Here is a 275,808-nt window from a genome sequence, read left to right on the forward strand (position 1 = left end):
ACTATGCCAAAATTCCCAAAGCTAAGTCCTCTCCCACACTCAACTAACATTCCAAATCACAGGTTTCTGACCCCCATCTCTCCACACCCGCAACCTCATTTGCCACCATGCCATTACAACCCCCCCACACACACACACAAACACACAACAGACATATTCAACCTTTACAAACTGGACAACCCCTCCCTTTCCTCTTACCAATGCCAAGCTCTCTCCATCTTAATAGTTCTCTTCCTTTTTACCTCCCTCTCTCTTTGCTATCCCCCACCCTGCTAGCTCCTGTTGTATCAGCTACAAGGAGCTTTAATTCTAGTATATTATATAATCAGATTTGAGTATGCACTTTATTTCTAATAACATCAGATTGTCCCCATATTTAGGATGAAACATCTCAAACTGATTTTGTCAAATAACCATAGAGACCATAGAGGTTAAATGGCAGATTAGTTTGGCCAATCATTAGAGTATTCAAGTACTGGTCTAATGATACATAAGGCATTTTCTTTATTTCTCCTGCATATATTTTGTTGATTTTAAAATTTAGAAGCTATGTAACATTGTCTTTGCTAATCTTCATAATTTTAAAAAGAGATTTTAATATAGATAATGATTTCTTCATACTTTGGTAGCATTTCCTTTTATCTTTGTATCTATTTGTCAACAACCATGAATCAGGTTTGAATTTGAAGGTCAAGAAGATGCAGGGCTGGCCTGGATTGCCCTTTGTGGTCAGTTCCAACTCTGTGAGTCTCATACTTTTCATAGAGTTTCTAGTTACAGAAGACCAACTCCCACTTCTAAGAAGTACTAGACATCATTGGGAGCTCTATGCTCAGAATTTACAGTACTTAGGCAATGCCTTCTTTATCTTTCCTCCAGGAAATTTTCCCCCAGCCCTGGTACTCCTGCCCTTTTCCTTTCACTGTCCAAAAGCCCTTGAGTCAGACCTAAATTGTAACAGAGAAGGTCATCTTTACTGTTTCACTTGTTAAAGTCTAGTTTTCCTGATTTCTTTTCTCATTGTTCATTACAAGTCTGATTACCACTGAGGAAGCCAAGATTACATATCTGCTAAGGTCCAGTAAACGTATTGTCTTCTGCAAAGTCGCAGAAAACAAGTTAATCTGAGGAGTCCAATAACCTTCCCTGTAATTAGCAAATTCATTCTCATTACTTCCACTTGTTCTTGCTCAATCCCATAGGATCTCTAGTGATTACTGGGAAGGGTGAAAAGCACTCAAAGATGGCATTGGTGTGCCCTCAGTCTAAGACAAGCGCACGGCTGTTTATTCAGTGATGCTCTACACTGTACCATCCTGGCTTTGGAACACTCTAGTGAGTTTGCTTCAATCTCAAGATGTGCTGCTCAGGAATGCTGGAATGTTCACAATGTGACCAGATGAATTGGTGTCTACAAGAAAGATTTCCATGCAAGATGGTGCTATTTGTCACTTCCCTATTAGTGCTGCTGGGGCAGGAGGCATGCGAATCTGTGTCCGTCCAGTGCTTGACTAGACACCCACTTCCTATTGTTCACAAGTATTACCAATCAGGAGACCTCCTCATTGCTGGCGTCATTTCTCTCATTTTTCAGATTTCAGATACCATCGGATTTGAAGGATATCCCTCTCCCAGTTCCTCAGATTCAAACTTGTAAGAAAGATTTTTCCCCATAGATTTATTATTTTTAAAGAATGTAATGAAATACTCCATATATGCTCCCATATGCGTGGTCTCCCTTCTAGTGAATCACTGCCTTGCAATACATTAATTCCTTAAGCAAATCAATGCTTTAATTTAAGGAATCCCAAATTAGGCTATTAAGTTAATGATGGAATCTTATCTCTGACTGAAGGAGCATTCCAGGAGTAGAACACAGTTACACAGGTCAAGAGTACATGGTTAGTCGAACAGAAGCTTTAGCCCAATCAATATGTTTATACCCTGAAAGGAAGGGATGTGGCTCAGTACTACAAGATCTATTTTGAATGTAAAAAGTGTGGATTTGATCCTTGGCATATTCAGTTAAAGGATTTTAGAGTACATTAAGGAAGAACCTGTGACTGGGATAATGGGATGAATGAATGAATGAATGAATGAATCGATAATCGTTACTTTGAGGGACCAAAGATCAGAGTCCCTATAAGTCAGGTTCAAATATACCTGTGTCTCAAATATAAGCTTCCTAAAATGTATGGAGGTAGCCTGTCAAATTTAGCACCCCATGGGTACGTTTCTCTAGCATAGACAACACATCAGAGATTACGTACACTCTGTATTAGACTTCCATAAACACTGGAAAGGTCATTTTCATTTTATTGCCAGTATATATGTCTTTAAAGGAAGAAATATCAGAACCGTTGGAACTGTTATTTGGAGAAGCCAGATTTTCCAGATGTGGTAGCCCTCATAATTGTCAGGCAGAAGGGTAATTTATTTTGTTTTCATTCTGTTTATTTGATAAAGCAAGCTGTTGCTGAAATGCATACAATATCATCTTCTTAAGTCAACTTGCTGGAATGCAGCATCTCTCTCTCTCTCTCTCTCTCTCTCCTTGCAGAGTATATATTCAGCTTTACCAGAACATCCTGGCTTTGGTGTTTGCTGTAAAGGAGATCAATGAACATCCTCAACTCTTACCCAACAGCACTTTGGGTATCCACATGTACAATAACTATTTTAGCCCAAGATTGACTTATCATGCAGCCCTGGAACTTCTCTCCACAAAGGGAAGGTTCATTCCGAACTACAAGTGTGACAACCAGAACAAATTTGCTGCAGTGTTGGGGGGACCAAACTCGGATTTATGTTTCTACGTGGCAGACATTCTGGGCCTTTTCAAGGTTCCTCAGGTAAAATGGTCATTAACATTTCCATTAACATTTCATTTGCTTGAAGAAGTGGTGTCAGGGTCTGAAGGCCAAAACTAGCCTGTATGAAATATCAAAGGTACATCCCTTATTACAGTACACCCCTTTTGTAGAAAACAGTTTCATAATTAGTAATTGAGTATAAGGGGATAAAGGCTATATTATTATTTAAACCTCAAAAAAGTATCTTCAGGAGATTCTGTGCATCCTTAAGTTCTCCCCACCCTTTCCCTATCTATCAAATGCCCAAGTGCTGTGTTGTTTCAGGGAAGGTTGATGTGGGGTCTTGTGCCTCTGCTCCCTGATACAATCTGGCTCCTGCCTGAAATCTCTGTCTCTGAGGCCTTGTGGTTCATGGAATGACAACCAGCCATTAACTTCTTTGCTATTAGAAGATGTTTCATGGTCTGAAGGCAGAAATTGACCTTGTGAAATACCGGACACACATCGTGCATGCTGACCAAGGAACATCATAGCAATAAGAGAGACAAAATAATTAATGGGTATTGGTCTAGCTATGCTGACAGTAATCCATATGATAATGGAAGATATTTCTACCATCGCTTAGGGCATGTGATTGGGAAAATTGACTAAAATATACTCTTCAGCAAAATCACCCCACGAGTTTTCTGATTTTTGGAGGGCAGAATTGTGCTTCCATGTTTTAATCTTACACCACAAAGGATCATCTAGTCTTCTGCTTGACATGTGATAGGTTCTTTGGCCTGTGAAATTTTTACATGGCATAGCATTCTAAATTGCTACCATGTCCATGCTGCCACCAAACCTATGTTTATTTTAATTTCCTAATATCTTATTTTAATAGTTGTGTCCTCTTCAGTTAGAAGTTTCATGGACCAGCATGGAAAAAATATGCAATATGAGGCTGGTGGTGATGATAGTAGTAGTAGTAATAGTAGCAGCAGCAGCAACAGGAGCATTATTAGTAGTAATAGTAGTAGTAGTAAAAAGTAGGGAATTGGGTGAGAATGTTTGAAAAGTCCATTTGTTTCTACACATTATTTTTACATGAAAGCTTTCCCATATTCTGATGTTTACTGAAAAGAAGTCAAAGGGTTTTTTTTTTACTTTGTAAGTTCTTGTGAGACCTTCAAAGTGTAACTCTTTTACAGCAGATAATGTTACTCATTGATTGAAATTGTGGAGTGCTTCTAGCCCTGACCTTAATGGCCTAGAATGATCAAATCTTGGAAGTTAATTTGGTTTGGCCAGCTTAGTAATAATTCAGTTGTCATATTTTATGTTCCTTTTTGATATGGTGAAAATATATTTCATTAAAAAAAGAAAAATGTACTAGTTCCAACAACAAACTGGCTGGTTTTAATTCTCAAACAATGAAAGCTGTTTTGAACACCTTGAGCCGGCTGCTGGGATCAAACTCCCAGTCTCATGGTCAGAGCTTCAGACAGCATGTTGGCTGCCTTACCACTACAAGAGGCTCTTCTTTAGGATAGAGGAAGTGCCAAATTCAAGAGAACTTGGGGAAAAATAGGCCTCATCTAAGAGCGCTACTAGACATTTATTGTCAGAGAACTGAAGCCATAAATATGATACCATCATGGATATTCATTAAATTCCTAGGCCAACTTTTTTGGCTTCCCAATTTTAAAATGGAATTGACATGAATCTCCTTACATTACCATTGCAATAGCTACAGTTATTTATTTTTGATGTGGAAACACATCTACTGGTACAACCCCTGAAATGGAATTGACTACGTATGTGACGTCTGTTTGTTCCACCCCAAGGAACACGTCAGTAGATGATGATGAAGAAGAAGAATTGGTTCTTATATGCCACTTTTCTCTCCCTGAAGGAGGCTCAAAGTGGATTACAATCGCCTTCCCTTTCCTCTCCCCACAACAGACACCCTGTGAGGTGCATGAGGCTGAGAGGGCCCTGATATCACTGCTTGGTTTTATCTGTGCCATGGCGAGCCCAAGGTCACCCAGCTGGTTGCATGTGGGGGAGTGCAGAATTAAACCTGACATGCCAGATTAGAAGTCTGTACTCCTAACCACTACACCAAACTGGCTCTCTAGATGTGTGGACTCCTGTGGACTTGAAAGATGGCAGAGGTGCAGCAAGTAGGGCTCAGTACTGGTCTTTGCAGGTGCCACTATGCAAATTCCTCCTGCAACTGCATAAGATGTGCAGTGGTAGCAGTGCCTGATGACGCCCAACTTTGAGGCCTGCTTCCTGTGCTACCACATTCCCTGCTGCCCATTTTGCAAGGCTTGCCCCAACATCAGGAGTGTGGACTCAGCCTCTGAAGATGCATGACAGCAGTGGTAACAATGAATGGGCTAAAAGGCCTCAAGCTAGACCCATTCCTCTGGTGGCCACAGAAGATGGCAGCTGGCCAGATGAGGCACTGAGCCCTACTTGTTGTGCCATCTCCATCCATTTTTCACAGCCATCCCCACAATTAGGAATGCAGGGTTAAGTGTAGAACATAGGTGGCTGAGGCGATAGCAGTGCATCAAGTCAGGCTAAACACCATCCCTGCCCAGCCATCACTGCCTCCACTGCCCATCTTCCATGCCTAGCCCTGCAATCCTTCAACCATCAGTTCATTGCAGATCATGTGTTTCCACATAATCTGATTCTTAAAAATGTTATTAAATTATGTTTTGATTTCTAGGCCACTCCTACTCACAAGCAGGCTTAGGGTGACTCACAACATATGAAAGTTTCAGATTGCGACATTTAAAACAATTTAAAGTCAATATTTATGCTGATTCGCAGCTCCCTGTGCCTTCTTAATTGGCTCATTAATTGGTATCACATAATTCCATAGTCTTGTCGGGGGGTGATATGGTAGGTGGGAGAAGAAAGAGGGGACCTCAAGAAGAAGAGGAATCAGGGATGAAGGCCATAGTAGTTCTTTTTTTGTCCTGGCTCCAACAATAGACCTGGTGGAAGAGTACCAATTTCCACAGCCTAAATGACTTTGTTAGTTCCACCATAGCCAGGGTCTTTGTGAACAGATGCTATATATTTTCCATTAAATTACAAACAATTTCCAGTGCCATCAACAAAGAGATTTCAATGTGAGAAGTAGCTATAGTTTAATGGTGGTACTTGGTAGTCTCCCATCCAAATCCGGATTCTGCTTACCTTGGGAGATATGATGATAATGGTCTATACCGTGCTGTATTCCCTTCCTTTACATGCTAAGTATCATTAATGAACACTACTCTGTGAAGCCAAAAGTTATATTTCAGATGTTGGTATCAAGTGGTAAAATGTAGCATTGACATAATTTGTCCCTGGCATATTGATCAACGCAGGGATGATTGGATTAGGAAATAATTCTGGCTCTCTCCTTCCTTTCCTTCAGCTCCTCTATGGTTCTGCTCCAGTGATGACCAACAAATTTGAAGGGGCTTTCCTTTACTCGTTATTCCCCAGTTGGACCAGTCAGTACATGGGGATTATGAAATTACTGCTTTATTTCCAATGGATATGGATTGGGGTGCTCCATGGGAATGATGACTATGGGCAGCAATTTGTACAAGAGGTGTTACCCATATTTTCAGAGCGTGGTATCTGCTGTGATTTCATAGCAAATTTTCCACAAATGACTTTTTCTAGTTCTGTATCTGAAATGGAAGAAGGAAACTATAAAATATCCACAGTTGTCATGGGAAGCACAGCCAAAGTTGTGGTGGTACATGGCGAAATTGAAATCATGGTTGTTTTTCGAATATTGCTCAAGGCTGATGAATTTTATGAAATACAAAGAAGGACAAAAGCCAAAGTCTGGATTTTGACTGCTCAGGTGGATTTCACTTCACTTCAATTTCAAAGAAATTGGAAGTTCGACTTCATCCACGGTGCTTTATCCTTTGTAGTTCCCTCCAGGGACGTATCAGGATTTGATCAGTTTCTCCGGGAAAGGGACCCCATGTCTGAAAATGAGGATGGCTTAATTGCAGACTTCTGGAAACAAGCCTTTGGCTGTTCACTGCCCAGGACCCCAGAACTCATGACTGATGAGGAAATCTGCACTGGTGAGGAGAAGCTGGAGAGTCTTCCTGGTTCAGTCTTTGAAATGAGCATGACTGTCCACAGCTACAGCATCTATATTGCTGTATATGTGGTGGCACATGCATTACATGACATGTATTCATCCATGCTGAGACACAGAGCACTGGCTGATGGAGGGAGAAGAAAATTTCTGGCTCGAAAGCCATGGCAGGTAAGGGGTAGAAGGAACTTCAAATCGGGGGGGGGGGGGAGGGGGATAGGTCACCAGAATTGGAGATCAGACAGTCATAACTGAGGGAAAGGGGACCCAGACTGCAAAATATACACTTGGCTCAAAAGCAGACATTCTACTAATTAAGCATCTACCATAACTATTCAGTTCTTACATTTAATGGGTGGGTGGCTAAGATACATGCCCTTTTTTTAGCACACAAATGATCTCAGGTTCAGTCCCCAGAACCACCAGTTAAAGAATCTCACTGTATTTGTAGATTAAGAACTCAGCTTGAGACACAAGAATGCTGCTGCCAATCTGAGTAAACAGTACTGACAGCAGTTTTAATTCTGTTTAAGGTAGCTGCCTGTCCATTAATAGAACCACAACTGGATTCTTTGCACTATGCTGAACTGCTATAATGAAGTACTAATATTCTTATATATGTATCTAGTTCCATGAATTTTTGAAAAGAGTGTCATTCAACAACAGTGCTGGGAACCTGGTTTCCATTGGTCAGAAAGGGGAGATTGAGGCTGGACTTGATATTATCAACTGGGTGACATTTCCCAACGAGTCTTTTCTCCGAGCCAAAGTTGGAAGAATTTGCTCAAAAGCTCCAGAAGACAACATGTTCACTCTTTATGATGATGCAATCATTTGGCCTCGAATATTTAACCAGGTGGGCTCTATATGCTTTTCAGAGCATATTATTTTCCTTTCTTGGAGTTTCATTAATGGTACCTAGTTCCAGTTCTGGAACAGTTCTTCCTCTGTTGTCTGCTAATCAGACAAGTCACATTCTGATCATTTTTTTTTCAATTTTCAATGGAAGGATTGCAAAACCTTGTTCATAGTTTACGACAAATCCTTTTCTTTTTGTATCTTTGTTGATTTGTCTGGGAATAATTCTTACAACAAAAAAATGGTCCATAATTGGAATAGTCATGTAGTGCCTTGATCTATATGGCCCATCCTAGCCCTATAACATCAGATACGAGGTTCCCCCTAGTTAATACTTGGATGCAAGATCACCAAGAAATTCAGGGATGCTGCACCGGCAGCCAATGGAAAACCACCCTTGATCATCTGTTGCCTTGGAAAGATCCTGTAAGTATGTTGTGACATGATGGCACTTCCCATCTTCTGGTAGCAGTCATATTTTCATTTCCTTGAGATCTGTATAGTATGTATTTGTAGTGATAGATTTATTTGTATAAAGCCATAGGCTTTTACAAAATATAAAAATATAAATTTATAAACAGTAAAATTGAATACAAAGAACTGTATAAAAATATAAAATTTAAGACCAAAGAACTGAAACAGCATACATGAGTACAAAGTGCAAGAGTATTAAGAGCCTGACTTACCAATATTGGCCCTAATTTTCCTTGCAGCCAAAGCAAAAAGAATGGTTTTGTATGTTACTTTATATCTGTATAGTATATGAAAATCTATTATTCAAGTATCCCATTGCTTATCAAATGTGTCCCAGAAGATATGTTTTTAGACCATGACAGTAGAAGCCGTTTAAAGGTAAAGGTATCCCCTGTGCAAGCACCAAGTCATGTGCCCGGGGTGACGCCCTCCAGCGTTTTCTTGGCAGACTCAATACGGGGTGGTTTGCCAGTGCCTTCCCCAGTCATTACCATTTACCCCCCAGAAAGCTGGGTACTCATTTTACCGACCTCGGAAGGATGGAAGGCTGAGTCAACCTTGAGCCAGCTGCTGGGATCAAACTCCCAGCCTCATGGGCAGAGCTTCAGACTACATGTCTGCTGCCTTACCACTCTGCGCCACAAGAGGCTCTTGGAAGCCGTTTAGTTACATTTAAAAATGAGTAGTGAAACCCTAACCCTTGAAATATATTTCCAGAATGGAAAAATAAGCCAGTTCCTGTCTTTCATCCATGAACAGGTACAGCCCCGTTCTCTGTGCAATGACAGATGTCATTCAGGCTACAGTAAGAAAAAGAAAGAAGGGAAACCATTTTGCTGCTATGATTGCCTTCCATGTCCAGAGGGGAAGATTTCAGTCTTGCAGGGTAAGGGTTATATATACCAGTTTTGTAAAATATTCTTATTTCTTTCCCTAACATCACATCCCAAACTATTTCATGACTTAGTTTTTGTGATAATTAAACCTATGACTATATCTGCGGTTTTTCATTTTAGGATTATTTTTACCCTACAAGGAGTGATGCTGGGAAAACTGGAGGTGTAAGGGAAACACGGGCCAGTGCCTTTTTAGTCCTGGCCCCAACCTGGTGGAATGAGCTCCCAGGAGAGCTAAGGGCCCTGCCAGATTTGTCAGCCTTCCACAGGGCCTGCAAGATGGAGCTCTTCTGCCAGGCGTATGGTTGAGGCCAGGGCAGAACCTGGCATTCCAACTAGAACCCCTTCCCACAGTTAGGTAGATCTGCATCCACTCCCTTGTGGAAGAAATTTAAGCTCCAGCTGAACAAGGTGGGAGGGGCCTGGTTGATTAGAAGTTGTTGTCGCTTGTCATTTATTGTAAAGTGGGGTTTTACTGGTTTTTAACATTTTATTATGTGAACCGCAATGGGTTCTTAGGAAAAATGGCGGTACATAAATCAAAATAATAAATAAATATAAGTAAATAAATAAATAAAATTAGCTAAGAAACCTTATTTCCATTTCCATTTTGTTTCCGATGGTGAGTGGCTACAGAATAGGCCAGGGTTTCGTGAAACCCTAGGGTTACTTGACAGCCTGGATGGGTTTCCTGAATAAGTGGAATTTAATTAATCTTTTATATCTTTTATATCTTTTTAAAATTTGTTTAGCATCTTTTTGTGATATGACCATATATGGTCATGTGCACTACCTCTCCATGGCCAATGATGGGCCTGGAGGGTGTAGGAAGGAGAGGTTCCCCAGGTGGTCATGTTTCCCAACCATATTCCAAATGACTGCATGACTTGTATGGGTTCTCCAAGCCTGAATAATGTTTCAGGGAGTTCTCAACGGTAAAAATGTTGAGAAAGGCTAGAATAGGCTGTTATAAACCCTGGTGTGTGTAATTTTGTGTGACTGAACAGATGAGTAGATGGGAATTAATACAATTATAAGATGCTCTGATAGGAGCAAAGATGTGTTCAGTTATGAGGTTTACTTGAACAAGGAAAGAAGTCTTATGTGAACTGAACTGGTCCTTTATCATTCATTAGCAAAACATCTACAGGGCCCCTGCTCCCTCCCTCCCAGAAATCCACTCTGTGTTGTGCCCCTGGAACTGTTTGCATTGTTATAGTTACCTTTGTTACAGTTACTAATGTTAATATTATTATTCTTGTGGTTATCTAAATGTTCCTTGTATTGATGAACATTCTGTGTAAATCGCCCTGAGTCTAAAGAAAGGGCAGTGTAAAAATATAATAAATAGATTAAATAAATAAATAAATAAATAAACAAACAAACAAACAAACAAACAAACAAACACATAAATAAATAGCATGGGACTCATGTAATATAAAGATTTCCATGTATTATCAAAATATAAATATAGCAGCACTATGGACTCCATAATTATATAGCTTAAAGTGGGACAATACACAAAGGTCTGATTTGTATCTCTACGCACATTTCATTTTCAGATACCAGTGACTGTTTTCACTGTCCAGAAGACCAATATCCGAATACGAATCAGAACTCCTGCCTGGAAAAATATATAAGTTTCTTGTCTTATGAAGAACCTTTGGGGATCAGTTTGGCTATTTTTGCACTCATATTCTCCTTTATGACAGCTTTGGTGCTCAGCATCTTCATTAAGAACCAGAACACTCCCATAGTCAAAGCCAACAACCAAAATCTGTCCTACATTCTCCTCACCTCACTCCTGCTCTCCTTCCTTTGTGCTTTGCTTTTCATTGGCCGACCTGAGAAATTTTCATGTCTCCTTCGACAAACTACTTTTGGCATCATTTACTCAGTAGCTGTTTCTTGTGTGTTGGCCAAGACCATCATTGTGGTTCTAGCCTTCATCGCCACCAAACCAGGCTCTAGGATGAGAAATTGGGTGGGGAAACAGTTGTCCATCTCCATAATTCTTTCTTGCTCCTTTATTCAAACCACTATTTGTACAGTGTGGGTAATAACTGCCCCTCCATTCCCAGACTTTGATGTGCACTCAATGACTGAAGAAATGATTCTGAGGTGTAATGAAGGATCAGTCTCCATGTTCTACTGTGTCTTGGGCTACATGGGCTTCCTAGCTAGTGTGAGCTTTGCTGTGGCTTTCTTAGGCAGAAAGTTACCTGATAGTTTCAATGAAGCCAGGTTCATCACCTTCAGCATGCTGGTCTTCTGCAGTGTTTGGCTGACCTTTGTTCCAACTTATCTGAGCACCAATGGGAAATACATGGTGGCTGTGGAGATCTTCTCTATCTTAGCCTCCAGTGCTGGCTTGCTGGTCTGCATATTTTTCCCTAAATGCTATATTATTGTTATGAGGCCCGAACTGAACATGAAGGGTCATATTACAAGAAAACAAAATGAAAGTCTTTAAAAAGTCCAAAACACCAATACATTGAAACTTAGACTCACTGAAGGAAAGTGAACAAAATATTACTTTATTCCCTTAAACCTTTGCTTTCTTTTGTTTGTACTGAGATGGCAGTCTATCAGTACTGAGATGAGTGTTTTCTGCTGTGATCTTCATTTAAGAGTCAGCAGTGAAGGACAATGGAGAAAGGACAGTGAAAAGGCATTGTCCTCCCATCCTGAACCTTGCTTAAGCTGAAGTCCTTTCCAGCTAACATCAGTTACTAGTAAACACAAAGCTAGGCTATCTTCTTTCTTGGTTCAATTAAGACTGACCAAAATGATATTTGTCCTGATATCCTCCTGACAGTTTGCTTGAATTGCTAAGAATCCCACACCCTCATAAAACAGAGATGTCTTATTTCTCTTGAATAAAATTTGCTTACATTTCAACTTCTGTTCATTACGGGTAAATAATGATTAATTTTGCCTTATGCATTTTTTCCCTAGATAGTTTTTCTGAGGTTACTGGGGTATTGCCAAATACTTCTACTTAAAATCTATGGAGAGTGTAGGTAAAGAGGCAAGGGTGCTATGATGGCCTCTTCCACTTCTTTCCATCAGAAAATAATTTTCCCTCCAAAAAAAAACCTGTTCTTTTTCAGGCTTAACCATTCAATTGATTAGCAGGGTGGCATTTTTGCCAAGGAAGACACGACTTGCGTTTTGGTGTAAATATGGCTGCAGCTGTTTATTATATCACCCTCCAAAGGTTTGGCCTGACACAGTAAGTAGCCTGACCCCTGGGCTGTAAGGTTGCTTAACCCAAAGCTCCTTGGACACCTTGGGACCCACTCCATCCCAGCCAGGAGAACAGGTCCTCCACGTCTGGAATCCCTCACCAGGAAGTGACCCTATTGAGACCCACCAGGCGTCCACCTCACTTTGGTGCCTTGTGGGTCACTCAGCTACAAGCCCCTGGACATTCAGCCAGGTAGGCCATGTTCGATCACAGCCGGTCTCCTTAAATAGACCCACAACCCCAGGGAGCCCCAGTACGAAGACTGGGCTTCCTGCCAAGAGTCTCTTATTATACCTCATCTGACTGCGAGGAAGAACCACTATAACAAAAACCAAAAATGAACATAGGAAGGGAGGGAAGCTGCTTGTCTGTCTGGAGTGAAAGAGGGAGGGCAACACGTGTGGTGCCTATTAAGCCCCGTGCATGCGCCCTCCTCCTGGGCACACCGCCAGCGGCGTGCTGATGCCTCACTTGCCATGCTTCCTGCCATTCCCCGGGACATTAATGGCAGTCGCAGTGAGATCCCGGCCGCAGATTAACATGGTTTCCTTTATTGAGATACATTTCACCTGGTTCCCTAACCTGTCACTGAAAACAATTGGCATTCAATTCAATCATGGAACATCAAGGAAAGGTGAAGGAGCCCTTTTAACCAAAACCACCGCAACATGGCCCTTGAGAATTGCTCAATTCAAACAATACAAAAGATGTTAGTTAACTCACAGGGAAAGGTCAGGTGGAATGAGGAGCTGAACGCTTTGAAGTTAAACTTTCTCATGGTACATATCTTACTTAAGTATTATTGCCAGTTCTGCATGAGTCTGATACTTAACACAGAGTTTCTAGTTATAACAACAGATATAACAACAGCTACATAATTCCATGTCATTGGGAACTCCATTAACTTTTTGCTGCCCCTCATACATCTCCCATTTGCCTTGAACTGCCTGGAAGCCCTAAAAACAAACCTACCATCTCTAGGCATTCACTTTTAAAGCCTAGTTTTCATGATTGCTTTTCTCAATGCTCATTACAATACTGTTCACCATTGAGGAAGAGTAGAGTGTACTTCTGCTAAGGTGTAGTCTACATATTTTAATCATTACTTCCATTTCTATTTCTCTCCATCCCTTGGGAACATTGGTGATTACTAGGAAGGGGCAAACAGCATTCAAAGATGGCATTACTGTTCCCTCTGCCATCCTTAGCTGGAACAAAACAAAGAGCAAAGCTATCATCTTGTGCTGGTCTATGACTGCAATAAAACTAACTAAGAGCAAAGCTGTCTGCTCACTGATATTTTGCAGAGTACTATCAAGGCATTGAATGAATCCAGTGAGCGTGCCGTTCCATTCCAAGATGTTCTACTAGAGAATGATTGAAGCACAACAAGATAACAAATGCTGGAAGATGGTGGTATTTGTCACTTCAATGTTCATACTGCTTGGGCATGTGGCGTACAAATCTGTGTCAGTTCAATGCTCGACTAGACACCCACTACCTATTGTTCACAAGTACTATCGGGCAGGTGACCTGCTCATTGCTGGAATTGTTTCTAATGTGTTTAAATTCTCTGATACTTCCACATTTGAAGTGCGTCCCTCTCCCAGTTCTTCTGATTCAGTCCTGTAAGAAGGATTTCTTTTCTCAATATTGCATTATTATATTATTTGCATTGTCATGACTGGTTGAGCATATGGTTTCCCTCCTAGTGAATCTTCACCTATAATTGCAATGGTTTCCTAAGAAAATCTATGTGATCTCCTCAGTTTGGATGCTTACATGACAAACAACCTACACAAACTTTTGTAGACTTGTTGATTTAATGCCAGAATCTTGTCTCTGATTCAAGGAGCTATTAGAACACACATTCACAGGACAAGTTTGCATTGTTGGTTGAACAGAAGCTTTCGTCCAATTCAGAATGTTTGTCGTTTGAGAGGAGGGACATCGTTATAGCATGGTTATAGCATATAGCATCTGCTTGGTATGTAGAATATCCTGGGTTGATTATTGGCTCATTCATTTAATGGATATGAGAGCACGTTATACAAAAGAACTCTGCCTGGAATCTGGGAAACCCCTGCTGCCATTATGAGTAGACAATCCTTGCTTTGATAGACCAAACGTCTAATTTCATATGTCAGCTTCAAATGCATCTGTATCTCAAATGTAAGAGTTCTTAATTCTTAGAAGCAGTCTCTCAATGTTGAACCTGCTTGTGGATCTGTCTGTGGCATCCAGAACACATTGCAGATTACAGATCCTCAGAATGATGCTGCAATAGCCATTTGAAGGCCTTTGTGAATGTACTGCTGGTCCATAAGGCTGTAAAGGAAGAGGTCTCAAAACCATTTCACTGCTAAATCTGCCATTTAGAGAAATCAAATGTCCCAGATGTAGGTGCCCTCTTAGGTATCAAGGCCTCGAGACTATGGAATTTGTCTTCCTTCCATTTAGTTTGTAAAACAATAACTATTTTAGCCCAAGAGAGAGCGATGACACTGCAATGAAACTTCTTTCCACTAAGGGGAGGTTCATTCCGAACTACAAGTGTGACCACAAGAACAACTTAGTCACAATTTGGGGGGGGGGGAACCAAACTTGAATTTGTGTTTCTTCATGGCAGACATTCTGAGCATTTTCAGGATTCCAGAGATAAACTGGCCTCATAGTTCATGGAATGACAACAAGCCATAAACATTTCTTTTTCTTTTAGAGGAGATTTCATGGTCTGAAGGCAGAAATTGGCCTTTGTGAAATACCAGAGTCCAAGGGACATCACAGAATGAGGATATAGAATGGAGAGCCAAAATAATTAATAGATGTTTGTTTAGCTTTGCAGACTATAATCAATATGATAATGGAAAACATGTCCATGATCTCTTAGGGCATGTGATTGTGAAAATGTCCATGATCTCTTAGGGCATGTGATTGTGAAAATGTGACCTGTGATATGTTCTTTGTACCATGCAGGGGCAGCTCTCACACAGCAGGGATCTGCAGCCTCCAAGCGTCAGAGGGAAGTGGAAGGAGGAGGGGTTGGTCAGGGGTAGGGAGTGGAAGGCAATTGGATGGCTGATGGACAGACAGGCATGCTGGTTGGAGGAGGAGGCACTCAGGGGCAGAACAGTCTCCCTTAGTTTGTGGTAAGTGCGGAGGACATGCTCCTCCTCCAAGGCGTTACCACTGCACTCGGCTCTCAAAGGGCATTAAAGCTGATGTACGAATGTGGCCAGAATTTCTATGGAATTATAATGGGGTGACCATCTGGTTCAGTCTATTGTGGCTGGGGGATTCGGTTTTGGGGGATTTTAAATTAATAGTTGGTTTGCCCAACAGTGGCCGGCATGCTGGACTGCAGATTTTTGGCAAGACCTAACTTTTTGGCAAGACCTAACTATCCTGCTGTTTGTGGTTCTATGGAGGGACCTGTTTGCCAACAGGAGAGTGACCTTCTGGTGTGACAATCAGGTGGTGGTTGGGATTCTGAACACACATACAGCCAGGATGTGCTTGGTCTGATGCTTGGGTTTGACCTATCTCAAGGCCAATATTTCTTTGAGGGCTCAGAACATTGCTGGGATCCAAATGAAATAGAAGATGCTCTCTGAAGCTTGCAGCAGTCTTGGTCGATGGAAGAGCAACTGATACTCCATTTGCTGGTGCATATAAAGGGGTGAAGAGTCTAACACTTGACCCTAAGGGTTATTCTAGCGGGCTTGTCCTTTTTTATTAAAGCAATGTAGAACTTGGATCCTGGGGCTTTGTTTCTTGCCCAGAGGATGGTGAAAGGCTGGGCCAGGAAGGCCCTGACAATGTTTGATGCCAAGAAGCCAATTACATGGGATATTTTGGAAGGGCTAGTACAGCAGTTGATAGCAGTTTGTTCCACACTGCATGAGGTGGCTTTATTTAAAGCCATGTTCACATTGGAATTTCACGGGTCATTCCACTGTGGTGAGCTTGTGGCACTGTTACGTTTTGCTGGGGTGTACACAGCTCTGAGAATTGAAGATGTGGAATTCACCCATCATAGACTCTTCATATGGGTGTGGAGGTTCAATACGGACCAGTTGGACAGAGGAGCAGTGGTGTAGCTACACAGGGAGAGCTATCATGCTTTATGCTTTGGAGCATTCCCGTGTTTTTAGCTTTGCAGTCTCCAGGTACGGGCACATACCTGATCCACAGGGATGGACAGTGTCTCTCCATATTTCAGTTCACAGTCATGTTAAGGCAATGCCTGGGTCATTTGGGTTTGAGGTCGGAATGTTATGGCACACAATCCTTCTGTATAGGGGCTGCCACATAGACGTTTGAGGATGGGGACTATCTGCAGGAGATCATGTGGCTTGGATGTTGGAAGCTGCATGGCTTTAGGGCTTCCATTTGTCCTGGCATGTCTCACTATTTCCCCAGCCCTGGACTAAACATAAAATTATCTCTTGTCCAATGGCGGTTCTTATCATAGAGTTTCTTGTTATACCAAACGCTACCATTGTCTCTTCTAAGTAGATCTAGAAATCACTGGAAACTCTATGCTCAGAATTTGCACGAAAGATCCAATGTGTTATTTTTCCCGTTTTCCTGCAGGAACTTTGCCCCACCCCACACCCCGTTCTCCTGGCCTTTGCCTTTCACTGCCTAATGCCCTTAGTAACAGATCTAATTTGTGTCAGAGACGAGTGTATGTAATCTCTACCATTTCACTTGTTTAAGCCTTGTTTTCCTGGTTGCTATTCTCATTACTCATAAAAGTATGATTACCACTTTCATATCTGCCAGATTTAGTCAACATGTCGTCTTCTGCAAAGTTGCAGAAATCATGTTCATCTGAGGAGGAAAATTACCTTCACTGTAATCAGCAAATTCATTCTCATTACTTCCAATTTTTCTTTCTCCATCCCTTGGGGTATCCAGTGATTACTAGGATCGGGAGGGGAAGCACTCAAAGATCTTTCTCGGCCACCCAGAGCTGGAAAAGGGCTGTTTATTCCATGATTCTTTACACTGTACCATCCTGGCTAGAGAGTTTGCTTCCATCTCAAGATCTACTATGAAGGAATGCTGGAACGTTCACTATGTGACCAGATGAATTGCTGTCTACAAGAAAGATGTCCATGCAAGATGGTGCTATTTGTCACTTCCATATTAGTGCTGCTGGGGCAGGCGGCATGCAAATCTGTGTCTGTTCAATGCTCGACTAGACAACCCCTTCCTATTGTTCACAAGTATTACCAATCAGGAGACCTCCTCATTGCTGGCATCATTTCTCTTATTTCTCAGTTCTTAGATACCCTCACATTTGAAGCATGTCCTTCTGCCAGTTCATCAGATACAGTCCTGTAAGAAGGATTTTTCCCCTGTAGTATAGATCAATTAAAAAAATTAATGAAATGATTCAGATATGATACTATATGCATGGTTTCCCTCATACTGAATTGTTGAAAATACATGAATTCCTTAAGCAAATCAATGTGATCTTCTTAGTTTTAATGCTTTAATTTGATGAATTCCAAATTAGGCTACTAATTTAATGGTGGAATATCATCTATGATTCAAGGAGTGTTCCAACAGTAGAACACAGTTACACAGGAAAAAGTTGATATTTAGTTGAACAGAAGCTTTAGCCCAATCAATATTTTTGTACCTTGAGAGGAAGGGACCTGGCTCATTAGTACTAGATCTTCTTGGCATGTAGAAATTGTGGATTTGATGCATGGCATATTCAGTTAAAGGATCTGAGAGCAGACTGTATTAAGGAGGAACCTCTGACTTATATCCTAGAGACTTGGTGGCAATAAGGGTAGACAATCGTTTCTTTGATGGACCAGAAATCTGAGTCCATATAAGCCAGCTTCAAATGTAGTTGTGTCTCAAATATAAGTTTCCTAAATTGGAAAGAGACAGCCTCTCAAATTTAGCACCCCTTGTGTGTATTTCTCTAGCATGGAAATTACAGACACTTTGAAAGAAACTACCATAAACATTGGAAAGATCTTATTCGTTTTATTGCTCACATGTATGCAAAGCAAGACTTTTCAAAACAATTCCACTGTTCAAACTGCTATCTGGAATAGCCAGATGTTCCAGATTGTGGTAGCCCCCATAGTTGTCCAGACTCAGAGCAATTCAAGTTACTTACCTTCATTTTATTTGGTAAAACAATATATTGCTGAAATGCATGGAATGCCATCTTAAGTCAACTTGCTGTGATGCAGCATCTCTCTCTCTCTCTCTCTCATTGCAGAGTATACATTCAGCTTTACCAGAACATCCTGGCTTTGGTATTTGCTGTAAAGGAGATCAATGAACATCCTCAACTTTTACCCAACGTCACTCTGGGTATCCACATCTACAATAGCTATTTTAGCCCAAGATTGAGCTATCAAGCAGCACTGGAACTTCTCTCCACTAAGGGGAGGTTCATTCCGAACTACAAGTGTGACAACCAGGACAACTTAGTCTCAGTGTTGGAGGGACCAAATTCTAATTTATGTTTCTATGTGGCAGATATTCTGGGCCTTTTCAAGGTTCCACAGGTAAATGAGCCTCATGCCATTAATATTTCCTTTGCATATAGTAGAGGCTTCAGGGTCTGTTTTGTGGAATACAGAATTATGTTTCCATTTTTCAGTTGTGTACCAGAATACAAAGATTAACCCATTGCTTGACATGTGCTCTTCCTTGTCTAGTGAGGTTTCCTGTGACCTAGCATTTTAAAGGCTCCAATACCTATTCTACCATCATCCCTTTCCCTATTTAATCTGAATGCACCCAATGCAGTGCAAACACTTGCTGAACCAGTAACCTTCCCTTGATGTACTAACTCCTTTTCCTTTTTGAGGTTGTAACTTTTTAATATATATTTATTTAGAAAATACAGGAAAATGCTACTTACATATGGAAGTTACTATTTAAAAACAGTTTCATAGAACATAAATGTAAGTGTACATTTAGAAGTACACTTCTAAATGTACACTTATTGTACAGAAATGTACAAATGTACACTTTGTGTACACAAATGTACCCTTTGTGTACACAAATGTACACAAAATGTACAGATATTATATGAAATTCATAATTAAGAAACAATTCCGAGGACCCTGCCCTCAACCCGGCTTTTTATCTTTGATTCTCTTGTTATCTACAATCAAGTATTGGCCTCCAGTTTTTCCTAAATTCTACTGTTGATAGGTTATCAAAAAGGTAAGCTTTGCCATTGTGTTGTAATCTTACAATGTATTTAACCAGTCTATAATATTGGATGACTAATCCTTTTTCCTGCGTTTTCTAGCTGGCTAGCAGTATGTGTTGGACATGTGTTATGAATTTTAATTCTCTTTGGTAACATTCATATGAAAATCTCTCCCTATTGCTTGCTAATTAGCTTCAATTTAAAGGTGATGGATTATTGGGTTTGAAGACTCTTCTTTTGATCCTCAGTCGTAGTAGATTATGAAAAAGATTTTTAGAAACAAGAGCACATTTTGTGGGGGGTTAAAGCTTTTCACCTGTAAAAAGTGGGCTGTTAAGTGTAATAAAAATATAGAAAAAGTTGCTGAAGTAGATTCCAGATGACCAATAAGAGGGAATATCATTAGATCATTCTTAAATGTGTCATCAACACTTCTCAGATCTGAGAGTACTGGGATATACCATGCCATTTCTCCTTATAACTGACATTTTCAGGATTTATTTTTTTAACTAGTTTATGAAGGCAAAAGTTGTGATGTGGAATTTGGAAGTAAGGACTTTGGCATGAATATCATTTGTTAATGGTACATTCATCAACCCTACCCAAATCACTTTCTGCTATTTCTTTCCTTTCCTTCAGCTCCTCTATGGTTTTGCTCCTGTGATGACCAACAAAAATGAAGGAGCTTTCCTATATACGATGTTCCCCAGTTGGGATAGTCAGTGCATGGGGATTATGAAATTACTGCTTCATTTTAGATGGATATGGGTCGGCGTGATCTATGTAGATGATGAATATGGGCAGCAATTTATACAGGAGGTGTACCCTATCTTTTCTGAGCATGGTATCTGCTTTGATTTCATAGCAAAGTTCCCAGCAATGACTTTTTCTAGTTCTCTTTCAATAATAGAGGAAAGAAACAACAACTTATCCGTTGTTGTCATGCTAAGCACAACCAAAGCAGTGGTGGTACATGGTGAAATTGAAACCATGGTTATTTTTCGATTATTGCTGAGGAATGCGGAATTTACTGAAATATCCATGAGAACAAAAGCCAAAGTCTGGATTTTTACAGCCCAAGTGGTTTTCACATCATTTGCAATGCAGAAAAATTGGGATGTAGACTTCATCCACGGTGCTTTGTCCTTTGCAGTTCCCTTCCAGGAGGTGTCAGGATTTGATCAGTTCCTTCGGGCAAGAGACCCCACCTCTGAAAAAGAGGATGGCTTCATTGGGGACTTCTGGAAACATGCCTTTGGCTGTTCACTCCCCAGTACCACTGAAGCCATCACTGATGATGAAATCTGCACTGAAGTGGAGAAGCTGGAGAGTCTTCCTGGGTCTGTCTTTGAAATGAGGATGACTGCCCACAGCTACAGCATCTACATGGCTGTCTATGTGGTGGCAGATGCATTACATGCTATGCATTTATCCATGCTGAAGCACCGAGGATGGGCAGATGGAGAGAGAAAAAAGCTTCTGAATCAACAGCCATGGCAGGTAATGTCTATAAGGCACTTAAAGGTAGAGTAGTTGAACAAGTAACCATAGACTGCAAATGATCCTTTTGGTGCAAAATCAGACATTTTAGTATTTAAACATCTTTTTCATAACCATTCAGTACTTACATTTAAGGGGTGGAGCTTTTTCTTACAGGCTTGTCATACAGGAAGTCCTCAAATGCAATCCCATTCATCTCCAGGGGAAAAGTAGGCAATGAGGAACTCTTCTTCCTGAGACCCTGGAGAGCTGCTGCCAAACTAGGCAGACAGTACTGCCTGTGTTAACATAGCTTACTATAGTTTAAAGGATATCCATTAAGGGATAAAAATTTGATTCTTATGACTGGACTTAACTGCTGTAACCAAGTATTAATATTGTTATATATGTATCTAGTTCCATGAATTTCTGAAAAGGGCATCAATCAACTACAGTGCTAAGTACCTGGTTTCCCTTGATTCAAGTGTGGAGCTTGAGACCGGACTTGATATCATCAACTGGGTCACATTTCCGAACAAGTCCTTTCTTAGAGCTAAAGTTGGAAGAACTGACTTCAAAGCTTCAGATGATAAAGTGTTTACCATTCATAAAGATTCAATCATTTGGCCTCAGATGTTTAATCAGGTGAGCTTTATACCATTTCTGGAACATATCATTTTAGATTCCTGAAGTTCCAAGGCTGTGTCCTATTTTAGCCCACCCTGGGCTAACTGGCACTGTGAGATCCAAGCCTCCCCAGCCGGGTTGGCCCTGCTCACAGACTTGCCACCTCGTAGGGAGGTCCCCAACCTAGGGAGTCCAATGTGCAGACCGAACTCCCACCAAACAGGCTCCATCCCATGCCAAATCCACAATCTGTGACAAAATTCAATATGAAGACATCATCCAGTGGCAATACAGATATAAGTTTAACAGCCAACAAAACAGGATGGGTAGGAGGGAGCCTGGTGCAAGAAGCAGGGCTTCTCCATGTGGTGCCATTTTAGGTGCCCTGATCCCATGCCTAGGCACCAATGGGGCAAGCACAGCACCCACCTTCCTGCCACCCTAGAACCTTGCCCCCCCCAACATGTCTTCTTGCCACATGCTCCTCGGCTACATCAATGGAGGCAGCTGCTAAGTCTTTGCAGCTTTTTCTCAATTTGAATTCATAGCATTACCACATTTTGAACCTACATGGCATTGCTTTCTACTTCTCCTCTTTGGTGACCTACCCAAGAGTGAGTGATACTGCATAAATGGAAATCAATACCGTTATAAGATGATTCGAAAAGATGGAAGTTTTATTAACTTCCAGTTTCTGAACCTGAAAGGTGATAATTTCAACCGTGGTGTCTTGATTTGGATAGTCCAAACACATCAGATCTCGTTAGCTAATATCTAGCCTATATCCTGATATCTAGCCTATATTGTTGTACTTGTAGTTTATACCCATTACTGCATGTCCTTTCCTCTGCAGCCAATGGGAACAGCATCCTGCCCTTCTCCAATGACAACCTTTCAAATACTTAAAGAGGGCTATCATGTCCCCAGGTTATTCCTGGTTAATCCCTGGTTGGGGGACTGATAAAGATGTTCAGGTTTACTACACAGCGGCAGCCTATAACTCAACATCTTTTTTTTTTTTTAAAGCCTACAGGGTCTCCATAAGTTCGTTTTGACTTTGATGGCACTTCCCACATTTTGGTGCCAGTCATGTTTTCTTGAGATATGTATAATAATAGGGACCAAGCCTGTTGTACTTGTAAATAAAATGGGGAGTTAGGTGTGCTTTTGGGGCTGGGGGGAAGGCTTTCCTCCCCCGGGCCCAGAAGTGCACTCGTGGCCTCCTCGAAGGCTGGACTCTGAGGCATTGTATGATTTTGAAGTCCTACCTCCAAAACTCCAGGAATATTTCCAACCCAGGGGTAGTCAACCTCCAGTTGGTGCCTGGAGAGCTACTGGAATGATAGCTCATCTTCATAGTATAATGATCTGCCCCCCCCCCCCCCCAGGCAGAAAGGGCTACTTTGGACAGGGTTGTGGTAGAGATGAAAAATTTAAGGCCTCCCACACAGGTTGTTGTTGAATTGAAAGAATTGAGGCCTACTGCACAGGGTTGTTGTGCAGATGAAACAGGAGTCAAAAGAACCTCCACAACAGCATCCAATTTCATCTGCAGAATAACGCTGTGCAGTGGCCTCAAATCTGCAGAGAGTTGCAAAGAAGAAATACACATGGATTCGCTGTATCTAACCCCTGGCCAGAACAGTATTTTAAATGAGAAGGCGCTTTTCTGTGGTCTCCCTGTCAGCCATTTGGCAGAAGGAAAAATCCCCCTCCTCAAAAGGAAAGCCCACCCCCATGCCCTGAGGCTCCCCTGTGTTGCTCTCGGAAATGCCTTAGTCAGGGGCTGTTAAAGGCTCTGTTTCAGCAGGCCTGAAGGGAGGGGGAGGGAGCGAACTCACCAGCCTCCCACCAGCTCTGTCAGTGTTCTGAGGCAATTTACAGTTGGACCCTACTGACCTCCTCTCCCTGCGGTGGTCAGGAGCAGACTGGCAGCGATGTCTCCTGACTGCCCCTGGCTGGGCTGGGTGAGCAGGTTGGGAGGTGCTTTGTGCTACCCTACTGGATGGAATTCTGGTCTGTCTTGGACCCATTATGCAAGGGGGTTTTAGCGCACATTCGGGGTGGAATGGCGGCGACTAAAATCACGGATAACGCACGGAGCCGGCTGCAACCGGCTGCAGCTTCGGTGCATGCCGCCGAAAAAGCCGCGTCAGTGAAACGCGGAAGAAAGCGCAGCTTCCGGGTGAGCGGGGCGCAACCAGACGCGGCGCCCGGATCGGCGCGTGCATAATCGGTTACTCTGGGTTTTGCCGCCGTCGCGCCCCGCCCCGTGTATAACCGGTATGCGTCGCGTCTTCCCCCTCCGCGTTTTCCATGTGACCTGAAATCGCCGTTTCGGCGGCCGTGCATAATGGGCCTTGGTGAGACCCCAATCGGAAGGTGCTTTACACCTTCTAATTGGCTCCTCACCCGACTGGCTGGAATTCTTGTCAGTCCATGGGCAAGGGGCCAATTGTTGGCCTGTTTCCTATCCTGGACTCAGGCCACCCCCCTTAGCCTTACTGTTTTATTTATACCACTTCCCGAGCACTTTACAGATATGTAATTCTGATGGAAAGCATTCAGGTATCCTGTTGCATATCTAGTGATCTCCAAAAGATATCCTGTTAGGCCCAGTCAGGGGCAACCCTCTTGTTACACAGGAGACTGACCAGTGATAACACCATCTCTAGAAATATATTTTGTGAATGTGAAAAACCTACTCCTGTCTTCTGTCTATGGACAGGTGCAGCCCCTTTCTCTCTGCAATGACAGGTGCCAGTCTGGCTATAGTAAGAAAAAGAAAGAAGGGAAACCTTTTTGTTGCTATGACTGCCTTCCATGTCCAGAAGGGAAGATTTCAATCCTGGAGGGTAAGGGTTTGAACACACCAAGTTTGCAAAATATTTCTGCATCTTCTCCTAATATCACATTAAAAATAAATCATCCGAAGGCTGGTATTTAGTAATAATTACAGCTATAATATATTTGAGGCTTTTAATTTTAGGTTTTTAAAAAAAGATTTGGAAGAGTGCTTCGGAAGAGTGAAGATGCAGGCTAAATGTTGTTGATATTACAGAAATTGGCATGTTAACAATGAAACCTGTTTTCCATTTTGTTTCCAGTGGTGGTGAGTGTTGCAGATATGATACAACAGGCTGTTACAACCTCTGGGATATGTGTGATTTAGTGTGTTATATGTGCAATCAATCAAATGTTTAGGTGGACATGCTTGCATAAGGTGGACGTGCTACTGACTTCCAGGTTCTGAAATTAAAAGACACATTCAGTGATGAAGTTTAACTGACCAAGGACAAAAATCATATATGAACGGTGCTGTTCCTGTATCATTCATTAACAGGAATCAAAAATAATAATTGCATGACTTGTGGAAAGTTTCCATGTAACAGCCCTATGGACTCCGTAGAAATATAGATAAATGCAGTTCACTATAAAGAGGGCTGACATATCTCTATTCACATTTAATTTTCAGATACCAATGACTGTTTTCAGTGTCCAGAAGATCAATATCCAAATGCTAATCAGAACTTCTGCCTGCAAAAACAAATAAGTTTCTTGTCTTATGAAGAACCTTTGGGTACCACTTTGGCCAGTTTTGCAATTTCTTTCTCTTTTATGGCAATTTTAGTGCTCAGGATCTTCAATAAGAACCAGGACACTCCCATAGTCAAAGCCAACAACCGGAATATCTCCTACATTCTCCTCATCTCCCTCCTATTCTCCTTCCTTTGCACTCTACTTTTCATTGGTCAACCTGGTAGGCTGTCATGTCTCCTTCGACAAATGACTTTTGGCATCATCTTCTCGGTGGCCATTTCTTGTGTGTTGGCCAAAACCGTCATTGTGGTTCTAGCCTTCATCGCCACCAAGCCAGGCTCCAGGATGAGAAACTGGGTGGGGAAACGGCTGGCTATCTCCATAGTTCTTTCTTGCTCCTTTATTCAAACCTCTATTTGTACAGTGTGGGTAATAACTGCTCCTCCATTCCCAGATTTTGATGTGCACTCAATAACTGAAGAAATAATTCTGAGATGTAATGAAGGGTCAGTTGTCATGTTCTACTGTGTCTTGGGCTACATGGTTTTCCTGGCCATTGTGAGCTTCACTGTGGCTTTTTTAAGCAGGAAGTTACCTGATAGTTTCAATGAAGCCAGGTTCATCACCTTCAGCATGCTGATCTTCTGCAGTGTTTGGCTGACCTTTGTTCCAACTTATCTGAGCACCAATGGGAAATACATGGTGGCTGTGGAGATCTTCTCTATCTTAGCTTCCAGTGCTGGGTTGCTGTTCTGCATATTTTTCCCTAAATGCTATATTATTCTTATGAGGCCAGAACTGAACATGAAGGGTCATATTACAAGAAAACAAAATGAAAGTCTTTAAAATGTCCAGAACACCAATACATTGAAACTTAGACTCACTGAAGGAAAGTGAATAAAATATTACTTGATTCCCTTAAACCTTTGCTTTCATTTGTTTGTACTGAGATGGCAGTCTATCAGTACTGAGATGAGTGTGTTCTGCTGTGATATTTACATCTTCATTTAAGAGTCAGCAGTGAAGGACAATGGAGAAAGGACAGTGAAAAGGCATTGTCCTCCCATCCTGAACCCTGCTTAAGCTGAAGTCCTTTACAGCTAACATCAGTTACTAGTAAACACAGAGCTAGGATATCTTCTTTCTTGGTTCAGTTAAGACTGACCAAAATGATATTTGTCCTGATATGCTCCTCAAAGTTTGCTAGAATTGCTGAGAATCCCACACCCTCATAAGACAGAGATGTCTTATTTCTCGTGAATAAAATTTGCTTACATTTCAACTTCTGCTCATTACGGGTAAATAATGATTAATTTTGCCTTATGCGTTTTTCTCCCTAGTTAATTTTTCTGAGGTTACTTCTACTTCCACTTAAAATCTATGGAGAGTATAGATAAAGAGACAAGTCCATAACTGCTTGGTTTGTTAAAACAGGGTGATTAATCCCTTGATCCGTTAATTTCTGTGACTGTGTGTATAATTTTGTAAATTGACATCAAATAAGTAGTGGCATATAGTGTACAGATTTTTTCAACTTGTTTCATTTAGAATTTCCAGGAGCCCATGTGTCTCAAATTCAGCATTTTTGCAAGGGTGCTATGATGGCCTCTTCCACTTCTTTCCATCAGAAAATAATTTTCCCTCCAAAAAAAACCCTGTTCTTTTTCAGGCTCAACCATTCAATTGATTAGCAGGGTGGCATTTTTGCCAAGGAAGACACGGCTTGTGTTTTGATGTAAATATGGCTGCAGCTCTTTATTATATCAACCTCCAAAGAGTTGGCCTGACCTGACACAGTAAGTAGCCTGACCCCTGAACTGTAAGGTTGTTTAACCCAAGAGTCCTTGGACACCATGGGACCCACTCCATCCCAGCCAGGAGAACAGGTCCTCCACGTCTGGAATCCATCAGCAAGAAGTGACCCTATTGAGACCCACCAGGCGTCCACCTCACTTTGGTGCCTTGTGGGTCACTCAGCTATGAGCCCCTCGCCATTCAGCCAGGTAGGCCACGCTCGATCACAGCCGGTCTCCTTAATTAGACCCACAACCCCAGGGAGCCCCAGTACGAAGATTGGGCTATAACAACAGCTACATAATTCTATGTCACTGGGAACTCCATTAAATTTTTGCTGCCCCTCGTACATCTCCCATTTGCCTTGAACTGCCTGGAAGCCCTAAAAACAGACCTGCCATCTCTAGGCATTCATTTTTAAAGCCTAGTTTTCATGATTGCTTTTCTCAATGCTCATACTGTTCACCATTGAGGAAGACTAGAGTGCACTTTTGCTAAGGTGTAGTCAACATATTTTAATCAATACTTCCATTTCTATTTCTCTCCATCCCTTGGGAACATTGCTGGAACAAAACAAAGAGCAAAGCTATCATCTTGTGCTAGTCTATGACTGCAATAAAACTAACTAAGAGCAAAGCTGTCTGCTCACTGATATTCTGCAGAGTACTACCGAGGCATTGAATGAATCCAGTGAGCGTGCCGTTCCATTCCAAGATGTTCTACTAGGGAATGACTGAAGCACAACAAGATAACAAATGCTGGAAGATGGTGGTATTTGTCACTTCAATGTTCATACTGCTTGGGCATGTGGCGTACAAATCTGTGTCAGTTCAATGCTCGACTAGACACCCACTACCTATTGTTCACAAGTACTATCGGGCAGGTGACCTGCTCATTGCTGGAATTGTTTCTAATGTGTTTAAATTCTCTGATACTTCCACATTTGAAGTGCATCCCTCTCCCAGTTCCTCTGATTCAGTTCTGTAAGAAGGATTTCTTTTCTCAATATTGCATTATTATATTATTTGCATTGTCATGAATGGTTGAGCACATGGTTTACCTCCTAGTGAATCTTCACCTACAATTGCAATGGTTTCCTAAGAATATATCTGTGATCTCCTCAGTTTGGATGCTTACATGACAAACAACCAACACAAACATTTGTAGACTTGGAGGTAGACTTCCAGATTTTGTTGTTGATTTAATGCCAGAATCTTGTCTCTAATTCAAGGAGCTTTTAGAACACACATTCACAGGACAAGTTTCCATTGTTGGTTGAACAGAAGCGTTAGTACAAATCAGAATGTTTGTCGTTTGAGAGGATGGACATGGTTATAGCATGGTTATAGCATATACCATCTGCTTGGTATGTAGAATATCCTGGGTTGATTATTGGCTCATTCATTTAATGGATATGAGAGCACGTTATACAAAAGAACTCTGCCTGAAATCCGGGAAACCCCTGCTGCCATTATGAGTAGACAATCCTTGCTTTGATGGACCAAACGTCTAATTTCATATGTCAGCTTCAAATGCATCTGTATCTCAAATGTAAGAGTTCTTAATTCTTAGGAGCAGTCTCTCAATGTTGAACCTACTTTTAGATCTGTCTGTGGCATCCAGAACACATTGCAGATTACAGATCCTCAGAATGATGCTGCAATAGCCATTTGAAGCCCTTTGTGAATGTATTGCTTGTCCATAAGGCTGTAAAGGAAGAGGTCTCAAAACCATTTCACTGCTAAATCTGCCATTTAGAGAAATCAAATGTTCCCGATGTAGGTGCCCTCTTAGGAATTTGGAATTTGTCTTCCTTCCATTTATTTGGTAAAACAGTAACTATTTTAGCCCAAGACAGAGTGATGACACTGCAATGAAACTTCCCTCCACTAAGGGGAGGTTCATTCCGAACTACAAGTGTGACCACAAGAACAACTTAGTCACAGGATTCCAGAGATACACTGGCCTCATAGTTCATGGAATGACAACAAGCCATTAACGTTTCTTTTTCTTTTAGAAGAGATTTCATGGTCTGAAGGCAGAAATTGGCCTTTGTGAAATATCAGAGTCCAAGGGACATCACAGAATGAGGATATAGAATGGAGAGCCAAAATAATTAATAGATGTTTGTTTAGCTTTGCAGACTATAATCAATATGATAATGGAAAACATGTCCATGATCTCTTAGGGCTTGTGATTGTGAAAAAGTGACCTGTGATATGTTCTTTGTACCATGAAGTTTTCATGTGGCAAAGCATTTTAAATGCCACCATGTCCATCATACCACCAAAATCATTTTTTCTTTTAATACTTATATTGTTTTACTAGTCTTTACTATTGTTTTATAGTCTTATATTGTTTTACTAGGGGCCAATCCCATTGCATTCAGGAAAAAAATGGTTGTTAGATTGGGGAGCGGGTCGAATAACTCTACGGATGGCCTCTCCTTCCCCAGGACCTGGAAAGGCTTTAGGCTGGAGGCTCCGGGGAAGGGAACTCATTGGCAGGGGCAGCTCTCACACAGCAGGGATCTGCAGCTTCCAAGCATCAGAGGGAAGCGGAAGGAGGAGGGTAGGGAGTGGAAGGCAATTAGATGGCTGATGGACAGACAGGCAAGCTGGTTGGAGGAGGAGGCACTCAGGGGCATAACATTCTCCCTTAGTTTGTGGTAAGCGCTGAGGACATGCTCCTCCTCCAAGGCGTTACAACCGCACTCGGGTCTCAAAGGGCATTAAAGCCTATATATGAATGTGGCCAGAATTTCTATGGAATTATAATGGGGTGACCATCTGGTTCTGTCTGATGAGGCTGGGGGATTCGGTTTCGGGGTATTTTAAACTAATAAGTGGTTTGCCCAACAGTGGCCGGCATGCTGGACTGCAGGGTTACTCTACCGGGCTTGTCCTTTTTTATTAAAGCAATGTAGAACTTGGATCCTGGGGCTTTGTTTCTTGCTCAGAGGATGGTGAAAGACTGGGCCAGGAAGGCCCTGACAGTGTTTGAAGCCAGGAAATAAATTACATGGAATATTTTGGAAGGGCTAGTACAGCAGTTGATAGCAGTTTCTTCCACAGTGCATGAGGTGGATTTATTTAAGCCATGTTCACTTTGGAATTTCACGGGTCATACCACTGTGGTGAGTTTGTGGCACTGTTATGTTTTGCTGGAGTGTACACAGCTCTGAGAATTGAAGATGTGGAATTCGCCCATCATAGGCTCTTCATATGGGTGTGGAGGTTCAATACGGACCAGTTGGACAGAGGAGCAGTGGTGTGGCTACACAGGGAGAGCTATCATGCTTTATGCTCAGTTTGGAGCATTCCTGTGTTTTTAGCTTTGCAGTCTCCAGGTACGGGCACATACCTGATCAACAGGGCTGGACAGTGTCTCTCCATATTTCAGTTCACAGTCATGTTAAGGCAATGCCTGTGTAATTTGGGTTTGAGGTCGGAATGTTATGGCACACAATCCTTCTGTATAGGGGCTGCCCATAGACATTTGAGGATGGGGACTATCTGCAGGAGATCATGTGGCTTGGATGTTGGAAGCTGCATGCCTTTAGGGCTTCCATCTGTCCTGGCATGTCTCACTATTTCCCCAGCCCTGGACTAAACCTAAAATTAACAAAGATATGCATAAATTTGGGTAGGGATTGGGGGTGCAGTTGTGGAGTACCTAGTTGGTACCCCTGGTTCAGGGCTGATGGAATGCACCTCTCAGATTGGGGGTATGACATTTGGGATCAGGGCGGCTCTTGCATCATGGCTGCAAGGCATGGGAGGGTTACCAGGAATGGGGGCAATTGGCTCTCGTCCAATGGCTGTTCTTATCATAGAGTTTCTTGTTATACCAAAAGCTACCATTGTCTCTTCTAAGTAGATCTAGAAATCACTGGAAACTCTATGCTCAGAATTTGCACAAAGGATCCAATGTCTTATTTTTCTCTTTTTCCTGCAGGAACTTTGCCCCACCCACACCCCGTTCTCCTGGCCTTTGCCTTTCATTGCCTAAATGCCCTTAGTAACAGATCTCATTTGTGTCAGAGAAGGGTGTATGTAATCTCTACCATTTCACTTGTTAAAGCCTTGTTTTCTTGGTTGCTATTCTCATTGCTCATTAAAGTATGATTACCACTTTCATATCTAGTCAACATGTCGTCTTCTGTAAAGTTGCAGAAAGCATGTTCATCTGAGGAGGCAAATTACCTTCACTGTAATCAGCAAATTCATTCTTATTACTTCCATTTTTCTTTCTCCATCCCTTGGGGTATCCAGTGATTACTAGGATCAGCACTCAAAAATCTTTCTCAGCCATCCAGAGCTGGAACAGGGCTGTTTATTCAGTGATTCTTTACACTGTACCATCCTGGCTAGAGAGTTTGCTTCCATCTCAAGATCTACTACTAAGGAATGCTGGAATGTTCAATATGTGACCAGATGAATTGCTGTCTACAAGAAAGATGTCCATGCAAGATGGTGCTATTTGTCACTACCATATTAGTGCTGCTGGGGCAGGTGGCATGCAAATCTGTGTCTGTTCAATGCTCGACTAGACAACCCCTTCCTATTGTTCACAAGTATTACCAATCAGGAGACCTCCTCATTGCTGGCATCATTTCTCTTATTTCTCAGTTCTTAGATACCCTCACATTTGAAGCATGTCCTTCTGCCAGTTCATCAGATACAGTCCTGTAAGAAGGATTTTTCCCCTGTAGTATAGATCAATTAAAAAATAATTAATGAAATGCTTCAGATATGATACTATGTGCATGGTTTCTTTCATACTGAATTGTTGGTTTTAAATAGATGAAATCCTTAAGCAAATCAATGTGATCTTCTTAGTTTTAATGCTTTAATTTGATGAATTCCAAATTAGGCTGTTAATTTAATGGTAGAATATCATCTCTGTTTCAAAGAGTGTTCCAGCTGTAGAACATAGTTAAACAGGTAAAAGTCCATATTGAGTTCAACAGAAACTTTAGCCCAATCAATATGTTTGTACCTTGAGAGGAGGGGACAAGGCTCAGTAGTATTAGATCTGCTTGGCATGTAGAAAATGTGGTTTTGATGCATGGCATATTCAATTAAAGGATCTTAGAGCAGATTGTGTTAAGGAAGAACCTCTGACTTATATCCTAGAGACTTGGTGGCAATATGGGTAGACAATCGTTTTTTTGATTGACCAGAAATCCGAGTCCATAGAAGCCAGCTTCAAATGTAGCTGTGTCTCAAATATAAGTTTCCTAAATTGGAAAGAGGCAGCCTCTCAAATTTAGCACCCCTTGTGTACATTTCTCTAGCATTCAAAATTACAGACACTTTGAATGTAACTACCATAAACGTTGGAAAAGTATTTTTGATTTTACTGCCTGTCTGTATGTCTGCAAAGGGAAAAAATTCAAAACCTGTTGAAACTGCTATCTGGAATAGCCAGATCTTCCAGATTGTGGTAGCCCTCATACTTGTCCAGCCTCAGAGCAATTTAATTTGCTTCTCTTCATTTTATTTGGTAAAACAATATATTGCTGAAATGCATGGAATGCCATCTTAAGTCAACTTGCTGTGATGCAGCATCTCTCTCACTCTCATTGCAGAGTATACATTCAGCTTTACCAGAACATCCTGGCTTTGGTGTTTGCTGTAAAGGAGATCAATGAACATCCTCAACTTTTACCCAACATCACTCTGGGTATCCACATCTACAATAGCTATTTTAGCCCAAGATTGAGCTATCAAGCAGCACTGGAACTTCTCTCCACTAAGGGGAGGTTCATTCCGAACTACAAGTGTGACAACCAGGACAACTTAGTCGCAGTGTTGGGGGGACCAAACTCTGATTTATGTTTCTACGTTGCAGACATTCTGGGCCTTTTCAAGGTTCCACAGGTATATGGGCCTCATGCCATTAATATTTCCTTTGCTTATAGTAGAGGCCTCAGGGTCTGAAGATAGAAACTAAAAGGTAAAGTTAAAGATATTCCCAGTGCAGGCACCAAGTTATGTCTGACCCTTGGGGGGATGCCCTCCAGCGTTTTCATGGCAGACTCAATACAGGATGGCCTTGCCAGTGTCTTCCCCAGTCATTACCATTCCCCCCCCAGCAAGCTGGGTACTCATTTTACCGACCTCGGAAGGACGGAAGGCTGAGTCAACCTTGAGCCGGCTGCTGGGATCGAACTCCCCACCTCATGGACAGCTTCAGACAGCATTTCTACTGCTTACCACTCTGCGCCACAAGAGGCAGAAACTAGCCTCTAATAAATACCAAAGGGACATCCTACCTGCTGGCCAAGGAACCGAATAAGGGAGGAAAACATAATTCATGGAAAGATGTTTAGCCATGCTGATTGTTAATTGAAGCATTTTCTGTTTTGTGGAATACAGAACTGTGTTTCCATTGTTTAGTTGTGTACCAGAATAGAAGATTAACCCACTGCTTGACAGGTGTTGTTCCTTGTCTAGTGAAGTTTCATGTGACCTAGGCTCCAATACCTATTCGTCCATCATCCCTTTCCCTATTTAATCTGAATGCGCCCAATGCAGTGCAAATCTCAACAGTTGCTGAACCAATAGCCTACTCTTGCTTTACTAACTCCTTTTCCTTTGATGAGGTTGCAAGTTTTTAACGTATATTTATTTAGAAAATACAGGAAAATGCTACTTACAGTTACCTATGGAAGTTACTATTTAAAAAACAGTTTCATAGAACATAAATGTAAGTGTATATTGAGAAGTTATAGACTAGATATTATATGAAATTCATAATTAATAAACAATCCTGAGCCCCCTGACCCCCACCCAGCTTTTTGATTCTGTTGTTAGATACAATCAAGTATTGGTCTCCAGTTTTTCCTAAATTCCAATGTTGATTTTTTGTTTATCAAAAAAGGTAAGCTTTGCCATTGTGTTGTAATCTTACAATGTATTTAACCAGTCTATAATATTGGGTGATTAATTCTTTTTCCTGCTTTTCTAGCTGGCTAGGAGCAATATACTGGGGAAGGCACTGGCAAACCACCCCATATTGAGTCTGCCATGAAAACGCTGGAGGGCGTCACCCCAAGGGTCAGACATGACTCGGTGCTTGCACAGGGGATACCTTTACCTTTACCTTTACCTTTAGGAGCAGTATGTGTTGGACATATGTTATGAATTTTAGTTCTCTTTCATAACATTTATATGAAAATCTCTCCCTATGGCTTGCTAATTACCTTCAAATCAAGAATGATCGATTTTTGGGTTTGAAGACTCTTCTTTTGATCCTCAGTAGTAGTAGTAGATTATATAGAGCCTCTTGTGGCGCAGAGTGGTAAGACAGCAGACATGCAGTTTGAAAGCTCTGCCTGGGAGATCAATCCCAGCAGCCGGCTCAAGGTTGACTCAGCCTTCCATCCTTCCGAGGTCAGTAAAATGAGTACCCAGCTTGCTGGGGGGTAAACGGTAATGACTGGGGAAGGCACTGGCAAACAACCCCATATTGAGTCTTCCATGAAAACACTAGAGGGCGTCACCCCAAGGGTCAGACATGACTCGGTGCTTGCACAGGGGATACCTTTACCTTTTAGTAGTAGATTATGAAAAAGATTTTTAGAAACATGAGCACATTTTGTGGGGGTTAAAGCTTTTCACCTGCAAAAAGTGGGCTATTAAGTGTAATAAAAATATAGAAAAAGTTGCTGAAGTAGATTCCAGATGACCAATAAGAGGGAATATCATTAGATCATTCTTAAATGTGTCATCAACACTTCTCAGATTTGAGAGTACTGGGATATACCATGCCACTTTTCCTTCCAATTGATATGTTCAGGATTTTTTTTAAAAAATAGTGGTTTATGAAGGCAAAAGTTGTGATTTGGAATTTGGAAGGAAGTGCTAAACTTTGGCATGAATATCATTTGTTAATGGCACATTCATCAACCCTACCCAAATCACTTCCTGATATTTATTTCCTTTCCTTCAGCTCCTCTATGGTTTTGCTCCTGTGATGACCAACAAAAATAATGGGGCTTTCCTCTACACAATGTTCCCCAGTTGGGCTAATCAATACATGGGGATTATGAAATTGCTGCTTTATTTCAGATGGATATGGGTCGGAGTGATCTATGTAGATGATGACTATGGCCAAGAATTTATACAGGAGGTGTTACCTACCTTTTCTGAGCATGGTGTCTGCTTTGATTTTATAGCAAAGTTCCCAACAATGACTTTTTCTAGTTCTTTTTCAGTAATGGAGGAAAGAAACGACAACTTAAGCATAGTTGTTATGCTAAGCACAACAAAAGCAGTGGTGGTACATGGTGAAATTGAAACCATAGTTATTTTTCGAATAATGTTGAGGACTGCAGAATTTGCTGAAATATCAATGAGGATGAAAGCCAAAGTCTGGATTTTTACAGCCCAAGTGGTTTTCACATCAATTGCAATGCAGACAAATTGGGATATAGACTTTATCCATGGTGCTTTATCCTTTGCAGTTCCCTTCCAGGAGGTGTCAGGATTTGATCAGTTCCTTCGGGCAAGAGACCCCACCTCTGAAAAAGAGGATGGCTTCATTGGGGACTTCTGGAAACATGCCTTTGGCTGTTCACTCCCCAGTACCACTGAAGCCATCACTGATGATGAAATCTGCACTGAAGTGGAGAAGCTGGAGAGTCTTCCTGGTTCTGTCTTTGAAATGAGCATGACTGCGCACAGCTACAGCATCTACATGGCTGTCTATGTGGTGGCACATGCGTTACATGCTATGCAAGTATCCATGCTGAAGCACCGAGGATGGGCAGATGGAGAGAGAAAAAAGTTTCTGAATCAACAGCCATGGCAGGTAATGTCTATAAGGCACTTAAAGGTAGAGTAGTTGAACAAGAAACCATAGACTGCAAATGCCCCTTTTTGCATTTTAGTATTTAAACATCTTTTTCATAACCATTCAGTACTTACATTTAAGGGGTGGAGCTTTACCTTACAGGCTTGTCTTACAGGAAGTCCTCAAATACAATCCCATTCATCTCCAGGGGAAAAGTTCCCAGTAGGTGATGAGGAACTCTTCTTCCTGAGACCCTGGAGAGCTGCTGCCGAACTGAGTAGACTTACTATAGTTCAAAGGGCATCCATTAAGGGATAAAAATTGGATTCTTATGACTGGACTTAACTGCTGTAACCAAGTATTAATATTCTTATATATGTATCTAGTTCCATGAATTTCTGAAAAGGGCATCAATCAACTACACTGCTAAGTACCTGGTTTCCCTTGATTCAAGTGTGGAGCTTGAGACCGGACTTGATATCATCAACTGGGTCACATTTCCAAACAAGTCCTTTCTTAGAGCTAAAGTTGGAAGAACTGACTTCAAAGCTTCAGATGATAAAGTGTTTACCATTCATAAAGATGCAATCATTTGGCCTCACATGTTTAATCAGGTGAGCTTTATACAATTTCTGGAACATATTATTTTAGATTCCTGAAGTTCCAAGGCTGTGTCCTATTTTAAAGACTGGAAAAATTCTTCCTATGTGGTCTGTCAATTAAATAAGTCCCAATTCAATCATATTGACTTGCAGCAGGGCATTCTGGGCTCAAGGAAGACATGCATACAATTGTGTTGACTTAAACCAAACACAGGTCTCCTTGCTGCTGGGATCCTATCCACAGGAAGAGCCAGTGGTGCCCTGGGGCCCACCCGGTTCCCCCACCAGGAATGTGGGTCCCCTTGCCGCTAGATTTCTAACATGGGGAAGTGCCTACCTGGGGTGCCAAGAGGAAGAGCCCACTTCCCTTGGCATCACCCCAGGTTACCCGGCACTGTGAACCCTGGGGTGCCAAGTAGAGGCATCCAGGTGGGCTAACTGGCACCCTGGGCTAACTGGCATTGCTAGCTCCAAGTCTCCACAGCTGGGTTGGCCCTGCTCGCAGACTTGCCAGCTCGTAGGGCGGTCCCCAACCTAGGGAGTCCAATGTGCAGACCAATCTCCCCCCAAACAGGCTCTATCCCATGCCAAATCCACAGTATGTGACAAAATGCAATATAAAGACATCATCCAGAGGCCATACAGATATAAGAGATGAAAGATTTAAGGCCTCCCACACAGGTTGTTGTTGAATTGAAAGAACTGAGGCCTACTGCACAGGGCTGTTGTGCAGATGAAACAGGAGACAAAAGAACCTCCACAACATTATCCAGGTTCATCTGCAGAATAACGCTGTGCAGTGGCCTCAAATCTGCAGACAGTTGCAAAGAAGAAATACACATGGATTGGCTGTGTCTAACCCCCGGCCAGAGCGGTATTTTAAATGGGAAGGGGATTTTCTGTGGCCTCCCTGTCAGCCATTTGGCAGAAGGAGAAATCCCCCCCTCAAAAGGAAAGCCCACCCCCATTCCGTGAGGCTCCCCAGCATTGCTCTTGGAAATGCCTCAGTCAGGGGATGCTAAAGGCTCAGTTTCAGCAGGCCTGGAGGGGGAGGGAGCGCTCTCACCAGCCTCCTACCAGCTCTGTCAGTGTTTGGAGGCAATTTACAGTTGGACATGACAGTTAAGACAGCCTTGGGGTGAAAAGGTCTGGTGCATCCTGTCCAAGCCTCTGTTCTCATCCCCCCTGGAAGCCCTACTGACCTCCTCTCCCTGCGGTGGTCAGGAGCAGACTGGCAACAATGTCCCCAGATTGCCCCTGGCTGGGCTGGGTGGGCAGGTCGGGAGGCGCTTTGTGCTACCCCACTGGATGGAACTCTTGTCTGTCTTGGTGAGAGCCCAATCGGAAAGCTCTTTATACCTTCAAATTGGCTCCTCACCCGACTGGCTGGAATTCTTGTCAGTCCACAGCCAAGGGGCCAATCATTGGCCCCTGTTTCCTATCCTGGACTCAGGCCACCCCCCTTAGCCTTACTGTTTTATTTATAACGCTTCCTGAGTGGTTTACAGATATGTAATTCTGATGAAAACATTCAGGTATCCTGTTGCATATCTAGTGAACTCCAAAAGATATCCTGTTAGGCCCAGTCAGGGGCAACCCTCTTGTTACACAGGAGACTGACCAGTGATAACACCATCTCTAGAAATATATTTTGTGAATGTGAAAAACCTACTCCTGTCTTCTGTCTATGGACAGGTGCAGCCCCTTTCTCTCTGCAATGACAGGTGCCAGTCTGGCTATAGTAAGAAAAAGAAAGAAGGGAAACCTTTTTGTTGCTATGACTGCCTTCCATGTCCAGAAGGGAAGATTTCAATCCTGGAGGGTAAGGGTTTAAACACACCAAGTTTGCAAAATATTTCTGCATCTTCTCCTAATATCACATTAAAAATAAATCATCCGAAGGCTGGTATTTAGTAATAATTACAGCTATAATATATTTGAGGCTTTTAATTTTAGGTTTTTAAAAAAAGATTTGGAAGAGTGCTTCAGAAGAGTGAAGATGCAGGCTAAATGTTGTTGATATTACAGAAATTGGCATGTTAACAATGAAATCTGTTTTCCATTTTGTTTCCAGTGGTGGTGAGTGTTGCAGATATGATACAACAGGCTGTTACAACATCTGGGATATGTGTGATTTAGTGTGTTATATGTGCAATCAATCAAATGTTTAGGTGGACATGCTTGCATAAGGTGGACGTGCTATTGACTTCCAGGTTCTGAAATTAAAAAACACATTCAGTAATGAAGTTTAACTGACCAAGGACAAAAATCATATATGAACGGTGCTGTTCCTGTATCATTCATTAACAGGAATAAAAAATAATAATTGCATGACTTGTGCAAAGTTGAGATTTCCATGTAGCAGCCCTATGGACTCTGTAGAAATATAGATAAATGCAGTTCACTATAAAGGGGGCTGACATATCTCTATTCACATTTAATTTTCAGATACCAATGACTGTTTTCAGTGTCCAGAAGATCAATATCCAAATACTAATCAGAACTGCTGCCTGCAGAAACAAATAAGTTTCTTGTCTTATGAAGAACCTTTGGGTACCACTTTGGCCAGTTTTGCAATTTCTTTCTCTTTTATGACAATTTTAGTGCTCAGGATCTTCAATAAGAACCAGGACACTCCCATAGTCAAAGCCAACAACCGGAATATCTCCTACATTCTCCTCATCTCCCTCCTATTCTCCTTCCTTTGCACTCTACTTTTCATTGGTCAACCTGGTAGGCTGTCATGTCTCCTTCGACAAATGACTTTTGGCATCATCTTCTCGGTGGCCATTTCTTGTGTGTTGGCCAAAACCGTCATTGTGGTTCTAGCCTTCATCACCACCAAGCCAGGCTCTAGGATGAGAAACTGGGTGGGAAAACGACTGGCCGTTTCCATAGTTCTTTCTTGCTCCTTTATTCAAACCTCTATTTGTACAGTGTGGGTAATAACTGCTCCTCCATTCCCAGATTTTGATGTGAACTCAATAACTGAAGAAATGATTCTGAGATGTAATGAAGGGTCAGTTGTCATGTTCTACTGTGTCTTGGGCTACATGGTTTTCCTGGCCATTGTGAGCTTCACTGTGGCTTTTTTAAGTAGGAAGCTACCTTATAGTTTCAATGAAGCCAAGTTCATCACCTTCAGCATGCTGATCTTCTGCAGTGTTTGGCTGACCTTTGTTCCAACTTATCTGAGCACCAGTGGGAAATACATGGTGGCTGTGGAGATCTTCTCTATCTTAGCTTCCAGTGCTGGGTTGCTGTTCTGCATATTTTTCCCTAAATGCTATATTATTCTTATGAGGCCAGAACTGAACATGAAGGGTCATATTACAAGAAAACAAAATGAAAGTCTTTAAAAAGTCCAGAACACCAATACATTGAAACTTAGACTCACTGAAGGAAAGTGAATAAAATATTACTTGATTCCCTTAAACCTTTGCTTTCATTTGTTTGTACTGAGATGGCAGTCTATCAGTACTGAGATGAGTGTGTTCTGCTGTGATATTTACATCTTCATTTAAGAGTCAGCAGTGAAGGACAATGGAGAAAGGACAGTGAAAAGGCATTGTCCTCCCATCCTGAACCCTGCTTAAGCTGAAGTCCTTTACAGCTAACATCAGTTACTAGTAAACACAGAGCTAGGCTATCTTCTTTCTTGGTTCAGTTAAGACTGACCAAAATGATATTTGTCCTGATATGCTCCTGAAAGTTTGCTAGAATTGCTGAGAATCCCACACCCTCATAAGACAGAGATGTCTTATTTCTCGTGAATAAAATTTGCTTACATTTCAACTTCTGCTCATTACGGGTAAATAATGATTAATTTTGCCTTATGCGTTTTTCTCCCTAGTTAGTTTTTCTGAGGTTACTTCTACTTCCACTTAAAATCTATGGAGAGTATAGATAAAGAGACAAGTCCATAACTGCTTGGTTTGTTAAAACAGGGTGATTAATCCCTTGATCCGTTAATTTCTGTGACTGTGTGTATAATTTTGTAAATTGACATCAAATAAGTAGTGGCATATAGTGTACAGATTTAGTGCTGGATTGCTGAGTTGCATATTTTCCCCTAAATGCTATATTATTTTTGTGAGGCCAGAACTGTGAAGGGTCAAATTACAAGATGACTGAATGAAAGATTTTATAAATCCACAACAGCTATACATTTCAATCTAGGCTGATTCTGCACTTACTTTGTTTTTTCCCTTGTGGATTCTTCTGAATTCAGATCAATTTGAACTTGGGTCTTCCTCTATCCTTTCTCCCTCCCCCCCCACCGCATTGAAACAGAAAGTGTTCTGCACTTGATTGGGGAAACTCAGAGTGGGGAGCAAAGTGCAGAAGGAATCTGTTTCTTTTCTTGAACGAGAGGGGGAAAGTGGATTGGAGACAGCAGAGGAGTGGGGAATAAATCCTAAAGACCAATATCTGCTGAGATAAATTAGAACTTCTGGAGCAGAGTCGCTTTAATACAAGCCTTGCAACTGGGAACCAGGAAGTCTTAGAACTGATGACCAGGCCAATCAGGGAAGTCTGCTTTGCTATGAGGCATGGAGAAGGGAATTAATTTACAAAAAGCAGAAATCTGCACACTTTCTGATGGTGTTTTTGCAAATATTGAGGGTTATATCCATTTTTGGATATCATGGGGGAAGGGTAGAGTTACTCCAGATCAATCATTCATGTTGCAGAGGGAAAATGTAAAGTGCCCAAATAAAAATGGAAATTATTTAAGTTGGAAGTGGGTAAAAAGCTCTGTACAGACTACACCCTAGACTAATTGAAGGAAACTGAAGGAAATATTACATGAATCATTTAAACCTTTGCTTTCATTAGGATGTAATGAAGTTGAAGTTTAGCTGCCCTGGGATGAGTGTTTTCTGCTGTGACATTTACATCCTCAATCAAATTTCAGTTGTGAAGGACAATGGAGAAAGGTTCTTGGTGAATGTTGGTATAGACTTAGAAGTCCATAATACCTTGGTTTGCAAAAAATATGGTGATTAATTCCTTGTTCCATTAATTTGTGAAACTATGTCTATAATATTTGTTAATTGTCATTAAATGTGTATAAGCATATATTGTAGTTTTTTTCTGCCTTGTTTCATTTCAAGTTTCCAGGAGCAGATGTTTCTTAAAATCAGTATTTTTGCAAGGATACTATGATGGCCTCTTCCACTTCCCCCCATCAGAGCCTAATTATCCCTAAAAAGAAAACCTCTGTCATGCCTTAGACTGAACCATTCAATTAACACCATTTCTTTATTCAGCATGGTTTAGTGGTTAAGAGTGTAGGGCAGCCAGGTCTGATTCCCTGCTCCTCCACATGCAGCCAGCTAGGTGACCTTGGGCTAGACATAGTCTGATCGTGTAGTTCTGACTGAGCAGTCCAGCCAGAGCTCTCTTAGCCTCACCTACCTCACAGGCTGCCTATTGTGGTGTGAGGGAGGCAAGGCGATTGTAAGTTGCATTGAGACTCCTTCTGGTAGAGAAAAGTGTAAAGAAAAACAATTTTTCTTCTATATCTAGGTTTCCCAACTGGTCACTGAAAAATAATTGGCATTCAATTCAGCCCTGGAACATTTAGGGAATGTGAAGGATTCCCTTTACCAAAACTCTTTCAGAATGTCCCTTGCAGCACTACTAAATTCAAACAAAACAAAAGGTTATATTTAATACACGGGGAAAGGTCAGATGGAATGAGGAGCTGAAAGCTTTGTGGTTAAACTGTGTAGTTTAAGTGTGGTTGCCAGCTCTGGGTTGAAAAATTCCTGGAGATTTGGGGATGGAGACCTGAGAGGTAAAGGGAGGAACATCAACAGGATGCAGTATCACAGATTCCACATTTCAAAGGTGTCATTTTCTCCAGGGTAACTTATTTCCTCAATCAGTAAAATAATTGGATTTCCAGGAGATCACCATGCCCCACATAGGGGGTGAGAACTCAAGGGTTAAGAGAGGCAGGATGAGAACTTCTCAATAAACACAGCCACCAGGTCCATGGATTCACAAGACCAGAACCTCAGGTCAGTTTGTCCCAACATGGAAATTGCATCTATGTTTTCTGGCCACCCAGTGTCCAGACATGAATTAATTTTTTTAGTCTACAGAATATTAGGAAGCATTTCCTGTCATTGAGGGCTGCCTTGGAGGATGGTGGAGTCTCCTTCATTGAACATTTTCAGGAAGATATTGAATGAAGAGGGCTTTAAACTAGATACAAAAGGGAAGCGAGATGTAAATTCAGAACTTGGTGGGATGGCAAGATCTGAACATGAGAAGATCTCAAATCGACGGGGAATCTTACATAAGCAGGGAACTACTAGCTTACAAGTTCAAAAGCCAAAACCATGAGGCACACAAAGGATGCATTACAATGTCTCTGAACTAATGCACAGAGTATGGGAAACAAGCAGGAGGAACTAGTAGTTGTAATAGAGGAAGGGGGCTATGACCTAATAGGAATCACAGAAACTTGGTGGGATAATACAATTGGAATACTAAAATTGAGGGGTACAATCTATACAGAAGGGATAGACAAGAAAAGAAGGGGGGATGTGTAGCGATATATGTTAGGAATCTTTATACTTGTGAACAAATACAGGTACCCGAGCTTGAAAGTTCAGTCGAGTGTATTTGGGTAAATATAAAAGGAGTAGTTCCTGACAGAGCGGTTTCTCAGTGGAACAGGTTTCCTCGGGAGGTGGTGGGTTCTCCATCTTTGGAAATTTTTAAACAGAGACTGTATAGCCATCTGATGGAGAGGCTGATTCTGTGAAGGCTCAAGGGGGTGGATGAGCGATAGGGTTGTGAGTGTCCTGCATAGTGCAGGGGGCTGGACTAGATGATCCATGAGGTATCTTCCAACTCTATGATTCTATGATTCTATAATTCTGTGATTCTATACTCTGCAACCTGGTGTATATGAAAGGGTGAGGAATCTCACATAAGACCCTGAGGGTTACTCTAGCGGGTTTGTCCTTTTTTTAGTACAGCAATGGGGAGCTGGGATCCTGGGGTTTTGTTTCTTGCCCAGAGGGTGGTGAAAGGCTAGGGGAGGAATTGTTGATGCCAGGAAGCCTGTAATCAGAAGATTCTGGAAGGGTGAGTAGGGGAGCTGCTGGCAGATTGTTCTACAGCACATGAGGTGACTTTATTTAGAGCCGTGTTCACGTTGACATTTCATAGGGCATTCATAGGACATTTCATAGGGCATTCTTATCATAAATTGTTATAACAAAAACTGTCATTGTATCTTCTAGGTAGTTCTAGAAATCATTGGGAACTCTATGATTAGAACTTGCACTGAGTATCCAAGGACTTGTTTTTTTCTCTTTTTTCCCTCCAGGAACTTTGGCCCACACCCCCACCCCATACTCCTGACCTTTGCCAATCACTGCATGGAAGCCCCTAGAAACGGATCTAGTTTGTGTCAGAGAAGGGTTTATGTAATCTCTACAATGTCACTTGTTAAGGTTGCTTTTCTCATTGCTCGTCACAAGTCTGATTAGCACTGAGAAAGCCAAGATCTCAATCTGAAAAGATCTAGTCAACATATCATCATCTGCAAAGTTGCAGAATACATGTTCATCTGAGGAGACAAATTACCTTCCCTGTAATCAGCAAATTCATTCTCATTTCGTCCAATTTTTCTCTCTCCTTCCCTTGGGATCTCCAGTGATTACTAGGAAGGGGGGAAAGCACTCAAAGATGGCATTGGTGCTCCCTTGGCCATCCAGAGCTGGACTGGGTCAAAGAGCAGGGCTGTTTATTCAGTGATTCTCTACACTGTACCATCCTGGCTTTGTTACAATCTACTGAGTTTGCTTCTATTTCAAGATTTGCTACTAAGGAATGAGGGAATGTTTAGATGAGATCTGGTGACTTTGTGTCTACAAGAAATATTTCCATGCAAGATGGTGCTATTTGTCACTTTCCTATTAATGCTGCTGGGGCAGGAGGCATGCGAATCTGTGTCTGTCCAAGGCTCAACTAGACACCCCCTTCCTATTGCTCACAAGTATTACCAATCAGGAGACCTCGTCATTGCTGGTGTCGTTTCTATTGTGTTTCAGTTTTCAGATACCATCAGTTTTGAAGCATATCCCTCTCCCAGTTCCTCAGATACAGTCGTGTAAGAAGGATATTTTTTCCATAGTATAGATGTATTTGATTATTTTAAATGTAATTAAATGCTACTATATATCGTCCTATATGCATGGTTTCTCTCCTAGGTAATCACTGGCTTAAAATGTATCAATTCCTTAAACAAATCAATGTGATCTTCTTAGATTCAATCTTTTAATTTGATGAAACCTATACTGGGCTGTTAATTTAATGGTAGAACCTCATCTGTAATTCAAGGAGCACTCCAGCTGTAGAATAAGATTCCAGGGTTAGTTGAACACAAGCTTTAGTCCAAATCAGTATGCTTGTACCTCACTAGAGAACTGTTTGGCATATAGAAAGTGTGGATTTGATGCATGGCATATTCAGTTAAAGGATCTTAGAACAGATTGTATTAAGGAAGAACCTCTGATTTATACCCTAGAGACCTGCTGGCAATCTGAGTAGACAATCCTTTCTTTGACGGACCAGCAATCTGAGTCCATATAAGCCAGCTCAAATGTAGCTGTGTCTCAAATATAAGTTCCCTAAATTGTATGGAGGCAGCCTGTCAAATTTAGCATCCCATGTGTACATTTCTCCAGCATAGAAAGCACATCAGAGATTACAGACACTCTGAATTAAACTACCCTAAACATTGGAACGGTCATTATGATTTCATTTCCTGTCCACATGTATGCAAAGGAAGATTTTCAAAACAGTTCCACTGTTGAAACTGCTGTTTGGAATAACCAGATGTTTCAGATGTGGTAGCCCTCATAGTTGTCCAGCCTCAGAGCAATTTATTTTGTTTTCATTCTGTTTCTTTGGTAAAGCAATACATTGCTGAAATGCATGAAATGCCATCTTCTTAAGTCACCTTGCTGTGAACAGCATCATTCTCTCTTTCATTGCAGAGTAATTACTCAGCTTTACCAGAACATCCTGGCTTTGGTGTTTGCTGTAAAGGAGATCAATGAACATCCTCAACTCTTACCCAACATCACTCTGGGTATCCACATCAATAATAACTATTTCAGCCCAAGTTTGAGCTGTCAAGCAGGACTAGAACTTCTCTCCACTAAGGGGAGGTTCATTCCGAACTACAAGTGTGACAACCAGAACAACTTAGTCGCAGTTTTGGGGGGACCAAACTCTAATTTATTTTTCTACGTGGCAGACATTCTGGGCCTTTTCAAGGTTCCACAGGTAAAATGGCCTCATGTCATTAACATTTTCTTTGTTTGTCATAGAGGCTTTAGGTTCTGAAGGGAGAAACTCACCTCCATGAAATACAGAAGTAACTTGCTGCATGCTGTGCAGGGTACATAATGACTGATGATAGGTGGAAGCAACCACACTTGGCTGCTGCCAGTCTCTAGTGGTAGGACACCATGCCCCACTGCTTCCCGTGTACACATGGGGGAATAATTTCCCGGTGCACACAGTCTGCCCTGAAGTTTTTCATATGCATGCGCAACTCCAGATTTCCACAGCGACAGAGGGAGGGTGGGTGGGAGACATGGGTTTTTCACAGCACAGTGATGGGATAGTGGCACGATCCTATCCCACCATTAAGGGTGTGAAACGATGCCCCGTTCTGCTCTCTGGTGCTACATAGCGTCATGGACTTGAACAGGGCATTATGTGTCCCTGCTGGCACACAGTAGGTAGTGGGGAGGTCTGTATGCAAGGGCCTGCAAAATCAGCATTCCCTTGCTGTGGACTATTGAAGGCCCTAACACGGACCAAGGCTGGGATGGGGCCAGGCTGGTGGCAAAATCATGCATAAGTGGGGATTGCCCAGCTGCTATACTGCTTCCAGCCTTGCACCTTTCTGCCCCATGCATATTCAGTCAATGAGAAAAAAAATCAATAATGGGAAGTTATTTAGCCATGCAGATTTTAAACTGAAGTGTTTTCTGTTTTGTGGAGGACAAAATTATATTTCCATCTTTTAGCAGAAAGGAAAGCGTAGCCCACTGCTTGACATGTACTATGTTCCTTGTCTAGTGAAGTTTTTATGTGACCTAACATTTTGAATACCGCCCTACCCATTCTACCATCATCCCTCTCACTATTGAAGTTGGATGTGGCCCAGTGCAATGAAAACCTGGACAGTTGCTGAACCAATAATCTACCTTCACGTTAGAAACTCCTTTTGCTTTTAATGTGCTTTTATTTTTTATGTCTGTTTTAATTAGAAAACACAGCAAAAATACTTCTTATCCTTATCCATGCTTCCTATTAATATTTGTGAAACTGGCCCTGGGGTGGAGCGAGTCTGAGGTGTCCAAGATGGAATAGGGCCAATCAGGGTGTGGCCCTCCTCTCCATCTCTCAACATCCATCCTTGCTCGCTTGCAGGGGGGCAAGATTGCCCTCCCTGTGACTCACAAAGCAGTGAGACCACTTGCTGAACCCCAAAGGAACTGGCTGCCCCAATAGTATGGAGGGGAGAGGGAAATGCCTGTCTTGACGGTGGGGGGGGGGGAGAAGAAGAAGAAGAGTTGGTTCTTGTATGCCACTTTTCCCAACCCGAAGGAGGCTCAAAGCGGCTTACAGTCGCCTTCCCATTCTTCTCCCCACAACAGACACCCTGTGGGGTGGGTGAGGCTGAGAGAGCACTGATATCACTGCCCGATCTGAACAGTTTTATCAGTGCCGTGGCGAGCCCAAGGTCACCCAGCTGGTTGCATGTGGGGGAGCGCAGAATCGAACCTGGCATGCCACGTTAGAAGTCTGCACTCCTAACCACTACACCAAACTGGCCGCGGGGGTACTTGCTGGGCCCTGGGGAAGCACCCGCCGCAACAGTGGGGAGGGGGGGGAGGTAGCCCAATGTGTATCTTCTTACATTAGGTAGCTCAGTGTGGATCTTCTTACATTAAGATTGGAAGGCTTGCTTATTTATTTATTTTATGTTATATTTCTAATCCTTGGTCATCCTTTCCTCCTTTCTTTTACATGCTAAGTATCATTAATAAACACAACACAGTAAAGGCAAAAGCAAGAGTGTAGATTTTAGTATGAAGAGATAAAATGTGGCATATACATCATTTGTTCCTGGCACATTCTTCAACCACAGGGATCCTTTGATTATGAAAGTATACACTGCCCTCTCCCTTCTTTTCCTTCAGCTCCTCTATGGTTCTGCTCCAGTGATGACCAACAAATTTGAAGGGGCTTTTCTTTACTCGTTGTACCCCAGTTGGACCAATCAGTACATGGGGATTATGAAATTACTGCTTTATTTCCAATGGATATGGATTGGTATAATCTGTGCAGATGATAACTATGGGCAGCAATTTGTACAGGATGTGTCCCCTATTTTTTCTGAGCATGGTATCTGCTTTGATTTCATAGCAAAGTTACCAGGAATGACTTTTTCGAGTGCACTTTCCGAAATGGAAGAAGCCAACTGTAAAATATCTACAGTTGTCATGGGAAGCACCTCCAAAGCTATGGTGGTCCATGGCGAAATTGAATCCATGGTTGTTTTTCGAACATTGATTAAGGCTGCAGAATTTTATGAAATACCAATGAGGACAAAAGCCAAAGTCTGGATTTTGACTTCCCAAATGGATTTCACATCTATTAAATTTGAAAGAAATTGGAACATAGACTTCCTAAATGGTGCTTTATCCTTTGCAGCTCCCACCAGGGAGGTGTCAGGATTTGATCGGGTTCTCCGAGCAAGAGACCCTGTCTTTGAAAAAGAGGATGGCTTCATAGGGGAATTCTGGGAACAGGCCTTTGGCTGTTCACTGCCCAGTACCCCAGAACTCATGACTGGTGAGGAAATCTGCACTGGGGAGGAGAAGCTGGAGAGTCTTCCTGATTCAGTCTTTGAAATGAGGATGACTGCCCACAGCTACAGCATCTATATGGCTGTCTATGTGGTGGCACATGCATTACATGACATGTATTCATCCATGCTGAGACACAGAGCAAGGGCAGATGGAGGGAGAAGAAAACTTCTAAAACAACAGCCATGGCAGGTAATGTCTAGAAGGAATTTCAAACAAGGGAGGGGTTCACAAAAATTGGAGAGTAGACAGACACAGTTGATGAACAAGACACCCATGACTGCAAAATACACCCTTGGCTCAAAAGCAGGCATTTTAGTAATTAAACATTTAGCATAGGGGTAGTCAAACTGCAGCCCTTCAGATGTCCGTGGACTACAATTCCCATGAGCCCCTGCCAACATTTGCTGGTAGGGGCTCATGGGAATTGTAGTCCATGGACATCTGGAGGGCCGTAGTTTGACTACCTCTGATTTAGTTGGTTCTTATATTTGGTTCTTACCATTTGGTTCTTCCATTTAATGGGTGGGTCTGTAGCTAAGGAGCATGGTATTTTCTGGGCATGCAAAAGATCCCAGGTTCAATCCCCAGGACCACCAGTTAAATAATCTTACTGTACTTGTGGAGAAAGTGGAGGAAACTGTCTGAGACCCTGGAAAGCTTTTGTCAATCTGAGCAGTCCATGCTGACAGCGACCTGGGTCTCATTCTGTTTAAGGCAGATTCATGTCTATTAAGGGGATAGCACTATGATCCTTTACTATAGCCAAGTACTAACATTCTTACATATGTATCCAGTTCCATGAATTTCTGAAAAGGGTGTCATTCAACAACAGTGCTGGGGACCTGATTTCCATTGGCCAGAAAGGGGAGATTGAGGCTGGACTTGACATTATCAACTGGGCCATATTTCCCAATATGTCCTTTCTCCGAACCAAAGTTGGAAGGATTAACTCAAAAGCTCCAGAAGACAAAATGTTCACACTTCATGATGATGCCGTCATTTGGCCCCAAATGTTTAACCAGGTGGGATTTTTCAAAGTGTGTAATTTTAGTTTCTTGGAGTTCCAGAAGTGGTTCCTATTACCAATTCTGGAATTGTTCTTGCTCTGTGGCCTGCCAATCAGATCAGCTCCATTCTGATCATATTTTTCAATTTGAAATCATAACATTGTAAGAAAGGTATACATATATTGCATTAAACCATTTGCTGTCTATTGTGCATCTTTGGTGAGTTTCCTGGGAGGTATTCCTACTGCAAACAGTGAATTTTAATTACGACTAAAGCAAATAGGATTTCTAAATCATGTGGTGCCCTGATCTTCATGGCCTGTGCTAGCCCAATGGCATCACATCTGGGTAGCTAATCTGGGTTAACCCTGGTTAATCCTTGGATGGGGGACCACCAAGGAATTCCATGGATACTAGACCAATGTAGCCAATGGAAAACCATCCTTGATCATCTATTGCCCTGAAAAGACCTACAGGATTACTGTAAATTGTTGTGGCTTGATAACACTTCCCACCTCCTGGTAGCAGTCAAGTTTTCATTTTCTTGAGACCTGTACAGTATATGAAAAACTGTTTTTTGTTGGAAAACATACAAGTATCCCATTGCATAACAATTGGCTTCCAAAACAGATGTTCTTATACCAGTCAGAACGATATAGTTACATAGACAGTTTATTCACTGGGAACTTCACTGTCCCAGCTCCCATGCAGGAACACAAATTGGGGGTGCATGAGGTGCACCAGGCCAAATGTTCCCCCGTGTGGAAGAAGTGGGGCAACCTGCCACGACTAAAACTCCAGCCTGCAGCCCAGCATGAAAACTCCAGTGCATAAACAGTCATAGAAAACTGACTAGTGAACCAGTGAAACTCTTAAAATATATTTCCTGAATGTTAAAAAATAATCCCTATTCCTGTCTTTCATCTATGGACAGGTGCAGCCCCTTTCTCTTTGCAATGACAGATGTCATTCAGGCTACAGTAAGAAAAAGAAAGAAGGGAAACCATTTTGCTGCTATGATTGCCTTCCATGTCCCGTAGGGAAGATTTCAGTCTTGGAGGGTAAGGAATGTATGAGCCATGTTTGTAAAATATCCCTGTTTCTTCTCCTAACATGACATCCAAGACTAATTATTTGAGGCCTCGGTTTTCATGATAATTAAATCTATGAATATGTTTGTGGTTTTCACTTTTAGGTTTTTTCAACGTTACAAGGTGGGATGTTTTGGAAGAGTGGAAGTGTAACAGAAACTTTGTTGATATTAAAGAAATAAATATATTTACCATGCAATCACATTCCTATTTTGTTTCCAGTGATGGGAAGTTGCAGGTAGGATAGTACAGGCTGTTATGTCATCTGGTGTGCATATGTGCAATTTTGTGTGTTTCATGTATGATTGAATGGGTGACTAGATAGAAATGAATGCAATTATGAGATGCTTGGAGAAGAGGGAAGAGCTACTAACTGACAGTTTCTGAAATTGTAAGATGCCTTACATGAACTGGGCTGTTTCCGGGTCAGAGACTCTTGCAATGTTGGAGGCTCATGCAATGTCAAGATCTCCATGTAATACAGATTAATATGTGACAATATACAAAGTTCTTAATCGTCTATATCCCCTTATTTCATTTCCAGATACCAATGACTGCTTTCAGTGCCCGGAAGATCAGTATCCAAATATTAATCAAAACTCTTGCCTAAAAAAACATATAAGCTTTTTGTCTTATGAGGAACCGTTGGGGATCGCTTTGGCCACATATGCAATTTTCTTCTCTCTTTTGGCAGCTGTGGTGCTCAGCATCTTCATGAAGAACCAGGACACTCCCATAGTCAAAGCCAACAACCGAAATCTCTCCTACATTCTCCTCATCTCCCTCCTGCTCTCCTTCCTTTGTGCTTTGCTTTTCATTGTCCAGCCTAAGAAGCTGACATGTCTCCTCCGACAAACTAGTTTTGGCATTATCTTCTCAGTGGCCATTTCTTGTGTGTTGGCCAAGACCATCATAGTGGTTCTAGCCTTTATTGCCACCAAACCAGGCTCCGGGTTAAGAAACTGGGTGAGGAAACGGCTGGACATCTCCATAGTTCTTTCTTGCTCTTTCATTCAAGCCACTATTTGTACAGTGTGGCTAATAACTGCTCCTCCATTCCCAGACTTTGACATGCACTCAATGACTGAAGAAATGATTCTGAGATGTAATGAAGGGTCGGTCGCCATGTTCTATTGTGTTTTGGGATACATGGGCTTCCTGGCCACTGTGAGCTTCACTGTGGCTTTCGTAGGCAGGAAGTTACCTGATAGTTTCAACGAAGCTAAGTTCATCACCTTCAGCATGCTGGTCTTCTGCAGTGTTTGGCTGACCTTTGTTCCAACCTATATGAGTACCAAAGGAAAATACACGGTGGCTGTGGAAGTCTTCTCTATCTTATCCTCCAGTGCTGGGTTGCTGGTCTGCATATTTTCCCCCAAATTGTATATTATTATTGTGAGGCCAGAACTTAACATGAAGGGTCAAATTATAAGAAGCCTAAATGAAAGACTTTAATTGTCCTCTACATTTAGCCTAAATTAGCCTTGACTTGGCCACTTTAAGCCTTTGCTTTCATTAGTAAGTAATAATATGGAAGTGTAGAAGAATGGAGACAGGCATTTTCTGCTGTGATATTTACTTAAAGGTTAAAGTAAAGGTATCCCCTGTGCAAGCAACGAGTCATGTCTAACCCTTGGGGTGATACCCTCTAGCGTTTTCATGGCAGACTCAATACGGGGTGGTTTGCCAGTGCCTTCCCCAGTCATTACTATTTTACCCCCCAGCAAGCTGGGTGTTCATTTTACCGACCTTGGAAGGATGGAAGGCTGAGTCAACCTTGAGCCGGCTGCTGGGTTTGAACTCCCAACCTCATGGACCTCGCTTCAGACAGCATTTCTGCTGCTTACCACTCTACACCACAAGAGGCTCTTATATTTACTTATTTACTTATAATTGAGCTTATATACCATCATTCCTGGCCAGCTTGTTACGCCAATTGCATGTCTATAAGGACACGCGTCTAAATTTAGTTGTGGGGAATTAGCTGGTAGAGCCAACAAGAGGCAGCGTGATTTAATATGAGAACTTTTATGGTTCAGTTTACCAGGTAAATTATGTCACTGTGATAGAACTGAGGCAGACAATGATCTAAACATGGAAGGATTTTAGTGACACAAACTAATTAGACAAAGACAGCACATGTGTACACTAACATAGAAATATGTCTTCTTAGCTACTAGCACAGAAGGGAAAATAGGCTGTACTTTTGATTGAGGTGGGTATTTACCTATTCTCTGGGTGGAGCAAAGTTCCAGAGGTCGGGGAAGTCATTCAGGGTGACAAATGAGGGACCAAGACGAACATTGGAAAGTGTTCCTGTAAACTGGAAACTGACTGCACTTTGTAGGCTGCAGGAGCCTGATGTTTTAATGAAATTTGTGACTTGAGGTTATAGCGGGAAGATCTTACCTTGTCCCAGGGTTGGACAAAGAGTTTGATGGCCAGTAACTATCATGATTCCAACAAAGAAACAGGTTGCTGAGACAAAGAAACTAGCAGCTGGGAATATGAATAAGTATTTCCCATCTTGAAGGGCTGATGGACAAGTTCTGGCAAATCCTGGATGACTGCTTGTGCTCGGGGATAGTGATAAGGGAAAGGACAAAGACCAAATCTTGGGTTAGATTTGGTGTTGAAAGAGGGTGGCCAGTTCCCTTTACAAGACTATGTCCTTGGCTGAGTGGAGGGGTGTTTTGAGTGGGGATCCTTTTCTCTCTATTCCTGCCAGGTGTGCTGACAAACTCCTCTTTAGTTTCCAAGCAGGTGTGCTGGAAGAATCCTAGCTTCAAGTCCTGCTTGAGAACAAGAGGTGGATCTTAGTAGCTTTCCCATTGGGCTTGGCCTGGCTTTCTCTGTCTGGTACAATGATCTGCGCATGAGTTTCAGGGAGGGTTGGTGTGGCTGTACCAGTCTGTGGTGGAGGGGTGGCAGCCCACATAACAAGCTGGCCTGAGGTGGTTTAATTAAGTATACATGTATACTGATTTAAGAACTACTGCTTTCTCCACTTCACTCCTTACCCTTCACCCGGTTTCATAATTTCTTCCCTCAAAATGGTGTCAATTATAAAATACCCAGCCAATTTGTAGCCTCTTTTGTGAGGTAGGTGTAAAGAAACAAATAAATACACATGAAAACAATTGACTGACTATTGTAGTGAATCTATGCTAAGGTGCTTCCCCCCCCCTGAAATTACATCACACTTCTCACTGAAAAACAAAATATACATGGGTAATTGAAAAGTTTCCTTTTCCTAGGTCAATGACCACAATGGTTTATTTCCACCAGCTTTGGGGAGACATTCATTACCAACATTATAAATAAAAAAATATTTTTTTGCAAAGAGAGATGCCTTTTTTTTTCTTTTATTTAGTTTTCATTCCAATTGTTTGATTTTCATTTTATACATTTTCCTCTGATGATGTTCCCACAGTTTGTTTGTTTCTTTCATGAGAATTACATACATGATAGAACCATACTAACACGGCATAAATCTGAAAGAGAAAAATTGGTTGGAGAGTTACCAAGATAATATTTTGCAGGTCTAAGTCATGCAAGGGTAGCATAGATTGATTTCACTGAACAAAACCCAAACATATGATTTATGGATGTGTCCTGTACAAGAGCCTCTTGTGGCGCAGAGTGGTAAGGCAGCTGTCTGACAGCTTTGCCCATAAGGCTGGGAGTTCAATCCCAGCAGCCGGCTCAAGGTCGACTCAGCCTTCCCTCCTTCCGAGGTCGGTAAAATGAGTACCCAGCTTGCTGGGGGGTAAACGGTAATGACTGGGGAAGGCACTGGCAAACCACCCCGTATTGAGTCTGCCATGAAAACGCTAGAGGGCGTCACCCCAAGGGTCAGACATGACTCGGTGCTTGCACAGGGGATACCTTTACCTTTACCTTTACCTGTACATTACTACACCAACAAAGAGGGGTTTTACTTAGTCCCTTCCCATCAGGTCACTGTAGTGGCCAGAATATCCGGAAGTGTTTTTTCTTTCTCATGTCAAGAGCCACAGAGAGAGTATGTACAGACTTTAAGACCATATCCCATTGTTTTGGAAAAATAGGGTAATTAATTCCTTATTCCTTTAATTTCTGAGACTTTAGGACTCTAAATTATAACAACTGGCCATAAACTCCAATCTACCGGTTAGAGTTTAAACTATAATAAAACTTAATCAAAAGTCACCCGGACAGGGCTTGAGCTCAAAATATCACAGCATCACTTTGCAGCACCTATGCCTCTTAAAGGTGCTACCTCACAGAAAGCAAGAAAGTTCCAAGTTTGTATTTAAACCCTTAGGGCTCAAAGTATCAAGTGAATAAATGTAAAAAACTTTCACGTTGTCTCAAGATCTTGTTAATGTCCATTTTATGGTGGTCCAACATTTGAGATTTGTTCGGGTCCAAAGAATAGCAAATCTTCTGGCTTGTGTCCTTTTTCAATGAAGTGAATCACCATCAGAGCGTCCATTACCCAGTGTCTGAGTCTGGGCTGGTGTTCCTGGATCCGGACCCTAATGTGAAGTGACCAGATTGTCCCACTTTTGAAGGGACATCTGGGAGTACCTGGCCAGTTGTACTTATGTGGAAATTAAAAATATATATATATTACAATACTATTTTTGCATTCTATGCATTCTATGAAACCTTTTGTTGCTCCATAAGGACCAAATTTTTAATCAAGAACCCCCCCCCCCCGGTCAATGGTGTCCCGTTTTACCAATGTCAAAACCCTTACCCTAATGGGACGATTGCTGATATCAATGTATAGTTTTCACATGGACATTTGATGCAGTAGATGGAAAAGACTGCTATGGTCACCACATAAATGGTCTTCCAATAGGTTGGTTGGCATCAGTGACTTGGCTCAGATAAGCTGAACAGTACCTGAAACCAATGCTCATTTAGGTACTTTCCCTACTCATCTGAGCCTAAATGCCCATTCCCTGCATTTGAAAGGTCTGAATTGTGCTTGGTGATTTGGCCATGATTTGGTTGTTTGAATACTCCCCCCCCCTCTTTTTCTTAGGCAGCACCTGAGAAGGCAGGAGAGAGTTTGTACCTAACAATTGATAATGAAAAAAGCCCCACCCACCCCCAGAAAGCCCCACCCACCCCAGCTGGGTGACCTCTCATCAGCAACTGTTCAGCATTCTGGCTGCTTCCTTTAAATGCTCATACCACCTTTCTAACTGGGGAGGAATTTAAAGGAAGCAGCCAGCAAGCCAAACAGCTGATGATAGCATGGCCCCTGCGTATCACCTTTAAATCCCTCCCTAGCATCTCCAGTTAAAAACATTCTATCTGGGAAGTAATTTTGTCCTACAATATTGGTAAATGGCTAAAGTCTGCTGATTTTAATCTTGGTTTTCTTGCTATCTTTCATCCTAACTCTCAGGATAAAGGTGAGAGGGGTATGTTTAGTCTGACCTAGCTCAGGTAGGAAAGAATAAAACTGTCTGCATATATATCCCTGCTGTGCATTTCTGTGGAAAGTTAGCTAGAATGAGTGAATCTCTCAATTTGCCCTTCTTATCAGCTGCTCCCTTTTGTTCAGTTGAGGTCTCAACACAATAATGTAGCATTTTGGGAAAAAGATGCAGCCCAGTAATCCACCTGTGGAGGCAATAATAGAGAATATCTCCACAGCCACCATGGATTTCCCCTTAGTGCTCAAGTAGGTTGGAATAAAACATAACCAGACACTGCAAAATAATAGCATACTGAAGGTGATGAACTTAGCTTCATTAAAACTGTCTGGTAATTTCCTGGCCAGGAAAGCTACAGAGAAGCTGACAATGGCTAGGAAGCCCATGTAGCCCAAGACACAGTAGAACATGCTGACTGATCCTTCATTACATTTGAGAATAATTTCTTCAGTCATTGAGTGCATGTCAAAATCTGGGAAGGGAGGAGAGGTTATCAACCACACAATGCAACTAGTGATTTGAACAGAGGAAGCAGAAAAAACAATGGAGCTGGCCAATGGTTTCTGCACCCAGTTTCTCATCCTAGATCCTGGTTTGGTGGCCATGAAAGCTAAAACTACTATTATTGTTTTGGCTAAGACACAGGAAACAGCCACTGAAAAGATGATGCCAAAGATGGTTTGTTGAAGAAGACATGTCACTTTGCCTGGTTGGCCAATGAATAAAAAAACACCAAGAAAAGACAGTAAGAGAGAAATGAGAAGAGTGTAGGTGAGATTTCGGTTATTGGCTTTAACTATAGGAGTATCCCGATGCTTAAGGAACATTCCAAGTATCCAAGCTGTGATGAAAGAGAAGGAAACAGCAACAATGGCCAAACTGATCCCCAAGGGTTCCTCGTAAGACAAGAAGCTTGTGTATTTGGGAATGCATAAATCTTTGTCCTTGTTTGGATAATGATCTTCTGGACATTGTGAACAGTCATCCACGTCTGAAAAAGAAAGTGTGGTTTTCAGTACTGGGCAACTGCATGAAAAATAATACTTTAATATTCTCAATCTCTGAATGAGGGCTTTCTTGCTTAAAATCTGAAATAAAAGCTTTTTGAGGGGTAGGGAATTATATGAGAAAGCCTTTTTGGGGAGGGAAGGAGGGAATTACTTTTGCAAGAAACTGCCATCGCCTGTATTCCAAGAGCTGTGGGATTTCTACATCATGACTTAAAGTGAGCCCTTTTCTGGTTATAAAAGACCTGGTAATTTTCTTTCTTTCTTTCTTTCTTTCTTTCTTTCTTTCTTTCTTTCTTTCTTTCTTTCTTTCTTTCTTTCTTTCTTTCTTTCTTTCTCTCTCTCTCTCTCTCTCTCTCTCTCTCTCTCTCTCTCTCTCTCTCTATATATATATATATATATATATATATATATATATATATATATATATATATATGTCAGAAGTATGGGGAAGGGAATAGGTTGTTGGATAGCAAATTAGCCAGTATTTGTTGTCAATTAAATGTTATACATGTATTTATGTATTTATGTATTTATTTATTTATTTATTTATTTTTATTTATTTTTTATTTTTTATTTTTTATTTATTATTACATTCGTTTTTTTTCTTCCTCCTGCTAAACTTATACCAGATTCATTTAAAATGCCTAAGATACCCTCTGTTTGGTACACCTCTTACCTCGCTGGTTTGAAATCTTCCCTTCTGGACATGGAAGGCAGTCATAGCAGCAAAATGGTTTCCCTTCCTTCTTTCTCCTGCTGTAACCTGAAGGACAACGTTCATTACACAGAGAAGGGGGCCGTGCCTGTCAACAAAGGGAAGAGGAGCATCTTTTCATATTCACTTTATAAACTGTACTCAACAGTTTGCCAGTTATTCTCTGCTGTGTACTTTGACAGTTATTGCCGAACTACAGTACTGCTAAGCTAAAGTTTAATTGAAAGCCTGTGTAGGACTTCTACCTTGTAATGGACAGCTGGCCGGACTCCAGCCCCCCTGGAAACATTTGCCAGTTGTTTGGAAGCAGTGGCTTCATGGCTCAGGCAGAGTTGCCTGAAACTCAACCCCTCCAAGAAGGAGGTCCTGTGGCTGGGTAGAAGAGGGCAGGATAAGGAAGTACATCTCCCTTGCCTGGACGGGGTGCAATTAGCACCTGCACCGGATGCCAGGAATTTGGGAGTGACCTCCCTTTCCATGGAGGCTCAGGTCACAAAAGTAGCCCAAACAGAATTTATCCATCTCTTCCAAGTGCGTCTACTAGCGCCCTACCTGTCCTCTGATCACTTGACTACAGTGATCTATGCAACGGTCACTTCCAGATTAGACTTCTGTAACTTGCTCTATGTGGGCCTGCCCTTGGCTCATTTTGCCAGCTCTGACCTGGAAGCTGCAGCTGGCACAAAATGCGGCTGCAAGAGTCCTCACTAGAACACCTTGGAGGGCCCATATTCAGCCACTGCTGCGACATCTGCATTGGGTACCAGTCTGCTTCCTGGTCAAGTTCAAGGTATTGGTATTGACCTTTAAGGCTATATGCAGCCTGAGTTCCACTTATCAGCAGGACTGCTTAGTTGTTTATGCCCCCTCAGGGCTTTTCACTCTGCGGGTATGAATCTACTGGTTGTCCTGGACCCGCGGGACATCTGCCTCGCCTCGACCCGGGCCAGGGCTTTTTTGGTCTTGGCCCCACCCTGGTGAAATGAGCTCCTGGAAGAGCTAAGGGCCCTTCCAGAGTTGTCACCTTTGTACAGGGCCTGCAAGATGGAGCTCTTCTGCCGGGCATATAGTTGAGGCCAGGACAGAGTCTCAGTGTTACCATTGGAGGATCCTCCCCAATGTATGATTATATCTGGTCCCTCACTCCAGCAGAAGAGAACTTGACCCAATGGATGAACGGGGGTGGGGGGGGATGGGAAATTAGAACTCTTTATAGGGATAGATCGCCATCAGATTAACCATAATGTAAGCGGATATTTAAGGTTTTTTTGTGGTATTTTATTGTATTTCATCATTGTTGTGAAGTGCTGCAAGACGTCTTGGAGAAAATTACAGGCATCCCCTAACTGACAAAAATATAAAAACAGGCCAGAGAAATCCATTCAATGTCCAAGCAATTAACCAATTTTAACACCTAACTTGGTGTACTTGATACCCCTAAGGACCCTACCTTGTTGAACCTTCCTGGCCACACGATGGCATCCTCATAAATGGTGAGCATTCTGTCTGGAGTAGCTTTTGGATCCACCTTTCCGACTTTGTTTCTCAGGAACGACTGGTTCTCAAAGGTGACCCAGTTGATGATATCAAATCCAGCAAGTATTTGACTTTCAGAGTTGAACCTAATCTCTTCCCCACAATTGTTGTTAAAGGAGACCCGTCTCATAAAGTGGTGCAACTAAACTAGAAAAAGAGGACAATTTATAAGATTTTTTTTTAAAGATGCAAATATATGTGGTTTAGGACAATCTTTTACACTTTTAATATTATTTTCCATACGTGCCTTGTGGCCAAAGGTGACTTCATTATTACTATTACTATTACTATTACTATTACTATTACTATTACTATTACTATTACTATTACTATTACTATTACTATTACTATTACTATTACTATTACTATTACTATTACTATTACTATTACTATTACTATTACTATTACTATTACTATTACTTAGGGGAGTGGTGGGCTATAAATCCAAATAATACTATTACTATTACTATTACTATTATTTATATTTGAATTTATTACCTGCTGCTATCACACAGCATCTTGCGGTGGGTTACAATAAAATGATAAAAACCCCAATACATACCAAACCAAAGCCCACTCCAACAATGAGACAACCCATAAAAACCCAAGTCCTAACCTGCGCACTCCCCTCCTTCCCACAGCACCTCAAGGGGCCATAACATTCAGTGGTGCTGACTACCCCAATGCAGGTGGTGTTCAGTTTCTAAGGTCTCCCTGATCTTCTGTATCCTGGCCTCAACCAAAAACTGGGCATAAGAGCTCCATCGTACAGGTCCTGTGGAACTGTGAAAGCTCCTGCAGGGCCGTCACTTTTCAGGGAGCTCATTCCACCAGGTTGGGGCCAAGGCTGAAAAGGCCCTGGCCCTGGCTGAGCCCAGGTAAATCTCCCATGGGCCAGGAACCACCAACAGGTTTGTACCCATTGAGCATACATAGGGATCTATTAATAGTTAGGAACAAAAGCAACAGCTCCACTTCAGTCCCCATCTTGGAAAACAGCCTGACTGAGGAGGTCAGGAAGGCTTTCACAGGTCAGGAAGGCTTACATCATTATGCAGTACGTGCAATAAATAAAATAAATATGCTCTATTGTGCAATTTTGTGAAGGAAATGGGGCTGTGGAATAATGATGTGGTTCAGGAGGATATTTTAGTCTATCCCATTGTGTAGTATTTGTGAATGTTCTGTCATTTAATCAAGAACAGGGGTGGCCAAACTGAGACTCTCTCCATGTCCATGGACTACAGTTACCATGACCACCTATCAGCGTGGCAGGGGCTCATGGTTATTGTAGTTCATGGACATGGGGAGAGCCACAGTTTGGCCACCCCAGTAGAGAATGGAATACATTGGGGAGCCTGTGATTTTTAAGTGAAAGTTGCAGAGCAAAGTTTTGTCGGTTTGTTTTCTGGACTGTTGTGGTGTGCACTCATTGACTTACCTGATACAGCTTTTGATCTGCAAGTTTTAGTCTCCCTCTCTCCGTCCTTGCTCTGTGCTTGAATTCTGAGAAAGGCATGGCTTGCAAAGTATGTGCCACAGCATGGGCAGCGTTGTAGATGCTATAGCTGTGGCCAGTCATGCTCATTTCAAAAACAGACATAGGTAGGGTCTCCAGCTTTTCTTCCCCAGTGCAGTCTTCCTCAATACTTCCATCTCCCAATGAGTCAGATAGTAAACAGTTGAATGCCTGTTGCCAGAAGTCTCTGACAAAGCCATCTTGATCGGAGTTAGGGTTTGTCTTCTGAAGAAATCTGTGGAATCCCACAGGCTCCTTGGAGTGCAGTGCAAAGGAGATTGCACTCTGCATAAAATCCACACCCCAATCTCTTTGAAAAGAAGCCGATATGAAATCCATCGCGGCTGTCATAATCCAAATTTTAGTCTTTATGGACGCATCTGCAAATTCCGAGTAGTGGAGCAACATTCTCAAGAGTATCATTGTCTCAAATTCACCATGTATCACCACCACATTGGTAGTGCTTCTCATGATAATGGAATATTTTTCAGCTCCTTCTGCTATCCCTTCAGCAAGGTTACTTGAAAAAGTTACTTGGGGTAAGATTTCTATAAATTCCACACAGATACCACTCTGGGAAAATACAGGCACCATGACCTGTGCAACCCATTCAGCTTGCTCATCGTCTGGAGAAATTACCCCAATCCATGTCCAGTTGAAATGGAGCAGTAACTGGAGCATCATCTTATACTGAACGGCTCCATTTGGGAACATTGACAGGATGTGGTTATTAGGCGTTAAAGGATAACCATATATCAGCTAGAGGAAATACAAGGAAAAAGAGGAGATAGGAAGAGAGATCTCTGAAACAAAGCCACAGTTTATATACTTATCTAATGCTATGCTTGCCTAAGTATAATTCAAAGTGCAATTAAAGTGGCTGGAGAGAATGTTGACAGTTCAGCCTCCGAACAGAATTTGAACATGATTGTGAAAAAAAACAACTGTGAATCATTTTGATTCATAAATCTTAAGATCCACAAATGTTTGGGGTCAGGATTACACTTTTAAGGTATAACTCTTTATTGTAGCCATGCCACCTCGAAAGGGCAAGAGATGAATGAAACACTCTTTATACTTTTTAAAAAAGAAACATTAATATTCAGAAAAATTACAAAGTCTAGAAAAGAGAAAGACACTATATATTACATTTATATTTAATGAGTGGCCATTTCACAAGATATCCAGCAGGTCAGGAATGGTGGCCTGTCAGTCTAATGATAAAAACAAAATAAATAAATGCATCTTATATTTTCCCCTTTTACCTCATCAATACTACCACACTGCTTACATATACCACATATAAATTAATCATTTCTTTCCATCTCACTTTCTCAATCAATATAATCTAAAATGGGACTCTGTTTTCTATTGAAATCTGGTTTGCTGTGCATCAAATATGTAAATTTTGCCATTGACCCAAATCCCATCCATTCATTTAATCAATCTGCAAGATCAGGTATGGATTCTTTTTTTCCTTGATACATATAAGATCATGGCAACTGTTGCCATATATATTCAACAAGATCACTGTGCATTTTAATACTATTTGGCACTATATTTAACATTTGGGATCCACTGCAAATCTGATTTCAATATCTTTTGCATTTCACCATGAATCACAATCCAGTATTTCCTTACTCTCTGACAAGTACACCACGTGTGATAAAATTTATTTCATAACATTTCTACTACTTCCCATTATAACAAGGACTCTTACTATATCTTTTGGGACAGTATCTATAAAATATTTTGTATCAATTTTAAGATTTGACATTTGGTAAATTTCAGCTCATCGACCCTCATTATACTTCTTTGCTCCATGTACATATCTCACCAGAGGGATCTTGTAGCTATGTAGAATGCTTGTCATAGTAAGACCGACATCCGAACCTGGTCCCCCAATGACTGCTACTGGAATGGTTTGGGCATCACACTTGTAATTAGGGATGAATTTGCCCCGTGTCGAGAGAAGCTCCAATGAAGCAAGGTAGGTCCATCTTGCACTAAAGCGGCTGTTATAGATGTTAAATCCCAGGGTGACATTCAAAGTCATCAAAGGGTTTTCATTGATCTCTTCTATAGCAAATACCAAGGCCAGAATGTGCTGGTAATTTTGAGTTAGTACACTGCAATGAAAGTTTCATGTTGCATTACTGTACATTAGCATCAGGATGTGACATCCACTATAGGACTTCCAGTTAACAGCCTGATCCTTATTCGAGATGCTGAGGATTGAACTTGTTTTGAGTCAGCACCTCCTCCTCCTCAACCATTTTCTAAAATGTATGTTATATTTCTGTTGCAATTAATGTAATGCTATTATAATTGTTATATAATTATTGGAGAGAGTACATGGCACGGCATTATCAGAGCTTGGCAGATCTTAGACGCTAAGCAGGGTTAGTACTTAGATGGGCAACCACCAAGGAAGCCAGAGGAAGGCATAGACAAACCACCCCTGCTTTTTAGTTGCCTTGAAAGCCTCTTGCTGTGATTGTCTTAAGCTGGAAGCTAAGCAGGGTCCGTACTTGGCAAGGAAACCACCAAGGAAGCCTCTGCAGAGAAAGGCAATGGCAAACCATCTCCGCTTCCCACTTGCCTTGAAAGACCCTTGTTTTGGGTATATATTGATAATATTCAATGGGGGAGATCTTCCCTTGGTAGACCCACTACTGTGGGATTAGTGGGTTTTTGAAAAGGGGCAGATGCCCCTACCATACTGAAGGTTAAAGACATTTCTTAAAACTAAGTGATTTGATGATATCCTCTGGAGAGGTAGTTAAAAAAAAAGAAGCTTACAAACCCATCTCCTTACATGACGTCATCAATGGGTTCCTGATGAAGATGTCTTTCAAAGGTCATCTCATCAGAAGAGATGAAGATATGAGAAATAATGCCACCAATTACAATGTCTCCTGACTGGTAGTACTTGTGAAAGAAAGACAGAGGCTTAGCAATAGGGCAGTTAACAAAAGGAATCTCGCTAACTAACTCAGCTGGCATCATTAAAAGCAACATGAACCATGCCATTGTATGGAGTCAATTTTGATTTAAAGATGAAAACTTCAATGCCCCACAATGGCCGGTATAGCTTAAACTGACTAACCCCTCATTGAGCTCCATTAAACCCAGGATTACATTCTTTATAATATCAGTGACCAAACTGATAGAGCTCTGTCTGTCTACACCTATTGTGAATGGCAGGTGGCATATTAATAGTCCTGTTCTTATTTTTGCTAGTGGGCTGCAAAATACTCAAGGGACTTGGGGAGAAAAATAGAGATAACTGTGATCAATTCCATAATTACATGAGTAGCAAAATCACATAATTGCATTGACTCTCTGAGACACTGAAGGAGAAAATTTGTTAATCATTTCTTGGTAAGAGATCTCTCTGGTCCACCTTGGTGAGGCAGCAATGAATATAATGATGTAAGAAAACACGTTAGGAAAAAATCCACAAAAGAAGAATTTGTCTAAAATTAATTTATTTCTACAATCATTTCTTTTGGCTACAGTACAAAATCAGACCTCCCTCCCCCCGACCTGAATATTTTAACACCTAAAGGTTAGAATTATCATGAACTATGCCATGTTTCTTGACATCCTAGAGAGTTTTCTTACTGCAAATGACCTGGGAGTGGAAGGAGGTCATAGGACAGACATGTGGATGATGCGGTTGTCCATCTCTCAGGTTTGAATGTGTGGCCTAGCTGCAACACCAAGTGAGAAAACTCTGTGGGACAACTAGATTAGTTTTGTTGGACATGAAAATTGGTCAGTGGTGGCAGGCTGGAGTTCATACTTGTAATCATTAAGAGTTTATCTTTACAGGAGCAAAAGTCCTAATCTGTTATGCTTAGTATGCTAAGCAAAGCTAACACCAGAATTCCAACTTCACAAAGGTCAAGTGAACTATAACCATGACGCACAGACTAACTGCACCAAACGAAGAAAAGTAGATGAATCTCCCATGTGGTCTAATTTATAAAATGTTGGACTAAATCATGCTAAGGTGGCTGCATTTTCCTAAATACGTTGTCCAATGGGGGGGAAAAATGCCACAGATGCTCATGGAGTACCTTTCCTTCTCTGCCAGTACTGCATATAAGCTATACATGCCATTCCAGCTGAAACTATTTTGAACCGTTAACAGATGGGATCCGTGTGTGTGCACGTATATGTGTCCTGTCAAATCACTTCACTCCTAATTTATGGCAACCCTATAAATTCATGTCCTTCAAAACATCCTTTCCTTAACAGCCTTGCTCAGGTCTTGCCAACTGAGGGTCATGGTTTTCGTTCAAGTCAATTCCTTTCATGTTGCGTTTTCCTCTTTTCCTGCTATCTTCAACTTTTCCCTCCAGTGCCTCTTGTTTTGTTATAATGAGACCAAGTTACACTAGCCTCAGTTTAGTCATTTAGTCAGATTTATTTATTATAAGATGTATAGACCACCCCTATTGGCCCTGCTGTCTCAGGTCAATATACAACGGTTAATCAATACAATGGCGATTAAAATAATAAAAACAGTTAAACAATTAGCCAAGGAACTGGTGAAATCTCCATCGCTGTTCTTTTTAGGAAGCAGACAGGAAAAGCTATCAAGATTGCAGCAGGGGATGCCCCTATTATTAAAGGGTGGCCGCCATTAAGTCCAGCCCAGCAGCAGGACTAATGCAATACTGCCATCAGGATTAGTGTCACTGTGGCAGTGCCCAACTTGAAAGGCCTAAGTTTACTTCTGACAAACTCTGAAGAAGAAACCGAGAGGGAGGAAGCATTTCTATAGGAAAGCAGAACCAGTGTAATCAATGTACTAGGGCCCAGCAGCAGAACACAATGTTTTTATTTTATAAATAAAATAAAGTTAAGAAAATTGTTTTGGGCAGGCAGGAGGCCAGTATTGGCGGAAGGAAGACATGACCCCACTTGTTTTGGCTTAGAAGTTGGCCACAGTTTTTATTACACAAACACACCTCCCTTAGGAGAGTTGGTGCAGCATGGGAAAGAGCCAATACTAAGCAGACCACTGGCTGCCACCCTTAATTCACGCTAAAAAGGTACACGTCAAGATCCCTGCTGGGAATACGTGTTGCCTTTTAATTTTGGTAAGCTAAGAAGGGAGACAACCCATATAGGGGACCAAAGGGCGCAAACCTCCTTGGCAATCCCTAGAGTTGTCTGGTCATAATGAGCAGAGCTGGTCTACCCCGCTGAGTAGTTGACTGCTGGCTACCACCACCACTTTAAAGGGGCCCCACCCCTTGTAGGGAGTCCTATCGCACACCAGCTCCCCCCAAAACAGGCTCAATACCATGCACGGACACCTCTGTGACAACAAGCAAATAACATGCAAAGTAACACATAATAACAAGGGGGACGGGAGGATAGGTCTCTTGCCTGGTGGCCTGCCAAAAAGGTGGGAAAGCCCCAAGCAGCATCTTAAACAGGCACCCCCTGGTCATGCCTCCTACTGCTGGCTGCCCTGCCGCCAGGGCAGAAAGCTGCATCTATTCCCGCTTGCCTTCCGCCCGCCAAACTGCAGCCCGGGTAAGTCCTCGCCACCCGTACTCCACGACAGTTGAAATTCTAAATGGAATTTCAAAGCATTCCATCGTTGAAAGATTGGGACACTTGAACCATTGTTTCTTGCCACCTCCTCAAATGTTGAACTCTCTGCATGTCTGTTTTAGTTGTACTTTTCCCTCAGTTTGCCAGTGACTATTTCAATAAATAGTGACTATTTCAATAAATCTCTTGGATCCTTCAGTCCAGTCCAAAATAAAATGTCTGTTGAGATGCGGTCAACATGTTTTCCTCTCCCAGAGAGCTTACAACAGGAGTAGTCAAACTGCGGCCCTCTAGATTCCATGGACTACAATTCCCATGAGCCCCTGCCAGCAAACACTGGCAGGGGCTCATGGGAATTGGAGTCCATGGACATCTGGAGGGCTGCAGTTTGACTTCCTCTGGCTTACAACTTGGAACAGGTAATTATCCCCCCTGCAATCATCTAATTAACAAGGCCATTATTCACCTCTTTAATCAATCTCCAAGTTTTCCCTGTGGCCACTAGAAAAATGATGAATGGAGACCAAGAGATGTTGCTAGAATCTCCGGCATCATTCCGGCATTTGAAAAAGACAAAGCCCTGTTGATCTGATCGTCTCTGATTCACCATTCCATTCAACGTTTCCTTCACATCAATGTAGAGAGTAATTGTTTACACTGAGCAGTACTACGCAGAATCTTGAAGGCCAGTCTACAAGCTTATTGGCATCTTAAGGGGAGCTTTTTGTGTGCCACCATGGTGTATGTGGTGCTAATGCTGGCAGTGCTGTTACCACCTTGGGCAATATGCAATGTCCCCACTATTAAATGGAACACTAACCACCATCACCCCATTCTTTACAAGTATTATCAGGCAGGTGACCTCATCATTGGTGGCATTATTTCTCAGATCTATATGTTCTCACGTAAGATAACCTTTGAAACCTCTCCTTCTTGTGAACTCTTTGGCGATCCCATGTAAGTTTTTGGATATTTTGAACAATATTTGGTTCTAGACAGTTGCCTGTGTTTCAAAAGAGCTGACAACCGCCCACACTGTTCCTCTCTCTCTTTGGAAAGGATACTTGCAAATATCTTCATGATATATGCAAAATCTTCTGTGGCTGATAATAATAGGAGTGCTGTCTGATTTTGCAGAGATGTCATTTCCTCAGCGTTGGAGTTGATTTAGAATTGGTAAAGCCTATTTTCTTCCCACTGAGACTCAAGGCAGAGGACAAATTCGTATTTAAACTTTTTTTTTTTACCAGGTAGCAAAAACCTCCATGTGCCACCAAGTTGCTACTGACTTGTGGAGACCACATGAATTGATGACCTCCCAAAACTCCTCTGATGAAAAATTTTGCTCAGGTCTTGCGGAAGGCTGTGGCTTCTTGTAGCGAATCAATCCATCTCATGTCGAGCCTCTCTTGTTCCCTTCTGCCTTCAACTTTTTCCAAAAGAAAGGAGAGTGTACAGACAGGAGAAAAAACGTCAAAGGCACCCTTAGGGACCTCTGTGCACTAAAGCAATCAATATATATGAATGAATATACAAATGTACATTGTTCAGTTGAAATATATTAAACCATAACATATTTCATGTGAATAATGCATTCATTTATATTGATTGCTTTAACGATCAGAGGTCCCTTTGGGTGCCTTCAATGTTTTCTTAGCATTTTGTGTCTTCTCATGATGTGACCCAGGCTTTCTCAATCAGGGTTTATTGACAGTCCCGGAAAGGATTTCCTGAATGGGTGGGAGTTAATTCATTTTTTTGTATTATTTAAATTAATTAAACATGTATCAGGTGATAGGAACACATATGGTCATGCTGACTGCCCCCCCCTCCCAAAATGGTCAGTGATGGGCCTGGGAAAGCGAAGTGGAGAGGCACCAGATGGGCATATATACAGCTATGCTTCCCAACCATGTTCTGCATGATCACACCACTTCTGGGGTTTCTTGAATCCAGAAGTATGTTTCAGGGGTTTCTCAATGGTAAAAAAGTTGAGAAAGGTGGGTCTAACGAATGGGCCACAAATGTTGTTCGCTTGTAGCGTGCTAACTCTTGCTCCTTTCAACTTTGCAGATCTCTTACTCAGATCTATCAGCACATTCTGGCTATGGAATTTGCCATCAATGAGATCAATGAAAATCTTTGGATTTTACCCAATGTCACTCTCGGTTTCCATATTTATAACAGCCAATACAGTGCAAGTGGCACCTGTCTTGCTTCAATGGAACTTCTCTCAACCTGGGGCAAATTCCTCCCTAACTACAAGTGTGACTCCAAAAACAATCTAGTAGCTGTCACTGGTGGACCTAATTTTGACATCTGCCTCTACATGGCAGCCATTCTCCATACCTACAAGATTCCACAGGTAAGATATATATATATATATATATATATATATATATATATATATATATATATATATATATATATATATGAAGCATAGATCATTTCAAGGCATAGAGATTAGTAAAGCCAACTCAAGGCTGTGAAATACCTGAGATGTTTGTGGGAAAGCCTAAAGTGGGCAGGGTTTGGGAAGGAGAGGGACTTAAATGGGGTATAATACCAAAGAATCCACTTTCCAAATGAGCCATTTTTTCCAGGTGAACAGATATCTGTCACCTGAAGATCAGGTGTAATCTCAGGAGATCTCCAAGGACAATATAGAGGTTGGCAACTGCAATATAGATAAAAACCTACACAGCTGAAATGTGCCACACACTGCATGTTTCTTCAAGGTCAAATCTAGAACAAGGAAAAGAGAACGTGGAGCTGTCTGAACTTTTTAGTTCCTTCCCATTGGCAGTGGAATCTGAACTTCCTCATTTCAAGTTTCAAGTGTCTATGAGGATAAAAGGAAGGAACAATTGTGTGGGTGTGGGTGTAAATTTTTGTCAATAAGAGTCAAAAGTAACAATATGCCCAGAACATAGCCCCAGCTTTTTCAACCTTTCGACCAAGGATTTCCCACTGAAATATTTTTCAGGCTTCAAGGTACTGGGAAGTGATGTCAGCTAGCTACACCTCCCTGCCACATCCTCCTGAAAGTGAGAGGAGCCTTGGGTAGCAAAAGTTTAAATGGCCAGGAATCTTACCCATCCCACCACTCCCAAGTCCATTATTGGAGACTTCGGAAGGGGGCAGATCAACATGCTCAAATGAGGGTAGAATTATTTTTAATTGAAAAAAACCTTTTCCTTTTCTCTTTACCTGGAGTCAGAAATGGCGGGCACAGGGCGGGAAGAGCTCTCCCCAGTCACCATTTTGACAAACACCTTGTAGCATACCACTGAGGGGAATTCATGGTACCATGTGATATCATGGTACCATGGTTGGGGAACTATAAGAATCCTTCCCACCATCTGAGGCAATCCTAGCTCTGGGTGACACAGGCTGATCTGGGGAGCCCTGTTCACCAGGGGCAACTGACTCAAACTCATCCTGTGCTTCTCTTTCTTCACTGTAGCATCTGGTCTATCTCTAGTTGACTTCTATGCAGGACTGGGTACCTCAGTAAAATCCAGAGTATTCCTCTTAACCCTTCTCTATCTTTGTAGCTCAATGAATCCTTTTACTTCTAATACACTGAGAGTGACAGTGGTGAGTTGGGTTTTTCCCCACAAGGTTGAGCCGCAGTAGAATATATAAAATATTAAAATACAATTATTTCTTTCAGTTCATATGCACATCCAAAACGTTAAAACATTAATATTAGTCATGCACCATTGCACAAATCCAGTGCATATTGACACATTGATGAATGATGAAACATCAAACCAAAACAAAAAAACAAACAAACACATTACTTCTTCAGTTGTCTTCTTCAGGTGTCCAACATTTAAATACACTCATGTGATATAATAATGGGGACTATAAGATGGTAAAAATATAAATGAAGAGGCTCCCACATTTATATGTCCAAATATATCTCTTGGAGTCCTCCAATTAAAATATTTATTCTTCAAAGCACCACCTTTATTGAAGACTCTCTCAGCATTCTCATATGTCCCAATTAAATACTGGACCACTGAAGAAGACCTCAAGAGGAGTTGAAACATGTTTGAGTTTTTCTTTGGGGGAGTGTTATTCATTCATGTATCAATATGCTTTGGATTTGCACAATAGTGCATGACTAATGTTGATGTTTTAACGTTTTCTATGTGCACAAAAATTGATATAAATATTTGTATTTTAATATTCAATATATTCTACTACTGCTCAACCTTTTAGGTTCCTGGCTTGTGTATACAGGTTGGGTTACTCTGCTTCCTCTTTTGTTGCTTCTCCCACAAACCAGAATTCCACTGCTATTTGTGACCTAGGATTTATCAAGTTCTGGATTTTCAGGATGGCCTCTGTACCATACTGAGTTCCCTATCTGTCCCAGGCTCCGTCTTCAAATCTTCAGGCATTTTCTGAACTGGATCTGGTCACCTTATTCCACCCATCCTCTGCCAGTGACCAAGGGATACCTGCTGTCAACTTGATTTAGAGTGAAGCATTACAATTATAAAGACAACTACAAAATTTATTTATTTATTTATTTATTTATTTGATTTGTATGACCGCCGCTCTCGGAAACCGGCTCGCGGCGGTTCACAATATTTTAATACAAATACAATATATTAACCATTAAAAATTCCCCATTAAAACCCCATTAAAACCCCATTAAAACAATGACTAAGTCACAATGATGGCGATTAAAAAAAAAAAACTATTCCCATACAGGCCCGCTGGATGAGCAGAAAGGAACGGGGGATAATTGGGCATAGGATGGAACACTCTGGGGAACCAGGTCAGTCTAGTACTGGCCTAGATAAAATAAAACAAAGAAAGTTGTTTTACTCTGGAAACCTCTCTTTCCTTTCCATTTTTTTTGTCTTAGTTTCCATATGGTTCTGCTCCAGTACTGAACAGCAAAACCCATGGAGATTTTTTCTATTCGATGTTCCCAGACTGGAACCTTCAGTATAAAGGTATTCTCCAACTATTGTTGCTTTTTAATTGGACATGGATCGGAGTACTTTATCTCAATGATAACAATGGAGAGAGGTTTGTACAGGATGTGCTTCCTACATTTCTGCACTGGGGAATCTGCTTTGATTTCATACGGAGTGTCCCACCAGAAACTTTCCCTGATGATATTGCTGAGGTGACTGAAGAGACACTTAAAATGTTTACAGTTATCCTGGGTAGCACTGGCACTGCAGTGGTTGTTCACGGTGAAATTCATACTATGATCATTTTGAGACTGTTACTGCAGGTACCAGAATCTGAGGACATACCAATGAAATCAAAATCTAAGGTATGGATTATGACAGCACAGATAGATTTATTGTCATTTGCATTCCAAAGAAATTGGGACATACAGCACCTCCACGGTGCTATATCCTTTGCAGTTCAATCCAAAGAGCCCTTAGGGTTCTGGAGATTTCTTCACACGAGAAACCCTACCTCAGTGAAAGAAGACAATTTTCTCAGGGTCTTCTGGGAACAAGCATTTTTGTGTTCATTCCTCAGTTCCACAGGAAATTCAGGATCTCCCCAAATCTGCACTGGTCAGGAGAAGCTGGAGGCCTTGCCCATGTCCGTTTTTGAGCTGAGCATGACGAGTCATAGCTACAGCATCTACAATGTGATTTATGCTGTGGCGCAAAGCTTGCATGCCATGAATTCATTCAAATCCAGACATCAAGGAATGATGGCAACAGAGAGTTGGAAGTTTCTGAATATTCAACCATGGCAGGTAACATTCCTAGCACAGTAATAGCTTAATAGTCCGCAGGTCAAGTAAAGTAGGGATAGTGGCATAGTATAGACCAGTCTCATCAGCTATCAAAAGCTAAACAGGGTTGATACTGGATGGATTCTGCAAGGAGGATTCTGCAGAGGACGATGAAGGCAAACTACCTCTGCTTCTTATGCCTTGCAAGCTCCTTGCTGAAGTTGCCATATATCAGTGGTGATTTATGGATGTAAACAATGCTTTCTTTCTCTCTGAGAAAACTGGAGTTGACATGCCATGATCTTTCAGAGTTCCCATTTAGAACCAGTTTACTTTTAATTATTTTTGTCATGTTTGATTACCAAATCTTATATTACACATCTTAAAGTATGACAGTAAATATATGAGAGGGATGAAAACTCCTGAAACTGTATATCATCTCTAAGTTTTGTATTATTACGATGTGGGTAATATTAATAATAGGAATAGTTTAAAAAGACAATTAAATTATCAAAATCAATAAATTCTAATAAAAGATTAAATACATTAATGTGCATTAAAATTGGTAGAAGCATTACACTGCAGCGTTAGTTGATACTGATAGAAAGTAGGAGTAACCAGTCCTAGTATTTCTCCCTCCCTCCCTCCCTCCCTCCCTCCCTCCCTCCCTCCCTTCCCTTCCCTTCCCTTCCCTTCCCTTCCCTTCCCTTCCCTTCCTTTCCCTTCCCTTCCCTTCCTGTCTGTGTTCTGTCAACTTTTATCTTCTATGTATCTATCTTTTTTCCCCTTCTAACTATCTTTAGTTTAATTGGTTTTATGATTTATTTATTACAATGCATTGTTATAATTGTTAGCTGCCTTGATGACCCTCATTAGGCAGAAAGGTGAAATAAACATTTTGTAAATGAAATAACATTTTGTCTTATTGTATTATGTAAAGTGTAATACATATTGTTGGTAGTATATTAATCCTAACAATACAGTGCCTAGCATTTGAGTATTTATTTACTGGTGAGACATACACTAACATTCCTACTGCTGCTAGCCTGAATAAATTAAATTAAATTAAAAAGAAAACAGGATCAATCAGTAGCTCTGGAACAAGGTTATATATCTTCATACTTATCTTTGTTAGCTTATTTCCCTCGCAATGTAGCTCCATCACATTCTAAGACGCATTTCATTTAACAATGGTGTGGAGGAAAATATTTCCTTTGGCCAAAATGGGAAGTCAGTGGCCGGATTCGATATTATCAACTGGGTAACATTCCCAAACCAGTCCTTTCTTAGAGTCCAAGTTGGAAAGATGGACCCAAATGCTCCACCAGACCAAATGTTCACCACCCATGAAGATGCCATTGCTTGGCCCAGCTGGTTTAACCAGGTAGAGTCTAAACTTACAATTTGGATTGTATAAATTGGTTTCCTCAGTATTTTTGAAGTGATCCATTGGTTAGACCGGATTAGACCAGAAAAGAATCTGTAAAATGTAGCCAAAGGACAGGACATTATTGGATTTCATCAAAGCTCACCAAATTATGGGAATATAAATTTAAATGTGTTCCAGTGGATAAGCCAAAAAATCTTATTAGATGGCAAACCAACAAATCCCTAAATCAAGAATACTAGAACTTCCAACAGATGATCTCTAGAAGTATCACCGATAGATTATGCAGCCTGTTTGTTAATTGTCAGGATACCTGTAAGGGACAGACTTCTAAAACACAAGTCAGAATGTTAAAACATTCTACTACTTTATTTATGGCCAGACGCAGCCCCTTTCTCTGTGCAATAAAAAATGCCTTTTGGGTTATCACAAAGTGAAGAAGGAAGGGAGGCCTTTTTGCTGTTATGATTGTCGACGATGTCCTCAAGGGAAGATTTCGAACCAGGAAAGTAAGAGATGTTCGATTTTTTTTCCTATGTATTGGCAGTGATTCCTTCCTGTCATTTAGGGAGTCATTCTCAAGAATCAGCTTGGTGTAGTGGTTAAGAGCGGTGACTTTTAATCTGGCAAGCTGGATGTTATTCCTTGTTCTTCCACATGCAGCCAGCTGGGTTAATCACATGGCCTAATGATAGTTCTGACAGAGCTGTTTTAAATGAGCAGTCATGACAGAGCTTTCTGTTGTGGGGAGACCAAGGGAAAGAAATCATAAGCCTCTTTGAGACTGCTTGTGGGAGTGTAAAGCGAGGTATAAAAAACAAATCTTCTTCAGCTAGTTGTGGATAGAGGACTACCAATATGGTTACTGTATATCTGTGGTCCCTAAATTTTTAAATATGGAGATCCATGAGTTCAAGTTTCTATGGTAAGTGGGCCCACTTGAAAAATCAGAGCATAATCAACATTATAAGAGGTTGTGTAACCCACATTTATTTCAGGGCCCATGGGATGGGCTCTCTACCTTGTGCTATATTCTACTCAAAAAAGTGAACAATTGAAAATGAAGATATCACACAAAAGGTTATGGTAGATTCAGATTTGTAATGGCATCAGTGAAAGTGAACTCTTCCTTCAAGGAAGCGAGGTCCCTACCACCTCTAAGATTCTATATCTCAGTGGTGGAGCATCTGCTTGGCATACGGAAGATCCTCGCTTCAATCCCCAGCATCTCCAGTTCAAAGGATCAGCCAATTGGTGATATGAAAGATCTTCACCTGAGACCCTAGGAAGTTGCTGACAGTTTGAGTAAACAGTACTGATCTTAGTCTAATTCAGAATAAGGTGATTACATAAGTACCCATGACATGTTTGGTGATTACTTTCTTAAGACTGCATCAGAAGGAGAGGTGGTCTTTTGTACCTTTGCTACCTGAAAGAGTCTCAAAGCAACTTATATTTGGCATTCTTCTTCTCCCCACAACAGACACCCTGTAAGGTAGATGGCAATGAGTGAGAGGACTGTGCATGTGGAGCAGGAGAGGAGAATCAAACCTGGTTCTCCAGATTAGAGGCCACCATTTTTAACCACTACACTATGTTGGCTCTCAAGCAAAACAACTGCTGCTTGGAAGTCCTTCCAGTCACAGAAAAGAAACTTTTGAATTTTCAGCTTGAGATGTCATTTGTTACTGATATAACTACAGACATACTGTATGTCTTTCTTCAGTGACAAAACAGCCAGACTCAGTGACTGATGCATGTGTACTTTTTCAATATAAGATGACACTTGACTAAAAAATACAGCATTATTAGAAAATAAAATATCCTAGGACAGAAGATTCTTCAATGATAAAGCTAGTTTCTAGGCTACTAAAATCTGAGCAAATTCTTAATCTTCCTCAAATACCATTCCTTGGGGTGGAATTTCAAGACAAGACTGTCCATCAGAGAATAATTTAGCTTTCTCCATGACTTTATATTAGTAGGATATTATTATTGCAATGAATACATATGTGTGTGATGTATAGGAATAGATCCATTTTCTCTTCTCTCTCTTTTGTTCTAGACATGGATGGCTGTTTTCAGTGTCCAGAAGGTCAATATCCAAACAACAAGCAGGACTTCTGTATTCCCAAAAAGATCAGTTTTTTATCTTATGAAGAACCTTTGGGAATTAGTTTGGCTAGTTCTGCTCTTCTCTTTTCTTTCGTAATAGTTTTGATGCTTGGGACCTTCATTAAGCACCAAGACACTCCCATAGTCAAAGCTAACAACCTGACTCTTACCTACGGACTTCTTATCTCCCTCCTGTTATCATTCCTTTGTATTTTTCTATTTATTGGGCAGCCTGGAAAGATGACATGTCTCCTTCGACAAACTGTTTTTGGAATTGTCTTTTCAGTAGCTGTTTCTTGTGTGTTGGCCAAGACTGTTATTGTGGTTCTAGCTTTCATAGCCACCAAACCAGGCTCCAGAATGAGAAACTGGCTAGGGAAACAACTAGCCTTTTCCATTGTTTTTTCTTGCTCCTTTACTCAAACCATAATTTGTACAGTGTGGTTGGTCATCTTTCCTCCCTTCCCAGATTTTGACACACACTCAATGGCTGAAGAAATTATATTGGAATGTAATGAAGGATCAGTCATCATGTTTTACAGTGTCTTGGGCTACATGGGACTTCTGACCATTATTAGCTTTATCATGGCTTTCCTAGCCAGGAAGTTACCTGACAGTTTCAATGAAGCCAAGTTCATCACCTTTAGCATGTTGGTCTTTTGCAGTGTTTGGCTGACTTTCATCCCAGCATACTTAAGTGCAAAAGGAAAATATGTGGTGGCTGTGGAGATCTTCTCAATATTAACCTCCAGTTGTGGATTATTGGGCTTCATCTTTTCCCCCAAATGCTACATCATTTTAGCTAGACCACAACTGAACACCAAAGAGCAACTAATGAGGAAAAAAGATTAATGAATATGAACCAATATTTCCATAAAATAGTCAAATCCCTCATAGTTTTTGGTGAAGCGTTGCTCATAGTCACGTCCCATTATAGTGACAAGAATTTACTTCTATATAATGATGTGTTTCATATATTGTACCCTATTCTTAAAATTGCCAATGAATTTAATCTTTAGCATCTCAATTCTGTTGTTGGGTTGCCAGGTCTTTTAACATTAAGGGGATTCCACAATAAAGCTCAATACCTCTGAGCAGCAAGAAGCAGGGTTTTTAAGAGACTTGGAGCCCCTTTAAATTTCTGCTTTCTCCTCTGTCCACAAACTGCTTTAAAAGTTCATGGAAGTTTGTGATGGTAGATGTGAGGTGCTCTTGGGTCCCACTCCTGGCTTCCCCTTTCTCTGCCATGATGTGAACCTTCCTCTGTCACTTTTGGCAAAGATACGCAGCTCACACAGCTCCCCACAGCAACAGTTTATTCAGCATCAGTTCCTCCACACAAGTGTTACGTCCGACATTCACCAGCCAACTCCCCTTTCTTTTTCCCCTCTTTATATTCCCCTTTGCTGACTCCACCCCCTTATTTAGTCACCCTCACTCCATTCTAGCCTCACCTCACCTGGCTCTAATCCCCTTTGTGTATTCCCCTTAGCTGTGTTCACCCTTTCTTTCCCCTCTAGCAGTCTTCTCTCTTCTTCTGAGCATTCAGGTAAGTTAATTTTACTCTATTCTAGGTTCCATTGCATTCTGGAACTTGGTCTAGCCCTTTGTGGGAATGGCAGAGCTTAGGGGTCTACTGTAGTTTTCTCCAACTCTTCACCCTGCTTGCGGGCTGGCTGAGAAACCTCTCCCCAAGCCTTTCTACAGCTCTCTGGAATGACCCTTTAACCCTGGTATGTATCCTCTGCCATTCCTTTATCTCTCTCCCCTTCTCTCTCCCTCTTAGTCTTCCTAACTTCCCCTCTATCTATCTCTTCAAGTCCGGGTTATTACGGTCATTGACCAGCATCATTATTTTCAGGTAAATTTTGCCTGCTAGAGACAACCATATTCCATTTGAATTAGCATTGGGAGGTTCCTGTGGATGAAACTGGCCAGTATGTCTCAATTCTCTTCAGGCATTGCACCCCCAAAAATCCTCCTGAAGCAAGGAACCCATTTTGAGGTTCGTTGCTTTGTTTTTGTATGAGTTGCTCCTGCCCGAGACATCCATAGCTTCTAATAAAAAAGCTGGGGGTGGGGCTTTCTGGGGATTGCATGGGCCAGAATGATCCTATTCCTTCTATTTTTGGCAGCACAGCTCTCGCTATCATCCTGAATGTGTTGGCCAATTTTGAGGTGCCTAGCTTTATTTCCTGTGGAATTATTCTTGTCACAGAAGAAAGACAGCCAAGCAGATGGACAGATCCTTTTATTATTATAGATAATACCCTAATTTCTTATTAATGTTTTCACATAGCTCAATGTCCTGTGCAATACTGTGTTGTTAACAATTGAATACATATTAGAAACACAGAGTTGATGAAGACCCCACCTCTTCTATCACCCATCAGTTACTAGAGAGCTTTGCCCAAGGTATTTCTTACAAAGGCCCTTATTAAGGACTCCTTGACTTCATTGTTTCGGAAACTGTATATAATGGGGTTCAGCATAGGATTGATGACAGCATAAAATACAGAAATATATTTGTCAGTTTCTGGTGAGTAACTTGATTTGGGCCTCATGTACATAAACATGCCAGTCCCATAATAAATGGTCACCACTGTCAGGTGGGAAGAACAAGTCGAAAAGGCCTTGCGCCTTCCCCCTGCCGTGCGGATCCTGATGACAGCACCAATGATGTGGCCATAAGACACAAGGATCAAGATGAAGGGCAGCATCAATGTGCTGATACCCGACAGCAACATTAACAGTTCATTCAAGGAAGTATCAGAGCAGATCATGTGCAGCACAACTGGAACTTCACAGAAAATGTGGTTTATGACATATGGTCCACAAAGGGGAGGTAAGCTTAGTTTGAGTGGAACCACAGAAACTAGAAAACTCAATGTCCAAGATGCTGCTGCAATCCTCACACAGACTTGGTGATTCATTATAATTGTGTAGCGCAGAGGGTGACACACAGCTACGTAGCGATCCAAAGCCATTACAGCCAGAATGATGCATTCTGCAGCTCCCATAAAGGCAGAGATGTACGTTTGTGCCATGCACAATAGGTAGGATATGGTTTTCTTTACCGATAGCAGGTTAGACAACATTTTGGGGACCACAGCAGTGGTGTAGCAAAGGTTCAAAAATGCCAGATGCCTAAGGAAAAAATACATGGGTGTTTGTAAGTGGGGATCTGCTGTGGCCAGGGCAATGATGCCAAAGTTACCAAAGAGGGTTGTCATATATACGAGAGTGAATATCACAAAGAGTAATTTTTCCAGTCTGGGGTGAACAGAAAAACCCATCAGTATGAATTCCAAAATGTTGGTTCCGTTGTCTTGGATCATTATGTCCTGTAGAATCTATCTATCTAAGAAGAAAGACATATGAAAATGCTAAATGCAGTTCCACTTTAGCATCTAAGACACAAATAAAGCAATTGAGGTGATAGCAACAATGTCAAGGGTTCTCCTAAAGTCCTAAACAGGAGTGAACTTGGGATTCAAAATGGCCCTGGGACAAGCCAATCTGAATAGTCTTTGTGGGGACCATTCAGCCTAGCAGAAATGGGCATAAACTCATCCATTGCTTTCTCTTTCAAACTGATAACAGTAAAGGAGACAATGGATGAGTTGACACCAATTTCTACTGATGATGATCTGAGCCAAGTGCCTCATGAGGAGCTCACAGGGATAAGAGCTTTGTAAAAAGAAGGTTTTATAATATATTATAAGACATTAATTATTTCTATGAATAGATCATGTCATCTTTGGATCATTTGCCTCTTTTGTAACTTTCTGAAGACTTTTTAATAAATTTATTTCAAACAAAAACAAAGCCCAAATGTATAAAATATAAGACCTTGTAAAAAAAATCATAAAAAGAACATTTGTGTGTTGTATGGAGTGCCTTATTAAAGAAAAAATGTAGAGGGCAAGAAAAGTAGAGAGATAAACATGTGTGGAGAAATCTTCTAAAGGGGAAAATATGGGCATAGGCATAGAAAATAATGGGGATTAAGGAGTTATATGGTTCAGTATAAAATTGTACTTTTTTTTTTTTTTTTGAAGATCTAAGGCTTAGATCTAAGGCTACAGATGGAGCCTATTTTCTCTGTGACATGAAGTGGTCCAATTTTAGTTGATGGCCTAAGTACAATCTTTCCCTGAGAAATACGATTTGTTCGTGCTTACCTGTAATCTATCCACATCCAGATGACTGGACTATTGGGGGGTGCATGGAGATTCAAATAAGTATACATCTTGCAGTGCTAAAGGAACAGTGCTTTAACTGCATCCATGTGCTACTATTTATGCTAGTCATTATCTCGAAAACCCTAAATGGTTTGGGACTAGAATACATCTGCCACCTGTCAATCAAAATCTTTATCAGAAGCTCTGCTCTTTGTTCTCACATCTTGAGATATGAAGCGGGTGTCTATCAGAGACAGATTTCTCAGTTTTGTCAACTTACTCCCTCCCTACACTGGCTTACCTGGCACCCAGGGTGATTAACTTTAGATGACTATGTTCTGGCTTCTGCCAGTACGTGGTTTTGAAATTAACAGGCTTTATGGGCTAGATCAGGGCCTCTTGTGGCGCAGAGTGGTAAGGCAGTAGACATGCTGTCTGAAGCTGTCTGCCCATGAGGCTGGGAGTTCAATCCCAGCAGCCGGCTCAAGGTTGACTCAGCCTTCCATCCTTCCGAGGTCGGTAAAATGAGTACCCAGCTTGCTGGGGGGTAAACAGTAATGACTGGGGAAGGCACTGGCAAACCATCCCATATTGAGTCTGCCATGAAAATGCTAGAGGGCGTCACCCCAAGGGTCAGACATGACCCGGTGCTTGCACAGGGGATACCTTTACCTTTACCTTTATGGGCTAGATCACTGTGATATTTTGTATGGGGCAATGTGTGTGTGGGGCAAACAGCTGAGAATCTGTAGAGTCATTTTAAAATACCTAAACAAATAAAACCACGAAGCATCTTTGGCCATTCCCCAAATCAAAACCCAACCCTATCTTATTCTATCAGCCCAATCCATTTACTTATTAGTGGGAAATCAGGATTGGCTACATTGCTGTTGTTTATCTTTTCTCCTATGTACTAGTACTCATTTTAACCCACATTTCCCAAAATCCATACTCATATGATTTTTTTAAAAGTATATAAAGCAACAATTTTATATATTTAACCCTGGTTTATTGTCTCTTGGTTCACAGAGCAACATTGATTTTTGTTTTAAGTGCAGATATTTATTGTGTAATAAGTCCCTCTTTCTTCATCTACATCATGGCCTGTTGTACGGTCACAAAAGAAGGCATCCTAGGTTGGAATAGACATCTTTCACTAGTGGAAGCTTCCTTGATTGGAAGAAGGCTGATTGCACCAAAGGAAGGTTCTTTAACAAAATAAAACTTTGCGATCCAGCCTACTGCTCATTACATCCCGGTCCTTTTGAAATATTATCCAATTGATTGATAATAATCATTGATTGGATAAAATGGTACACTTTAATTCCACACACACACAAAGGCCTTTATTAGTGTGATAAAAGAGGCAATAGCATTAGTAAAACCATTACAGGCATGTAGAAGTCAAAGGATGACAATAAAATTAATAGAAGCATTATACTAACATGTAAATTATGGAAGCATACAATTCTCAACTCTGAAGTTTAACTACAGGCATCCTAGTGGCAGCTGACAAAAACATTGCCACCTCCTCAATCAATATAGGGTTTTGGCTATTCATTAAAAACAGTACTTTAGCCTGGTCAGAAGGCCTGGTGCACCTAGTTAAAAAGGAGGATGAAAATTTGACTTGAATCCCTCCATAAAATGGACAATATAATAGAACATGCAAGACAGATTCAATGCAATTCAGTTCACATGGACAAATTCTATTTTCATAGGGAACATTATTGAATCTCCCAGTTAGCAAGGCAGTTTAAAACATTTAACCTCACTAACATAAAAGCCCTTCTCCATTGTGGATTAATTAATTGATAAAAATACAGGGCTGTAATCTCCAATCTAGGTCGAATTCCTATACTAAGTGGGGAGCATGTTTTATCAGCTACACTAGTTATTTCTTGTAATTTCACTCACAATGGAAGAGAATCTTTGGATCCTGGTGATTCTTTTTTTCCCTTTGCTTTTTTAATATTACAAAAAAAGATACTGAGACTGACATACCCATATCATTAGTTTATGCAAACCCTTGTTTTAAACAGATAAGTGGGACCAACCTGAATTTTTCTTCTTTCCTGTATAATGTCCATGTCTGTGACACCTGAAGTCAGATGAAGTTAAAAGAGTGTCCTTCAAAACAATAGTTCTATTAATGTGCTAGTTGGCAAATCTCATGTGCCCAATTAAATAAACATCTCAGACTTGTACTTTACTTTCTTAATCTGCATTACGGTCAGGGGCCACAATGGAATACAGGAACTGGCAAGGAAAAAGGCCTGAAATATTTTCCTGGAGCTAGCCTGTACTATGATAGTTAAATAAGAGTATCAGGTAGAACGGAGACCCTAGCCATCCCATGAGTGTATCGGAATGAGACAACATCAGATCATTACATTTTACTTCTGCGTTTTATTACTTGTTAAAAAGTATTTTGTTACTTATTAAATGTAATAGTAATGAACCAAATAATCTAGCTGCAAAACAGACTAGTTATACAAATATACCCCATCAAAAATAAATGTCGTTGTATGTTATAGACAAAGTTCCAAGAATTTTTAAATGACACAATGGGAACACTGGGGAGAAATATTTTCAATCTTGTATGCTTGTTTATATTAAATCATCTATGATATCGATTTATATGAAGGTTTGGTAACCCATTTTTCCTTCTGTATTTCCTTTATGCTGTTTCTTTTTTTATACCTACATATATTCCAGAGAGTTGCACTTTATAGACCTGCTTTAGGTCAAGATACAGCCTTACTAAAAGCCAATACCCAGTGGAAGGATTTTACAGCTCAAAAACTAATATTCTACAGCCAACCAAAATAAACCCAAACACAAAAGATCAGTATAGAGATGATTTCCAAATGTTGACAGGCAAGTTTCTATGGTTCAGGAATGTTTCCCACCTCAGAAAATATTGCTGACTGGTAGAATGGCATTTGGGCCCACATAATACACAACCCATGACTGGCATTAACAAGGCCACAGCTTTATTGAAATCAAACACACCCTCAAGCTGGAGGCTTGGCCCATAGGCATGAGAAGACCCAATCCCACCTCAGCTATCTGGCTGCTCAGAACTTTGCTTCAGAGGTGCCCTGGAACTTGTCATCTCCAGAGTCCCCACAGGGGACCATCTCATTGTCAGGATCAGTGCCTGGTCCTGCCATGGGTTGACCTGGGTTTCTCCATATTTGATTGCTTGCATTTTCATCTTTCCTGCTGGGGCCTCTTTATAACCCAAGCCCCATATATTATGCTTGCATGCCTGAAATCGAAACTGTTTTGCTGTAGCCTGTTATCTCAGGGAGCTGTGAATTATTTGTCTTTTGAACCGGCCAGCCGGGTCTGTCTTTTGTAACCAAAACATCTATCTCGTCCGGAGATGCCCAAGGACGTGTAAGAAGTAACACTTTCGTTTATGGCACCTGGTGCCCCTCTCCCCCCTCCTTTGGGAACCTTCAAGGTTTGGGCGGGAGATTACTATTGAAAAGGGGTGGCAAATGTGATTTCAGGCAGAATTGACTTTTCTAGCTTAGGTGTATGAAGTAACTTCTCAATAAACGCTTTCTTTTAAAAGAAGCTTGTTGTGAGTTCTTGCAACGCTTGACACTCATGGGCCACACAGCCTGCCTAACTCCAGGTGCCTGGCCTACCCAGTCGGGTAGGCCACACCTGTTGTTGAGTGGCAGAATGGCAGGGCCCGGGCACGTGGCACCTTATAAAGGCATCCAGGCTCTGCCCCTGCATCATGCATAACTGATGCACTACACCGCTGCACCTACCAGGAGTGGGCCAATGCCAGCCACATCCCCTCCATGGCCCGCTATCTACGGTGTCAGCCCCTTGTCACCAATAAGTCACAGCTGCTCTTTATAAACATATTCTTGAAGTGCTCAAATGCTGTAGGCTTTCAGAAATGTCAACAAGGTTTATCCAATGGCGATAAAAGTTAAGTGAAGGGTAAACATCTGGTGGCTCATACACAAGGAATCAGTCAGGAAGGCCCAGAAATGAGACTGTGTAATTCTGTACAGAGTTGCAATTAAAACCAAAGGGAGAAACTCTGCATACATGTGGAAAGTGCCGTCAAGCTGCAGTCAACTTACGATTAACCCAATGGATGAAAGAATATTTTTAAAATATATATATGAATGAGGATTTAGGCTATATGATCACAAAGGTTTTTTATTCTATTTTAATTTTGTCCATACTCACAAATATACCAAATAAACACACACAATTTTTTATTTATTATTTATTTATCGCATTTATATACCGTACTGCCCAAAGGCTCAGGGTGGTTTACATTAAACAAGAACATAATACAGGTAACAACAAGGTGATAACAACAATAACATTAACATAATAACAACAATAACACTAAAGAATGTTGGAAACTGTCAGGAGCCTCAGCTCAACTCTTACTGAGACCCAGTGGGTTGGGCAGATTTGTAGCAGTCGTAGGAGGAGGAAGGGAGGCTCGGGGGCCAATTGGAAGCAATGGTTTAGGTCAGCCCCAACCAAATGCCTTTTTGCGGGCCCTGCGGAACTGCTCAGGTTCTGTCAGGGCCCTGATCTGCTCTGCACAATGCACATCTGGCTTTGAATTAGAATGCATTGAGTACTTCTCTTGTTACAGTCAATGCATGCACGGCTGGATATGTGATGCCAACTCAACATTTATCCCAGTAATGGCCCCCAGTTTCCATTAGGAAGTAAACATTCAACATTTCCACTAGCTTCAGGGCAAAGGTAAGAGTTGCAGTGGCCAAAATGAAGGGAATCAGAACATCTCTATCCAGTTTATCTCCAGACCCAACTCTACCACTCTTTGCAATGGAAGCTAAGAAATCTGTGATTTAATCCCTTGCATTTAGCTAGGTAGGGGTCCCTCAATTTTATTTGTAAGTTAAATGCATGTTGGCTATTTCTTTCAAATGTACATATATGGTAGGTTTGCATATGTTCACTGTAATATGCACATGGAACTTCTGCTTTTTACTAGGGGTGCAGTCAGGTTGCTAGCAGCTGTCCAAAATCTTAGGCTAAGGTCTTTCACATCACCTCCTACCTGGTCTGTAACTGAAGATGCCAGAAATTGAACCTGGGATCTTCTGCTTGCCAAGAAACTCCTATATCACTGATATCTTCTGCTTGCTAAGAAACACCTATATCAAAATCCCTCCTCAAATGGAAAGGACACACAGATCTGCCTTATAATGCATCAGACCATCAGTCCACCAAAGTCAGTATTGTCCATGGAATGAGAAGAATTCAACAGTGGTGGAGGAAGATTTCATTGAATTCAACCCAAATATTAACCACTTCATTTTTATCATAGTCATATTTTTTCATATTGGTATCACGCTGTTCTTCCATACAGGTTTTGACCATTCAAGACAACTTGTGCAGGTTATAAAAAGTTTTACCAATATCACAGTTGAGTTGGAGGGTGGGAATTACTGCTTGGTATGATTTTGTATTCTCGGAAAATCTGAAATCCTTGTCTTGAATAAGAGCGATCAACTGGATTCTCAGAACTCTTACTTCTCCAAAAACATGACAAATGTAGACTGGTGCAGAGTCAAAACCTATATTTAGCCTAACGTGTGCTTGCTATCTTAATGCTGCTGGATGGGGCAACATTCTATAGATGGGGCAGGATCCTGATCTGAGAACTGAATAAGAACCTAGTAATGCCACCCTTTGACCATCTTCAGTGTTAATTGTTAACATAGCCCTCTGCTGCATAATAGGATGACAACAACAACAACAACAACAATTCTGGAATCTAGATTTGATAAAAGAAAGATAAAATTATGGTGATCCAGCAAGGATACAAGACTAGGATCCAAACATGTAATACAGATTTGGTCACTGAAGAAAACTTATGGTGCTCACCATGCATAAGAACAAATATTGCACACTGTGTTTGAAGTTGTTCATTGGGAATAGGAAGCAGCTCACTTAAATAACTCTTAATCTCACACTATGAAGTTCCTAGATCAAGCCTTTAAATCCCAGGAGGGTTGTTTAGGTATATATTCTAAAGCACAGTGTTGTCACTGTGAGGGTCGCAATAAGTAATGTAGACTGGGAGAATATTTAGGGGAACAACAATGTTTAAATTTTTAAGCTATTCTATTTAGAACATCTCTCAATGCCTCTTTTATCTGTTCATTCCTCAGAATGAAGACAAAAGTGTTTAATAAAGGTATCAGAAATCCAGAGAAAACGGTTAACGGTATCAAAAGCAGTATGTTGTCATTCTGAGGTTCACAGTAAGCATACCTATATCAGATATCTTTTATTTTGGAAGCTATTCTGTTTAGGAGATCTTTAAATGCCTCTTTCATTTGTTCATTTCTCAGGCTGAAGATGAAAGGGTTTAATAAGGGTGTCAGGATGCCAGAGAAAACGGCTAAAGCTTTGTTCATGCTCATGGTGTCTGTCTGGGATGGCCTGACATACACAAAAACAGTGATTCCGTAGCCCATGGAGACAACAGTGAAGTGAGAGGCACAGGTGGCAAAGGCCTTCTTCCGCCCCTGAGCAGAAGGAATCTTGAGAATGGTTGAAATGATGTAGACATATGAAGTAGCAGTAAATGAAAGGGAACCCAGCAGCAAAAATAAAGAACCAATAAAGTCAATCAGTTCAATAAGTCTTATGTCTGTACAGGCAAGATGTAGCAAAGGGGCACTGTCACAGAAGTAGTGGTTGATGACGTTAGGTCCACAGTAAGGCAACCTTACCTTCAGCACTGTTGACAAGAACACAGACATGAAACCACCAATCCAAGATCCAATCACCATCTTGACGCAAACTGTCCCAGTGATGAGGGTAGGGTACCTCAGTGGGTAACAGATGGCCATGTAACGGTCAAAGGACATAGCAGCAAACAGGATGAACTCAGTGGAACCCATGAAGAAATAGAAGTATGACTGAGCAAAACAACCACCAAATGAAATGGTTTTCCTCTTACTCAGGAAATTGGCCAACATTTTTGGCACGACACAGGTTGTCATGAATATCTCAATGAAGGACAAATTGCTGAGGAAGAAATACATGGGGGAGTGGAGGTGGGAATCGATGCCAATGAGTACAATGATGAGAGCATTCCCAAGCACAGTCACTAGATACACAAGAAGGAAAACCAGGAAAAGGATAATCTCCAAAGCAGGATCAACTACAAACCCAAGCAAAAGGATTTCAGTAATAGAGGTTGTGTTGCCGGTTTCCATGTTGTGGAATCTGGAATAAATGGAGGAAATTAAAAGTTATTAAAAGGGAACTGGGAAAGCTATTGAAACCTGCAGTCTCTTAATACTGGGGAGAAATAGTGTAAGGATTCATCAAGACCAGGCAGATATGTAAGGAAATGGATTTGTTCCAGCACATTATGGAGTAATGAATGGTCGAACTGCAACCCACAATCTCAAAAGTACAATACAGCCCCAGTAAAATGATTTACCTTGGGTTTTTGGTTGGATCCAACCTGCTTTTCTTCTCATGAAAAAGGAAGGAAGGGTTCTCTTATAGGCCATGTACAGGCTATGCTGGTTAGCAACAGATAAAGTATATGGGATTAGGGCTGTAGTTATTGGGAAAAGTGGTGTGAAAAAGCTGGCTGGATTCTGTTGTGAAGTGTAGGAATTTCATATTTCATATTTCATATTTTTTGCATATGGGAGAAGAAAAGAAAAGAATTATAACTGCATGTTCAGCATAACGAAGTGTAATAGCCTCTGCTTCAAACTGATTGGCTCACTGAAGGAATGGTTTATGAAAAGAGAAAAGAGAAAATTTCTTCCTCTCAACAAATTTTTGTGGGGGAAATTCTATGCCAGCTTATGCCAACATAAATAATTTTAACAAATAATGAGAAGAACACAAGAAGAGCTCTGTTGGTTCAGAGCAGTGCTCCATCTAGTCTAACACAGTCTAACACAGTGCCCAACCAGTCCCTCTTGAAAGCTAACAAGAGGGTATAGAGGCTTAGACCTTCCTATAATATTGCCTCCTGATACTGGAATCTGAGGCAGTCAACAGGTATTCAGAATAAAGAATGTAATTGTATTGAACACAGAAGACAAATAATGGACTGTATGCAATTACACACAAACATGCATAGAGAAATAAGAATGGAAATGGATAAGTTTCAGGGGAAAGGGGGCAGCAAACGTGTATATTTACCAATCTGGATGTGGGGAGCGCAGGAAGGAGAAGATCCATGTGAACGAGCCAGCACTTGAGTGGGGCTTCTGGCAGGAGAAAAAGTCACCAGACAGGCAATTTGGGGTGCCCATGTGCTGGGGATTTTCCTAGCCAGGTATGTGGTGAAAAGTCATGTAGAGGAGGTGAACGTTAGACAAAAAGTGTGATTACCATCTAATTGGTATGACAAAAATTGCTTTAGGATAGCAGCTTGCTTTAGGATGGCAAAAAGCAATGTGAACAAAAGGGATATTTGGGAAAGAACGGAAAGCTTCTGGAAGGTTTCGAATCTGGGTTGAAATTTTAATATCTAGTTGATGAGAGTCAAACTCTTGGCAGGCTGGTGTGATGGTGGGGACAGGAAGGGGTTTCTGCAGTGAATAGAGTATTTCTAAGAAGTCTGCTGGTTACCATTGTAGCAATGCAATAGTTGAGATGGGGAGGAATGTCAGAAGGAATGATGTTCTTTGTCTTGATTGAAGATGTCCATGTGCTTCCTAGCCGGAGCAAGGAACTCATGAGCAAGGTCAGTTGGTCAAAACATGGCTACTTTGGGTCTCTTTAGAATGTCTTCTGTGGTAGCCTGACTTGCCTTTGCCTAGGTTAGAATGAGTGCCAAGAGTGACATGATTGTAGAGACACAAGGGTACCAATTGAATCCAGTGATGTCTGTTGCCATTGATAATATGGGGAGAGAAAAGGAAAGATGTTTGTAAGCCACTTTGGAATCCTTTAAGCTACTGAAAAGCAGGGTATTAAAAAAACAGCTCTACTGAAGTTAGAACACTTTCCCTCTTATAGTTTCATATAAGTGCCAGAGAATTTCACTGCTTCATTGTATAGTTCTCTAAGAGGAAATTCCTCTGGGAAAAAGAGATAGAGGGAAATAATTAATACCATAATACTATTCACAGTGAATGAGGCAACCTGTGCATACAGGAACTACATGAACCTATCCAGGAAAAAAATCTGCACATTCAAATCTGCATATTGAAAAAGACATAAAGGAAAAAGATTAATTCTATACATTTATTCACTGTCAATGATGCAATCTATGCATGCAGAAACTACACGAACCTATCCAGGAACAAACCTGAATATTAAAATATGTGCTGGAGGGGAGGCAGGCTGGGGGAGAGCATTTAAATGGACCTGAGGATCAGCTGATTGGTGGGGTCTGATGTGGAGACATTTAAAGTCCCCAGGTGGGTCTTGCTCAAATTGTGAGCTGAATCGAGCCCAGATAGATTTGGGCTTCTCTGATTCAGCTCATTTAAACTATTGCGGTGGGTTGTGCAATTCAGCATGGGTAATCCCAAACACGGCCAAATAATCATCAAGGTCAGGTTTATCGAAAACAAATTATTTATTTATTCATCTATTTATTTATTTATTTATTAGATTTTTTTACTCTGCCACTCTCAGACAAGATGACCCCTAGGTGGCTCACAACATAGTAAAAACATAAAGAACATAAAATGCAATCTGATAGGCAAGAAAAGCAATCAACAGCAGATAATAATTAAAACACTCGGCAAGACGATGGTCACACAATCCCTCATTAGATCCCTCATTTTTCCCCTCATTGAAGCTGTTCCTGGCTATGTGAGTCAGATGTAGATCAGGTATAAACTGGGGAGATGGTAATCCCCCTCCTGGGGCGGGGTCCGTATTATACCAAAACAGGGAAGGACCTGCTATTATCATCCAGTATTCAGCCCAACGTCAATCCTAGTTGAGAGCTTTCTTCACGGATGAGTGCTGAATTTTTATTGAATGTTTGTGTCTTGTCTTGTTTTTGTTCTGTTGCAATGTATCAGAGTGTTCCTTATTGATTTAAAAGAACAGACTATATATGGCTTTAACAAGTGAATAAAAGTGAACAAAATCCCCTTGCTAATCTAACAGACATCACCAAGTGCTGCTACAGAGACTTTCCAAGAGTCATGCTGAGAAAGGGTTGTTTCCCATGATTCCTGCCCACACAAAAACATTCCAATCCAGATTCTCCAGGGCAACATTTTTGCAATGGCTCATGAGAGCTGAGTTGCAGCTTTTGTTTTCAGCATTGGGGCAAGTCCCGAGAACATATAAGTGAACCTGAGATTCAACTAAGGGGCTTTCGCCACAGTGGGGATAGGAGCGCCAGAAGGGATACCACTGGATTGAGCTTGGATTTTGAGTCCCAGCACCCCTAGTGGCAGGCACTGTTTTAGCGGGCCCAGCCTCTTGGCGCAGAGATGAATCCCAACCTCCCTCCCCTCCTTAAGTTTTTTGTGGAGTTGTGTTGTGGTTACATGGGGGTTTTGAGAAATGCTAACGTTTGGTCACAGCTGGCAGATGGTACCTGGAAGCAGAATTTTCTAGGGTCACCAAGCTTGCACTCTGGCATCCCTAGTAGGTTATAGGGGGGGCTACAATTACAAACATGCAGAGAGAAATAAGTGGAAATGGATCTTAATGCTACCTCCTACATGCAGCAGGCTGGATTATCTGGGAAAGAGCAGGCATTCGAGCCAGCATGACCCATCGAGGGAGGCCTGCTTAAATGGGGCTGTCTTGTGGTCCGATACCGCAATAAGGCATATCTGCTTCCATGCTAAGTCAATATAACCCTCTCCAAGGCAAAGCAAAAAAATAGATGAAAATAATCTATGACCCAACATTACTGCTGAAGAAGCAAATGAATGTAGAAAACTGTTTCTTTTATCTGCATTTTGCCTGCAAAGTGGCTCCTTACTTCTATCTGACTGATCTGGCCATGTGGTTCCATGCCACAGTATCTTTGAACTTAGACTGCTTTAACAAATTTTATACCAGTCTTCCCCTGAAGGCAACCCAGAAACTTCAGGACACAACAGCCTAACTGCTCAGGAGATATAAATATAGTATACTTGTGAATTACATTGATTATGGATTAAATCTCAGGTCCAGGCTGTTACTTGGTGTAGTAAACTCATTCCATATCTGATTGGCCCACCCTGGGAGTGTGCCACCATCAGAGACAGAGCACTCTGCCAATGAGGCCAGTGGTGTTGAGGCACTTGTATGTTCATAGAATTTGATTGTATCTGAGCCTTTGTATAAAGCCTTTGGACTTTGTAAGAATACAATTCAGACTGTATTAGTATCGATATTCGATATATCGATTATATCAATTGAATTATTAATAAATACCGGTAGTTGTAAAACAGAAACATATTTTTGAAGCCCTTTGGTGTACCTGCATTAGGCCTACAGATATTTCCCTTTTTGTTAACTGTTCTTGGTTTCTGAACTCTTTTTTGGGTTAAGATTTTTCTCCTTTTTCATAGACATTTTTTAGGGTGCTCCTGGACTCCTCAGTCCTTACCGTTCAGCCTTTGTACATTAAGTCATAATAGTGCAGGACAGTGTAAATCACACTAAAGAGTTCATTTCTCCTGAGAATTCTGTCTTCTCTTAATACTTGATTTTATGCTAGAAACAAGCACAAATACTTTAAGAAGAATTTAATCGTCAAGGGACTAATTAATACAACGCATATTTTAAATTAGATGTGAGGGGTTTATTTCCATTTGGGATCTATGGATTCCTTGAAGATGTTGCCCGTTTGTCCTCACCTCTGCACTTCCTTCTCTTATGGCTTTTTAAAGTATATCTTAAGCCACTTTTAGTACAGAAGCTTTATTTGACCTTATTACAATGAAATTACATAAAAAGTATGGGCAATAAAGGGAAACTTGGTTAGCACAGACACTTCTGTGGGAAACAATTATGTAGACCAGGGGTAGTCAACCTGTGGTCCTCCAGATGTCCATGGACTACAATTCCCATGAGCCCCTGCCAGCAAATGCTTCCAAAAGCCCATGGAATCCTACCTGACAGAATCCCTGCTGGGCAGAAAGCCAAATGACTCACCCCCCCTCCATGAAAAGGCTTGAATTATTCATTTTTGTTTTGCATATGAAATGTGTGTAATATAGCCAAGAGATTGTCTCGCTGCCAAGCAAGAGACATTTGAGTTGGTTTGCCATTGCCTGCCCCCACATCATGACCAAATAAAAATAAGTAATTGAGGTCATGCCAAATATTCACCACATGTGTCACTACAACTTTACAAAGTCATGCTGCTCCTAAATATTAAGCTGATAAATGTAATAGGTTTTTTAAAAGGGAAATATAGCTGAGAAGTATTTGGAATCCATGGAAATTCTAAAATCCTTGTATTGAATATGAGCAATCAATTCGGTCTTTAGCTTCGTCAACTCTCATGAATTTCTCTCACAATTTTCAAAATTCCCCAAAACACGATGTATCTAGGCTGCTGCAGAGTCAGTGTCCAAACCTAAAATGAGCCTACCATGTCTGTTTGTCTCTGGGGTAAGTTGCTCTGTGTAGACATAGGAGCAGGATCTTCGTATGAAAACACAATACGAAGCTGGGAAAGCTGGAATTAGAACTGAAACAAGACAGGGCTTGGATCAAGCCACAAAGATGTAAAAGAGGGCTTCAAACAATTCAGATTTGATCACTGCAATAGAAACATATTGCTTGCAATTGCATGGTGTTCTTTCTGTGCCTGAGCTTGGGTATTCACAGTAGGCAGCACGAAGTAGCTTACTTATCTAACTCTAAGGCTCATACTATGACATTTCCAGATCAAGCCCATAAATTCTAGGAAGGTTTTCAAGGTAAGAACTCTTCGCTCTATAGCCTCCAATCAGCTAAGGATCCCTGGCCCTAAAGAAGTCCGCCTGGTCTCGACCAGGGCCAGAGCATTCTCTGTTCTGGCCCCTACCTGGTGGAACAAGCTCCCAGAGGAGATCAGGGCCCTGACGGAGCTTAAACAGTTCCGCAGGGCCTGCAAAAAGGGGCTCCTCCACCAGACATTTGGCCGAGACCAGGCGTAATCTACAGCAACCAAGGGCCCCTGCTCCCCCCCACCCCCCTCAGAATTCAATCAATAAGCCACCCCCCTCAGAATCCCATCAACAAGCCCTGGACCTGTTGTATCACGACTATTTACTGTTATACTGTGTTGTGTTTGGTTGCAATTGTTGGTTATCGATGTACATGTTCTACAGACTGTTCTATGTATGGTTCTCTGTTGTAATGTAAACCGCCCTGAGCCTCCGGGGAGGGTGGTATAGACGTATGATAAATAAATAAATAAATAAATAAGTAGAAGAAGAAGAAGAGTTGGTTTTTATATGCCGCTTTTCTCTACCCGAAGGAGGCTCAAAGCGGCTTACAATTGCCTTCCCATTCCTCTCCCCACAACAGACACCCTGTGGGGTGGGTGAGGCTGAGAGAGCCCTGATATCACTGCCCGGTCAGAACAGTTTTATCAGTGCCGTGGCGAGCCCAAGGTCACCCAGCTGGTTGCATGTGGGGGAGCGCAGAATCGAACCTGGCATGCCAGATTAGAAGTCTGCACTCCTAACCACTACACCAAACTGGCTCTCAGTTCCAAGTAGTATGCTGTCATTCTGAGGTTTACAGTAAGCATACCTACATCAGATATCCTTTATTTTGGAAGTGATTCTGTTTAGGAGATCTTTAAGTGCCTCTTTCATTTGTTCGTTTCTCAGGCTAAAGATGAAAGGGTTTAATAAGGGTGTCAGGATGCCAGAGAAAACGGCTAAAGCTTTGTTCATGCTCATGGTGTCAGTCTGAGATGGCCTGACATACACAAAAATGGAGATTCCATAGCCCATGGAGACAACAGTGAAGTGAGAGGCACAGGTGGCAAAGGCCTTCTTCCTCCCCTGAGCAGAAGGAATCTTGAGAATAGTTGAAATGATGTAGACATATGAAGTAGCAGTAAATGAAAGGGAACCCAGCAGCAGAAGCAAAGAACTAATGAAGTCAATCAGTTCAATAAGTCTTATGTCTGTACAGGCAAGATGAAGAAAAGGGGCACTGTCACAAAAGTAGTGGTTGATGACATTAGGTCCACAGTAAGGCAACCTTGCTTTCAGCACTATTGACAAGAACACAGACATGAAACCACCAATCCAAGATCCAATCACCATCTTGACGCAGACTGTCCCAGTCATGAGGGTAGGGTACCTCAGTGGGTAACAGATGGCCATGTAACGGTCAAAGGACATAGCAGCAAACAGGATGAACTCGGTGGAACCCATGAAGAAATAGAAGTATAACTGAGCAAAACAACCACCAATTGAAATGGTTTTCCTTTTAGTCAGGAAATTGGCCAGCATTTTAGGCATGACACAGGTTGCCATGAATATCTCAATGAAAGACAAATTGCTGAGGAAGAAATACATGGGGGAATGGAGGTGGGAATCAATGCCAATGAGTACAATGATGAGAGCATTCCCGAGCACTGTCACTAGATACACAAGAAGGAAAACCAGGAAAAGGATAATCTCCAAAGGAGGATCAACTTCAAACCCAAGCAAAAGGATTTCAGTAATAGAGGTTGTGTTGCCGGTTTCCATGTTGTGGCATCTGGAATAAATGGAGGAAATTAAAAGTTATTAAAGGGGAAGTAGGAAAGCTATTGTAACCAGCAGTCTTAAATGTAGTCTCTTCATACTGGGGGAAAATAGCTATTTCAGCTAGTTGTAAATTATAAGGATTCCTCAAGACCAGGCAAATATGTAAGGAAATGGATTTGTCCCAGCACATTATTGAGTATTGAATGGTCGTACTGCAAACCACAGTCTCAAAAATACAATACAGCCCCAGTAAAATGATTTACCTTGTTTTTTTTTGTTGGAACCAACCTGCATTCTTCTCATGAAAAAGGAAGGAGGGGTTCCCTTGTTGGTCACATACAGGTTATACTGGTGAGCAACAATACTGGGATTCAGAGATTCAGTTCTCTGAACATGGAGGTCACCGTGACTAGTAGCTACTGATAGAAATGTCCTCCATGAATTCAATCCCCCTTTAACACTTTTTTATCCTTCTGTCCATCACTTCATCCTTTGGTAGGAAAGTCTAAATTTTAATCACTCTCTGCATAATATCCCTTTTGTTCATCCTGATTCTGCTACTCATCAGCTTCATTGGCTGCCCTTAAATTCTAGTATTTTAGGAAATTGAGAAAATTTCTGTTTGTCAAGTTTCTTCACCCCATGCATAATTATATAAACCTCTGGAATGCCTCCCTCTCATCATCTCTTTCTAAATTGAAAAGTCCCAGACTCCACCTTTTCTTCAGAGGGAAGATGCTCCAGTTGCTTAACCATCTGGTTTGCCTTCTTCTGTACTTATTTGAGCTCTGTGATGTCCTTTTGGTGATATGCTAAACAGAGTTGTACACAGTATGCCCAATTAAGCCACACCATTGATCAATACAACTGCATTATCATAGTGGATGTTTTATGTTCAACTATGTTCAATTCCTTTCCTATATTCCTTTACATAGAATTTGCCTTTTTCATTGCTGCAACACTGGGTTGACATTTTCATCGGGCTACTCTGTATGACCCCAATATCTGTCCCCCTCTCAGTCTCAGTAAGTTCATGCTTTATTAGCCTATACCTGAAGATGGGGTGTTTTCTATAACCTGGAAATCCTTACCTACCCCTATTCATTACAGGAGAACCAGGACTAGATAGAAGGAAGGGCTAGTTAGAATCACAATGCATAAGTAAATGGGAAATTATAGCTGATGTCAGATAAAGGAGGTAGGTAAAATTTGTGAATAGCAGTACATTAGAATGCAAATACAAGACTTAACAAACAGATGGGAGAACTAAATTTTACTCCAGTGGCATCTCCAGTGGCATGAAATTAATTCAAAAGATATTCCATCTAAACATCAAGAAGAAGTTCCTAACAGAGCGGTTTCTCAGTGGAACAGGCTTCCTCGGGAGGTGGTGGGTTCTCCATCTTTAAACAGAGGCTAGATAGCCATCTGATGGAGAGGCTGATTCTGTGAAGGCTCAAGGGGGTGGCAGATTAGTGTGGATGAGCAATAGGGCTGTGAGTGTCCTGCATTGTGCAGGGGGTTGGACTAGATCATGGGTAGTCAACCTGTGGTCCTCCAGATGTCCATGGACTACAATTCCCAGCAAACGCTGGCAGGGGCTCATGGGAACTGTAGTCCATGAACATTTGGAGGACCATAGGTTGACTACCCCTGGACTAGATGACCCATAAGTTACCTTCCAACTCTACGATTCTACGATTCTATGATTCTATTATCTCCATGTCCAACAAAATTCAATCCTGGATATAAGTGAGACTTGAGAGATTTAGCATGTGTAGATGCACACTTTTTGAAACAGATTTCCACAAATGTTATTTACAGGTGTAGGTTTGGGGTGTTAGTTTCCAGGAAGGGCTAATTCAACAAGCTTAAGTAATTGAACAACCACTACAGCTATGAGTAGAATGACACATTTGTTAAGATCTGCGAATGGCAGCATATTATTATCATGCAGATAATAAAATAATTAACAACAGATATGAGTCCTAAGTTTGAGTCCAGTGGCAATAAAGTTTAATTCTGCGTATGTGAGACCCGCGTGAATTAACATGTGCAGTAACCTAAGAATCTGATGTTTTTGTGAAGCCAGGGGGGTTCCATTGCCCTGATCTCTTGTTCCAGTTGGTTCCTGAAATTCCTTTATACAATGATAGCTACTTTGAGATCCCCCGTTGAGTGCCCCTAGGAGACTGACATTCTCTCTTACAAGTTTCTCAGTTTTAGAATAATAGAATCCTACAGTTGGAAAGGGCCATCCATGCCATCCAGTCCATTGGGATATAAATGAAGTATAAATAAATAAATACTGAAGATTCTCTTATTATCCTGAAAATAGTGAACTCTAGACCATTAAAATTAAAATTTCGAAATAGATTTCCAGCTGTCAACAGACTTTGAGGCAGTGTTGCTCAATAGTATGACTAGAAAGAACAGAGAATAAAATGTGATACAAGTGAATTGGTCAATCAGAAAATGCTGTTTGTCATGGTCTCACCTCAATGTTCTAGAAACTCTTAGATTCTTTTGAAATGGTTAAAACACTTCAATTTCTAAATCAATAATTTTGTATCAGCATATCACCTTATTTGTGTTATCTGAAATGCTCTTAAAGATGAAGAATTGGCTGTGTGAAAGGGGATAATTAGCAAAGCCTTTTGCTTATGTTTATGAGCTTATTGTCCTTGTTTTAGGAATCTGAGGCAGTTAACAGATATTCAAAATAAAGAATGTAGTTTTATTAAAGAAAACACAGAAGACAAATAATGGACTGTACGCAATTAAACACAAATAAATGGAAAGAGAAATAAGAATGGAAATGGATACTTTTCAGGGGAAACGTGTATATTTACCAATCTGGATGTGAGGAGCGTAGGAAGAAGGAGCAGAGCCATGTAAACAAGCCAGCATTCGAGTTGGGTATCTGGCAGGATCCAAAGTCGCCAGAGAGGTAATTTGGGTTGCCCAGGTGAGGGGTTGTATACCCTTTTCCTAGTTAGGTACGTGGTGAAAAGTCATGTAGGCTGAGGAGAACGTTAGACAAAAGGTGTGATTATCATCTGATAGATACGACAAAAATTGCTTTAGGGTAGCAGATTGCTTTAGGATGGCAAAAAAGCAATCTGAACAAAAGGGATATTTGGGAAAGAATGGAAAGCTTCTAGAAGGTTCCAAACCTGGCTTGAAATTCTAACATCTAGTTGATGAGAGTCAAACTCTTGGCAGGCTGCTGTGATGGTGGGGACAGGAAGGGGGTTTCTGTGGTGAATAAAGCATTTCTAAGAAGTCTGCTGGTTACTATTTTAGCAATGCAATAGTTGAGATGGGGAGGAATGTCACAAGGGAGGTTGTTCTTTGTCTTGATTGAAGATGTCCATCCTAGCCAGTGCAAGGAGTTCATGGGCAAGGTCAGTTGGTCAAAACATGGCCACTTTTGTTCTCTCTATAGTGTCTTCTGCTGGTGGCCGGACTTGCCTTTGCCTAGGCTAGAATGAGTGCCAAGAGTGACATGATTATAGAGACACAAGGGTGCCAATCGGGTCCAGTGATGTCCGTTGCCATTGGTAATATGGGGAGAGAAAAGGAAAGATGTTTGTAAACCACTTTGGAATCCTTTAAGCTAGTGAAAAGCAGGGTATTAAAATAACTACAACTCTTCTTCACCTTATTTTGATTATGCATTGAGAAATCCAACTCCACTGAAGTTAGAACACTTGTCCTCTTATAGTTTCATATAATTACCAGAGAACTGCACTGCTTCATTGTATAGTTCTCTAAAAGGAAATTCCCCTGGGAAAAAGACATAAAGGGAAATAATTAATGCCATAATTTTATTCACAGTGAATGATGCAACCTATGCATGCAGAAACCACACAGACCTATCCAGGAACAAACCTGCATGTTCAAAAAGACATAAAGGAAAATGATTCTCAGAGTTCTCTCAGCCTTAGGAATGATAAGTAATTATAGGCTGCTTTGAGACTCCTTCAGGTAGTAAAATGTGGGGTACAAAAATCCCAGCTGTCTATCTCTTCTTATAAATGCTTCTATGGCTTAGGGACCACTATAAAGACCCAATCATTTGGGTCATTACTAGAGAGGGGCATCAGCCAAAACTGAAAGAAAAATTACTCATGAATCATAAACCCAAATGTCTTTCCACAGGCCTTAAAATCAGTTTGTGGTAGTTCGTGGAAGGTCATGGATAGAGCAGAAAGGATAGGTTTAAAAGGCCTCTGAGTCCTTTTTCTATTTGTAAGGGCAGAATCAAGTAAGTAAAACTTTATTGCACTAGACTATAGGCCATCACAGATTTAAAAACACATAATTTACAAATTCAAAGCAAACGCCATGCCAGGGTTTAAAACTATCCCCAAAACAGTAACATTTAATAATTTATGAAAAAGGTTATGAAAATTTATGGAAAAAGTTAGGAGGAGGCACGTTATTTGTCAAGAACTCAGCTTGAATCTTTTTTGTGGTGAATGCAAAAGTGGCGACCCTTCGTGACAAGAAAGGGTCCCTGTTAGAGAGCAAAGTCAGCGTTTATTGTCATATAGAACCATCATAGCATAAGGATAAGACACAAAATAAGACACAAAGGAGAATGAAAAATAGCTATTTTGGTTTAAAACACAAAAATTTCACTTAGCAAAACTCAGTAGCCACAATTGCCTTAGTACCTCAATCATTCTGAATATTCTCTCATTTTTTGTTAAGAAACAAGTCATCCAGTTACTTGATCAATCGAGTTTGGGCCCTTTCTCTTTGCACAATGGCTAAAAATTCTGCTATGTGTTCTGTGACTTCAGAAGATATCACTACCACTAATCATTATAAAGTTGAACTTGCTTGCAGTGAACTCACTCCAGTTCTGATTGGCCTGCCCTGGGGGTGTGCCACCAATAGAGACAGAGCACTCTGCCAATGAGGGCCAATCAGCTCAAATAGAACTCTGCTAACGAGGTCAATGGTGTTAAGGCAATAGTGTGTTTGATTTTATAGGATTTGATTTTATCTGAGCCTTTGTGTAAAGCATTTGGGTGTTTTATAAATTTAACACTCACTTTAACACTCTGTTCCCAAGAGGTCTGAATTCTAATTGGGTTCTATCCTGTTACCTGTAAAGGAATTATTAGCAATTTAGCTTTGTGAGGTCAATAATTTCCACCTGCAAAGGAATTAATAGTAACCTTGAAAGAGACAACACACTGTACATGCTGGGTGTCCATCTGCCCAGGCATACAGCCCAAATCACACCCATGCCAACACAATCACCACAAAATGACCCTGCTAACATCTACAACCACACAAAGAGCATCACTACACTACCCTTTCTTGCACCAACATCCTAGTGCCCGTTGCATTCTTGGATGCAACGGGCTTTGCCCCTAGTAAATAAATAAATAGTGAGGATCCACATAGTGCATCTGAAACAGTGAACTCTAGTCCATGGAAACATATGTCGAAATAAATGTTGTTAGTCTTCATTTCACTTTGATATGCTGTCACTAAATGATATCACTAGAAAAAATGTGAATAGAATGCTATACGAGTGAATCCTTCCTCAGTTTTACAAGTGACAAGACTGTCTGATTACCAGCTAGGGTCTGCATTAAGGTCTGAAGTCACTGGTAAGTTATGATTTCGATTAAATATAAGATTGAAATATTATTCAGAATTTATTTCCACCATTACATGATTTTCTTGTCTTATGTGTATTTTTGCCTCTTGTGGCGCAGGGTGGTAAGGCAGCCGACATGCTGTCTGAAGCTTTGCCCATGAGGCTGGGAGTTCAATCCCAGCAGCCGGCTCAAGGTCGACTCAGCCTTCCATCCTTCTGAGGTCGGTAAAATGAGTACCCAGCTTGCTGGGGGGTAAAACGGTAATGACTGGGGAAGGGAATGGCAAACTACCCCGTATTGAGTCTGCCATGAAAACGCTAGAGGGCATCACCCCAAGGGTCAGACATGACTCGGTGCTTGCACAGAAGATACCTTTACCTTTAATGTGTTTTTACCATTGTGCACTCTCTTTTTTAACCTAAAATTTGTATGACATGACATTTCAGTTAACTACCAAAACTCTTTCCACATGGCAGTCCCAGGTTTCTAAGAGCATCGATTCTCCATAATTGAGGGTTCAGAAAATAATGAAGGCACCCTGAACCCCAAGCTCATTATTGGATTTGTGCCTTTCACCTAAGCATGTCTTGTTCATGAGTGTATCATCATTCCATCTGATGATTTTTGCAATCTAGACTGGCCGTTTAATGAATTGCTAATGATTTACTTTATTTACCGACCACTTTTTTCACTGAGACTCAAGGTGAACTACATGTTACAAAACCATGTTTTTGCTTTCAGTAGCTTGCCAGTAGCACTCCGGCAGTGAGAATCACCCTGAAAACAATTTCCATATATTTCCCCTGATTATTTCTTCCTTTGTACCAATTAAGAACCAAACTCCAAGGATTTAGTGGAGGACAGCAATGTTTGGTGAGAGATTCTCCTCAAAGCAGTAGCCGAAAAAGCCAGCCACAGCTGTAGCCATGGAGCATGGATCACCACAATGAAGTGAGTAATTCTAATTTTTTTTGTCCCAACCCCTACAGTAGCCATTTCTCCCAAACTCAGTTTACCCTCAGTGAATTAAGTGTATGATACTAAGGATATCAGGGTTTCTATTGAAAGGGATCAAATCAGAGAAGTGTAATATAAGTAGCCTAGGAACTGCACTGAAAAATGAACTGCTTGGCTATTAGCCATAAGATTTTGTCCTGCGGGTTCCATTCAATTTAATAATTTTTTTTAAAACCTCTTCAGATGCAGATGTAACATGATGACATACGGAAAAGGAAATTCAACACCTGTGACTGAATTCATCTTGGTTGGATTCCCCAATCCCTGGAAGATAGAGATCTTGCTTTTTCTGTTGTTCTTCTTCATTCTGGTAGCAACAATGATTGGAAATACCATCATCATAACCCTGATAGTTATTGATTACCGCTTACATTCTCCAATGTATTTCTTTCTGTGCAATTTGTCTTTCATTGAAATCCTTATTACTCTCACCATAGTACCAAAAATGATGGAGAACTTCATTCTAGAAAAGAAGAGCATCTCCTTCTATGGGTGTATTGCTCAGTCATACTTCTATTTTTTATTTGGCACCTCTGAATATGTTCTACTGGCGATGATGTCCTGTGACCGAAACACAGCCATATGTTACCCACTTAGATACAACAGCATCATGAACAGGAAGATCTGTCTTTGTTTGGTTATAAGCTCTTGGATGAGTGGGTTCTTCTCCATTCTTGTTCCCACTGTGATGAAGTTGGGTTTATCTTACTGTGGTCCTAATGTGATAAATCACTTTTTCTGTGACAGTGCCCCTTTGCTCCACTTAGCCTGTTCTGACATCTGCCTAGTCGAGTTAATTGACTTCATAGTTTCCCTACCCATTGTTCTGGGCTCTCTTTTCTTGACACTTATCTCTTATTTTTACATTATAAGCACCATTCTTCGTATCCCTTCTGCGACAGGGAGGCAGAAGGCCTTTTCCACTTGTGCTTCCCACTTCACAGTGGTTACCATTGGCTATGGAACCTCCATCTTCATCTATGTGAGACCTTCCCAAGCCAGCTCCATGAATCTTAACAAAATGGCTTCCTTAGTTACCACGGCAGTGACGCCTATGCTTAACCCAATCATATTCACTTTTAGAAATCGGAAAGTCCAAGAGGTATTCTGGGATTCAATTAACAAGTGCACAGGGAATAGACAAGGAGGTTGAATTGAGTATACTTTTAAACTTTTTCCTACCCTTTCATCCTCATTTTATCTTCTCAATAACCATGCAGTGTAAGTCAGGCTGAGAGACAATAACAAGTCCAAGGTCATCCCCTCAGTTTACATCTCACGAATGATCTGAGCCTTCCACAATACAATTAATTTTGCTACACTAAAGACAAAGGGAAATTCAACATTTCTTTCCTCCTCTTTTTAAAATGTCAAAAAACATAATTTTGGGGGGAATTAAACAGGAGTATTATGACATCTTGAATAACAACATTTTATATGTTTCATAACCAAGAGCCCAGTGAGTGAATCCTCACTATTGAAAGGTTCACCTAGGATGATGAGGGGTTGGGGGGAAACTGTGGGGTCAAGGGGGCATGAGGTGCAAGAAGCAAAGAATAACATCTAATGATGCAAAATTCAAATTTCCCCCCAAAAAGCACAGAGATCAGTAACTGTTATGCTAAACCTATAATGGGTGGGGTGTCATAGGTCTTGTAGTGAGGTACAAATTTATTCGAGACATTAACAATTCTCCATCCTTAAATGTGAAGGTGAAAATATTATCTACAGTGAAGTAGATATAAAGGAACTGGACTGTAGTATGTACAGTCATGTACTATCCCGTTTTTACTGGATTTTAGCTTTCTACTCCGCTCTCAATATTGATTATTGTATACCATGCCTTGGACAGTCTTCTGTTTGCATTGTTTTCTAATTTTGGTATGGTTTACTTTGCATGGTTACTGGATATCCTGTGCTCCCTGGTGGAATTTCCCTATTTATTTATATTCTGTGAAAAAGTTAGGCAAAAAAGAAAACGTATAAAATAAAGATGTGAATAAAGATGGAGAGACGTATACAACTGGGAGTTCTAAAACTAGAATTATTGATAAGATAGACAAAGCTTTAAAAAGGAGAGGAACTGTTATAGTAATAGAATATTTAAAAAATGATTGTAAAGCAAAAATGATAGACAGAAAAATAATAAATACCTATACAATCAAGGAAGAGTGGTTTTACTTTCCAATAAAGTAATTATGGAGTTAATTCCTTTCAAATAAACTGTGACTTAATTGTAATTAAACAAACAGAAAAATCAAGTTATGCCCAACTTAATTTTGGGAATCTGGAGAAACTTTCTTTTAACGGAGTCTCAGATAATTTTTTTTGTTCATCAGAAAAACATGTTTTCAGCGTTATGTGGCTCAAAGACAGAAATAGACCAGGGGGAATTGTGTCTTTCCTGAAATTATCTTAAGGACTATCTAGAAAGAGTGACTAGTGGTTACCTGCAAATCTCAATAACAAAGTGCATCACCAGGCCCATCAGAGAGACTTTTTCAAGAGCTCTGTGGGTGGATCTATAAATATATTCTCTGTGTATGTCTTTTTTTAACAGAAGTCTTTGCTTGAGGCAGACAGACTTGTGTCTGCTCTTATCATTGGTTAATCATTGCCAGGAGATTCAGACATCTGCTTCACACAGAATCTTCCAAGACCTGAGAGTGAAGAACATCTGATTCAAATTGAGCACAGGGATTTCTCTGATGTCAGGGGGAAAGTTCCCAGGACTCAGGATGGCCTTTTTGCTACTGCTGCTACAGCTTCTCCTCAAGCCTTCCTGTGTCTGTGAACGATCTGATAACAAACAATGCATGCTTGCCAAACCTTTTCTTTATCAGCACAAACACTATATTCCAGGAGAGTACATGATCGGTGGTATCCTCTCCTATACAACATATGAGTTTGGCAGTCAGAATTTCACTCTGTTTCCGGAACCGATTTTTGAGGTTTTTGCTTCGTAAGTAGAGGTTTCATTTAATTAATGCACATTAACTTAATCACTCACATTATTTTTCATATAGGACTCTTTGGGGTAAGCCATGATGTCATTTCCTTGAATGTTGGAGAAGCTGCTTAAATTTAGAGAGGCAAATTATACAGAAAGCCATGCTTATCCACGTTCCAATCTACGTATGTAGGACTTCTTAGAGACAACAGTGGGTTTTAGCTAAGGTGACCAGATTGTCCCACTTTTGGAGGGACATCTGGGGGCACCTGGCAAATTGTACTTATGTTGAAATTAAAAATATATATATTACAATACTATTTTTGCATTCTATGCGTTCTATGAAACTTTGTTGCTCCATATAGACCAAATTTTTAATCAAGAATCCCCCCGGTCAATGGTGTCCCACTTTACCAATGTTTAAATCTGGTCACCTTAGTTTTAGCCTAAGACTCAGCTGCGTGTTGAGTCTTCTTTGAAAGCAAGGAGTATTTCCACAGATCCACCAATCTGCAGTGAGATATATGAAGAATGTGTTGCTTTTGTTTGAAGTTCCTTTTATGAGCTCCTCCCTGCCCCCTAAGAATTTCCATATGTTGCAAGTCACTTCAAACTTCTTTAAGAACATTTTAGAAGCCAGTACTTTGAAAGGAGAAACAGAAGTATAGATATTATCTAACCTTCCATACAGATTGGAATCGGAATACTATGGCCAGCAGGTTGTGATTAGCCTTTCATGAAAGTTAAATTAATACTGACTTCCAAAGATGAAAAGGATCATGTGAAGTCATTCATTTAACTGTTGATCTGGCTTCCTAAGGTACCAGAACACCATTACTAATAGTAATGGAGCTGGGACCTGAGATATGGCTCCATATAAGTGAAAGAATTTTTCAGATAGTGAAATAGGCAGGAGAGTGGTCCTTTTGACCACTCACAGTTACGATGCTGAGGATCATGAGAGCTGCATGGACTAAACCACTGTAGGATAATAGATTGAGGCAAGGAATTAGGAGATATTGAGAAAAAATGTGATAGATTTCATCTTTCTTTAATAATTACAGCTTCATGCGTAAGAACCACCAGCATCTCCTGGCTTTCCTGTTTTCAGTGAATGAGATCAATAGAAATCTTCATCTCTTGCCCAATATGACCTTGGGCTTCCACATATTTGAAAATTACTGTAACCCTCAGATTACTTATCAGCAGACCATGAACCTACTTTCCTCTGAGCATGCCAGAATCCCTAACTACAAATGTGATACCGAGAACCATCCATGGGCCATCGTTGGGGGACTGACCTCTGAAACCTCAAGTATATTGGCAACTCTTTTGAACCTCTACAAGTTCCCACAGGTACATGGTCATGATGGATGTTTTTGAAGAGAAATACCTCTCTCCTTTCTATGGAATTCTACAACAGCTGTCCTAGAAATGTACTTTTAAACATGTAATTCCTGTGAAGTGTGAAGTTGTGAAGAGAGCCAGCTTGGTTTGGTGGTTAGGAGTCCGGACTTCTAATTTGGCAAGCCAGGTTTGATTCTACACTCCCCCACATGCAACCAGCTTGGTGACCTTGGGCTTGCCACAGCACTCATAGAGCAGTAATACTAGGGCTCTCTCAGCCTCACCTACCTCACAGTGTGTCTGATGTGGGGAGAGGAAAGGGAAGGCGATTGTAAGCTGCTTTGAGACTCCTTCGGGTAGGGAAAAGCTGCATATAAGAACCAATTCTTCTCCTCCTTCTCCTTCTCCTTCTCCTTCTCCTTCTCCTTCTCCTTCTCCTTCTCCTTCTCCTTCTCCTTCTCCTTCTCCTTCTCCTTCTCCTTCTCCTCCTTCTCCTTCTCCTCCTCCTCCTCCTCCTCCTCCTTCTTGTCATGGAATTGCCAGGTTTGGGATACAGCTATGACTTCTTTGATAAAGAACAGATGGATTCCATGCCTACCATGGTGTAGTTTGGTGTAGAGCCAGTTTGGTGTAGTGGTTAGGAGTGCGGACTTCTAATCTGGCATGCCGGGTTCGATTCTGCGCTCCCCCACATGCAACCAGCTGGGTGACCTTGGGCTCGCCACAGCACTGATAAAACTGTTCTGACTGAGCAGTAATATCAGGGCTCTCTCAGCCTCACCCACCCCACAGGGTGTCTATTGTGGGGAGAGGAATGGGAAGGCGACTGTAAGCCGCTTTGAGCCTCCTTCGGGTAGGGAAAAGCGGCATATAAGAACCAACTCTTCTTCTTCTTCTTCTACCATAACCAGCCAACTGCAGCTGAGCTATCAGATGAGGACTTACAGATAAAGGCATATGTAAAAGTTCAGAGTCAGCTAAGTGACCTATCTCCTGCAGGATTCCTGGTTCCACAACAATAATGTTGGCACAGGTTTAGAGGGAATTCACAAGCTGAATGTAGGCCATCACATCTCAGATTTCAGTACTTGCAATCAGTTGCATAGGGACAAGCCTCAATAGAGGAGATATGAAGCAGCTGTCATGGGCATGATGGGTAGGACTCAAAGCATAAAAGGATGAGGGCAGAGTCCTCCAGCATGACTTCAACTTGGGCCCTGAGAGATTAACTTGCTGCTGCCCTGCCAACAAAAGTGCGTTTAGTCAAGGCTATGGTATTCCCAGTTGCAATGTATGGCTGTGAAAGTTGGACCATAAGGAAGGCTGAGCGTCAAAGAATTGTGGCTTTTGAACTCTGGTGCTGGAGAAGACTCTTGTGAGTCTCTTGGACTGCAAGGCAAACAAACCGGTCAGTCCTAGAGGAGATCAGCCCTGACTGCTCCTTAGAAGGCTAGATCCTGAAGATGAAACTCAAATACTTTGGCCACCTCATGAGAAGGAAGGACTTCCTGGAGAAGAGCCTAATTCTGGGAGCGATCAAGGGCAAAAGAAGAAGGGGACGACAGAGAATGAGGTGGCTGGATGGAGTCACTGAAGCAGTAGGTGCAAACTTAAATGGACTCCGGGGAATGGTAGAGGACAGGAAGGCCTGGAGGATCATTGTCCATGGGGTCACGATGGGTCGGACATGACTTCGCACCTAACAACAACAACAAAATTATTCAAAGAAACTGAAAAGACACCACAAAGACACTAGTAGCTTATTCTTCTTAATAGTAATCAAACCAAATGTTTTAAAATAAATATATAGTCTTAATGAATATATGTGATGTTATTAGCATGCTCTCTACATCTCCTTTTTTTCCAGCTCACTTACGGCTTTTTGTCAGCTGAACTGAGTGATACGACTCAATATCCTTTTATTTACCAGATGATCCCCAAACAAAATCTTCAATGTTCAGCACTCGTTCAGTTGCTCTTGCATTTTCAATGGAACTGGATTGGGCTCCTAGTTTTTGAAGGTGACGATGGAGATACCTTTTTGAAGACTATTTCACCCATGTTCACACAGTTTGGCATTTGTATTTCTACCACCTTAAGACTACGTGATAGGGACTATGATATTTTGCAATACAAATATTTCTCATCGCTGGACCAGGAAGTTATGGAGAGGCTTAGCAAAAGTAATACCAATGTTAGTATCATCTATGGACAGTCACATCATATCTTACCTGGGGGCTTTATGCCTAGTGGGAAAGTTTGGATTACACCAACTCAGTGGGATTTCACTTCCGGATATATTTCAGTCAAATTTCATGGTGCTTTGTCCTTGGCCATCCAGTATAGGGAGGTTCCAGGATTCAAGAAATTTCTCCTGAATCTGGATATTCAGTCTCTTGAGGGAGACTGCATTATCCAGAATTTTTGGCAAATAATATTTGATTGTTGGACAACCATATGCAGTTTACGCGATTTCTTTCCCTCTATGTGTACTGGCCTGGAGAATTTAGAAGACCTGCCTAGAAATGTGTTTGAAATGGACATGTCTATCTACAGCTACAGTATCTATAATGCCGTCTATGCAGTGGCACATGCTGTGCATACCATGTATTCATCAAGCTCCAGAAGACATAAAGCTGTGAGGAATGGAGACAGACTAAACATTCTGAATATGCAACCTTGGGAGGTAATAATCTTCTCTCGAATGTATAGACCCATAGTCTCTGTTTAAGCACTGAGATGAATTATAGAACATTCTTGGAATATATTACTTTGCAAAGAGATTGCTTCTGGACATTACAGATCTATATATTTAGGAGATAATGTTCTCCTTCAGATAATGAAGACCGATAGTCTATATATGCTATATATATGCACTACTAACAGTAATGGCAAATATTTCTGCATGTATTGTATATGTAGTTATGCCATGTAAGTTCTTAAAGAACTGATCAATGTTCTGCTCATTTAATGTTTGCGGAGGTATTTCATAACACATTCAATTTGTGTACATCCTTTGGAGTTTATAGAATCCAGTGCTATATATGGAGAGAATCTTCTCTGATTTAAAAAATATATAAAGCCTGAGCCCCCCCCCCCCATGGAACCCAGTACATAAATTCATTAGCTATTGCATTCTTGATAGAGTTGGGTTCTATAGCTCACTTTTCACTACCAAAAGGCTAGTGTCTTTTCTTCCTCCCCTCACAACAGGTACCCGTGAGGTCAGCGAGGCTTATAGGCCAACAAAACTGCTCAAGTGAGAACAGAACTCAGCTGTGACTAGCCCAAGGTTACCCAATGGAGTGGGGAATCAGATCCAGTTCTCCAGATTAGAGCCTCCCCTCTCTTAACCACTCCACCACACATGCTCTTTTGATTATGGACTGTGTTCCTATGCTGACAATATTTTTATTCTGGCAAAAAAAAATTATTAGCTTGCATCTTCATATCATACGCATGATCTATTTTTAATCTCTGGGATCTTCTCCTTATGTCTAGCTGCATCCTTATTTGAAAAATCTCTATTTCAACAATAGCGCAGGAGATGAAGTGTCCTTTAATGAACAGAGAGGTTTGGAAACAAGATATGATATTATCAACTGGATCATATTAACAGACAATAAGCCCAGTAGAGTCAGAATTGGAACAGTGAACCGACTGGATTCTTCTAGTGTGGAGCTTAACATTCCCAAAGGCAACATTCAATGGCCGACCAGATTTAATCAGGTGATGACAAACTGTCTGTTTCAACAGAATTGTGGGCTCATCCATGAAAATATCCTCAAGAGTGTAGCCGTCTAGGTCTGAAGCATCAAGACACATTGAGATCCAAAGGCAATTTTAAGATCAACCAAGATTTATGGAATAAAGTTTTGTTGGTCTTAAAGATGCCACTGGAATCTCAGTGTGTTATCAAAATACTCTTACCATTTCCGATGCTAGGTATAACAAGCTGAACTTCTCCTCTCCTTGGATTGTCAATCACAGCAAGCCACCAATCACAGCACAACAGTTCTTTTGTGGACTGAAAATTTCTCCCTCCCCCCTCCTGCGCAAAATTAATTATTGTTTTTTAAAAAGTCAATTCCACATTGCTATGCTGTAATGCCACAATACAGAAGCATTTTAATATAAATAAACACTGGCCCATTGCTATGCAGGAATGCCAGAATGATTCCCCACCCAAACACTTCTGTAATTATTGTCCTTTTTAAGTTTATTTCTGTCTGGGTGAATTTCTGAGATGCTGAACAAGGTAACTGAACCCCAAAAGGACATATTGTGCTAATGGTTGGTTTTAAAACAAGGTGCTCAGACTCCTGGGAGAAGGCTGCTGGATCATTCGCCCCCCCCCCCCATCATTCCCAGCTCATTTCCCACCTCCCAAAAATAATAAAAAAAAACGGGCTGTATTTTGTCTGACTGATCTCAATGAAGGTTTACTGTTGTTCTGTATCATGGACCACACCATAAAAAAAAATACAAAAAACATTACTCAGAGCAGGAAATGGAGTGGGGAAGGTAGGTGCAAGGGTGGGACAAACATGGTCTTATTCCCGGTTGCTCACTGGTTGCTCATGAGTGGTTTGCACTATTTAGGGTGATAAATCCAGATATTATGATTCCTGAAATCACGAGTGCCAAATCGTGACTTGGCTACTGGACTGCCTTGGGATGTTGGCAACATTATGTGAAGGGGGCTCTATGTGCCGCCAACATGCAAAGGCTGTCCAGAAACATTTTCCTTATGTGGAAATGGTCTCTGTTTTTGATAATATACTGTAATCGAAAGCAAGGAAGAGCCATGCTGGTGCCACAAATTGGACAGCACTTCCAGGAATGTCTCCCACTCCCACACGCATACCCTCCTTTTCTCCTGATCCCTCCAGGTTTGGAACACACAAAAGTCTTAATTGACTGGCAGTTATATGGATTCCTGGCAGGGTTTCCAAAGCACCATGCTCTGGTTATTGGATTTCCAGAGCACCAGGCTTGCTACAATGACAAACTTTTCAATCAGAGCACCATCTTGAATGCATGCTTTATGACTTTGAATTGTTCCCCTCCTTTTTCTATGTGTGTACAGACAACACCATGTTCCATTTGCACTAGCCACTGCTATCCTGGAAACTATAAGGTGGTTCCAGAAGGGAAACCGGTTTGTTGCTATGAGTGTTCTCCATGTCCCGAAGGAACCATCTCTAACAAAACAGGTCAGAACCTCTTTAGAACACTGGATTTTATTTAATTTTTTTTTTGTAATTGTCACACAGTAAGTGCTTTTATAACTCTGGCCCAATTATGGTTTCTGTGAGGCAGGCTAAAAAATAAGCTTGCAGACCTTTAAGAAAACAGGTAATATTTGTTTGCTTTCCTTTTCCTTCACAGAAAAAAAAATATAAGAATATAGTAACAATGGTTCTCAAAGACTAAATGATAGACTTTCTTTTCAACAGCACAAATCCACACAATCCATATCATTCCTTTAAAGAAAGAATTATCCAGACATTTTCTGGGCCAGAGCAAGGACCAAAAATAGGCCTGACTCTAGTTGAGGGCAGTTCTACTTATTTGGTGCTAGCAACCTTAATGCTATTTGGGGGTGTAGTAGGAAAATTGTCATGCAGATGCAATGGTCTCAGCTTAGCTGGATTTAAATTCAGCAGATCCTACTTGAGCTAGTCCACTATGGCCGGGGGTGTGGACAGAATTACCAACAGAATTATCTAGGTTTCATCAGTGTATTGATGATAGTCCAGGCCAAAACTGCAGACCAGCTGGGTGAGGGGGGTGTATGTATATGTAAATAACAGTGGGAAGAGAATAGCTCCCTGTGAGACTCTGAATACCAGGACCTGCCACTGAGAGGTGAAGAAAAGACTGCAGCCATTTAAGGGCTGTTCCTTGAATCCCTTTTGTTGGCTAGGTATTGTGCTAGTAGCAGTGTTGAATGCTGCTGTCAAGACCAGCAAGTCTCTCCTAGACCCAGCTGCCTCTAGAGATAGTTTGTAAGAGCTGTCATGTTCCATAGCAAATATTCCAAGGGAAGGCACGCAAAGTTCTGCCTAGAAACCTAGTAGTTTATTCAGGACAGTACAAATGTCTTCACAAGAATCCTGTTGCTGAAGACAAAGGGAAATCAAAATGTAGATCAATTACAGAAGCAAAATCTCTCCCGACACCATATATGCAATTCAGTTTCACATAGAATGGTTCTTATCATTAAAGTTTACAGTTGACATCCATTTGGTAAGAAACAGCCACAACAACTGAGCACATGATAGGGAGCCAGATGACTCCAATGCTGGAGAACAGAAGGGGGAATGAACAAGACAAAATCAGGACAAGTCTTTGTAGGGAATTTTGGGACTCTGGTCAAGAAAATCATATCAAGAGATGGTGACTACCTGAAAGGGTGACCAGAGCTGTCTCTACCCTGTGGCTGGATTAGCAGCTAGACTGGAATGAATCAAGGACTGATGTTTGATCCAGGAAACTCTGTAACTCCTCAACTGCAACATACTCAACTACCTTACCCAGGAGATAATTGGCTGTGTTGTATAGGTCCAGCTCCAATTTTATCAAAAGTGGCATAACTCCAGCCACATTTAATCTCTCCAGGAAGGTCACTGAAATCATAGACAGGTTAATAATCTCCCAGAGGGGGGTATAAGTCACCACCAGCCATGAAGGACATGCATCAAGGGGGTATATGGTTGGATGGAAAACTGCCAGAGTTCTTTCCACACCAGCCAAGGAGAGTGGGCTGAAGTAGTCAAGAATAGGACCCTGAGATGGTCAGCTGTGAGTTAGAGGAGGTAATAGACATAAAAAATATTCCTTTTTTGTGACCTTCACTGCCATCCCATAAACATTCATAAGAAATCTTCTAAGATGTTCTTGAGGTCTCATCACAAGTTTTCCACCAAACTCACTAAAGGTCAGTACCATGAAAGAGCAAAAACATTTTATTCAATTATTTGTTTGTTTATTTCAAAGATAATGAATATTTATTTCAACTTAGTATCATGGATTTTGTAGCTTACACCCAAAATGGAAAATTGTGTGAAATATTCCAGTAAATTGTGGTTGGCATTGAACTAATGGCAGAGTTTTCTTTTGGTAGCCTTCATTTGGTACAAGAAATTTCTTTCAGAAGTAAAAAAGCACCAAGTAATACATGAAGGATCCAGTGAAATAAAAAGTTTTGATACTAAACAAATATTCTGGGTTTCAGATGCAAAGAAGTGCAACAAATGCTCAGATGACAAGTATCCAAACAGAAACAGGGATGAATGTATTCCAAAGATTATTGTTTTTCTTTCATATGAAGAGCCTTTGGGAGGAGTTTTGGCTTCCTTTGCTGTCCTGTTTTTCTTCACCAATCTCTGGGTTCTAGCGGTCTTCGTTAAGCACCAGAATACACCAATAGTCAAAGCCAACAACAAGGACCTGACCTACATACTCCTCATCTCCCTCATGCTTTGTTTTCTGTGTCCCTTGTTATTCATTGGAAGACCTGGAAAGGTGAACTGTCTTCTCCGACAAATGGCTTTTGCCATTGTTTTTGCTTTTGCTGTTTCTTGTGTGCTGGCTAAAACCATCACTGTGGTTTGGGCTTTCATGGATACCAAACCAGGCAGCAACCTTAGAGGATGGTTAGGAAAGAGACTGTCATATGTCATTGTGCTCTCTTGCTCTCTCGTTCAAGTTGGTATCTCCAGTATTTGGTTGGGGACCTCTCCCCCTTTTCCAGAGCTGAACATGCACTCACAGCCTGGAGAGATCATTGTGCAATGTAATGAAGGGTCAGTCATCATGTTTTATACTGTCCTGGCTTACATGGGTATGTTAGCCTTCATCAGTTTCACTGTAGCTTTTTTTGCTAGAAAACTACCTGATGCTTTTAATGAAGCTAAATACATCACCTTCAGCATGCTTATCTTTTGTAGTGTCTGGGCATCTTTTGTGCCAACCTACCTGAGCACCAAAGGGAAATATATGGTAGCTGTGGAGATCTTCTCTATTTTGGTTTCCAGCACAGGCTTACTAGGGTTTATCTTTTTACCAAAATGCTACATCATAATTCTGAAACCACGTCTGAATGTCAAGGAACAGTTAATCAGAAAAGCTAAGATTGGAACATAATTTCCAATTAAGATGCTAAATAATTTTGCTCAATTTCTAATGTTAACATCGTTTAAGTGTTCAAGTTTTTGTATTTCTATTTCTTGTGATGCCTGATTTCTTACAATATGTTATGATTCTGGAACCAATCCTCTATACTTTAAGATACAAAGACTTATTTTCTTACTGAGGTCAAAGCACATATAGGAATGAATGAAGAAATGAAGAAACAAATAATACCTGTATAATTAAAAATCTCATAACACAGTACAACTCTGGATAAAATATAATCACTTATTATTGTATTTATATACCACCCTCCCCAATGGCTCATGGTGGTTCACACAGAACAGTAACTATACAGGTAACACAGTTCATAATTGTAATATAACGATAATACTAATCAACAATTGAACCAGGGATGCCTGTCGACACTGTGTCAGGCCGGCCAGAAGAGGCATGGCAGAGGGTGAGTGGGAGAAGCGTATGTGGTAGCATGAGCACACCCAATATGCTGGTGGGTGTGCGGGCACCTATTTAAGGCACCATGAGGCCCAAGCTCTCCCTCTTTGCCCGCCACAACCACTGGAGCTGCACCCCTCCCACCCTGTCCCTACTGTTATAGCATTGTTACCGTTTGGAGTTTGAGTTTCAATCATCACAGTGGTTTAAGAGGGCTCAAGACCAAGACCAGTAGTCAGGGGCTCCAGTTTGCATACTGGCACTACCTGGAACTTGGGGATCTCCATAAGAGACTGGCATATAATGAGTTTGTTCTACCCATCTGGGAGGCCAGGGGCTCGTGGCTAGGCAAACTGAGTTATGACAGAAAAAGGTGAGTGCCTCCTTGGCCCCATTGGTCACCTCCCACAGAGGGGAATCCAAAGGCAAGGGGCCTGCTCTCCCAGCTCGGAAAAGAGTGGGTCCCATGGCTCCTATGGACCCCCAAATTGAGCAGCCAGATGGCTGTGGGGTTCATACATAATGTTTCTCATGCTGGACCCACTCTCTGATGGAGTTGGGAGTTGTTAATAAAAGCTGTGATTCTGTTAATACCAAAGCATGGTGTCACATCTTATTTTGGCCAAAACATGCCCAACTGACAATCAAACAACATTATAAAATGGTAGAACACTGAGGAGAACATTGAATCAACTTGTACTGAAGGCCCAGTGAGTTGGGAGGGTCTGCTGTGATTGTCGTAGGTGGAGGAAGGCTTGGGAACCAATGGGAAGCAGTGGTTCAGGTCAACCTCAACCAAATGCCTGGCAGAGGAGCTCCCTTTTGCAGAACCCACGGAACTGTTCAAGTTACATCAGGGCCATGATCTCCCCTGGGAGCTCATTCCAACAGGTGGGGTCCAGGATAGAGAAAGCTCTGCCCCTGGTTGAGGTCAATTGGGCTTCCTTGGGGCCAGGGACCATCAGGAGGTTTGGAGGCAGAGGAGAGCAAGCCTTCCTGAGAGGTGTAGGCAGAAAGGTGATCCCTCAGGTGTACTGGGCCCAGACAACATATGGCCTTAAAGGTAATAACCAAAACCTTAAGCTTGATCAGGAATTTAACCAGAAGCCACGCAGCTGCTGGAGGATAGGCTGGATGTGGAGCCTCCAAGGTGTTTCTGTTAGGACCCTGGCAGCTATGTTCTGGACCAGTTGTAGTTTCCAGATCAAGGATAAGGACAGGCCAGTGTAGAACAAGTTTCAGAAGCATGGATCACTATGGCTAGATGTTCTGGGGCCAAGTAGGGTGCCAGTAGGTTGGCTTGGGGAAGGTGGCAAAATACCAGCCGTGCTACCGACATGATCTGAGCCTCCATGGAAAGGGAGGCATCAAGGATCACCCCAAGGTTCTCAGCAGAGTACACCATTGATAGCTGTATTCCATTCAGATTGGGTAAGTGCACTTCCTGTCTTAGACCTTTCCTGCCCAACCACAGGACCTCCATCTTTGAAGGCCTGATAGTGCTGTCCTAACCAAGCAGTATTATCAAGGCTCTCTCAGCCTCACCCTCATCACAGGGTGTCTGTTGTGGGGAGAGGAAGGGAAGGTGATTATAAGCCACTTAGAGACTCCTGGTTGGAAAAAGGGACATGTAAAAACCAACTCTTCAGTTTTTCTGTTGGGGATAATGAGAGGAACAGGACATCTTTGACCACTGAAGATCATAATGGAAGGGAATTTGGAAGGACTGAGTGAAATAGATGATGAAATCTGAACTTCTAGCACAGTCCTCTTATACAAAACAAAACTTATCGTATTGTACTTTGTGTTATCATTCTCTACTTAATTTAGTCCCTGAAGTGATGATCACAGTCTCTTGAGAATGGTTCTATGAAACATTTTCACATTTTATAAAATCCACCACAAGGATACATTCCATTTAAACAACATTGGGTATCTCTCTGTTCTTAAAACAACCTAATATTATTAACGCAGGAAGCTACATTTTAAAATGATATATGTGAGGAAATGACATAGTAGGATGGGATACCAGCAGAGAAAGGGTTTCTGAGAAAGCTCCTTATGAAGGTACAGAAAAACCAAATTGTGTTCTTTTAATACACCTCTCAAGTCTTTCAGAAGACTAGGAGAAATTAAGCCCATCTCCAAATCAATGCAGGTTTAGAATAGTTAAGAATATCACAAAGCTTTGTTGCAGTTGAAGATATTTTGTAGGAAGATGAGGGCTAGAATAGGAGGAAATACTTTAGCCAAAGATTCATTGTTGGCTAAAGCTCGGGGGTTTCCTAACTTGAATATTCTTACAAAATAGTTCCTCCCCTCTCTTTACCCCTCATATTCCAACAGCTCAGACAGCAGAACTGAAATCAGTCCACTTCAATCAATAAAAGATGTCAACTGAAACATCTGTAAGTTTTCTCTTTTTCAATGCTGCTTAAGTGTAGTTCACCCTCTCGGCATGTGGACTATGCATGCCATCTCTCTTTTCATCTATGTTCTATCATCTCAAAAAGTGATGTCTTTTCTTACACCAACTACTGAATTGTATCAGAAGCAGGTCCCATTCTATTTGCATACCTCATGGTCAAAGATACAGGTACCTAAGATTCTGGAACAAAATTCTCCCTATTCTGCCTCTGTGAACTGTTGGATATAAAATATCATTATGCTTGCTCTGCATTGGTTTCTCTTGCTGTTCTCCATATGTATACTCCAATCTTCTGTTTGCCTGTTCTATTCCTTCTCTTCTCTTCCTCCTTCACTTTTTTCCAAGAAGGTAGCAAGATCCAATAAGAGAAATGTAAGGTATTCCCTTAAAAAATGATTCTTTAACAACGTTCAAATGGACTATTCTCTGTTAATACATTTCTTCTCTATTTCTTGATATGCTATGAATTATTTTCACCATATCAGTGCAGAAACTCCTGGAGCAACGATGGAAAACCAGTCTTTTATTACAGAATTCATCCTACTTGATTTCCCTCAATTTCACCAGCAGGAGTGCCTCCTGGGCATTTTCCTTCTTGCTTCCTACCTCCTTACCTTAGCAGGGAACACAATGATCATCACTGTTGTTATTTACAACCATCACCTGCACACCCCTATGTACTTCTTTCTGTGGAACCTTTCTTGCTTGGAGATCCTCATTACAACTTCAATAGTGCCTAAAGTACTGGTGAGCCTCTTACTAGGTTACAAAACCATATCCTACCCAGCATGCATTGCCCAGTGCTATTTCTTCTTCTTTTTGGGAAGCAGTGACTTTGCCCTGTTGGCTGTCATGGCATTTGATCGGTACATGGCTATCTGCAACCCACTGCACTATGCCACAGTCATGAGTTCTCAGCTTTGTCTCTGGCTAGTAGTGGGTTCTTGTGCTGCTGGCTTTTTAGCCACAATCCTCCCCACCATCCTGGTTGCACAACTACCATTCTGCCATGCCAACAGTATTGACCACTTTTTCTGTGACAGTGTGGCCTTGGTGAAACTCGCATGCACTGACACCAGCCTGGTGGAGCTGGCAAGCTTCTTCTCCTCCACAGCCGTTCTGCTGGGATCTTTCATTCTCACCATGATGTCCTACACCTACATAATCAGAACCATTCTCAAGATCCCATCTGCTTCAGGACGTCACAAGGCTTTTTCCACCTGCTCCTCACATTTCATCGTTGTAAGTCTTGGATACGGCAGCTGCATCTTCATGTACGTACGGCCTTCTGGAAGCGACCCTTCTGTTAATAAGATGGTTTCCTTGGTCAACACGGTCTTGACCCCTTTGCTAAGCCCATTCATCTTCACGCTGAGGAACCAGCAAGTGAAAGATGCTGTAAAGGCAATTGTCATCAGGCATGCAAATTATTCAAAGAATAATTTAAAACTGGGCTATGGCTAGGAAAGGGGCAAGGTGAAACAAGTGATTGCAATGAATGGAATGAAATAAGCTTATACCCAGAACAAAATGTTATTGGTCTTAAAGGGGCCACTGGACTCAAACCTTGCTTTCAAGGTTCATTCATGTTTTGTATGATAGACAGCTGTTTAAGTAGGCATGTGTTATTTTCAGTTACTTGAAGAATGTAGCAGAGGGAGAAGTAAAGCAGAGGATCTAGAATACTGATCCCTAACAGGGCACTGAGGTACCAGAATGTTTATTATATGGCTCATGGCAACAAGTTGCTTCTTCCCCAGATTAGTACAATTGGAATAGGGATCAGTGCAGAAGTTCCCATGACAGCTTTAGGTTTGAGGAAATGTTCATTCAGAAATAGGTGCCTCTTGAAATGAGAGGATGGGTGGCTTTCAAATATGTTGGGAAGGTGCCCATGGCAACTGTCTTGTGATTGGTCCAGTCTCCCTGGAAATCATTGTGTGCTGGTGTCCATTACCCTATCTCAAAATCCCAAGAGTGCCCACAAGCTCATCATGGTGGTGGTCTCCTCAGCATTAGAATGTCATATATACATGTAAGGACAAAAAGGTACCTCTTAATTATTTGGAATTCAGAAACAAAGGGAGGATGCAAATGAAAATATTGCAGTGTACATTCAACTTTTAACAGGCATCTTTAGGCTCACAGAAGGGGGTGGGAGGAGGTTTAAGAAAGGAAGAAAAATCCTCATTTATCTTTCCTACTCTCTGAAAATATTCTTAGACTGTTCTATATAATGCCAAAGAGTTCAGCTTGAATAAATATTGGCTTAGGTCTGCTCAGCAATACTTCCTGAACATCCTTCCCATAAGAACATCCTTCTCTGTCCAAAAGCCACCAATGAAAGTTGACAGAATGTTGAAATTTGGGTTTTAAAGAGAACAGCTATTGAAAATTACAGATAGGATGCAATGGAGCAAAAAATGAGGATTTATGACTGGATGGAACTGTGCGGAACAGCTGCTTAGAGCAAGCTGTGAATAGTAAATTTGCAACTAAAGGATTCCGTTTCTAAAAATAGGACCATTGGAAAGTTCAATGGAATTGAATGTTGCTACTTATACTTTCCTCAGTGTTTTGTTCAAATCATAAATAAAATTTTTTACCTCTGTTGATTAACTCCATGGGCTATGTTTCTGAGGAAACTAAACAAATGCACACACAATTTTTCTATTTTAGGCTATATGCATGTATTGTAGGATATTAATAAATGATGGAAATTAGTGATTGGAACATCATTTGAGCCCCAGCTGAAATAGCTATGTGAGTGAGGGCTGATTATTAATAATTTCAAACCTAAGGTCCTCTTTCACATTCCTGGAGACATCCACATAATCAGAGAGAGAAGTTTAAGAAGGTGGTAGGCTCTCTGTGACCAATTCCACCTGGGGAGAAAAGGCCAGGTGTCATGAACCCCTCGTTCCTGCCCAGGATCCCCTATTCTTCTCCCCAATACTTCCCAGGGCTCCCGCCCGATTCTGGCATCTCCATGGGTCTCAGAGATGCTGTCCTCTTGCTGTCAGCTTGCATTTCAAAGGCCTCCCCGGGTTTCCACAGCACCTTGCTATCTCCCTTCTTCAAGGCTGCCTTCTCCAGAGTCCAAAACAACAGATGGGGAAATTGCTTTAACACCACTCCATATCAAAGGACGCTGTGATCCAACTTTCCTTTGTGAATGCCCAAACTTTCCAACTTTCCTGTGTGAATTCCCACCAAAGTTGGTTTCTTGCCTTACCCCTTTCCCACAGCCCAGGTATATAGGTCCTGCCACCCCCTACTACAGTGTCGCTGTCAAAACTTGCTGTCTGTGAGCATATGCAATGTGTGGACTTTACTTTGCTGACTTTTCCAAATAAAGACTTCTCACTTAAAGCTTCCCACTGAAGCCCAATGGTGATGACTTTGGCATGAGTTTGTGAGGTCCCCAACTGCTTGGTTCCTGACACCAGGCTGGTGCTCATATGGCAGTGGGGCTAACACATGATATCAACGCTGGCTCACCCCCCTCTCGCCCTGGCCCGCTTTAGGCCCTTCTGGGGCCCATGGCAAGGGAATGTGGATATATTTGTGTTTCCTTATTTGCCACGGGTTCCATCAATGGCGAGGCTAGAACAGGCCTGTGTAGAAGTGCCCAACTCCTCTCCACCTATGATATCCCAGCAATTCTGGTTCCTGTCTGTCTGTCTATGGTGTCCCAGCAGGGACAAAACATACTCCATTATAAAAATGTTGAACAACGCAAGGCCCAAAATATATCCCAGAGGCACTCTACCCGACACTCCTCTCCAAGAGGATGACAAACCATTAACAAACACCCGTTGGGTTCAATCTGTCAATCAGTTGACTGGTATGTTAGTATAGGGCCAAATGACCATGCGACTCGATGACTTGGCATAAACAAGGCCACAGCTTTTAATAACCAAACTGAACCAAGGGTTGACCAGGCACGAGATATAGAATAATCCCCGTGCAGCCATCTGGCTGCTAACACAGGCTCAAGGGGTGCCCTGGGTCAGCCATCCTCCCAGCCTGGAGGAAGGATCTCTTGCCCCTTGAAGCCCTCACCCGGGAAGAGGCCAGTGATAGCTGTCGGGCGTCCACCTCGTTCAACCATCCCTGCCTCCTGGCTCCGAGCCCCTGGCCTTCCCAGCCAGGCTAGGCCGCGCTCGGTTTTTGCTGATCTCTTATAGAGACCCCCTCCTCAAGGACCAGTATGCAAACTGGTCCCTGCACCAAAATATTTAATCTCGTGCCCCTATTCCACAGCTGTGACGAATAAAGAACAAAGAACTATCCAACGTGGGAGGGCGGGTGTCTGTCCTCCGGCTCTCTTCCAGTGGCAATAATGGCATCCCCGAGCACAAAGCACTTCTTAAAAGCACCTGGTTCCGCCTTTCTTGCTGCTGCTGGCACGCACGCTAGCATGCATGCTGGCGTCCCTCGGCCGAAGCAGTAGCGTCCCTTTGGCCCGCCTCCCAACCGCGTCAACTGCAGCCTTTGTTCAGCCACTCTTTATTGATCCACCTAATAATAATAAGATCCATACTGTATTTTACCAACTTGTTGACAAGAATATCATCAGGGACCTTGTCAAAAGCTTTATTGAAATAAAAATAAAATATATCCACAGTATTTCACTGACCCAGCAGAGTAGTAATTTTCTCACAAAAAATATTAGTTAGAAACGACTTTTTCTTCAGAATGCTGTGCTGACTCATAGCCATCTGCTCTAGTTACTCAAGGACTAAATGTTTGATGATTTGCTCTAAAATATTGCCAAGTATAGATGTCAAGCTAACAGGTTTGTAGTTTCCTGGATCTTCCATTTCTCCCCTCTTTTCCCCATCCTTGATCTCATCCTTTGACTTGGCAAGGGCCACCAGGTTAGCATTCAGCATTCCTTGGGGTAGGTCTGCATACAAACAAGCAAACACGTACACCATCTGTACTGGCTATGGAAACAAATCAGGCATCCCAAAATATATGGAAGTTATACCAAAGGAAAACAAAAGAAGCTAAAGAAACCCAATCAAGTCCCCAGTTTCCCAGACAATAGAAACAATAATAATGTTTATCTTTTCTCAAACCTCTTGCATTGTGATATTTATCATGTATAAAAAACTTCACATATACATTAATATTCTCACTGCAAATTGTCTTTTCCTATAATTGTTTAAACAACAAACACTATTTAAAAATGATCATACGGATTACATATAATTTAAATGAGAATCTGATAAATTAGATCTCCTGAGTTGGTGTGAAATCTCTAAGGAAATCTAAGAAAATGCTACTGAAGGAGCACCAGATTCTATATTTAAAAGGAGAAGCATCATTAGCACTGCTTCTAATATTAGAAGTATAGTCCACAAAATTGCTTTCAAATGTGAATGTCCATGATCGGTGAATGTCTAATTTGAAAAAAATGACCACTTGCCTTGAGAATGGACATTGTGATCCTTTTCATTTTCATTTCAGGCAAGAAGGTTTATTTCTGTAGAACAGAAGTTAGATACAAGAGTAGCTGACCTGGAAAATGGCTAGAAATCATTTTACATTTCTCACATTTTTTTTCTTTCAAAAATAGCCCTTCTTGATCGAAATGAAATGTGCTTTCAGATGCCTGACTTGGAAGTATGTGTAAGTTCAGTCTTCAGGAAGCCACTGAGCAAGAAATGATGATCCTCCTGTAAATAACTCTAAAATGCAAGTAGGTATGATTATTGTTGGTTTTGTCCAAGCCTGTGGAAAATGGTGTTTGACTAACCTGTAAAAATGGAGTTCAGACAAAAGAGAACAGAAGCATTCACTGAAGTTAATAAAAATTGAGTGCCACCCTACCCTCCAATGCCAAAGATAAAATGCACATGTTTGTGGTATTTGAGATAAGCTGGATTCTTTATTTTTTTTTCCCTTCCATCTCAAAGTGGACCGTTTATGCACTGGAGGTTTCATTCCGGGCTGCAGGCTGGAGTTTTAGTCATGGCACGTTGCTCCAAATCTTCCTGCACCCACACGGGGAAGCACTTGACCTGGTGCACCTTATCCACCCCCTATCTGGGCTCCTGATAGGGGGTGGGCCAGTGAAGTTCCCAGTGCATAAACGGTCATGTAAGCAATCATCTACAAGAAGTGAAATATTCACACTAATATGGGCCCATTGCCAGCCTTTCTTTCTCTCTCTTTTTTGGTGGTGGGAGAAAGTGTAAAGCTCACAGTTTCATAGTCATGGCCTCATGGTTGTTGAAGCAAGGTTAAGGGGGGCTGAGGGCTAGTCATTTGAACTCCTTTGTGAAATGCTTTAGTAATTCTGTTCAAGTGACAAGCAGAGGAGACCAGTTTTTAATTTGTAAAATAAAAATCAGAATACATAAACATACATAAACATTCTAAAGGTTTTCTACCTCAGGCATCAAAATGGCATTTAAAAAATCTGCCTTCAGATCATGGCCATATTATAGCAACCCGTGGTTTTTCCAAGACAAGAGATGTTCAGAGGTGATTTTCCATTGCTTGCCTCTGCACAGCAACCATGGTATTCCTTAGCAGTCTTCCACACAAATACTGAACACAGCTGATTCTGCTTAGATTCTGAGATCTGACAAGGTCAGGCTACCATTTGCTATTCAGTGAATGCTACAATACTTAAAATGTGGAATAATACTGATAGTATGCAAATCAGTGGATTGAAACCTACCAGCTTTTTTACTCAGTCTTACTTAATTATCCTCTTTTCTCTTCCAAATGACTTTTGTTCATCACCAGCTGCCCAGTTTCTTTGGTGGTCAAAGAGGACCCTCCTCTATTTTAAGGCATTTTTAACCACCCCAAGCTATGGGGTGGGTAAACTTGCTCAAGTTGTATCCTAGAAAAGTGAATGTTGATGTTATGTGTCACCCATTAGGAATCGTTATATGAAATAAGGCTATGCCTTTTCTTTTACCATTTATAGGCTGTTGCCATTTTGTGACAGCTGCAGTTTATGATGCTTATTAGTAAAATGACATTATGCCTATGAAAAGAAGAAATAATTGATGAGTAATTTATCAAACTTATATTTTCTCTCTCTTTTAATCTCCTAAAATACAGGAATGTTGTCAGAAAACCAAACTTCTATACGCGAATTCGTTCTCGTTGGTTTCTCCAACCCTTCAGAAGTTCAGATTTTTCTCCTCATACTCTTCCTGCTGGCCTACGTACTGACCATATGTGGAAACATCATAATCATCACTATTGTCCAGCTCCATCAACAGCTCCACACCCCCATGTACTTATTCCTCAGCCACTTGTCCTTGATTGAGATTGGGCATATGACTAACACCACCCCCAAGATGCTGGTGGACTTCTTAAAAGAGGAAAAATTTATTAGCTTTGTGGGTTGCTTTACACAACTTTATTTCAACCTCTTCCTGGGACTGACAGAAAACTTCCTACTAGTACTCATGGCTTATGACCGCTACTTAGCCATTTGTATCCCTCTGAATTACACCACTCGAATGAATTCAAGAACATGCAGAAATTTGTCTGTTGCATGCTGGGTTGGAGGACTGCTGGTACCAATATCACCAACTATTATGCTCTGTAGGCTGCCATTTTGTGGACCCAATAGAATCAACCATTTCTTCTGTGACCTAGCTCCAGTGCTGACTCTTCCATGTGGGAATAAGTCGTTCACTGAATTTTTCTTCTTTTTGTTCATTAGTTCGATGGTGATTGGTTGCTTCTCCTTGATAGTGGTGTCTTATGTTAACATCATTGTTGCCATATTGAGGATGTCATCTGCTGGAGGAAGGCAAAAAGCTTTTTCAACTTGTAGTGCCCATCTGATTGTCGTGTCCATATATTATGGTTCAGTCATGTATATGTATGTCAGGCCTTCAGAAAGGGGCATCCGCGATTCAGACAAAGTTGTATCTGTCTTTTATTGTGTGGTGACGCCATTTCTGAACCCTTTCATCTACAGCCTGAGGAACAGCAAGGTCCATGAAACATTCAAATTAATGATTGCTAAGACAAAAGTTTTAATCTAATTACTCTCTTTTTCATTTCTTTATTTCTCCCCCTCTTGTGCCTCTTGTGGCGCAGAGTGGTAAGGCAGCCGCCTGAAAGCTTTGCCCATGAGGTTGGGAGTTCGATCCCAGCAGCCGGCTCAAGGTTGACTCAGCCTTCCATCCTTCCGAGGTCGGTAAAATGAGTAAACGGTCATGACTGGGGAAGGCACTGGCAAACCACCCCGTATTGAGTCTGCCATGAAAACGCTAGAGGGCATCACCCCAAGGGTCAGACATGACTCGGTGCTTGCACAGGAGATACCTTTACCTTTACCTTATTTCTCCCCCCCCCCCCTGCTCTTCTTCTAGGTGACTCATTTTCTCATCCCCAGCAGCTTTGTGGAGTTCACCAGGTGTGGAAATAGCAACTGTATAAATATTTCTTAGTGAACTTCCAGGCAGAGTGGAGATTGAAACTTGGGCCTTTGGGATCATTGGATTCGATAGTGACTATGAATAAAGGCAGAAAAGAAAAAGAATTTAGTCTCAGCTTTAAAAGGAACTTTTCCAAATTCTTATGAACAGATTTTTCTCTAGCATTTCAGCTTTCCAGCGACTGGCAGAAATTAGCATTGGGAATTAGTCTGCCCTACAATTCCAAATGTGACAGTCTATTTCTTGGCTATCATTGGTGGCCTGAGCTCTTCATTGCAATGGTAAATCTCTTGGGGTTTTACGAGACTTTACAAGGACACGTCTGTATTGGATCTAGCAGTTTAACAATGTTATTCAAACTGCAGCTTGCTGTGGCCCTTGGCAGTCCTGAACATTACTGTTTTCATAAACATTCTACAAAGGAACATTGTTTTCAATATTTTTTGTAACAAAAAATTAGCCATTGTAATAAAATAAAGTTCATAAAATGTTCTAGAATGCAATCGTCATAGTTTTTACTAAGGCCTTAGCATTTCTTGCTTAGTTTCAGATCAGTTATGGCTCTTTAGCCCATGAACTGACTGGTAAGATTTAGAATCCATTTTTTTTAACCTGATGATCCCAAACCAGAATTTTCAGTTAACAGAGAGAAGTCTGTCTGTCTGTCTGTCTGTCTGTCTGTCTGTCTGTCTGTCTGTCTGTCTGTCCGTCTATCCATCCATCCATCCATCCATCTATCCATCCATCCATCCATCCATCCATCCATCCATCCATCCATCCATCCATCCATCCATCCATCCATCCATCCATCCATCCCATCCATCCCATCCATCAGATTTTTATACCGCCCTTCCATTATGGCTCAGGATGGTTTACATATAACATCTTCTCAGCCTCACCCACCTCACATTATACATACTAAGTTGGTAGAAAGCTTTTTTTTAAATAAAAAATTGCAACTGTATTAACTGACTTCTCCAGAAGTAACTCCAAGTTTCTTAATTGCATTGGCAAAAATCTCTATTAAATCATCATAAATACACTTTTTTTTTCAGTAGAATTACTGCTTTCTACAGACTGACAAGAACTGGCCTTGGGGAGTTAGATCTGCCTTGCAATTACCACAATGATGATTACAGAACAAGACTTGACCTCCCTTGCAACAGTAATAACAAAATGCACTAAATGACTATATGAAGAAAACAAGTTGTTAGGCACAAGTCTTTAAAAACATGGTTCTGAAGAGTGGCTTTCTTTTGACGAATCTTGATGAGAAAGTGGCTTAGTCAATAAATGGCTTTATTTCTACTCTTGTTGCAGTTTCTTCTCCTGCCGTCCTCTGTATGCAAAATAGATGGAGATAAGAATTACATGATAGCCAAACTCTTTGATAACGAGCACGAATACTACTCTTCAGGGGACCTTATCATAGGAGGGGTCTTCTCCCACATAATATACATATTTGAGCAGGATGATTTCAAGCAATCCCCTAAGCCAAATTATAAGCATTTAATGTCGTAAGTATGTGGTTTTGTTTCACGGATTACATGGGGCCAATTTCCCCCCCCCCCATATATTTTCAGAATCACAGAATCATAGAGTTGGATACATGTTGAACAGTATTTAATACATGTGGAATAGTTCATTGTGAAACAGCTTGCTTCTTAAATATAGGGAATTCAAGGAAGTTTAGCGGTATTGATTTTCTGCTTGAAACTTCATACAGGGCTCTTAGAAGGTGCATAGCAATTCCAAAACTTTAATAAAAAGCATCTGAGACTTACTATGGCCACTCGTTTATGCCTGTGGAGGGCTGGCTGGGGGTGGACGTGACCACCCCAGCAGCCTGTGGGCCGGGCAAGCTGCCGGCATGCAGAACACATGGTGTCAGCATGAGCCAGGACCCGTGGCACCCATAAAAAACGCCATGTGTGTGGGTCCTGGGACTCTTGTCCCTGGATGCCATGGAGACCAGCATTCCTCCAACCCACCCTATGTCAATGTGAATACAGTGTTCTGTGTCTTGAGGGGTTGTTTTATTGTCAATAATTCATCGCAGTTGTAGGTTTGCATGGGATGGAGCCTGGTAGCAGGGAGTCCTGTGGGTGATCAGACTCCATTAGGTTTGGGCCTCCCTATGAGACTGCATGTAAATGAGCATGGCTGACCCTGCTGGGTGGCCAGAGGCTCATTTGACAGTCAGCCAGGGGATAGCCAAATGAGGTGGGCATCTGTTGGCTCCCCCACATAGGTTGCTTCCCTTAGTGGCTGACTTCAGTAGGCTATGGGATCTGCTCTCCTGGCTGGGAATGGTGCAGATCCTCAGGGTGCCTCTGGACCCTGTGGTTTTTTGGTGCAGTCAGCTGACTGCTAGTTCAGGCATTCTTTCCCATGCTGTGCCAACTCTCCCGTGGGGAGGTAATAAAACTGTGGCCATGTTTATACCCAGCATTGTTTATACTCAGCATTGTTGCATCCTGTCTTATTGCAGCCTAAATGCCCTCCTGAAAGTTAACCAAATCTACATTGCATTTAAGAGATTATATAGTTGTTGTGTGGTCAGATATTTCAGAGAGATTGCATGGATATGCATATTTCTCCCCCAAGCTCCCAAAAGAGAGGAGAAGGATATCTCATATTTACAGGAGTCTAAAATTCAATTCTTCATTTCATGTAATCTATCAGATGGTGTTATATGGCCTTAAGGATGTTAAGGTGTTATATGGCCTTAAGGATATTGCAGAGGGACTAGGTGAATATATATTTCCTTCAAAAATTATTTAAAAGGCTGAAAAGTGGTGCTAGTTGTACCAATATTCCAGGTGTCCATCCAAAGAATGAAAATGTGGAAGGGTTTGAAATTCTTGTTAGAGAGGGGAGGCATGAAGCTTTGTCTGACTTTCTTTATCTGGAAATAGCAGCCCTGAGTATGTTCAGGAACAACCCATTCTCTGTAGGACCATGGACTTATTTTTATGCTTAACTGAACTGGAAATCAGAAATAAGTGTCAACAAGTGCCAAGTTCTTGGTATCTTGATAAGCCCTCCCCATTCTGAAGTGCATGTCTTTGCATAGGAAAGAGGCAATGAGGAGTGTAGGAGCCCTAAAGGTAACAGCAGCTCTTAACCACTAGTATAAGCCTGAGTGAAAAGGGTCTTGATAAAGTTCATAATAGGGTGAGTCTTCCCCAAATCCTTCCATGCTGAAATAACATCATCTGGTATTGGAGCAGCAGGCCACATGGCTCAGTGGTAGAGCACCTGCCTTGCATGCAGAGAGCTGCAATCCCTGGACTCAATTAGTAGGGGACATGAAAACTTCGACCCAAGTCTCCAGAGATCCACTACAAGTATGAGTATCATAGAATCATAGAATCATAGAGTTGGAAGGGGCCATACAGGCCATAGAATCATAGAATCATAGAATCATAAAGTTGGAAGGGGCCATAATGGCCATCTAGTCTAACCCCCTGCTCAATGCAGGATCAGCCCAAAGCATCCTAAAGCAATATCCTTATTTTTTTATATACTTTTTATAACATGACATTGTTCTATATGCCTCTTTATTACAGATTCATGCGTAAGAATTACCAGCACGATCTGGCTTTATTGTTTGCAGTAAAGGAAATCAATGAGAATTCTGAACTCCTGCCCAATATCACCTTAGGATTCCACATAATGGAAAATTATTTCAATACTAAGATCACTTATCTGAATGTCATGAATTTACTTTCCACCCAGCATGCCAGAATCCCTAATTATAAATGTGGCAGACAGGACCATCTCTTGGCTGTGATTGGGGGACTGAGCTCTGCAACCTCTAGTGCAATGGCAACTGTCTTGGGTCTCTACAAGATTCCACAGGTAACTGTTGTCCTAGATCAATATATAATTTTTTTTAATTGTTTGAAAACCGTATGGTATCTTTACTCATTTTACAACCTGCATTGAAGAATAAACTCTTGACATATCTAGCCTTTTGTCATAAACCATGGTAAATCTCCCCAAAATAGGCAAACCCAGAGCTTTGGCAAAAAAAAAAAATCTCAGTAGTTTATTACAGAAGAGAACTAACACCATCACAGGACTCCTGCAATACTAAAGATAAAAGTAATAGGGATCAAAAGGCAATTATAGAGGCAAATGCTTCTTACACCTACACACAATTCAGGATCACACAGGAGGGTTCTTATCTTCAAATAAAAGCATTGTTTACACCAACACCTCTAGGTGAGAAAGAAATAGCCAAAATATGGGAACAGGAAGGCAGGGGGGTTGAGTGGAGCAATTCTCCATGGAGACCTCTAGCACTGTTGTCAAGCAATTCATGGCAGGAGCCAGTGGCTACCTGATACCTTTTCAGAAACCTTGTTCAAAGAAAATTTATTTTCCATATTCTTTAATGAAAGCTTGAAAACTGTAATAGAATCATAGAGTTGGAAGGGGCCATACAGGCCATCTAGTCCAACCCCCTGCTCAACACAGGATCAGCCCAAAACATCCTAAAGCATCCAAGAAAACTGTGTATCCAACCTTTGCTTGAAGACTGCCAGTGAGGGGGAGCTCACCACCTCCTTAAGCAGCCTATTACATTGCTGAACTACTCTGACTGTGAATTTTTTTCCTGATATCTAGCCTATATCATTGTACTTGTAGTTTAAACCCACTACTGCACGTCCTTTCCTCTGCAGCCAACGGAAACAGGATCCTGCCCTCCATTTGTTAATGGAGCAAATCTCATCCAATGTTACAGAATGCAGTAATCTTAGCTGCATTGCTTGTTTATTTTCAGATCAGCCATGGCTCTTTGGCCCGTGAACTGAGTGATAAGGTTCAATATCCCATTTTTTACCGGATGATCCCAAACCAGGATCTTCAGTTATCAGGGATTGTACAATTACTTCTACATTTTCAGTGGACTTGGATTGGGCTCATAGTTTTCGATGACAGAAATGGGGACACTTTTTTGCAGACTATTACTCCAGTGTTCACAAGGAATGTGATCTGCACTGCCTTCACACTTAGAATTCCTTACATGAAATTTGGTTCCCATGATAATGGATTGAAGGAAACCATTGACTCTTTAACCCAGGGCATTGTCAATGTCATTCTCATCTATGGAGATTCTCAAAGTTCTTTATATATCCCATCCATCCCAAGTGGGAAGATCTGGATCTCAACAGCCCAGTGGGACTTTACAGCTGAATACGTTTCAGATAAGTTCCATGGTGCTTTGTCCTTTACTATCCATTCAAAAAAGCTGCCCAAATTTCAGGAATTTCTCCAGAACCTCCAATTACATGAAAGAGATAGCGTTATCCAAAGACTTTGGGAACTGATATTTCGGTGTTGGAAAACAGTATATTCAAAAACACATCAAATGATTGGTAGCTCTAAATGCACTGGCCTGGAGAGTCTAGAGGAACTACCTGGAAATGTGTTTGAATTGGAAATATCTTTTTATAGCTACACTGTTTATAATGCTGTATATGCAGTGGCACATGTTTTGCATGCCATGTATTCATCAAGCTCCGGACATAAAGCTGTGCAGAATGGAAGCAGGCTGAGTGCTTGGAACATACAGCCCTGGGAGGTAATGATGTTCTCCTTCACAAAATATTGCATTTTCCTAATATTGCTGTGAATAATAAAATGGACTAACGAACACATCTGTAAACAGCCCGTGGCGCCACGGGCGCCACGGACTGAATAAAAGAGTAAGGGGTAGTGGGGAGGAGTTAGGGCGGGACCGGTCCGGGATAAAAACTCAGAGGGGCCAATCAGGAGCCGCGAAGCGGCTCCTGATTGGCCCCTCCGAGTGTCAATCCCGCCCCAAGCAGCCCAGGGAATATGGCGGAGCGGCCTCGCAGCGTCGGCCGGCAGAAGGCTCCAGAGAGCCTTGGCTGGGGGGTGGTCCGGGAAGCCTTCTCTCGGCCGGCGGAGCGGCCTTGCAGCCCCTTCCCCGGGTCTCGGGGAGCATTTTAAAACTGTGCTGCCGCCTTAAAAACCTCTCCGAGACCCGGGGAAGCCGAGCCGCGCCTTCCCCGGGTCTCGGAGAGCATTTTAAAACTCTGCTGCCGCCTTAAAAACCTCTCCGAGACCCGGGGAAGCCGAGCCGCGCCTTCCCCGGGTCTCGGAGAGCATTTTAGAACTGTGCTGCCGCCTTAAAAACCTCTCCGAGACCCGGGGAAGCCGAGCCGCGCCTTCCCCGGGTCTCGGAGAGCATTTTAGAACTGTGCTGCCGCCTTAAAAACCTCTCCGAGACCCGGGGAAGCCGAGCCGCGCCTTCCCCGGGTCTCGGACAGCATTTTAAAACTCTGCTGCCGCCTTAAAAACCTCTCCGAGACCCGGGGAAGCCGAGCCGCGCCTTCCCCGGGTCTCGGAGAGCATTTTAAAACTCTGCTGCCGCCTTAAAAACCTCTCCGAGACCCGGGGAAGGCGTGGATCGCCTTTCCCAGGGCTCGGAGACCTTCTTAAAACTGCGCTGCCACTTTAAAAAGCTCTTCGAGCCCTGGGGAGGGCGTGGATCGGCTTCCCCGGGCCTCGGAGACGTTCTTAAAACGGCTCTCTGCAAGGCAGCGTGACTCCAGCAACTTCTGATGAGGCATTTGACCAGATTGCCCACCAAGTAGCAGGGAGCTGTTGTCGTTGTTCCTTATTTGTTCTGCAATCACCTCTTTAGCATTGCCTGCTTTCCCAGCTGCACACAAACACAGTGGATGCCAGAAAGAACAAGGTAAGAAGAGAATTGGGACAGGGATTTTTCCTTTGGCAAAAATAAAAATACAAAATACCCCCTAACTCAGTGAGGCATTTCCATGGGGTGAATGAGACACAGCAGCTGCTCTTTATGCCCTGTTAAGCTCAGTTAACACCAATATAGAGTTCGTGTTGAAGTACTGAATGACGAGTAGGATAACTTTCAATTTGATTAACAACACGTATCACTCATTGTTTGGATAAAAGGCAATTACCACGATATCTAATACAACAGAAGTTGCTTTTTTTGTGGATTACTAAAGCTGTATAATGGAGCTACCCACATATGGCTTTGTGGATAGATCAAAGGGTGGGGGGAGCCTTGAAAATGGCTTGATAAGTACTGAAAATGTTTGTGGAATGTTGAGAACAATTCAGTGTCCATTAAAACAAAAAAGAAAGTGGAAAAATTTCCATATGAAGCCTCAGAAAGAATTCAACTTCCCTACCACCTTCATGATTCTTCATCACTATATATCTGATAATTACGTGGCTGGTCCTTATGATAAGAAAGCCACCCACAAACCAGATGAAGATTTCTACTTATTAGGAGATTTCAATGTTTCAAAAACAGGCACAGTTTCATTATGTCATATTTCCCCCCCCTTTAGTTAATTTTACAAAGCATATTCTCAGAAATTTTCAAGTCATACTCTTACATATAAAGTGAAATTCAGCCTTCATACATAACAACCAGACTCAAACGTCAGGCCACCGCCGCCAAAAGCCCAGGACTCCAGCAAGGACTGCAGGTAGTCCCCCCCCCCCAATACCCACTCTCACTCCTGGGGGCTGCTAGCGCCCATTGCATTTCAGACTGCAATGGGCTATATTTCTAGTGAATAATATAATATCGTATCTATTAAGAGAGGGCTCAGGAGGCAAGTTTCCTCCAGGACAGACTAGACAGGCATTCTGATTTTATTTGGTGGGTGGGCAGTCATCGGCACATGAAATTGGGGTCACTGTGAGTGGGTAGATAGTTGTGAGTTTCCTGCATTGTGCAGGGACTTGAACTAGATGACCTTTCAACTCCATGATTCTAGAAGGAGAACTATAATGAATCTTGGTTGGTTTCACATATGCTTTGCTATTTTCCTGTTTAGTCTAAAGTTCTCTTTGTGGAGAACAAATAGGCTTACAAACAGCCCTGTAATATCAGGGTCTGGAACGCTATTTGATGGATGGATGGGATCAGATTGTAGCTATAGTAATGATAATGTTTTAAGCTTCCAGTTGAGTTGATGATTGAATTGCAGTAGAGACCCAAAGGGGCCGACATCATTCTCCATTTTATTGCCTCAACAACCCTGCCAGGTAGGTTAGTCTGAGAGTGTGTGGCTGGCCATAGGTCACCCAGCATGTTTCCCTAGAAGAACAGGGATTCAGGTTTCCCAGATCCTTGTTTAGCAGTGGAAACTCTACCCAACACTGTCCCTTCCACTGGATTAACTAAAACTGGGAGGGATTCAGAGGTGGATCTATGGAAAACAAAACCTATAGCAAGCCCTGAAATTTCACCCCTGGCCAAACATCTGACACATACCTGAGGTGAAAGAAGAGAAGGTGGCACTGCTGTTGGGTTCCCTTGCAAACCCAGAGAGGTTCTCTCTATGGCCTATTATGCACGGCTGCTGAAACGGCGGCATGGAGAACGAGGAGGAGGAAGAAGTGAAGCAAACCGATTACGCACGGGATGGAACACAACGGCGGCAAAACCCAGAGTATCCGATTATGCACGCGGATACTCCGGAGCCACTTCTGGTTGCGCCCTTGTCCCAGGAAGCTCCACTTTCTTCCACATCTCGCTAACGTGGCTTTTTCGGCGGCATACATTGACTCTGCGCCCGGTTGCTGCCCGCGGTGTGCATAATTGGTGATTTTAGCCGCCGCCATTCCACCCCAAATGTGGACTTTCCACTCCATGCATAATGGGCCTATGGCAGTTCAAGAACAGTGTGCCTTGGGACCCATGGACTGGCTGCAGGGACCTATGTCTCACCCAGTCAAAAGGTGGTGAACCATCTCAGACATGGCATGCTTGTGTTGTCTATGAGGGAATGGTTTCCTCAAATCAGTATTTAGGGGATGCATCTACAAGAGTCAGGGATCTGCACCCCGGGGGAAGGGAACATTCAGTAAAGAAGGAAGTGGGATGGAGGGAGGCTGTTTATTCCTCTTAGGTTGGAAGGACAGGGGTGCCCATAAGTGGATCTCCTGGATCTTAGTCTATCACTCTTACACAATATACCTCTTTTCTCCACTCATAATATTTGGATAACAGAGACATATGGGGAGAGGAAGGGGTACAGCATTCAGAAAACCCCACTATTTTTTTTTTGGAGTCACATTCAATCACCTTCAGATCTGAGCATGACTCAAGATAGGGTTCTAGGGTTGTTGTGTTGCTTTGGGTAGGGAAGGAAGGCAGAAGGACTTAGCCATTGCCATTAAAATGCCCAAAACGTTCAAGAGGAAATAGAACTTTGTGCACTTTTTATAAGAACTATAGGTTTGCAAATTTCATATAAATTACTTTTGAACTATGGTGTTATGACTTTTAGTCTTAAACTCATTCAACGGTTTTCATTGTACTGGTCTAAATAACTGCAAATAAAGTGTTGAATAGGTGTGTGTGTGGGGGGGCGGTCTTTTTTCTCTGGGCAAGTGGCCAGTTCCTTCTCTCCTCTTTCTTTCCCCTTTCCCCAGCTCTTCTGAAGTAAAAAACTACCCCCCCACACACACACACAAGCACACACACTTGACTGCCAAACCTGGAAAGAAAGACCACCAAGGAATTCCAAGAGTCTTGATGTGGAGGCAAGCAATGGCAAACCACTTCTGAACATAGTTTGAGTCAAGTGGCACCTTTAAGAGCAACAATATTTTATTCTAGGTATAAGCTCCAGAAGAGCCCGGGGAAGGGCAAAGAAGTAACTGGCACTTGGGAAATGGAAGAGGAGTTCCCTGCCTCATTTGACTGCAGTAGATCCTCCTTTCCAACTCAACAAGGTGGCTGGGTGTGATTATTGCATTTCTACCTCCATTTGTGAAACTCCTAAGAAGAGAGTGGCATCCCCAGCCTTCACAAACCCATTTTCTGGGCTAGCTTCTTCCTGAGGCCATAGCTGCAAAGGACCTTGTGGTATCCCCCCCCCAATGGCGCACCAATGGTTCGCACCCCATTTGCCCCCTCCCTAAATACATGACTGGACATATTCAACCAGTATTTCAGAGTCATAAAAGGAGAAAGGAATTCACTTTCATCACTAAAAAAGCTATAGTAGGGCCTAGTCTGCACACATGAGATAATGCACTTTCAATGCACTTTAGAAGTAGATTTTCCTGTTCTGCACATTGAAAGTGCATTATCTATTGTATGCAGACTAGGCCTAGGTCACCAGACTGATACATATAAATGGTGTCATAAGGAGAGGAGCAAAACAGTGGGCTCAATCCTACCCATCAGTATTTCTTTGCACCTGACCATCTTGTCACCAACATGACCATCATGATCTAATTTGTAATCTTTATGATGTTCTCATTTCATCTAGCTTCATCCTTATTTGAAAAATGTCCGATTTAACAATAATGCTGGGCAGGAAGTGTTTTTTAATGAGAATGGAGACCTGGAAGCAAGTTTTGATATTATAAACTGGGTCATGTTACGAAATAGCACTTTTGAGAAAGTGAAAGTTGGGAAAATGGATCCTGAGGCTCCTTCTGGCCAAGAGTTTAGCATAAATGAGACAGTCATTCAATGGCCAAAGAGATTTAACCAGGTAAGTCTCGAGTATGGAGTGGCCCATTCTATAACATTTGGAAAAGGCCAATCATTGTACTGAAATTCCATATTTGTATGCAGCCTTAAACACCAAATATCATAACAACATGACCTCAAAATCCCAATATTTGCAATGTTCTTTCCATTATCTGCATGTCACTATTTTTTGAGTTTCCGTTTTTGAAAAAAATACATGGTCAACATCCTCCCACTCAGTTTCCCAATCCTGTTGGATCATATCCCACTGATGGTTTTTGTTAAAACATGTAAGGGGTACATTAAGAGAACATCTTGTGGAATGGTTAAAAGATGGAATGAAATCCATCTCTCCATCATTAAAAAAAAACTACTTAGAAGAAAGCTTTGTGTGAAAAGTAATAGAAGAATGTCATACAGTCACATTTATTGGAAGGGAATCATAGGATCCAATCCTATATAAAACAAAATATTTATTCATTCTACAATCTTGGGTTTAGTTCAAAATAATTCTGTTTGATTAATGATGAAGGCTCTCTATGGAAATAACATGTTCCAAGATTCTTGTGTTGCAAGAAGGCTTCTTCGTTGGTGGAACAGAATCATAAGATCCAGTCTTTTGACTTTAACACTGCTTTTACTTGGAAGGGGATCCAACCCTACTTCAGACAAGTTTAGGAATACATTGCAATTGCCAGAATGTTCCTGTATCTTATCCCTTGCTGTCAGATTTGATCTGACACAATACATTATGATGCAGGATCTTACAATTTCAGCTGTAATGCTGCAGGAAATGAGAATCCAGTATGAATTTACTCCTTCTGTATCACTTATGGATTGGTTGAGGCTATCACTGGAGAGATTCTACATCCATGCCAGCAATAAACATCAAATAGAAAGGGGGAACTTTTAATAAGTAACTTCAATGGCCAATTTTGAGGATGGTCAGCAAATTCCACTCAAAGATGTTTCTCCAGAAGTGCTTCTTTGGAATGAAAAATTGCCATTGTTTGAGGCTAACCATCACTGAGGCAAAACAACAGACAACTAAACCAGTATGTAGATGCCTTTATATGTGAATGTTCTTCTCATGTTTATGCTTAGACAATACCACATTCCACTTGCACTGAAAACTGCTATCCAGGTTACAATAAGATAATTGAGGAGGGAGATGCCATTTGTTGCTATAGTTGTTCCCAATGTCCAGAAGGAGCAGTTGCGAACAAACCAGGTCAGTTCCCTTTACAGATATATAAAAAATGTATAAGGAAACAGTAGTATACAATACAATAACATTTATTGTGTATAGCCAAAGGCCATTACAAAACATAATTAAAAACAATATGGTACAAATACAAATAAAACTATATTTCTCCAATATTGCATACATAAAATTGTAGTCAAGGGCTACTGAGTTACAATTTAAAAAAAACCATGGTGTATCAAGGTGGGGATACCTGTAAAAAAGCTTTGGCTCGGATCTTCCTTGCGGCCAGAGCGAAAAGTGCCACCCTATATGAAATATAGGGGTCGACATCTGATAACAGATAGGTGACTTTATCAAAATCAGAACTGGGCTGTGAGTTTGGTAGTAACTTGGCAAGGAATTTGCTGGAAACAGGAGTATATTTAAATGTGGATTGTTGTTCATATATGATAAACAGAGATAACATTCAAGAACACTTGATTTTTGTACCTCACTTTTAACTTCCCAGCAGGCATGCAGTCTGAAGCTTTGCTCATGAGGCTGGGAGTTCGATCCCAGCAGCCGGATCAAGGTTGACTCAGCCTTCCATCCTTCTGAGGTCGGTAAAATGAGTACCCAGCTTGCTGGGGGGTAAACGGTAACGACTGGGGAAGGCACTGGCAAACCACCCCATATTGAGTCTGCCATGAAAACGCTAGAGGGCGTCACCCCAAGGGTCGGACATGACTCGGTGCTTGCACAGGGGATACCTTTACCTTTTTTTACCTTTTAACTTTCCATAAGATTCTCAAAGTGACGTCCAATCACCTTCCCTTCCTCTCCCTACAACAGACACCCTGTGAAGGAGGTGAGGCTGAGAGAGCTCTGACAAGCAGGATCATAATCACTAATCATGCTTCAAATTCTTGAATATGTTTGCATGTGTCCAACTCACAAACAGACAACTCATCAGTATCAAAGAGCAAGCAAAATATTTCACTGTATTGTACTATAGATGAATAGCAGCTTTTCAACATAACATGGTTATTTATGCAACTATTTCCATGAAAAAGGAGAGTTCAGGGGGGAGATGTCATTGTGAAATATCATGTCTATGGCTTTCAGATTCAAAGGCATGCAACCAGTGCCCGGATGACCAGTATCCTAACAAGCAAAGAGATGACTGCATTCCTAAAATAATAACATTCCTCTCCTATACTGATCCATTAGGAAGAGTTTTGGCTACGTTCGCTATCCTTTTTTTCTGCAGCACTCTTTGGGTTCTAGGGGTTTTTACAAAGCACCGGCAAACGCCAATAGTCAAAGCCAACAATAAAGGCCTGACATACATGCTCCTCATTTCCCTCCTCCTTTGTTTTCTCTGCTCCTTACTATTCATTGGATGGCCTGGAAAGGTGATCTGTCTTCTTCAACAAATAGCTTTTGGCATCGTCTTTGCTGTTGCTGGATCCTGTGTACTGGCCAAAACCATCACTGTTGTTTTGGCTTTCATGGCAAGAAAACCAAACAGCAAGATGAAAGGATGGTTGGGAAAGAGACTGTCATGTGTCATTGTCCTCTCCTGCTCTCTTGTCCAAGTGGGCATCTCTGGGGTTTGGCTGGGGACTTCTCCTCCTTTTCCGGAGCTGGACATGCACTCACAGCCTGGACAAATTGTAGTGCAATGTAATGAAGGTTCAGTCACCATGTTTTATGCAGTCCTGGTTTATATGGGTCTTTTATCCCTTGCCAGTTTTGTTGTTGCTTTTCTTGCTAGAAAACTGCCTGACACTTTTAATGAAGCCAAATTTATTACTTTCAGTATGATGGTGTTTTGCAGTGTTTGGGTGTCTTTTGTACCAACCTACCTATGCACCAAAGGAAAATACATGGTGGCTGTGGAGATTTTCTCTATCTTGGTCTCCAGTGGTAGCTTACTGGGTTTCATTTTTCTTCCTAAGTGCTACATTATTGTTTTAAGACCTGATTTGAACAGCAAGAAACAGTTTATAAGAAAAGGAATGTACAGAAAATGATTTCTCATTGATTGATTGAAGGGTTTCTCTTGTAGAATGTCCATGGTTTTGCGTATAGTTATGTGAATGAGGTATTTTTGTGACAATTTCTTTTCCTCAAACTTTGGGACAAGACCATTTCAATCTTTACTCTTTCTGTATGCATCAGTGGCATTCACAATTAGAATAAAATAGTTAAACATTTGCAGTGGATGAAATATTCTGGGACAGAATGATCATTAGTCATGCCATCGTTGTTGGTTTAGTCAAAACTTTGGCAATGTTCCTTACCAAAGATATAATATGCATATTTTTTTTTCCTGTTTGATATTTCTCACAGCACCACTGGTCGATCACAGTACCAAACAGATAAATATTGATAGTCACTTCTTCAGGTACAAACTATATTAACCTTTAGCAATAAACACTCTGAATGTGGAGGTATTTCAGATGGAAAAGCCATGCTTTTCATGGCAATTCCCACTTAGTATAATAATTAGTGTTTTTTTTCCTATAAATTGACATGTCCAGAGAGTTTTCGAAGCAGTCACATACGGTATGCATTGTTGTAATCTTTCTGGATAATATCATTGACCAGGTCTGTTTTCTCCAACAATGATTATAACTGTTCATTTATTTATTTATTACTAAATTTATATCCTGCCTCTCCTGACAAGTCAGCTCAGGGTGGCTTACAGAATAAAATGGGCCCAATTGCCCTATCACAATAAAACAGTAAAATCAAGAAACAAAACCCTCCCCATTTTACCAATAAAAACAGTATCCAACAACAAGATGGCAGGCAAAATCCAACTACCTCCCAATAACTCCTCCTGCTGCCTATATATCCGGCCAAGAGAGTGGCCAACGATGTTATATTCGGGCTTTCAGGTGTACTTGCCATACATCTAAACATGGCAGTTGACAAAGGGTGGGACCCACAGATCGAAAACCAGACATCGCTGTTGAACCAAGCTAAGTTAGTTAAATGCATTCATAGCCACCTCTGAAGCTTTCCAGTAGGGGACAGTGTTTGTTTCAGTTATTCCCCCCCCCCCTTGTTGTACAGCTACATTAGGCATGGCTAGACATGCTTTTTTCACTTCATATTGCGTTTACTGCTTTTTGTGAGTTTTTTTCTTCTTCATTTCACTCACTTCCCTTGTTTGTGTACTGGAAATATCTAGCAGCACAAATTCATATACACAAATACACTTTAAAGAATAGTATTAGAAGGTGTTAATTTAAGGTGGAAAACCAATGCTAGGAAATGGAGAACACACATGCAAGGGGAAAGCAAGACCAAAATAGTCTCCCCCCCATCCAAATCAAAATGGTGAGTGAGAAATTCAGCTGCAGAACCATATTGAATATGCATTACACTGCCTGATATTGAATGAGAACATTGATCCAGCAAGTTCTGTATTATATCAGTACCCACAAATGAGGACATGATTAAACACATTAAATAGTTTATTAATGGCTGATCTACATCATTTAAAAACACGGTTGCCACCCCCAGGCTGGGAAGTTCCTAGAGGGATCTCATCATGGTATAAAGCTCTAAAGCAGCCATTTTCTTCTGGAACACTAATCAGGCCGAGTTAAAGAATATCACCACTCCTATTATTGCCAACTCCAGACTAGAATTTTTTTGGAGATTTGCAGGTGGACCGTGGGAAGATAGAGTCTGGGGAGGAGAGACAGTAGGCAGACATCCCTAACCACTTCCTAGGACTCCCCAGATGTGTCTGAGTTGATAGCATTCAGACAATTCCATTCTGGCTCCAAACAGTGATACTTCTGCAGCTTGTTTCTTGTTATCCACATGCTGGGAGAGCCTATCCATCTGCATTATTTCCCTTTAGTGATGACTGTAAGGATCCAAGTGACACTGACCTTCATGAAATAAGTTCCTTCACCAGAGTTCCTGGATACAGAAGGTGCATGGTCTGGGTATTGTTAGATGTTTCAGAATGCTTATCTATCTTAGCTATCTTTTGATCGTAAGAAGAGCTCTGCTGGATCAGTTCTGTGCTCCATTTAGAAAGCTCACCTCCATAGGGCAGAAACCAAAACTGTTGCAGGAATGTATTCTAATCAAGAGTCAAAGCAAATCTAGAGGAGATAACATCTATGAAATGTCAAAGCTGTCAAAAATATGTCAAGGTGATCTTATATTGCAAAACCCAAGGGAATATATGCATCCATGAATAAATCTAGAGAGAATTAACCATGAACAATATTCACATTATGAATCTATTTGTTTGGTTGACATGGTAAACTGCATTATAAGATGGGTCTTATTGTTAAGAAATTGAAGTTTTAATTATAATGGAAAATTCCATGTGATTTATGTAATATCAACTAGACAATATGATTAGAATTCCTGTTCCCCTATAGGATACATTTCCTTTTGAGCAGCTTCTGCAAGCTTTCCTTAAAGTCCTTATTCCTCAGGCTATAAATGACAGGATTTAGAAGTGGTGTTACTACAGTATAAAATATGGAGACAACCTTATTCAGCTCTGAAGAGAGGCTAGCACTGGGCTGAAGGTACATAGAGATCATGGTACCATAATATATTAATACCACAGCTAGATGAGAACCACATGTGGAGAAAGTCTTCTTCCTCCCAGAAGCTGAGGGGATTTTCAGGATTGTCAGGATAATGAAACCGTAAGATATCAAGGTAAGCAAGAAGCAAGTGAAAAGGACCAGTACTGAAAGCACAAATATAGTTATCTCCGTGATGGAAGTGTCAGAACAGGAGAGCTTCAGCAAAGGTGGGATGTCACAGAAGAAGTGATTGATCTTGTTGGATCGGCAGAAACTTAGTCTGGAGATCATCAGGGATGGCAGCAGACCTGTGAAGAGACCAACCACCCAAGACCCTACTGCTAAACGGCAGCAGAACTGTGTGTTCATAGCTACTGTATAATGCAGTGGGTCACATATTGCCAGGTACCGATCATATGCCATCACAGCCAAGAGGAAGCATTCTGTAGCTCCAAAGAAGACAAAGCAGTATAGTTGTGTCATGCAGCCAGTGAAGGAGATGGTCTTATTCTCTATGACCAAATTGCTGAGCATCTTGGGCACTATGGTGGTGGTATACCAGATCTCTAGAAAAGAAAGGTTTTGGAGGAAAGCATACATTGGAGAATGAAGACTTGGTTCCAGTTTGACCACCGAGATGATGACCACGTTTCCTGTGATGGTTAAGATGTAAATAATGAAGAACATAATGAAGAGTAGAGTCTGCCATCCTGGAAGGCTTTGGAACCCCAGAAGTTGGAATTCCGTTACAGTGCTGTAATTCATCATTTCCTTCACTAGCGTTGAGTACTCCTGAAGACTTAGGTCAGTCATAAATTCTGCTTTGAATGGTAATTCAGAATATTTGGTCTCCTTTCTAGAAAGAAAGATAGCATAAAAGGAGTGGTATTAATAATTGAAGCTGTTTACTGATCTGCACTCTGGGTTATGAAAAAAACAATAAAAAATAAAAGTGAGCTGTAGCATTATAAGGACTTTGCTGGATCAAATCTAACAAGTGGAACTGAGGCTACTAGGAAACTACCAGGCAGAGGGTTATAAAGGCAGCCACTACATTGTCCTACCTGCATTTGATAAACAAAGTTGTAATCCTTCTGGACCTGGGTGCTCCATTTTCCATGCTAAATGTCCACTATCTTGGGTGACTGCAAGAAATTTGACTTTATGAGATGGAATTATCATTGTCTGTCACCATGCCTTTCATTCAAACACTTCATAAATTACTTTTGTGTTATATAACAGGGTTGTGTGAATTGTTGTCTGTCATGATAGAAGGAACAAATGGTCTTCAAATGTGCCATCAGATGGAATCACACCATCAGATAGACTTCTGGACCATGAAGATAGTGGCCTCATTTTAAAAAAAGAAATGTTGAGTTACACATTTATTTTCTATGGGGACTCTATGTGAATACGAATTTATATCATGCAAGTAACAAATACCAGATTTCAGAAAGTGTTCAAAAATCAGTTTTTTTTTTTGCATGAGATAATCCTTTTATCATAGAGTGGCTATAAAAACACTCTCTAACTATAATATGCTTTCCAATTGCAAATATCTGGATTAAATACATGACATACTATGTTGAAGCAGAATAGGTAAAGGTAAAGGTATCCCCTGTGCAAGCACCGAGTCATGTCTGACCCTTGGGGTGACGCCCTCTAGCGTTTTCATGGCAGACTCAATACGGGGTGGTTTGCCAGTGCCTTCCCCAGTCATTACTGTTTACCCCCCAGCAAGCTGGGTACTCATTTTACTGACCTCGGAAGGATGGAAGGCTGAGTCAACCTTGAGCCGGCTGCTGGGATTGAACCCCCAGCCACATGGGCAGACAGCTTCAGACAGCATGATGGCTGCCTTACCACTCTGCACCACAAGAGGCTCTTCTGAAGCAGAACACTAAATTTCTCACATTTTAAATATGCAGCATTCCACATTAATCACATAATGTTCTCTTTCTCTTAGCCTTTGCATCCATTTAATACATAATAATGGAAGCACTCATATTAGAGGTGCTATATGAGGAGGGGACCCATCAAACATTCACATTTAGCACTGACATCCATAATTGTAAAACTGAAAAGTCCCTCCAATTCATCATTTGATTTCTAATAAGATGTGCATATATACTAATTAGGCATTCCACCAATAGAAGATTCAATGAAGTCCTAGCAGACCTAACTTTTTGTGCAACATTTCACAGTTCTTCTTACTAGAGTTCCAGTCTCATATAGCTAATGGCCATGCAGATCACATAGTTCTTGCCCTGTATTTTTTCACCCGCCAAACTGCACCCCTTCCACTTCTCATCAGTGAACAAACTGGTAATATACCATCCAGATTATCTGAAATAATGAAGAAATCTCCCTCTGATTTAATTCTATTGCTTACACTGAGCAAAATCAAAGACCTTCATTCACTGGTATGATGTGGGGCGAGGAGGAATTATTCAATATATTAAAAACCCTGGGCTATATTCCCATTATCCATGAGATTCATAAGTTGATACCTTAGTGAAAATATTCTGGTAGATGATTCTAAGTCTTACACTTTATTCCCTGAGGAATTGGCACACCAAGACCAATTGTGCAGGGAAGAAGGGAAGCACAGCACAATTTACATCTGATCTCCAGATGGCATAGATGATTTCCCCTGGAGAATATAGCTGCTTCGGAGGGCAGGCTGTATGGCATTATATCCCACTGAGGTCCCTGCTGTCAATGAGCTCCCCTCCAAATCTCCAGGAATTTCAGAACTGAGAGTTGTCTATCCTAGTGCAAAACATATTAATACACTGATATTTTGTAGGCAACATAATTCAAGATTTCTTTATTGCACATAAAAAATGAGATCTCACTAGAGCAAAAGTAAGCCTTTGAATTTCACAGAGGAAATAACTATTCATGAAGGGGATCCTAGTACTGCAATCACCTTCATCATCCCAGGGTACATTAAGTGGCATCCATCCGTAGAAATACTACTAGCAAGGTTACACATTCCGTCAACTCACCAATGAAATTAGTATCCAAACTGCTTTCCAAAGAAGGAGGAAAAACAACAGCTTGCTTATCAACATGATGTGTGATCACCTATCAATAACCAACTTTAGTGGAATAACCAGAGCTACAGAAGATAGCAAGTGGAGCTCAGTGTTGTCTTCTACTGTTGCTTAGTGCTTTTGATAGGAGATGCAGAAGCACTGTGGCTTTCAAGCCTTGGCCAACCCCTGTGGGATACTATCTCTGTAGGAGCTCAAGAATTCTCCAGATGCACAAAGAGAAAATAAGACCCCAGATATTTGGTATTAATGAAGAAACTGTGACTAAAACACATAACAAAGGTAAAATGAAAAACAGAACTGAAATTCTAGAAGATTCTAGATTGCAGCATCACACCAAGTCATATTAACCAAGAAGAGATGTGTGGTTCAAGGCAAACTTGCTACAAGTGAACAAAATTTGAGATCAGTAGCACCTTTAAGACCAACAAAGTTTTATTCAAGGTATAAGCTTTCATGTGCATCAGATAGCTTCATCAGATAAAACTTTGTTGGTCTTGAAGATGCCACTGGACTCAATGTTTTTTCTTCTGCTTCAGACCGTCATGACTACCCACCTGGACTGTTAGAAACTGATACACCCACAGTATCTTCCAGAGTTTTGGAGCTTCTGCTGATGGAATAGCTGTAGGACTATGGATCTGGCATTCATGAGAACAGGGGAGTTGGAGTCCACAAGACTGGGGTACATGTTGCCCATAAAATGACATTATTACAACTTCCCATTTGCTGCCAGCGGCCCTAGAACAAGTAGACTGGGGAGCTCTGCTGTCCCTGTACCACTATTGCATAATGCCTAGTGCTGTTATGCTATAGATGACCAGGGTGTATGATGCAGCATAGAAAACTTGGAAAAAGTCTGCAAAAAATGACATCTTATTTTTAAATTTTTAACGTGGTACCATTTTCAAGGTGTAAAACCCATCATTCTATTTTTGTTTTCACATTGAAAATGCTGGCCTCTGAAACTAGTTTTATGGAGACTTTTCTTGTGTTATGGCACTGTGCAGAATCAGAGCAAATGTATAAATGTGAATGATGCTTAGAAGTTTTTAAAAAGAACAATTATAAAGGTCAGTGAAGTGACTATGGAGGAAAGCAGTGCATGCATAATAGGCCCAGGACAAGCAAGTAGTTTACTTTGTGATCACATTCAGGGGTTTCTCAATGATAAAAAGGTTAAGAAAGGTTGACTTAGTGGTTTAAGAACCGTAATCAGCCTTCAGTATGTATAAATTCAGCATAAGATGTAAAAAAAGAGAAAAAAAGATGTAAAAAGTTGTTTGTACTGAAGATGCTGTATGTAATTTTTGTGGTGTTCTTGTGTCTAGGCAGAGGCCTTACAGTCATCTCTGTATATTGTTTATACCTAAACCAAATAAAGATGGTAGGAAGAAAGTTTATTAATTAGAAATGTGATTTTGGAGGAGAGTTTTATTGATATTACGTTCTACCAAAATAACAAATAAGTGGGTTGCAAATGAAATGAAGCGTTAACTCTCCCTAAAAGCTAAAATGACTAAATTTTGAGAAGACCAGATTCACTAGAAAAGATGGAAATTCTAGGAAAAGTTAGGGAAAAAGAAAAAAGAAAAAAGAAAGAGCCAATGAGATGGGTTGACTCAATAAGGGAAGATTGCCAGCTGACTTTGAGACAGTAACACACTGTCACTGTCATGCAGACCAACCTCTGAGGGTTGCGGTGAGGAGAAAATGGAGGTGAGGAGAACATGTCAACTGCTTTGATTCTCAATTGGAGAGAAAGATGGGGCATTATGTTGGCTTTGGCTGAAGTTCACAAGAAAAAAAATATTATTCATACTGTTAATTCATCTGGTATTGCTGCCATTGGTTAGTACTGCTACTTCAGTATCAAAAGCTATTTGTTTGTTAAATGGAGCAGGTCAACACCACAGGGATGAGAATGCCCAAATATATTTGTAATACTGAATACCCAGGTGTTTAGAATCCCTGAGTTATTTGTTTATGAAAAGAAGTTCTCCCTCTTGGGGAGAACTTCCCAAAGCAATAATAGGCATAACGAAATAAATACTGTAATGAGTACCTAGCATATAATAATAAAACAATGATGAAGAGCCATATTCAAGTCAGAGGTAAAGAGAGATATATGGGCTGTGTTAAATATGATTCAACAGGTGGCAATATTACATTATGCAAGAAATGATAATCAACTGTATGATTATTATTAATATACAATAAGATAATTGGTTGTAATGGAAATGTATAGTACAATTGGAAGCAGAATTACAACCGTCTAAGTTCCTTGCATGCAATCGATTTAGAAGAGTGTAAATCTGATTTTAGTTTTATTGGTATAGATTTGCAGAAACTAATTTGGACAGACATTTTCTGGAAAAGTAGAATATAGTTCTCTTTAACAACTATACATTCTAAAATAACTTTGTATTAGTTGGGTAATTTGATAATACTACCATTATTACTGAAATGTAAGATGAAAATGAATGTTACTTTTCTCCATTCCTCTTAGAATATCTATTTTCATCTATATTAATCATCAAATTATTATTTTAATTTCTTTCCTGTAACATGTCCTGATTTCTGTTACCTCAGAATATTTGCTCCTCTTGTTTTAGAAACCAAGGAGAATTCTGGGGGGGGTGGTGGTGGTGAAAATTCCCGAATAACACTTCGGGGTTGAGAAACCCTGAATAATGGTATCATAGATATCCATCCATAAGCAATAATTACTAAATGGTAAACCAATGAATCTTCTTGGAATGAAGAAAAGCTACATTTGGCAAAAGCAAATTGTGATGGTGGTTTGGTGAATGGGTTCAATAGGCCATAAAAAAACATAATAGCTTAATGAGATTGATAATTTCGATCAGACCGTTTCCACACTGGAGGTTTCATGCTGGGCTGCAGGCTCGGATCTGTGTTGGGGCAGGTTGCCCTACCTCTTCCTGCTCCTGCACGGGGGAGCATTTGGTATGGTGCATCTCATCCACCCCAGATTTGTGCTTCTGCATGGGAGCTGGGATAGAGAAGTTCCCAATGCGGAAACAGTCTCAGAGATGTTGTGCTCCTTTACTCAATTATTCTGAATCAAGACCAATAGTATCTCAGATTAGTTGAACCTCTCATGCTGGTCGAATTACATGGAGCTTTTAATATGTGTACAGCATAGCTGATTTAAGAGACTTGCCACTGATACAGAAACAGGAATTCAGGAGGAAATACAGATTTCTGCAGCGGGGGGGGGGACAACAACAAGTAGGGAGTTCCAGAGTTTGGCCATGAGCAAGAAAGCCCTTTCTCAGGTTGCTAGCCATGTAGCCTCTAATGGCAGGATCACCCAAAACAAGGCCTCTAAAGATGACCAGAGGGGAAGGACAGGTTCATAAAAACTGGGAGAAGATTGCCTGCAGTCTTCATGTAGAAATGTGAAGAGCACATTTGAGAAATATTTCTTACCAACTTCTGTGTAAGAGCATTCAAATTTCACTTTAGATGGAATTTAATGGTACATCTAGAATTGGGGACCAGATGAATAGATGGCTTAGCAGTCATCCATGTATGTCAGCTTTTTATTAGTATCAGTGAATTTTCTAAAATCAGAGGAACATTTCACAAGCCAGTTTGGTGTAGTGGTTCAGAATGACTACATCTAATCTGGTGAGTTTTTAAAATTCTCCTATCCTCCACATGCAGCCAGCTGGGTGACCTTGGGCTAGTCACAGCCCTGGTGGAGCTGTCCTCACAGAGCAGTTCTATCAGAGCTCTCTCAGCCCCACCTACGACACAGGGTGTCTGTTGTGGGAAGCGGAAGGTAAGGCAATTGTAAGCCATCTTGAGAGTACTTTGGGTAGTGAAAAGTGAGGACTGAAAACCAAGTCTCCTTATTCGACAATCAGAAGATGCAGAAGTCACTCTGAAAACATTTTTTGGACCAATGTATCAAACTTAAGAAAGATTTTGTGATTTAAATTACGACGTTTGAAGTATGATGGATTTTCCTACTATAGTTTATGACCAATATGCCTGGCTATCAGTACTAGGTAGGGATTGTCATACTCCAAGTGGAGCATAGAGATCTGGAATTAAAATTGAAATCACCATTGTTCCATCCTTTGGTATAAAAAGTGACAGCCCCAGACTTATGGGAATAAGGAACCACACTTTAAATTCAGTTCTATCATTCTTTCTGCTTAGGTTGTAAAGTGAAGTGGACTAGAAGTACAGAAGATGGGAGAGGTTTTCTTAACTTTTCCCACAGCGATCACCTTTTCTGCTTAAAATTCCACCTCTCTATGATGCTTTCACCTCACTTGGATAAAAAAGTCTATGACTCAAAGGAATGGAAAGCTGAGGCATGCTGTGCATCATCCAATTATTGAGGTAATTTTGCAAACTCTCTTATTTATGCCAGGATTCGGGGGAAAAGGCTTGCAGGGAAAGAGAATTAAAAAATGAAATAAAAGAAGTCCATTCACCCCAGTTTTATTTCACAATAGCAGAACCCTCCATATTAATTATGAATTTATCAAAGCTGACACAGAATGTCGTTCTGTTTCCATGGAAGAAAATGGCAGAGGAGCACAGATAGACATGTATTTTTGGCTTTTTTAAAAATTACATTGATTTTGCATGCATGTAATATCAACTGTATAGCTTTGTTGGTCTGAGACAGCAGAATTAATTTTGAATCCAGTGACCAACAAAGGTTTATTCAAGGTATGAGCTTTTGTACACTTCCTTAGTTACCAGGTCATGGAATGCAAGTGAACTGTTCATACTTATAGAAAAAAAAGTTTAAGAGTAAATTAACATACAGCATAATGAAAATGGTTTGCAGATTCCAGAAATAAATATGAATGTAATGTTCATTATGCTCTATGTTTATTTACTCTTATGTTTTTCCTATAAGTGTGAACTGATTCTATCCAGTTCCAGGAAATTGGATTGCCTGCATTAGATGGAATGAGAAACATTCCCTCTAAAATCACATTACATCAGAACTAGTCATTTGTTGCCTTATGCCTTTTATCGTGTAAACAGTAGTATTATAACATTTGAATTTATTTCCATTTATTACCCTATTCCCTATAGAAATTCTCATCTTCTTTTGGTCAAGATATGAATGCCCAGAATGAAACTGACCTGAATGAATTCATCATACTGGGGTTTAAAAATCTCAAGAAATTGAGTCTCTTGCTCTTCACCGGATTCCTCATCACTTATCTATTCACAATGCTGTGGAATGCCTTCATCATTACCATGGTGATTGTTGACCAGAAGCTCAGAACCCCTATGTATTTCTTCCTGGGGAATCTCTCCTTTCTGGACATCTGCTACACCTCAACCACAATCCCCCAGATGTTGGCTCACCTGCTCTCTGAAAGGAACACTATCCCTTACATAGGCTGTGTACTTCAAGTATATTTTTTCTTCTCCTTTGTGGGTACAGAATGCCTTCTTCTGGCCATCATGGCCTTTGACCGCTATGTTGCCATATGCAACCCTTTGCGCTACACATTGATTATTGGAAAAGATCTTTGTCTCCAGTTGGCCACAGCCTGCTGGGTTGGTGGTTTCCTCAACTCTGTGGTGCATACCACATTTGCCTTCCAGCTACCTTTTTGTGGAGACAACCACATTGATGCTTTCTATTGTGACATTCCTCCACTGCTGAAGCTGTCATGTGGGGATACGTCCCTCAACCAAATTCTTTTATTGTCCATAGGCCTATTCATAGCTTGGACTCCATTAGTTTGTATCCTTTTATCATACACTTACATTATTTCAACCGTCTTGAAGATACAGTCAACAGAAGGGAGACAAAAAGCATTCTCTACCTGCTCCTCTCACATCACTGTGGTTCTTTTGTATTATGGCAGCTCCATCTTCACCTACTTGACTTCTAATAGTAGTCAAACCTCTGCTCATACCAAGTTCATTACAGTGATATATAGTGTCTTGACTCCACTGTTAAATCCTATTATATATACCTTGCGCAACAAAGATGTGAAGAATGCCTGGAAAAGCATGATTAGTAAGAACTGATTGTTCTTAGGCATGTACATTTATATCTTGTTTTGATGGTGCTTTAATATTGCTTTTGGAAAAAGTAGATTGGTTTCTTTAGCATAATACATCATTAAACCATTACCAAGGAAATGTGTTCTTTTCTAAACAAAAATACTGCACCCACCCCACCCACTTAACTTGGCATTGTAATGTACATTTGCAAACCATAGATCAGATTTCATTTGATTAGCAGTATAGCAGTTCTTGCCAATTAAGACATGACTCATTCTTGGCATTTATATGGCCATTTATTATCGCGCCACCCAGAATGGGGTTGGCCCACCATGATAGGAAGCCTTCCCCTCAGCTATTTAGGCTGCTTACCCCAAGGGTCCTAAGATGCTGTGAGGTCCCCTGCATTAGGAATCCCTCACCAGAGGAACAACCATCACCCCTAGGTCACTTGACCATGAGCCATTGTCCTCCCAGCCGGGTAGGCCATGCTTGTGTGTCTGCCCAGCCCCCCAGGGAGACCCCCAGCCCTCAGGGAGTCCAGTACGCAACCTGGCCTCCCTGCCAATAAGCTCCTACCGTGTCTAAACCACAGCTGCAACAAGTGTAACACAACTTGCATAACAGCTAAAACACAAACCAAAAATACAGGGTGGGAAGGTGGGAAGCTGGCCAACTGCAGCACTGGGAAGAGGTCCATGTGGTGCATGTGGCGCCTACACATGCTGAGGATGGCATGCATGTTACGTGGCTCTCTCACCATGACTTTGGGCTGCCACTCACTTCATCAAAGCGGCGGTCATGGTAAATCTTGGCCGCTGCATCTCAGAAGTTGTCTGACAGAAGCCTCAAGCATCTCGAGTGTGAATGTTTATCTGTCATATTTGCCTACTAGGGAACATATTGTGATCATAGCAATTACAAAAGTAATTTTCAACAAAAGTTTTATCACAGTTATACAGTTACACAGAGGATCATAGTCACCAAGATGTGACTATTCCATTCCTCCAGATGGTGGTGAGGTAGGAGGGCCAATTGCTCTTCAAACCAGATGTTTTCTCCACGGGAAATGATGCCTGGAGATCACTTGTAATTCCTGAAGATCTTCAGGCCCTCTCCTGGAGGGTGGCAAGTCAATTGGTAGTACATGGAGGTGGAGTGGGGGATCAAACCTAGCTCTTGAGATTAAAGCCTTCCTACTTTAAACACTGCATCATGCTGGATGTCCAGATCAAGCAGTGAGTGGGGGCTGGGAGGGCCAGCACCCAGAAAGGCTATAGTTCAGGCATGCACACTAGTACCCATTGCCTTCTTGGGTGCAATGGGCTTTGCCACTCATAGAACCTTAAATGTATGGAACAAAATTTGCGATTCCTTTTGAGGGAAATTATTTCAGAATGTGTCTTACTGTCTGGCTTCATGGTGGTTATTTGAGAGACTGTTTCAAAAATGCAGGCAATTGGAATATCATGGGCCAGGTTATCCCCAGATCTCCACCCCAGTATAAGGAATGAATAGTATGTTTGCCTTTGGCAGACATAACTTGTTTGAAAATAAAGCTAGAATTCTCCCAGTTTGTGAGAGGCTTCAGAATGATACTGGTATCATGTCTGGGTGATGGGTTGACATGAACATAGATGCAATGGATGTGTTCAAATCCCCTGGGCCAAATAGTGCACATTTGAAAGTGCTCAAAGATCTTTCTGTAGAGCTTATAGAACCTTTGTCCATCATGTTTAGAATCTCTTGGAGGACTGGAGTTGTGCCAGGAAATTGGAGGAGAGTGAATGTTATCCCAACCTTCAAAAAGGGAAGAGAGATAAACTTGAAAACTACAGGCCAGTGAGTCTTGACCTTAGTTGCAGGGAAGATAATGGAACAGACTTTAAAGAGGACAATCTGCAAATATCTGAAGGACAACTTGTTGATCTGGAGATGTCAGCACAGATTTGTCTCCAGCAGGTCTGACCAATCTGGTTTCCTTCTTTGACTGACTGAGGGGCTTACTAGATCATGGAAACTCAGTTGACATTGTTTACCTGGATTTCAGTAAAGCTTCTGACAAGCTTCCCCATGATGTTCTGATGGGTAAACTGGAGGACCGCAGACTGGATTTTTGGATGGTTGGTGGATACGGAAGAGGGAAAACAAACAAACAAAAGAGGGATAGTCACAGTTTCATGCGATTGGAGGGAGGTGAACAGTGGGGTCCCACAGGGCTCAATACTGGGTCATGTACTTTTCAGAATTTTAGTCATTTATATGCAGAAGGGGATGGAGGGTCATTAAATTTCCAAATGACACCAAACTGGGTACGCTAGTTGCACTCCTCTCACTAAGTGTCCAAATAATATGTTAATTCCTTCAATTAAATTTAGGAGACTTTCAGTTTTAGTAACATAAGAATAGTGTCATTTTGTTGAAAAATAGCCACTGCAGTCCCCTGAAAAAGTTCCCCATAGGCAATAATAGCAAATAGCTTTCTTTTGTTCCCCCTGCTTGTGGCCAGTAGAATTTTTCCCAGTATGAATCAGTTGAGGGAAATATGCTTGTTAGTCACATATGTGGACCAACAGGCCAGCTAAAATAAATGGAGGCCTCTACATTCTCAAAAACAGGCCCTGGTCAAGGAAAGAAATGCACTTGTGGCAAGATGCATCTACTTTGGGCTCAGTATAATCAAATACTTTCGTTCTAAACAAGTCTAAACTGGCTTTGATGCCGACAAAACCCAAGTTGTTCCAGAGTTAATTGCCCAATGGGGAAATAGGAGCTGCCCAATTTATTTTGCCCTTGAAATCAATTAACTTTTGTGTCAGATTTACGTTTCATGGGAATTCAGATTTCTTAAGCTTCCTGCAAGGAATCCTTCCTTCCTTTGGCAAGAGGACTTCAAACTAGAAGAGGTAGGTTGGGAGGCAGAGGTGGGAGTCAAATGAGAATGTTTTAGTGTTGTGATTAGTACACTGTTTCACTTCTAGTTTTGATTTGTCGAGACTATTTAAAAAGAGGGCTTTTTTCATGACGCTCTATCATGCTTTCAGAGTAAATTCCAGCATCAGATTTCACAGTCAAGTACTTTGCTTTTGTCCTGCCTCCTGCAGGATCACTCCAGAGAGACTAAACTTCTATGACTTGGAGAACTGAATAACTTTACTGCTGGTATTTCTTTGGCCCATTATGCACGGCCGCCGAAACGGCAATTTCGGGTCACATGGAAAACGCGGAGGGGAAGACGCGACGCATACCGGTTATACACGGGGCGGGGCGCGACGGCGGCAAAACCCAGAGTAACCGATTATGCACGCGCCGATCCGGGCGCCGCTTCTGGTTGCGCCCTGCTCACCCGGAAGCTGCGCTTTCTTCCGCGTTTCACTGACGCGGCTTTTTCGGCGGCATGCACCGAAGCTGCAGCCGGTTGCAGCCGGCTCCGTGCGTTATCCGTGATTTTAGTCGCCATTTCACCCCAAATGTGCGCTAAAACCCCCGTGCATAATGGGTCTTTCTGAGATTAATCTGCTGCTTCTGACTATTGTGGCAAATTTTCTAATGGAGCAGTCACAGGCTCCAAATTTCAGAAACATACATCCATGTCTGAGATTACAGCTGGTGCACACTAAAGTGCTACCACACAGCATTGATCGGGTTTTAAATGTTCATTCCCTGGCTTGGAACGGTAATACATTTTGCAGATGGGTGCAATGCTTAATGCTGCTACTTAATGCTTAATGCTGCTACTTTCTCTCAGGCATTAAGTAAATGTTAGGTGGAAAGTACAGATATTGTTATTTGGCGTCAGGCAGAAATGCGTGTTTCCATAGTTTCAAGTTTTCAAGTAAGAATGTGTTAGGCCCAGTGCATAAATTGTGTTCTCCTTTGTTTGACCGTTCTTGTTTGAACAAATTGGATGTACACACACCATTTTAACATGACACAGCATGTTCCCACATTATGTACGATCCTGGCTACACAGCTTCATTTATACGCCTTCTCACTGGAGACTAGTTGAAGTATCAGGATTGTAGCCCCCACAGGAGTCAGTGGTTAGTGACATGTATACACCTTAATGTACACAGATTGATTGGCCATCTCATACATTTATGGACACACATAATTCTTTAAGAGCTTCTTGTGGTGCAGAGTGGTAAGCGGCAGAAATGCTGTCTGAAGCTGTCTGTCCATGAGGTTGGGAGTTCAATCCCAGCAGCCAGCTCAAGGTTGACTCAGCCTTCCATCCTTCCGAGGTCGGTAAAATGAGTACCCAGCTTGCTGGGGGGTAATGACTGGGGAAGGTACCGTATTGGGTCTGCCATGAAATCGCTGGAGGGTGTCACCCCAATGGTGCTTGCACAGGGGATACCTTTATCTTTACTTTAATTCTTTAAAAACAAGTGGCTCTGGTGCCAGGGTCATGCTTGTGTTTTTGGTGACTAGATGGCAAATGCCCTCAAGAGTTGACTGAATCCAACTGAAAATCCCCGATTTTTCTTAAGCCTTAGCCAGAGCAGGACATGCCCCACATCAGTTCCGTTTTTTGTTCTTCCAGGTTTCGGATTATTTACATGATGGGACAGTACAATCAAACAAGTGCCAAAGAATTTGTGTTCCTAGGATTCTCTAAGGAGCGAAGCACCAACCTATGCCTCTTTGCAGTGTTCTTCTCCATGTACCTTGTCACCCTGGCAGGCAACTCACTCATCATCATGGTAATCCGTATCGACGGACGGCTCAGCACACCCATGTATTTCTTCCTGAGCAATCTCTCTTTCCTGGACATCTGTTATACAACTAGTGTGGTGCCTCAATTGCTGGCTCACTGCCTTACTAGTCACAAAACTATCTCCTTCAATCACTGTATGGCTCAGCTTTACATCTCGTTGTCCCTGGGTGGTATTGAGTTCATCCTCTTAGCGGCCATGGCCTACGACAGATACGTGGCTGTTTGCCACCCTTTGCATTATATGACTATAATGAGCAAGAGGGTGTGCATCCAGATAGCCATAATGTGCTGGATGGGGGGGTTTCTCAATGCTTTGGTACAGACTGTGTTCACCATGCACCTTCATTTCTGCAGTTTCAGCACCATCAACCATTTTGCCTGTGAACTTCTTGCTGTTATTAAGGTAGCCTGTTCAGACACTTTTGTCAATGAGATTGTAATTGTGGTGGCAGGAGTCTTTGTACTACTTATCCCGTGTGTTGTGGTGATGCTTTCCTATGTGTATATCATCAATACCATTCTTCACATCCATTCCTCAGAAGGTCGCCACCGAGCTTTCTCCACATGCACCTCTCACATGACTGTGGTCACCCTCTGCTATGGCACAGCCATCTTTGCTTACATGAGCCCTAAATCCAACACGTCACCCAATCAGGACAAGATGGTTTCTATTTTTTATGCGGTAGTAACTCCCATGCTCAACCCTATCATATACAGCTTACGGAACAAGGAAGTAAAAGGAGCTCTGGCCAAAGTGTTGGGGAAAGGTGTCCTCTGAGAAAGGTCAAGAGTCATCTTATAGGAAGATGTCACAATTAGGAATGGGCATGAACTGGCTGATGAACTAAAGTTTGTCACGAATTTTGGCCATTTCATGGTTCAGGGAACAATGTTGGTAAACTGAAGAACCACCATGAACTTCCATGAATTTTGATGCCATTTGTGGTGGTTGGGACGGTTGGTAAAGAGCAGAAAGCTCAGAGTCACTTAAACCCTTGCTTTCTACTTCTCATACAAAGTTACCAGGAGCAGAAAGAAGAGGGTTAACCTTTAAATGGTTCATGAACTGAAATAAGCTGGTTTAGTTTGTGAACTGGCATATCAGTTCTGGGTTTGGTTTTAGTCACGAACAACAAACAAAATCACAAAATGCAGTTCATACCCATCCCTAGTCATTTAAAGTTTGAAGTTTGGTTTTGGGAGACATTAAGTTTGCTCTGAGGCCATGGCAGACGCATATGTACAAGTAATTGATTTTATAATTAAGAAGTGATTGATTTGTATGTTTGTACTGGTTGGCAGATTGGAAGTCTGAATTAAAAGGACTAGGTTTGTGCTCCAAGAAAAAAAAAATTCATATTGAGAAGTTTGTGGGAAAAGGGGTTACTGTGATTGCTGTGTATGTCATTGCCAGTTCAGTATTAAAATTAATGCGGTTCTGAAGAGTTCTCAAGTTTTAGGAGAATTATTTTTAATGGAGGGCGGGAATTTGAGTGTCTCGGGCAAGTGTGTCTGTTTGCTTTGTGTTAAGATATTGGGACCAGATTTGCACATAACATAGTTGTCTGTCTAGGCTAAATACTCTGTAATTTTCAAACAGAAAAAGTATTTAATTTTACTGATCCCCAGTTGGCTCAGATGCACTTCTCTCCACTGATTTCTGTTGGGGGAAATTTTACTGGTCACAAGCAGGGAAAACTAAACAAAACTATTTTCATTCATTTCATTTCCTACTGCTACTGTAACTGACTGACAATGATAATTTTTAAAAGACCCTATCCACTGAAAACTGTGTTTTTCATCTTTCCTTATTGTGGTAGGTTATTTGTTTCCGATTGGAAATTGAAATGTTAAAATCAAGGTTAGATTGCAATGCGGAAACGGTCACCAGAGAATATTTTCCACAGTTCCCCAAATGTGCTGCCTGCACTTGCCTGTCCTCTTGGAAGCAATGTTTTTCTTCTGTTGCAGGCGGGTGTTGTTAGGTGAATCTTTGTAAGGATGTCCTGATGCCCTTCATTTTTGGGCACAGCAGTTCCCACAGCCATCCTGAAAGAGGTAGCCAATTTTGATATCCTAACATTATTTTCAGATGAGTTGTGCCTGCCACAAACATAATACATTCAATTATATTTAGCATAGCAAGGAGGGGGGAGTTAGTTATAACAGTCATTGAGCAGGATGTTCAGATTCTCTTCATTGGTGGCACTGTAGCTCTCATCATCGTCCTGAACCTGGTAATGCTTAGCTCTATTTTTTAATGAATTATGTCTGCATGAGGCAACCTTACCTTCCAAAGGGACTGTGCAGGCCAAGGTGTTCTGACCTCTTTCATGTTACACACTGCAACTCCCAGAACCTTCCTTCCACCTCTAACAAATTATGAGGCTCCTAGCTTCATTTTCAAAGAAGTTACCTTGTGGGGAAGGGCTTCATTATTGCATCACAGTTCCCACAACCATCCTGAAGTTGGTGGCAAGCATAGTTAAGAAGAAAATAAAACTAGAAGCTTCACAATTTGTTACAAGCTTAACAATTCATTACAAGTTTAAGTAGTAGTTTAAGTTAGGCTTAGGATGTTAGAATGCTTTGAGCTAGAGGTTAGGTGAGGGACTGCCATGGGGGGTGTGAATTATAGTACTTACCATTTATTCTCCTTTCATTTTTGTGCTGCCCCATCTTATTTCATTTGTTTCCAGGAGAATGTTATGTCTCTGATCTACAGTGTGAACATTTCTTGCTCAAACTGGTACTAAGTGGGTCTTGTGGGCATGGGAGGGTTAAAAATGAACCTAAATGATATTGCTGTGGCAAAGGAAAGGACACAAACATGGTCCTTCACTACCTGAGTTGAGCAAGGTCTCCTCGAAACATGTGTATGTGACTATATTTCTCAACTTAAAACACACTATATACACCTATTAAGATAGAAGTACACATGGAGACAGAGCAATACTTATTTAATCTTGATAAGTATGTTAATGATTAACTTTATGTTTATTATAACATGTTATTTAGTACCATAAGTACAAGAATGTAGAGACATCTATTTAAATTAAATGAAACATCTGGAATATGCCCAGAATCAGCACATTCATACAGTACCATCTTGTACTTGTTTTAAAGAGGGTTTTTTTTTAAGTAGTTCAAACAGTTCCAAAAGCCTGCAGACCAAAGAGTGGCATATATATATATATTAAACTGATAAATTTTGGATTTGTTGTTGTTGTTGTTAGGTGCGAAGTCGTGTCCGACTCATCGCGACCCCATGGACAATGATCCTCCAGGCCTTCCTGTCCTCTTCCATTCCCCGGGGTCCATTTAAGTTTGCAAAATTTTGAATACATTGTATCAATTATTTCTCAGCACTATTTATCCTACTCCTAAATAGCTCAGTGTGGCATTAATGATTCTCCTCCTATTGACCCCCATTTTATGCTCCCAACCACTGTGTTCAAGTGGGTAACCACTCTACATTATCTCTAGAGAGAGTGATTAACCGAAATGTCAGCCCATGGCTTTGGGTGTGTGTGTGTGGGGGGGGGATTTTGGTCTCTCTTTGTATGATATTCAAAACACTGCAGTAGAAGAAGAAGAAGAAGAAGAGTTGGTTCTTATATGCCGCTTTTCCCTACCCGAAGGAGGCTCAAAGCGGCTTACAGTCGCCTTCCCATTCCTCTCCCCACAACAGACACCCTGTGAGGTGGCTGAGGCTGAGAGAGCCCTGATATCACTGCTCGGTCAGAACAGTTTTATCAGTGCCGTGGCGAGCCCAAGGTCACCCAGCTGGCTGCATGTGGGGGAGCGCAGAATCGAACCCGGCATGCCAGATTAGAAGTCCTCACTCCTAACCACTACACCAAACTGGCTCTCACTGGCTGACCCAATCAAATTGTCTACAGAACCCATGGGATAGCTCCTCCTTAAGTTTCTGTAGTGCAAGAAAGAGGAATGTGCAAGAAAGAGGTCATTTTTCACCACAGATAATGCTGTGGTACAGATTGTGGGACACGACTGGTGGGTGAGGAGAACAGTGAGATATGAAAGAAAATGACAGCAGGATCCAGCACTATCCATCTGAAGGTTCAGATTAACCCAAGTAAATGTTGCCAGGCTTTCTTTACATCCTTGTTGCGCAATGTATATATAATAGGATTTAGCAATGGGGTCAGAATGCTGTACATGAGAGGGATGAGTTTGGCATTAAGTGATGACTCGGTGGGAATAGGTCTCAAATAGGTGAAAATGCAACTGCCATAATACAGAAGAACTACAGTGAGATGAGAGGAGCAGGTAGAGAAAGCTTTTTGCCGGCTTTCTGTGGAAGTCATCTTTAATACAGTTGAAATGATGTAAACGTAAGAAACAACAATGCAGAAGAAGGGCGTCCATGCTATGAACAATCCAATGAATACCAACAGCATTTGATTGAGAGAAATGTCCCCACATGACAGCTTCAGCAAAGGAGGAATGTCACAGTAAAAAGCATCAAGTTCGTTGTCCCCACAGAAGGGAAGCCGGAAGGCACAGACAGTGTGCAATGTAGAATTGAGGAAACCACCAACCCAGCAGGTTATGACTAGTTGGAGGCAAATATTTCTGCTGACAATCAAAGAGTAGCGCAAAGGGTTGCATATGGCCACATAGCGGTCAAAGGCCATCACGGCCAGAAGAAGACATTCCGTACCCACAAAGGCAAAGAAAAAATAGAGCTGGAGCACACAGCCCATATAGGTGATGCTACTTTTCTCTGAGAGGAGGTGAGCCAACATCTGGGGGATTGTGCTGGTGGTATAGCAGATGTCAAGAAAAGAGAGGTTGCTGAGGAAGAAATACATGGGGGTTCTAAGCCTCAGGTCCACCATGGCTAAGATAATGATGCAAGAATTCCACATCATGGTGAATACATAGGTGATTAAGAACCCAGTGAAGAGTAAGAAGTGTCCCTCTTGGAGATTTTTAAAACCAAGGATGATGAATTCTGTCAGCTCACTTTGGTTTATTGCCTCCATGTTTGGCCTGAAAACAAAATGTAAGTTTTGTAAGCCAAACAGATGTTAATCAACAGGGTGTTTACTTAAACAATAGTATACTTGTAAAAAGCATCTTGTCAACACTGCAATCAAAGGGAGAAATCCTAAGGACTGCATTCTGGAGATGATTCACATAAAGAAGCTTCCCTGTTTGTTCCATTTCTAATGTGGCTTATTGTTCCATCTTGTGGGATACCTGCAGTAGGTCTGAAAGAGAAGTGGGCTATCAAAAGATGCTTGAATCAACTTAGAGTGAAGAAGGTTAAAAAACATGATATATTTCCTTTTCTAAGTGTCATTATTTTTGGAAAAAAACACTTTAGGATTACTCCATGCTTGATATCAGAATCGTCATAGCTGTGGTATCTATATAGTTCTCACTAAACTCAGACTATGGGGACGACTATGTTTATTTCAGCAAGTATAATTATGAGGTTACCAAGTATAGCTCTTTTGATTAATTTCTAGATAGAAATTTAATTATTTATAACTCTTTCTAGATAGAAGAAGAGTTGGTTCTTATATTCCACTTTTCTCTAACAGGAGTTTCAAAGCAGCTTACAATCCACTTCCCTTCCTCTCCCCACAACAGACACCTTGTGAGGTAGGTGAGGCTGAGAGAGCCCTAATATTACTGCTCAATCAGAACAGATTTATCAGTGCTGTGGCGAGCCCAAGGTCACACAGCTGGCTGCATGTGAAGGAGCGGGGAATCAAACCCGGTTCACCATATTAGAAGTTTATGCTCCTAACCAGGGCCTCAACAATAGGATTAGAAAATAGGGTATCTAAAATGTAACCTTTGTGTAAACAAAAATAATTTGGATTCAGTTTGTGGTGGTTTACCCATTTCCAGTTCTTCTCTCACACACGCAAAACACTGTTTGGTTTAAATTACTCCCTTTACATAGTCAGCATTGTCGTATAGAGTATAGAAAAATAGAATAAAGTCAGCATTGTGTTATAGAGTATAGAAAAATAGAATAATTCATCATAATAGATACATTCTTACTTGGAACCTTAGAACCATGGCTACAACAACAAAAAAAAATCTGCCCACCACCTAATTAAAATATTTGTTCTTTTCATCTAACATTTTGTTGGGACTTACGGACTTGGCTTGGTCCTGAGTCCCTCCTGAGAAACAGAGCTGCAGGGTAACCGAGTGTTTTGAAAGTATGCAGTTATTAGTTAGCTTTGTGGATGAGGCACAGATCCAGACTCACAGTGCTCTGAGGTTTAAAGGAGAGTAATCTTTATTGGAAAGACTATATACAAATATATGCCATATTAATCTGCTTAAGTCTCATTACTGCAAAGTACAAAAGCTTAAGGAGCAGTTGCAAAACCATCACATGGGAACCCCCAATGGCTAGGCTGCAGGCAGGACTATGACCCAAACATCAGCAGATGGAGACAGCTGAGCCTAGTGGGGTAGGTCCCTTGCTTCTGCAAGCACACAGAGCTCCTTTTTCTGAAGAAGCAGAAAGAGGATAATAGTCCACCTTAAACAAAATAATCCCCAAGACATGTACTCAGGGTATTTCCCATTGCAACTTCACCTGTGACCACTTGGTATTACTAGTGAGAACACAGGTACAGCTCAGCTGCTCAAACAGCTTCACAACAGCCCTTCAGACTGACTTTACCAAATTATTTACAGATTGTAATTCCAACACATTAACTAGAAGAAGAGTTGGTTCTTATATGCTGCTGTTCTCTACAAGAAGTAGTCTCAAAGTGACTTACCGTCCCCTTCCCTTGCCTCTCCTCACAAGAGACACAGGCTGAGAGAGCCCTGATGTTACTGCAAAGCTAGGCACTATGAGATTGGGCCAGCCCCTGGAACACCCACTTCCAGGAGCCGGCTGTGATTGGCACAACCAGCCTCATGGCCAGATGCTGCCTGGCCACCAAGGGCGGCGCTCCTCCAGTGCCCTACCTTGCCCACTGGCCCTCCACAATTCCCAGCAGCCACGGTGAGCTGGCCACCTCCACGGACATTGCCTCAGCCTCCACCAGGGCTACAGGCTTGGCCGCCACATACCATGACAGCCAGCAGCAGGAAGCACAGATCCAGTGCTGTGCGCCAGCCCATCTGCCTCCGGATGCCTCACTGCAGCCACTAGCCAAGATGCCAGGAAGGTCAGCAGCAGGCCCCTCTGTGGGGGCCCTCTGCTAGTGCCTCTTGCATTCCTGGATGCAATGGGCTTTCAGGCTAGTCAAGACATAAAAATAAAAACACAAAACACAATAAGACAGAAGGTCCAATGACATTGACTGATGGTATGTCAAGGAAAATAAAAAGGCTTCACCTGTTGGCAGAAGAAAGCCAGAGAGCTAGCCAAATTGGGTGCCGCAACTGAGAATGTCCTTCCTTTGATTGTCATCCATCTGCAATGTTCATTATAGTCCCCAGCCATGGAATGAAAAACAGATTCTCAGCAATGTTATGCGGTAGTACTTTAGTATACACTAACTGCAGTCTTGGACATGGATGTATATTTATGAAAGCTTTTGCTCTGTGGATGCCATAATAGGCAGAAGCCGCAGATGAATCTCATAGGAAGAAGCATCATCAGCAAGGTTATTTAGTTCTCTGCTGAGTTGTCTTGTAAGAGCCAGAACAAAAGCAAAGTACTTCCCTATTAAGCCTACTGCTGGATTTGACGATGGTTGTTGGAAAGGGTTAGAGATCAGCATGAGAAAACCTCGTTATAAGTTGTCTTGACAAATCAAAACTAGGTGAAACACTCTACTAATTACAGCACTGAAGCCTTCTTAGTTACATCTAACCTGTATCTCCCAGCTTACCTCAACTGGTTGGAAGCCCTCTTGTAAAAGGAAGAAAGGGTTCCTTGTAGAAGACGTTTAAGTAATCTGTGTTCCCATGAAATGCACATCTGATGGAGAAGTCAATTGATTTCAAGGGTAAAGTAAATTGGGCTGCTCCTATTTCCCCATAGGGCAATTTACTCTGGAGCAATTTGGACTGTGATAGGAACTCCAGCACAAAGGCAGTTTAGTGTTGATGTTCCAGGTATAAAATTAAGGCAAACAAGTGAAAATGTTCCTTTGTTTGTAAGACTCAAACCAGATTTTTTGCTGTGCAAAGACAAGCACAGTTCTGAACAATGGCGTGGTCTCCAGTAAGAGACAACCAGCACTGGACTCTATATGGTTCCTGCTGCTTGACAAGATTGGGGGAATGGTCTTTGTGTGAGGACAATACGACATTGCACCAACACTGCAGTGACTCACTTCTGGCTCAGGCTGAAAGTGATACCATGACACTGACAGAATGCTCTAGGATTCACCCAATACTCTTTTGTTAAACATAGAAGTTTGGGTGAAGGATAGAGAGTCACAATGACACAATCCCCTACTTTGCCCCAGATGCAATGACGCAATCCCCTAATTTGCCCCAGAAATGTGGTACTTTTTGGTATTCTTGTTTGTTTAATGTCTGCTCTGGCCAGTTCTGGGCCCTTCCAGCATTTATTCGGTCCCCTGAAATTCTGGAGAAATTCCTCCTGGAGACTGTCAACCCAACTAGACAGCACCAATGCAGAAATTGCATGTTTGTTCATAAGGGCTAGCTTAATTTCATAGAATCATAGAGTTGGAAGGGGCCATACAGGCCTCATTCATGAAACTTGTGCCCTTGAACAATAATTCTGCTACATGGTTGCAGTTGATGACTATTACAGGAGGCAAGAGAGAGACAAAATCATTTCTGTATTTTATGGACTAGTAAAACCTATGCTGACTCCATTAATCTATACACTGCGAAACCAGCATGTGATAGGGGCACTTAAAAGACTTGGAGGGAAGAACGTTTGATCCTCTGTTGAGTTAATTGTATACATTGGGAGCAATCTTTAAACTTTTTTGTGTTTTATCTTTATTTAACTAATTTCTCTGTTATAGAATTTTTCTCCCTCAAGAAATTGCTTTCTAAATATTTTGGTGGAATTGTCAGTTTGGTGTAGTGGTTAGGAGTGCAGACTTCTAATCTGGCATGCCAGGTTCAATTCTGCGCTCCCCCACATGCAGCCAGCTGGGTGACCTTGGGCTCGCCACGGCACTGATAAAACTGTTCTGACCGAGCAGTGATATCAGGGCTCTCTCAGCCTCACCCACCCCACAGGGTGTCTGTTGTGGGGAGAGGAATGGGAAGGCGACTGTAAGCCGCTTTGAGCCTCCTTCGGATAGGGAAAAGCGGCATATAAGAACCAACTCTTCTTCTTCTTCTTCTTCTTCTTCTTCATTGAATGAATTTAAGTCATTTTTTAATATCAGAATTGTAGGGATCATTCTGATAGCTTCTGGAAACACAGATCCAGGTATAACTTACATCTACTACCTCTACTACTTAGAATCATAGAATCATAGTTGGAAGGGGCCATACAGGCCATCTACTCAAACCCCCTGCTCTACGCAGGATCAGCCCAAAGCATCCTAAAGCATCTAAGAAAATTGTGTATCCAACCTTTGCTTGAAGACTGCCAGTGAGGGGGAGCTCACCACCTCCTTAGGCAGCCTATTCCACTGCTGAACTACTCTGACTGTGAAATTTTTTTTCCTGATATCTAGCCTATATCGTTGTAGTTTAAACCCATTACTGCATGTCCTCTCCTCTGCAGCCAACGGAAACAGCATCCTGCCCTCCTCCAAGTGACAACCTTTCAAATACTTAAAGAGGGCTATCATGTCCCCTCTCAACCTCCTTTTCTCCAAGCTGAACATTCCCAAGTCCCTCAACCTATCTTCATAGGGCTTGGTCCCTTGGCCCCAGATCATCCTCGTCGCTCTCCTCTGTACCTTTTCAATTTTATCTACGTCCTTCTTGAAGTGAGGCCTCCAGAAATGCACACAGTACTCCAGGTGTGGTCTGACCAGTGCCGTATACAATGGGACTATGACATCTTGTGATTTTGATGTGATGCCCCTGTTGATACAGCCCAAAATGGCATTCGCCTTTTTACCGCTGCATCACACTGTGTCGGGGACCCGCTTGCTAACTGAAAAAACAGGGTGCCCCTTTGAAGAAAACGTCACGCCAGGCCTGGTGAACGATACAACAGGAACAAGCTTTATTTCAGCAACGTGGAGTCCGCTGGTATGGAGTAAGAGCTTCCACCGAACTCCAGGTGGAAGCTCCCTTTTATACAAAACCCACCTCCTTAGGCTGTATTGCCCCACCCAGTACTTGCGGAGGGAACATGCTGATACAATCATGACTCATGCACATATGCGAGGTTTTCCGGGGTTCCTGATGGCCCATTTTCCTGGAACAAAGGGCCATCTCCGGGCCCTTGTCAAAAGGTGGAGGGGGACATTGAGGTTCTTTAGCGGCCATTGCCACCTCAACGATCGGGTGGGGCGCCCAGCTGCCGGCTTGCCTATGATCACCATGCCCTACCTCCGTGATCGCGGGCGCCTCTGATGGCGGGGTTCGGTCCGGTTCCCAAGCCACCAAGGACCGAACCACGACATTCTGCCCCCCCAAAGGTCCATTCTCCAACCCCCCGGGACGGCCAGGATACCGCTTGTGGAAACGTTCAGTGAGTCGGGGCGCAAGGACGTCCGCTGCCCAGACCCATTCCCGGTCCCCCAAAGCGAAGTCCTTCCATTCCACGAGGTACTGCAACTTCCCCCTGTGGAGTCTAGAGTCCAGGATATCCGCCACCTCGTGGTGCTCCCCCCCCGGCAGGACCTCGGGCGCTGGCGGGGAAAACACGGGGTGCCAAACGTCACCGTCCGGAGTTTTTTTTAGAAGGCTCACGTGAAAGACGGGATGGATGTGCCGGAGGTTCTTGGGGAGCTTGAGCTTGACCGAAACTTCGTTGATCGGGGCCAAGACCTCGAAAGGCCCCAAAAACCGAGGGCCTAGCTTCTTGCTGGGCAAATTCAACCGTAGGTTCCGGGTGGAAAGGTAAACTCGATCCCCCGGTCGGATCTCTTCAGCTGGTCGTCTCTTCCGGTCGGCGTCCTCTTTCTGCGCTGCCTTGACTTTGTGGAGCTGCTCCTGCAGCGACTTCCAGCAGCTCCCGGCACGCTTCCCCCACTCGCGAAGGTCGGCCGATTCCCGGGCGGGGACCTCTCCAAGCTCCGGGAAGTGTCTCAGGTCTGTCCCGTAGACGACGGCAAAAGGCGACATCTCCGTGCTGCTGTGGTCTGCGTTGTTGTACGCGAACTCGGCCAGGGGGAGCAGGGGCACCCAGGTGTCTTGATGATAGGAACCGAAACACCGCAAGTACTGCTCCAGTACTTGATTAACCCGCTCGGTCTGCCCGTCCGTCTGGGGGTGGTAAGCGGAGCTCAGCCCTTGCTCGATGTCTAACAGGCGCAGGAAAGCTTGCCAAAACCGGGACACGAATTGTGAGCCCCGATCGGAAATCACCTTGTCCGGCAGCCCGTGCAGTCGGAACACGTGATCCAGGAACATCCGAGCCAACTGTGAAGCACTGGGGACACTGGCGCAAGGAATGAAATGGGCCTGTTTGGAAAATAGATCTACCACCACCCAGATCACCGTTTTCCCCTTGCTGGGAGGCAAGTCTGTTATAAAGTCCATGGAGATCACTGACCACGGCCGGGTCGGGACCTCGAGCGGGTGCAGCAGACCTTTCGGCTTGCCAACCCCCGGCTTGCAGGTCAGGCAGACAGGACAACCACTGACGTAAGCTTTTGTGTCCCGCCGCAGACTGGGCCACCAAAACCGCCGCCGGGCCAACTTCCAGGATTTTACGAAACCGAAGTGCCCGGCGGTCTTAGCATCGTGGCAGAGGCTGAGGGCTTCCCGTCGTAGCCCTTCCGGGACGTAGACAGCCTCCCCCCTCCGCCAGAGACCGGAGTCCAAAATCAAAGAGTCCCGGAGCTCAGCCAGCTCCTCGTCTGTCCCGTAGGCTGCCACTAGGCGGTCTCGGAGCGGGGCGGTCGCCGGGTCGGGCTCCCATTCCTCCCTGGCCCGACGCCTAGTGACGACCCCCCGTCCCAACTGCTCCTCACCAAACACGGACCTGGTGCAGGGAGCGTACCCCTCCCCATAATGCGGCAGACGGGAGAGGGCGTCCGCGAGGAAATTCTCTTTGCCGGGGATGTGACCAAGCTTGAAATTGTACCGCGAAAAGAACTCCGCCCACCTCATCTGCTTGGCGTTCAGGGATCGCGGTTGCCGGAGCGCCTCCAGATTCTTGTGATCTGTCCAGACCTCGAACGGCTCCTCTGTTTCCTCCAGCCAATGCCGCCATTCGGTGAGGGCGAACTTAATCGCAAACGCCTCCTTCTCCCAGGTAGACCAGTTCCGCTCCGTTTCGGCGAATTTTCGTGAGAGGTAGGCCGCCGGCCTCAGCTGTCCCGCCTTGTCTCGCTGCAGGAGAACCGCCCCGGCTGCTGCGTCGCTGGCGTCGACTTGTACCACCATCGGCTGGGTTGGGTCGACGTGCAGTAGCGTGGGCTCAGACGCGAAAGCTTGCTTGAGGGCCAGGAACGCTGCCTCCGATTTCTCATTCCAGCCGAGCGCTGCGCTGGGCCGCGTGGCGCGAGGACCTCTCCCCTTGGTACCTAGCAAGTCCGTGAGGGGAGCCACTACGGAGGAGTATCTGGGGATGAAGCCTCTAAAAAAGTTAGCAAACCCCAGGAAGCTTTGTAGCTGTTTCCGGGTGCGGGGCCTTTCCCAGGCCAGCACCGCCTGCACCTTCTCGGGGTCCATAGCTATGCCCTGGGCTGAGATGCGGTAGCCCAAATAGTCCAGGGAGGGACGGTGGAATTCGCACTTAGCCAGCTTCACGTATAGGTGGTTTGCCAGCAGGCGCTTTAACACCTCCCTCACCAGGGTCACGTGCTCTTGGGGATCTTGGCTGTAGATCAGGACGTCATCCAAATAAACAACCACCCCCTGAAACAGAAGGTCCTGCAACACCTCATTAATTAGACTCATGAAAACCCCAGGTGCCCCGCTTAAACCGAACGGCATCACTTTAAATTCGAATTGTCCCAATTGACAGTTAAACGCTGTTTTCCACTCATCCCCCTCCCGGATGCGTACCCGGTAGTACGCCTCCCTTAGGTCCAGCTTAGTGAACAGAGTCCCTTTGCCCAGCCGGGCCAGCAAATCCGGGATCAGCGGGAGGGGGTAAGCGTTCCCCGCTGCGATGGCGTTGAGGCCCCGGTAGTCCTGGCACAGCCGTCGGGACCCATCCTTTTTCCGGACGAACAAGACTGGAGCTCCCATGGGACTGGAAGCGGGCCGGATGAAACCTCGGGCCAGATTTTTACCCAAAAACTCCCGGAGGTCCTTGAGCTCACCCTCACTCATCTTGTAGATGCGCCCTTTGGGTAGTACCGCCCCCTCTGGGATGTTGATAGCGCAGTCCGTGCGGCGGTGTGGGGGTAGCTCGTCCGCTTCCCGCTCGCTGAAAACGGCTGCGAGGTCTCGGTACTCTGGCGGGACCTCGGGCTCTGGTATCTCCTGCTGCGCCGCCGCCGCTCCCCTGGGACGCGCCGCCGTCCTCTTGTGGCTGGAATTCTCGTGGGGGACCCGATGCCGTGCACCCACCGTCAAGTCGAACTTCAGGGTCCCCGCCCGCCAGTCCACCACGGGGTTGTGTTCCTTCAGCCAATCCAGGCCCAACACCGCCCGATATCCCGCTACGGGGACCTGGATCAGCCACCGCAGCTCTTGGTGGTCCCCTATGTGGATGGCGATAGGACCCACCTCCTCCCCGAAAGGTCCCCCCTGAATCGGGCTGCCGTCCATCTGGACGAAAACCAGGGGAACCTTCCGAATGCGCTTCGGTAGCCCCAAAGCCCGGGCTATCTGGGGGTGGACCATGCTGTGGTCGCATCCAGAGTCCAAAAGAGCCTCCCCCACCCAACTTAGTCCGTTCTCCGGGTTCCGGAGCTCTAAAATTACCACGTTCGGAGGTCGCGCCTCATGCTGTAGGGGTTTTCCCTCGCACCGCGGGACCTGCTGCCCGGCGCCGTCTACAGCAGGTCCTGGCCGTTTCCCGTCGCCTGGGCGCTTCCCGGTTCGTTGCGGAGGTCCTCCGCCCGGCGTGCCTGCTGGGGGCGTGTCGCACCTCCCCCCTGGGAGAGCCCGCGGTCCTCCCCCCCTTGCCGTTGGCACGCTGCTGCGAAATGTCCTGACCCCCCGCATTTCAGGCACAGACCTTCCCGGCGTCTCCTTTCCCGCTCGGGGTTCGGGGGTCGTTTGGGGCGAGAGTTGTCGGGGCCCGGTCTCGGCGCCTCGGCTGACCCGCCTTTGGCCTCCCGGGGGGGTGCGGCGGCCCAACCCAGGCTGGCTTCCAGCTTGGCGACCACAAAACACCACCCCTCCAGTGTAGACAGATCTTCTTCCGTCCCCTTGATCACGGCCCATTCCCTGAGCTTCGGGTTAAGGCCCTCCCGGAAGTACTCGATTTGGGTCTCCTCGTTCCAGGAGAACACCTTGCCTGCTTCCCTCCGGAAAATGTCTATATAGTCCATAACCCCCCTAGTACCCTGTCGAAGTCCCTTGATCCGACTCTTTGCCTTGTCCTCAGCCTGGGGGTCCTGGAATCGTCGGCGGAGCGCGACCACGAAGTCCTGCAGGTCCCGAGTTGCCGGGTCGCCGCGCTCGGCCAACCCTAGGTACCACTGACCCGCCTTGCCCTGGAGACACGAGGCCACCCCCCAGACCAAGTCCTCGGAGTCCTCATACCGGTCTCCATACCTCCGGGCATGCGTCAGCGCGTGGAGGAGGAACTGCGGGAGGTCGTCCGGCGTCCTGTCGAAACGCACCTTAAGCTCTGGGGGGGAACGTTTTGGAGAGTAGTCCGACCCCCTCCGGATCCGGGATTCTCGGCGTCCGCCGTCTCGTCCTGCTCCGCTCCACCGGCTACCAACTTGCCCAACGACGCCGTGCCGCTCCCTGCCTTGCACGTCGCTCCTGCGTTGGTCCGGCTCTCGCCGCCCCGTCGGCTCACCCGCTCCCCCGAGATCCTCTGTTGTCTCGCCTCTCTGCTGGCCGTCTCGCCTACTCGGGACTGAAAACTGCTCCGGGTCGGGGTCCGGGGCCCGCTCACCAGTGCCGGGCTCGTCCTCGTCGCTGGAGACGTCCTCACTCGACGCGATCCCCTCCGCCGTTGTATTACCAGTCCCTCCGGGCCCGGCCCGAGCTTGCTCACGGGCTTCAGCTGCCTGCAAGCGCCTGGCCAAGTCCGCCATGGCCCGCCGCAGGTCCTCTAGGGATTCCTCAGGTCCTACCGGGCGAAGCGCCTGCCTCAGCTGGGTGTCCCAGGTTGGGGCCAACCCCCCAGACCTCGGCGCGCTCCCCGCCGTGCTTGGGAACCCCATGGCCCGGCGCCTTCCCTTGGCCGCCGCTGCCGAGGGTCTCGGGGTCCCGGACAGCTGCTCCTGGCCCCCCGATTTTCGGAGGAAATCTCCCGGGGACATTAAACTCATGTTCCCGGGGTTCGTGGGGGTCGAGACCGCCCCGTTGCTTGAAAACGCCATCTCTGGATCCGTCCCGATAAGCGCTCGGATGCGATGCCGACCCTGGAGTTCGGTGGGAAGCTCTTACGATGTCGGGGACCCGCTTGCTAACTGAAAAAACAGGGTGCCCCTTTGAAGAAAACGTCACGCCAGGCCTGGTGAACGATACAACAGGAACAAGCTTTATTTCAGCAACGTGGAGTCCGCTGGTATGGAGTAAGAGCTTCCACCGAACTCCAGGTGGAAGCTCCCTTTTATACAAAACCCACCTCCTTAGGCTGTATTGCCCCACCCAGTACTTGCGGAGGGAACATGCTGATACAATCATGACTCATGCACATATGCGAGGTTTTCCGGGGTTCCTGATGGCCCATTTTCCTGGAACAAAGGGCCATCTCCGGGCCCTTGTCAAAAGGTGGAGGGGGACATTGAGGTTCTTTAGCGGCCATTGCCACCTCAACGATCGGGTGGGGCGCCCAGCTGCCGGCTTGCCTATGATCACCATGCCCTACCTCCGTGATCGCGGGCGCCTCTGATGGCGGGGTTCGGTCCGGTTCCCAAGCCACCAAGGACCGAACCACGACACACTGCCTGCTCATGTTTAGTTTACAATCCACAAGTACCCCAAGGTCTCGTTCACACACAGTGTCACCTAGAAGCATATCCCCCATCCAGTAGGCATGCTTTTCATTTTTCTGACCCACATGCAGAACTTTACACTTATCTTTATTAAACTGCATCTTGTTCTCATTTGCCCATTTTTCAATTGTGTTCAGATCTCGTTGAACTCTTTCTGTATCTTCTGGAGTATTTGCCAGTCCTCCCAATTTGGTGTCATCTGCAAACTTGATGAGTAGTCCTTCCACCCCCTCATCTAGATCATTAATAAATATGTTTAAAAGTACCAGACCGAGCACCAAGCCCTGAGGTACCCTGCTACTCACCTCCCTCCAGTCTGATGAAACACTATTGACAACAACTCTTTGAGTGTGGTTCTCTAATCAATTCCCTATCCACCTAACTATCTGAAAATCCAGCTTGCAGTCCTTCAATTTATCCATCAGAACATCATGGGGAACCTTATCAAAAGCTTTACTAAAATCCAAGTAAACGACATCAACCGAATTTCCCCGATCCAGCAAACCTGATACTTGGTCAAAAAAGGAAACCAGGTTGGTCTGACAGGACCTGTTGGAGACAAATCCATGCTGACTTCCTTGGAACACCAAATTGTCCTCCAGATGTTTGCAGATCGCTCCCTTTAATATCTGCTCCATTATCTTCCCCACAACAGAGGTCAGACTCACTGGTCTGTAGTTTCCTGGGTCATCCTTCCTCCCTTTTTTGAAGATCGGAATAACATTTGCTCTCTTCCAGTCCTCCGGGACATTTCCACAAGAGCCACAAGAGGCTCTTCCTATTCCCCAAGAAACTGCATTGATTGACTCTCATGAGATGCTCGGAGCTAGGGAAATGTTTTATTAGAGTTCAGAAAAGCACCAGCTCTGACAGAAAGAACGGGAAGAGGACGTAAACCTCATTCTAAGTCAGGTTGGCTTCAAGTATTTTATTTGTCAATGATTTAAAAAAAATCTTTAAATGTCTATTTAAAATTATACAGCAGGAAGAACTTGTCCCACTTCAGATGCAGTTACATTCTCACCAAGTCACTGGGAACAATTCTGTCACACTTTGGGGCTAATGTCAACACTACTGAGCTGAACCAGAGTAAGAATAAATTGAATGGGTAGTTACTGGAGATCCTAAAATAGCGTATATGGTAGAAATGGTTTTGTGTAGGAATTTGTGGGGGAAATTTCACTAGTCTATTGAAATTCGTTTTGTACTCTTGAAGCAATGTTTTCTGAATTAGTGATTTTGTGGAGAGGCATATGCATAGAATCATATTGGGGGTGGGGAAAGAAAAACAACAGTCTTATTGGAATTATTTATGTTATTCCCAGATTTTATTGGCTGTTGTGTTGCATCTAAACAGAAAGGTCAGATTTCCCACACACATTTCCCATACGATAATAGAATGCTAACTAAAGATTTGATATAATTTATATTACTTTCCGCAGGAGTCACAATCATCGGCAGTGCCAACGAACTTCTGAAATGTTGCTTGTTTCCACTTGATATCAAGATGAAGGACAATATGGGTTTGGGCAAATTAAATTACACAGGAATATCAGAATTCATCATTGTCGGATTTCCAGGCAATATGAACGTACAGGTTTTCTATTTCATTGCATTCCTCTTCATCTATTTACTTACTCTTTTAGGGAACATCACCTTGCTATGCACACTAAAGGCAGAGTCCAGTCTTCATACACCTATGTACTTCTTCCTCAGCAACCTTGCTGTCCTGGAGATTGGATACACCTCTGTCACTCTTCCTAAACTCCTGGCAATCTCCTTAGCAGGAGCTAGGGCTATTTCTCTTACAGCTTGTCTAGTGCAGACCTACTTCTTTTTCTTCCTGGGTTCCACAGAGTGCTTCCTACTTGCTGTCATGGCTTATGACCGTTATCTGGCCATCTGCAACCCTCTGCGATACACTGTACTCATGTCCAGCAGAGTATGTCTATTCTTAGCTTTGGGTTCCTGGTTAACCGGTTTCCTAAATCCTTGGCCAGCTATCGTATTGTTTTGTAGGCTGCATTTCTGTGGCAACATCATCAACCACTTCTTCTGTGATGTTCCACCACTGCTCAACCTCTCATGTAGCAATACTGATTTTCTAAGAACTACCATCTTTGTCAGCTCCGTTCTCATAGTGTTAGGCACTGTCCTGCTAACCATCCTTTCTTACGCTTGCATCCTGGCCACCCTTCTAAATATGACCTCAGCTACGGGTCGACAAAAAGCATTCTCTACCTGCTCTGCCCACCTGACTGTTGTCTCACTCTATTACGGAACAGTGATCTTCACCTATGTCAATCCTACAGCCAAGCAGTCAACAGAAATCAACAAGATGGTGTCTTTCATCTACAGTGTGCTGACTCCCATGCTCAACCCCATCATCTACAGTTTGAGAAATGAAAATGTAAAAAAGGCGGTGAAAAGAATGATGATACGGATATACTGTCCTGGAAGGTATACTTCCTAAGTGTCCAAATAGACAAGACACTGAAAGAGCTACAAGTACCAACCTTGGATACTGGATGCTTTGTGAAAATCACAGAAGGATTAACAATTCTGCTGTTGGAAAGTTGAACGTATTTGCCAATCCTCGACAGTATCTATCCTTTTGTGAAAAAATTCAGAGGTCTGATGTCAGGCTACAGTCTGCATGAATGATTCTTCAGCTTGGTATAGAGAGCCAGCTTGTTGTAGTGGTTAGGACTGCGGACTTCTAATCTGACGAGACAGGTTTGAGTCTGCGCTCCCCCACATGCACCAGCTGGGTGACCTTGGGCTCGCCACAGCACTGATAAAGCTGTTCTGACTGAGCAGGAATATCAGGGCTCTCTCAACCTCACCAACCTCACAGGGTGTCTGTTGTGGGGAGAGGAAAGGGAAGGCGACTGTAAGCCGCTTTGAGCCTCCGTCGGGTAGAGGAAAGCGGCATATAAGAACCAACTCTTCTTCTTTTTCTGATCACCAAGCAAATCATACTGGAGCTCTGATTCAAGATGCATTTGATATGATCCTTAGAACCAGGAGCAGGAGTCTGGTGAGATTTCAGAATGTCCAAAGATGGGTTTAAAATGTCTCCAATTTCATTTTGGGATCTCTTGTAGTAAAAGTTCTCCAAGCAAACCTCACAACCAGCCTTACATACTGAGCTTTTTGCTGATCAATCAAATCATAGACTGGGTTATACTTTACCAAGTCAAATCATGAGTTCTTGGTACAGTGTGGCACTTCCTTTGCCAGTGGACATACAATTAGATTCAATGTGCTTTTGCTCTCCATTATCTGCTACTGCTTCACAGCCAGGTAACAAAAATACTCAGTTTTTCTACGAATTCCATTTCCAAGAGGACATAGATTGCAGGGGTGGTGGTGGATGGAAAGTGGAGGAGAGACAGAAGGAGAGAGTGAAGAAAAATGTTTCATTGTCTTTCTGTCTCGCTTGCCACATTTTTTCCCAGTGGAACCTCTGCACTAGCAGATTTGGAAAAAAGAACAGGAAATGGAGGGTAGATTCAGAACACCATTTAAGACAAAAAATGTTTGGAGGCTGAAATAGCTAATTTTTCAGGCATATACATTGCAAAGTAAAGAAGTCACTCACCAATCAAGAGCATGTATATCTTCTTATACCTAACACAGGGTGTATAAATATCAATTTATTCATATTAAAAAGACACTCAAACATGTTTGTCAGTTTGTTGAATTCCATATTTGCGTCTCATGTGGGCTAGATTCAGAGCAGTGAGTCACAAGAGCAGTGAGTCACAATACAAATGTATTGTATGGAACAATACATTTTGCCCAGGGAATGTCAACAATGATATTGTTCTCAATATATGTCACAGAAATTAGACCTTATTTCACTGTTTGTAGGTCTTTCCTCTGTCTTAGGAGGAATGAGAGTAAATATTGATGGGTTCTCTGTCTTCACACATATAGTTTCATGTTTTGATATAAATACTAATGTAAGGTCAGTGGTTTTAAAAAGTATCTAATCATGCATGACCTGTCTGAGGATGAAGCAAGTGTCTTTTTCTTTTTTTTTTTTTTTGGATTTTAGAGTGATTTGTCAGTGATGTGAGGCTGATACAGGTTGGTTGGTTTGTTTATAATTCAATTTATAGTGTGCCACTCCCAAACAATGGCTCACAGTGGGTAACAAAAATCCCCCACAGTAAACCCCATAAGGTTTGAAAGTTGTAGGCACATATGCAGTGCAGTCTCTATAAAGCTGGTGAAATGGGGAGGCAGCTGCAAAATGTTCAGTGCTTAAAGTATTATGTCACTCTATCCAGTTAAATATGGTGTCTTCCTCCAACATAAAGAGACTGTTTGCATAGAAACAGGCTCTTTCAGTAGATAGAAATTCTGTTCTGGGGAATGGTTCCTTAGAAGAAATTCAAGCTCCATACTTAGTTGAGCAGAGTGGCTATTCATCTTCCCTTAACCTCCAGGACCGATTCTACATGGAAAAGGCCAGGCTGGTGCCCCCACTGCCACATGACATCAGCACCAGCCCAGCCCTGTCCAGGGCCTGGTGTGCTTAAGGTCTTCCACTGTGGAAAGGCAACACAGAAAGATCTGCATTTCCAAGTCTGCTGTGGGGGCCAACAGCAATAACTCTATCCAGGCCTAACTCTTCCCCCTCCTAGAGCATCCCAGAGGGCACAGAAAATGAACCACTCATGGGGCTATTTAAGGCATTTCTTTATCTGCATTTATCCCACACAATTCCAAATTTGTGCAATTCTTTTTTTAATTGACACCCCCGGGTGGCAGAACTGTTCGGCCCCAGTTGTCTCCATGTGGAAGCAATAATCTGGGGTTGACCTGGTGTGTCGCCCAAAAAGATCCCCCATGGGGATGCATAAAGTAGTGGTGTACACTGCCCAAACGCAAACTCCCAGCGGCATCCCGGCATGGCTGATGCTGTATGGAATAAGTACGGTGATTTGAGATATCTTTCTACACTTAGAAAGATTGAGCTCAATAACAACTTTAGGTCCAACAGAGTTTTATTTAAGGTACCAGTAGAAAAGCCCATTGTGTGCTGTAATGCAATGGGCACTAGCTCATGGATTGGCGTGGGGTTTGTGTCTCCCTTTGAAACAGTTAAACCTAAGAGGAGGTAAGTCTCTTTGTGCCCAACAGTCCCAAGTCAAGTTCAAGCACAACTAGGAGGTGTATAATTCCAGAACATGAACCTACAACAGTCTTGCAACCTTACCTCCTCTCTGCAATGTAAGATGTAAGCTGCCATGCATGGTGCTGGTGGAAATAAACCAGGTGAGACACCTTTGTGATTTGGGCCTCCATCAAGAAGGAGGTATCCAGAATCATGCCCAGGCTCCTGAAAGAAGGCACCAGTGCTAATTGGGCTCCATCAAGTGCTGAGAGATGTATCACCAGCCTCTCTGCATGCCAACCCAGGTATATGGCTTCCTGTTTTTGAACTAGCCTAACAGATGTTGCTAAAAGAAAGACTATCGGGTTTGAAAGATGACTTCAGACTCTTGCAAAAAATGAAGTGAATAAAATTGACCACTTGGTTTTATGGAAGTGCAAAATTTAATAGAGAAATTTTGTGAATCTTATCAAGGCTCTTTAGATTGCTCATAATCCCTCATCGTCTCTTCTGAGAACAACTTTCAAACATGTCTCAGGCTTCCACTTTACATAGAATTTTATGGGAATTCCCTGTGTATCTCCTAGTGCAGTGGTCCCCAACCTTTTTATCATAGGGGACCGGTCAACGCTTGACAATTTTACCGAGGCCCAGGGGGGTAGTCTTTTGCTGAGGGACATCGCTGCCGCCACCTGAGCCCCTGCTACACTTGCTTTCCCGCTGGCACCCCTGACTTCCCACCACCCGCTGGGGGGCGCTGCCAGCAGCAGCTGTGCAGTTCCATGCCGAGGGGGAGCCCCAGCCCCAGCCATGGCGGCCGCTGTAGAGCATCAAAGGTGAGCCAGCAGCAGGGCAACCCCCCAGGCAGCAGCTGGGGAGGAGGACGAAGAGCAGCCACAGCCCGGTATCGACTAATCTACGGACCGGCACCGGTCCCTGGACCGGGGGTTGGGGACCACTGTCCTTGTGAATAAGAATAACTTCCTCTCTATTGGTAATAGCAATCCAAAAGGAAGTTATCATGGTAAATCTCCCCTCCCCAAGCCTGGATCCAAAACTGTAACATTGCATATTCCTAGGTACATAATATTGGAGAAATATTGTTTTATTTATTTATATTTGTGCCATATTGTTTTAATTGTGTTTTGTAATGGCCTTTGGCTACATACAATAAATGCTATCATATCATATCCCTAGAAAATGCTACACTGCATTGACTCTCTACAGAATGTGTTCAATTTAATTCCAAAGGTTAAGTTCAAAGTATGGATTGTGTTCTGAATGACTTCTCCACCCCATACTTTATGAAGTGAGTACTCTTTATTTATTTTTTCCATTTAGCTTACTTATAACCTACCTTTTTCACAGAGACTTGTGAGGGCAGGCTAGCTCACCTCTAGGTCCCCAACACAAACACACCACAACACCACAACTCAACACCACAACTCAAATGGCATGTCAAGCCTTCCCCAGAGAGATCTGTGATGACATCTAAAGGTATCCTGTGCAGGTAAAGTCAAAACAACACAGGGGCAAATGATCAGGGCAACACATCTTTTCTGTTGCTTTTCTTGAACACCTTAAAAGGGGCCTCACTGGATAAAAATGGCAACAACTCCTCAGAGTGTTGGCTTCATTCCTGCAGATCCTAATGTTCCATCTAGAGGGATCCTGCTAGAGAACTACAATTAACCTAAACGTCACCCGTCTCCCAGCTGCAGGTGGGGACAGGATCTGACAAGGTCTTTCTTTTGCTTTCTATCACACAGCATCCCTGTTTTGATTCTCTGATTTTATGTAACTCTGGAATGATTTTGAAGTAAATCCTTTTCCTTTTTTCAACCATCTGGTCTCAGCAATCAGTAGAACCCACGGAGGTTAAAGAGGGCCCCCCCCACCACCTAAATCTTCCTTACAAGACTGGAGGTGGATTGCAAAATAACTGGTGTCTTACAGGGTTTTGTAGTATTTGGTTTATTTACAGATATACAAGAAAGATGGTGACAGAGACACTGATAGAGTTCTGCTACTTCATATTAGATCTCTCAGAAAGATTCTTACCCGAGAGGTGCTTCTTTTTTCTCTTCAGGAATGAGTGAAAGCATCAGAGTTATTAAGATAAATTGAGATGGAGTATCCACAGCTAGAGAGCCTCTTGTGGTGCAGAGTGGTAAGGCAGCAGACATGCAGTCTGAAAGCTCTGCCCATGAGGCTGGGAGTTCAATCCCAGCAGCCGGCTCAAGGTTGACTCAGCCTTCCATCCTTCCGAGATTGGTAAAATGAGTTCCCAGCTTGCTGGGGGGTAAAACGGTAATGACTGGGGAAGGGACTGGCAAACCACCCCGTATTGAGTCTGCCATGAAAACGCTAGAGGGCGTCACCCCAAGGGTCAGACATGACCCAGTGCTTGCACAGGGGATACCTTTACCTTTATCCACAGCTATCAAGAAGCAAGTGTTAGCATCTCCTTTGCCATGATATTTAGAAGGAGGACAATAAAAGAACACAATCATTCACCACGCCTAAGGAAATACTCTGCATGGTGATTTCTTTTAAATGTTCTTTTCCACCAAAATGTTGAGTGGTTTCTGAGAATAACCTTCTATTATGCTCCTAATCAGGACATTGTTTATCTAGTCCTTCAACAGGAGATTGCTTGGGAGTTCCATGTGAGTTTTAAAAACAGTTAAAATATAAAAATTGTTATGACTACAGTCAAACCACTGAAACATACACTGAATTCCTCTGTCCACATCTAGTTCATAAGCAAACCACTTAGCTATGGCCAGCAATACTTAACCATCATCATTAAAATACGTAATAAAAGTCTTGCTTCGCTTTCAAAAACCGTAAACTCAAAGCTCCCATGGGTCTTCCCAGAATGGAGTCTCTTAGCATGCAGTGTTATCTTATCATGAATTCTCGGGATAAAATTTTTGTTGGCTTAGTGCACAAAGATAAATTTTTGGAGTTGCATGTAACCATCCAGCTCACGAATATAAATTCTGAAACTCTACATGGGTGCAGTTCATATTTCTAAGGAGTCTGTCTTCCTCCAAAGAATCTCATCAACATCATTCTTTTCAAAGCCCTTTTGACATCTTCATTTCTCCAGCTGTAAATGATGGGATTGAGCATGGGGGTGACCACACTGTAGACAAAAGACACCACCTTGTTCATTTCCACTGAATTCTTGGCTGCAGGATTGACATACATGAAGATCACTGTTCCATAGTAGAGTGAGACCACAGTCAAGTGAGCAGAGCAGGTGGAGAATGCCTTCTGTCGGCTCGTAGCTGAAGACATCCTTAGGAGGGTTGCCAGAATGCAAGCATAAGAAAGCATAGTCAACATGAAAGTACCTAACACTATGACAGCTGAGCTGATGAAGATGATAGTTCTACTGATGTAGGTGTTGCTGCAGGAGAGGCTGAGCAGTGGTGGGACATCACAGAAAAAGTGGTTGATAATGTTGCCGCAGAAATGCAACCTGCTAACCAGGATGGTGGATGGGCAAGGATTTAGAAAGCCAGTAAACCATGACCCAATGGCTAAAAAGACACACACTCTATTGCACATGAGTATTGGGTATCTCAGTGGATTGCAGATGGCTAGATAACGGTCATAAGCCATGACTGCAAGGAAGAAACACTCTGTGGAACCCAAGAAGAAGAAGAAATAGGACTGAGTTAGACATGCTGTAAGAGAGATATTTCTTGCTCTGCCAATGGAGATTGCCAGGAGTTTAGGGAGAGTTACTGAGGTGTATCCAATCTCCAAGACAGCAAGATTGCCTAGGAAGAAGTACATAGGTGTATGAAGGTTTGTCTCTGCCTTTAATGTGAATAACAAGGTGATGTTTCCCAAAAGAGTCAGTAGATAAATGAGAAGAAAGATGATGAAATACAAAATCTGAATCTTCCTGTTACCTGGGAACCCAACAATGATGAATTTTGTTATTTCTGTGTAATTTATTCTCATGTTATCCTCCATCTGGAACCAAAACTTAAATAAGTGGAAATCTGAATGTTTATGGACAGCATAGACCACAGTGATTCCTGGGAAGAAGTAAACAGAATTGTATCAAATATATTCTAAAACTTGTAAGAAATGAATGGAAACTTTTCCCATGCCACTTAAATTGAGATATGGTTTGGTTTACAAAATTCAGTAAAAAGGGGAAACTTTTCAGGACATCACATCTAGATTTGGGACCCATAGACAAATCTGTTTGATTAAACTATATCATATATCTAGGACTAGAAAGCTAAGAGTTTCACATAAAGTGCCATAGGCTATTACTTACAGATATCATCAAAAATACGGAACTTTTTTGAGGAAACCCAAAACTGAAGGGTTGAATAAACTACTCTTAACTTGCCCAGATCTTATTGCAAGCTTTCCTCATGAGTTTGATTTAAAATTCCATTTGGTTGCATAGAACTTTCCATTATGCAATTCAAATTGCTTTCACATAAACAAAATGGGGCAGCTTTTATCAATTTTTCTCCTGGTAAAAAAGGAAGGAAAATTTCATACAAACGATATACATACCCACTGAAGCACTGCTGAAACCAACATACACCCATAAGAAGTCCTAAGTCAAAACCACGTATTCCATCTTTTGTCATTTGCTGTTTACTCTCTGATTTTCACTCTGTGTAATTTATTGTCTTAGATGTGCTAATAAGTGTAGCTTGCACCAGGAATTCTGGCTGTAAAGCTCTGATGTGTGGGAGTGTCTTATTTCTCCCCAACCTTGGGCCAGGAGGCACCAGTTCTGTCTCTCTGGCCTGGCTATAGGGCTGGCATCTGGATAGTTTCATGCTCACATGAATAGGTGGGGGTGGAGTGCTGGGTTTAAGAAGGAGCAATGGTTCCTAGATGTTTGATCTTAGCAATGGATTTAGAGACATCATCATGATTGTATGTTCAATAAAGAGATTTTCTTCAACAAAGTCTGCTTATTAGGAGCAATTAACAGGACTCTCAAGCCTAATTGAGTTTTGCCTATACAGACCAAGGTGGAAAAGACACATCTAAATACATAAATATATCATATTTTGAACTGTCTAGAGGACAGTTTCTAAATAATTTGACCATAAATTCTGCATTCTGAAGGGCGTTGAACTAGATGACCCTGGAGGTCCGTTCCAACTCTATGATTATTAATAGCATTCATACCTGTTTTGGTCCACTTTGCTTAAAAAGCCCTTGAATAAAAATGAAACAGTCTTTTTGTGTGTTTGATATCTCTTGACCTTCTCAACGGATTTCTGTGGTGCATAGGTACAGATGAAATTTATAAGGAAAAGCAGTGATTCTAAAAATGCATTCAATTTTAGAGTAATTGGATGAAAACAAATCAGACTAGCATTCTCGATATTATCTACTCATTTGGTTTGCTGCATTTAAAAAGATTTTACCATGTTATTTCAGCAGTTCTTTTTGTCCCATGAGAGCTAATCAACAGAACTTTTGAGGGACTATGAAAAGAAATGGTTGATCAGGTAATTAAGATTGTGCAGCCTAGAGGCTAACAATGTGAACTGTGAGTATTGAAGTCCCAGTTGCCTCTACCATGAACACAGTTGATGGACCTATGCAAGCCATAATCTTTATTTTAGCCTCACATCTGCCTATGGGAAGTCTGAAACACACTAAAATCTCGTGTTATTGGTTAGCCAGAGTACCTTTATTGGCATAAAAATGTGTGATCTTGGCCATATCTACACGGAAATAAGTCCTGCTGGGTTATGGGAGACAATTTCTTACCTATATGAAATCTACTGAGCCAATAGTCATAAGAAAAGAAGTTGTACTGCTTTTTTAATGCCCATAAAGACATAAAGGGGACAGTAGAGGTAGGGGATGGGGGATGAGTTTTTCTGGATCCTAAATTGTTGTGTTTGCATCATACCAGCAACACCCACATCCCAATTGCTTATCTACTGTAACTTGCCAACCCTTTGCCTTCAGAGAATCAACCTCTCCGTCAGATGGCTATGTAGCCTCTGTTTTAAAATTTCCAAAGATGGAGAACCCACCACCTCCTGGCTGGGCAACAAGTGTGGCTGACCTAGCTGGGAGGCCAGGGACTCATAGCCAAGCAACCTAGGAGCCAAATGTGGTGGGTACCCTTTGGTCCCCATGTAGGTTACTTTCTCCAGTGGAGATTCGAGGCGGCAAAGGGCTGGTCTTCCCATCAACGTAAATGCTGGTGCCAGGGCGCCACTGAACTTCTGATCATGTTGCAGCCATGGGTGTAGGCTTCTTTCCTCATGCCAGGGGAGGCTAGCCCTCTTTGCCCTGTTAGAATAAATAAAACTGTAGCCATGTTAAAGCCATACCCCGGTGTAGCGTCTTATTTGGCCAAAGTGCCAGCCTGCAAGTCAATGTTAAACCACACAAAATGGCATGTTTAGATAGTTTAAACAAGTGATTTTTAAAACCATTAGTGGAAATCTAACTAACCATGCTAACCACATAAAAGTTTTTAACAAGAAGATATTTATTGGAATTCAGCACAAAATAAATCAACAATATATAAGCCGGAGATATGTGCAATATTAAACATTAAACGCTCATCCTCGTTTTATGAATTTTGCAACTCGTTCCATTAAAACAGGATTCTGGCTATTTAGCCACAGACGCATCTTGTATTCATCAGAAGCCTTCCACTTTCTAATTGGGAGCGGATACAAGTATTCAGATAGTGGACAATATAATAGAACACAAATAACTGATTTTTTACAGCCTTGGTAGCTTAGGTACAATCTGTTTCAGTAAGGGACTTTAAGATATCTTCCTGTCACCACTGCAAAAGTCCAAGTGTTGAAGGTCACAAGCATAGAGGTTTGACATTGCTGTGGATTTGTTAGATGGGATAAATATGATGATCCATGGTCAGAATATAGAGAAATGTCCAAGCTCAAAGATGAACAAGTTTTCTTAGCAGCACTAATAAGAACTTGATATTCTAGCCAGTTTGGTGTAGTGGTTAGGAGTGCGGACTTCTAATCTGGCATGCCAGGTTCGATTCTGTGCTCCCCCACATGCAGCCAGCTGGGTGGCCTTGGGCTTGCCACGGCAATGATAAAACTGTTCTGACTGAGCAGTGATATCAGGGCTCTCAGCCTCACCCACCCCACAGGGTGTCTGTTGTGGGGAGAGGAATGGGAAGGCGACTGTAAGCCGTTTTGAGCCTCCTTCGGGTAGGGAAAAGCGGCATATAAGAACCAACTCTTCTTCTTCTTCTTCTATAACCAGGATTCTGTGCTTTATAATAGCATATGCAGAAGTTTCTGATTCCTAGGTCACCTTTTCTAATGCTATGCCTATGGATTTAAATTTTTTGCTTGATAAGATTTACTGCCTAAAATTGGCTTTCAGTATGTATTTTTTTCCAAAATGTAGAAACCCTCTTAATGGAACATTGGGGGTAATTACATAGAACAGATGAGGTATTTTAAATATTTAGGGATATACTTACATTACAATGCAAGCTGGGCAACATGTCATAAATTCATTATAAATGCAGTAACAAATAGTGTCTTAGCAATAACTCATTTCTTCTATACCAAAGGGAATCAATTTGTGCCTGCAGCACTTAGGGTTTTCAATGCTAAGTCTTGTTCTCAGTTACTGTACAGCTCCTCAATTTGGTGAGGTACTTTCAACCAAGCTGGTGAAAGCATCCAGTCCATATTTCTGCAAATTATTTTGAGAGTCCAAAACTGTGTGCCACATGCAGTTATGTGTTTGACACAATTGAAGAAGTGACCCCTTTACTAAAGAGCTGTTGCCTATGTGATATCCTGTAATTGTACTGGTGATATTATATGATGTTATATTAAGACCACAATTGCAACCACTGAAGAAGCACTAGAAAGCAGGATTGAATAGGTGGGACCCCGTTCTGGTTGCAAAATTATTCAGGATTGCATTTAATAAATTTAAAGAAGACACAACTTTTTTGCCTTTTGGTTTCGTTTGCTTTTGGATATGTGTCTGGAAGCAAACCAAAGACTGTTGGTAACTCAAGCATGGCTGTTAGCTATTATGTTCTGGATGCATTTATTTTATTTTATTTTTTTTTAGTTTTATTGTTTATTGTTATTATATATAGAGTACAGAAGAGTGAAAAAGAAAAAAAGAAGATGACCAGCTGATAGGTAGTTATTATATCCTAGTCTATACATCATCTATACAAATATACCTTACATAGTATAGTCTGATATTATCTCAAGAAATATGTAGTCAGTTCCCATTGCATATTAGTCCTAGCCTAGCAGTTGCTACTATCTTTCTTAAGAAAGTCCAGGTAATCGCTCCACTGTTCGTCATATTCTTCCGGTGGTTTCTTATTCACCATGTTAGTGAGTCTTGCCATTTTTGCTAAGTCCGCAAGTTTGTCTAGCAATGTAGAAATAGTTGGGGTTTCGGTCGCCTTCCAGTGCTTCACCCACACTAACCGCGCCGCCGTAGTGGATGCATTTATTATTCAGTTCTGATCCAACCACATTAAAGTTGAAAAGAAACAAACAACAATCTTTTCAATCCTTTTTATATTATTCTTGGGGGAGGGGGTTGCCTTTTTAAGCTGCCATGTACTCTCTATACCTACCACTTGTTCTTACTAAGGGCTCGCCAGACTGCTCTCTGCACCTCCTTATTCCTTAAACTGTAGATCAGGGGATTTAGCATTGGAGTAAGGATGGCATATAGAACAGCAACCAAGCGGTCCTCCTCCATGGAATGGCTGGAGGATGGGCGTAGGTAAGTATACATGAGAGTGCCATAGAAGATGCTCACCACAGTGAGGTGGGAAGCACAGGTAGAAAATGCCTTGAGCCTACCTTGAGCACTACGGATTTTCAGCACTGAGGAGACAATGAGGCTGTAGGACAGAAGAATCAGACTGAAAGCCACAATCATGATACCCCCAGAGATGTTAAAAGTCACCAACTGGCTAACTGATGTATCAGAGCAAGAGAGTTTCAGGAGGGGAGGAACATCACAGAAGAAGTGGTCAATTTCATTGGAGTGGCAGAAGTCAAGGGAAAAGACCAAGGCTGTGTTGATGATGGAATTGAAGTTTCCAATAGCCCAGGAACATGCCAGGAGTCCCCAACATATCTTCTGCCTCATGAGAAGGGCATAGCGCAATGGATGGCAGATAGCTGCATAGCGATCATATGCCATAACTATGAGAAGAACACATTCTGTGCTTCCTAATGTGACAAAGAAATACAATTGGAGTGCACATCCTATGAAAGTGATGGTTTTGTTTCCCAGCAAGAGGTCCCACAACATCTTTGGGGCAGTGGTGGAACTATAACAGATCTCAATAAAAGACAGATTACCCAGGAGGAAGTACATGGGAGTTTGCAGGCACTGATCTATGCAGACCAATGTAATGATGGCTAGATTCCCTACCAGAGTTAACAGATAGACTAATAAGCCAAGAGCAGAGAGAAGAGTCTGTTTCTTTGGGTCAACAGAGAATCCCAAGAGAACAAACTCTGTGACACTGGTGTGGTTCTGTTTTCCCAGAGGCATGATGAAGTCCTTTGTTATGCCTTCTTTGATAGAAAGGGGTCCAGTTGTTTGATCTATGAGTGCCAGCAGTTTCATAAAAACAACAAATAAGAGACAGTCAGCAGGCAATTTTTAGTGTTTACTTTCTCCCCAAGACAGTTCTTTTCAGACTATACCACCAAATCTGCAGGAACTTCCTGACCTGGAGATGCTAACCCTAGGCAGCCCTGGCTCCAATGGGTCCTCCCTTTAAGGCTAAATAGGGCTGGAAATAACCCTTCCCTTTCCCCCTGCCTTAAAGGCTGCTGCCAAGAATGCCTTCATTGCCTAGCTGCAGAAACTGAAATAATCCTTTGAAATAATCCTTTCCATAAAACTACATGTGCTCCTTTTATCATTTGGTTATTTTTTTTAATCCACAGATTTGGCCAATCTTAGTATTAGAATATAAGCAGTACTTTGATTTGTACCAAAGAATCACTTTAGCTAGTGCCTTTGCTGGCATTGTAGTCACTGCTTTTTGATCTGATTGATGCTCCCAAATAGTCTTCAAAAGCAGCACCATATCTGTTGTATTGCACTGGTACAAAGGAGATATCTTAGGAAATGGACACCTGGTCAAATCATCTCTAGCAAGAAAACAATGCATCTGGCAAGCCAGGCAAAGTCGACTAAGGGTGCACCATGCTACAGAGACGTGTGCCTCGATCTGTGGCCCTGGATCTGAAAGCGACCTCAACTCAAACAGGAAGATTCCAGAAATCTCAGTTGACATGCCAACTCCAGGACCAAGTGTTAATTCGTTGGCCCTCATCCAGCTGTAGCCCATGTATGTACCAGTTCAAGACATATAACGCCACACCTGATAAAACAAAGATGAGGGGGAAAGGTCCTTAAATTTGTTCTCTGAAGTGCTTCCACAATCCAGAAAACCCTTCCGAGACTGTGAGGAAAATCCAGTAAGACTTGTTTGTTACCTGTTAGGCATCTTAATTTATTCCAGATTTAAGAATGCTGTTGCCATGGCCAGTCACTGGCAATGAGGACTTCTTTCTTGGAGCTGCACTCATGTCTGCATCTGGGAGCACTCCAAGTTCTGTGTGTCTCAGTCACAGAGTTTTAGAGCTTCGTGTCATTTCTGCTGTTACAGAGCTATTAATAAGAGAGGAGCAATTTTTGCAGTTGTTTCCCCCTTGAGCTGAAGGGAAAAAAACCACCCTAGGGTCATTAACAAAGTCACTTATATGGAGTGAGTGTGGAAGAGAGGATAATAACAGGAAGACTCCCATGCCAGTTCCATGCATGTTTGAGGATGCTGGGTATTCCAGATATTGTTCCTGGAGGTTATTGTGAACTAGAATGAAATAAATCATATATGATTTGAAATTCATAGTTCCCATTGCTCTCTGCTTCTTTCCCACATAGCCAAGTAATATCTAGAACCATAGAACCATAGAATCATAGAGTTGGAAGGGACCTTATGGGTCATCTAGTCCAACCCTCTGCTCTATGCAGGACACTCACATTCCAATCGCTCATTTACTGTAACCTGCCACCCCTTTGCCTTCTCTGAATCAGCCTCTCCGTCAGATGGCTATCTAGCCTTTGTTTAAAAATTTCCAAAGATGGAGAACCCACCACCTCGGAAGCCTGTTCCAATGAGAAACCACTCTAACTGTCAGGAACTTCTTCCAAATGTTTAGATGGAATTTCTTTTGAATTAATTTCATCCCATTTGTTCTGGTCTGTCCCTCTGGGGCAAGATAGAACAATTCTGCTCCATCCTCCATATGGCACCCTTTTAAATACTTGAAGATGGTTATCAGATCTCCTCCTAGTCGTCTCCTCTCTAGGCTAAACAGACCAAGCTCCCCCAACCTTTCTTCATATGTCTTGGTCTCCAAACCCCTCACCATCTTTGTTGCCCTCCTCTGGACACGTTCCAGTTTGTCAACATCCCTCTTCAACTGGGGTGCTCAAAACTGAACACAGTACTCCAAGTGAGGCCGAACCAGAGCAGAGTAAAGTGGTACCATCACCTCCCGTGATCTGGACATGCTACTCCGTTTGATACAGCCCCAAATCCCATTTCCCTTTTTAGCCACTGAGTCACACTGCTGATTCATGTTCAATGTATGGTCTACTAAGACTCCTTTTTGCACATGCTACTGCCAAGATAAGTCTCCTCCATCTTATATTGGTGTCTTTGGTTTTTCCTACCTATCTAATTAAATGATAGGCAATAGGGACATCCAAACTCCCAGTTTACATTCTTCATCACCGGGCAGCACAAGTTCAGTTACTGGATCAACTCCCCACTGCCACCCCCTCACACATTTCTTGAAACATCTAGTTGATTATCTCTCAGGAGATGGCAACCACAACTGAAATAGCTTATTAAACTCAAGAAAGATACCAGTTCAGATGGGGAGAGAATTTAGAACATCTCAGTTTGGAGCAATGTATTCGTTTCGTTTCTAACCCACTCATTTACTTCCAAATGATCAATTTTAGAAATCTCCTCTGCAACCACACACAGCAGAGACTCATCATGAAGAAGAGCAGGACATGAGACACTATTTGTTTATTAAGATTCTAGGGTTTCTCAGGGAACCAAACCCCAAAAGGTATGATTTCTATCAGCAATAACTTTGTATCTAACATCTCCTGTCTTTTCAGAACTGGTTCTAAAAGAATGTTTTGCTTATGGACTGAGTACTGGGAAACAGTCAATGGTGCTGCTGTTCTTTTAGGTCTAATGGGGACTCATGTTCCAGCTGTATCTCAGCAGTGACTCATGAAAGCCCATATCCTGCTACAAATGTTGTTAGTCTTGTTTTTTTTCTGATGGCATGGAATACGGGTGGGGGTAAGGACAACTGTGAAACAATTCTCAGATTCTGTCACCCTCTTCTTTCATCATATGGGAATCTGGCAATTGTTTCTGATATTCTAGTACCAAGGGGAAGTGAAAGGGCAGCGCTTCGTAAAGATGAAGTCTACTAACTAGGTCATTTCTTTTGGTCATGGAGATTCAAACATCTTTTTGTTAATGCTTCTGGGTTGCAGTTTTTCTTTATAAATTCTTGAACAAAGTTGTTACGTTTCCATGTGTTAAGCTATAATATGATGTTAATGTAGATATTCTGATTTTTTTAAAAAAATCTGTGAAGCAGCATGAATTCCTTGAAAGCCACTGGTAATCCAGAAGTAAGGAGATCACAGTCCATTTAAATTACTTATCCAAGCTGCAAGTGAATTCTGAACTTATTTAAAGGGCTGACTGTCCTTTTAAATGTCTTCTCCAAGGGGTGAGTTCTCCTGGAAGGTGTTTAAAGGGACTGCAATCTTTTTAAAAACTGGAATATTTCAGGAATTTTTGAGGGTTGGCTATTTACATAGTCATTTGGGGGGATCTATATCTGGCTTAAAGAACAGCTGAAACATACTGATAATGTCTTTTTCAAATATTTTTTATTGTCTTGGACGTAGCTAAATGCTTACCCCTGTCAGTGGCCATTTGTTATTGTCTGCCACTGTATAGTGAACATGGTATTTCTTGGTGGTTTCCGATCCAAATACTAACAAGGGCTGTCCCTGCTTAGCTACCAGAATCTGATGAGATCAGGCTATGCTGGGCTATCTGGACCAGGGCTTCCTATTTTCATCATTAATGTCATCATACCCAAACCAATCCTTTTCCCCATGAACTGACCATGAGTGCTTTAAGGTTTTGTTTTTTTTTTGCATCGCTACAAAATCAATGTATTGATATAGTGCTGCAGTGATCATTTATGAAGGTTCTCTGAAAGATTTTTTTTTTAAGGAAGTCTTTAGCACCCCCCTCATGGAGAAATGCCCTTTCCTTATATCTCTGCAAGGGACTGGGATAGAGACTTCCTTTAAAATGAATGAAATTAATGAAAGCTGGAATTCCAAGAAGCAGTTTAAACTACCATTACAATGCTATATTTATATTGCCATTGGGGGTGGGGATGCAGCCATTGTATCAATATATCAGTAAGTATGTATAAAAAATAAAAAGGACGGTTTCTGAGATGCCACTAATTATGACAGCACTCTCCCTTGTAAATCCACTTTGAAAATGCAGAGGGTGGGCATATATGTGGAAGAACTGTGCTGAAACTCAAGTGGAACTGCCTTGGGAAGGCTGTCTATATTTTAAATGACTTTAGAATCAGTGACACCCTTTTTAATCCTAATGATTGTGATGGATTTAGAAGGATGTAACTCAGCTTTGGGCTGTACTGAACATTTCCTAGCTAAGCCAGAATTCCAAAGGTGCAAGAGAGAACAAAGAGATAACGATCTTGGCCATATCTACACGGAAATAAGTCCTGCTGGGTTATGGGAGACAATTTCTTACCTATATGAAATCTACTGAGCCAATAGTCATAAGAAAAGAAGTTGTACTGCTTTTTTAATGCCCATAAAGACATAAAGGGGACAGTAGAGGTAGGGGATGGGGGATGAGTTTTTTTGGATCCTAAATTGTTGTGTTTGCATCATACCAGCAACACCCACATCCCAATCGCTTATCTACTGTAACCTGCCAACCCTTTGCCTTCGCAGAATCAACCTCTCCGTCAGATGGCTACCTAGCCTCTGTTTAAACATTTCCAAAGATGGAGAACTCACCACCTCCTGAGGAAACTTATTCCACTGAGAAACCGCTCTGTCAGTAATTTCTTCTGGATGTTTAGATGGAATTTCTTTTGAATTAATTTCATCCCATTCGTTCTGGTCTGTCCCTCTGGGGCAAGAGAGAACAATTCTGCTCCATCCTCCATATGGCACCCTTTTAAATACCTGAAGATGGTTATCAGATCCCCTCTCAGTCATCTCCTCTCTAGGGTAAACAGACCAAGCTCCCTCAATCTTTCTTCATATTTCATGGACTCCAAACCCCTCACCATCTTTGTTGCCCTCCTCTAGACACGCTCCAGTTTGTCAAAATCCCTCTTCAATTGGGGTGTCCCAAACTGAACACTGTACTCCAAGTGAGGCTGAACCAGAGCAAAGTAAAGTGGTACCATCACCATGACGTTGCCGCTGGCCGGCTGGATAAGGTTTGATGTCCATGGGGAACATGTGTGGGGGCCATGGGGTGTGTTTGTGCCAGTGGCGCAAATGACAGAATATCAGAGGCGGGACCAGCGGGTACTTATTTAAGGTGCCATCTGCAGTAAGCCTGGCTTCTCTGTCCAGACCATTGCTAGGACACCTTTCTACCCCCTGTCCCTTTTGTTACTGGTTATTGTTATAATGTTTAAAGGTGGGTTATTAATGTTAAAATTGGTTGGTTGTTAATGTTAGAAGGAGCCCATTGGCAGAGAGGCCTGTCTGTAAGCTGGACTCCCTGATGTTTGGATGAGTCTCAGTAAGAGACTGGCTGGGCAACAAGTGTGGCTGACCTGGCTGGGCGGCCAGGGACTCATAGCCAAGCAACCTGGGAGCCAAATGTGGTGGGTACCCTTTGGTCCCCATGTAGGTTACTTTCTCCAGTGGAGATTCGAGGCGGCAAAGGGCTGGTCTTCCCATCTACGTAAATGCTGGTGCCAGGGTGCCACTGAACTTCTGATCATGTTGCAGCCATGGGTGTAGGCTTCTTTCCTCATGCCAGGGGAGGCTAGCCCTCTTTGCCCTGTTAGAATAAATAAAACTGTAGCCATGTTAAAGCCATACCCCGGTGTAGCGTCTTATTTGGCCAAAGTGCAAGCCTGCAAGTCAATGTTAAACCACACAAAATGGCATGTTTAGATAGTTTAAACAAGTGATTTTTAAAACCATTAGTGGAAGTCTAACTAACCATGCTAACCACATCAAAGTTTTTAACAAGAAGATATTTATTGGAATTCAGCACAAAATAAATCAACAATATAGAAGCCGGAGATATGTGCAATATTAAACATTAAACGCTCATCCTCGTTTTATGAATTTTGCAACTCGTTCCATTAAAACAGGATTCTGGCTGTTTAGCCACAGATGCATCTTGTATTCATCAGAAGCCTCCCACTTTCTAATTGGGAGTGGATACAAGAATACAGATAGTGGACAATATAATAGAACACAAATAACTGATTTTTTACAGCCTTGGTAGCTTAGGTACAATCTGTTTCAGTAAGGGACTTTAAGATATCTTCCTGTCACCACTGCAAAAGTCCAAGTGTTGAAGGTCACAAGCATAGAGGTTTGACATTGCTGTGGATTTGTTAGATGGGATAAATATGATGATCCATGGTCAGAATATAGAGAAATGTCCAAGCTCAAAGATGAACAAATTTTCTTAGCAGCACTAATAAGAACTTGATATTCTAGCCAGTTGGGTGTAGTGGTTAGGAGTGCGGACTTCTAATCTGGCATGCCAGGTTCGATTCTGTGCTCCCCCACATGCAGCCAGCTGGGTGACCTTGGGCTCGCCACGGCACTGATAAAATTGTTCTGACCGAGCAGTGATATCAGGGCTCTCTCAGCCTCACCCACCCCACAGGGTGTCTGTTGTGGGGAGAGGAATGGGAAGGCGACTGTAAGCCGCTTTGAGCCTCCTTCGGGTAGGGAAAAGCGGCATATAAGAACCAACTCTTCTTCTTCTTGTTCTTCTATAACCAGGATTCTGTGCTTTATAATTGCATATGCATAAGTTTCTGATTCCTAGGTCACCTTTTCTAATGCTATGCCTATTTTTTGCTTGATAAAATTTACTGCCTAAAATTGGCTTTCAGTATGTATTTTTTTCCAAAATGTAGAAACCCTCTTAATGAAACATCGGGGGTAATTACATAGAACAGATGAGGTATTTTAAATATTTAGGGATATACTTACATTACAATGCAAGCTGGGCAACATGTCATAAATTCATTATAAATGAAGTAACAAATAGTGTCTTAGCAATAACTCATTTCTTCTATACCAAAGGGAATCAATTTGTGCCTGCAGCACTTAGGGTTTTCAATGCTAAGTCTTGTTCTCAGTTACTGTACAGCTCCTCAGTTTGGTGAGCTGTTGCCTATGTGATATCCTATAATTGTATTGGTGATATTATATGATGTTATATTAAGACCACAATTGCAATCACTGAAGAAGCACTAGAAAGCAGGATTGAATAGGTGGGACCCCGTTCTGGTTGCAAAATTATTCAGGTTTGCATTTAATAAATTTAAAGAAGATACAACTTTTTGCCTTTTGGTTTCGTTTGCTTTTGGATATGTGTTTGGAAACAAACCAAAGACTGTTGGTAACTCAAGCATGGCTGTTAGCTATTATGTTCTGGATGCATTTATTTTATTTTATTTTATTTAGTTTTATTGTTTATTGTTATTATATATAGAGTACAGAAGAGTGAAAAAGAAAAAAAGAAGATGACCAGCTGATAGGTAGTTATTATATCCTAGTCTATACATCATCTATACAAATATACCTTACATAGTATAGTCTGATATTATCTCAAGAAATATGTAGTCAGTTCCCATTGCATATTAGTCCTAGCCTAGCAGTTGCTACTATCTTTCTTAAGAAAGTCCAGGTAATCGCTCCACTGTTCGTCATATTCTTCCGGTGGTTTCTTATTCACCATGTTAGTGAGTCTTGCCATTTTTGCTAAGTCCACAAGTTTGTCTAGCCATGTAGAAATAGTTGGGGTCTCGGTCGCCTTCCAGTGCTTCACCCACACCAACCGCGCCGCCGTAGTGGATGCATTTATTATTCAGTTCTGATCCAACCACATTAAAGTTGAAAAGAAACAAACAACAATCTTTTCAGTCCTTTTTATATTATTCTTGGGGGAGGGAGTTGCCTTTTTAAGCTGCCATGTACTCTCTATACCTACCACTTGTTCTTACTAAGGGCTCGCCAGACTGCTCTCTGCACCTCCTTATTCCTTAAACTGTAGATCAGGGGATTTAGCATTGGAGTAAGGATGGCATATAGAACAGCAACCAAGCGGTCCTCCTCCATGGAATGGCTGGAGGATGGGCGTAGGTAAGTATACATGAGAGTGCCATAGAAGATGCTCACCACAGTGAGGTGGGAAGCACAGGTAGAAAATGCCTTGAGCCTACCTTGAGCACTACGGATTTTCAGCACTGAGGAGACAATGAGGCTGTAGGACAGAAGAATCAGACTGAAAGCCACAATCATGATACCCCCAGAGATGTTAAAAGTCACCAACTGGCTAACTGACGTATCAGAGCAAGAGAGTTTCAGGAGGGGAGGAACATCACAGAAGAAGTGGTCAATTTCATTGGAGTGGCAGAAGTCAAGGGAAAAGACCAAGGCTGTGTTGATGATGGAATTGAAGTTTCCAATAGCCCAGGAACATGCCAGGAGTCCCCAACATATCTTCTGCCTCATGAGAAGGGCATAGCGCAATGGATGGCAGATAGCTGCATAGCGATCATATGCCATAGCTATGAGAAGCACACATTCTGTGCTTCCTAATGTGACAAAGAAATACACATCCTTGGAGTGCACATCCTATGAAAGTGATGGTTTTGTTTCCCAGCAAGAGGTCCCACAACATCTTTGGGGCAGTGGTGGAACTATAACAGATCTCAATAAAAGACAGATTACCCAGGAGGAAGTACATGGGAGTTTGCAGGCACTGATCTATGCAGACCAATGTAATGATGGCTAGATTCCCTACCAGAGTTAACAGATAGACTAATAAGCCAAGAGCAGAGAGAAGAGTCTGTTTCTTTGGGTCAACAGAGAATCCCAAGAGAACAAACTCTGTGACACTGGTGTGGTTCTGTTTTCCCAGAGGCATGATGAAGTCCTTTGTTATGCCTTCTTTGATAGAAAGGGGTCCAGTTGTTTGATCTATGAGTGCCAGCAGTTTCATAAAAACAACAAATAAGAGACAGTCAGCAGGCAATTTTTAGTGTTTACTTTCTCCCCAAGACAGTTCTTTTCAGACTATACCACCAAATCTGCAGGAACTTCCTGACCTGGAGATGCTAACCCTAGGCAGCCCTGGCTCCAATGGGTCCTCCCTTTAAGGCTAAATAGGGCTGGAAATAACCCTTCCCTTTCCCCCTGCCTTAAAGGCTGCTGCCAAGAATGCCTTCATTGCCTAGCTGCAGAAACTGAAATAATCCTTTGAAATAATCCTTTCCATAAAACTACATGTGCTCCTTTTATCATTTGGTTATTTTTTTTAATCCACAGATTTGGCCAATCTTAGTATTAGAATATAAGCAGTACTTTGATTTGTACCAAAGAATCACTTTAGCTAGTGCCTTTGCTGGCATTGTAGTCACTGCTTTTTGATCTGATTGATGCTCCCAAATAGTCTTCAAAAGCAGCACCATATCTGTTGTATTGCACTGGTACAAAGGAGATATCTTAGGAAATGGACACCTGGTCAAATCATCTCTAGCAAGAAAACAATGCATCTGGCAAGCCAGGCAAAGTCGACTAAGGGTGCACCATGCTACAGAGACGTGTGCCTCGATCTGTGGCCCTGGATCTGAAAGCGACCTCAACTCAAACAGGAAGATTCCAGAAATCTCAGTTGACATGCCAACTCCAGGACCAAGTGTTAATTCGTTGGCCCTCATCCAGCTGTAGCCCATGTATGTACCAGTTCAAGACATATAACGCCACACCTGATAAAACAAAGATGAGGGGGAAAGGTCCTTAAATTTGTTCTCTGAAGTGCTTCCACAATCCAGAAAACCCTTCCGAGACTGTGAGGAAAATCCAGTAAGACTTGTTTGTTACCTGTTAGGCATCTTAATTTATTCCAGATTTAAGAATGCTGTTGCCATGGCCAGTCACTGGCAATGAGGACTTCTTTCTTGGAGCTGCACTCATGTCTGCATCTGGGAGCACTCCAAGTTCTGTGTGTCTCAGTCACAGAGTTTTAGAGCTTCATGTCATTTCTGCTGTTACAGAGCTATTAATAAGAGAGGAGCAATTTTTGCAGTTGTTTCCCCCTTGAGCTGAAGGGAAAAAAACCACCCTAGGGTCATTAACAAAGTCACTTATATGGAGTGAGTGTGGAAGAGAGGATAATAACAGGAAGACTCCCATGCCAGTTCCATGCATGTTTGAGGATGCTGGGTATTCCAGATATTGTTCCTGGAGGTTATTGTGAACTAGAATGAAATAAATCATATATGATTTGAAATTCATAGTTCCCATTGCTCTCTGCTTCTTTCCCACATAGCCAAGTAATATCTAGAACCACAGAACCATAGAATCATAGAGGTGGAAGGGACCTTATGGGTCATCTAGTCCAACCCCCTGTTCTATACAGGACACTCACATTCCAATCGCTCATTTACTGTAACCTGCCACCCCTTTGCCTTCACAGAATCAGCCTCTCCGTCAGATGGCTATCCAGCCTCTGATTAAAAATTTCCAAGGATGGAGAACCCACCACCTCCTGAGGAAGCCTGTTCCCCTGAGAAACCGCTCTGTCAGGAACATCTTCCAGATGTTTAGATGGAATTTCTTTTGAATTAATTTCATCCCATTCATTCTGGTCTGTCCCTCTGGGGCAAGAGAGAACAATTCTGCTCCATCCTCCATATGGCACCATTTTAAATACTTGAAGGTGGTTATCAGATCCCCTCTCAATCGTCTCCTCTCTAGGCTAAACAGACCAAGCTCCCCAACCTTTCTTCATATGTCTTGGTCTCCAAATCCCTCACCATCTTTGTTGCCCTCCTCTGGACACGTTCCAGTTTGTCAACATCCCTCTTCAACTGGGGTGCTCAAAACTGAACACAATACTCCAAGTGAGGCCGAACCAGAGCAGAGTAAAGCGGTACTATCACCTCCCGTGATCTGGACATGATACTCCGTTTGATACAGCCCCAAATCCCATTTCCCTTTTTAGCCACTGAGTCACACTGCTGATTCATGTTCAATGTATGGTCTACTAAGACTCCTTTTTGCACATGCTACTGCCAAGATAAGTCTCCTCCATCTTATATTGGTGTCTTTGGTTTTTCCTACCTATCTAATTAAATGATAGGCAATAGGGACATCCAAACTCCCAGTTTACATTCTTCATCACCGGGCAGCACAAGTTCAGTTACTGGATCATCTCCCCACTGCCACCCCCTCACACATTTCTTGAAACATCTAGTTGATTATCTCTCAGGAGATGGCAACCACAGCTGAAATAGCTTATTAAACTCGAGAAAGATACCAGTTCAGACGGGGAGAGAATTTAGAACATCTCAGTTTGGAGCAATGTATTCGTTTCGTTTCTAACCCACTTATTTACTTCCAAATGATCAATTTTAGAAATCTCCTCTACAACCACACACAGCAGAGACTCATCATGAAGAAGAGCAGGACATGAGACACTATTTGTTTATTAAGATTCTAGGGTTTCTCAGGGAACCAAACCCCAAAAGGTATGATTTCTATCAGCAATAACTTTGTATCTAACATCTCCTGTCTTTTCAGAACTGGTTCTAAAAGAATGTTTTGCTTATGGACTGAGTACTGGGAAACAGTCAATGGTGCTGCTGTTCTTTTAGGTCTAATGGGGACTCATGTTCCAGCTGTATCTCAGCAGTGACTCATGAAAGCCCATATCCTGCTACAAATGTTGTTAGTCTTGTTTTTTTTCTGATGGCATGGAATACGGGTGGGGGTAAGGACAACTGTGAAACAATTCTCAGATTCTGTCACCCTCTTCTTTCATCATATGGGAATCTGGCAATTGTTTCTGATATTCTAGTACCAAGGGGAAGTGAAAGGGCAGCGCTTCGTAAAGATGAAGTCTACTAACTAGGTCATTTCTTTTGGTCATGGAGATTCAAACATCTTTTTGTTAATGCTTCTGGGTTGCAGTTTTTCTTTATAAATTCTTGAACAAAGTTGTTACGTTTCCATGTGTTAAGCTATAATATGATGTTAATGTAGATATTCTGATTTTTTTAAAAAAAATCTGTGAAGCAGCATGAATTCCTTGAAAGCCACTGGTAATCCAGAAGTAAGGAGATCACAGTCCATTTAAATTACTTATCCAAGCTGCAAGTGAATTCTGAACTTATTTAAAGGGCTGACTGTCCTTTTAAATGTCTTCTCCAAGGGGTGAGTTCTCCTGGAAGGTGTTTAAAGGGACTGCAATCTTTTTAAAAACTGGAATATTTCAGGAATTTTTGAGGGTTGGCTATTTACATAGTCATTTGGGGGGATCTATATCTGGCTTAAAGAACAGCTGAAACATACTGATAATGTCTTTTTCAAATATTTTTTATTGTCTTGGACGTAGCTAAATGCTTACCCCTGTCAGTGGCCATTTGTTATTGTCTGCCACTGTATAGTGAACATGGTATTTCTTGGTGGTTTCCGATCCAAATACTAACAAGGGCTGTCCCTGCTTAGCTACCAGAATCTGATGAGATCAGGCTATGCTGGGCTATCTGGACCAGGGCTTCCTATTTTCATCATTAATGTCATCATACCCAAACCAATCCTTTTCCCCATGAACTGACCATGAGTGCTTTAAGGTTTTTGTGTTTTTTTTGCATCGCTACAAAATCAATGTATTGATATAGTGCTGCAGTGATCATTTATGAAGGTTCTCTGAAAGATTTTTTTTTTAAGGAAGTCTTTAGCACCCCCCTCATGGAGAAATGCCCTTTCCTTATATCTCTGCAAGGGACTGGGATAGAGACTTCCTTTAAAATGAATGAAATTAATGAAAGCTGGAATTCCAAGAAGCAGTTTAAACTACCATTACAATGCTATATTGATATTGCCATTGGGGGTGGGGATGCAGCCATTGTATCAATATATCAGTAAGTATGTATAAAAAATAAAAAGGACGGTTTCTGAGATGCCACTAATTATGACAGCACTCTCCCTTGTAAATCCACTTTGAAAATGCAGAGGGTGGGCATATATGTGGAAGAACTGTGCTGAAACTCAAGTGGAACTGCCTTGGGAAGGCTGTCTATATTTTAAATGACTTTAGAATCAGTGACACCCTTTTTAATCCTAATGATTGTGATGGATTTAGAAGGATGTAACTCAGCTTTGGGCTGTACTGAACATTTCCTAGCTAAGCCAGAATTCCAAAGGTGCAAGAGAGAACAAAGAGGAATGGGTGAAACAAAGCACAAGGCACTCTAGTGTGGCATAGGGAAGCTCAATCATTCCCCTGTTTGAGTCATATCCCACTACCCATTCTGATATAGGGGGGGCAGTTTGGTTACTTGCAAACAGTTCAAGTCAAGAATTTACGATGAACCCCCTTCCCTTCCCATGAAAAGTTCACCATTTGTATTTAATCTTTCGCTTTTCTGCCCTTTGCAAATCTGGCTCGTTAGCTCACTTTTGGCAAATGTCATACCAAGTGTTCACTCTTAAGAATGTTTATTTTTTAATTTAATATCGTTCAGTGACACTCTATAGAGGATTTACCACTGAAGTTATCGTTGCCAGTGAAGACTGAGATTTTTCCTTCGTTCAACTTGAGTTCAAGATGGAAGGCAACATGACTTTAAAATATACAGGATCCCCAAAGTTCATTCTAGCTGGGTTCACAGGTAACAAGGACATTCAGGTGTTGTATTTCATCATCTTCCTTCTCATCTATCTGCTTACTCTTTTGGGGAACATTATCCTTCTAATCACTTTACGGGCAGAATCCAGCCTTCATACACCTATGTATTTCTTCCTAAGCAACCTTGCTGTCCTTGAGATTGGATACACCTCTGTCACTCTCCCTAAACTCCTAGCGATCTCCTTAGGAACAGCAAAGACAATCTCTCTTCCAGAATGCCTAGTGCAGACATATTTTTTCTTCTTCCTGGGTTCTACAGAATGCTTCTTACTTGCAGTCATGGCCTATGACCGTTATCTGGCCATCTGCAATCCTCTGCGATATTCAACACTCATGTGCAACAGAGTGTGTGTCTTCCTATCTTTAGGATCCTGGATTACTGGATTTCTGAATCCTTGCCCACCTATCATCATGTTTAGTAGGCTGCATTTCTGTGGCAACGTTATCAACCACTTCTTCTGTGATATCCCACCACTACTCAACTTGTCATGCAGCAACACCCACGTCCTCAGCACAGCCATCTTCATCAGCTCATTTGTCATAGTGTTAGGCACGTTTCTGTTGACCATGCTTTCGTATGCTGTCATTTTGTTCAACCTCCTAAAGATGTCCTCAGCTAAGGGTCGACAGAAGGCATTCTCCACATGCTCTGCCCACCTGACTGTGGTCTTGCTGTTGTATGGAACAGTGATCTTCATGTACGTGACTCCTGCAGCACAGCAGTCAAGGGAAACAAACAAGTTGGTATCTTTTATCTACAGTGGGGTGACCCCCATGCTCAATCCTGTGGTCTACAGCTTGAGAAATGAAGATGTCAAAAAGGCTTTGAAAAGAATGATGTTAAGGAAATTCTGTCTTGCAAGTCAAAGTTATTAAGAGTCAAAGTAGAGAAGACATTGGAAAATCCACAAGTAAAAATCCTGGAGAATCTAAATCCTATCTAGATCCACAATACACTTCAAGAATGTAATCTTCCAAACAGATTTTTGGCACCTAGGGCAGGCAGGTATGCGGGACTTGGTGACATGGAATCCAGTGACAAGGCCTCCATAGAACAATGTCTCCACAAACTGGGCCCACTGTAGCACCTGAGGTCCTGCACTCCCACCAAGGGCAGTGACAGAAGGGCTGGATTCCTCAAGTTCCTCAGCTCATCTACATTGTTGGGAGGGAGGGATGGGGGACTAACAGCCATTGGGACTGGCTCACACTGATACACAAGTAAGGGCAACAGGATCAAGTGACAGGATGGTTGATCAGGGCATATCAATGCAGAGGAAGGACCACAGTGGTTCATAGCAAATAGATATTTAGTATTTCATGGTGGTGAGGGGCCTGGTGTGTCAGGTGTCTGGTGTCAGGGGCATGGGTCCCACCTCCCTTCGGGGCTCATTGTTGCCCCCATTAAGTATGGCCACCCTGACCTTGGCTACCATATCTTAGATATACTTGATGTTGATTGACTTTAACACATTAAAAGTACAAATAATCCTAAAATAGGCTTAGGAAACTTGAGGGGGACTGCACACATCTCCACTTACAAATATGCTAAATAAATTTTCCAAACACCTTCCATGTTTGTTGTATAAATAAAGACACATGTTTCAAAATTACAATTTGGATGAAAAATATGTCAGTGTATTTTTACCACTTTATTAATAAAATTCCATGCAATAGATCCAAAGATTCTGTTCCACTAGCAATAGAACCTTCCACCAATGGAAAATGTCTTTTTTGAGAAGAAAAAGTTCCTTGAAGCGGAGAAAGGTTCCACAATTGTCAAAACCTTTGGATCCAAATACTATCCATGTTCATCATATGCAGATTTCATCTTCAAATATGAATTGTCAAAATGCATGCTTGTTTTCCTCTTATCTCATAGAACAATATAGTTGGAAGGAGCTATACAGGCCTTCTAGTCCAACCATCTGCTCAGTGCCGGATCATATCTGGCATGGAAATCTGTCCTGTGGGGTATACTTTTCAGCAGGACAACTAGTGTCCCTCTGAAAGGAGTCCCTCTGGGAAATGTGGTAGTGGCAAGTAGGTTACACCACATGCGGGAGGGTGACAGGGAGTGTTGTAGTGTGCTGGGCAGTGGGATTGCATTCTACGCAAACCCACCTTCCTGCACACTACACAAACAATGCCCTGGTCCACCCTGAAGTACCAGGACACACTGTGAAGCCATCCAGGGCATTGTTTGTCCCCTGCAGGCCTCCATAGGGTGGGGAGGAGTGCCAAAAGGGAATGCAGAAGGATCTATGTTCCCTTAGCATGGGGCTTCTGGGACTTGATCTACACCAGGGTGGCGGCCTGGCATCATCATCATATGGACACAGGGATTAAAACTAGGTCCATATAGATGCCATCCCAGTATTTACCGGTGGTGCAGAATTGGCCATTGTCTCAACAAACAGCTTGGGGAATCACTGTTAAGCTCCATTTTTTAGAACAATCCTAAATTCCACAAAAACATGTCTTAGCGCCAATCAGCTTCCTCATTGCCAATTTTACTTCCTTGTTCCGTAGGCTGTAGATGAGTGGATTGAGTGTTGGTGTTAAGATACTGTATAGAACTCCAACAAGCTGGTCTCTTTCTAGCGAGTAGCTGGACGTAGGGCGAACATATGTAAATATGCTGGAGCCATAGAACAAAATCACTACGGTCAGGTGAGAGACACATGTAGAAATCGCTTTGTGGCTCTGCTTCTTCTGTTGGTTATTCAAAATGGCATGAAGGATGAAAGCATATGAGATTAGAGTAAATAAAAAAGGGCTAAGTCCTACAAAGACACCCACTGTGAGAAGGGCAATTTCATTGACTGATGTGTTTGAACAGGAGATACTCAGCAATGGAGGGATGTCACAGAAAAAATGGTTAATCCTATTCGTTTGGCAGAAAACCAGGTGGAAGGTGAGTGCTGTGTGGAGAGAAGCATTGAAAAAGCCCAAAGTCCAGGATATCATGGCTAGCTGCAAACAAATCCATTTATTCATGAGGCTGGTGTAAGTAAGTGGGCGACATATGGCAACGTAACGGTCCAATGCCATGGAGGCCAGAAGGAATCCCTCTGAGCCCACTAAGGTGACAAGGAAATACAACTGTGCTGCACAACCCAGGAAGGAAATGCTTGGAGATTCAGTCCAAAGATCTGCTAGCATTTTGGGTACAGTCACCGAAATGTAACAGATATCTAAGAAAGAAAGGTTGCCAAGAAAGAAATACATAGGGGTGTGAAGAGTCTGATTTAAGAGAACCACAGCGATTATAAACGAGTTCCCTATGAAGCAGATAGTATACAGTGTGAAAAAGAAAGCAAAGAGGAAAGTCTTTCCTTGCTTGATATTGGTAAATCCCAGCAGGATGAACTCGGTGAAAGATGTCTGATTCTCAGCAGAGGGCAAGGTCATGTTGTCAAATCTGAATAATGCAAATACAAAACAGAATATTTAAGACATTTTTAGCATAGAATCATAGAATCACAGTGTTGGAAGAGGCCATACAGGCCATCTAGTCCAACCCCCTGCTCAACGCAGGATCAGTCCAAAGCATCCCATAGCATCCAACCTTTGCTTGAAGACTGCCAGTGAGGGGGAGCTCACCACCTCCTTAGGCAGCCTATTCCACTGCTGAACTACTCTGACTGTGACATTTTTTTTCCTGATATCTAGCCTATATCGTTGTAGTTTAAACTCATTACTGCGTGTCCTCTTCTCCGTAGCCAATGGAAACAGCATCCTGCCCTCCTCCAAGTGACAACCTTTCAAATACTTAAAGAGGGTTATCATGTCCCCTCTCAACCTCCTTTTCTCCAGGCTGAACATTCCCAAGTCCCTCAACCTATCTTCATAGGGCTTGGTCCCTTGGCCCCAGATCATCTTCGTCGCTCTCCTCTGTACCCTTTCAATTTTATCTACGTCCTTCTTAAAGTGAGGCCTCCAGAACTGCACACAGTACTCCAGGTGTGGTCTGACCAGTGCCATATACAATGGGACTATGACACCTTGTGATTTTGATGTGATGCCCCTGTTGACACAGCCCAAAATGGCATTTGCCTTTTTTACTGCTGCATCACACTGCCTGCTCATGTTTAGCTTACAATCCACAAGTACCCCCAAGGTCTCGTTCATGAAACTTGTGCCCTTGAACAATAATTCTGCTACATTGTTGCAGCTGATGACTATTACAGGAGCTATGAACTGATTGCCAAAGAAATACTCTTAATGGTACTGCAGCTAACCCTACACATTACCCCATTTCCTCATATATTGTTTTCTTCCTTCATTCCCATACACCATGCTTAGGGTCCCCTAGGGTCCCTTCACAACACCATGGCCTTTGCCATCAAGTTCAAATTTTGCATATGTTTTAAATTTACAAGGTGGCATCAAACAAGCAAATATATCTACAATGAAGTAATAACAATAGTGACCTAACTTGAGAGCTTGTTTTAAGCATGCATGGTGTGTGCTAAGTGCTTTGAATGTTTAAAATCAGACACACACATTTCTCTTCCTCCTCCACCTTTTTCTCCTCCACCTTTATATATATATATAGCTATATTTCATTCAAGGGTCCCTCTAATCACTTAGGAGGCCTTATATGTGACAAAATAGATACTTTCTTCCATTACATAAAATGTGGTATTTATCAAGCTGATCCAGGTCCAGGTTCTGCTACATTGATTTTTCTTCCACTATCTCCTTGATGTAAACAATGGCTTTTAAAGATCTACCACCACACCACTGATTTATGAAGTGCCACTGTAGTTCCCCTGGAAATTAGCCAGGAAAACCCTGGAGTTCTACCTTGCAGAGGGGCCACTGAAGAGGCTTTTCAGTGGCTCTTCTGCAGGATAGGAACTCCAGGCTTTTCCTGGAATTACCAACTCACCCTGTATACTAGCGGGACCGGTCCATGGATCAGTTGGTACCGGGCCACGGCTCCTCCTTGTCCTCCTCCCTGGCTGCTGCCTTGGGGGCTCCCTGCCACTCTGCCACTGGCTCACCTTTGGTGCTTTCCTGCGGCCGCTATGACAGGGGCTCCCCCTTGGTGTGGTAGTGCGTAGCTGCTGCTGGTAGCAACCCTCAGCGGGCGGCAGGACGTCAGGGGCACCGGTGGGAAAGCAAGTGAAGAAGGGGCTCCAATTGCAACCCCCCCCCCCTCCGGACTTCAGTAAAATTGTAAAGCATTGACCGGTCCCCGGTGCTAAAAAGGTTGGGGACAACTGCTGTATACAATGGAAGCCTTCAGAATTGTTTCTAATTTAGTAAGTCAAATTCAGGCAGGAGGCTGCATTTCATCTTTCTTGGTCTAGCTGAGATATCTGTATTTGGTTGCCGATGGACCACTATAACTCAGATACATAAAGTCCTGATAATTAAACGCATTGATTAAAAAGGAAAAAAAAACACAAAAAAAACACAAAATTTTTTTTGAGGATAGGCATAAAACAAACAATTTTTCCATGTTTGTGGTTTGTCACCACAAATTTCCCTGACTTTTCTGAGCTGGTTCCTGGTGTTTGTCCATGGGGCAGAAAACTGTTGTCCATGGGGCAGAAAACTGGGGATTAAAGGGACATTGCTATATAATAGTGAAACAAATATAGCCAGAATAAACTATTTCTATTTCATCTTTATTTGGATTCTCTCCAGGCCTTCTCATGAAATCATTTTTTTCTTCTCTCTTTCAGCCATTCCTGATCATTCTTCTCTCAATCTTAATACTCTCCTATTTTCTCAGAGCTCCAGGCAATAAGAACTTATCAGATCACTAAATTTCTCTATATAGGCTATTATTAACCTCTAGTAGATTGCTGTTAGTCACTAACTCAGAGTTCCCAAGGTCACAGGAAAAAATGCTTTTTGTTCTGCTGGCTACTCTATATTAACATCTGATGAAGTGAGCTTTGATTCATGAAAGCTTCTACCATGGGGGAAAAAAAATGTTGGTCCTTTTATGTGTTAGTGGGCTCAATTTCAATCCAAACATGAATGTTCTAATATATCATGGTAACAAGGCAGCCTGAATGCTATACGATAGAGAGACAGAGACAGAGACAGAGACAGAGACAGAGACAGAGACAGAGACAGAGACAGAGACAGAGACAGAGACAGAGACAGAGAGATTAGCCGTGTTGCATATCCATGAAGGTAGTTTTATATTCCTCTTAGTTACTATTTAGCTTCTAAACTGTAGATTTCAGTTGCAGGGGTGTTTTGCCATAGTCACCTATCCAAACAATGCATTTCTGGGCAACAAAATTCTATATAATGAGAAGGCTGGGCACTGATCTTTTTCATCTTTCAGGTATAAAGAAATAGTTTCTTACTTTGGGAAGATGACTGAATTCTGAACTCATATGTTTGTCACAGTTTGAAAGGTGATGCCAGTCCAATACAAATTATGCATTATTATGAACTATATATGTTTACAGGTCATATTTCCCCCCTATTGTTGTTTCTTATGTGAGCATGCAAACCATAATTGTCCTCTTTGGTGGAGTGTTTGTACATAATCCCCAAATGAATTGTTATTCTACAGGTACCATTGTCCCTGATAGCTGGGATTGTCATAGACAAAGTATATAATTATAAAGGGACTTTGGACCCCAGTTCCCTTGAGGTCTTTCAGTTCATGAGCTAGTTGAAGATGCAGAAGGTAAGAAAATACATGTTTAGACTATATCAACATGAATATTCACTTTAAATGCAAGTAAAAAGCTTCTATTCAATGTAGATAGTGTTATATAGATTTGGTCCTATATAGTGGCCTATCTTGTGCTTGTAAATTCATCCTTTGGTGGTCTGTTTACAATTTTATGGCCGAAACAGTTAAGATATTAGGAAACCAGTGATCATTTATTCTCAATTATTTTATAATGATAATAAAAGGCATAAGGATGCCTTATCCTGTCTAGAAGGGAGGTGAGGTTTAACTCTTCCCCTTCTGTGAAGTATTGTTAAAGATTTTCTGAAACTGGGTGGTATATGCATACAAACAAAAAAAGCCAAGTTCCTTCAATGGTTAATAAATAGCAGCCGCGACTAAGCGCGGCCGCCGTTGACGCGGCGGGGGCGCCCGGAAGCGGCGTGGACCCAGCTGCATCATCGGGCCGCGCCGTGGCTCCCTGGGAGAAGGACGTGGCTGCCGGCCTTATATAGGCCAGCAGCGAGCAGCCCACCCTCTTTCCCTGGACCACGCCGCCCGGACAGCTACCTTCCTGATCCCTCCCTATGTTATTACAATTTTCATTGCAGTCGTGGGGTTATGCCAGGTAGGGAGCCTGTTGGCGGGGAGCCCGTCTGCATATGGGACTCCCCGGAGTAGGGGGTCTCATTAATGAGACCGGCCATAACCGAGCGCGGCCTATCCGGCTAGGAGGCCAGGGGCCCAGGGCCAAGAAGACGGGAGGGCCCAATGGAGGCAGACACCCATTGGGTCCTCACATGTTGCTTCCCAGGGATCCCGCAGCAGAAGGCGTCCCATCCTCCCGGCTGGGAGTGAGGTGTGGACCTGGAGCGCCTTGGTTCACGGTGGTCAGCCGGATGGCTGACGAGGAGAGGCTCCCTTACTGGCATTCGGGCCAACCCTCCATCAGGAGGGGTCCAGGTTAATAAACGGCTGCGTCCAATTTGTTGCCAAAACTGGGTCACGTCATTACTGGGATAGACGCCACCTGCTAGTCAACTACCATCCCTCTTCTTCAACTGTTCAAATTGTGCTCAGAAAATTCTTGCAAAAGATTTCATAAAGGCTCCCTTGACTTCTTTGTTCCTCAAGGTATATATTATAGGATTTAGAACTGGAGTGACCACAGTGTACATCAGTGCAATCATTTTGTCACTCCCTGGAGTATTGCTAGATTTGGGTCTCAAATATGTAAACAAGGCTGTCCCATAGAATAATGTGACCACCATGAGGTGTGAGGAACAAGTAGAGAAGGCCTTCTTCCTCCCTGCTGCTGAGGGAAGCTTGAGGATAGTATAGCCGATTCGGATATAGGAAAGGATTATCAGCACGAATGGTCCCATGATAAAAACCACGGAAACTGCCAGTATTACAATTTCATTTTTAAAGGTGTCAGTGCACGCCATTTTCATCAAGGGTGGGATATCACAGAAGAAGTGCTGGATGAGGTTCGACCTGCAAAACGGTAAGCTGAAGATCCATGTTGTTTGAATCACTTCCACAGTTATGCCAGTAACCCATGATGCTACTGCCAACTGAATGCAGACCTGGTGGTTCATGATGACTGTATAATGCAAGGGAGAGCATATGGCAACATAGCGGTCAAATGCCATGGCTGCTAGCAGGCAGCATTCTGTCAGTCCCAGGATAGCAAATACATACATTTGGGCAGCACAGCCAGCCTTGGAAATAGTTTTGTGCCTGGTTAACAAATGAATCAGCATCTGTGGCACCACACTGGTAGTGTAACAAATTTCTAAGGCTGATAGGTGCACCAGGAAGTAGTACATGGGAGTTTGAAGGGAAGGGTTGATTTTGATCAACAGGATGATGAGCATATTCCCTGTTATGGTGATTACGTATGTCATCAAGAACAGCAAAAACAGCAAGATTTGCAGCTCAGCCAACTCTGAAAATCCCTCTAAGATGAACTCATTGAGACTGGTTTGATTCTCTCCAGGTTCTTCCATGGAATGGACAGCCTATATGAATTGACAAAATAGACAGGTACTGAGAATTGAGTACAGCAATAACAGATATGCACAAGGGAAAGTCTGCTTTGGAGCTAATATTATTTCGCCAAACGTAGTTATTTAAAGTACTTTTTAGAGATTTTATATGTTGGGGAAAAGATTTTAAATTAATACCTTATTGTATTTTAGTATTTTGTACATTCACCTATAATAGGTTCACTTATAAGTGTTCTACAGTAGTGTACTGCCTTGAGCTCTACTGAAATGTATTTTAGTCTTCTGTGTTCTGGATTTACAATAAAGTTTTGCAGTTACTGCTCTGAAGGTATTTCACATTACAGAAAAGTCTCAAAAAGACTGCTAAAAATGACCTAAGGGGCTCTGGACTCCACAATAGGGTGAATATTTTCATTGGTGGTATTCTTCTATAGGTGTTTCAAATATATATTGAGATTGATTTACTAGAATTCAGATTCAGAATTCAGACTCCGAAAGCCGGACTCTGGAAGCATGTAGCTTTACAGAAGCCCATTCCAGCATTCTAGGCAGGTTTTGTGTCAAAGCAAACTGAAAGCCATTCACAGAACTACGATCAGCCACCAAATGGTCAAATGGAAAGTTAGCTTGAAATTTTTGCAGTGTTTTTTTGAAAGAGAAGTCACAACAAGAAGTGATCTCTCCACAGTCTGAAATATTAAAGACCAATTTACATGCCAAGCAGGATTCAAACCCATTAGAGTCCATCCCACAGTGGGTTTGTTTGTTTTCTTTTGTTGGTTGGTTGGTTGGTTGGTTTATTTATTGGCCACCACTCCTGAACCCTGCCAGCTCATGGCGGTTTACAAAATTCATGAAAACATAAAATACAATTACAAGATATCTATATCTATATCTATATCTATATCTATATCTATATCTATATCTATATCTATATCTATATCTATATCTATATCTATATCTATATCTATCTATCTATCATCTATCTATCTATCTATATATATATATACCAATAATTGGGGGCAACACACCATTTAAAACTCCCCACCCTTCCTACTCACGCCAGACTGCAGCACATGCACACACAAATTTATGGAGGGGGGCAGATATCTCCTTTCCAATAACCAGTACATAATGCCTATGTATGTCCCACACAGGAAGGGGCCCTATCTTTCTAGTCTGACTTCAGCCAAATGCCTAGTGGAAGAGCTTCATCATACAGGCCCTGCGGAACTGTGATAGCTCCGTCAGGGCCCTCAGCTCTTCCAGGAGCTCATTCCACCTGGTCAGGGCCAGGACTGAAAAGGCCCTGGCCCTAGTTGGCCAGGTATGCCTTCTGGGGACTGGGGAAAACCAACAGATTCAAACCCACAGAGCAGAGGGCTCTGTGAGGGGCATAAGGAGACAAGTGATCCATCAGATAAGCAGGGACAAATGGTACAGATTCACATAATCAGAAAATTATTAAAATCTTATTAAAATCTTGTTCTCAGTAAAAAAAAAATCAGATTGTATTAAAGGCAACAAATAATGTCCTCTTATACAAAACCTTGCTTTGTAAAAAGCTGAAATGTTCTTTCTTGCTTCAGAGTTCAGCAAGGTACCACAGATGGTGGATTCTTTTATTTATATGCACCAACAATATAGCTTAATTCTACAGGAAATCCCATGGGACTATTGCATGAAATAAACAATGTATCCCACTAATGAATCCATAGGGGACTAGACAAAGAACAAAATATTTGTGTAGTGAGATCCTGGACATTCAGGCTATATGAAGCGGAACGTTTACTAATATACATTTAATCAAAGTCATAACAATTTATATTTTTTTGTAAATATTTTACATATTATCAGAGTGACTTTCATACTTAAAACCTGATATCTATCCTGTTGCCTTCTGTCTTGTTGATGTGGGACACATCTTCTGGTGCGCCTCCTGAAATGGATAATGAATATGGACATGATGTCCATATTCTCTCCCCAGGGAATGCATCAGAAGAGGCAGAAGAGATCAAGGGAGTTGAGGAGGCAGAGGCTGTGCCCCCTGGGGGCCAAGCTAGCACCTGTGTTAATGTATCTGCTTTTTTATATTCCCTTAACAGCAATCCAATTCTTTGAGACTAGTGAACCTCAACCTTCTCCAATGGGATTCCTCAGTGCTTCACTAGGAAATGAATTAGATACATTCATTTTGGAGAGAGTTTATTGTAGGTATAACTTTATTATTGGTTGTCCTGACTTCCCAAATTGTCGCTGCCAAAAAGTTGATATATATTGTGTGGATTGACATTCTGTTGAAAACCCAGTACTTTTATTATAATTTCTCCTTGGAGGTGTTTTTCAGCTCAGGTTTGAACCAGACATCTCCCTGAGCAGTCTAATACTGAAACCAGACTAAACAATCTTTTCTCCAGTCCACAGCTGTGGCTAGTCAATCACTGGGCCCATAACCTATTGCCCTGCACTGCAGAGAGGATTTTTAACTCCTCACTACCTGTAGATGTGTTTACAACATTCAGAGCCTCATTTCCTAGGTACTGTATGTCACAATGGCCATCTGGGTCAAGTCAAGGGAATTAAACTGACCATTCAAGAAAACAAAATGGATGTTTTCCTTGCCCAAAATGACTTACACTCGAAAGCCTGAATCCAGCCAGATTTTTTTGTTGATAAAATGGTGGGTTTTCCTTTGACTACCCCAAAAGGTATGCAGAAGATCATGAAGTTTCCTGTGAGCAGTCATATGGAAGGTGGGCTGCAGTAATTAGAACTATGGCGTGAGATGGATGTAAACAGAGGATTAATTCTGAACCACAGAAACAAGGGACATGCTAAATTGTTAAGTGATAGGAAGAAAGATAATTGCTTAGCAAGGGGGACACAACTGTACTTCAATAAGGACACTGGCAACCTTCTTTGGCAAAACTTGGTCACAACTTTATTAAACACACAGAGTGTTCATGCAGCATGAGGTATAGGATCCGGCCCTCTTGTGTCCAGCAAACCACAAGGCAGCACCTTTTCTCAGCAGGCAATGCCATGGTGCTCAAGCATCTTTGCCCGTATCCTGGGCCCACCAATGGCCTGCTGAGAATACCAGGAGGTAGCAGAAGATGGGAACCCATCGGGCATCAGACTCTGTTGAGTTCCTTTGCCAGGTTTTTTGTGTATGAGTTTGCCATGATACACAAAACGACTACTAACAAAACCTCAGTGAGACATGATTAAACTCAGACCTGTAGAAAGAATCAAGATACAGAATGAGGCTTTCATTCCTTGTGTTGATTTATTGAATTTATGTTTAACCTTTCCACCAGAATCAAGGTGACTTACAGAGATAGATGTTTATGCACACATGCACTAGAGGAATAAGATTTTAGATGTGCAGCACATGAATGACATCTGACAAGAAGAGTTGGTTCTTATATGCCACTTTTCCCTACCTCAAAGCAGCTTACAATCCCCTTCCCATTCCTCTCCCCACAACAGACACCCTGTGGGGTGGGTGAGGCTGAGAGAGCCCTGATATCACTGCCTGGTCAGAACAGTTTTATCAGTGCCGTAGCGAGCCCAAGGTCACCCAGCTGGTTGCATGTGGGGGAGCGCAGAATTGAACCTGGCATGCCAGGTTAGAAGTCCACACTCCTAACCACTGCACCAAAACACAACACAGAAGCAAGCCAGGGAGGGGGCAGGACATGAGGGCTCAGTGGAAAGAAAGAGGAAATAATGTAGAGAAATGGATTCAAGGAAAATTTTATCCCCCCTCCCAAGTCCATGTAGGTTCTTGGTTTTCATTCCATAATGTTGGGGCAACGACAGGGGAAAAAAATCTACGATAATAATATGACAGATCTTACAAACCTTTCATTGGAAACTACTAGTTGGAATTGGTGAGAAAAATGTAGCTGACACCAAGTGCCATACAGACCAAATCAGAACAAAATGTGTGTGTTACTCAGAAGACAGATGAGCGTGAATATGGAAGTAGCAGACTCCAAAGGCACTGGTTGACAAAAAGCATCTTGGCAGGAGGAACATAACCTGTTTTCAATGAACAATTCCCTCTCCTTTCCAAATAAGTAAATATTCTATAGATTATATAGAGCCAGCTTGGTGTAGTGGTTAGGAGTGCGTTTTCATCTGGCGAGCCAGGTTTGAAGCTGCGCTCCCCCACATACAACCAGCTGGGTGACTTTGGGCTCGCCACAGCACTGAGAAAACCGTTCTGACTGAGCAGGAATATCAGGGCTCTCTCAGCCTCCCCTAACTGAAAGGGTGTCTGTTGTGGGGAGAGGAAAGGTAAGGCAATTGTAAGCTGCTTTGAGACTCCTTCGGGTACAGAATAGCGGCACATAAGAACCAATTCTTCTTCTAAATTCTCAGATGTCATTCATGTGCTGAACATCTAAAATCTGCAATTCACCCTTTCAGAACACTGCCAGGATTCAAACAGTTTTTGACACATTCTTCTTCAGTTCTCAAGTTTATGAATTCTTGCTTCCCACCCATAACATGATAGCTAAATTCCTAGAAACCATCTTTGAATAGTGCTTACAATTACCTTACCTTTCAACCCCTCAGCCACAGATTGAGGAGGTCAACTAAACTCAATTTTTGCAGAAGAGCATCCTTTTCCAAACAGGATGTTCTTAGAACATCAACCTCCTCATTGCCAATTTCACTTCCTTATTCCGCAGACTGTAGATAAGAGGGTTGAGGGTTGGTGTTAAGATATTGTACAAAACCCCAACAAGCTCATCTCTTTCAGAGTAGCTGGTGGAAGGACGCAAATAAGTGAAGATGCCAGAGCCATAGTACAGAATCACAACTGTCAGATGGGATACGCAAGTAGAAACAGCTTTGTGACTCTGCTTTCTTTGCTGGTTGGTCAAAATGGCATGAAGGATGAAAACATAAGAAAGTAGAATCAAGAAAAAAGGGCAGATCCCTACAAAGACACCAGTTATGAGAACAGCTGTTTGGTTGACTGATGTGTCTGAACATGAGATACTGAGGAGTGGAGGGATGTCACAGAAAAAATGGCTAATTCCATTAGGTTGGCAGTAGGATAGATGAAATGCAAGTGTTGTGTGAAGAGAAGCATGGATGAAGCCACAAATCCAGGATGCACCTGCCATTTGGAGGCAAGTCCATTTACTCATGAGTCTTGTATACCTCAGTGGGCGACATATAGCAAAGTAACGGTCCAAAGCCATGGACACCAGCAAGAATGCCTCTGTGGTCTCTAAAGTGACAAGGAAGTGCATCTGTGCTACACAACCCATGATAGAAATGGTTGGGGATTCAGCACAAATATCTGCTAACATTTTTGGCACGGTTACAGAGATGTAGCAGACATCTAGGAAAGAGAGGTTGCCAAGAAAAAAATACATAGGAGTATGGAGTGTCTGATTTAAAAGAACCACAGCAATTATGAGGGAATTTCCAAGTAAGCAGATGGTATACATGGTAAGAAGTAGGATGAAAAGAAAGCTCTTTCCTTGCTTGATATAAACAAATCCCAGTAGTATAAATTCCTTGACAGTTGTTTGATTCTCAGAGTAGGACGTGTTCATGTTTTCTAATCTAAATATAAATAAATAAAAAATCATAAGCATGTGACATAATGGCTGCTGAAAATTTTAGAATATCACATTTAGATGCAATGAAATGGTATGAGATTCATTACACCCACAGATATCACTCCAGTAGCAATTCTTGGAATATAGTTGTATGCCAAACGTTATTTAGTGTAACAGGAGGAGTTATGTGTGGTGCAATTAGGAGGATATGGCATAGCGGTTTAGAAAGATTTCACTTTTTCTCCCTCCCACTCCTTCACTAACAACTATTTTTTTGAACCAACTGTCTTCACAAATGTCTCCCCTCCCAAATTCTTAGTACTTAGAGGGTGACTTTTCTAATTCCCCAAAATGTTGAATACACTTAATCATTTCCTCTCTTCCCCATTTTAAAGCATTATGTCTTGGACAGTTTGTGGCTTTATACCCATTAAGGAAACACTGATGGTGAAGAGACAGAAGTTAGTCTGGAAGTCCATAATTCACGTTTTGTTTCCTCTCTAAAATCAACTGGTGGCCTTAAGTAGCCAGCATCTACATGAGTTTTCCCATCTTCCAAGGAACACTGATCTTCCTTACCTCAGCCTTACCTCGTCTTCCCATTCTCAAATTGGTTCATTTATAGGTCCAGGTTGACAGAAATTCACCTGAGGGGTCGTTCTAGAGAATGGCCTCTTCAAAAATCCATCCATCCTACCAATTAAACCAAGACATTCTACACAACCTGAAAGTGTACAAGAGATTAACCTTTGGAACAACTTCAGAAATGGAAGTTTTTTAACCCTCATGTCACTGTTCATTAAAATGCCTACTGCTTCATGATGTGTTTACACAGAGTGCCAGTAACCATCTCCTACTGCTGTAATCTACTCAGTTTTTTAAAGTACTGCCTATTTACTCCACATCTATAAACAATGTAAATAAAATGAATAAATACCACTCATAATGTCTCTGGTGCTAATGAGTAAAATTTTCTTTCACTGGAAATACCAGAAAGATATTTGCAAGTGAATACATGTCAGGATGCTTCAATTCCTGTCAGGCTGGGTATGAGGGCTTAGGAATGATACATACTCATTTTTTGGCTTTCAAAACAGGCCACAGCTTTATTAACAATTTAACACAGAGAGTGTTGTTTGCCAGGCAAGGAGGTGAGACCATGACATGGTCAGCCAACCATTCAAAACCTTCTCCCAAATGGCACCCTGGTAAGTCAGCTTGGTTTTCTTGTTGACCCCAGGCTTTCATTGTTGAGTTTTACTGGGAGATGTACCACCTGGGGTGCCACTAGAGGCACAGACCTCAATTTGCCTGCCCCAGGCCATCTGGCCCAGCGAACCACTTTGCCTTTCCCAGCTGGGCTTGGCCCAGTTTGCAGTTTGCCACCTCATGAGGGCCCCTATAAAGTGGTGCCCCTCCACCAAAGCTGACTCCTCCCTTTGCCGCATTCCACCAGCTGAGACATTTCAACTCACAACACCCCATAATAAAACCATTAATCTAACATTAACAGTCTAACAACAAAATTTAAGGTTGGTGGGTAGGCAGACTGGAGCTTGGCCACTGAAAGAAGGGCAGGCTTCAGGCATGAGGTGCTTAAATAGTCTCATGCCCACACACCATCCCATATGGCACACCATGTGAGAAAGTGTGCTGGTTCCTTTCTCATCCTCTGCTGCCCACCCTCCGCTATGTCAATAGTGGCACAGGTAAGTCCAAGCACATTTTTTTTGCCACTAGATCTGTGATAATCCTCCTGAAGTAGATGGACACTCTTGAGGTTCCTAAGGAGTTATGGCTGCAATAGATGGACAAATGACAGACTAAAGGATGGACCAACAGACACTTCCTTTTAAAATTATAGAAGCTGAATTAGAAATGAGCAATTAATAGAATTTTCAATAGCTGACTTCCCAATCTCATGGGAAGTTCATGAACTTAGCATCCCTGACAGAAGTTAACAGTTAATAAAATATGGTTCAGTCTGTTCAATGACAGGATCACACATAGAGTTGCAACCACTGATGTTGCTGTTGGGTTGGATCCAAGTGTCTTTTCTGCTGGAGAAAAAGAATGGCCAACAAACAAAAGCTATGCTCTTTGCCATTAGACACTCATGGATAAAAACCATGTGGTGAGTATTGTAAAAACAGACTGATTACAGCATAGTAAAAAACCTGACTGGATATAACCCTCTGTCACCTATATCATGGAATTATTGAATTTAATGCGAATCAAGCAAAATCATTCCAACCTTGTTCTCAGTCCAAAAAATCAGATAGATTCCTTGTGATTTAAAGGCAAAAGACAAACCTTCTGTCAAAAATTCTAACTTTGCAGAAAGCTCAATTGCTCTTTCTTGCTTCAAAACAGTTCACCCATGTATAATAGACAAAAAAAAATATTTGGTATTTATATCCCCCTACCTATGCTGCAACTTAGTAATTAAGAGGGGGAAAAAAACATGAGAGACTCACAGTAATGAATCCACTTGGGGTTAAAACAACAGCTAAATATGTATGTAGTGATGTCCTAAAGGAAATGTGGTGATGTACAGCACAAGATTTTTCAATCAATCAAGATCCCATCAAAATCATACCAATGCATGAAGGTTCCAAACTGATATCCCAAAACTGCCTTTTTGGGTCCCTACACTGATGTAAAATTTCCCCTCCCAAATGAAGCTCCCTGTTACACCTTGCCATTGTTCAATTCCATTGGTTATATTTAGCCCTGGGAGTATCTGGGAAGGAGTAGCACTGTCCCCCCCCCCTCCCTTGACCCAAAGGCATTGAAAAATATTAACAAACGAAGAAAGGTTTTTTTTAATTATTTACACAGAGGAATGGGTTGTTAGAATGGAGAAATCTCTTATACATAGATCAGTTAGTTCATATGCTTTCCTTACTAATGGCATGAATTCTTAGTGATGGAATCAATGCTTATTTTAACAGAGAGGTGTCTTTTTACTGGGTTCATACAAAAACAAATTTATTTAGTTTGATATTATTGGGTACCACTGAACCACTGAGCTTGGTCACAATTCTACCTAGCATACAGAGATCTTAGGATCTTAGGAAATACTCCCCTGATTTCCCTTTACAACTTACGTAGAAGTTTTCACCTCACACATTTATTTATTTGATTTCTACAATCTGGATTTGGCTGGATTTGAGAGTATTAACCTGACTTCACAAATTCAATCTGTCAAATGACTGCTCTGGTTGCCAGATATGGTGTAGATTGACTTTCTGTCAATCCAGTATTTCCCACAAAGAGTTTTTCATCTTAGATTTCAACCAGATCCCATCAAAATCATACCCTGAGCAGTCTCAGACTGAACCCAACTAAACCAAGCCCTGCTGTTTCAGCCAATGGACCCAGCTGAAGACCCTCCAAAAGATGACCTGGGGGTCTTGCTCCTTAAAGATTAGAAATAGAAATGGAGTGGGGATCTGCAGATCAAAACTCCGGTCACTGCCTTGGCCTCAAATAAATGCCTGGCAAAAGAGCTCCATCTTACAGGCCCTGCGGAACTCAGAGAGCTCTGTCAGGGCCCTCAGCTCTTCTGGGAGCTGAATTAAGAGGGATGGGGCAGTATACTAATAAAATATGTATTTATTTTATGATGTTATATAGGATTTATGTAGATTTACATCAGGAATAATATTAGCCAATTTCAATTTTTACTTCCATTTATGTAACTTAGATTTAAAATTGAATTCACACACAAACGCACACACACACACACACACACACACACACACACATATATATATATGACTACATATGTATTTATAATCATTCGGAAGCATAATGATTGGAGATCACTGGGTTGTGGACCACCAAACATTTAGGATCTCTCCCCCCCATTTCTATTAAAACCTAAATGGCAATTGATTAATATGATTTCAGATTTCTCATCTCTGCTGGTTCATCCTGAACATTCATACATCACTTTTACTTTTTGCAAGAATTAAAACTCTTTATTTTGCATTTTGTTCATCAAAGCTTTCTCACAACATGTTCACATGTTAACATTATTAGCAGTTTATTTAATTTACATTTTTTTTGCATCCAACTGTAAGTATGATCCCAATATTGGTATGATATTTAAATCTGAGATTTTTCAGAAATTACATTTGGCGGGTGTCCAATATATACAAGAAGAAAAATGTTAATATTTAAAAAGCCACCCTGACCCTGAGGCTGGCTTAGCTTCTCCTGCACCTTGGTTTAAACCATGCTGCAGGAGGTGCAGGTGGCAGTGACATCTCTCCCTATTACACATAGACCTGGCTGGGAGCATTCAATTCCCACTGCTCTGACCAATCCTAGGCTGGTTCCTCTTGCAGTTCAGTTTAAACTGAGTTGTAAGAGGAGCCAGCCCAGCCCAATCAGTATTTATTTTATTCTTCTTAGGAATTTGGATTCAGTTGCTTATCAATTCTATTTTCTCCCAAGAGAAATTCAACAGAAGGTAGGAAGGTAAGCTCTACAAAATTTCAGAATTTCACTCCACAGATGATTAGAGGATTTCAGTGTTTCTCTAAACCTTCCTATTCTCCTGCTACAGCAGCACCGCATGGTGTAGAAGGGAAAATATATGGCAGGACTGAAGTTACATCATGGTGTATTGATTTCTCTAGATGGAAAAAATGTTAAAGAAAGGCATACACTTTTTAAAAGAGAAAAGGAAAATAATTTCATAATTTCATAATTTCATAATTTCATAATTTCATAATTTCATAATTTCATAATTTCATAATTTCATAATTTCATTATTTATTTATTTATTTATTTATTTATTTATTTATTTATTTGATTTCTATACGGCTCTTCCATAAGGCTCAGGGTGGTTTACATACAACACGGGGGGATCCATGGAACAGATTAGTACATAACATAAATAAGAGGAGTCAATGACTATATAATAGTGACATCTGGAAGAAGAAATGTTCCCCATCCCCATATCCATTGCAAAGAAAATTCCCACCTCCACACACACAAAGGATAGAAAAGGTCCTACATTTCTAATAATAAATACTGAGTGGAGTCCATTCTGCTTTTTCTCTCATCCTTTCCTAATTATCCTTATTACTACCATTCTTATCCCACATGGGTTTTATCCACACTGAGGCCAAGGTCCCACCATTTTGCGGTTACTCAAAGTTAGACCAGATCCCTTTTTCATCTGCAGAAAAGCTGGTTAGATACATCTTCCATCACCCATATTTATTTGGCAAAAAAGAGAGGTCTTCATCAACTCTGTGAATCATTTCTGAGAAGTGTATAAGCTTGCATTTCAAAATAATCTGTAAGTGTTGTCCTAGAACTTTAAGCAATGGTTATCGAAACCACAAGAAGGTAACCATGAAGTTTTAACAGTTGTTGTCGTTGTTGTTGTTAGGTGCGAAGTCGTGTCCGACCCATCGTGACCTTATGGACAATGATCCTCCAGGCCTTCCTGTCCTCTACCATTCCCCAGAGTCTAGTCATCATGTTGTCAAGTGCTGATTTTGTTGGTTACTAAATGTGATTGTCCCAAATTCTAAACGTTTGAATTCTTTCTGTTATCTTTATAGAGAGTCATTGCTTTCTCTCCCTTCTAGCTTATTTCAGCCTTCCCTGGTACACTTGCCCATCATTGTAATTCCCCCTTTTGTAAAGAGAAGTTTCTTTAAAGCTGTTTTCACCTCCTTGTTCCTGAGGCTATATATGATAGGATTTAGGAGCGGGGTAACCAAGCAGTAGAACACAGCCACTAACTGGTCCATATTGAAGGAAAGGTTTCGGGTAGGCCTGACATAAATGAACATCATTGTTCCGTAGAAGATACCAACTACCGTCAAGTGGGAGGCAAAAGTGGAGAAGGCTTTTTTACGTCCAACCGAAGAAGGGATGCGTAGAACGGTGATGATAATGGCAACGTAAGAAACTATGGTTATTGTGAAGGAGCCCACAAGGATAAATGAACAGATGAAGAAACTCAGCATTTCGTTCAGTTGGGTCCTATTGCAAACCAGCCGCAACAAAGGCAAAATGTCACAGAAGAAGTGATCTACCACATTACTGCCACAGTAGCTGAGCTGAGAGATAAGCAGCACTGGTATGAATGGCAGGACCAACCCGACAATCCAGCACCAGGCAGCAATCTGAATATAAACAGTACTACTCATAATGGTATTGTATCTCAGAGGCGATCGTATAGCCACATACCTATCAAATGCCATAGCAGCTAAAAGTAGGCATTCGACTCCACCAAGACCGTGAAAAAAATATATCTGGGCAAGACAATTGCTGAAGGATACAATATTGTTTGCCCTCATGAGGTCAACCAGCATGGTTGGGACTGTGACTGAAGTAAAACAAATCTCCAGAAAAGAAAAGTTGCCCAGAAAGAAGTACATAGGTGTATGGAGAGAGGATTCGTATCTGGTGATAAAGACGATAACCACATTCCCTATTAGTGATAGCGTGTACATTATTGAGACCAGAACAAATAATGGTACTCTTATATTTTGCAGGCTGGGGAACCCCGTGATAATAAACACATTCACTCTTGTATGGTTTAAAAGATCCATCTTGCAATTGGTCCTTTACCTGAAAGGTTGAAAAAAAGAAACATTTCAATGATAGTTGTTGGACCTAGTGAATACATTCTAAGTATTTGATTTGATGTTTTTTTTCAGGTAGAATAGTTTGACAGACTAACCTAAAGCAAAGACATTCACCAAACCATATAGGAATGAAAAGCTTAGTTCTGTGCATTTTTTTTACAACATAAAAATAAAGATGATGTTTTCAAGTAATAGTAGAAAAGGAAATTCTCACACTGCTTAAGAAATGTAAGAAACATCTATGACATTCAATCAGGTAGTGGTGAAATGGCATGACCGTACTCACATTAATGGAAACAATACATCTTGAACCTAATTTTAATTCTAAACCTGTTCAGGGTACAAGGTAGGCAGTCCTTTCTGAAACAATGTTGGAAAATGGGTCTCACAGATTATCTCCAAGTAGGAAGACTGGAAAGTATAAAAAACAGGAAATAAGAAGATTAGAAAGGAGAATAGAACATGGTTGTTTTGACTTATTCTCAACCACTGCCCAGAAGATACATTCTGTCATCTTGTTTACATGTGAAGATATTCCTCATCATATAAGCCCTTTAAGAACTGAAGCTCTTTTATCAGCATATTCCTACTCTAGGGAAGTTGATCTCCAAAGAATCAGACACTGAAGTTTAAAGTTAGGAAATATAGATCCTTTTTTGACAGCCTTATTAACTTGTTTAATTGTACAAACAACACTGATTAAAGTAATGGAAAATATCCCACCAATTTTAATTGTGTTGCTAAATCCCCATGAAAGTAATATATGTTACCATTGCTATATTCTATTTAACACAAAACCTTAGTTCAATGTACTGTACTCTACCTTCCATGAGAACCTCCCTGAGCCTCAGAGGAGGGTGGTATACAAATGCAATAAATAAATGAACAAACAAATAAACAAACAAACAAATAAATGAAGTTTTACTGTTTTTACTTTACACTGCCATGATCTAGTCTCAGAAGGGCAGTCTAGAAATTTAATTAATTAATTAATAACAACATCAACAACAGATTATCCACTACCTAATTTAAGGTTAAAGGGTTGGATCCTGCTGGAAGGAATGAGAATTATTTCCTTTTGAACCCCCCACCACCAATCCCATGCTAAAGATTGTGATGTTAAAATGGACAAAAGCAACTTGGACAAGACTACAGAAAGCATGCCCATTTCTTTTGGCATTCTTCGCCTTCAAAAAGAGAGGAAGATCATTCAGATCAGATATTTGTGCATTACAGATCCTTCTAAGGCTATCCTTATACATGGTTCCTCTATATATTTATGAAACAGCCTAGGGGGTGGAACATGTCCGGCTGTCCAAGTTGGAATAGGGCCAGCCAGGGTACAGCCAGCAAAGCTCTGATTGGCCCCACCCCTGCAGTTCCCGCCCTCTTTCCATGGACTATAGCCGCTTTGCTCTCAGATGCACCTCAGTGCCTGGAGTCAGCAGTAGGTAAGGGGAAAGGGCCCTGGCCAAAGGGTGGTGGTGGAAGGCCTGCTAACTAACGAGGGCCTCTTGGCTTGCTAGGCTGGCCCTGCTAACGGGGGCCTCCCGGCCTGCTGGCTGCCTACTAAGGAACTCTGTCCTTGCCCTGCTAACAAGCTGGCCAGCCCCTGCCCACCCCAAAGCCACCATAAGCTACCTGGCTGGGGGCCAGGACAGGGGACCCTTTTGTGGCCCGTTCTTAGGAACAGGCTTTGAAGCTAGTCTTCTATATTGCCACCAGGCACACTGTATTGTTGCTGAAATGAAAGTCTCCATTATTTTTTAAATATTTTTACATATTTGGTACTGATGGTGGTTCTGTATGTGCAGTCCACCACAGCTTTTCATTATTTTATATGGTTCCTGAGAGCAGCGTACATTGTCATCTGGGGCTGCCTGGCCTGATGCTATGGTGGAAGGCATATTGCTCTTGATGGCAGTAGGAGGGGGGGGGAGCACAATGACAGTGACTGTGTCAATATTTTTGTACAGGGTAAACAGAAAAGTGATGTAGGGATAGCTCCAGGAGTCTCCAGAAATTCTATTATTAAACCACAGATATCTAGAGCTATATGAAATCACAACTAGGTTTTCCCTGAAAGAGGCATAAAATAGAATAGAAAAGAATCCTAGAGTTGGAAGAGGTTATATAGGCCATCTAGTGAAACCCCCTGCTCATGTAGTAGCAGCCTAAAGCATACAGGATAAGTATGTATCAAGTAGCTGCTGTTAGACTGCCAGTGGGGGGGGGGGCAGGGGCTCCCCACCTCCTTAATCAGTCAATTCCATTGCTGAACTACTCTGTGGGAAATGTTTTCCTGATATCTAGCCGGTGCCATTCTACAAATAGTTTAAATCCATTACTGTGGGCCCTATCTTCTGCTGCTAACAGGAACCGTTCTCTGCCCTCCTTTCAGATACTTCAAAGACAGCAATCATGTCCCCTCCCAACTTCCTCTTCTCCAGGCTGAACATTCCCAAGTCCCTCAGCCTTTCTTCATAGGGCTTGGTTCTACTCCTTCCAATTTTGTATCATCCACAAATTTAATGAGGGGTCCCTCCACCCCCTCATCCAGATCACTGATAAAAATGTTGAACAGTACCAGATGCAGTAATGACATAGCCAATGTCAGGCACCCCCCTCCCCTCAACCCTCCTGCCAGTTGACAGGCAGGGCCTGGCAACTATATTGCCATTCCTTCTTCCATTTTATTCCCACAACCCTGTGAAGAAGGATACACTGAGAGACTACAACTGGCCCAATTTGTGCCATAGCTGATCAGGGATTTTAATCTGGATCTCCAAAGTTCTAGTCTAACAGTATTCTCTAACCAATACAACATTGAATTGCCATAAAAAACTGCAGTTACCTAATCTAATTCCCAGTTCTTCGAGAAACAAAGAAACATTCCCTTAAGGGGAAAAAGAAGCTGTAAATACATATCATAAGAAGTTCTATCCTGTTGTGAGCATAGTGAAATGTATTATTAGAAACCAGGGGCTCTGCACCTACTTGCTTAATTTGCCGCTACAATTATGTTTTGTTGGCCAGCTCTAGACAAAGGCAGATGTATAAGACATCATACTCCACCTTTCTCCCGAATGGAACCCCAACACAGCTTTACTACATTCTCCTGTTCTCCATTTCATCCTCACAACACCCTACCAGGTAGGTCTGGCTGAGAGTATGTGATTGTCCCCAAATCATTTAGCAACCTCCAGGGTGGCCACAAGAGCTTCTGTGGCACAGAGTGGTAAGGCAGCAGACATGCAGTCTGAAGCTCTTCCCATGAGGCTGGGAGTTCAATCCAAGCAGCCGGCTCAAGGTTGACTCAGCCTTCCACCCTTCCGAGGTTGGTAAAATGAGTACCCAGCTTGCTGGGGGTTAAACGGTAATGACTGGGGAAGGCACTGGCAAACCACCCCGTATTGAGTCTGCCATGAAAACACTAGAGGGCGTCACCCCAAGGGTCAGACATGACCCCGTGCTTGCACAGGGGATACCTTTACCTTTAGGGTGGCAGAATGGGGATTGAAACCTGGGTTTATTTGACCCCAGTCCAACATTTTAACTACTAAATGACACAAGATCTTATAGGTCAGGGAAAGTGTCAAACCCATTATGTTGTGTCAGATAGGGGGAATTTTCCACCTCCCTTCTCCATAGCCTGTACTTCCCTGGCCTTTTCAAGACTGAGAGCAAGGAGGATGGTGGTTTGTCACAATAATCTCTAAAGGGATGTTTCCATCCATGTTTTATCTTGCAACTCTCATGATCATTCTGAAGCTGTGGCAAGTTCAGAGGCCCCTATCTTAATTTTCAGGTGAGTTAGATCCACTGTCAACAATCTTAGCTTTCGTTGCACATAGTACTATGAAGCTGAGTGGAATTAAAGAAAGAAGGAAGCCATAGTCTGTTTGTGATATTGACCTTGTTAGGCAGCTGCATCTTGGCAATGACTGTAGTCAATATTGAGTAAAGTTTGAGCAAGGCCTAGCCAGCAGAGTCAGAGTAGTTTCCTAGCACCCCTTGTGGCTGCTGCACAGATCTTGAGACCTGTATTAAATGTCAAATAATAAAATGAAATTAACTTGAAATGTATCAGATCTAACAAGCCATCGGATTAGCTTTTTTATGGCAGGGGACTTCATCCCTCCAACATGCTTATTAATCAAGCTCTAGAGAAACAGTCCTTAAAGAGATGTCACATATTCTAGTAAACAAAGCAAGCTGGCAGTTCTAAAATTCTTTGCAACATTCCTCATCATTGCTACTTGGTCAGCGATGCCCTTTCAATAACCCCGCAAGAAGAAACTTGTTGCTAATCAGGATAATTAGACTCTATATTTCTCCCAAGCTAATCATACACATGGGTCTTCTTTTATTTATTTGTTATCCAGCAGTCCGTAGGTGTTTAAGGAGCCCAAGTGAAAACCTGATTCTTTATTCAAACACAGTGACCCGAATGACCACCATGGGTTCCAAAAGGGTCTCAATGGGCCCTCTTCTGTTTGCTAAGGCAAATGTAGATTGTAGAGAAGGTATATTGTGAACTTGCTACTGTGAAAAACTCCAACTGTTAATATATTCCCTTGGTAGTAATTTATCTTCCTTGCTTTCTTGAAGCTGTTACCATCTTCTGGGAGAATTGAGACTCTCTTTATCTAACATTGTAGTAACTGAAAGGCCCCAAAACCTTCATTATAACAGAGATCTGGTCATTTAATTTTTTTTACTATAAATGTCATCAGAGAGGAGCAATGATATTCTTGAGGTCTCTAACTTCTCTACTGATGCCCATTAACAGGACCCATTCACCATCAAGTTTAGTTGTCTTGTAGTAGAAGTGAGCAAACAAGAGGGAAAATATCTCAAAGTATCCCCCTACCCCTTTAACTTAGAATTTGACAACTTTTTAATTTATGGTCATTGTTCATTATATTTTAACTACAGAAGAACATTTGTAGACACTGCTATATTCCAACAGGAATAATATTTTAATTTGTAGAAGTTTATAGAAAAATAAAACTCCAGTTTTCACCCGTGATGAACTGAGAGTTTTTATTACATAGTCAATAGAGTTGAGCAAAGTATGACATAAAGATACAGTGGGAGACAGAAATTTGTAAGTCTCTTTGGGTACCCACTGGGCAGAAGAGTGATGTGTAAATGAAATAACTTAAATATAATAAAATACATTGCACGGTGTGGCCCAAAATGCGTGTTGGGAAACAGGTGTTTGTGGAGAATAACTTGCAATGGGCAAGTAGGGAGTGGAGAATCTGCCTATACAAGGTCATTGTCCCCTTAAGAACTCAAGGCAGACAATATATATCAAGTGAAATATTAAGCAAGCTTTATTATAAGCAAAAGGTAAATAAAATGAACTGTAGACTAACATAGAGCAAGCACACTAACACACGGACAAGAGGAAATAAGTCATGGAAATGAATAGAGTCCGAATAATGGGTCAATGGAGAGTATATGAATCTATCAAAGATGTAATGACAGAGACAGGGTGACCCACCCGACTAGCAATGCGACAGGCAACTTGCAAGGATCTGAGGGTCCAGAGTGGTAATTTGGAGGGTGGTTGTCCTGGGAGCAGCAAATACACAAGATGTGTATAGATGATTGCTCTAGATATCTGAGATGATGGATTAGAAATGTCAATACTTGCTCCAGAGAAAAGGGGCCATTTAGGCATGATAGGAATCTTCCAGTGTTTCTTGGAGACTATCTAGAGCAGTCTATCTTAATGTTGTTGTTTTTCTCCATTGAGAACCCTGTAAAACATTCTTCAGTCTTTGAGAAACCCCAGGAGTGGTGCAATCATGCAGAATATGGTTAGGAAGTATAGCTGTGTACATGCCCATCTGGGGCCCTTCCATTTCACCCCTCTCCAGACCCAACTATGGCCATTTTGGGAGGAGAGGGGGTCAAAATGGCCATATATGGTCATATCACAACACATGCATCCATTCAGGAAACCCTTCTAAATGCCAGCAAGGATCCCCAGGTTGAGAAAGTCTGATCTAGAATCTTAAATGGGGGGAAGTGCCCCTTGGTAGAGTGGCAAGGATGAATCATGAGTAAAAAAGAACTAAGTAAGGAAGCAATTAAGTAAAAGACTCAGTTGACCACTGATCAGCAATACAATGGAAGGGAGTGCAGAGTTACCCTGTCAGGTGGAGCGTTTATCAATCTTTGCTGCAGTTGTTCAGACTATACCCGGTTGTGTCAGGTTGGAGCACAGGAGATGGTGGTCTGGTCAGGTATGGTGTCTGGCTGACATAAGTGCATGGGGTTTGGCTTGGTAAGTCTAGACCAAGTATGCGTACCCTAGGTAGTTGGACACAGTGTGCCAATATTACAAGGAGGGAAGCCACTACTAGCAACAGTGGTGGGTAAGCCTAAGAGTTTGGTTCTCTTAGAGTTGTTCCCACAAAGCAGCTCTATGAGCCCCACCAATATCATAGGGTGTACATTTTGGGGAGAGGAAAGGGATGGTGTTTATAAGTCATTTTGGGACTCCTATAGATAGTGAAAAGTAGGGCTTGGGAGAAAAAACAGTTCTTCATCTCTGTCGTCTCTTCCCGTTTGAGAAATGCCTTGTTCCTTTTTTTGGCCAGGAAAAAAACAAAAACAAAATGGAATCTGCACAACTAAAAAGATACACATATGAATATCTGCTCCCCCTCCCTTACAAGTTTTGCCATCCTAATTATCTGAACCAAGGACGATCTTATTAATCAGTCCTCTGTGGAAACCAAGCTCCCAGTGAGTATTGAGGTGTGCAGTGGAAGAGATTATATTTTCCACCATTTTGTCGCTTTGATGAAGGTATAGGAAGCTCCATCATGTGCTTCATGACATTGTCTCCAACATCACCTTGAATCACAACTCTTAGTGATACGGCTCAATTTCCACATCAATGGAAGCCATGCGTTCTGAAGCCATTTAGTTACTTCCCAACATATTTCTTTGCGTTCTTGATTCTCCAATAATATTTGAGAGTAGGAGAAGAAGGACAACAGTGGCATTCCCAGTCATTCAAAATTTTAAAGGTAAGTAACTTATTAAAGTGTTTAATGAAATGTTGCTTTTTGGTTGTCATTTTCTGGAGCCATGTCACAAAGTCCATTCTCAATATTATCAATACTCAATGAGGGGAAGGTCTCTCCCCCTTCCCCCAGTCAGTGAAAGAAAGGTGTTTAGCCTACCTAGAATGGCAGAAAGCAAGTTTGTTTATTTATAGTCATTTAGACCCATATAATAGTTAGCATCATAGAAGAATGGCAGAAATTTAAGAAGATCCTTTCTAGGTTGAGGCACTCTTGTTTTCTCTGAGGATCCTTTCTGATGAGCAATCAACAAATGTCCAAAGGAAGAAAAATTAATCAAATGATTATATAGCACAGTAAATAAGAGTGGGATGTTAAGGAAATCCCTGCCTCAGATCTTCTCTCACTGTAAACTCACAGTATGGTTTTACCCTAGCTGTTATATCTCAGCCCCACTCCCTATGTCTATCTGTGATATGTTGAAAAACATGTGTAACTAAAATATATATATTGTAAAGCATTAATGAGAGAACATTTGGTCTTTCTTTGAATATGCTAGTAACATATCAATGCATATCATAATACTGGTATGAAATGTGCATTGTTAAAACACCTTATTGACTAAATCATAGAATCACAGAGCTCGGAGGGCCTCCGGAGTTAACTGGTCCAACTCCCTGCACTATGCAGGAAACTCACAACTACCTGTCCTTCTACAGTGACCCCAATGGTTATCTACTTCCTTCCTTTTATAATTTTACTCTAGTTCTCGGTAGGCCAGAATCCCAGTAACTTATTTCAAAGTCTAACATGGTGTGGTGGCTAGTGCTCTGAACAGGGCTCAAGTCCCCATTATCCCTGGAAGCTCACTTATATGAACATATACAACTGTCTCATCTGGTCAGACCATTATTCCATGAAGCTCACTATTATCTCCTCTCACCAGCAGCAATTCTCCAGTTTCAGGCAGAGCTGGCCGTATCCAAACACCTATGATTCTTCAACTGGAGTTGTCCAGGCTTAATTTGAACGGGAAAAAAAAGTGTTTCCCTCTCATAGCTTTGGCAACCTTGAGCCAGATACAGGTACCAATCTACTTCATAGTGTTACTTTGAGGATAACACAGGAATGGGGAGAACTAAATATGTGAAACTTGAAGAAAAGGCATGATAAAACAGAGTAGATAAGCTGAGCTGCATTGTTTAAGTTTGTTTTATTTGCCGTAATGGCTAAATTGCATTTGTTAATAAAGATTTGAAATGATTCTTTTCCACAACCAGAAATTATGTCAGCATGATCGCTGGGAATATAACCACAGTAACCCACTTCATCATCTTGGGCTTCCCAGCTCTGAAGAAACTTCAACTTCTCCTCTTTTTTGTCGGGTTGGTTGTCTACATCTTGACCTTGTGTGGACACCTCATCATTATCACCATAGTACACATTAGCCAACGTCTCCACACGCCGATGTACTTCTTCCTCAGCAACTTCTCCTTCCTAGAGATATGGTATACCTCAAATATTGTTCCCAAGATGCTAGAAGTCTTCCTAGATAAAGACAAAACCATCACATACTCTGGTTGCATTACCCAACTCTATTTTCTTATCACATTTGGTACAGCAGAATGTTTCATTCTGGCAATCATGGCATATGATCGCTACTTGGCCATATGCAACCCCCTACGCTATCCAAGTCTCATGAATAACAAAGTTTGCCTCCATCTGGCTGTGTGGGCATGGGTTGGTGCTTTCATAATCAATATTCCACCACTAATCTCACTATGTAGACTACCATTTTGTGGACCCAATGAAATTAACCACTTCTTTTGTGATGCACCTCCTTTACTGAAACTCTCTTGTATTCAACCCCGTGAAGCTGAACTGACCAACTTCCTTGTGGCCACCAGTGTCATTGTTAGTTCTTTCCTGCTCATCCTGGTATCTTACGTACTCATAATCATCACTGTTTTGAAAATTCCCTCCTCTTCTGGGCGTCAAAAAGCCTTCTCAACCTGTGGGTCCCATCTGGCGGTGGTGACTATTTTCTACAGCACCCTGATGTTCATGTATGTGCGCCCGACATCCAACTTCTCCATGGACTCCGTGAACTTCAACAAAGTCGTATCCATGTTCTACACTGTGGTCACCCCCATGCTAAATCCAATCATTTACTGCTTAAGGAACAAGGAGGTCAAAGATGCTCTGCAGAAAGCAGTCATGTGGAAGTCAAAATCAACCAGCATTTCAGGGGGGATAATGAATTAGAGATGCCAATGATAGCAGAGAAGAGGTAGGACAAAGTGTGGATCCACTGACAGCTTTAAAACCAATGAAGTTTTTTTTTTTTTTTGGGTGGGGGGTATAAGGCTTCATGTGTATGCACACTTCTTGAGATATCCTGAAACAGAAGTCACCAGCCATCATACATATGTAGAGAGGGTGTTGCCTGGTAGGGCTAATCCAAGCTAAATTTCATAAGGAACTGAGCAATAAATATGGCAATTGGAAAGACCTGTAACTAGCCCATCAGTTTTCTACATAGGGCAAGTAGGACAAACACTATATCCAAGGATAAATGGACACAAATTGACATAAAGAATCAGAAAACTGAAAAACCTGCAGGAGAACTCTTCAGCCTTCCAAGACATTCAATGTTTTATTGTAAGGAATTTCAGAAACAGATTATAACAAGAGATTGCTGAGTTGCAGTTTGTTACAGCACTCAGGACAATGGAACCCCCAGGTCTTAATAAAGATATCAGGTTCTGATCTAACTACACATAGATCAGAACGTGATATCTTTATTAAGACCTGGGGGTTCCATTGTCCTGAGTGCTGTAACAAATTTCATTTCTTATATCTATTCTTAAACTCTTTTTAGGCTGTAAATTGCTGCTATTCATGGGTCTTATCAATTGCGTTTATCCAATCTTATATTTATTGCTCAGTTACTTATGCATCTTGACTCAAATTAATTCTTCCTGGCAACACCCTCCCCACCTTTGTTAAATGGTTGATGAATTCTGTTTCAGTGTATGTGAAGAAGCATGCATGCATATGAAAACTTATGCCCAGAAGAAAACTGTGGTGGTCTTAAAGGTGCCATTGCACTCAAACTTTGTTCTCCTGCTTCAGATTAATACACCTGAATCAATTTTGAGAGCAGAGATAATATAATCAGGAGAAGTTGAACATCTTGTCTTATATAATTGCTTCCTCAGTAGGATCCAGAACCTGCTCTGATGCAAAGTTACACACAAGAGGTTAAGTGCAAGAACTCGAGTAAGGGAGCAGCCTGATAAATGTTTTCACCCTGTTTCTATGTAGATTTTCTTACATACAACTCTTTCAGATCTGCACATATTGTTTTCTCTTACTTCACTCTTCATTACAATAAAATCAGAGTCCAGTAGCAACTTTGAGACCAACAAAAATATAATCAAGGCATGAGCTTTCGAGTGCAAGCACTCTTCCTCAAACTAAGAACTCCCTCCATGACAGTGGAAATATACAGCAATTTCTTTTTATTTTATTGTGCTACTTCAGATCAACACAGTTATCCATCTATTCACTCTTTATAGCAATGGATCTTTTGTTGTCATCGTACATCAGCTAACTATGAATACTTTTTGTATAGACTTCTCGGTATTGTAACACTGAAGAACTCTTAAAATAAAATTATATTTAAATTTCCTCCAAACGTCTGTTTCATTTTGCGATTCCTTAGTACAGACTTTCAAAGTATGCCCTACATCATTTTTGCTTGTTTACTTGCTTGCTTAATGGCAATCCTGGTATTTTCACACAAAATAAGTTTTAGGTTTAACAACAAGCACTTATTGGTATGGTATAGTGCGGTTGAGGGGGGATTCATCCAAATAACTGACATGCATTCCTAAACTGATCTATACCACTCTGTCAATGTGTTTAGAAGGGTGTGACTAAGTATGGGGCTGCATGGTTAGGGGGATTCCAGAATAGTCAGTACAATGATCATTTGGTCATTAAAGTTTTAATAGGATTCTAGATGACTTAGAGATTAATCTGGTGTTCCCATTCTTTCCGAGAGAGAGAGAGAGAGAGAGAGAGAGAGAATATATATTACTTTGGCTAAGACCACCAGTATACAAAACTAAAAGTTAGCCTCACATACTGATCTTTCAGCCAAATATATCAAGTCAGAAAAACTTGACTCTTCAGAGAGAACAATCTTAAGAAGGCCTACTCAAAAATCTGATCTATTTAATGTGGCTTACTGACAGGAAAGTATTCACTGAGACCGTTTACACACTGGAGGTTTCATGCTAGGCTGCAGGCTGGAGTTTTAGTCGTGCCTGGTTGCCCCACCTCTTCCTGAACCCACATGGGGGAGCATTTGGCCTGTTGTACCTCATCTGCCCCCGCTTTCTGCTCCTGCATGGGAGCTGGGGCAGTGAAGTTCCCAGTGCATAATTGGTCTGACAGAGTATATAATTAGACCTTACACAGTTTCTTAAACCTCTTAAAAACAGCTCATAAGGATTGGGGTAAAGTGCCAAGTACTACCTCATTTTTCAAACCTGATTAACTACAAACCAGTAGTAAGCAGGTCCCATTATGCATATATTGGATAATGCCCTTTCAATGCACTTTAGAAGCAGATTCTCCTGTTCAGCACAGGAAAATCCAGCTGCAACAGCACATTCAAAGTGCATTATCCAATGTGTGCAGAATGAGCCCAGCCCTTGTAGGAACGTTCTTCCCTGAACATTAGTTATCTGGCTGCTTGAGGCTATAGATCTGATACAATAATTCCACTAATTGTCATGAAGCGTTGTGGTCAACAAACAGTTTTGCAGAGCTGTTAAGGTGTACACTTGGGCATCTCTCTTGATCAGCCCAATTAATAGGCTTGAAATAAGTTCTTATTTGTTTCTCAGCCCTCCATGGAGATCAAAGCTCCCACTGAGTATTAGGATGAGCAATCTATGGTAATATATTTGCCAATTCTCATATCCTTTGTCACTTTAATGGAAATAAAGGAAGTGCCATCAATTCTTTACAACCTTCTCTAAAGCCTCCAAATGAATTGTATTTCACCCTGAAGCTGGAACAACATTCATATGTTGTAGTGTAATGCTTCAAAGTTCTCTCAGTGGTTTTAAAAGATATTTAGGACATCTCAAAAATTGCTAAGAAGACTGGAAAGAAAAACTCCAACAAGAAAGATACCATTGAAACCAGATTTCTGGTTACTCAAAATTAAGCAAAGGTTAGTGTATGTTTTTAAAAATGTCTCTTTGTTGTAGTCGCACAGTAGTACCAATGACAGGAGGAGGGTTTTGCATAAGGTATATAACTTGAAAATTACTGGGATGTGACTTCTAACAGAATAGACAGGTTTTACACAAGAGAGGTTCCATTTGGCCACCATGAAATAATTATTCTGGCCCTCCTCATCTGGATCCCTCACTGGGAAGTGACCCTATCAGAGGAAGTGACCCTAGCAGGAGCCGATGGCATGCAAGTAAGGAAGGTGGCAGTGAATCCCAATTTAAGGTGCCTATTTAAGGTACCATACTCTGGTACCTGGCTTCTTCACTGTAATTGCCAAGCAGACAGCTCCCCTCACATCCACCCTATATATTAAAATGTTAAAAAGGAGAGTTATTGTTTGACCATTAAATGTTATTTACCCGCATGTTGACTTCCATCGCAGCCATGGATTTTGGCATGAGGAGGAGTTTATTTGGGGAGGTGGTGTGCGGTTGGACTCCCTGGAGTATTGGACCTCCCTATGAGGTGGCACAAGATGAGCAAAGCCAACCTGGCAGGGAAGCTGCACAGGCTCATTGGGCTGAATTGCCTAGAGGGTAAGCCAAGGAGATATATGCTCTTTGTCCCCCCTTCACAGGCATTTTCCCATAGTTGCCCAATTCCAGTAGGCATATAGGGGTCTGCGTTCCCAGTGGGGAGCCTCAGCAAACCCACAGGTCGCCTCCAGAGTTAGGCTGGGGTTTAGGTGGGCTCCCCTTCATGCTATGTCAATCCTCCATTTGTTACATGCATAAAGGCTATGGCCCTGTTAAATGCCATATTGTGGTTGTCACATCTTCTTCCAGCCATAGCAGCCCTCTTGCTAGTCAATACTGAGACACTACTCTTCCCCACCCCCGTAAAGTTACATCATTTTCTCTGTGTCTTTTCTTTTTTCAAAGGTTCATAGTACTTGGCTTGAAGGAAATAATTGCTAATTCCAGTAGCAATGACTGTATTCCACCTAATAGTCACACACAGGCCTATGATGCTGCCTTGGACTATCAGGGCAGTGTGAGCAATGCCAGTAGCGCATATCTTGCATCTCAGGTACAGGTCTTTTGTATCAGGTAGGGATGGAAATGCTAGGGATTAAAGCTGGGATCTTCCAGATGCAATACCAAAAGCCTTGGTAGGAGTAACTAACTATATATAATTCTTATATTTTCCTTATATGCAGGTGGGAAGTTATGCCATCATGATAACCGGGAATATAACTGGAGTGACTCACTTCATCATTTTGGGATTCCCGAGTCTGAAGAAAGTTGAGCTTCTTGCTTTTATTGTGGGGTTGATTGTCTATGTCCTGACCTTGTGTGGACACTTCATAATTATTACTATAGTACGTACTGACCAACGCCTCCATACACCCATGTACTTCTTTCTCAGTAACTTCTCCTTTCTGGAGATATGGTACACCTCTAATGTTGTCCCCAAGATGCTAGAAGTCTTCTTAGACAAAAACAAAATGATTACATATGCTGGTTGCATTACCCAGCTCTATATCTTTATTACTCTAGGTACAGCAGAATGTTTCATTCTGGCAATCATGGCTTATGACCGTTACCTAGCAATATGCAACCCTCTGCGTTATCCGACTCTCATGAATAACAAATTCTGCCTTCAGTTGGCTGTATGTTCTTGGCTTGGTGCTGTCATTATCAACATTCCACCCCTTGTCTCAATTTGTAGGCTGCCTTTTTGTGGGCCCAATGAGATCAACCACTTCTTTTGTGATGTACCTCCTTTACTGAAACTCTCTTGCTCAAATCCACACGAAGCTGAACTGTCTAGTTTCATGGTGGCCACCAGTGTCATTGTGACTTCATTCTTCCTTATTTTGGTATCTTACATCTACATCATAATCACTGTTTTGAAAATCCCCTCCTCCTCTGGGCGCCAGAAAGCCTTCTCAACTTGTGGGTCCCATCTGGCGGTGGTGGTTATTTTCTACAGCACCCTGATGTTCATGTATGTGCGTCCGACATCCAACTTCTCTGTGGATTCTGTGAACTACAACAAAGTCATATCCATGTGCTACATTGTGATCACCCCCATGCTAAACCCAATCATTTACTGCTTCAGGAATAAGGAGGTCAAGGATGCACTATGGAAAGCAATTGGAGTGAAATGTATACTTGCAGAAAAACCAGGTAGCATCAAAAGAGAGATGATGAACTAGAGCTGCCGATAAGAATGGCATATTCAGCAAATTTGAAGGGAAGGTGAAAATGGAGAAGATAAGGCAGGAGATATGTGTTTTAAATCAACAAATCAAATAAGTTATTAGATTACATAATAGCTTTCCTAGAAAATCTAGCTTCATTTTACGTGCTTTTCTATAGCTTTCCCTGCTTTATCAGTTTAACTAACCACTTAACACAATGTTATCCCTTCCCTTTTTATCTTCCCTTTATCATGACCAGTTTGCCTCTTTGCTCAATGGTAAAGTAGGTATATGGCAAAGTGCTTGTTGTTGCAAAGCTTGGAGCACCAACCTCATTGAGGTATACTTTACAGGTCTTTCTTTTTACTGCTGTTGTATTAGGTTTATTGATAAAGCCCTAGCTCTGGGTAGAACCAGCAGTCTAATAATAGGTGGGATGTAGCCATCTTTTCAATACATTTTGCCCAATTCATCCCTTGATTGAAGCCCCTGTTACATATAACTTCTAAACTTGTATGTCCTATGATCTTTTTCATGGCTTCTCTCTGTTTCACAAGTTGAAAAGCTGGATTCAACTCTGTGTGTTTGCACTGCATCCCCACTATCTGGTGTACAAAGAATCCTACCCTGGGCAGGACTTTTTCAAATATTATTGTCATATTTTAATGTATGAATTGGTAGCAATATAATAAGAATGAAGTGGTCTAATCAGCATAGCTCATGGCACAATATATTAAACTTCAAAGCACCATAAGTCTTGTTCTTGCTTTCATTATAAAAGCATATATATATATATATATATATATATATATATATTTACCAAATAGTTATATTATTACCCAAATATTGTTGATGCAATTTTTTTTATTTCAATTGCAAATTATAGAGGGATGTTTGGTAGCTAAGCTCTGCGAGTATAAAAGTGGCCGTCACCGTCACTTCAGCAGTATGCTGACTGCAGTAGTGGGGGTCTCCGGGCCAGAAGAGGAGATGGTACAGTAGCATCGGACAGGGCCTGGTGGGCTTGCCAGGCTAATGGCCATAGCTATTCTCCACCCTTGTGTGAAGGAGGCATTGCAGTGGGACGGATTGGGGCTGTATCAGGTGCCCGTATAAGGAGAAGCATTCAGAGGCCTTTTTTCTCCTCCTCACCAGACTGTTTCCCACCCTCCTGCCTGAATTGCAGGTTCTGATTGTGCAGTATTAATTTTACTGTCAGTTACATTGTTTCATTTATTGTCATTTGTCCCAGCTGGAGGTTATGCGAGGGGGGGGGTCCTTTTAAGGCTGAGCCCACACCTGTGTGCTGATGCCTACAGGGTTCCTGCCACCAGCCACCTTTCCATTGCCCAGCAGGCCTGGTGGTTAGGGGGACTTTGACCTGGGACATGGTATGCTGATATGGTGGTCTTCCTTGTAGTCCACTGGCCACAAGAGGGTGGGATCCACCCGAGGTTCATCAATATTCATTTGCATAACAATAAAGGTGTGGCTTATTTTACTGCCAAGAATTGTGCCAGTGGCCTCTGTACAGCTCAGAATATAGCACACTGCCATGCAACCTGATTCCTTTCACGTTTTTCACTGTGAGTACTTTGATTATCCTGAAATTGGTGGGTCCCTTGATTATACTGAAACTGGTCGCCAATAAGGAATATGAAGAGTCGTGCCTACCCCAGAAAACATTTCCTTTCATGGCAAATAGCCTTGGCAACTTCATGCAAATTCATTGCATTTTGGGGAACCACAACACCCATCAATCACCATGCTGAACATGGTGGTCAGTTGTCAAATTCAGAGCTTTATATTCTGATGAGTTGTACCTGCCAGAGACAACCATAGCTTCCAATGGAAACACTGTGGAGGATAGTGGGTATTACACCAGTTAGGATTTTCCAATTCCCTTTTAGTATGGCAATATAGCTTGCAAGAGCATTCTGAAATAGAAGTCAAATGTTGAGATTCCTAGCTTTAATTTCGGAGGTGTAACAAATGCCACAGATGGATAGACTGACAGAGAGACAGATAAAACTTTTTATTGAAATAAATACAATTTCCTGCTCCCTTGTAACCAATGTTCCCCTCTAAACGAATGCTGCATTTTCATCCATTGTGTACAAAATGTATAAAATGACATACCCTGACCTGGATGGCCCAGTCAACCCCAGCTCATAAGATCTTGGATGCTAAGCAGGGTTGGCCCTGGTTACTATTTGGATGGAAGAATACCCAGGAATTCCAAGATTGCTATACAGAGGAAAGTAATGGCAAATCACCCCTTAAACCCTATGGCGTCCCTATAACTCAACTGTGAATTGAAAGCACATTGCACACAAACACACACAACGGTATTGAAATGCTTTAAAATCATTTGTAGATAACAGTAATGAAAATGGATCAAAACACCTGAAACACAGATCAAATCAAAAAGGGACTATGGGAACATCCCAGGAGAAGAACGGGATGGCAGTCTTCAAGCAAAGGTTGGGTACACACTTTTCTTGGATGCTTTAGGATGCTTAGGGCTGGTCCTGTGTTGAGCATGGGGTTGGACTAGATGGCCTGTATGGCCCCTTCCAACTCTATGATTCTATGATTCTAAGAATAAAAAGTCAGTTTGATTGGAGAATAAGCATTTTTTTTAGTGCAAGCTTTTCCGTAGCCAAGTGTGTTGTCATGGTTAAGAGCGGTGGCTTCTAATCTGACGAGCCGGGTTTGATTTCCCACTCTTCCACACGCTGCCAACTGGTGACCTTGAGCTCCTCACAGCCCTGATTGTGTTGTTCTGACTGAACAGTCCTGTCAGAAGCTCTTTGAGCCTCACCTACCTCATAGGGTCTCTGTTGTAGTGAAAGGAATGGAAGGTGATTGCAACTTGATTTGAGACTCTTTTCGGTAGTGAAAAATGGGGTATAAAAAACAACTCTTCTTTTTCTTCTCCTTCAAAGCCAGTGAGATGTAGCAGATAGAATATCATACTTGGATTTGGTAGACCCAGGTTTAAATCCCTACTCTCAACCGGTCACACACTCTCAGCCTAACCTACCTCACAGGGTTGTTTGGGCAAAATCAAATGCAAACTTCCACTACTATGCCAACAATTTAGAACGATTTATACGTAGTATTTATTATTTGCTTCCAAATATTTTCCCAAGAGCCTTTTTCACTTCCTTATTTTTCAGACTATAGATAATCGGGTTTAACATGGGAGTCAAAATACTGTACTGAATGGAGAAGACCTCATCCAGTGTTATGGAAGAGATTTTGCTGGGTTTCATGTACTGTGTCATTCCCGTCATATATAAAAGGCCCACCACAATAAGGTGGGAGCTACAGGTAGAGAAGGCTTTGCTCCTGCCCTCTGCAGAGTGAATCTTCAGGATGGTGGAGATTATGTGAATATAGGAGACAAGAGTTGGCAGGAAGGATCCCAGCCCAAAAATTGCTACAGAAGAAAAAAGAATCGCATTATTCAGAAACGTGTCAGAACAAGATGATTTGAGCAGTGGCGGAAGTTCACAGCTAAAGTGTCTGATTTCAGGCAAGTTGCAGAACTGTACAGTTAATGTTGGCACTGTGTTTATAATTGCAAAAAGAGCTCCCATTATCCATGCACCCATCACCAAGTACGTGCAGATGGCTTTGTTCATGATCACAATGTAGTGCAACGGGTGACAGACAGCAGTGTATCTGTCATAAGCCATTGCAGAAAGGATGAAGACTTCTGTGACACTCAACAGAAGGCTAAAAAACATTTGTGTGAGGCAGCCAACAAAGGATATCGTATTCTGCTTTGTCAGCAGATCCGCCAACATCTTAGGGACAATGTCAGTAGAATAACAGATGTCAACAAAAGACAGGTGAGACAGAAAAAAATACATGGGTGTGTAAAGCGATGGATCCATTCTCATAACCAGAATGATTGTCAGGTTGCCTGATAACGTGATTAGGTAAATGACAGAGAATACCAAGAAGAAGAAAATCTGTAGCTGAGGGTCCTTGGAAAGCCCCAAGAAAATAAACTCTGAAGCACTGGTTTGGTTTTCCATTTGTTTTTAGCTATCTGAAAAAGAAAAAGGGTGCAGTGCAAAAGAGCTATCACCATTTCCTGCAGCAGTGAATTCCATAGGCTAATTACTCTTTGGGTGAAAAATTACATACTTTTATCTGCTCTGCGCCTACTGCTCCTTAATTTCATTTAGGCTCATGAGCTATTTCACTGCTAATTTCCAGCTCCAAATAATTAATGAACAAGTTAGAAAGCAGCGGACCTAGTACTGACCCTGTAATACTGCCACTGTGAAAACTACCCAGTGATAATCATCTCTCTCATTGATACTCATACTCTCTGTGTCCCATTAATTAACCAGTTGTTGATCCACAAGAGGACTTATCCTCCTATTCCATGACTGCTGAGGTTACTTAGGAGGCTTTGATGAGGAACTTTATCAAAAGCTTTCTGGAGATCTGGGTAAACCAGGTTCTGTTTACAAGATCTACCAGGTCACCCTTGTCCACATGTTTGTTCCCTCCCTCAAAGAACTCTAAAAGGTCAGTGAGACAAGATCTTCCCTTAAAGAACCAATACTGATTCTTCCTCAGTAGCTTTTGTTCATCAATGTGCCTAATCATTCTATCATTAATAATGGATTCCACTGACATACCTAATGCTGAACTGACCAGCCTGTAATTTCCTGGAACTTCACTCGAACCCATTTTATTTTATTTTTTAAAGAGGAAAGTTACATTAGCTACCTTCCAGTCCTCTGGTATGGAGGAAGATCTTAGTGATTGTATATTTTTTCATCAGGAGATCCAAAAGTTCATATTTGAGTTCATTCAGAACTCTTGGGTGTTCATCAGCTGTAAGGCCTTCTCTCTTGTCACCTCCATCTGACTCAAGCCTTTCCACATCCCTTTTGAAATTGGTGGTCCTGGAGTGGGCGAGGACCTCCCATCTTCCACAGTGAAGACAGAGGCAACCCCCCTTTTAAAATGAAACATGGTTGTGTTGTCCTAATTATATAAGTGCTAAACATAGTATTATGGCCACTATTTCCAACCAGTGCTATGATGTTTACATCTCTCACCAGGTCTTGAGTATTACTTGGGATCAAACTCATAATTGCCTCCTCCCTTGTAGGTTTTGTGACCATCTTATCCATGGCACAGTTGTTGAGAGTATGTGGTTAACCCAACCTCTTTCTCCTAACTGGAACATATATTGACAGAATCAATGTATTGATGGGGTCCTCAGCAGATGATTAAATATGGGACATGCCCTTTAAGATGGGACACGAGCACCACTTTACTGTGTTGTACACTTAACACTAGTTAACACAATTACAGGAACTTGTAATAGTGGTCATCAGATATGACCATTTTTTAAACGGATGGATGAGCTTACCTGATGTGGTCACAAGCTGTAGGATGGAACAGCACATCCTCTACAGTGAACATTTAAGACAGAAGTATGTAAAACGAACCCTGTCCTTAATCCTGATAGAATCCATGAGTTCTTTCAAATATTGGCTTGATAGAATGCATTGTGATTATATGTTCTCTGTTTTGTGAGAAAGTTATTCCCCAGCCAAGCAAGGAAAAATGATCTCTCAGAGGAAATGACTATTTCCACCTGGAATTATTCCTTCATATCTCTCTTTGTTAAATGATCAACATATTATAATCAGCAGGTCTTATTTACATTTATATCACAATTGTGCCAATGGAGCCCTAGTTTAAAAATGCTAAAAGCACATACCATAGGTCACATTTGTTTGCCCAACTTTGTTTTTCCTGCCAAGGATCTCAGGCATTGCTTGCCAGAACACATTTGGCAAACAAGAGTAATTGAAATAGATGGATCATTGAATTCCAAGAGTTTGTAGGCATACAAACTGGATGCCTGAAGGACCGCCTCTCAACCTACACTCCTCAAAGTACCTTGTGCTCTACTGCATCCAACCCAAGGAAGCCCGCTTGACCTCAACCAGGGTCAGAGCTTTCTCCATTCTGGCCCTCATCTGGTGGAACAAGCTCCCAGAGGAGATCAGGGCCCTGACAAAACCTAAACAGTTCCACAGGGCCTGCAAAAGGGAGCTCCTCCACCAGGCATTTGGTTGAGGTCGACCCAAACCACCGCTTCCAATTGGCCCCCAAGCCCCCCCCCCTACGACTGACAATAATCGACTCCCAGTAAGAGTTGAGCTGAGGCTCTTGCAATTTCTATTTTATAACGTTATTGTTATGATCTTAGTTATTATTGTTATAATGTTATTACTGTTATCACCTGTTACCATATGTTATTGGAATTTTTTTCTTTTTTCTGTAAACCGCCCTGAGCCCTCAGGGAGGGCGGTATATAAATATAATAATAAATAATAAATAAATAGATAAATACTGTGGTCAGATATCCATTTATGGCCTAGATACTCATGGATCAGTTGGCTGTCATACAGCTGGTTGTAAGTCACTAAATAATGTATGTATAGAAAACAGTGAAGAAAATTTGTCCAAAGAAGCAGAACTGCTAATACAGGCCATTGAGAAATGCTAACCCACAAGACAGATACAACTAATGGTCTGAAGCGGCAGAACAACATTTGAGTCCAGTGGAAAATTAACCGCAACAAAGTTATAGTCAAGGTATAAGCTTTTATGTGTTTACACACTTCCTCAAATGCAATGAAATGGGAATTACCAGTCCATGCACGTAGGTAGAGGGTGAGCAGAAGTAGTAGAAAAAGAGAACCTGTATTTTTGAACCCTGAAAAAGTTTCAAACAGGCTTACAATTGCCTACCCTTCCTCTCCCCACAACAGACCCTGTGAGGTAGGTGAGACTGAGTAACAAAAACTATGACTGGCCCAAAGTCATTCAGCTGGCTGCATGTGGAAAAGGAGGGCCGATTCAAATCCCATTCTCCAGACTCTTAACCACTACCAGCTGACTCTCTGTAGTATGAAAATCAGTTGTCATTCTGGGAGACCTCCAAGCTTCACATGGAGGTTAGCAACTGAAGCTGAAAAATCAATAGCTGATATTTTGTGCCAGACGTAAGTTCAAGCCTTCCTTAAATTTAATGAATTGCCTCAGAGATGACCAAGCCGACATAAAGGCTGCTGATATACACTTAACAATTCAGTTTCCAAGTGCAAACCATTATTCCTCTGGGCCTTACTAAGAACTTGTAACATTTTGACTGATTATGCATGGCACCGGCTGTGCTGGGCTGCTGCCTGGTCCTTGTGGTGGGGTAGTATGCCCCACCGCATCCCGAGAACACATGGCGGATGGAATTTCCTGGCACACATGGACTGCCCTGATGTAGTGCATGCACACAGTCAACACCAGAGCTTGGAAAGCCCAGCATACTATGGCAGGGGGCAGCGGCCAATGGGGGTGGCAGGGGGGAGCCCAGCATGCTGTGGCAGTGGCAGGGGGGAGAGGGGGTATAGGGCCCCACCACATGGTGCCCCACCCGCGTGGGGGTGGAAGAATTCCCCATCCAACTCTGTGGCTCTACGAAGCTGACAGGGGCATTTGGTGTCCCTGCAAGGCCACAGATGGTGCCTGAAGCAGCAAACAATATGTGGGAGTTTCCTCATTCGCTTATCATGGGCCATCCAGGGAACTGTGCTGGGCCAGGCTTGGGTTGGCAGCAGCATCATGCATAATCAGGAATTAGCCCCGCTGCCTGCTGCCACCACACCGTGCATAATTGTTCATAAGGCTGTATCCCACTGGCTGGTCTGTTGGTGAAAGAAAAGGGATGGATCCCCTTTTTGTAAGGTTCAGAATTGCACCTGTGGACCCTTAACTTTGTATCCTAGGGGAGGGCTCTTGGCTGTTGTACTTTGTATCTAGCACTGAAGAGATGGAGAGTTCCAGGCAATATCCTTCAGTAAATGAAAATCTATACTGAAATAACATTTATTCTATACTACTTTCATTGACACTTGACACTCATCCCAAGATTGGCCAAAAAGAACAAGAAGAAAGAAAAAAACAATAAAAGAACACGAAGATCAGTCTAGGGGTACATTGCTTCTTTGTGTCGGGGAACATGGAATACATGGTTTTCTAGGTTCTCTCACACCGTGAAATGCAGTGTTCTGTTCTGTTTCCACAGGGAATAATTAAGAATTTCAGGCAGGCTTTTAAATGTATCTGCAAAGCAGATCTGGGATCCTCATGATCAGTAGCAGTCCCCAATGAAACAAGCTGCTGGATAAATACATTTATGACGACTCATTTTTGTTACAGTATACAGAACTATGTGGCAACTCATTCTCCTTGCAAGCTACAGAAAGCTATTTCATTACTAGTAGAACTTGTACTATCAGAAGATGTACTTGTAGAAGATATAGAAGACTCAAATGAACACAAGGAAGTATGCCTCATTCTCAGTTTATGAGGCAAAAATTGGAGTCCTTCAAGAGAAAGTTTGCAATCCTTAAAGGAATGAGCACAGTGAGTCTGCTTATGTTTACTGTAATGACTGAAAAATTACTAAAGAGTACATGAGAGATGCCGCTGTTAATATTGACTTCAGGGTTGAAGAAGGATTGGGGTGACCACTGCTTGAGGATGCTTTGGGCTTATCCTGCGTTGAGCAGGGGGTTGGACTAGATGGCCTGTATGGCCCCTTCCAACTCCATGATTCTATGATTCTAAATCACCACACTGAAAAGTATCTTAGACTGGAGACTTCTTCTCTGCCTTACTTAAGTTTTAGAAATGTTTGGGAGAAAAAAGGGCATTGGACACTTCCCTGAGCTCCTTGATCAAAGGATGGGATAAAGGTGTAATATGTAGCTAAAGAGGCATCTTCTTTATTTTTCAGCAAAACTGTAAACTGTAAAGGGGGGACATCCCTTGCTTTTTGGAAAGCCAAACCGGACTGGGCTTTATTTCAGGACGGGACGCCGGTGCCAGGTTTGTTTAGAATGAGGGTCTCCAGGGTTAATGTTAGAAAAGGAAGGAACTTATGCTTTCTGCTTTCAGTGGTTTTGGCCATGAGGTCTTTGAAAGCCAACCTGGCATCATTATCGGCTGAGGCGGGGCATCGGCCAGGGCCCAGGGATTCTGACAGGCCCCCTGGGCAGCAGCCTCCTCACCTCCTCTGCCTGACTTGCCTTGTCACCAACCTCCTGCCTTATTTATTTGGTATTGTCGTTTGCCAATGCCCCTTGCCATTCGGCATTCTGTGTATACAACGATATAGGCTAGATATCAGGAAAAAAAATTTTCACAGTCAGAGTAGTTCAGCAGTGGAACAGGCTGCCTAAGGAGGTAGTGAACTCCCCCTCACTGGCAGTCTTCAAGCAAAGGTTGGATAAAAACTTTTCTTGGATGCTTTAGGATGCTTTGGGCTGATCCTGCATTGAGCAGGGGGTTGGACTAGATGGCCTGTATGGCCCCTTCCAACTCTATGATTCTATGATTCTATGAAACTTTGCATGCTATTTCAAAGAAAGAACAGAACTTGCATGATCATTGTAATGTATGTTTTATGCTGTTAAATGATGGCAGAATAGCTTCCTTTCACGTTATAACAATAAAAAAGGATTGTTTTGCAATATTCTGGAATGTATAATCATTATCACAGGGATGCAGAAAGCCATGAAACACAAGCTTTTAAACTCCCCTAGACTACCATAATGTGTTGATTCCCAGCAATCTCTAGGAGATATCTGAAGAACTTGCTAGGAAACACAATTGTTTTCTGAAGGCTGTTTACAATTTTTATAAAATTGTGTGGATGTTTGCCTTACTAAGTACCTCCATGTTATTCACACAGTTGTAATTTAGGTGAAATTGGATGACAAATTTATCATGCTACAAAAAATGTTCTTCTGTTATATTCAGAGGGATACTTTTCATATAGGCTGTTTTCTCCTTTCCATAGGTCACATGATTTCCAGTCATGGTAAGAAACCAAAGTGAGGAAGGCTTCTTTTCTCTCCTTGGCCTTTCTAATGATCTTCAGTTCCAGATTCTCCTCTTCATCCAGTTCTTGTTAATTTATCTGTTAACAGTAGTGGCGAATGGTATGATCATGCTGGCTGTAAAGTCCAACCCTAATCTTCAGAACCCCATGTACTTCTTCCTGAGTCATCTCTCTTTCCTGGATATCTGTTATTCTTCTGTCACACTCCCAAAGATGCTAGAGACCACCATTGCCAAGCAGAAGACTATATCTGTCAATGGATGCTTTGCTCAGGCATTTTTCATTATGCTTTCAGCTAGCACAGAGGTTTCCATCCTCTCATCAATGGCTTATGACAGGTACTGTGCCATATGCAAGCCACTGCATTACATGAATATTGTGAATATAGCATTCATTTGGAAGTTAGTGGCTTCTTCATGGACAATTGGATTCTTCTATTCACTTGCAAACACTGTGCCACTGTTAAGGTTAGAATTCTGTGGGTCAAATGTCATACAGCACTTCAGTTGTGAGCTCCCATCTATCATTTCTTTGTCTTGCTCAGACACATCCTTTAATCAAATATTGTTCTTTATGTCTGCTGGCATAGTTGGTACAGCCTGCTTTTTTTTCACTATGGGCTCCTACGTTCATATCATTTCGACCATCCTAAGGATCAACTCCAGAGAGGGGAGGCAGAAAGCTTTCTCGACCTGCAGCTCCCACCTCATTGTCGTCATTCTATTCTATGGGACAAGTTCCTTTCGCTATCTTAGACCAAGTTCAGTATCATCAGTGGTTTGGGATGAAATACTTTCCATACAGTATAGCATCCTCACACCATTACTGAACCCCATCATCTACAGCTTACCCAACAAGGAGATGAAGGCATCATTTAAGAAGATATTAAAATTTTGAAATTATGGGACATTTCAAAAAATATGTCTTTATCCAATGTACTACTCATCCACATTTCTTCTTGATTAAGTGTAACCTAGACTTATTAGATAGAACTGATGTATTCGGTTATATCTCTTGCCCACATTTCCCCATTTCTGAACATTGTACCAGCCACAGCTGGGGCACAGTTAGCAAAGGGTTTTAGAGTTATCTATAAATTTGTTGCTCACCAGAGCCAGCATTGTCTAGTGATCAAAGGAATCAGACTAGGAGCTAGAAATCCCAGGTTTGAATCCCTAATCTGCCTTAATGTATAATCAAAATAATCTTAATGAAAAATTATAACGAATACATAAATTGTCTTACCTTCCTCATCTTACCTATTCATGATGGTTGGTAAGACATTTAATTTCTTCATTATAATTCTGGGGCATTTCAAAAACTAAGTGTCTGTACTCTGCATCCACCTTCTTGATTCTGTATAAATTTAGTTCACAAAGTAGAACTGATACTCCTTAGCCATTTCTGAACATTGTATCAGCCACAGTAGAATTAGCAGGAGTTTTCTGCATATTTATTTCTCACCAGAACCATTATGGTGTAGACTAGGAGCTGGAAGTCCCAGGTTTGAATCCTCAATCTGCCTATTGTACTATCAAAATAATTTAAATTAAAATATGGTCGAGGCAAAAAATTTTTTATTCTTTATTAATTTCCATTAAGAGATTTTCAATAGTACATTCCAAATATATATGTATATAACATTATTATTACCCTTATATAGGGGCAGTTAGATGTAATTTGGTTGAGACTAGGCACAACCCACAGCGACTGAAGGGCCCTTGCTCCTCTGCATCCCAGAACTCTACCAGAGTGCTCTGGACCTCTTTGAACTGTTGCATTGTTTACACTGTTTATATTGTTACAACTATCAGTGATTAATACTATTGTACGGTTATTCATATGTTATAGATTGTTTCATGTATTGTTCATATGTTCCATGTAAACCGTCCTGAGCCTCCAGGGAGGGTGGTAAAGAAATATAATAAATACATAAATGAATAAATTTTATAATCTTACATATTTATATGTGAGCATAAAAATCAAGGATCAAAACCCATGAACTTTTAGTGTCACCATTTAGCTACATGGAAGAAAATGCACATGTGAATATAGATATTTCTTCCCAGGAAGGTTTTTAAAAAATGTTATTGTATTTTCATGTGTTTTTAATTAAAATATACATTTGCATTCTATATATCTTCATGGAGGGATGTTATTAGGTCCCACTAACAATGAGCAAAAATATAGAACCACACATTGCAGTTTTATATGTTCTACCCATCAAGAAAATAAATTAAAAAGCAGCATTGAAATCTTAACATGTGTAGGCATGTAATCTATTTAAATTGCATCCTCTCTCTTTTAACAATGATATAATTGTCTAGGCTGGAAGAAGTTTGGCTGATGGTTGGCAATGGAATCTTAACATGATGATTGTTTTGATGATCCTTCCCTTTAAAATCTATATTTGATTTAGACCAATTTTGTAATATACTTTGGTCACATGCAGTACACATTTACTACTACTATTACTGCTACTACTATTAGATCCTTTGCAACAGCAGAAGCATTTTTGTTAATGTCACCTTGACAGCAGCAACAAGATTAGTATTAGATTAGTATTAGATGGGTTCCACCTTTAAGGCAACACAGTCACTTTAGACCAAGGATGCCCAACCAGGGGCATCCCGCAGGAGCAGGCCTGCAGGGAAGCCTCCCCCTGCAGTGGAGGCAGTTGGTCAGTGGGCCAACCAGAAGGTGCGGTTTACAGATAATTAAGATTAATTTTCTTCACTAAGACTAGCTTTCCACCACATAAAGAACTCTTTCTTCCATTTTACTGCTTCCATTACTTTGTTTATCATGCAGGGCTTTTAGAAATATCTGTTCATGCCTTTCCCAACCCATATTATAAATTTTATCTGAACTTCCAGAATCGTAGTTTTAAATAGTCCCCAAACTTTCCAAAGTGCCTCCTAACTTTTCTTTCCAGCATGGAATACATGGTTTTCTAGGTTCTCTCACACCGTGAATTGTAGTTTTCTGTTCTGTTTCCCGTGGGAATAATTAAGAATTCCAGGCAGGCTTTTAAATGTATCTGCAAAGCTGATCTGGGATCCTCATAATCAGTAGTAGTCCCCAATGAAACAAATTGCTGGATAAATACATTTATGAGGACTCATTCTTGTTACAGTCTACAGAACTATGTGGGAACTCATTCCCCTTGCAAGCTACAGAAAGCTATTTCATTACTAGCAGAACTTGTACTATCAGAAGTTGTACTTGTAGAAGATATAGAAGACTCAAATGAACACAAGGAAGTAACATGCCTCATTCTCAGTTTATGAGGCAAAAATTGGAGTCCTTCAAGAGAAATGGATTGCAATCCTTAAAGGAGTGAGCACAGTCAGTAAGTCTGCTTATGTTTACTGTAATGACTGAGGAATTACTAAAGGGTACATGAGAGATGCCGCTTTTAATATTGACTTCAGGGTTGAAGAAGGATTGGGGAGACCACGGTGCAAATCACCACTCTGAAAAGTATGTTAGACTGCACACTTCTTCTCTGACTTACTTAACTTTTAGAAATGTTTGGGAGGGGAAAGGGCATTGGACATTTCCCTGAGCACCTTGATCAAAGTATGGGATAAAGGTGTAATATGTAGCTAAAGTGGCACCTTCTTTATTTTTCAGCAAAACTGTAAACAGTGCATGCTATTTCAAAGAAAGAACAGAACTTGCATGATCATTGTAATGTATGTTTTATGCTGTTAAATGATGACAGAATAGCTTTGTATCATGTTCTAACAATAAAATCAAAAAGATTGGTTTGCAATATTCTGGAATGTATAAACATTATCACGGGCATGTAGAAAGCAATGAAACACAAGCTTTTAAACTCCCCTACACTACCATGTGTTGATTCCCAGCAATCTCTAGATCTCTGAGGAACTTGCTAGGAAACACAATTGGTTTTTGAAGGTTGTTTTCAACTTTTAAAAAATTCTATGGATGTTTGCCAAATTGATCATTCTACAAAAAAAAAAAGTTCTTCTGTTATATTCAGAGGGATACTTTTCATATAGGCTGTTTTCTCCTTTCCATAGGTCTCATGATTGCCAGTCATGGTAAGAAACCAAAGTGAGCAGGACTTCTTTTCTCTCCTTGGCCTTTCCACTGATCTTCAGCTCCAGATTCTCCTCTTCATTACATTCTTGTTAATTTATCTGTCAATAATAGTGGCAAATGGTATGATCATGCTGGCTGTAAAGTCCAACCCTAATCTTCAGAACCCCATGTACTTCTTCTTGAGTCATCTCTCTTTCCTGGATATCTGTTATTCTTCTGTCACACTCCCAAAGATGCTAGAGACCACCATTGCCAAGCAGAAGATTATATCTGTCAATGGATGCTTTGCTCAGTCATTTTTCATTATGCTTTCATCTAGCACAGAGGTTTTCATACTCTCATCAATGGCTTATGACAGGTACTGTGCCATATGCAAGCCACTGCATTATATGAACATTGTGAATATAGCATTCATTTGGAAGTTAGTGGCTTCTTCATGGACAATTGGATTCTTATATTCACTTGCAAACTCTGTACCATTGTTACGGTTAGAATTCTGTGGGTCAAATGTCATACAGCACTTCTGTTGTGAGCTCCCATCTATCATTTCTTTGTCTTGCTCAGACACATCCTTTAATCAAATGTTGTTCTTTATATCTGCTGGCACAGTCGCTATAGCCTGCTTTTTTTTCACTATGGGCTCCTACGTTCATATCATTTCGACCATCCTACGGATCAACTCCAGAGAGGGGAGGCAGAAAGCTTTCTCGACCTGCAGCTCCCACCTCATTGTCGTCATTCTATTCTATGGGACATGTTCCTTTCGCTATCTTAGACCAAGTTCAGTATCATCAGTGGTTTGGGATAAAATACTTTCCATACAGTATAGCATCCTCACACCATTACTGAACCCCATCATCTACAGCTTACCCAACAAGGAGATGAAGGCATCATTTAAGAAGATATTAAAATTTTGAAATTCTGGAACATTTAAAAAAATAGGTCTCTATCGAATGTACTACTCATCCACATTTCTTCTTGATTAAGTATAACCTAGCCTTATTAGATAGAACTGATATATTCGGTTATATCTCTTGCCCACATTTCCCCCTTTCTGAACATTGTACCAGCCACACCTGGGGCACAATAAGCAAAGGTTTTTAGCGTTAACTGTACATTTATTGCTCACCAGAGCCAGCATGGTCTAGTAGTCAAAGGATTCAGACTAGGAGCTAGAAATCCCAGGTTTAAATCCCTAATCTGCCTTAATGTATAATCAAAGTAATCTTAATGAAAAATTATAACGAATACATAAATGGTCTTACCTACCTCATCTTACCTATTCATGATGGTTGGAAAGACATTTAATTTATTTATTATAATTCTGGGGCATTTCAAAAACTAAGTGGCTGTACTCTGCATCCACCTTCTTGATTCTGTATAAATTTAGTTCACAAAGTAGAACTGATACTCCTTAGCCATTTCTGAACATTGTATCAACCACAGTAGAATTAGCAGGAGTTTTCTGCATATTTATTTCTTACCAGAACCATTATGGTGTAGACTAGGAGCTGGAAGTCCCAGGTTTGAATCCTCAATCTGCCTATTGTACTATCAAAATAATTTAAATTAAAATGTGGTTGTGGAAAAAAAACTTTTTATTCTTTATTAATTTCCATTAAGAGCTTTTCAATAGTACATTGCAAATATATATGTATATAAAATTATTATTACCTTTATATAGGGGCAGTTAGATGTAATTTGGTTGAGACTAGACACAACCAACAGCGACTGAAGGGCCCTTGCTCCTCTGCATCCCAGAACTCTACCAGAGTGCTCTGGACCTCTTTGAGCTGTTGCATTGTTTACACTGTTTATATTGTTACAACTATCAGTGATTAATATTATTGTACAGTTATTCATATGTTATGGATTGTTTCATGTATTGTTCATATGATCCATGTAAACTGTCCTGAGCCTCCGGGGAGGGCGGTATATAAATATAATAAATACTTAAATAAATGTTATAATCTTACATATTTATATGTGAGCATAAAAATCAAGGAACAAAAAACATGAACTTTTAGTGTCACCATTTAGCTACATGGAAGAAAATGCACATGTGAATATAGATATTTCTTCCCAGGAAGGTTTTTAAAAAATGTTATTGTATTTTCATGTGTTTTTAATTAAAATATACATTTGCATTCTATATATCTTCATGGAGGGATATTATTAGGTCCTACTAACAATGAGCAAAAATTTAGAACCCCACATTGCAGATTTATATGTTCTACCCATCAAGAAAATAAATTAAAAAGCAGAGTCGAAATCTTAAAATGTGTAGGCATGCAATCTTTTTTAATTGCCTCCTCTCTCTTTTAACAATGATATAATTGTCTAGGCTGGAAGAAGTTTGGCTGATGGTTGGCAATGGAATCTTAACATGATGATTGTTTTGATGATCCTTCCCTTTAAAATCTATATTTGATTTAGATCAATTTTGTAATATACTTTGGTCACATGCAGTACACATGTACTACTACTATTGCTGCTACTACTACTAGGTCCTTTGCAACAGCAGAAGCATTTTGGTTAATGTCACCTTGATAGCAGCAACAAGATTAGTATTAAATGGGTGCCACCTTTAAGGTAACACAGTCACTTTAGATCAAGGATGCCCAACCAGGGGCATCCCGCAGGAGCAGGCCTGCAGGGAAGCCTCCCCCTGCAGTGGAGGCAGTCGGACAATGGGCCAATTGGAAGGTGCGTTGTACCTTCTGATTGGCCCCTTCAATTGTCAGTCCAGACCAAGAGGCCAATGGCCCCTGTTTTCTATCCCAGACATGGCCCACCCCCCCTTAGCCAGCCAATTATTTATACCGCTCCCTGAGCATTTTACAGATTAATAAAATTAATTTTCCTCACTAAGACTAACTTTCCACCACATAAAGAACTCTTTCTTCCACTTTACTGCTTCCTATTGAGTCATCTCTCTTTTCTGGATATCTGTTTATCATTCAGGGCTTTTAGAAATATCTATTCATGCCTTTCCCAACCCATATTATAAATTTTATCAGAACTTCCATAATCGTAGTTTTAAATAGTCCCGAAACTTCCCAAAGGCCCTCCTTACTTTTCTTTCCAGTTTCTTATTCAGAAGCCCTCTTCTAAAATTATATATGGTGGTGGTGATCTTTTAAGCCATTTCTTATTTACATAAATGCTAAACTTAATAGTATTATGGTCACTGTTCCCAAAAGGTGTGATCATGTTTAAATTTCTCACCAGGTCCTGAGTATTGCTTAGGACCAAGCCCATGATTTCCTCCCCCTACTAGCTGGTTATCTTGAATATGTTGTTCAGTTTTGTTTACTAGTTTTATTTAGTGATTGTTACTCCGTGGTGTATACTGTAGTATTAACCCAGCCTTGAAGGAGAGCCTTTAGCTCAACTGAAAATACAATTGCCAACATCCAGTTTGGGTATTCCTGGTGATGCATGGGCTGAAGCATGGACAGGACAGGGTATGTTGAGCAGCAAGGTACAATGTCATAAAATTTGTGCTCTGGATTAGCCATTTTCCTGAGAAGGAGACAGCTTGTTAGAACTCACAGAGCTGAGTGGCAGTCATGATCAGCTGTAATGAGGGATTCTTCTCCTTTTAAACACTCTGGCCCAGCCTGCCAAGGTAGCTGTCATGATCAGCTGTAGTATGGAAGAGGGCTCTCCACCTTTCAAAGTCAAGGTTTGCCTGTGAAGTTGGGGGCGTGCATAATTAATGTCCAAAAGCTTCCTGGCATGGGCAGGACTCTGCCTGTAGTGTTTGGAACATTCAACACGTCATCAGAAGGATGCACAGTCATTTATATTGTATAGATAGATATAAGGATTTCTGCCCCCTTTGTGCCTCACTGGATGTCCTTCAAACATGCAAAGGGAGATTGGCACTTCTTGGTGACTAAAAAAGTTCAAGGTACGGAAGGACAGAAAAGGGAAAGGTTCTGATATTTATACTAAGAGCTTTGGCACTGGATAGCTTTAATTTAGAAATTGATTGAATGTGTCTAATAACAATGTTTTGAGATCCTTTTCTGTTTGGTAAATGTTTTTCCCCCCTGCATGTAACTGTAGTTTTAAAATATCCAGATAATTAATAGTGGCTTCTCCCCCTCTCATCCCCCATCCTTTCTTCTGCATGCTTAATTCCTAGGGGATTGCATCATACTTCTCTCTGTAGAAAAGTATTTAACACTATAACACTTAGTTATCCTGATATGAACACACAACACACTCTGCTTAAATCCAGGGGAGATACGTAACTGAAAAAAACATTTAAAATATATTAAGTATAAAATTGTTGATTTTATTAGGAAGTCACTAGAAAACGAATCCTTTTTATTATGTTATACAATAGGTTACTGGAGTCAGCCCTTTTAAAAAAATCCTTATTTATGCACAAAAATATATAACGTTTAGTGGGCATACAAGGGACTTCCACTTGAACCTGGCACCAGGATATGATGCCATCAGCTGCGACCACAGCAAGTACTATCTGTTCAGAAGATGGACATCTACATTCAGTACTGAAGCAAAAACCGTGGTATTTTTGTATCCATCTTCTATTTTTATGCTGAACCTAGTTCAAACTATGTAGTAGCAATCGATCTGTGATTGTGTTCTGGATGGAGTATGGTCTGTCGTATGCACTGGATTCAGGAGGGTTGGACTGAAATGCTAAGCTAAGGGAACATTTCTTCTTTGAGTCCGGAAACTCAAACTGCATGGTTTTCTAGATTCTCTCATACCATAAAATGCAGTGTTTTGTATCTGCAAATCTGATCTGGGATCTTCATGATCAATAGTAGTCATCTATGAAACAAGTTGCTGGATATCCCTTTATAAATGAATTTATGAGAAATTATTCTTTTGACAGTCTACAGAAATATGTGGGGACTCATTCTTGTTTCCATATTACTGAAAGTTATTTCATTACTAGTAGAAGATGTATTTGCAGAAGACTCAAATTAATACAAAGAAATAACATTTCTATTTTCTCAGCTCGTCATGCAAAAATCAGAATCCTTCAAGAAAAATGGATTGCAGTCCTTAAAGGAGTAAGCACGGGCAATGAATCTAGTCATGTTTATTATAATAGCTGAGGAATAATGAAAGGGTATGTGAGAGCTACAGTTGTTTATACTTACTTCATTGTTGAAATAGGATTGGGGAGACCACAGAGCATATCCCCAGTCTATCAAGTAGATTACTGCATGACCTTACATTTGGGTGGGTAGCCGTGTTGGTCTGAACTAAATTTGAGTCCAATGGCATTTTTAAGACCAACATTTCTTCTAAATTATGTAGATGTTTTGCCTTACTGAGTACCTCCATGTTAATCACGTAGCTGTAATTTTGCAGTATTGCAGCATTGTTATGGTGATGCATTTAACCATGAAACACTGTAGGTTTTTGTCCCCCTAGACTAACATAGTGCATTGATTCCCAGCAAGCTCAAGATCTCTGAGCAACTTGCTAGGAACCACAAATCATTTTTAAGACTATTTTGCATTTCTACTAAATTATGAGGAGGTTTTGGCTTACTACCTCCATGTTAATTGTACAGTTGCAAATTACGTGAAAATGGATGACAAATATATCACACGACAAAAAATGTTCTACTGTTATATTCAGAGGGATACTTTTCATATAGGCTGTTTTCTCCTTTCCATAGGTCTCATGATTGCCAATCATGGTAAGAAACCACAGCGAGGAGGGCTTCTTTTTTCTCCTTGGCCTTTCCACTGATCTTCAGCTCCAGATTCTCCTCTTCATCCAGTTCTTATTAATTTATCTGTTAACAGTAGTGGCAAATGGTATGATCATGCTGGCTGTAAAATCCAACCCTAATCTTCAGAACCCCATGTACTTCCTATTGAGTCATCTCTCTTTCCTGGATATCTGTTATTCTTCTGTCACGCTCCCCAAGATGCTAGAGACCACCATTGCCAAGCAGAAGACTATATCTGTCAGTGGATGCTTTGCTCAAGCATTCTTTATTATGTTTTCAGCCACTGCAGAGGTTTTCATACTCTCATCAATGGCTTACGACAGGTACTGTGCCATATGCAGACCATTGCATTACATGAACAACATGAATATAGCATTCACTTGGAAACTAGTGACTACTTCATGGACAATTGGATTGCTGCAAGGTCTTACAAACACTGTGCCATTGATAAGGTTAGAATTCTGTGGGTCAAACATCATACAACACTTCAGTTGTGAGCTCCCTTCTATCATTTCATTGTCTTGCTCAGACACATCCTTTAATCAAATGTTGTTCTTCATATGTACATGCATACTTAGTATAACCTCCCTTTTCTTCACTGTGATCTCTTACATTCATATCATTTCTACCATCCTGAGGATCAGATCCACAGAGGGGAGGCAGAAAGCTTTCTCGACCTGCAGCTCCCACCTTATTGTAGTGATTCTTTTCTATGGGACAGGTTTCTTCCGCTACCTTAGACCAAGCTCAGCATCATCAGTGATTTGGGATGAAATAGTTTCCATACAGTACAGCATCCTCACACCTTTTCTAAACCCCATCATCTACAGCTTGCAAAACAAGGAGATGAAGGCATCATTTAAGAAGATATTAAAATGGTGATATTCTGGGATATTTCAAAACAATATGTGTCTGTCCACTATACTCTTCATTCACATTTCTTCTTGATTTTTTATAAGTTAATTTTATTTCCAAAATTGAACTGCTGTATCAGGAAATATCTCTTGTCCCTCCCTCCTCATTTCTGAACAATGTACCAGCCACAGTCAAGTAACAAGTAGTAGTTTTCAGAGTCTTCTGTATATTTGACACGATTGCTGACACTGTGAGATGCAACTCTCTGGAATGGCATTAAGATGGCCAGAGCTTTACTAAATCCAACCCAAAAGAGAGGGTTGGCCCCTATTTGGGCACAAAGGAGGAGGCCCATACCCCATAGCCAACTGGCTGCAACAACCCGGAGCCCAAAGGAGACCTGCCACCACCTTTCTCAGCTGGGAAATCTGTTCCCTTGCCTCTGGAGATATCCATGAGGGAAGTGGACTGTACAAGGAGCCAAAGGTTACCCAGGTCACTTGGCTTAGAGCCCCTGACCACCTAGCAGGATCAGTCACACTCCTATCAGCTGGCCCCTTAATGGGACACCCAATACCTCAGGGTACAAACCAGCTCTCTACCAAGTGGGCTTCTCCTTGTAATGGGTCACTGACAAGTTACCTTTGGCTCTTCATCAATATGTCACCCCCCCCCCCCCACTAACATTATTACCATTGTATATGTTGGGAGCAGGGTATGGCTTAGGTTTAATTTGAGTGTTATCGTTTTCAAAATGAGCATGAAAATCATGTAATAAAATCCGGCAGAGAGGCTGGGCTTCATCATGAGGTGTCTTAAATAGGCCCTCATGAGCCCCCCTGGATTGGATGCTGCCATGTCATTTTTGGCTTGTTCCTCCTGCCATGTCAACTGCAGTTGTTGTTTAATCTTGGCTGCTCTTTGATGTAAAAATCTGTAGTTGTACAGTTTTTAATACAGGCTACTGAGAAATGCTAACTCACAAAACAGATACAACTATTGGTCTGAAGCAGCAGAAAACATGTGAGTCCAGTAGAAAATTAACAGCAACAAAGTTTTAGTCAAGGTATAAGCTTTTATGTGTTTACACACTTCCTCTAATGCAATGAATTGGGAATTACCAGTCCATGCATGTAGGTAGAGGGTGAGCAGAAGTAGTAGAAAAAGAGGACCTGTTTTTTTGAACCCTGAAAAAGTTTCAAACAGGCTTACAATTGCCTACCCTTCCTCTCCCTACAACAGACACCCTGTGAGGTAGGTGAGGCCACAGATGTCCCTGCAGGGCCACAGATGGTGCCAGCAGCAGCAAACGAAATGTGGGAGTTTCCTCATTCACTTATCCTGGGCCATCCAGGGAACTGTGCTGGGCCAGGGCTGGGATGGCGGCAGCATCATGCATAATCAGGAATTAGCCCCGCTGCCTGCTGCCACCACACTGTGAATAATTGTTCATAAGGGGGGGAGGGGGTGGCTCTTGTGGTCCGGGAGGTCCTCACCTACAGGGCTCTCCCAGCACCGGAAATCAGTGGGGTGGAGTGTGTCGGTATTGGATGGGACTCGGTCAAGAGTGTGGCTAACTGGTTGGTATACCGTCTGTCCCATGTGCCGCCAGATGTCCTGCCCTGTCTGCTGGAGGCAGCCGCCGCCTGGGCATTGCAGGACCCCAGGCTCTTGATCCTGGGCGACTTCAATGTCCACACGGACGCGCCCCCTTCAGCCCATGGTGGAGACCTGGTGTCATCCATGGCAACACTGGGACTTTCGTAATTTGTTGCTGGGCCCACCCATCACTCTGGTCACACACTCAACTTGATTTTCGGTGCTGGTATACAGGTGGATCTGGATACAGCTCTAGCTGTGCCGTGGTCAGACCACTATGCCCTGCGGGCCCGGCTCAGGATACCCCCCCTCCAGTTGGGCAGCGGGTGCATTCTAGCCCGCCCGCGGTGACTCATGGATCCAACTGGATCCCGGAATGCTCTGTGGGACCCGGTGCCTCCTGGCGACTCACTAGCAGCCTTGGTGGCGGAGTGACGGCCGCCATAGATGAGATCGCCCCTAAATGTCCTCTCTGCCCTCGATTCAAACGGGCCCCCTGGTATACCGGGGGACTTCGGGAGAAGAAAAGGGAAGTGAGACGACTGGAGTGAGTGTGGCGGAAGACTCGCGATGAAGCTATGAGAACATCTTATCGCACGCTTATGAGGGCGTATGAGATGGCGGTGAAAGTGGCAAAAGGTGAATTTTTTGCTGCGGAAATCGCGTCTGCAAGCTCTTGCCGGGCCCAATTATTTCGGGTAGTTAGATCTCTTACTGCCCTTGAGGGGCGCCAAAATAGTAGCAAATTGGAACTTGGCTGTGAGGCATTAGAGAGATATTTTGTGGACAAAATCTCGTCACTCCGCCGCGATCTTCCCGCCACAGTTAACATGGTAAACAAACTAGAGGGCTGTTGGCCGCCTTTGAGGGTGACATTTGATGGCTTCAGATGGCTCTCCTTACCCGAAGTAGACAAGTTGCTAGGCTCAGTTAGGACGACCACTTGCCCCCTTGACCTCCGTCTGTCATGGCTCCTCAAGGGAGGTGGCCAGAGGATAGGAGGCCAGCTCAGGAACATTATCAACCTCTCCCTGGAGTCAGGGGAGTTCCCTGAGCAGCTGAAGGGGGCAGTGGTTCACCCTCTCATGAAAAGATCCACACTGGACCCGCGGGACCTTGCCAGCTACCGCCCAGTGTCGCACTTGGCATTCCTGGGCAAGGTGGTTGAAAGGGCCATGGCAGACCAGCTCCTGGCATTCTTGGAAGACACTTCGGCACTCAATCCATATCAGTCTGGCTTTCGACCTGGCCACGGGGTGGAGACGGTGCTGGTCGCCCTGTTGGATGACCTCCGCCGCCAGCTGGATAGGGGCGGGTTGGCAATGCTGGTTCTTCTGGACCTGTCGGCTGCTTTCGACATCGTGGATCACGAACTGTTGCTCCACTGCCTCGCCAGCATGGGGATACGGGGCACAGCTCTACACTGGATACGCTCCTTCTCCAGTACTGGACCCAGAGGGTTGCAGTTAGGGGATGTGTTCTCGCGCTCCTACAGATTCCCTTGCGGGGTCTCCCAGGGCGTGGTCCTCTCCCCCACATTGTTCAACATCTTTATGCACCCTCTGGCCCAACTGGTATGGAGTTTTGGGCTGGATTGCCACCAGTGCGCTGATGACACCTAGCTCTATCTCCTCATGGATGGCCACCCGGGCTCCCCCCTGGACCCATTTGCCAGATGTTTGGAAGTGGTGACGGAATGGTTCGAGCACTCAACCTCTCTAAGATGGAGGTCCTGTGGCTATGATGTAGGGGGCGGGACCAGGAAGCGCGCTTACCCACCCTGGCAGGGACGCAACTCACCATCGCGTCCCAGGCCAGGAATTTGGGTGTGACCATTGACACCTCCCTGACTTTTCCACCTTCGCCAGGCCCGACTACTAGCACCCTACCTGTCCCCCAAACACTTAGCCACAGTGATCCATGCAACGGTCACCTCCAGAGTAGATTTCTGTACCTTGCTCTACGTGGGCCTTCCCTTGTCCTTGATCCGGAAACTTCAGCTAGTGCAAAATGAAGCTGCTAGGGTCCTCACCGGCACACCTTGGAGGGCCCACATCCAGCCAGTGCTGAGGCAGCTGCATTGGTTGTCAATTGCTGCCCGGATCCGGGTTAAGGTTTTGGTTTTAAACTTCAAAGCTTTATGCGAGTTGGGACCCACATACCTGAGTGACCGGCTATCGCCCTATGCCCCTCGAAGGGCCTTGCGCTATCTGGGTGAAAATCTGCTGGTCGTTCCCAGCCCTAGGGAAGCACGTCTGGCCTCGACCAGGGCCAGGGCCTTTTCAGTCCTGGCCCCAACCTGGTGGAATGAGCTCCAGGGAGAGCTGTGGGCCCTGCGGGATCTTTCAACGTTCCGTAGGTCCTGCAAAATGGAGCTCTTCCACCAGGTTCATGGTTGAGGCCGGGGCTGATAATATAGATATACGCCCCCCCCCCCAGGATTTGGGATTGGGACATGAAGTAAATATCATCAAGACCTCCTCTCCACCCGCCAGTAGTGGGAGGGGGGAAGTTGAGTTGCCGATCTTTGCCATGCTGGTAATGTTGGTAATTTTATTATTGTCTTTTAATGGGGTTTTAATGGGGATTTAAGGATGCTGTAACGCACCATGAGCCACAAGGGAGTGGCGGGAAATAAATCTAATAATAATAATAGTAGGGCTGTATCCCACTGGCTGGTCTGCTTCTGAAAGAAAAGGGATGGATCCCCTTTTTGTAAGATTCAGAATTGCACCTGTAGACCCTTGACTTTGTATCCTAGGGGAGGGCTCTTGGCTGTTGAACTTTGTATCTAGCACTGAAGAGATGGAGAGTTCCAGGCAATATCCTTCAGTAAATGAAAATCTATACTGAAATAACATTTACTCTATACTACTTTAATTGACACTTGACACTCATCCCAAGATTGGCCAAAAAGAACAAGAAGAAAGAAAAAAACAATAAAAGAACATGAAGATCAGTCTAGGGGTACATTGCTTCTTTGTGTCGGGGAACATGGAATACATGGTTTTCTAGGTTCTCTCACACCGTGAAGTGCAGTGTTCTGTTCTGTTTCCACTGGGAATAATTAAGAATTTCAGGCAGGCTTTTAAATGTATCTGCAAAGTTGATCTGGGATCCTCATGATCAGTAGTAGTCCCCAATGAAACAAGCTGCTGGATAAATACATTTATGAGAACTCATTCTTCTTACACTCTACAGACCTATGTGGCAACTCATTCTCCTTGCAAGCTACGGAAAGCTATTTCATTACTGGTAGAACTTGTACTTTAAGTACTTGTAGAAGATATAGAAGACTCAAATGAACACAAGGAAGTAACATGCCTCATCCTCAGTTTATGGGGCAAAAATTGGAGTCCTTCAAGAGAAACGGATTGCAATCCTTAAAGGAGTGAGTACAGTCAGTGAGTCTGCTTATGTTTCTGTAATGACTGAGGAATTACTAAAGGGTACATGAGAGATGCTGCTGTTAATATTGACTTCAGGGTTGAAGAAGGGTTGGGGAGACCACAGTGCAAATCACCACTCTGAAAAGTATGTTAGACTGCACACTTCTTCTCTGCCTTACTTAACTTTTAGAAATGTTTGGGAGGGGAAAGGGTATTGGACACTTCCCTGAGCTCCTTGATCAAAGGATGGGATAACGGTGTAATATGTAGATAAAGTGGCACCTTCTTTATTTTTCAGCAAAACTGTAAACAGTGCATGCTATTTCAAAGAAAGAACAGAACTTGCATGATCTGAACTTGCAGAACTTGCAGAACTTGCATAATGTATGTTTTATGCTGTTAAAGGATGACAGAATAGCTTCATGTCATGTTCCAAGAGCCTCTTGTGGCGCAAGAGCCTCTTGTGGCGCAGAGTGGTAAGGCAGCCGTCTGAAAGCTTTGCCCATAAGGCTGGGAGTTCAATCCCAGCAGCCGGCTCAAGGTTGACTCAGCCTTCCATCCTTCCGAGGTCGGTAAAATGAGTACCCAGCTTGCTGGGGGGTAAACGGTCATGACTGGGGAAGGCACTGGCAAACCACCCCGTATTGAGTCTGCCATGAAAACGCTAGAGGGCGTCACCCCAAGGGTCAGACATGACTCGATGCTTGCACAGGGGATACCTTTACCTTTACCTTTACATGTTCCAAGAATAAAATCAAAAAGATTGGTTTGCAGTATTCTGGAATGCATAAACATTATCACAGGGATGCAGAAAGCCATGAAACACAAGCTTTTTAACTCCCCTAGACTACCATACTGTGTTGATTCCCAGCGATCTCTAGGAGATCTCTGAGAAACACAATTGTTTTTTGAAGGTTGTTTTCAATTTTAAAAAAAATTGTGTGGATGTTTGCCTTACAAAGTACCTCTATGTTATTCACACACTTGTAATTTAGTTGAAATTGGATGACAAATTTATCATGATACAAAAAATGTTCTTCTGTTATATTCAGAGGGATACTTTTCATATAGGCTGTTTTCTCCTTTCCATAGGTCTCATGATTGCCAATCATGGTAAGAAACCAAAGTGAGGAGGGCTTCTTTTATCTCCTTGGCCTTTCCAATGATCTTCAGCTCCAGATTCTCCTCTTCATCCAGTTCTTGTTAATTTATCTGTTAACAGTAGTGGCAAATGGTATGATCATGCTGGCTGTAAAGTCCAACCCTAGTCTTCAGAACCCCATGTACTTCTTCTTGAGTCATCTCTCTTTCCTGGATATCTGTTATTCTTCTGTCACACTCCCAAAGATGCTAGAGACCACCATTGCCAAGCATAAGACTATATCTATCAATGGATGCTTTGCGCAGTCATTTTTCATTCTGCTTTCAGCTAGCACAGAGATTTCCATACTCTCATCAATGGCTTATGACAGGTACTGTGCCATATGCAAACCACTGCATTACATGAACATTGTGAATATAGCATTCATTTGGAAGTTAGTGGCTTCTTCATGGACAATTGGATTCTTCTATTCACTTGTAAACACTGTGCCACTGTTAAGGTTAGAATTCTGTGGGTCAAATGTCATACAGCACTTCAGTTGTGAGCTCCCATCTATCATTTCTTTGTCTTGCTCAGACACATCCTTTAATCAAATGTTGTTCTTTATGTCTGCTGGGATAGTTGGTACAGCCTGCTTTGTTTTGACTATGGGCTCCTACGTTCATATCATTTCGACCATCCTAAGGATCAGCTCCAGAGAGGGGAGGCAGAAAGCTTTCTCGACCTGCAGCTCCCACCTTATTGTAGTGATTCTTTTCTATGTGACAGGTTTCTTCCGCTACGTTAGACCAAGCTCAACATCATCTGTGATTTGGGATGAAATAGTTTCCATACAGTACAGCATCCTCACACCTTTTCTAAACCCCATCATCTACAGCTTGCAAAACAAGGAGTTGAAGGCATCATTTAAGAAGATATTAAAATGGTGATATCTGGGACATTTCAAAACAATATGTATCTGCCCAGGTTACTCTTCATTCACATTTCTTCTTGATTTTCTATAACCTCATTTTATTTCCAAAATAGAACTGCTGTATCAGGAAATATCTCATTTCCTGGTTAGAGTACAACTAATTACTATCTAGATTTAAAGTAGAGTTTCAGCAACCGCTAAAACCAGAGGCTCCAATACCAGAATTTAAACATTTGGTAATTGAAGAGAAGCCTCACTTGCAGGGTCAAATATATAAACTGCTATTAAGGTATGAGATGGAAATGGAACGGGTTAAGCCATGTATGATTAAATGGATGCAAAACATTGAGACAAATGTGACAATAGAACAATGGGAAGTAGCATGGTCTAGAATCCCTAAGTATACTAATTGTCAAATACTTAAAGAAAACTGGTATAAAATGTTTTACAGGTGGTACGTGACACCAAAAGTGATTGCCAAAATTGCTAGAAACTGTGATAACAAATGCTGGAAATGTGGTGACAAAGTAGGTTCTTTCTTCCATATGTGGTGGAAATGTGAAAAAGTGTATATGTTCTGGGCAAAAATACACACCATTGTGCAGAATATGTGCGGTCTTAGGTTTCCTATGAAAGCTGAATCTATGCTATTAAGTATACATCTGCAGTGCCTCCCAGCTTATACCCAAAGTCTATTCTTCTATGTGACGACGGCAGCAAGACTAGTTCTGGCCAAGAAATGGAAAATGCAAGAATTACCTTTGATAGAAGACTGGTTGAACAAACTAGCGGACTTTGTAAAGATGGCCAAACTGACACTGATAGTTAATGGAAAAACAGAAGAGGTGTTCCAAGAACAATGGGGCCCTTATCTGAATTATTTAAGAAAATAAACTAAAAGGGGACATGAAATGGGGAATTAAGTGTATCAAATGAAGAGCATAACTTATCTTTCTTTGTATTAACAATTTATACTATTTGTTCTGTTCTATCTTTATCTTTATGAAAATAAAAATATATATCGCAAAAAGGAAATCTCTCTTTTCCCTCATTCCCTGTTTCTCAACACTGTACCAGCCAGAATCAAGGCACAATTAGTAGTTTTCAGAGTCCTCTGTATATTTGAGACATGACTCTCTGGAAGGGCATTACCATGGCTGCCACAGCTTTACTAAATCCAAACCAGAACAGAGAGTTGGCCCCAATTTGGGCACAAAGGAGGAGGCCCATACCCCACAGCCAACTGGCTGCAACAACCCAGAGCCCAAAGGCGACCTGGCACCACTTTTCCCAATTGGGAAATCTGTTCCCTTGTCTGTGGAGATATACATGAGGGAAGTGGACTGTACAAGGAGCCAAAGGATCACAGGGGTTGCAATGTGTCAGCCTTATGTGGCAATTGATCGAGAACATGGCCATCTGGGTGGTGTACCATTGTCCCACTGCATCACCTGATTCCCTGCCGGGCCTTCTGGAAGCAGTGGCTACCTGGACATTGCAGTTCCCCAGGTGGTTATTTCTGACCCAATTTGAGCCAATCAGCATGTTGAAAGGATTGTGTCCAGATTATTCAATGTGGGGTGTGTCCTTTGAGACAGAACACAAACACTACTTTACTGTTGTGTACAATTAACACTAGCGAGCTGGAAATGTCTCTCAAAAACTAACCCTTCTTACAAATTATATAGCATCTGCTGATTATAATATGTTGTTCTTTTGATAAAGAAATATGGGAAGAAATAAATCCAGGTGGAAATAGCTTCTTCCTCTGGGAGTTAATCTTGCCTTGCTTGGTTGGGGAATGATGTTCACACAAAACAGAGAACACATAATCACAGTGCATCCTAACAGGCCATTAATGTTTGAAAAACTCATGGATTCTATCAGAATTGAGCTCAGAGTTTGGTTTTTGTCCCTCCGTCTTAAACATTCACTGTAGATCATGTACTCTTCCATCCTACTGTTTATGCTCATATCAGGTGAGTTCATCCATTTTTTAAAATAAAATGTTTATATATGATAGCCACAAGTATAAGTTCCTGAACTGCTTGATATATTTATGTTTATATCACAGCTGAGCCAATGGTAAATTGGCAAATATTGTCAAGTACCTAACACAGATCCAATTTTGTCCCCCCCAACCCTTCCAGAATTTCAGAAATGGTTAGTCAGAACCCATTTGGCAAACATGAGGAACTGAAATGGATAGATCACTGAATGCCAAGAGTTTGCAGACATATTATGTCCTGTGATCTAAGTTCATGCCCGATCTCCATTCATGTCCAAGGTATTAATTGATCAGTTGGTTGTCAGATACTACTGGTTGTAAATCACTATATAATGTATTTATGGAGAACAGTGAAGAAATTATGTTCAAAGACAGTGGTAACTATAACCTACAATATAGATTCAAGTGAGCAATTGTATTGGTCTGAAGCAGAAGAACAAGAATCAGTCCAGTAGAAAATGAAGACCAACCAAGTTTTATTCAATATATAAGCTTTCGAGTGCATGCACACTTCCTCAGTAACAACGAAATGGGAATTACAAGTCCTTATTGGTTATCTTGGATATCTTGGTCAATTGTGTTCGCTAGTTTTACTTAGTGTGATTATTACACCATGAAGCCCCCACCGCTCACTGGCAGGGGAGTGGCATGCCACCCTCCCACCACAGTGGGGGGATGACCCATTCTGCTCCGTGACTCCACGGAGTTGACAGGGACAAGAGGCATCCATGCAGGGAAGCCATGGCCTGGCTCCTCCGATTATGCACGAGGCTGGCTCGACATAGCACTCACCGGTGCCTGTAGCAGCTCTGGGAACATGGTAGAATCTACGTTCCCTTACCATGGGCTTTCCAAGGGACACAACAAACTGGAAGTGATTTCATCAGCTGCAACCACAGTAAGTAATATCTACTCAGGAGATGGGAATCTACATGCAGTACAGAAATAGTCTTTGAGCCCATCTTCTTTCTTTACACTGGATCAGTTTCCAAACTCTAGTAAGGTGCACTTGATCTGTGATTGTGTTCCAGGTAGAGTGTGGTCTGTAGTATGCAATGGATTCAGGGGGATGGGATTGGAATGTTAAGCTAGGGGAACATTTTTTATTTGAGCCAGGGAATTTGGACTGCATGATTTTCTAGGTTCTCTCATACCATGAAATTCAATGTTCTGCTTTATTTCCAGTGGGAATAATTAATAATTTCAGGTAGGCTTTTAAATATATCTGCAAAGCTGATCTGAGATCTTCATGATCAATAATAGACAACAGTGAAAAAAACACTTGGAAATCCTTTTATGTATGAATTTATGAGAACTTTTTCTTGTTGCAGTTTTATAGAAAGTTATTTCATTGCTAATAGGAAACATACTTGTAGAAGATGTAGAACACTCAAATGGACACAACGAAGTAACATTACTTTTTCTTCCAGCTTATGATGCAAAAACTGGAATCCTTCAAGATAACTGGATTGCAGTCCAAGAAGTGAGCTCCGCCAGTGCAATTGGTTATATTTATTGTAATAGCTGAAGAATAACTCAGGGGTTACCTGAGAGCTACTGATGGTTATAGTGACTTCAGGATTGAAGTGGGATTGGGCAGACCACAGCGCAAAGCCAAACTCTGCCATGTAGTTCAGTGGATGATTGTAGACCTGTCACTTTTTCTTTACCTAATTTACCTCTGACTGTTTTGAAGAAAAATAACACTGAACACTGAGCTCCTTGACCAAAGGATGAGAAAAAGATGTAATATGTAGCTGAAAAGGCATCTTCCTTATTTTTCAGCATAACTGTACATTGTACCGGATATTTAAAAGAAAGAACAGAACTTTAATTATCTTTGTACTTCGTACCTTTATATTATGGGATAATAACTTCCAGTCATATTCTGACAATGGAAGGAATTGATTGGTTTGCAGTATTCTGCATTAAGCCATGAAGCCATGAAACCTCCATATTCATTGATGATGTTATCCGTTCAGTCGTGTCTGACCCTTGGCGATTCTATAGGAAAGTCTTCACCACGCCTCCCTGTCTCCAACTGCTTCTTTTAGTTGGTTCATGGTCATCCCTGTATCGGCTTTGATAGTGTTGAGCCAGCAGATCCATATTCATTACACAGTTGTAATTTAAGTCAAATTGTATGGCAACATGATCACACTACAAAAAAAATTGTAACGTGTTGTGTTCAGAGGGGCAAATGTCACTTCCTTCTTTCCATAGGGGTCATGGATTGTCAGTCATGGTAGGAAACCAAACTGGTGAATGCTGCTTTGCCTTTCTTGGCCTTTCCAATAATCTTCAGCTTCAGAGTCTCCTCTTTGTCCTGTTCTTGTTAATATACCTGTTAACCATAGTAGCTAATGTTATGATCATGCTAGCTGTAAAATCCAACCCTAATCTTCAGAACCCCATGTATTTCTTCTTGAGTCATCTCTCTTTCCTTGATGTCTGCTATTCATCTGTCACACTCCCCAAGATGCTAGAGACCACCATTGCCAAGCAGAAGACTATATCTGTCAGTGGATGCTTTGCTCAGGCATTCTTCATTTTGTTTTCAGCCACTACAGAAGTTTTCATGCTCTCGTCAATGGCTTATGACAGGTACTGTGCCATATGCAAACCACTGCATTACGTGAACATCATGAATATAGCATTCACTTGGAAGTTAGTGGCTACTTCATGGTCAATTGGATTCTTGTATTCACTTGCAAACACTGTGCCACTGACAAGGTTAGAATTCTGTGGGTCAAAAATCATAAAGCACTTCAGTTGTGAGCTCCCTTCTATCATTTCTTTGTCTTGCTCAGACACATCCATGAATCAAATGTTGTTCTTCATATCAGGGGGCACAGTTGGAATAGTCTCCTTTTTACTCACTGTGGTCTCCTACATTCATATCATTTCTACCATCCTGAGGATCAACTCCACAGAGGGGAGGCAGAAAGCTTTCTCTACATGCAGTTCCCACCTCATTGTAGTGATTCTTTTCTATGGGACAGGTTACTTCCGCTATCTTAGACCAAGCTCAGCTTCATCAGTGGTTTTGGATGAAATACTTTCCATACAGTACAGCATCCTCACACCACTACTGAACCCCATCATCTACAGCTTACCCAACAAGGAGATGAAGGCATCATTTAAGAAGATGTTAAAATGGTGAAATTCTGGGACTTTTAAAAAAATAGGTCTCTATCCAATGTACTACTCATCCACATTTCTTCTTGATTAAGTATAACCTAATCTTATTAGATAGAACTGATGTATTTGGAAATATCTCTTGCCCATCTTTCCCCATTTCTGAATATTGTACCAACCACTGTTGGGGCACAGTTAGCAAAAGGTTTTAGACCGTTTATGCACTGGGAACTTCATTGCCCCAGCTTCCATGCAAGAACACAAATCAGGGCGGATGAGGTGCCAAATGCTCGCCCATGTGGGTGGAGGAAGAGGTGGGGCAACCTGCCATGACTAAAACTCCAGTCTGCAGCCCGGCATGAAACCTCCAGTGCATAAACGGTCTTAGAGTTATCTGTATATTTGTTGCTCACCAGAGCCAACATGGTCTAGTGGTCAAAGGAGTCAGATTAGAAGCTAGAAATCCCAGGTTTGAATCCCCAATCTACCTTAATGCATAATCAAAATAATCTGAAAAATTATAAGGAATACATAAATTGTCTTACCTACCTCATCACCTATTCATGCTGGTTGGAAAGACATTTAATTTATTCAACATAATTCTTTCATTAAATGTATTTTGTTAGTACCACACAAATACATGTATATATAATATTATTACTCTTGTTGTTTCATTGGGGGTAGATATAATTAGATGTGATTTAAATATGATTTATACTCTTACACTTTAATTTGTGAGTATGAAAATCCTGGAACAAAATCCAAGAAATTTGTAATGTTACCATTTGGCTATATGGAATAAAATGCACCTGTGAATGATTATTAACATTTCTTTCCAGAAATGTTTTTTTTAATGTTACCATATTTTCTTGGTTCACTTTTTAATGTGCCCAAAATGAATGGTGAAAACAAACCATCTTCTCCAAATGAAAGCTTTACCAAAGGTAAACAGATTCATTATTTTCTTTACCATGAAGTAAAGAAGGCAACCCACAGGTTCCATACATCCTTAGACAGGATAATGTATGTTTTCTTAAAGGATAGATTTTGGAAGTAGTTGTGAGGAAGAGTCATACTCAAGGAAAGTTTTATGTATCTTTGTTGTCTATTTTATGGGCTAGGATCACTGAAAGTTACTAATGAACACTGGATTTTTGCCTTATCAATATGACATACCAGAAATATGCACTGCCTCAGGGGCCACATACAGGTCATTGACAATTTACTCCTGGCTCTTCCCCAATGTGTCACTCATTCCACCTTCCAGAAAAAGTCATCCAGAGTATTGCCCAGTAGAACTTGTGGTGGGAGCAGGTAGTTCCCACATTAAAACAGCTACAGATTGGAGGATGGATAATCAGTGAACTTATTTGATTTGTATGCCTCATTCCCACATTGAAGGTCCCAGATACTCTAGAAACCCACTAGGGCAGAGTCTGCACTTACTTTGTTTATTCCATTGTCAATCCTGTTGAATTCAGATTGATTTGAACTCAGGTCTTCCTCTCCCCCCCCCCATTGAAACAGGAAAGTGTTCTGCATGTGGTTAGGGTAGTTCAGAAGGGGGGAAGCCAAGCACATCCTCTTTTTTTCTTTTCTTGAAGGGGGGGGATCGAAGAAGGCAGAGGAGGGAGAAAAAAATCCAAGACCGACAGAAGTTGAGAGAACTTAGGGGCTTCTTCCTTTAAGGCAAGCTTGTCACATGAGCAGCTTTGGCCAATCAGGGAATCTCTATCACAGAGCAGAGCCCAGATTCAAAATAGCCTGCTTTCTCAATCCAAATCTTAAAATATTGAGAGTTAAAAGCACTCTAAGATATCACACAATAAAGGTAGGGTCACTCCGGATCAATCCTTCTTGCTGCAGAAGGAAAATTTAAATTGCCCAAAATCAAAATGGAAATCACATTCTGTGTAGATGGCAGGGACTGAATCGACCTGGGATTGGAATAAAAGCTCAGTGCAGTTTACACCTTGATCAAGAAGTCAAGCTGACAGGTCGGTGGTTATACAGATCTTCCTTTTTCCCTTTCTTGAAGATGGAAACAACATTCACCCACCTCCAAACATCTGGTACCTCACCTGTTCTCCAAGAAGTATAAAAAATAATGGACAGAGGTTCAGAGATGACATTTGCAAGTTGTTTTAGTACCCTTGGATGCAATTCATCTGGCCCAGAAGACTTGGATTCATTTAAATAAACTAGGTGTTTATAGATTGCTCCCACAGTGATCCTAGGCCACCATTCCCATCCCCCTGTTGTGATACGTTTTTGCCACATTAAGCACTATTTCCCTCACAAGAGAAGACTGAAGAGAAATCAGAGTTAAGAAGTTCAGCCCTCTCTTTATCATCTGTTATAATTTCACAGTCTTTTCCTCGCAGTGGTCCAACATAGCCCCTACTCTTATTCTTTCTTGATATATAACTAAAGAAGCTTTTTTGCTGTTTACCACTTCTTGCTAGCCTAAGCTCATATTGAGCTTTAGCTTTTCTAATACTCTCCCTTCAATCATTGGTTGTTTATACTCATCCTTGGCAATAAGGCCTTCCTTCCATTTCCTAAATGACTTCTTTTTTATTTCTCAAATCATTTGACAGCTGTTTATTTCTCCTTCCAGGTATAGATCCATGTGCTACATACATGGCAGCTTTATATGTGCTAGCCACCAAGAAAGATATGTATAAAAGTGGTGCCTGAATCTTAACATTTTTAGGTTTGTAATCTGTTTTCATTGTTTTCCCTCCTCTCTCTTTCAACAACAATGTAATTGTGTAGGTGTGAAGAAATTTGGCTGATGGCTGGCATCTTTATGATAGTTTCTATCCTATTTTTAAAATATTTGTTTTATTTATATCAAGTTTTTAATGGCCTTTGGCTATACACATTGCACATTTACTACTAGTACTACATTTACTACTACATTTACTACTACTACCACAACTTCTTTGCATCATCATCATCCATCCACTCATTCAACCATCCATCCATTCATTTGGTTGATGTCACCTTGAGACAAGCCCAGTTTAAGGATTTGCAGGGTCCATAGTACCAGAACCAGTAGAGCCATAGCAGAACACAACTGGAATTGTTTCTTGTGCTGCACAAATAATGGTGGGGCACCCTTTCCAGGGATATTTGGAACTGTGGGAACAACTGACACCTTTACTTTGCCAAAGACATTTACTAGAATTCTCCTGAACGTAAACCTTTCTTAGATAAAGAAAACAACAATTTTAAAATTATGAGTACACTTTGATTTACATGGTTCACCTTAACACAATGTTATTTACAGGGTTCACATTCACACAAAATGTTTATGAGACTTAAAAACAGAAAAATCCTCAATTATCTTAGACATGTCCATTTCTCTAAGTAACTCATGCTCAAGACTTGTCAAAGAGAGATGGTTCACTAATGTTTGACAGGGTGAGCCAGTGCTCATGCTACATTCTTGATTCGTTTCAATTTTGAAATATGAGTGTTCACCACTGCAGTTGGTGACCATTAGAGAGAGGTATATCTTTAACGCAATCATAATCATAATATGGGCTACCATTACAGTCTCAAAACAATGATTCCAGTCCCAAGGACCATCCTTCTACACCTGAGGCTGTCATTCCAGATTCCAGCACTGAATGCAGTCCCAGGAACCAACAGTCCACTCGGGGGGCTATTATCCCATTCCCAGAGAAAGGATAATACTGCCGTGGACTGCCTTTCCTCACTGGGGGCTGTTAAACTTCTCCCATGAACTGTCATTCTACTAGGGAGCTGTCATTCCAGTACCACAGCAATGATTCCAGTCCCCATCGGAAATTGCCCAGCCACTGGACAAGTAGTAAGGCAGGTCATATTCCTGGTGTGGATATGTTCAAAGAGAGACTGTTGCCCAAGCTCTCATGGAATGGGAAGGTTCAAGACTTTTCCTCCTGGTTCTCTGATACTTCACTACATGGAGGCTTGGTTTTAAAGAATCATCATAATCGAATAAAGTATTGTCATAATCCAATGAATTCTTTTATTGCCTCCTTCACATCCTTGGTTTTAAGGCTGTAGATGATAGGGTTCAACATAGGAGTGCAGATACTATACTGAATGGAAAGGATTTCATCCAGAACTAATGAAGAGATTGAGTCAGGTTTCATATATCGAAGCCAGCTAGAGCTATAAAATAAAACCAGAACAATGAGGTGGGGAGTGCATGTAGAGAAGGTTTTCCTTTTAGCTTCTGCTGAAGCCATTTTCTGGACTGTAGAAAAAATGTGGAGATAGGACACTGAAATAAGAAGAAATGAAGAAATCCCAACTGCATTACCGGTAATAAAAAATATGATCCTATTTGTGTAAATGTCTGAGCATGATAAAGCAAGTAAAGATGGGTGTTCACAGCTGAAGTGCCTGATCATATTTTGGCCACAGAACATGAGGTTCAACAAAGGTAATGTGCTTACCAAACCTTGTATGAAACCTATGGTCCAAGCACCTCCTACGAGCCATCTACAAACCTCTCTATTCATAATTTGTACATAATGCAGAGGCTTGCATATGGCAGCGTATCGATCAACTGCCATAATTGCAAGAAGATACAGTTCTGTACATCCTATCAGAATGACAAAGAAGATCTGGGCCATGCAGCCATTGTATGAGATGGTGTGGCTTGAAAAGAAATTTGCTAGCAGATTTGGTCCCGTAGCTGATGAAAAGCAGATGTCAATAAAAGCCAGGTGACTAAGGAAAAAGTGCATGGGGCTCTGGAGGTCATTTTTAATCCTTATTACTGTAATAATAGCCATATTTCCCAGCACAGTTGTGGCATAAATAAACAAAAACATCAGGAAGAAGAAAATTTGAGCTAGTAGGTTGTCTGAAAATCCCAAGAGGACAAAATAAGTCACTGCGGTCTGATTTTCCATTTCTTTTCCCAATTTTTCAGCAATCAGTTTAAGCTGCAAGAATCAAACCAATAAAAATAATTATTCATGGTATATTAAATATAGTTTGTGATGCAACAATGTATCATTAGGTACTACAATGTCTGCCTGCCTGGTGCCCCTAGTCAAAAAACAGCCCCTCCACACACTCCTAGATATTTTCTCCATACCCTGTAATAGAGCTGTTGTTTTACTAGGGGCACCAAAGTGTTCTATAATTTCTAGTGCCTGTAACCCCAAATAGTACCCTCATCCATCCTCTATGGTTCCCCCCCCCCTCTGGGAGGCATGTCTGCAACAGATACTAGTCAGCTGTTCCCATGCCAAGAACCATCAATAAACTCAACAGAATCAATGCAGAATCAAGGAATATCATCAGAATCACAAGCAAATGCAGCAACCCCAGAAAATGATTGTCAAACCAGATAATCTCAGAAGAACAAATTCAAATGAGGGAATACTTTTGGAAGCTCAGCAGAACCAATTTAAATCCATAGAAGGCCAGCAGAACCCAGGACTAGTGGCAGTATAAGTCCAACAGAACCAATGTCAAATCAAAGCATCCAAGCAGATTTTATTTTTGGCAGAATCAATGTTGAACCACAAAAGCACAGCAGAACACTGTTAACCAAATGTCACCACTTTTGCAAGCTCAGCAGTACCAGTTTCAGCCCAGGGTATCCCAGCACCACAAATTAGGAAAGGAGAAGTATTTTACAAGCTCAAGAAAACCAATGGTGAATCAGAGAAGCCCGACACAACCACCTTCTTTTTCCTGGAAGAACTTCTGGGGAGAACAAGTCTGAAGACCAAACTGATATTCCCAAATGCAAAATAAAACCTATTATAAATCAGGTTTATTCAGATTCAGGAAAACTGGATTTTCAGAGCAATTCTGTAAATCTGTGATGTTTATTAGACTAAAATACACTCAGAAAAATACTGGTAAGACTATAAGAAGAGCCTGGCTTTGTCAGACCCATGGTTCATCTAGTCCAGCATTCACTCATGCAGTGCTCAACCAGTTCCTCTGGAGGTCAAATAACAGGGAACACAGGTCAAGGCTTTCCCCTGATATTTGCCTTCTAACCCTTGTATTTTAAGGGGTACCCCCTAAGTCCTAGTAACCACTTATAGGTCTGCCCTCTACAAATCTGCCTGAACCCCATTTCAAGTTGCCTATACCTGTGGCTTTTGTGGCACAGAGTGGTAAGGCAGCAGACATGCAGTCTGAAGCTCTGCCCATGAGGTTGGGAGTTCAATCCCAGCAGCCAGCTCAAGGTTGACTCAGCCTTCCATCCTTCTGAGGTTGGTAAAATGAGTACCCAGCTTGCTGGGGGGTAAACGGTAATGACTGGGGAAGGCACTGGCAAACCACCCCATATTGAGTCTGCCATGAAAATGCTAGAGGGCATCACCCCAAGGGTCAGGCATGACCCAGTGCATGCACAGGGGATACCTTTACCTTTACACCTGTGGTCAGCACTACTTTGTCTGCCAGTTAATTCCACATTGTAAGCACTCTTTGTGTAAAGTAGTATTTCCTTTTGTCTGTCCTATGCCTAATGCTCATCCACTTCATGGGATGACCTGAAATTCTAGCGTTTGCTGAGTTGTAGAAAAATTTCTATATTATTTGGATGGAAAATTAGCATTGTTTTTTTTTTGCGTTTTTCCATTATGTTCCGCATCATCCCTTTTTGCCCATCTAATATGCATTTTATTTGCCAAAGCCTGTGCTCCTTTAATTTACATCACTTGGACTAGCCTTTCACCACTTATGGTAAACTTCCTTGCATTTTACTGCTTCCATCATGTTCTTTGTTAACCATGCAGGACTTTATAAATACCTATTCATGCCTTTCCTATTTTGTGGTATCAATTTTATCTGTGCTTCCTGTATTATAGGTTTAAATACCCTCCAAACTTCCTGAAGGGATTTGGCACTCAGGGTTTTTTTCCCAGTGTTTTATTCACAAGTCCTTCTGTAAAATTAAATATAGTTGTGTTAGTCTTTTGGACAATTCCCAATTTACATAAATGCTAAACTTGATAATTTTATGGTCACTGTTCCCAACCAGTGCTATCACGTTCACATTTCTCAGTGTGTCTTAATACTTGGGACCGAGCCCATAATTGCCTCCCTGCAGTAGGTTCTATGAGCGTCTTCTCCATGGCACAATCACTGGGAGTATCTGGGAAACTCAATCTTTTTTTTTCCAGACTTGAACACATGACTCAACCAATGTATTGAGGTGGTCCTCAACAGATTATTCAATATGGGATGGGGTGTGTCCCAAACACAACTTTACTGTTGTGTACAGTTAACTCTAGTGGGCTGGGAATGTCTCTCAAAAATTAACCCTCCTTACAACTGATATATATGAAGCTGTTCTGGAACTTGTAATTGTGGTCATTAAACATGAACATTAAAAAATGGATGAACTTACCTAATATGAATACAAACAGTAGGATTGAATAATACATCCTCTACAGTGAACAGTGACAGAAATACAAAACCCAAACACTGACCCTAATCCTAATAGAATCCATAAGCTCTTTCAAATATGAATGGCTTGATAGTGTACATTGTGATTATATGTTCTCTGTTTTGTATGAAAGTTATTCCCAATGAAGCAAAGCGAAATTAATTCTCAGTGGGACTGATTATTTCCACCTAGATTTATCACTTCATATATTTTTATCACTTGATCAACAGATTGTAATCAGCAGATGTTATTTACATTTATATCACAATTGTGCCAATGGTTGATGTGGTTGTTGTTGTCAACCATTCAGTCATGTCCAACTCTTGGCGATCCCATGGCACAGTTGTTCCTATGTTCCCCAGTCCTGTACTGCCTCCCTCAGCCATGCAATGTTCTGGCTGGTGTCCACCTTGATCACTTCCAACCACCACAACCTTTGTTGGCCTGGTTTCCTTTTTCCACAGACCAATCTCAGCATGTCTGCTTTCTCCATTGAGTTGAATGTCATTATAAGGTCAAAGTAAATGAGCCGGAGTTTCATGTTTTTGTCTACCAGTGCTATATCAGGCTTTATGCTGTTCATGGAAACTGCAGAAGCCTTCTCCAACACCAGAATTCAAATGAATTGTTTTTTTTTCTCTTGTCTGATTGCCAGTAATGTCCCTCTCTGCTTGTGTGCCAACTTTTGCATTAATGTTGCCTATTATGTAAAAGGCATCCTGCTTGGGTTCTTGTTTTAAAGTGTCTTGAGTGGCAGTATAGGAGTCTTCAATTTCCACCTCTGTTGCATCAGTTGTCAGAGCATATACTTGGGTAGCTTCTTTAGGTGCAGTCTCAAATTTTGCCCTCACTTGCCCTGCAGCAAAGGAATCCCCAGAAAACCAGATCTCATCTTTTCTAGTGGGGTCTAACAGGGTCTAATTTGGGGCTGCCCAATGCAGAAATGTGTGCTATTGGTTTTTCCCCACACCCATCATTTTAAGCCATTTGAAAGTTTTCCTTTCCTCATTGCCATCTGCCCACCCTCCCCTTCCCTCCTTCCTCTCCTTCCTTCCATTCCAGAAAA

The 275,808-nt window shown here is 41.9% G+C and overlaps 35 protein-coding genes and 1 pseudogene across 36 annotated transcripts; 21 read left to right on the forward strand and 15 right to left on the reverse strand.

Moving 5' to 3' along the window:
• Nucleotides 1-1,435: 1,435 nt before the first annotated feature.
• On the forward strand, nt 1,436-11,625 carry LOC143825322 (vomeronasal type-2 receptor 26-like). Its single transcript, XM_077313347.1, has 6 exons — nt 1,436-1,653; nt 2,561-2,852; nt 6,235-7,095; nt 7,553-7,780; nt 9,016-9,142; nt 10,715-11,625. The coding sequence occupies exons 1-6, from the start codon at nt 1,436-1,438 to the stop codon at nt 11,623-11,625; spliced, it is 2,637 nt and encodes an 878-aa protein (XP_077169462.1).
• A 2,151-nt stretch (nt 11,626-13,776) lies between these two features.
• Nucleotides 13,777-26,095, forward strand: LOC143825323 (vomeronasal type-2 receptor 26-like). The gene is made up of 10 exons (XM_077313348.1): nt 13,777-13,995; nt 16,185-16,454; nt 16,999-17,092; nt 17,191-17,262; nt 17,561-17,750; nt 18,770-18,947; nt 20,243-21,103; nt 21,500-21,727; nt 24,438-24,564; nt 25,185-26,095. The coding sequence occupies exons 1-10, from the start codon at nt 13,777-13,779 to the stop codon at nt 26,093-26,095; spliced, it is 3,150 nt and encodes a 1,049-aa protein (XP_077169463.1).
• Nucleotides 26,096-31,515: 5,420 nt separating this feature from the next.
• Nucleotides 31,516-39,806, forward strand: LOC143825324 (vomeronasal type-2 receptor 26-like). The gene is made up of 6 exons (XM_077313349.1): nt 31,516-31,733; nt 32,751-32,928; nt 35,003-35,863; nt 36,232-36,459; nt 38,143-38,269; nt 38,896-39,806. Exons 1-6 carry the CDS (start codon nt 31,516-31,518, stop codon nt 39,804-39,806), a joined length of 2,523 nt encoding a protein of 840 aa, XP_077169464.1.
• Nucleotides 39,807-44,366: 4,560 nt separating this feature from the next.
• Nucleotides 44,367-51,921, forward strand: LOC143825325 (vomeronasal type-2 receptor 26-like). The gene is made up of 6 exons (XM_077313350.1): nt 44,367-44,584; nt 45,588-45,765; nt 47,697-48,557; nt 49,163-49,390; nt 50,310-50,436; nt 51,011-51,921. Exons 1-6 carry the CDS (start codon nt 44,367-44,369, stop codon nt 51,919-51,921), a joined length of 2,523 nt encoding a protein of 840 aa, XP_077169465.1.
• A 4,069-nt stretch (nt 51,922-55,990) lies between these two features.
• LOC143825326 (vomeronasal type-2 receptor 26-like) lies at nt 55,991-66,868 on the reverse strand. The gene is made up of 7 exons (XM_077313351.1): nt 66,725-66,868; nt 63,500-63,612; nt 62,519-62,696; nt 60,604-61,440; nt 59,077-59,304; nt 57,588-57,714; nt 55,991-56,892 (listed from the first exon to the last, which is right to left on the reverse strand). The coding sequence occupies exons 1-7, from the start codon at nt 66,866-66,868 to the stop codon at nt 55,991-55,993; spliced, it is 2,529 nt and encodes an 842-aa protein (XP_077169466.1).
• Nucleotides 66,869-66,994: 126 nt separating this feature from the next.
• Nucleotides 66,995-76,337, forward strand: LOC143825327 (vomeronasal type-2 receptor 26-like). The gene is made up of 6 exons (XM_077313353.1): nt 66,995-67,215; nt 68,446-68,623; nt 71,144-72,004; nt 73,140-73,367; nt 73,753-73,879; nt 75,436-76,337. Exons 1-6 carry the CDS (start codon nt 66,995-66,997, stop codon nt 76,335-76,337), a joined length of 2,517 nt encoding a protein of 838 aa, XP_077169468.1.
• Nucleotides 76,338-77,881: 1,544 nt separating this feature from the next.
• Nucleotides 77,882-78,823, reverse strand: LOC143825328 (olfactory receptor 2G3-like). The gene has a single exon (XM_077313354.1). The coding sequence runs from the start codon at nt 78,821-78,823 to the stop codon at nt 77,882-77,884; it is 942 nt and encodes a 313-aa protein (XP_077169469.1).
• A 7,130-nt stretch (nt 78,824-85,953) lies between these two features.
• On the reverse strand, nt 85,954-86,922 carry LOC143826511 (olfactory receptor 6M1-like). The gene has a single exon (XM_077315348.1). It carries the CDS (start codon nt 86,920-86,922, stop codon nt 85,975-85,977), a length of 948 nt encoding a protein of 315 aa, XP_077171463.1. The 3' UTR covers nt 85,954-85,974.
• A 6,471-nt stretch (nt 86,923-93,393) lies between these two features.
• LOC143825329 (olfactory receptor 6M1-like) lies at nt 93,394-94,341 on the reverse strand. The gene has a single exon (XM_077313355.1). The coding sequence runs from the start codon at nt 94,339-94,341 to the stop codon at nt 93,394-93,396; it is 948 nt and encodes a 315-aa protein (XP_077169470.1).
• Nucleotides 94,342-97,831: 3,490 nt separating this feature from the next.
• Nucleotides 97,832-102,135, forward strand: LOC143825330 (olfactory receptor 6M1-like). The gene is made up of 4 exons (XM_077313356.1): nt 97,832-97,904; nt 98,207-98,300; nt 99,061-99,234; nt 101,166-102,135. The coding sequence occupies exons 1-4, from the start codon at nt 97,832-97,834 to the stop codon at nt 102,133-102,135; spliced, it is 1,311 nt and encodes a 436-aa protein (XP_077169471.1).
• Nucleotides 102,136-103,720: 1,585 nt separating this feature from the next.
• Nucleotides 103,721-113,430, forward strand: LOC143825331 (vomeronasal type-2 receptor 26-like). The gene is made up of 6 exons (XM_077313357.1): nt 103,721-103,944; nt 104,997-105,288; nt 107,147-107,965; nt 108,781-108,976; nt 110,172-110,495; nt 112,520-113,430. The coding sequence occupies exons 1-6, from the start codon at nt 103,721-103,723 to the stop codon at nt 113,428-113,430; spliced, it is 2,766 nt and encodes a 921-aa protein (XP_077169472.1).
• Nucleotides 113,431-116,806: 3,376 nt separating this feature from the next.
• On the forward strand, nt 116,807-118,868 carry LOC143825885 (olfactory receptor 6C75-like). Of its 2 annotated transcripts, XM_077314283.1 has the most exons (3): nt 116,807-117,709; nt 117,776-117,790; nt 118,547-118,868. In XM_077314283.1, the coding sequence occupies exons 1-3, from the start codon at nt 116,807-116,809 to the stop codon at nt 118,673-118,675; spliced, it is 1,047 nt and encodes a 348-aa protein (XP_077170398.1). In that variant the 3' UTR covers nt 118,676-118,868. The 2 variants fall into 2 exon arrangements, with proteins under 2 accessions (XP_077170398.1, XP_077170399.1); XM_077314284.1 differs by having other exon boundaries at nt 116,807-118,665.
• Nucleotides 118,869-123,390: 4,522 nt separating this feature from the next.
• LOC143826249 (olfactory receptor 6N1-like) lies at nt 123,391-124,329 on the forward strand. The gene has a single exon (XM_077314953.1). The coding sequence runs from the start codon at nt 123,391-123,393 to the stop codon at nt 124,327-124,329; it is 939 nt and encodes a 312-aa protein (XP_077171068.1).
• Nucleotides 124,330-125,851: 1,522 nt separating this feature from the next.
• Nucleotides 125,852-138,466, forward strand: LOC143825332 (vomeronasal type-2 receptor 26-like). The gene is made up of 7 exons (XM_077313358.1): nt 125,852-125,890; nt 126,046-126,242; nt 128,298-128,589; nt 129,518-130,318; nt 135,039-135,266; nt 136,349-136,475; nt 137,556-138,466. The coding sequence occupies exons 1-7, from the start codon at nt 125,852-125,854 to the stop codon at nt 138,464-138,466; spliced, it is 2,595 nt and encodes an 864-aa protein (XP_077169473.1).
• A 1,422-nt stretch (nt 138,467-139,888) lies between these two features.
• OR11L1 (olfactory receptor family 11 subfamily L member 1) lies at nt 139,889-149,289 on the reverse strand. Its single transcript, XM_077313146.1, has 3 exons — nt 149,206-149,289; nt 142,069-142,149; nt 139,889-141,860 (listed from the first exon to the last, which is right to left on the reverse strand). Exons 2-3 carry the CDS (start codon nt 142,122-142,124, stop codon nt 140,843-140,845), a joined length of 1,074 nt encoding a protein of 357 aa, XP_077169261.1. The 5' UTR covers nt 142,125-142,149; nt 149,206-149,289; the 3' UTR covers nt 139,889-140,842.
• LOC143825333 (olfactory receptor 5V1-like) lies at nt 148,298-150,108 on the forward strand. Its single transcript, XM_077313359.1, has 2 exons — nt 148,298-148,443; nt 149,155-150,108. Exons 1-2 carry the CDS (start codon nt 148,390-148,392, stop codon nt 150,106-150,108), a joined length of 1,008 nt encoding a protein of 335 aa, XP_077169474.1. The 5' UTR covers nt 148,298-148,389.
• A 4,538-nt stretch (nt 150,109-154,646) lies between these two features.
• LOC143825124 (olfactory receptor-like protein OLF3) lies at nt 154,647-155,582 on the forward strand. Its single transcript, XM_077313148.1, has one exon. The coding sequence runs from the start codon at nt 154,647-154,649 to the stop codon at nt 155,580-155,582; it is 936 nt and encodes a 311-aa protein (XP_077169263.1).
• A 3,307-nt stretch (nt 155,583-158,889) lies between these two features.
• On the reverse strand, nt 158,890-159,816 carry LOC143826660 (olfactory receptor 5V1-like). Its single transcript, XM_077315533.1, has one exon. It carries the CDS (start codon nt 159,814-159,816, stop codon nt 158,890-158,892), a length of 927 nt encoding a protein of 308 aa, XP_077171648.1.
• A 3,155-nt stretch (nt 159,817-162,971) lies between these two features.
• Nucleotides 162,972-173,428, forward strand: LOC143825335 (olfactory receptor 5B21-like). Its single transcript, XM_077313360.1, has 2 exons — nt 162,972-163,116; nt 172,398-173,428. The coding sequence occupies exons 1-2, from the start codon at nt 162,972-162,974 to the stop codon at nt 173,426-173,428; spliced, it is 1,176 nt and encodes a 391-aa protein (XP_077169475.1).
• Nucleotides 173,429-179,119: 5,691 nt separating this feature from the next.
• On the reverse strand, nt 179,120-180,064 carry LOC143825336 (olfactory receptor 11L1-like). The gene has a single exon (XM_077313361.1). It carries the CDS (start codon nt 180,062-180,064, stop codon nt 179,120-179,122), a length of 945 nt encoding a protein of 314 aa, XP_077169476.1.
• Nucleotides 180,065-184,705: 4,641 nt separating this feature from the next.
• On the reverse strand, nt 184,706-186,452 carry LOC143825337 (olfactory receptor 5F1-like). Its single transcript, XM_077313362.1, has 2 exons — nt 186,044-186,452; nt 184,706-185,697 (listed from the first exon to the last, which is right to left on the reverse strand). The coding sequence occupies exons 1-2, from the start codon at nt 186,450-186,452 to the stop codon at nt 184,706-184,708; spliced, it is 1,401 nt and encodes a 466-aa protein (XP_077169477.1).
• A 7,013-nt stretch (nt 186,453-193,465) lies between these two features.
• Nucleotides 193,466-194,408, reverse strand: LOC143825338 (olfactory receptor 5F1-like; annotated as a pseudogene).
• Nucleotides 194,409-199,106: 4,698 nt separating this feature from the next.
• On the forward strand, nt 199,107-200,051 carry LOC143825339 (olfactory receptor 11L1-like). Its single transcript, XM_077313364.1, has one exon. It carries the CDS (start codon nt 199,107-199,109, stop codon nt 200,049-200,051), a length of 945 nt encoding a protein of 314 aa, XP_077169479.1.
• Nucleotides 200,052-201,635: 1,584 nt separating this feature from the next.
• Nucleotides 201,636-202,589, reverse strand: LOC143825340 (olfactory receptor 5V1-like). The gene has a single exon (XM_077313365.1). The coding sequence runs from the start codon at nt 202,587-202,589 to the stop codon at nt 201,636-201,638; it is 954 nt and encodes a 317-aa protein (XP_077169480.1).
• A 4,317-nt stretch (nt 202,590-206,906) lies between these two features.
• LOC143825641 (olfactory receptor 10A7-like) lies at nt 206,907-207,842 on the reverse strand. The gene has a single exon (XM_077313825.1). It carries the CDS (start codon nt 207,840-207,842, stop codon nt 206,907-206,909), a length of 936 nt encoding a protein of 311 aa, XP_077169940.1.
• A 4,655-nt stretch (nt 207,843-212,497) lies between these two features.
• On the reverse strand, nt 212,498-213,424 carry LOC143825341 (olfactory receptor 5V1-like). The gene has a single exon (XM_077313366.1). The coding sequence runs from the start codon at nt 213,422-213,424 to the stop codon at nt 212,498-212,500; it is 927 nt and encodes a 308-aa protein (XP_077169481.1).
• A 5,624-nt stretch (nt 213,425-219,048) lies between these two features.
• Nucleotides 219,049-220,014, reverse strand: LOC143825342 (olfactory receptor 6N1-like). The gene has a single exon (XM_077313367.1). It carries the CDS (start codon nt 220,012-220,014, stop codon nt 219,049-219,051), a length of 966 nt encoding a protein of 321 aa, XP_077169482.1.
• An 8,378-nt stretch (nt 220,015-228,392) lies between these two features.
• LOC143825343 (olfactory receptor 6B9-like) lies at nt 228,393-229,364 on the forward strand. Its single transcript, XM_077313368.1, has one exon. The coding sequence runs from the start codon at nt 228,393-228,395 to the stop codon at nt 229,362-229,364; it is 972 nt and encodes a 323-aa protein (XP_077169483.1).
• Nucleotides 229,365-233,592: 4,228 nt separating this feature from the next.
• On the forward strand, nt 233,593-234,576 carry LOC143825344 (olfactory receptor 6B9-like). The gene has a single exon (XM_077313369.1). It carries the CDS (start codon nt 233,593-233,595, stop codon nt 234,574-234,576), a length of 984 nt encoding a protein of 327 aa, XP_077169484.1.
• Nucleotides 234,577-237,689: 3,113 nt separating this feature from the next.
• LOC143825693 (olfactory receptor 5A2-like) lies at nt 237,690-238,610 on the reverse strand. Its single transcript, XM_077313931.1, has one exon. It carries the CDS (start codon nt 238,608-238,610, stop codon nt 237,690-237,692), a length of 921 nt encoding a protein of 306 aa, XP_077170046.1.
• Nucleotides 238,611-244,489: 5,879 nt separating this feature from the next.
• LOC143825346 (olfactory receptor 8S1-like) lies at nt 244,490-245,497 on the forward strand. The gene has a single exon (XM_077313370.1). It carries the CDS (start codon nt 244,490-244,492, stop codon nt 245,408-245,410), a length of 921 nt encoding a protein of 306 aa, XP_077169485.1. The 3' UTR covers nt 245,411-245,497.
• Nucleotides 245,498-247,669: 2,172 nt separating this feature from the next.
• LOC143825347 (olfactory receptor 4E2-like) lies at nt 247,670-249,501 on the forward strand. The gene is made up of 2 exons (XM_077313371.1): nt 247,670-247,865; nt 248,563-249,501. The coding sequence occupies exon 2, from the start codon at nt 248,581-248,583 to the stop codon at nt 249,499-249,501; it is 921 nt and encodes a 306-aa protein (XP_077169486.1). The 5' UTR covers nt 247,670-247,865; nt 248,563-248,580.
• Nucleotides 249,502-254,276: 4,775 nt separating this feature from the next.
• LOC143825348 (olfactory receptor 8S1-like) lies at nt 254,277-255,197 on the forward strand. Its single transcript, XM_077313372.1, has one exon. It carries the CDS (start codon nt 254,277-254,279, stop codon nt 255,195-255,197), a length of 921 nt encoding a protein of 306 aa, XP_077169487.1.
• Nucleotides 255,198-260,016: 4,819 nt separating this feature from the next.
• LOC143825958 (olfactory receptor 5BS1-like) lies at nt 260,017-263,102 on the forward strand. Its single transcript, XM_077314407.1, has 2 exons — nt 260,017-260,160; nt 261,251-263,102. The coding sequence occupies exon 2, from the start codon at nt 261,269-261,271 to the stop codon at nt 262,187-262,189; it is 921 nt and encodes a 306-aa protein (XP_077170522.1). The 5' UTR covers nt 260,017-260,160; nt 261,251-261,268; the 3' UTR covers nt 262,190-263,102.
• A 3,118-nt stretch (nt 263,103-266,220) lies between these two features.
• On the forward strand, nt 266,221-267,344 carry LOC143825349 (olfactory receptor 5BS1-like). The gene has a single exon (XM_077313374.1). The coding sequence runs from the start codon at nt 266,382-266,384 to the stop codon at nt 267,342-267,344; it is 963 nt and encodes a 320-aa protein (XP_077169489.1). The 5' UTR covers nt 266,221-266,381.
• Nucleotides 267,345-271,320: 3,976 nt separating this feature from the next.
• On the reverse strand, nt 271,321-272,241 carry LOC143825350 (olfactory receptor 2D3-like). Its single transcript, XM_077313375.1, has one exon. The coding sequence runs from the start codon at nt 272,233-272,235 to the stop codon at nt 271,321-271,323; it is 915 nt and encodes a 304-aa protein (XP_077169490.1). The 5' UTR covers nt 272,236-272,241.
• Between the last annotated feature and the right edge of the window lie 3,567 nt (nt 272,242-275,808).

This window comes from Paroedura picta, chromosome 16, assembly GCF_049243985.1.
Source record: "Paroedura picta isolate Pp20150507F chromosome 16, Ppicta_v3.0, whole genome shotgun sequence".
In the NCBI taxonomy this organism is placed as follows: domain Eukaryota; kingdom Metazoa; phylum Chordata; class Lepidosauria; order Squamata; family Gekkonidae; genus Paroedura; species Paroedura picta.

Bases quoted from the DNA above. Each gene is read 5' to 3' on its own strand.
- LOC143825323 (XM_077313348.1), top strand. From the start codon at position 13,777: ATGATTGAAGCACAACAAGATAACAAATGCTGGAAGATGGTGGTATTT. The intron at 16,455-16,998 runs GTGTGGAGGTTC...GTTTTCCTGCAG, and splicing joins ATCATAGACTCTTCATATGG to GAACTTTGCCCCACCCCACA. The intron at 17,093-17,190 runs GTATGTAATCTC...CATATCTGCCAG, and splicing joins AATTTGTGTCAGAGACGAGT to ATTTAGTCAACATGTCGTCT.
- LOC143825343 (XM_077313368.1), top strand. From the start codon at position 228,393: ATGATCGCTGGGAATATAACCACAGTAACCCACTTCATCATCTTGGGC.
- LOC143825322 (XM_077313347.1), top strand. From the start codon at position 1,436: ATGGTGCTATTTGTCACTTCCCTATTAGTGCTGCTGGGGCAGGAGGCA. The intron at 2,853-6,234 runs GTAAAATGGTCA...CCTTTCCTTCAG, and splicing joins GCCTTTTCAAGGTTCCTCAG to CTCCTCTATGGTTCTGCTCC. The intron at 9,143-10,714 runs GTAAGGGTTATA...TTTCATTTTCAG, and splicing joins GAAGATTTCAGTCTTGCAGG to ATACCAGTGACTGTTTTCAC.
- LOC143825124 (XM_077313148.1), top strand. From the start codon at position 154,647: ATGATGGGACAGTACAATCAAACAAGTGCCAAAGAATTTGTGTTCCTA.
- LOC143825349 (XM_077313374.1), top strand. From the start codon at position 266,382: ATGTCACTTCCTTCTTTCCATAGGGGTCATGGATTGTCAGTCATGGTA.
- LOC143825693 (XM_077313931.1), bottom strand. From the start codon at position 238,610: ATGGAAAACCAAACCAGTGCTTCAGAGTTTATTTTCTTGGGGCTTTCC.
- LOC143825325 (XM_077313350.1), top strand. From the start codon at position 44,367: ATGGTGCTATTTGTCACTTTCCTATTAATGCTGCTGGGGCAGGAGGCA. The intron at 44,585-45,587 runs GTAAGAAGGATA...CATCAATAATAA, and splicing joins AGTTCCTCAGATACAGTCGT to CTATTTCAGCCCAAGTTTGA. The intron at 50,437-51,010 runs GTAAGGAATGTA...TTTCATTTCCAG, and splicing joins GAAGATTTCAGTCTTGGAGG to ATACCAATGACTGCTTTCAG.
- LOC143825641 (XM_077313825.1), bottom strand. From the start codon at position 207,842: ATGGAAGAACCTGGAGAGAATCAAACCAGTCTCAATGAGTTCATCTTA.
- LOC143825330 (XM_077313356.1), top strand. From the start codon at position 97,832: ATGAGTGCCAAGAGTGACATGATTATAGAGACACAAGGGTGCCAATCG. The intron at 97,905-98,206 runs GTAATATGGGGA...CTATGCATGCAG, and splicing joins AGTGATGTCCGTTGCCATTG to AAACCACACAGACCTATCCA. The intron at 99,235-101,165 runs GTGTGCCACCAA...AAACCTCTTCAG, and splicing joins CTGATTGGCCTGCCCTGGGG to ATGCAGATGTAACATGATGA.
- LOC143825339 (XM_077313364.1), top strand. From the start codon at position 199,107: ATGACTTTAAAATATACAGGATCCCCAAAGTTCATTCTAGCTGGGTTC.
- LOC143826249 (XM_077314953.1), top strand. From the start codon at position 123,391: ATGTTGTCAGAAAACCAAACTTCTATACGCGAATTCGTTCTCGTTGGT.
- LOC143826660 (XM_077315533.1), bottom strand. From the start codon at position 159,816: ATGGAGGCAATAAACCAAAGTGAGCTGACAGAATTCATCATCCTTGGT.
- LOC143825328 (XM_077313354.1), bottom strand. From the start codon at position 78,823: ATGATCCAAGACAACGGAACCAACATTTTGGAATTCATACTGATGGGT.
- OR11L1 (XM_077313146.1), bottom strand. From the start codon at position 142,124: ATGGAAAATGGAGCACCCAGGTCCAGAAGGATTACAACTTTGTTTATC. The intron at 141,861-142,068 runs GTAGGACAATGT...CTTTCTTTCTAG, and splicing joins ACTTTGTTTATCAAATGCAG to AAAGGAGACCAAATATTCTG.
- LOC143825350 (XM_077313375.1), bottom strand. From the start codon at position 272,235: ATGGAAAATCAGACCGCAGTGACTTATTTTGTCCTCTTGGGATTTTCA.
- LOC143825326 (XM_077313351.1), bottom strand. From the start codon at position 66,868: ATGGTGAATCAGAGACGATCAGATCAACAGGGCTTTGTCTTTTTCAAA. The intron at 61,441-62,518 runs GTGAGATATGTA...TATTTCCTCTAG, and splicing joins ATAGCTACAAGATCCCTCTG to CTGATATATGGTTATCCTTT. The intron at 57,715-59,076 runs GTAGGGTCCTTA...CTTTGTTGACAG, and splicing joins GGCCAGGAAGGTTCAACAAG to GCACGGCCCCCTTCTCTGTG.
- LOC143825346 (XM_077313370.1), top strand. From the start codon at position 244,490: ATGGTAAGAAACCAAAGTGAGGAAGGCTTCTTTTCTCTCCTTGGCCTT.
- LOC143825347 (XM_077313371.1), top strand. From the start codon at position 248,581: ATGGTAAGAAACCAAAGTGAGCAGGACTTCTTTTCTCTCCTTGGCCTT.
- LOC143825885 (XM_077314283.1), top strand. From the start codon at position 116,807: ATGGAAAACCAGTCTTTTATTACAGAATTCATCCTACTTGATTTCCCT.
- LOC143825344 (XM_077313369.1), top strand. From the start codon at position 233,593: ATGATAACCGGGAATATAACTGGAGTGACTCACTTCATCATTTTGGGA.
- LOC143825332 (XM_077313358.1), top strand. From the start codon at position 125,852: ATGATGATTACAGAACAAGACTTGACCTCCCTTGCAACA. The intron at 126,243-128,297 runs GTAAGTATGTGG...TCTTTATTACAG, and splicing joins AATTATAAGCATTTAATGTC to ATTCATGCGTAAGAATTACC. The intron at 130,319-135,038 runs GTAATGATGTTC...CATTTCATCTAG, and splicing joins GGAACATACAGCCCTGGGAG to CTTCATCCTTATTTGAAAAA.
- LOC143825340 (XM_077313365.1), bottom strand. From the start codon at position 202,589: ATGACCTTGCCCTCTGCTGAGAATCAGACATCTTTCACCGAGTTCATC.
- LOC143825335 (XM_077313360.1), top strand. From the start codon at position 162,972: ATGGCGTGGTCTCCAGTAAGAGACAACCAGCACTGGACTCTATATGGT. The intron at 163,117-172,397 runs GTGATACCATGA...TACTTTCCGCAG, and splicing joins ACTTCTGGCTCAGGCTGAAA to GAGTCACAATCATCGGCAGT.
- LOC143825337 (XM_077313362.1), bottom strand. From the start codon at position 186,452: ATGGGCTACAGCTGGATGAGGGCCAACGAATTAACACTTGGTCCTGGA. The intron at 185,698-186,043 runs GTGGATTAAAAA...TGGCACTCATAG, and splicing joins TACTAAGATTGGCCAAATCT to ATCAAACAACTGGACCCCTT.
- LOC143825341 (XM_077313366.1), bottom strand. From the start codon at position 213,424: ATGAACACGTCCTACTCTGAGAATCAAACAACTGTCAAGGAATTTATA.
- LOC143825327 (XM_077313353.1), top strand. From the start codon at position 66,995: ATGGTGTATGTGGTGCTAATGCTGGCAGTGCTGTTACCACCTTGGGCA. The intron at 68,624-71,143 runs GTAAGATATATA...TTTTTGTCTTAG, and splicing joins ATACCTACAAGATTCCACAG to TTTCCATATGGTTCTGCTCC. The intron at 73,880-75,435 runs GTAAGAGATGTT...CTTTTGTTCTAG, and splicing joins GAAGATTTCGAACCAGGAAA to ACATGGATGGCTGTTTTCAG.
- LOC143825324 (XM_077313349.1), top strand. From the start codon at position 31,516: ATGGTGCTATTTGTCACTACCATATTAGTGCTGCTGGGGCAGGTGGCA. The intron at 32,929-35,002 runs GTATATGGGCCT...CCTTTCCTTCAG, and splicing joins GCCTTTTCAAGGTTCCACAG to CTCCTCTATGGTTTTGCTCC. The intron at 35,864-36,231 runs GTAATGTCTATA...ATATGTATCTAG, and splicing joins TGAATCAACAGCCATGGCAG to TTCCATGAATTTCTGAAAAG.
- LOC143825329 (XM_077313355.1), bottom strand. From the start codon at position 94,341: ATGGAAACCGGCAACACAACCTCTATTACTGAAATCCTTTTGCTTGGG.
- LOC143825331 (XM_077313357.1), top strand. From the start codon at position 103,721: ATGGCCTTTTTGCTACTGCTGCTACAGCTTCTCCTCAAGCCTTCCTGT. The intron at 108,977-110,171 runs GCAACATTCAAT...TGATCCCTCCAG, and splicing joins GGAGCTTAACATTCCCAAAG to GTTTGGAACACACAAAAGTC. The intron at 110,496-112,519 runs GTCAGAACCTCT...TCTGGGTTTCAG, and splicing joins AACCATCTCTAACAAAACAG to ATGCAAAGAAGTGCAACAAA.
- LOC143825333 (XM_077313359.1), top strand. From the start codon at position 148,390: ATGACTCAAAGGAATGGAAAGCTGAGGCATGCTGTGCATCATCCAATT. The intron at 148,444-149,154 runs GTAATTTTGCAA...TATTCCCTATAG, and splicing joins TGCATCATCCAATTATTGAG to AAATTCTCATCTTCTTTTGG.
- LOC143825336 (XM_077313361.1), bottom strand. From the start codon at position 180,064: ATGAGAATAAATTACACAGAAATAACAAAATTCATCATTGTTGGGTTC.
- LOC143825958 (XM_077314407.1), top strand. From the start codon at position 261,269: ATGGTAAGAAACCAAAGTGAGGAGGGCTTCTTTTATCTCCTTGGCCTT.
- LOC143825342 (XM_077313367.1), bottom strand. From the start codon at position 220,014: ATGGATCTTTTAAACCATACAAGAGTGAATGTGTTTATTATCACGGGG.
- LOC143825348 (XM_077313372.1), top strand. From the start codon at position 254,277: ATGGTAAGAAACCACAGCGAGGAGGGCTTCTTTTTTCTCCTTGGCCTT.
- LOC143826511 (XM_077315348.1), bottom strand. From the start codon at position 86,922: ATGGAAACCGGCAACACAACCTCTATTACTGAAATCCTTTTGCTTGGG.